Genomic DNA, 252242 nt, shown 5'->3' on the forward strand with positions numbered 1-252242 from the left:
TCTCTCTGACTTTTCTGTCCCAGGGAGCCACCATACCAATGCACTTTGTTTTCCTCATCACCCTTATTGAAAGGATAATTCATCACCCTATTGAAAGCCTCTCCACACACCTGCATTTATTGCTTGTGGCCTTGGTTCTACTCATGTTGTGGTCCCCTTTTCTCCTTTTCACTCATTAGGCTCTGTTCATGTGTTTGTGTGTTTTTGATTTGTTCATAAGTAAGTTCAGTATTGACCCCTCTTATGAACTTCAGATTTGCATTTCCACCTGCTCATGAGACAGCTCTTCCCTGAACATTTCATGGTCATTCAAACTGGACAAACTTAAAACCAAATCTACCATTAAGCCCATATCTTATTACTCCCATTTTCTACTGTCACCCAAAATGCTATTGCTGGCTTTCCTGTTCTGATAGTGGTTAGAGATATTTTTTTTCTTCCTCCCTGTTCCTGAGTTCCTGAATCCTCCCTCTCTGAAACATCATTAACATTTTTTTAGTATTCATTCCCTCTGGTTTGGGATAATGCAAATGTTTTCTAACCAGTATTTTCATTCCTAGTCATTTTTATTTCTTTTGCTCCATTCTTCACCAAGATAACTGGTCAATATTTTGACCATACATTAATAATTGTTTCCTCTTGCTTCATTAGAAATAATTGGGATGTAGAAAAAGTTTCTGTTGAATTCTGAGACATGTCTCAAAGAAGATTCATTGAAAAGGGGAAAATAAACACCTTCTATATTCTCCTCTATAGTTCACAATTAACATGGAGGGTTGGAATTGAAGGAATTCAGGAAATTAGGTCAGATGGAGAAACAGACAAATGAAAATAGGAGGGAAAAGATAGGTAAGTAAGAGATTAATCCAGGAGTCCACAAGATATGTCTAAGAAGAGAAAGGAGACCCAGAAACAGAGAGAGTAACACTTAAATGAGGAGGTGGAAATCCCCACTGGAGGTAAGGAAGATAAGGAGTAAGTAAGGAAGATAAGGAGATAAGTAAGGAGATAAGGTGGGGAGGCAGGAAACAGCTGGATGGAATCTTCTGTTAAGGCCAACATGTTCAGTGTCACAAACTATGCTGCACTAGCACAAATGCCAGAGAACTGTGTTAGTAAATGTATACAGTGTGCTACCATCACAATTGAGTTTTAGAATATTTCCATCACCCTAAAAATTTTCCTCATGCTCATGTGCAATCAGTCCCATTCTCACACCCATCTGCTTTCTATCTCTATCATTTTGCCTTCTGTAGAAATTTCAGGTAAATGGAATCATGTACAATTCATGTTTGGCTTCTTTTACTTATCATAATGTTTTTGAGGTTCAGCCATATTGCCACAAGTATGAGCAGTCTTTTGTTGTGTTTTGTTTTGGTTTTTACTGCTGAGTGGTATTCCATGCATGGATATACCACTGTTTGTTCATTTATTCTCCAGATGCTGGGACATTTGATTGCTTCCAGTTTAGGGCTATTATGAGTAATATCATTATCAACATTCATGTACAAGTCTTTGTGTAGACATGTGTTTTCATCTCCCTTTGGTCAACAACTGGGAATGGAACTGCAGAGTCAAATGGTATGTCTTTAACTTTTTAAGAAACTGTAAGACTATTTTCCAAAATATCTATACCAATTTACATTCTAACCAGTTCCAATTTCTCCACATCCTCACTGACACTTGATACTGAAAGTTCTTTTTACTCTGGCAAATCTAATGGCTATGAAGTGGTATCTCTTGATTTTAATTTGTATTAATGACTAATGATATTGAGATATTCTCATGTGCTTATTATCCATATGTATATTTCTTTGGTGAAATGGCTTTTCCCATATTTTGTTAGTTTTAAAAATTAGATAACTTTCTTATAATAGAACTAAAAAATTCTTTATACTAGAAGCAAGCTCTTAATTAGACATATGATTTATAAATAGATCTCCCAGTCTTGGTTATCATTTCATTCTCTTAATGGTATCCTATAAAAACTACGTTTTCCACTTTAATAGAATTCATTTAATCAGTTTTTTCTTTTATGGACCATGTTTTTAATATCTTAGAAATCTAAGAAATCTTTGTCTATCCCAAGATCATGTAGGTTTTTTTCCCTTGTTATCTTCCAGGAGTTGGCTCACTCTAGCTCTTACATTTAGGTCTGTAATTCATAGTGAGTTAATTTTGGTGTATAGTGTGTGGTAAAGGTCTCAGGTTCAGCTCTTTCTTGGTTTTGTTTGGGTTTTTGGCATGTGTATATCCCATCGTGTAGCACAGAGAGCTAAAGATATTATCTTCTCAACATAGAGTTGCCTTGGTACCTTTGTCAATTATTAATTTACCATAAATGTGTGGGTTTATATCTGAACTCTCTACCATGTTCCCTTAATCTACATGCCCATACTTCTGCCAATACCACACTGCCTCGATTATTGTAACTTTGCATTAAGTTTGAAATTTGTTCCTTTTACAAAAATTATTTTGGCTCTCCTTGGTCCTTTACAATTTCCACATACAATTTAAAATCTGTTTGTCATTTTATCAAAAAATGAAAGAAAGAAAAGAAAAAACTTGCTGGGATTTTGATTGGGATTGTTGAACACATAGATCAGTTTGAGGAGAATTGCAATCTTCAAAATATAGAGTCTTCTATCCCATGAGCATGGTATATCTTCCCATTTATATAGATCTTTTAAAGTTTTTCCACAATGTTATGTTGTTTTTATTAGATAGGTCTTGCACTTTTTTGTTAAATTTCTTCTTAGAGATTTTATTCTTTTTGATGCCATCATGAATGTATTTATTTCCTTAATTTCATTTTCAGATTGTTGATCTGATTTCTAGTAAATAGAAATACAATTGTTTTTGTACACTAATCTTGTGGTTATGACATTGCTAAGCTCACTTAATAGATCTAATAGGTTTTATGGGTTCCTTGTGGTTTTCTACACAAAAGATTATGTCATCTGCAAATATCTACAATTTGCCTCTTTTTTCCAAACTATACGTTTTTACATTCCAATATATATGGTCTTTAGATTATTTCTCTTGCCTTGTTGCCATATGTATGGATATACATAGAGAGAATATATCTAGATAGGAAATATATTGGTATAGATAGATGATTTGTTATGAAGAACTTCTTTAAATGCTTATGGAAGCTAAAAAGTCCTACGATCTGCCATCTGCAAGCTGGATACCCAGGAAAGTCGGGAATGTAATTCCTGGGTCCAAAGGCCTGAGAATCAGAACAGATGATGTAAACCCCAGCTCCGGGGCAGGAGAAGAACCATGTCTCAGCTTAAGCAGGTAGTCAGGAAGTGAATGAATCCTCACTTCCTCCACTTTTGTTCTATTCAGGCCTTCAACAGATTAGATAATGCCCACCCACCTTGGGTGGTGGGGTGCACACAATATACTCTATTGTGTCCACTATTTCAAATGCTAATCTCTTCTGGACAGACCCTTACAGACACACTCAAAATAATGTTTAATTTTGTTACCCTGTGACTCAGTCAAACTGGTATAAAATTAACTGCCACATGTGGTTGGAGTGGATGTCTTTGTTTTCCTAATCTTAGGGGGAAAAATTCAACCTTTCACATTATGAATGTTGTTAGCTGTAGGTTTTTATAGAAACCCATTATCAGTTGAGGAGGTTTTTTTTTTTTATTCCTGGCGTGTTAAAAGTTTTTAATCATGAATGAATATTGGAATTTGTCAAGTGATTTTTCTGTTTCATTGTGACGATCTTTTTTTCTCATTTCTTCTGTTTATATAGTGTATTACATTAATTGATTTTTCAGTGTTAAACCAACTTTGCAAACTGGGATACACCTCCCTTGTTCATGGTATATAATTCTTTTTATATTTTCCTTTGTTTTTGCACCTGTGTTCATGAGCCTAGTTTTCTTTTCTTGCGATGCCTTTAACCTGGCTTTGATGTCAGCCTAATATTTACCTGATAAAATGAATTGAGAAGAACTCTACCCTCCTCTATTTTCTAGGAATTTGTTGGTATTAGTATTATTTCCCTTTTAAATATCTAATAGAATTCACAAGTATAGCCATATGGGCTTAGGCTTTTCTTTGTGGAAAAAATTTTTGCTAATTAAACTTTAGGAGGTTTTTTTGTTGTGTTTTGAGGCTCATATGGGTCTGTCCAGATTTTGTTTCTTCTTGTGTCAGATTGGGTAATTTGTATCTTTCTGCAAAATTGTCTATCTCAAAGGACAGAGTTGAACTTCTAGAGACGATTTTATGTTGATGGTGGGGTCTAGCAGTAAGAGGGACATGCTGCTTACAGAAGATAAAATTATTACTCTTGGTAGAAGATAAAATTACTATTTTAACATTGGAGGAAGCTAAAGAGAGAGACAGTCAAGAGGAGAATACGCCTTGTGGAGGGCCATAGGGTCTCACATTGTAGGAACAATACCCTGCATACAGTCTTAAGTTTACTTTTTTAATTTTCTTTCAAGTTTACTTTTTTTAAACAGTAATTCCTTAATGTTGTCCTCCATCCTCAGTAAATTTTTTGAAACCTTCATCCTGCTTTTAGCTGTATCTTAGGAAACTAACAAAGGATCAAGAAGGAAAATGATGAAGAAGAGGAGAAGGAGAAGTGGCAACCCATAGAAGCAGAAGCAGAACAGCAGAACCTACAAGATGTCAAGAGGTGATCTTGGTACAGGGTACAGCAGAAGTAGCAAGCAACAGCCAGAATCTGTAGACCATGTAAGCATTCCTTCTTTTTTTTTTTTTTTTTTTTTTAAGATTTTATTTATTCATGAGAGACACACAGAGAGAGGTAGAGACACAGGCAGAGAGAGAAGCAGGCTCCCTGTGGTGAGCCTAATGCAGGATCCCAAGACCCCAGGATTGCACCTTGAGCCAAAGGCAGATGCTCAACCGCTGAGCTATCGAGGCATCCCCCACGTAAGCATTCTTCAATGATTTCCATAAATTCTTTTAAGGAGGGAAACTTGGGAGAAAACAAAAAAGGAATAGGTTAGAGTATTTCCCAATAACAAATAAATCCAAAACTTTGTGTGGCTTAAGACCGCAGAGTTTATTTTTTACTCACACTACATTTTCACTGTGAATCAGCTGGAGGGGTCTAATCTAACCCTCCCTCTGGGATCAAGGGTGAAAAAAAATTTTCTAGAATCTAAGGGATGAAGATTCTATGTCTTTGAGTTATAGGTACTAAAAGAAAAAGTGGCCCTAGTTGATAAAACCTCTGGCACATCAAGATGGGAAACACATTAGTTATACACCACCTTCCCAATAATCACTGTCTACATTTCCCAGGGCACCAGTGGAGTCAGGGTATTAGCCACTCCTTTCAAATTAAAAGCAATAAGATAAAATCACATCACATAAAAGTGTTCTCTTTCCCAAGGTTAATAACTGCATTTTTAAAGGACATATTAGCTATACCAGAGACATTGCTTATTACAAAGAAATAAATGGTTAACCAGCAGAATTTCAAATAGCAATGATGGTAGATAATTTTTTTCTTTGGGGTAAAGCATTTGAATTCCTTAGATTGCACAAAAAGATGATGCTATAACTTGCCTGCCTATTCATTAATAAGTTGTGTCCTGAGCCAAGAATGGTAGCTAGTCAGGCAAGCTGAAGAGAGAATGGAAAAGAAGCATTTAAACTCCATTAGCTGAGCATTTAGACAATTTACTCGTGTCTAATTATTTTACTATTAAATGCCTGTGCATCCAACCAAAGAGAAAGCTTCAAAGTAGATAGATGAGTGGATTAATTCACAGACCTCAGAAGTAAAGAAGGATTATTTAAAATGGGGTACATCTTAGCATACTGCTTAGAGCCTTGTTCACACTGAGATTGACATCTAATGCCTCCTAATAGAAAATCCCATACCAGCATACTGTACTTCCTAGGAAATGTGCTTGATGCCACTTTGTGAAGGGCACCCTATAGGTCAGGGTGACTTAAGCATTGAGTGAACAGAGCACAAGATCAAGACTTGCTTGGAAATATTTTGGTGAATTGATTGTTATTTACTCCATATGTTCCTTTTTTCTTATCTTCTTCAGCTCCATCCCTGCTCCTAAGAGTCTCTTTAGTCATTGCCTTCAAAGGGACAGGAAGAAGTGTGAAAAGCAGGGGCCTGTGGAAGCCTGGGGACTTCTTGGGTTTGTTTCCCAAGAAGATTTTATCAATTGAGGAAATTAGGGCTTGAGGAGCAAGGGCAAGGCCATCTGGGGAAAGAGAAATACCCAAAATACTCTTATGGTCTAGGAGCCGGCTGGAAGTAAAGGGAAGGGCCACACTTGAATTTATTGCCAGGTTGGTTTCATGAGGACTCAGAATGAAAAATAAATTAGTATAGTTTTAAAACAGAGATGAGATTTCCCATAAACTTTGTGAACTGAGGTTCATGTCAATATACAGGTATATTCTCTAAATACAAATGGAAAGCTTGAGGCTTTGCGAATACAGGTTTCTCACTACAAAAATTTTTCATAGAGGTAAGGAAAGAAAGGAGGTTACAAGCAGAGAATTGGTTTCAAGGCTACTGACCAGTCAACTAAAAGAGCAGTTTCATTTTAGGGTTTTTCCTGCCTTTGGAGTAGGGAGTGGCCCATGTGACTGGAAGAATGCAGGGGAGGGAAGCCCCTCTCCAGAACATTACCTACCCCATTCCTGACTGCAAAGTCAGTGAGGCCAACACTGGAAAGACAGGGGGCTAACATCCCAAAGATTGCCTCTCAAGTGACGAAAATACTTTAAGGTTTATATAGGGAAAATGTGCGACTAAGGTCAGTGGGTACATGCAGATGGGCAAATCCATTGCTGTCTTGGGGTCAATCACACAGGCTGAGGGCAGTCCTTATTGCTTGAGGGGATAGTTTCATTTCTCATCAAGGGATGTTACACCTGTAGGGTGTTCCTCCTGAGCTGAGAGACAAGCTAGAAAGAACCCAACTAGAAAGTTTGGAGTTAAAATGGAGGCAGCAGTATCTTCGTTCAAGGCTGATGTGAAGGTGTGTGAGTGAGAAAGAGGTCAGGCCTTCCCTAGACCTTCCAGAGCCATGACTCTGTAGAGGAAGCCCCTGATGGGTCTCCTTTGAAAACTCAAATGATCATTTCCTAAAGAGCTGTCTCCGGGCATCTTCCCTATTTACAGAAACCAAGGCCAGTCAGCAATAGAGAAAGAGGTGGCAACTATCAAGAGAAAGGGACAACCTTGCTCTGGGCAGAAACGTTCCTGCCTGCCTCCTTCTAGTCCCCAGTCAGGATATGTGAGACAGCAGATCACAGTCTCCTCTGTTCTCGGTCTCCACTCAGCCTGTGCTGGAAGGGGAGGGGCAGGTTCAACATGACATTGAGGTTTCATAGATCAAGATTTTCATTGCATAGGAGATTGGAATTTTATAAATGAACCTGACCAAAATATAAGAACTAGAATGAGATTATTTTATTGGCTGAAAACTTGTGGAACTAGGTTGAGACATTGCTAAGTTAGCCTAACTATGAACAAGTAGGACAGCATACAAGGGAACGGAAAGGTGATCAAGACAGTATAGTTCACAGTAGCTTTTGGAAAAATAAAAATTATATTTTGTTTATACACCAGTGAGTTGAGCTTGCTCACTAAAAATAATTATGTTTATTAGTAATTTAATTACTTTTTTGTCCTTGGTGTATTTTTCTGTTGAGCTGTTCTCTTTCCTATTAAGTGTTTCTTATATACCAAGGAGATTCACATTTGATCATAGGATGGATAATTTTTTTTCCAGTTTGTTATTTGTGTTATATCTTTTAACAGGTTGGTTTTTCTTTTTTTCCCCCAATAGTATTTTTTACATAATTAATTTGCCACTATTTTCCTTTGTAGATTCTGAGGTTTGTATCTTTCTAAGAAGAGTGTTCCTCACTCTACAGTAATAGTAAAAACAAAAATCACTCATGATTTCTTCTAGTACTTTCTTCTTGGGTTTGTAAATGGCATCTTGAGAAATGTGAACTAGCCTTTAACTAGCCTTTAAGAGAGAGCACTAGTTATTGTTTTAACAGCAATGACTTTTTTTGTAACTTTTTCTTCTGGCACTTTTCCACTCATGCTTAGGTGTACCAATGATCTGCTCAGTGGCAGTCAGGCAGAGAGAGCAAATTCCCCCTTGCTTAGCCTTCTTTGTTCTATTCTGGCCTTCAGTGGAATGGACAAGGCCCACTCACACCAGGGAGGGAAATGTGCTGTATTTGGTCTATGATTTAAATGTAAATTACATCCTGAAACACCCTCACAGACACACCCAGAAAAATGTTTCACCAAATACCTGGGAGCCATGGCCAACTCAAGAGGACACATAAAATTAACCATCACACAAGAGACAATTGTGTAGACCTAGCCAAAGATGATGTGATAGTATCTTGGACCAGGAATGTAGCACTGGATTTAGTGAGAGGTAGTCAGATTCCAGATGCACTTGGAAGGTGTGGCATTGGGGTGAGAAGGTGACACTGAGTTTTCAGCATGGGCACATAAATAATGTTATTACAGAGGTAGAGAACACAGGGGGAGAAGTAAGTTTTTGGGGCTGAATACAAAATTTGGCTTTGGACCTATTAATATTGAGAGGCCTACTAGCATCTAAGTGGAATTTCAGGCCACCAGAAAGACAAGGCTAAAAGGTTGAGGTTAGGGCTAGAGATAAGAATTGGGGAGTCTTTGGCATATAAAGAGTATATAATCAGGAGCTGGACAAGACCTCCAGAGAGAAGCCTAGATTGAGAAACCATCTAAGGCCTGAACTTTGAGTCTCTCCAGTATCAGAGGTTGGAAGGGAAAAGGACCCAGCCAAGGACACTTTGAAGAAACACCCAGTGTCGGAGAAGGAAATCAGGATGTGACTTCCTGGAAGCCAAAGGAGAAACAGGGGCTTAACAAGGAGTAAGTCATCAAGTGTTTGAAAGGCTGCCAAGACATTAGGTAAAATGAAACCTGGAGATTTTCCATTGGATTTGGCATCTTCTTCTGTGTTTCCTCCTATGTGATAGAATCAGATTGAGTCCTGGTGACACCAAAGGCTTCCCAGCTCAGGGAGACTGCTGGTTAATTGCCTCTTAAAGATGATTTCCTCTTCCCTACTCACAGAACCCCAGTTTCATCCAAGTTGATAGCGTGTCTACCTCCTTTGAAGCTAGGAATAAACATATGGCACAGGATTAGTCAATTAATAGCAAACAGAAGACATGGAATGGAAATTTTTGAAAAGTCCTTTAAAGTGGACTAACTCAGCTGGCATGGTTTCAGGATTTCTTGTCCTTTAGTGCCCACTGTTCTTGGTCACTTTGCTTGGAAAAATGGAGAGGTGGACCAGATGAAGAGTGGAAGGCAACAAAGCAAAGTGTATTGAGTGATAGCAAAAAGCTCCCAAAGAGGGAGGGAATCTGAGAGGTTGAGCTCCTAAATCTAGGGGTTTTACTGAGATTGTTGATGGGCTGCTTTAATCTGATTAACCCTCCCTGAGCCTGTCACCCAATCAGATTATTTTCTACATACTCATCTACCTATCAGGGAATTGTTCATGTGGGAAAGGGTGGAGGGCTCTTTCCAGAGTGGTGTAGAATAACAGGATGGGGTCTTTTTCCTCTTTTTTTAAGGGTAGTTTCTCCTCTTTGGGGGGTGGGGAGGACTTGGCCCCTGTCCCGCTGGCCCCTCTTCCAACTATCCTTCATTAACATGAGTTTGTTTCCCTTTGTTCCTCCCTTTCTTCCTACCTGAAGCATGGATATAATGGCTGGAGATATCTGGTAGCCATCCTGACAGCACAAGGACAGTGAACATACTCTAAAGAAGGTGGACAGAGAAGCTGGACAGAGCCCAGATTGCCCAATAACACTATGGGGCCTCCATGCCAGTCTTGGACAATTTACCTTTTGATTTTCTTGTAGAAATATATAAATTTACTGTCTCACACTTATTTTCTATTCTTTGACAACTGAACTTAATCCTAAGTGATAGGCTAGTTATATTGCCCTCACCTTGGCTCTCCCTGAGGAAGCAGTCCTGTAATCCCACACAGTGGAAACAATGTGGGGCCAGAGGCCCAGGCAGTGGTTCTAGGATCATCTCTGCTAGTCTAATAGAGGGGTGAGCCTTTGGTCAAATCACTTGAGCCATCTCTAAACTTCACCTTCCTCATCTGTACAATGGGTGTGTTAGAAGAGCCAATCCCTGCCCTTCTTGTATGACTTTATGTTTTTTTCTTCAGAATTATCTGTTTCTTATCAGTGATCTGTTCTGGTTATGCTGCTAAAGGTAAATGCGGATACAGTACCTCTCCAGGACTTGGATTTGATCAAGGCTGTGAGAGAGAATCCATGGGCTACAAACAAATAAAATAAAATAAACTCTTATAGAGCTCCAGCTATAAAAACAGAAAACTTCATGGTTTTTTAATGGCTTGAAAACCAAGCCTGATAAAGCAAGAAAATTACGAGCAAAAGACTGCAGGCGTAAATGAAAACTAGGCTTGATGCATTTCAAGGGCTGGTTTGTATTACAAAGTGAAAAAAACCTGCGTGAAAGGGCTGGCCAGTTAACACAAGCGTGGGTTTCCAGAAGACTGCAGTAGTAAGTTCTAGAGGTGCTGGCAAAACCCCAGGGCCTCGGGTGTGGGCAGGTCCCCCGAGGTGGGCCTGAATGGGAACTGGCATCCTGCTCAAGACCCATGCTTTTTCAGGTCAGTGGGGCTGACTTTGGAACCCACGCAGACAGGAGAGAGAAAGGGAGCGGGCTGCGGGGCTGTGGTGAAGGAGAAATGAGAAGCCCAAGAGCAGGAGGGAAAGAGGGGTGACCTCTTCTTTCTGTCCCTCCACAAACAGGACTCTTCCCCATCTCAGAGAGGGATTTTTCAGAGTTCCCCTCCAAACACTGATCCTCACCAACCTGAAGTGCCAGCCTACAATGTGCTGTTTCCAAGAGTAGTGTCCATCTGGGTCGAGGGTGCTTCTGTTTGTTTTTTTTTCTTGTTGGAAACTCTTCAAAGTAATTTGAGAGACAGAGGAAGGAACAGCCCCAGGGGGGCAGAACTGCTTAAGTCAATGTCAATGCTTATGTTTGGGTAACTCAGGACAGATTACAGCCTTTATCATATGCCATCTTCATAATGACCTTGTGAGGCAGGTTGGGCAGGTTCAGGGCTATTATCCGGTCCAATCCTGTCATTCTTAGCCTTGTGCAGGAGGAGGCCTCCAGAAGTTAGGGGAGGCTAAACTCTTGCAGCCGGTTGACCACTTGCTTGACTTGCTTGCTAGGAGGGTGCCTGGGGGACGGGGGGTGCCCAACAGTCTGATGTGTAGTTGGGCTGGCGCTGGGCTTTCCTGGGCTTCAGCTGGATTCCATTCACCACTTGCTTCATATGTTTTGTTTGTAAATGACAATTTTGTACCATGATTATCAGGCTTGTTGTTAAGGTGGAGGTGGCGGTCTTTTGGGACTTCTTTTTAATTCAGCAAAGGACAGCTACCTGGCTCTGCTTCAGTCCCAGGCAGGATCACGCAGCCCCTGGGATGGGGCAGCTCTAGACCATGCTCTGTGAAATTAGCAGTAAGGAGCTGATGACAACTTTTTGTGTCACCCTGCCCGGAACTGTTTCCATTTGGAGAAAGGAGGACTCAGGACAGGAGGCAATGTCTTAGCTAAAAAGTGAAAAGCATGACTGTGATGCTAATGGAAGGATTTCAGAAAACGTGATGTCAATTATATCTCAATTTTTTAAAAAAGACAATGTGGCAAGCAGATGGAGTAGATCTTTTTGGGTCAGAGAGCGCTTGCCGATCCCCTTATAACACACCACCTCAGAACCACTCCATGTATGCTCAAAGACTGTGTGGCAATCTGTGACCTCCCTGGTAACTCAGTCAGCTCAGATTCCAGGAAAAGTGTATAGAGTCCAGGGTTGGGGTTGGGGGGGTGATGAAGAGAGGCATGGCCCAGGGGGTAAAGAATAAAGGGGAGATGGTTCAGAATCCCTTGAACAAAGCAGAGACCTGCTGGTCCTACCCCTTCCATCCTATCCCCACATCCTAACTGAGAAATTTTCCATTCATCCACACAGTTGTACAAATTTATCTAAGCATCTATGATGTACAAGACACCATGCTGGATTCTGGCCATACAGTGAGCAAGACTTGCAGGGCCTGTGCCCCCAGAAAGGAAAATAGAAAGTAAACAAACATTGTGAGGAGGTTGGCAAATGTAATAAGGAGTCGGGGGGCAGGGGTGAACATAGGCCAGGGGAGACCATGGCCTGGGAGATGGAAACTGAACCAGCTATGCAGGAGCTGGAGGGAGGACCTTCCCTTGGGGGGACAGCAGGAACAGAGGCTCTGAGATGGGGAAGAGTCCTGTTTGTGGAGGGACAGAAAGGGAGCCAGTGTGGCTGCAGTGCAATGAGAAGTGACCGGGAAGAGGTGAGAGAGACTCAAATAAGCAGGAGCCCGAGTCTGCGGGGTCCTTTTGTGTGGGTTGTGAGAACCCGCTGAGTGATTCATGGTAGGACAGTGGCTCCATGTAATGTATATGAGCAAAGACCACAGGGGCAGCCAGGGGAGAGTGGACCCTGAACGTTGCAAGTTTGAATTGCGCAGGTCCACTTCTATGCGGAATTTTTCCGTAAACACGATACAGTACTATAAATGTATCTTCTCTTCCTTATGGTTTTCTTAATAATGCTTTCTTTTCTCTAGCTTACTTTATTGTAAGAAATATAGCATATAATACATGTAATGTAAAATATGTGTTGATCGACTATTTATGCTATTGATGAGGCTTCCGTTCAATAGTACAGCTACTAGTAGTTATGTTTTTGGGGAACCAAAAGTCATCTATAGACTTTTGACTGTGCAGGGGGACAGTGCCCCTAACCCCCACATTGTTCAGGGGTCAACTATATTGTACATTGGAGCTGGAGGGGAGCAGGTGTCTGCGGACCGAGGAGGTTCTCCTCAGCCTTTCGTGGGGCTACAGGAGCTGAAAGTGTTAGCGCTCAGGCAAGCATGCATTTTTTTCTTCCCTACCCTGAACTCAGTACCCAGTTCTTGTCAGTGGTGTTCAGTTTTCCTGAGTAGCTATTGTGTCTTTTGAGCTGGGGGTACATGACCGCATTTTTGTCACTGTTTACTAATCACCTAGCAACATCTGCAGTCATCTGTACACTCATATTTTCCCTCCTCATGTTGCTGCTACTTGCTATCTAGATGCCGCAGAAACTATTCATGGACAAAGAATGCTGGGAATTTTGCCTCAGGATTAGAGAAATTTCACTTGGCGAGAACGTCCAAAAATCAGGTCAGAAGCTTTTGAAGGTCATTACCAGCTGCCATATAGAACATACCTTTCAGTGTTCTGCTATTGGGCTGTCCTGCATCTGGTTCTTTGAATTATTTCAACCAAGCCTGCTTCCTGCTAACTTCCTGCAAACCACCAACACTCTGGAGTTACCTGGGCAGCCATCATGATCTCACCTATTCCTACCCTGCTCTCAATCTGATCTAGTATAATTCTAACCCTAGACTCTGTGGACCTGTTATCCTTGATAAGGAACATTTGTGGATGGTGTTTCCAGCTTTTGATCCTTGACTTTTTCTCATGACCTCTGACCTGGTTTGTCCTTCCACATCTCTGCCATTATGGAAACTGCAGGCAGCCCCAGCTGCTTACCTGACCCCCAGTGCTCCATGAGAAGGGCCTGGTGGCTGCCTGGATGTATCCTCTGCCCCACTGAACATGCCACCCCCAGGAATCAGACCATTAGATTAGAAGTTGCTTTTGCCTTTTTTTCACAGGAGCCTGGAGTATGTCCTCTTACAAATTGAATTGCACTCACAGCAGACCCTGATATTCTAGAATTCCCAAGGCAGATATGCAAATTAGATCTAAGCTGTGACCTTCATCTCACACATGTAAAAAGAATGTGTCAGGACCCATGGCTTGCGAAAGCAACCTTATTTCTTTATCATCATTTTTAAAATGCCACTAATTGTTTTATTACTTTCAACTTCAACACAAAGCATTACTCAGCTACTGAAACAGATGAGTAGATAGTACCACCTCTGAATCACCTGCACAACTGCCATGTCAAGGACGAGGTTGCTGTTCTCCCTCTGACTTTCTGGACTTCGAAATCTTGGCAGTGCTAGGATTGGAGAACACGCTGGGCTTCCTGCATACCTGCACCCCCTGTGGATACCATCATCTAAATTACACCAGCCAGCTCCTTCCTCATGACCTGAAAGAGTAATTAAGACTGTGATGAAGAAGAAACATTCAGCAAAAGTAAGCGTGACTCTCTTGCTCTTTCAGAGGCTGGGAACCAAGCCACGACGGGATAGATCACTTCCTTGTAGGTTGGGACGGAAGGAAAATTATGACTCAGAGAGGTTGAGGTTGGTTCTCCCTTATGGGATGCAAGAGGAAGCAGAGATTCCAAGGGTATTGTTTTGGGGGTTGTTCTTTTGTTTTTTTCAGAAGAGTTGAGAAATATGTAAATTCATGCTCTTATCATTGGAGAGGACATGAGGGAAATAGGACTAGGAAGGCATGTGAAATAAGTAAAATTTTAAAATATCCAAATTTGCCATAAGAACAGAAGTATGTCATGCATGTCCATGAATTGCCTGTGTGTGATGTTGTTGAACAAATACTTTCATGTGCTAGGAGCTGTTGCATTCCCTTCTTATTTGGGGTCACTGCAGGAACATTGAATGTCAGCACAGTGAGCCGAGGCAGTGTGGGAAGGACACTGGGCTGAGGGCAGGGACATCTGGATTCTATCACGTGAGGACAGAGGGCAGCATGGACCTCTATACAAGGGGCTGCCCTGATGGAAGGCTCAGACCCAGGTGCCAGGGGGTTCCCAGAGCAATGACTTGATCAGCACAATTAGTGCTGGACTCACTTGAAGATTAGCCGCACTCAGAGATAAACACTGGTAAGGAGTGTGACAAACAGGGAACTAAGCTGGGTTTCTTCATGGTGACCCCTTGTTTCTTATAGGACATGCTTTCTCAGGGAACATCCAACCTTAGTCCACATGAAGCAGGTTTTGGGGTACAGAATGGGGGGAAATGTGAAATGCTTATGACCCTCTCACCTTGCTGGCCCTCACCAACTATGTGGACGCCTATCAGGGCTTTTGAAATCCCTTCTGAGATGGACCAATTTCCCTCCCTAGCAGTGCAGTGTGGACCTCTAGGTTAATTACTAAGAGGTCTGGAATTCCTGCTGAATTAGAAGAAATTGTGTTGTAAAACTTAACCGGTGAGATTTAGTACTGACGTAAAGAGGAATTGGTGTTTCACAGATAATAGCCAGTGGTAATTGTTACACAATATTCATGGAAATAGGTATAAAGCCTAATGACACTTGCCCCAAATGTCTCTTAAGTTACAATCTGCTCCCGGAGTACAGAGGACGGAGAAGGGCCACTGTGGATCTCAACTGAGGTTGTGGGGAAAACAGTAAAAGTTTGATTAAGTGTGGATTTAGAATTTGAAGATACTCTGGTTGAGAAGTCCTCAAATAGCTCTTCAGTTTCAACTCTAAAACTGATACTCTATTAACAACCCACAGGCAGTTTTGGAAGTAGCTAAGTGCTGTCTGATTCATATTTCTAATGCATTTCCTATATGCTCTGTGCAGAAAAGAAGTTGAGTTTCTGTTATGATAACTGGGCTACCCAGAATCAACTAACCGACAGGTCTGACTTGTAGCTGATCCACCCTTCTGAATACCTGTAACCTAAGAATGACCCAGAGCCAGAAAGGCTAGAAATCACCATTTATTCACTATCAGACTCTGAAGCCTTATGAAACCACACAATGGATCGGGGATGGGTTGTGTGTGTAGAACTACTCCCAGGTCACTTACCCCATTTCTAGGCTCCCTGAGTGACAACCTGGGGCAGTTCCAGCAATAGAACACATTTCTTGGAGTTAGAACTGGCTTTGAGTAGTAGCAAATTTACTGTAAAACTGGCTAAGTGACTGTGAGCAAATCATTTCACCCTCCAGGAACTGAGTTCTGGCATTTGTAAAATGAAGGCTGTGGACTCAGTAATCCCATACATGATAAACTTCTATTAAGATTTATGATAAGAAACATGAACTTCATATAAATTAAGATGTAAGTCTTAAGAAGAAAAGTCTAGGCCTGGTTCATTTAGAACTTGTATTTCTCAAATCACTCAATTAAGTCAGTCTTGGAGTTATAAATAAAGGTATTTGATAGAGAAACCTTTTCAGATTTCCTTAACCATGGGTAATATACACACTTAACAAAAATCTCTGATTTTTTCAAACTAGAACATAATTGTACTGGATGAAAAACTTTACATTACACAAAGAGTTCTTTAGGGTCGTACCTGACATTCCCCAACAATGATAGTTTTATGAAATCTTGTAATTGATTTGCTGTCTACATGTGGGTGTAAACTTACTCCTTTAGAATGTGGGCTCAATGGGAGTGCAACATCTTTTACTTCTATTTCAGTCCAGCAACATTGAATTCAGTACTCTAAATATAGTCTGCATTCAATAAAAATTTAATTATTGACTGAATCTAGGCTGTCAGAGGGAAAAAGGACATTGCTACTTGTTTGGACATGCCCCTCTGATTAAATGCCACTTTTGCCTTTCTAGCTAATCAGTCAGTTAACTAAGTGTGGTGCACATTTGACCTTCTCCCTAAGAGAAGGTCAGTGGCTGAAAATGAGATCCAGCATGATCATATTAGAAGGATTTTCATGTGTACTCCATTAAGGAGATTAAATATCCAGGTGCCTCCCACATTTCCCCTTAGAACTTGTTAGAATCTCAACATTTCAAGACTAGCATCAATGCATTCATTGTCACTTCCCAATGATGTTTATAAAAGGTTCATATAATATTAGGGTCCTTCAGAGAAACAGAACCAACAGGACGTATATACATAGAGTCATTGTCAGGAAATGGCTCACTGATTGTAAGGGCCTGGTAAATCCAAAATCTGCAGGGCTAGCTGACCAGGAGGCCCAGGGGGGAGTAGCAGCTCAAGTCTGGAGGCAGATTCCATCTTCCTCAAGGAACCCGTCTTTTCTCTTCAACTGATTAGATGAGGCTCTCCCACATTATGGAAAATAAAGTTTTCCTCAAAATCTTCTGACTTAATTAATTGAAAGTGTTTTTTTTTTTTTTTAGATGTGACTAATATTCCTAACAACATCTATATTGATGTTTGACCAAACATCCGAGCACCAAAGCCACACTAAACTGACGCACAAAATTAACCATCACACATATCAAAGCAAAAAAAAAAGGATTTGGGCCTCTTGCAGTTATCTTCTAAAATTTCCTAATTTCTTCATTATTTAAAATTGTTCAGGGCACCTGAGTAGCTCAGTGGTTGAGAGTCTGCCTTCAGCTCAGGTAGTGATCCCGGGGTCCTGGGATCAAATCTCACATCAGGTTCCCTGAAACACAGAAGAAAGAGCATGGTTTCCAACTCTCATGAGGTTATAGTCTGAGAAGAGAAGAGTGTGTAAACTATTGCCAGGCTGTCTGCTTGCTGTTCTGAGTTGCACAAGGACAACAGAAGAAGGAAGAATTAATAAGTAAATTCACGTGTTGACGGTGCTTGCTTATGTAAGTCCTGTTTCTTTTCTCTATGAGGCACATGCATCCTCCCTGTATAATGGTTAGGAATTGGATTTTCCCTGGAGCTGAGTCTGAGGGCATGTGACCCCAAACAATCTGTAAACTCATTTACTCTTATCTCCCTAGCATACACACTAAGCTAAATAAATTATTCTCCTGGTAAAACTTATCATTTAATGAAATGACATTAACTTGGTGGCAGTTTCTCTTCTGTTTGCGACTTTATTTTCCATTCTTAACTTTATGTTAATTAAGCTCCAGATTTTCTTTGTCACTGTGTTAAAATACATGTAATGTAAAATTTGCCATCTTAACCTTTTCAAACTGTACAGTTCAGTCGTATTTCACATCCGTGCCTGTGACTCTTTTCATCTTGGAAATTCTGAAACTGTACCAATAAGCAACTCCCTAGTCTCCCTTCCTCCAGCACCCTCCTGTCTTTATGATTTTGATTACTCCATCATATAAATGGAATAAAATAGTATTTGTCCTTTCGTGACAGTAATTAAACTCCAAATTTTGAAATAGGCTATATAGCTACATGTGTAGGCTATAAAGATGTGTCTGGTGCTGGAGGGAAGGTGTGTAGGACTATGTCATTGAGACAGAGGCAAAATTTCCTTTCCCACAGCACTGGGATTTGATCATGCAGCCAAGATCCAGCAGGGTATTAAGGGCCCAGACTCTAAGTGAACCCTTATTGTCCAGGCACTGCTGAGAAGCCACTGCCAACAGGAAGTTGATTCTAGAGACTAGCATGCTAGCAAATATATATCCTGGGATTATGAGCACCTGGCAGTGGTTTTGGCAGGCCTCCCTTGGCCTCATTGACATCAGTGGTAGGGAAGGACAGAGATAGACTCGTGGACAGAAATGAGAACCTTTCAGAGATGTCAATTCTAGGATAGCACCTTTGGTTTTCTAACCCTTCAAGGGAGTGAAGAAAGCTGTCATCCCTTCTATTTTTCTTTTCATATTTTTCTTTGATCCAAGGCATGAGCCCCATTCATTGTCTGTGACCATGACACAAAGGTTAAGAAATCCTGCATTCTACTCAAAGTGTGGAGGGGTCTGGGTTTTTGATTGTGCCAAGCATGTCTACAATTGCTTTCTGAGGTTTGGGGGGAAGCAAACAGAAACCTAAGGAGGCTTCTCAGTCCTCCTTATCATGTGCTTAAAATTCCAGTGTACTATTAGATCCTAGAATGGTGAGAATTCCAGGGAAAATGGAATTATTAAAAGCAGAGCCTGAGGCACATGCCATTTAATAAAGCCACAGAACAGCCTCAGATTCTGCAAGTAGGGGGGAAAATGGTTAGTATAAGACTTATGTTCTGGCCTTTTAAAATGGTCTTCACACAGTCTTTACACATTCTGGAATTAAATGTGTATTATTCTATTTAGATGACTTGTGCACATTAACCACCAGTTTGAAATGTGACTCCAGGGCCAATCTTTTGTGCTTCTTTTTCTATGTTTTGTTCTAGCTCTTCAGAGGAATTGCGTTAGCTCAAGTCTTTAAAAAAATTACTGAAACTAAGAAATGTTGGTCCCTCGTATTCTATACTAGGCAAATACATGCACGATTAGTTCCATTTCTCCCCGTGGGCCTATCTCCTGGGAATCATAATTAGGGAGATGTTTCAGGAGCCTTTTAGTCAGAGCAAGGAGCCTTGGGGGATAATGCAGATGTCTGCTAGCGCTAGACTGTGGCAGCCCGATGCATCCGTTCACAGCAGGGGCAAGTCTGGGCAACAGACAGGATCATGAACTGGCACCCCCACCTCCTCTAGTGGGGCAGGCTAGGCACCACTGTATGCATTTTTAAGGTAAATTTAAAATATTTTTGTCCTGCAAGTATCTGAAGCATTGTAAACAATCTCGTGCATGGAGATTCTTTGGCAGACGCAGCCAGCAGGATTAAAGGTTGCTGTGTAAGTACCTCTCACTGGTTTGCGATCAATTTATCCTAAATACTCTCAATGCTGGTGTATGAGGCAGCATTTCATAAGGCTGCAGGGAAATGCCACAGGGTTATCATATCAGATAGGTCTAAGCCATAGGAAGAAGATAAAGATGAAGCAGGAAATATTGAGATGGGAGAAAGTAGAATGAGAAAAGGTAAGAAGGTGAGAGGCAGGAAAGGGAAAAAGAAATATTTCATAGGAGGACCTGTTTTTGTGGGAAGTATAAATCACCTTTAAAACTGCTCCAGGGGACACTTGGGTGGCTCAGTCAGTTAAGCACCTGCTTTCGGCTCAGGTCCTGATCCCAGGGTCCTGGGATCCCTGCCTAGCAAGGAGTCTGCTTTTCCCTCTGTCTTTTCCCTCTGCTCATCATCTCAATCTCTCTCTCTCAAATAAATAAAATATGAAAAGAAACAAAGAAAGAAACTGCTCCAAGGATTATGGTTCTCATAGCAACTTAGGCTACATGAATATCTGAGCCAAAGAACAAACCACACATCCTAACCCTAGGTTGATCTAACGATAATGCCTCAGGCAAGTTGCTACCTTTCTGCGTATTTTTCATCCATAATCTCAAGATAACTAATACTTGCAAAATAGAATGAAAATAGACATGACTGGCCATGATAGTGTCTGGCCAAACTACTGGTTGTTTTTTCTCAGCTGTGTCCCTCCTTCTTTCTTTGCCATGAAGTATTGGCACTCACACATTTAACTTTCCTAGTGAGGCCCAAATTAGAGACAACCTCCAAAGCAAACCAAACACTAACCAACTAAATACACCAAAATTGCTCAGAACATATTATGCCAGAAAACTTATCTATAAATTTCTTCAGATTTCGGCATTATTGTCAAGAGACTAGGAAACAAATAACCTCATTCAGCACTACGTGCTAGGTTATATATACGTGGTCTGATTTGAGTTTTGTCCAAACCTGCTCAATAGGTATCACTTTCTCATTTTACAGATGTAGAAACATTTCAGAGAGCTCATTGTAATGTATATTGGAATGGCTTTGCAAACCCATGTCTCTGACTTGAACCTTCCATTAATTCCTAAGACCAGTTACCTGTGTGGGGGAGTATTCTTTGAAGAATCAATTCAGGGACATACAATACATGTATAATATGATTAATAGAGTGTATTTACTGAGTAATGTGATCTAGGCCCTAAGGTTCTCCACCTTCTTGTGCATATATTTTCTCATCTGTAAAATTAGGTTAACAATGGTAACCTCACAACAAATAAAGCAATGGAACAGGATAAATGATCCAGAAACATATCATTCATCTTTGCTCACCAGATGATCAAGGGGGCACTGCAGGATCATCACTTCATTAAATGGGACTCAGTTAACTGGATAGAAATATGGGGAGGAAAACGTGGTCTCTACTTCACACTATATCTCAAAGTCAATTTCAAGTGGATTAAAACTTTTAGAATAATAATGGGAGGACATCTTTATTTCTTTAAGCAAGGATTTCTTAAACAGCAGCAAAAGTGTCCCAAACAGGGAAAAAAGGTAATAAATAGGACTACAATATAAGATTAAGGACACGGAAGGCACTATTGAGAGAGAATAGGTAATGTACAGTATAGAAGAAAAATATTTGTGCAACACATATGACTGACTCACATCAAAATATAGAGCACCTAAAAGTCAATTTGAAAAAGTAGATTGTTATGATAATTAAACATATTAATACAGGTTTAGAGAAGAATTTGGTTCATAATATGCCTTCACTTCATATATGCTATTATTTTTATTAAGAATCTGAACAAAGGTTTAGGACTCTCCTGTTTTGAAGTTTTGTCTATTACCAGCCTAAGGGGCTCAAGTTTTGGTTTGGAAAACATGGTAACCATAGTAATAAGGCACTGGAAAGGTAAATCTACAGACTAGGCTTCAAAATATATGATTCAACAACATCAAGAGAGCATTTATTTTCCCATTGTTTCAGTATTTTCTCACTGCTTTCTATTGCTGTGTGCCCATGGAAAAGGTGTAAGGTAAGAGTAATGCTACAATCTAAATTTAGCTCAAGAAGCAAAGCATGCTCCCACTCCACCAGTCAGTTAAGGGCATCACAACCTCTCATTCCTGGAGCACCTCCAAGCCCCAGAGGGCCTCCCATTTAGGAATCCTGAGTTCAGGGTCTCTCCTCTTAGTGTTCTGACTCAAGCCAATCTGAAGCTCCAGAGGGACTACAGTCTGCCTGTCTACTTCATGTCTGATCTCTCTCAAGGCCTGCTGGAAGGAGGGACTCTGTCCCCACATTTACCAAAGTGCTTTGGGACTCATTCTCTCACAGTGTTGTATAACCTGTATCCCTGTTATCAGCACCCTCCACCCCAAGTTGACCTAAGGAACTTCCATTTTCATGTGGAAAATCCCTCCAGAATCTTGGCTTCTTGAGTTCATGATCACTTTCCCCTGTTCAGCTACCCACTGTTTTGCCTTGTTTTAAACTTTGCCATAACCTGAAGTTCTAAATTCAAGCATGCTACTCTTTAAACACAAAACTCTGTTCTTTCAATTCTTTCTCATCCATTTGCATGACATTATTTCTTTGACTTCAACAAAGCCACCAGTCATTGAATCTCTTCACTTCCCAACTATCACCACTGTTTTCAGGTGAATTTTGTTCCTCCAAATTCATATGTTCAAGTCCAACCCCCAATACCTCAACATGCAGCTGTATTTGGAGATAGGGCTTTCAAAGAGGTAAACTGAGGTAAAATGAGGTCATATGGGTGGGCCCTAATCCCAAATGACTGGCATCCTTATCAGAAGAAGATATTGGGACACAGAAATATGTATGCACAGAGAGAAGACCATGTGACAACATAGTAGGAAGGTGGCCATTTGCAAGCCAAAGAGGGAAGCCCTAGAGGAAACCAAATCTTCTGACACCTTGATCCTGGACTTTAGCCTTCAATGCTGTGAGAAAATTATTTTCCTTATTTAAAACATCCAGGTTATAGTATTCTTGTGGCAGCTCTAGCAAACTAATATAACCACTTTCCATATTTGCTTCTCCTCAGTTTAATTTGTATTTCATGAGCCATCCACCACTCTCTTTCTACATCTTTGCTCCATTGTCCTTCTTAGTTCATTGGCCTAGCAAAATCTCAACCCTAGGTGAATTTAATAGTCTGTCCCATGCATGTCTGCACCCAGGCACCTTAATGTGGTTGGAGAGAATCACAACACCATGCTTATTGGTAAAGCTTCAAAGCTATGGTTTCAGTCTCAACCAGACCTACAATTACCCTAATTTCCCTTTTATATCTATAAATATGCAAGCTTTCTACCTCTCCTCTCACTCTTGACAAGTTATTTTGCATCCTTCTCATTTGAAAGGAGCCACCAGACAATAATTCATTCAACTTTCTAACACCAAATCAGTACATTGTTCTGCCTGCACCCCATCTTTTACACTTTCCTATGTGCTGCAATGGAACTGGTATCTCTGGCTAATCCTTCCACTCATACTGTAGATTGTATGCTCTCCATGTACCTCAGAAACTTCTTTCAGTGTTCTCTTCTCTTTCATATATTCAACCTCTCCCTCTGTATAGCTCTCTCCCAACATCATTTAAATATAATCAACCCTGTTCCATTAAAAACAAAAAAAAATATAAGAACCAGCCTTTATTCCATGTGATAGACTGATAACCAAAAATGGCTTCAATTCTTTACCCCTACCAGTGGGCTTTGCAGTGGAACTTTGCAGTCCCTCCTATCAAGAGGTAGATCTATTTCCCTATATCTTGAAGTTTGGCTGACTTTGTGACTCACTTTGGATAGTCAGGTGTGTCAGATAGAGTACCAATTCATGACTAGGCCTCAAGAGATCTTATGGGCTTGTGCTCTGTCTTAGAACCCTGCTATCACCATGTGAGCTAGCATGCTGAATGATGAAACATGGTCCAGGCACTGCCCCCACCCCACCCAATAGAAAACCAACTTTTTTTTTTTTTTTTGAAAACCAACTTTCTAAACTGTGAGTAAGACCATTCTAGATCAGTCAGCCCTCAGATGAGCCCTTAGTTGCATGAATGGGCCTAGCTAGGCCCAGTTCCGAAGAACCATCCAACTCACCCATAGACATAGGACTGATAATAAATCCTTATTTTAAGATACTGAGTTTAGGGCTGTTTGTTACAAAGCAATAGCTAACTGATATAGCCCATATCCCCTTTCAACTGCCCTCTAGTCTTTTTCCTTTGGATTCCCAACTAACTATATTTCCTATCTTACTTCCCTCTCATTCTATCCTTTAAGCACCTTAGTCTCCAACCCTAACAATTACTCTTCTTAGGGCATTTTTGCCAAGATGTCCATGACTGCCCTGTTGTTAAATGTAGTGGACACTTGATATAAATCTTACCAAACTTTGGCTCAGCATTTATCACCAGTGACTCTCCTGCTTTGGCTTTTGTGCTTAGATGTCTCACTTGTGACACCCAGGTTTCTCCTTCCAGGTTTCCTCAGAGGCTTCTCTTGGATTTCCAACCCTCTAACAACGTGGTTACTTAAGAAGTGTGTCCTAGGGTGCTACTCTTCCCACTTTATAATCCTTCCTGAAGACCTCTTGAACTCATTTTTTTTTCATAGAACTATTACTTCTTTTATAAATTTATTTCTATTAAAAATTTTAAAAGACTTATTTAATAACCACATGAGAATCACCATGCTACTTTGCTCACCAAATTTAACTATGGTTTAGGTTAAGAAGCAGCATGTATTAATATTAAGTTGAATTTTTTCTTGGCTTGTTGAAATTAGGCATATTTTTAACCTTGTAGATTGTTTCTATCATATCTATATGGACAGATTCTTTCAGCATTTTGAAAATGTCACAAAGTCTTCTGGCCTTCATTATTTTTGCTGAGAAGTTAGTTATTAATCATATTATTGTTTTGTAGTTAATGTAACATTTTTCTCTTGTTGCTTTCAAGATTTTCCTTCCTTTTTTGGCTTTCATCAGTTTGACTCTGTTATGGCCAAGTGTGGTTTCTTGCTTTTTGTTTGTTTGCTTTTTAACATTTTAGTTATTTATTCATGAGAGAGACACACACAGAGAGAGAGAGAGGCAGAGACACAGGCAGAGGGAAAAGCAGGTTCCATGCAGGGAACCTGATGTGGGACTCGATCCCAGGTCTCCAGGATCAGGCCGTGGTCCGAAGGCAGTGCTAAACCACTGAGCCACCTGGGCTGCCCCAAGTGTGTTTTTCTTTATATTCATCCCACTTGGGACCCATTAGTTTTTTGGCTCTATAAGTTAATTTTTTTTTTCTTCTTGCCTAATCTGAGATTGCCACTTTATCTTCAAATATAGAATATTTTTACCACCCTTAAATCTCCTTCACATCCATACAGTCATTATTTGACTTCCTATAACATTCTCTATCTCATGTGGTCCAGAGCTTTAAATATTGTCCCTTTCATTCTCAGAATCTACTGAAGCTAAGATTTAAGACATTCCAGAATAAATGTTGTATGTATAGACTCCAGTGTTTTACTAACATCTCTAATTTCCACTTAGATTTTAGGCCTTGTATCCCTCAATCTCTCATTAGCAGTTTGATGCTTTTAAGAAATTTCTTCTACTCTTTTCAACAATTTCATTGCTTCTAGTAATCAGATTTGTCTAACTAAGTAGCCCTGACTGTTACCAGGAATAAAATTCTCTAATTATAAATTGGTTCAAATGTTTTTTGATTTTTTTAAAAAAGAACATACATTTACTAAGGAACTCTCCCAGAAAGGCATGGGTTCTTTATAAAATGATGAAAATCCAGAGGATAGAAAAGCCCTCCCTGTCAAAGGCTGTACAATGTCATTTGAATTGGAAAGAAAATCTGAAGATTTCCCCACTGTAGCAGTGGAAACTAAAGAAAGCATAAAGTACCAAAAACCTACTCAAGACTTTTAACATGTTCATGACTATTTTATATTTTATGCCTCAGGAAATCAAATTATATCATTCAATATCCTGTAGCAAATAATTTGGAAGGCTTTTCTAAAAAGAAAATAATGGAAAATTCATTTATTTTGAAAACTCACTTAAGTTTTGTGTAAAACAGAATGACCAGAGGAAGGGTAAGATTTGTACTGGAAAAGAGGTTTAAGAGGGATAATCCTTAATTTGGAACTAGCAGTTCTAGGAAAGTGTAGATAACAAATATATCATAGAAAAACTTTCCACCTATTCCTGCCAAAACTTCATTTAAAAATCATTTGCCAGAGCCTTTTGATACTGAAAATATAAATAATATCTATAGAGTTGTTTCAAAGCTTCATTATCTTAAAATATTTAAAATTATTTTCCTTTATCAAACAAACCAGATAAATCACTCGGAAATTTTTTTTAGCAGAGATGAATTAGGATTCTTGTCTTCTGACTTGCACCATGTTGCTTTCCCACAGTGATGAATATTTATTAAAATAAATTGTAGTAGTCACACCTGCAAACAAGAATGCACATAGGCTGTCAATTAGATTTTAGCTACACTGCCCAGTGAAAGGAAATGACCGTTCTCCTTCTTGTCCCTGGTGCATGAGTCTCATTTAAAATGCATGTTTACAGAATGCCGGGGTGGCTCAGTGGTTAAGCTGCCTTCAGCTCAGGGCCTGATCCCGAAGTCCTGGGATCGAGTCCCACATCAGGCTCCCTACAGGCAGCCTGCTTCTCCTTCTGCCTCTCTCTTTGTGTCTTGATTGAATGAATTAATGAATGAATGAATAAATAAATAAATAAAATGTCTGTTTATAGTCTTCATTGGAATGACACATGTCACTCCATCAATAAGTAAATTATTTCTTTTTCAGGTAGGTGGGGTTAATAAGTACAAGTTTCTAAATGCCCAGAACATAGATCTTTCATCTTCTAATGTCTATTCTAATAAAAATGATTGCTCTTCATTTTTTATTATTATCTTTCTAAAAACAGTCAGTCTCTAGGTGGCTCCAAGAAAGGTAGTACTGCAAACTCTGACCTACATATTCCTTTTTTCTTTCTGTTATTTCCTTTTTACACTAGAATTTCTGTGATGTCTCCTAGCCCAAAGCACTGTAGACGTCCAAGTTCACTGCCCCAAGTTTATGGTTAGTTATCATTTTACTTGTGCCATTAGTAGATCTCACTAAGGCAATATTATTTAGAGGCTCAAACAAAAGGGGACTTTTTTTATTTTATTTTTATTTATGATAGTCACACAGAGAGAGAGAGAGAGGCAGAGACATAGGCAGAGGGAGAAGCAGGCTCCAGGCACTGGGAGCCCGACGTGGGATTCGATCCCGCGTCTCCAGGATCGCGCCCTGGGCCAAAGGCAGGAGCCAAACCGCTGCGCCACCCAGGGATCCCCGGGACTTTTTTTTTTTTTTTTTTTTTTTTGAGAAGCTGAGAAAGGCTTAATCAGAGATATAATGTTTAAACTAAGTCTTATAGAAACGACAAATACCCACCATTTGCTTCGACGTGGATGGAACTGGAGGGTATTATGCTGAGTGAAATAAGTCAATCGGAGAAGGACAAACATTATATGGTCTCATTCATTTGGGGAATATAAAAAATAGTGAAAGGGAATAAAGAGGAAAGGAGAAAAAATGAGTGGGAAATACCAGAAAGGGAGACAGAACATAAGAGACTTCTAACTCTGGGAAACGAACAAGGGGTGGTAGAAAGGGAGGTGGGAGGTGGATGAGGGGTGGGGGTGACTGGGTGATGGTCACTGAGGGGGGCACTTGATGGGATGAGCACTGGATGTTATTCTATATGTTGGCAAATTGAACACCAATAAAAAAAAAAAAAAAAAACTAAGTCTTAAGAGATTCTGTAGGAGTCTACCGTGCAGAGGAGAGAGAGAGGAAACAGCAGGTATGAAGGCACAAAGGCAAAAATACCAACATCAAACCTTGCCTAGTACACTTAAGATTATTAAGCAGAATGGCTGGAGCATAAGGTGAGGAATGAATGATGGAACAGCATTAAAGCTGGATTGTGAAGGAAATTATCAGTCTTATAATTATAACATTGGACTTCATCATGTAGGTAATGGGGAGTAGAGCTTTGAAAATAATCTAATTTGTATCTTAGAATATTTCTGATGATTCTGTAAATTATTAATTGACATGGCAACTAAAAAAATAAAGAAAACACTTAAAGATAATAGAAGTTAGCATGTAGAGAAGGGGGTAGATTTGATAGAAATTTCTGAGGTCCAACTGACAGGACTCAATGATTTATAGAATGCAACAGGAAGGGAAGAACTGAAAATAAATGTGCAAGATTGGTGACATAGTGAGGCCATTAATAGAGATGGGGGACAAGGGGAGTAAAGCTGGGGTTCAGAAGGACTTGGAGTTATCACTGGAACTATGCCAGGTCATTTATAGATCAAATAGTGTAAATAGAGGTTAAGATCTCTACCCACTTCTCAAACCCCCAGCTTTCTTCCCTTGAGAATATGGGGGGTGTCTGGGGGGCTCAGTCAGTTAAGCTTCCCAACTCTTGATTTCAGCTCAGGTCATGATCTCAGGGTCGTGAGATGGAGTTTTGTGTCACTCCTGCTGAGTGTGGAGGCTGCTTGGGATTCTTTCTTTCCCTCTCCCTCTGCCCCTCCCACTTGTACTGGTTCTCTCTCTCTCTCTCTCTCTCTCTCTCTCTCTAAGAAGAAATACAAAAACGAAAACTAGAATAAAGGATGTTAACTTGATTGATCACAGGTCACCAAAGTATCCACATTTACCTCTAGACAGGAGCAATGTGTATTAAAATATTAAAATGCCAAAAAATATATTAAAATGCCAAGTACATAGGAATTTGTAGTCTCTAGAGCATTCTCTCTCTTTCTCTCTCAGGCTGTAGAAGGGTCAGCTCCTTTATTCTCTCTCTCTCCCTACAAGACACTTTAAAAATACTTAACAGCTTCATTGAGGTATAATTGACATACAATAAACTGCATCTATTTAAATTATAGAATTCTGTAAATTTATATGTATATACCCATTTGTTTTCTGCTTTCTATTTTGTTAGTTTTCACTCTGGTCTTTATTATTTCCTTTTTTCTACTTATTTTAGGTTTAATTTACTCTTTCTTTTATTTAGTGCTATAAATTTCCCCTTAAACATTCTACAAATTATGATACGTTGTAAATTTTTTCATTAAATTCAAAACACTTTCTGATTTTCCCTTTCATTTTTTTCTTGACTTATGGATCTACATGTGTTCTATATGGTTTGGAAATATTTTGAGATTTTTCAAAATATATTTTTATTACTGGTTTATAATTTAAACTCATTGTGATAAAAGAACATATTTTCTTTTCTTTTCTTTTTTAAGATTTACTTATTTATCCGACAGAGAGCAACTGAGCCAGAGAGAGCTTGCACAAGTTGGGGGAGGGTCAGAGGGAGAAGCAGACACCCTGCTGAGCAGGGAGCCTGATTTGGGACTCGATCTTAGGACCCCAGGATCATGACCTGAACCAAAGTCAGATGCTTAACCAACTGAGCTGCTCAGGAGCCCCAAGAGAACATACTTTATATGATCTGAGTTCTTTGAGGTATAATGGCACTTATTTTACGGCTCAGAATAAGTACTCTACCCAATATTCTGTGAATCTTGAGGTTTTCCAGTCTGGCTGGTGTGTAACAGGCACTGTTCTGGGCCCACTTAGCACCCAGCGCTGCTACCTCTGATCTGTCAGAGGGTTCAGTTTCTAGCTTTGGGTAGTTTCCTCATATGCATTCAGTCATCAGTACTTAGCTGAATACTCAAGGGGAACTGTCCATGTATTTTCCAAGTTCTCACTCTGTGAACTTGTCTCTTTTCTAGCCTTCTGTCCCCATCCTTAGAATTTAGTTATCTAGGTCTTCCTTGACTCAGCTCATTTGCTCACCCAGGGAGTCCTCCAGTTTCTGCCTTTGTTCACCCTCTCTGCACTGTGACTTGGAAATGCTCTCAGATCAATAGGCTGGGACAATTGCAGGGCTCACTTCATTTTCTTTCCTGCCTGTTGGGACCACTCTTCTTCCTTGACTGACTTACAATGTTTTGCAAACTACTGTTTCTTATATTTTGTCTGGGTTTGGTTGTTTCAGGAAAAAGGGTAAATCTGGGCCCTTACTTCATCTTGGTTAGAAGCAAAATTCTCTCTCTCTCTCTCTCTCTCTTTCTTCTTCTAAGAAGATGCAGCAGTAGACATGTCAGAGCCTTTTCCTACAAGGGAAGAGACCCAGCCATCTCCTACAGATTTACTCTTTTCACTTGTGTCAGCCAGGCCAGATGCTACAGCCTCCCATACACAGCCAGGGCAAGCCTGGGAATAGGAGTTTGTATTTGTCCACTTTTGAAGTTGTAAAAAACAATAAAATCTAAGTAGCTGGTGACAACAAACATTTATTTCTTGCTTACTTGACATGAGGGCTGCAGTTGGTTCCAGCTGTGCTGGGCTCAGCTAGCTTTGCTTGGTCCAACTGGGCTTGTCGGGATTTATTTCATCTCTATGCATCCAAGAACCCAAGGTGAAGAAATGATATCTTCTTGGTGAAGGTCCAGAGTGAGAGACACAAGGCCAAAGCATGCAATACATTTAAAGCTTTTGCTCAGTCCTGACATATACTTCACATCTATACATATTCTACAGACAAATGCAAGTCAATAGCTAAGCCCAAAGTTAAATGTTTGGGAAAGTACACCCTACCCACAGGGAGCATAGCAAAGATAAAGAATAATTTTGAAGAATTATAATCTTCCATAGCATTGAAGACTTACTCTCTCTTGCTGTAATTACTAAGTGTTCTAGCACAATGGACCTCTCTCATAGTACTGAACACATCACAGTATTTCACACATTAATTTCAATTTGACATTTATGTGACTCTTTTCTCTCTCCTCCACTGGAAAATAAGCTTCATAAATGCAGAGATGATTCCTGGTGCATAGTAAGCAACTGTTGAATGAATGAATGAATGTCTTTCTCTGTTTACTTCCTCAAAGCACTAAAAAATATGCCAGACCTTGCATTTGGTTAGAAATAGTTTAGGATGGACTAACCTAGGACCAAATGATTCTACATTGTCCACCATGTTGGCAGAGAGCTCAGCTCTGGTACTTGACTCAAGTATAGAAAATGATGTAGAGCTTTGCTTTCCTTTGCTATTGTTCTCTGTACATATTCTTATGGACATGGGGAGCTGCAGTTGGGAGCAACTCTTGTCCCAAAATGAAAGAGAAATACAGATGAAAACAAAAGTGAGATTCCAATTTTAACTATCAGATGAGCAAAAAATAAAATAATTGATAGCACTCAGTGACAGTGAGGAGGTGAAAAAGCAGGCACACTTGTATGTTGGAGGAATGTAAATTGGCACAGTCTTTAAGGAGGGCACTTTGACATATTATCAAAAGTACATTCTCTTTGTCCTTACAATTTTGCTTTATGAATATATCCTATAGATATACTCACACAAAGGCTAATAATGTATAAAAGGATATTCAGTGAACATAATAATGAAGGACTGGGAACATTTAAAGGCCCAGCAAAGATGGATCAATTAAATAAAATGAGCAGCTGTGAAGCTCTTAAAACTAAAGTAGCTCTTTATCTACTGATATGAAATGAATTCTGTAATGCTAAGTGAAGAAGAGAGAGGGAGGCAGTGAAGAAGGGGAAACTCCAAAGGGAAATAAATAGTGTTCTCAAAAAGTAGCAAATGTTTGAGTATAGCTGAATTGAAGAGCATGTATAAGGACTTAGAGGGAAATAAACTAGAAATGTAAACACCAGAAAGATCCTGAAGGCCCTCGAATACTACATTGAAAATATTGCTCTGTGTCTTGAAGAGTTGGAGAGTCCCTAATAAGGAGATGGAGAGTCCCTCATGTACTCGTTCTCCTCCTCCTGGAGAACGAGTGGGTCAGACTTCCTGGGGCTCCACAGCACTGGGCAGATAAAAATCAGAGGTGAGGGATAGGGTGGAGGCCATTGTGGAAGCCATGACAGACTCATGTTAGAGCAAGAGGTAAGATTGACCAGGGGCACTGACAATTAGGTGTAGGGAGTAAGGGAGAGGAAAGAGTCTGGGATGTTTCTCAGAGGCTAGACAAGGTCACTGACAGTGATTGCAACATTCACAGAGACATGGAATAGAGGGACTGCTGGTTTGTGGTGAATGTGGAAGCAAATTAATAGACTTGTCCTCTAACTTTCAATACAGGAACAAGTTTGAGAAACATTCTAACATTTGAATAGGCACAATTTTAGTCCATTTTACTCTATTTGTCACTATTTTTCTAATAGCAAAGTATGTAATCTACCATAGGAAAAGCCTATACAAATTCCAATATTTATTTCTTGGAAGCCTAGAGATGAGACAATCACATGAAGGAAGGGGTTGTTGGGTTTTTGTTTTTTCCCCATTTGGAGATGTGTTTTAAACAACTGAAAACAAGTTGGAGCAGTGATTTGTTCAGAGTAGAATTAATTTGAGAAAAATCCCAACCAAGTTGCAGTACTGGCAAAGCCATAGCATTCTTCATTAAAATGCAGGAGAGGGAAAACAGGCAAATGATAAATTTAAAGTAGCACCAACTAATATGCTAAGGAGCAAATAACTGGAAAATGCCATCAGTTCTTAAAACTGATGTCGAGAAACTATGAGTATGGAGTTTAAGGGCAAATTTGAAGGATGGTGAAAATAAAAGCCTCTGTCTGGTCAATTTCAGAGAGAAATAGGGAAAGAAGCCTTTAATTTTTCTGTCTTTGCAAACTACAGTCCTATTTACTGTTTAGAATTCCTACTATGTAATTCTGGTTTCTTTTTGCTTCCAAGGTAGAAGGAAATTTTCCCATGTCTTCTCTTGACATGTGGTAGTCAGAGAAGTCAGGTTTGTCATATTCCATAGCAATATAATATCTAGAATGGGGATGTGTTAGGGATGCCTGGGTGGCTTAGAGTTCTCTCTCTCTCTCTCTCTCTGCCCCTTCCCCCCCCCAAAAAAAATAAATAAATAAAAATAAAAAGATAACTAAAGAAAAATGATATGTCAGTGAGTAAAAACTATCACTTTCACCCACTTTGAGGAGATTCAGGACCCCCTCCTATGATTAGCAAAACAAAGGGAAAATTCAGAGAGAATGCTGTCTAGCTAGACAAAGGATCAAAGAGAGTGTTATCTAGCTAGATAAAGGATCAAAGAGGCTGAATTTAATGATCTGAGAATTCTGGAGGAAAAAGTGATTTACATTTTCATTTTAAGCTAGTGAGCAAGCCAACAGGGATGAGATAATGTAGGACATTCTGTTTCTCCATTCCCATATGAAAAATGGATAGACTATGTATGTGTATCTAAAGAAGTCTTCATTTTAAATTAAGACATCAAGAAATTTTTAGCATTTTATTAAGAACTAATGCTGTTCAAGAATTTTAACAGTGAAAAAAACCCTACCAAAATGTTAAAATATCTTAGATGATTTCTATCATTTTCATTTAGTTGAAACCTTAGTTTTGCTAACTGCAAGAAATACCCTACTCAGGTTTTGGAAGACCAGCAATTTTAGTCTTAGTGTTTTTCCTAAACACATCAAAAAGTAAACAATACAATAGAGAAAAATATTCACATGTAACCTAGAACAGAATTTTCATATCTCCAATAGATCAAAAAGAATAAAAAGGAAAAAATGGAAAAATGATAAAGATTGCTAATTCAAAGAAGATGGCCAATATACATGAAGAGATGCCCAGCTTTATTTAAAGATTTCTTTGAGAGAGAAGAATGGAGGGCCAGAGGGAGAGGGAGAGGGAGGGAAAGGGAAGAGCAGAGGGGGAGGGAGAGGGACAAACAGACTTGGTGCTGAGCCAGGAGTTGATGAAGGACTGGATCTCACGACCATGAGATCATGACCCAAGCTGAAACCAAGAGTTGGGCACTTAACTGACTGAGCTACCCAAGGAACTCGAGATGCTCAGCTTTATTAAGGGTTAGAGAAACATGCTAAGCAGGCTGAGGATGAGGCTGTTAGCAATCCTGGCTAGAATAGTGAGGGGACATCTAAATTATGCTAACTTTAGGAGACAGTCTACTCTTTAGGCCTTTTCTCTCTGCAAATCTATAATTCAATGTCTTTTGGGGAATGGCAATGAAAAGATAGATTAATGCTGTTGGTGTCCAAGATTTTCCTCCCTCCTTATACCTTTTAGTAAAATATCACTAGAATAAGACATGTTTTAGAATATTGTGTGTCTGTATGATTATCAAAACAAGGATAGTCCCAAATCATATTTCACGCATATATTTATGACATTTGGGTTTTTAAAAAATATTGGACTGATTTGATTTCTAAAATCATTCATTATGTTTTATCATTTTATATAAATTAATATCTTTGAAAAAGTCTTCATGTAGATTCAAGTCACACCAGACTCAAATTTAGGAGATTTGAAACCCTGGTTTAATCACACTTTTAGAATTGCCAAGGATCCTTAGAGTCTTCTAGTCCTCTGTCTCCTCAATTACTTATATCCATTAGACAAATAACCCAAGTGCATGGGCAGTCTTGGGGTAAATATTTCTGGTAGGACAATAATCTCCTTCTGAGACAGCCCGTTCCTTAGATAACGCTGACTCCCACTGATGCAACTTGACTTGGATGTCTTCTGTGGCTTCTATCCTAACAACTTCTACTCTGACATCTGGATTCTGGAGCCTTTCAGAATGGTTGTGTTATTTTAAAATAGTCGATATGTCCTCTTTCATTCTGGTGCTTTGAGTAATTTGCCCTATTTCCATGGCTCTTTTATCATTCTGTCCTCTAATTCTGAGTATGTCCTTGAGCTTGGGACAATGGAAAGAGGTATCAACTGGCATGTCCCAATGCTTTTTTTTTTTTTTTTTAGAGAGAGAGAGAGAGAGCATGCATACAGGGGTTGGGGGCCAGAGGGAGAGGGAGAGACAATCTTAAGTGATGCTGAGATCACGACCTGAGCTGAAATGGAGAGTCAGGATACTTAACCAATTGAGCTATTCAAGTGCCCCTCTAAATTATCTTTTTAAACTAGTGTGATATTTCTTTGATCTTTTTTTCTCCCAAGTAGTTATTATTTCTGCAATTATTTTTATGAAGTCAATTCCAATTTTTTTTCAAATGTATGGAGTTCTTCTTATGTGCCAGGAACTAGGGACACAGAGATAAACAAGGCCTGCATTGCTCCTAATCTCAGAAAGCAGGCAGAAGATATAGGTGCTACGGTCCATGGAATAATGACCCCAACTATTCCCTTTCCCTTACATAGCAAAAGGGATTTTGTAGATATGGTTAAGGTTGAAGGCCTTGAGAAGATGAAAGTATCTTGGGTCATTCAGGTAGACCCAGTCTAATCACATCCTTAAAAGAAGAGAATCTGGGGATCCCTGGGTGGCTTAGTGGTTTGGCACCTGCCTTTGGCCCAGGGCGCAATCCTGGAGTCCTGGGATCGAGTCCCATGTCGGGCTCCCGGCATGGAGCCTGCTTCTCCCTCTGCCTGTATCTCTGCCTCCCTCTCTCTCTCTCTCTCTCCCTCTGTCTATAATAAATAAATAAATAAATCTTAAAAAAAAAAAAAAAAAAAAAGAAGAAGAAGAGAATCTTTCCCAGCTATACTCAGAGAACCAGAGAGATGGCAGCATGAGAAGAATTCAACCTGCTGTTACTGGTTTTGAAAACAGAGGAAGGGGCTACTAGCCAAGGATTGTGGAGAGCCACTAGAAATTGGAAAAGGTAAAAAAAAAAAAAAAAAAAAAGAAAGAAAGAAAAAGAAAAAGAAATTGGAAAAGGTAAGGAGACAGATTCTTCCCCAGATCCTCCAGAAGAAGTACAACTCCCATGACACCATGCTTTCAGCTCAGTGAGAACTGCATAGGACTTCTGACCTACAGAACTAAAGATAATACATTTGTGATGTGTATGCTCCCAAATTTGTGGTAATTTGTTAAAGCAACAAAAAGCAAATTAATGCAGATGGTCTCAGTGCAAGGCTGTTCAGATGGTGGTCAAGGTAGAATGGAGGTGTAAGCCAAGTGCTTTGGGCACTCAGTGTTGAGCATAGCCCAACTGATAAAGATGAGCAAGGAATGCAAAGGAAGTCCACAAGTTGTCCTTGAAGTATTAGGATTCAGTCAGTCATGGAAGGAGAAAAAGACATTTCAGACAAAGGGATGAAGACCCAAGTCAACATTATAACATGTTTGCATATCAATTTTCTGTCTGGGTAAAGTTGTGAAAAACTTGGAATAGGAATATAAATACTTCTGTTCTGACAAAATAGCAGTCTGGATATTCCCAATGGTCCTTCTACTTTCCAACATCCATATGGTGACCAATGCATGCCTTTTAATGCATTGCTGAGCTTCCAGGAAATAAGAAAATACCTGAAGCCCTCCCTCACACAGCAAATCAATAGATTAATGGCTGTCCATGTAGATCAGACCCACTTTCATGCTGAGGATAACTAAAAAAGATGAAGAAAAAAAACAGCCACTGAGAAATTACCATAGTGCTAATAGGATCATAAGGAATTACCATGCATGCAGATGGAAATCTAGAGACATACACTCAGTACCCAGAGCAATTTCTTCTGTCCTGGGGGAGTTCCTACTCCAAAAAAAGTGGCTTAAGAGGCTGGTCAGCATAAACAAGAAAAAAAAAAGTGCTATCCCCAAGAGAAAAGATGGGTAAATTTGATTGCATTAAAATTGAAGACTTCTGCTCATTTAAGGGAAAAAAAAGTAAAGTAAAAAGCCACAAAGATACGAGGCCACAAATAATAAAGAATTCAATTTCAGAACCTATAAGGAACTCCAGAAATTCAATAAGAAAAAGACTGACAATCCAATAGAAAAATCTCCAAATATCAACAGACATTTCACATAAGCCTCAGCAGAGATAGTAAACAAATATAGTAAGATGTCACCAGAGAAAGTCAATTTAAAATAAGATACCATTTTACACCCACTGTTAGCAAAATGAAGAAATCTGACAATACTAAATGTTGACAAGAATATCAAACAATGGACACTGTTATACACAACTGGTGCGAATTTGTAATGAATTGGTTCAAACACTCTGGGGGAAAAAATTGGTATAATACACTAGTTTTGAATGTTTATATGTCCTGCAACCCAACAATTCCACCTTAGGGTATATATCCTGGAAAAACACTGGTACACATACACCCGAAACTGCATAAGAGCATATACCCAAAACTGCATAAGAGCATTCATAGCAACACTGATGGATCAGGGAGGAAAAATTAAATAGAAACAATTTAATCATAGACAAGGCAATGGTTAAATATATTGTGATATATTCACACAAATATGATACAACTTTGAATGTAAATGGACATATATGAATTATGTAATGACACACCAAGTTGCAAAGAATTACATATTATGAAACAAATTTTCTAAAGTTCAAAAAACCCTAAATAATAAATTATTTAGGAATATAGTTATATATGATAAAACATATGGATTAATTATAATATTGGATGAAAATAGCAAGTTGCAGAAAACTAGAATATGACCCAATTTTTATAAAGCTCTAAAATAAGCAAGACTATGTATTTTGTAGAACTACATAGAAATCTATGTGATTTTACATGTAAAATTACATGTAAAAACCCAATAGCAAAGTAAAATGGTAAGCACAAAATTCAGGATGGGTTATCCCCAGCAGGAAACAGGGGGCTGGGTTTGCAGAAGTCCACACAGGAACCTTCAACAGAATTGATTGTATTTGGTTGACTGTCAGTATGATATGTTCACTGATGTTTATCTTATTATCATGTTCGGTGACTTACAAGTACATTGCCTATATTCTTTCATGGTACCAAATATTACCTAATAAAATTTTAACTAAACCACACAAAATTGTGTTTGTTAAGGTGGCTGTTCATCCAGCTCCCTCTTCCTTGAGTGTTCTGTTTTGTACTGCCAGACTTGAATGGGGGTCTTAGGCCTGAAAGAAGAAAAAAGCGTGCTGAAGATGATATGCACCAATGCTGCCTGAGCACAGCTCACAACTAATGATCTTACCAGGCTGGATGTCTCAAAATTATTATAAAATGACAGAGTCAATTCTCTATTACTCTGTTGGGTTGTATTTCAATTTAGTGGCTCATTTTTCAGTGGCAGTCTGATCTTCAAAATACCCTGTTCAAGACTGGATGTGGGCTTCAAGGGGTGCCTGGTTGTCACATGCCTTCTCTTTCTGCCCCCTAACAGTGAAAGTCTCATTTATGTATTTTAAAGAAAGGGTAGAAAGAATTCCTTGGTTTAAGTTACAAGTTTTGTCTTAAACATAGAGTTTAAACACACAATAAAGCCTTTGTTACCAAACATGTTGGAGGAGTGGAGAGTGACAATTGTTAATAAATTTTAGTTAGGTAATTTTCAATCAGATTGGTTTCTCAATCTCTTTAAGGACTAGCAAGGCAAAAATCTAACTACCCTCAGCACCTCACTTCTATTCCAGTGCCTCTCATCTCTCAGAACCACCATCTTGCTGGGTTTACCCCAAGCAGAATGTCTTTCTCATCTTACCTCCTGCTATCCAGAGATATGCTCCCTTCCCTTCTAATTGCCAAACTCAGATCCTTGCCAACCACCTCCCTTTTGCTAGAGGCAGGGCTTTAATGGGGTTCAGGACTGGGCCAATGGGAGGGGCTGAGGGGCTGGGGACCTCTGGCCAGGGCAGGAGTTTAATCCAACGTAATGCAGAGAATAAGAATTAATGTAGATCAGAATGACACTGCAAGCCATGATGTGGCTAGAGACTGTCCATTGAGGTTATACATCCCTGACTCAAAACCCCCAGTTATGCCACTTTTTAGTTCTAGAGTCCCTGAAATCCTCAGAGCCTCAGCTTCTTTGCCAATAAAAATAGTTAATATCTATATCCTAGGGTGGTTATAAAGATTCAATTATGTTTATAAATGAAGTACTCAGTATATACTCAGATATGGTGTTTTATTTGTATTGGGTGAATATGTTGAAATTATAGAGGTTCTTTCTAGGTTTGCTGATAGATATTCAGCCTTGATTCATGAGGGGTTGATTCACTTACTCATTCTTGAACACAGATTTCTTGACACTCCTTTTCACTGTTGAATCTATTTCCTGAGCCATTACAGCCACTGAACCAAAAGCGGGCGCAGGAGTTGACCTGTTTGTCATAATACCATCGAACCACGTATTCTCCACAGTTTCCTGGCTTTAGGGCTTCCAAGCATCTAGGATCTAGAGTGAGAAAAGGATCATGTGTCATTATAGGTTTTTCTTTCCCTGAAAAGATGAAAAGTGAAAGCTTTATGAAGTTTATTCTCCATGCACCCAAGCACACCAAGAAAATGAGGTAACAAGTTAAAGAAGGGTTCCCTAATACCTAAAATATTTCCTTCACTACCACCAACTCCACCATTAGATACTCCTTTGAAAACATAAAAGTTTTTGATCTTCATGAAATCTCATTAAAAGTGTATATTCCCCTGAAAGCATAGCACCTTCATTGACTAATACTCTTGCAACGATTAGTTGACAAGAGAAAACTAGGATTTCTTCATTTACTTTGGACTAGATTTAAAATCAGATTAACATTTGGAATAAAGATGATCTCAGCTTTCTATACACCTTTCTTCCCAGTATGTTCATGGAAAGTACCACTGTGATCACATTAATTGTGCCTACTAAAAAAGGAAAATCCTTTTAAGTTACAAAAATATATAAATAAAGGGCTCTTCTTATATCACATTTTTCTTTTAAAAAGAGCAGTTCTTGGGGTGCCCGAGTGACTCAGTCAGTTAAGCATCCGACTCTTGATTTCAGCACAGGTCATGATTTCAGGGTTGTGAGATGGAAACCTATATTGGGCTTCATGTTCAGTGTAGTCTACTTAAGATTCTCTCCCTCCCCCTCTGCCCCTCTCCCTGCTCACTATTTCTCTCTCTAAATTAAAAAAAAAACTTCAAAAAGAGCAGTTCCTACAGGACAATAAAAACATAAGCTTTTAATGTCTACTTATGAATAAATTTTAGAAACACTTCCACCATAAAGAAAAAAAAAACAAAAGAGAACTACAATAATAAAGCCATTCATTAAATCTCTTTTTATTTTGTGGTACTCCTTAGTGTCTTGATCAGTATTCCTTACCTGGAGATATGATTCCAGGGTAAGAAAAGCCACAAGAACCAAATAGGTACTTGTTGCCTGAGACTTGTGTTCTGTGAGACAGTTTATATGCCGTAAGCTTTACTCCTTAGTTGCAAAACAAGCCCTCTCTCCATCTCCCAGATTCATCTCCCTAGATATGGAGCATGTCTTGATTCCTTTATTTTCCAAAACTAACCTCCAAATCCACCTCTCTTATGAAGACTCCTTAGATCAAATGGAAAGTAGTAGACTTTCACTATCTCCACTGTTAAAAACTAAATAATGTATATTGTCTAACTTGTCAGGCCAACCTCTGAGCTTCTTTTGGGCAAAGATGTTGTTTATGGGCCTGTTCTTCAGAAACTATGTATATAATGATTAATTTCTATAGATAGTAACCATAGAAAATATGTGGAAGAATCTAGGTTCTAGCTTTTTTTCTCTTCTACAGCCTGGGTGTGAGATATTCAAATGTCTATATGTGTCAAGGCCACATATAATACAACAGGGAATGGTAGGGGCTATGGTAAAATGGGAACACAATCCTCTCTAAAGGCATTTAAATTTTAAAAAAATGTTACAAGAATTTTTAAAAAATTTTTATTGACCAAATTTGTTCCACAATTTTCTAATTTGCTGTATAATAAAATGTGTTTCCTATTTAGAGTCAAAACACATTCTTTCTGAATGAGTGCTTAGAGCCCCCCCCCCCCTCTTCTGCACCTTGACATTATAGACACAGCAGCATATTAGCAGGTGTTTCTTACCTTTGTGCGCCAACTTTTCTGGCTGTAAGTTCAAAACAGGACTTGGAATTCTGGATTCTACACCCTCTGTCCCATCTTCTGGCTGCTCGGTGGCAGCAGCCTCAGGTGAAGGACTGGTGGCCAGGCTGCCAGCCCAGGTAGGCTCTGGAGGCTCATTCTCTTTGTCCTCAGCTTCAGAGACACTGACCTACACAAAACATCCACATTTTTGTTTCTGGTGATAATCAAGTCAGAAAAGTTAGTTTGCTTTGGGGAACATTTAGGGGAAAATTCAGCATTGCTTCTTCTCCCCAACTCTCCAATATTATTTCAGTAAAAACTCAGGAAACAATGCCCCTCTTCTATGTCATGCATCCTGAGTACCTAAATTATGGACGCTCCCACTGCCAGGCACGTGCTGGACCTTCCAGAGAGATCTGCATGCAGGGCATGAAAGGTGGTGAGCTTAGGAGGAGTTAATCTTCATTCTTTTCATAGTCACTGGCATGAGGAGGGGAAATAACCTAGTTTCTCTGACCTTTTTTAAAATAGCCTTTTCTCCATTTCTTAACACTAGATAAATTAACAATATATTCCAGAATATCTACAACAAACTCTCAATCGATTTTGAGATTGGGGATGGGGGTAGCAGAGGACAATAATACAGCTGAAATAAAAACAGTAGCAATCACTTTTCATCTCATCCTAATATCTGGACCCCAGCAAATGCCAGTGCTGCAGGATACTTAGCTTCAAAGAAGTTTTAGAAATGTTTGTTAGCTAAGGAACAAAGGAATATAATTATAAAAGCAAGTTTTCTGGACTCCAGTTTCTGTTTTATCTATATTTATGATATGTAATGAGACAAGGAAAAAAAAGGTATTTTGCTTCAAAAAAAATGTCAGATCAGTTATTCTTGACTACAATTGCCAGGAGCAAGGGCAATCATTTATGGGACCAATTAAGTTCTTTTACTTTTTTCCTCCTTGGACCCCAGCTACAGGAAATTAAATTGATCATTTATCTTGGTCTTGGCACAGGATGGTCATTTATCCTTTCAAGGCCCTCTTTTTTCCTTTTTTTTTTTTATTTAATAGGCAAATCTACAAACAAAGTCAAGTAATTTTTGATGCCTTCTTACCTATCATCCTGTGTCTAGAGCCAGCTGTCACCATTAGCTCTTCTCTGCTGTCTAAGCAATTCCACTGTTTCTGATTCTGTACACACACACACACACACACACACACACGGGGAAAGGCCAATCAATTATGTTACTCGGAGTTGGTTCTTTGAAAGAATTAATAAGATAGATAAACCATTAGCCAGCCTTATTAAAAAGAAGAGAGAGAAGACTCAAATTAATAAAATCATGAATGAGAAAGGAGAGATCACTACCAACACCAAGGAAATACAAACGATTTTAAAAACATATTATGAGCAGCTATACACCAATAAATTAGGCAATCTAGAAGAAATGGACACATTCTTGGAAAGCCACAAACTACCAAAACTGGAAGAGGAAGAAATAGAAAACCTGAACAGGCCAATAAGCAGGGAGGAAATTGAAGCAGTCATCAAAAACCTCCCAAGACACAAAAGTCCAGGGCCAAATGGCTTCCCAGGGGAATTCTATCAAACGTTTAAAGAAGAAATCATATCTATTCTACTAAAGCTGTTTGGAAAGATAGAAAGAGATGGAGTACTTCCAAATTTGTTCTATGAGGCCAGCATCACCTTAATTCCGAAACCAGACAAAGACCCCACCAAAAAGGAGAATTACAGACCAATATCCCTGATGAACATGGATGCAAAAATTTTCAACAAGATACTAGCCAATAAGATCCAACAACACATTAAGAAAATTATTCACCATGACCAAGTTGGATTTATCTCCGGGACACGAGGCTGGTTCAACACTCGTAAAACAATCAATGTGATTCATCATATCAGCAAGAGAAAAACCAAGAACCATATGATCCTCTCAATAGATGCAGAGAAAGCATTTGACAAAATACAGCATCCATTCCTGATCAAAACTCTTCAGAGTGTAGGGATAGAGGGAACATTCCTCAACCTCTTAAAAGCCATCTACGAAAAGCCCACAGCAAATATCATTCTCAATGGGGAAGCACTGGGAGCCTTTCCCCTAAGATCAGGAACAAGACAGGGATGTCCACTCTCACCACTGCTATTCAACATAGTACTGGAAGTCCTTGCCTCAGCAATCAGACAACAAAAAGACATTAAAGGCATTCAAATTGGCAAAGAAGAAGTCAAACTCTCCCTCTTCGCCGATGACATGATACTCTACATAGAAAACCCAAAAGCCTCCACCCCAAGATTGCTAGAACTCATACAGCAATTTGGTAGCATGGCAGGATAAAAAATCAATGCCCAGAAATCAATGGCATTTCTATACACTAACAATGAGACTGAAAGAGAAATTAAGGAGTCAATCCCATTTACAATTGTACCCAAAAGCATAAGATACCTAGGAATAAACCTAACCAAAGAGGTAAAGGATCTATACCCTAAAAACTATAGAACACTTCTGAAAGAAATTGAGGAAGACACAAAGAGATGGAAAAATATTCCATGCTCATGGATTGGAAGAATTAATATTGTGAAAATGTCAATGTTACCCAGGGCAATTTACACGTTTAATGCAATCCCTATCAAAATACCATGGACTTTCTTCAGAGAGTTAGAACAAATTATTTTAAGATTTGTGTGGAATCAGAAAAGACCCCAAATAGCCAGGGGAATTTTAAAAAAGAAAACCATAGCTGGGGGCAACACAATGCCAGATTTCAGGTTGTACTACAAAGCTGTGGTCATCAAGACAGTGTGGTACTGGCACAAAACCAGACACATAGATCAATGGAACAGAATAGAGAACCCAGAAGTGGACCCTGAACTTTATGGTCAATTAATATTTGATAAAGGAGGAAAGACTATCCATTGGAAGAAAGACAGTCTCTTCATTAAATGGTGCTGGGAAAATTGGACATCCACATGCAGGAGAATGAAACTAGACCACTCTCTTGCACCATACACAAAGATAAACTCAAAATGGATGAGAGATCTAAATGTGAGACAAGATTCCATCAAAATCCTAGAGAACACAGGCAACACCCTTTTTGAACTCAGCCACAGTAACTTCTTGCAAGATACATCCACGAAGGCAAAAGAAACAAAAGCAAAAACGAACTATTGGGACTTCATCAAGATAAGAAGCTTTTGCACAGCAAAGGATACAGTCAACAAAACCAAAAGACAACCTACAGAATGGGAGAAGATATTTGCAAATGACGTATCAGATAAAGGGCTAGTTTCCAAGATCTATAAAGAACTTATTAAACTCAACACCAAAGAAACAAACAATCCAATCATGAAATGGGCAAAAGACATGAACAGAAATCACACAGAGGAAGACATAGACATGGCCAACATGCACATGAGAAAATGCTCCGCATCACTTGCCATCAGGGAAATACAAATCAAAACCACAATGAGATACCACCTCACAGCAGTGAGAATGGGGAAAATTAACAAGGCAGGAAACCACAAATGTTGGAGAGGATGCGGAGAAAAGGGAACCCTCTTACACTGTTGGTGGGAATGTGAACTGGTGCAGCCACTCTGGAAAACTGTGTGGAGGTTCCTCAAAGAGTTAAAAATAGACCTGCCCTACGACCCAGCAATTGCACTGTTGGGGATTTACCCCAAAGATTCAGATGCAATGAAACACTGGGACACCTGCACCCCGATGTTTCTAGCAGCAATGTCCACAATAGCCAAACTGTGGAAGGAGCCTTGGTGTCCATTGAAAGATGAATGGATAAAGAAGATGTGGTCTACGTATGCAATGGAATATTGCTCAGCCATTAGAAACGACAAATACCCACCATTTGCTTCAACGTGGATGGAACTGAAGGGTATTATGCTGAGTGCAGTAAGTCAATCGGAGAACAAACATTATATGGTCTCATTCATTTGGGGAATATAAATAATAGTGAAAGGTAATATAAGGGAAGGGAGAAGAAATGTGTGGGAAATATCAGAAAGGGAGACAGAACATAAAGACTCCTAACTCTGGGAAACGAACTAGGGGTGGTGGAAGGGGAGGAGGGTGGGGGATGGGGGTGAATGGGTGATGGGCACTGAGGGGGGCACTTGACAGGATGAGCACTGGGTGTTATTCTGTATGTTGGTAAATTGAACACCAATAAAAAATAAATTTATTATAAAAAATAAAAAAAATTCTGTTACTCGTGTGTGTATATTTTTACAAAAATTAAAATACTACTAGGTAAATCAAAATAAACATTTCCATTGGGACTAGTTTGGTCAACAGCCTGATATAAAAGGTGCTTAATTCAAATGCAATCATGACTCTTCACTAGCCCCAAAACACAATTTTTGGGACAAATGGAGTAAAATTGTGGGCCACCTGGCATTCCTCTTTCTTTGAGAATGATCTGGTGTGTATGTATATTGATTTGAATGGGAGGTTTTGTTACTATCATTGGACTAAAGAATTTTAAGACTGAAGGAAAATTTTGTGAGTACTTCATTTTCTGTAGAGGAATCTAAAGCTCCAAATGATGAAAGAACTTCCAAAAATCACTTGATAAGCTAGTGGTAAAATATGAGAAATGTCTGTTTCAAGAAAAAGATAATTATTTTTTGGTTTTGTTGTGTTTGCCTGCACATATTTTGTTAAGGAAAAAAAATAAGTTAAAAGCTTGACTAAAGAGTAGTTTATCAAACATAAAAAAGCCAACAGCAAAAAAAAAAAAAAAAAAAGCCAACAGCTATTAGGCTACACTTCAGACATCCTATCTGCCAATTTAGAAGATTCCTTTGAAGAAGTTCACTGGACAGCAGTTTTCTTAAAAGACTTAACTTGGCCTATAAATCATTACCTTGTTCAAGCCTTAAGGCCTCATAAGTTATTCTTTACCACTTGTAAGTTTAGGAGTGTGTGTTTTCTTCCTCAGTCACTGCATCATTTGGGGCTTTTGACTACTACTGCTACCTCAGGTTCTAGAACAAGTGAAATTAATTTTTTCTCATAAATGAGGGTGATTTTATCTTTTGGTTCCATGAGATTTCAAATTATTTAAACAAATGCATAATCACTATGATTTGCCATTTTCATAGTTTTCTTATTACAAAAACAAACATTAATTGAGAGGAATTTAGAAAATCTGGACAAGCAACAAGAAGAAAATAAGAATCACAAGGGATCCCACCTCCCAGAAATAATCATTGTTGACATTCAGGTGTACTTTTAGCTCAATCCTCTTCCTACATGCATTTTTTTTAAAAAACAAAAAAAAAATGCTGTAGTGTTGTTGTTTTTTTTTTTTGTAGTGTTGGTTTTTAATGTTTTTTGAATTTAATATATTATGGTTCCATTTATTTTACTGTGACCATAAAATACCATTGAATTACATAACTATATTTCAATATATAACAACAATATCCTTTCTTAAACATTTATTTGCTTTTTGTTTTCTGTTGGAAAGTTGGTCCCGGCAGCAAAACCTCACCCAATAACCCAGTCAGCACCAGCGCTCCCCTTCCAGTTGTCTCACAGTACCTCCTACTGCTCCTCTCCTTGGCCCTGACCATACAGAAGCTAGCCCCTAGCCCAACACTATTTTCTATCATTTTCCATTTCACACGTGTAACCATCACCTCCCTGATAAGATAAATTAAACCATGCCACGGTTTTCTTCATCTTCATCTCATTCCTTTTTCTCCCTCCCCTTTTTTCTTTCCTTTTTGTTTTCTTTTTAAAAATCTTTATAGCACAGAACAGCAAATAGTAGCATTGGATAAATTCAGAATGAGTTACAGGGAGAGAGAAGGAGAGAAAGGATTTGGGATAAATTATTCCATTCCTTTAGGTTTTAATGTCATCAGTTTTTTAAAAAGATTTTATTTCTTCATTCCAGAAGACTGAGAGAGAGGGAGGCAGAGGGAAAGGCTGGGTCCCCATGGAGCAGGGAGCTTGCTGCGGGATTTGATCCTGGGACCCGGGGATCATGACCTGAGCCAAAGGCAGATGCTCAACCCATCGAGCCACTCAGACGCCCCTAATGTCATCATTTTAAAGTAAGATAAGATTAAACCCTGATGTGATTTCTATCTCTAAAAGTGGAAATTAACCAGCTCCAAACTTTCCCAGCAGAATGCACACCAAATTCAGTCACTGCCTCTAGAGAGAGAGGAGGAGGAGGAGGACCAGACTGAAGACACAGGCAAGCACCCGAACTTTATCCGAGCACAAGTAGAGAACAAATGGGAACACTAGTCTGTCCTATCAGCTCACGGGCCTGCCTTGGAGGAAACGAGTGGTCCCAGCTCCAAGCAGGGGCTCCCCACAGTAGAGACACGGAAGAGGAAGTAGAGGCCCGTGAGGGGCCAGCTTCTGGAGTCCAGGGCTGCTCCGTGCAGCGGGACAGGCAGATGGGACATGGGACGCTGTCAGTCTCTTTGGGCCTTAGAGCAGGTCTTTAGGAGAAGAAAGCCGATGGCCAGCGGCCCCTGGGGATGTGAGGGTATGAGCTGACGGGGGATCACTAGCAGGTGCCGCACTGTTCCAAAAGGTCATTTGGTTTCTGAATTCCAAACATTTTCCTCGGAATCCAGCACCCAGAATCTTGGATATATTACAGCAAGCCTTCACGTGGGAGGCACGTCTTCTCGGAATGAGTGCTAATGATCATCTGCATTAGCCCACGGGTTCAGGCTTCGCTTTTCCCAGCCTGAGGGTCCAAGCTTCTCGAGGTTGGCTGCGGGGGATTTGCTCCCGCCAGCTGGTTCTACAGCCAGGGCCCGCAAGGTGCCTGCGTTTCTAGGCTTCCAACCTTAATTGACTCCTTCCAGGTGACAACACTTCGTTGCCAGGTCTCTCAGCACATATTTAAACTGATGCTCTTTATTTGCATTTAAAGTTGCTGCGGACTAACAGGAACACCTGAAGTTTGAGCTGTGTGCCTCCCCTGATGGCCTGCAGCTGTGCTAGAGGGTGGACTACGGGATTTTAATCTGGCTAAAGCCTCTCCTCCCTTAGTATAATGCTCTCCACTCTGGCATTGCCCAGTAAATGCTTCTGATTGTTCTTTCTAATCACATATTTTTATAAAAAGGACAAAGAGCCTAGCAATAATCTCTTACTTTGCAAATGAGGGAAGAGAAACCACAAGAAATAGATGATTCACCCAATGTCAGGCAGTTGTCAAATTTCATTTCTAAGATGTCATTCGCTGTGAGATACAGTATAAATTTGAAAAGTCTTCTTAAAAAGGCCACAACACATTAAATAGATGCATCCTCATCTCTGAAGTAATAAAAAATATTGAATTTGGGGCATCTAGGTGGCTCAGTCTGTTAAGCATCTGATTCTTAATTTTGGCTCAAGTCATAACCTCAGTCATGAGATGGAGTTCCACATCTGGCTCTGTGCTCAGTGTGGAGCCTGCTTAGGCTTCTCTCATTCCCTCTCCTTCTGCCCCCCCCCCCCAATACGTATATACTACAGAGCCAAGGAAATAAAATGTTTAGCTTCAGGATTGAGAATACAAGCCAAGTTTCCTGACTTCTAGGTCCAGAATATTTCTTCTAGATCAGTCTGCAATGCATTTTTTTCCTCCTTCATAAGATAGAAGCATCTTATATTCTAAAGTAATAAGTTTATTATTAGCAATATATGATGCTTATATAGAACTTCACTAAGCAATACTAATATTAGTTGTTATGCAGTGTTATGCAAACTATCAAGAATTTGAGAGTTTTTTGACCACCACAATGAGAGAGTATTGATTTTATTTTATAAACAAATAAATTATAATATCGATCAATATGACCATATCTATATATGTGGCTTAGTCAAGGTCACTTACAAATAACAAGGTCTGATTTCAGGAAATCAACTTAGTTTTCCTGTCAGTGGAGAGCCTAAACTAACACAAGTCTCAGTTTCAAGTTTTTTTGAAAGTTTGAAAAGTCCATGTGTTTTAAAAGCATTGATTATGACCTTTGGATAGGATATTTCATTTAATAATGAGTGTAATATGATCAAGCAACTTCTAAAATTTTACCTGAATAGGACATTAGGAGAAAATACAGATATACTCAAATATTTATGTTATTTTTCCTAATGTACCACCATGGAGGCTTAATACCAAGCTAAAATATAGGCCATTGTATTATACACAGATTTTTTAAAGGTAATTCAGCCAAATGGAATTATATATATAGAAAAAATATTACTTATTTTTTAAGAGTAAAAAATAAATGATGCTATCAACAAGTAATGAATAAACTGGATAGGATGTAGAAAAGAGAGATAGGACAAGAGTTTTGAGAACATATTTATTAATATAGACAATTATCAGACTCAATCTAAGAGAGTAGAGATATGGAAGAGGAGAAAAGAGTTGATAGCATGGATAGAGGGATGAGAAGTGCAGATCAAAGAAGACAATACCAATGATTGGGGAAGAAAAAGTAAGAATAGAGCTACAGATGTATTCCAGGTGTCTTGTCAGATGCCTGGCTGGTTGGTGGGACCATCCCCCTATGGAAGGCAATCTGGAGGACCTGAATTGTGAACAAATTCCATGTTGAATGCCGGCAAAACACCCAGGATGTGATCTGCACAGACAATCAAATATATGAATCTGGGGCCCAGAAGAAAAGTCTGGACTGGGAGGCAGATTTGAGAGTTGTTAACATAAGAAAGAGAAAAAGGCTAAGGTCAGATCTTAGAGAAGTGAAGAGTTTAATATTTAAGGAGTAAACAGAGAAAGTGAAACCCCAAAAACAATTGAGAATGCTAACAAGGCTGAAAGGGGAACAAGGAGAAAGAGGACTCTCAAAACCAAAGAAAGGAGTGGCATGGTATTCTACGCAAAAGAGAAAATAAGTAAGAGGATGGCAATGAGGATGTGGCAATTAGGACATCACTCATCATTGTTCCAGCAGAGTTTCAGTGGTATATTGGAGGCAGTAGCCTGACTTCAGAGGTGTTCCCAAGTGAATGGAAGTGAGGAATGTGAAAGGAGAGAGAGGGAAGGAGAGTGAAGGGGAGTGAGTGTGTGTGTGTGTGTGTGTGTGTGTTTGACAGAGAGGCAGAGACAGCTGAGGCTGGCCTGTGGAATCATTTTATAATAAAAAGATAGAGATAGGATAATAAAAGGTGGACGTGAACTATGAGGTTAGAGGATTTTCTTAGATGGGAAAATCTGAAGCCTACTTGCTAGAACAGAGAGGGAGTCAGAAATACTGGCAGGAAAGGAAATACTGGTACAACAGTGAAGAAGGTCTGAGTTTTGGAAGAGGCAGAAGGGGATGGGCCTCAGAGCACAGGTGGGAAACTAAAAGGTGTCACATCAGAATTGAGGATAGAGCCTAGGGTCATGTTGTAGGATGAAGGGACACAAGGGACACATCCAATTCTGGTATCAAGTGAGAACCTACCCAGGTTCTGGTTTTTAAAAATATTGCCAGGAGGAGCCCATTTCAGAAGCAGCCTACTCTAGAAGATCTCGGGGTGCAGTAAGAATGAATAAATATTGCAGGGAATGGAGGGCAAGAGATGGGAGAGCCAACAAGGGTGAAAATGAGATGGGGAGCTAGGAGCAGCTGTGTGACAATGACAGGAGGGGAGAAATGATGCAAGTGGCATGGGGACCAGAGAGAGAATTTCCCTAAATGAGAAGGTGGGACAGCCAGCAGTCAGCCTGCTGTGTTAGTTTCCTGTCATTTACATCAATAAGGTATACATTTCCTCCATGGAAATGAGGGGCCTGCATCCTCACATTGGACTACATGTCCTGATGATAACGAAGGCAAGGAGAAGACTCACAGCTCCCACTTCCTCCACCACATGTCTCCACTTGGTGTGGAGCTACCCACAGGGACCCTTCCCAGACTAGTTTTGACTCTCCCTTTCACTGGCTTGTTGTGGAATCACTCTGCCTAGAAATCCCACAGCCTCCTTTCCACTAAGAGGAACATATCGCTGCTGCCAGTTATTTAAGTTATCTGCAATCAGGGAACAAAGTTTTATAATACAAAAAGAAGCTTTATGGAAAGGATAGACAGGGCTTCTTTTTGTTCTACTCTTTCAACCGGAAAAAGAACTAGGATATTGTTACAAGAAACCAGTTCCAGTGAATAAACAAGCTGTGTTTTGACATTACTTTATTAATGCATTTAGAATGACAAAAAGTTATTTCATGCAGGAAATTAATATGCTTATTTGCTTAATGGACTGAATATAACCAGTTGGTCTGACTAAATGATATTTACTTAATTTTATTGCCCCACTCCCATTTATACCTTGGAAATCTTAACCTAACTGACTACACCCAGAAAGAATAAAGGAACATGAGTGCCAACATTTTTACTCCCATAAAAGATAAGGATTTTTTTAAACGTACAATTGATATCTTTCATTGAAAAGAAGTTTTAGATTTCTTTTTTAGCCTAACATTTGGTAGAGCACTCATTTGGTCAGTAAGTATTTACTAAGTATGTACTGTGTGAAAGATGGAGCATATTTTTAAGTCATGAGTGGGACACAAAATTTAATTAGACACATCACATTCTCAAGGTATTTAAGTCCATTAGGAGAGTTGAGGTATATACATAAATAATTATTAACAATGTAAAACGTAACACATTCCATACAAAGTGTAAATTATCCTGAGATTTCAGGAGAGGAACAGAGTAGAATGGATGTACATGTTTAGCTTCCCAAGACTGGCCTGAAAGAACAACAGAGTAAGGGGTTACCGAAGAGTTACAAATTTAGTAGAACCTGGGAAATCCGTCTGCTCTATTTCCCAACATACCTGTGCACAGATGTTTAGTGTACCTCAAGTTCATTCCACAATATGATAAAAGACTTAGTATGTAAGTCCTTCCTAGAGGTGGAAACCCATTGACTTAGATTTCATACAGAAGTATAAATAACTAGATTTTTCTCTAAGGACAGATTTCCATAGAAAGAAGAGGAAGAAGGAAAGCGAGATTTAGATGCTGTAAGGAGTGGTAGAGGCAATACAGAAAGGAAAGAGAGACACACGGAAAGGGAAGTAGGACTTCTGAGATGGTTTGTTTGACAGTATTGCCTAGGGCAGGCTTGGGGAAAATCAGAGAATTGAAAAGTTTGGACAGATCAACTTTACATGTTTGGATACTGTAATTATAGTTTTAGATAAAGGTGGATCTTAAGTATGCTTTTGTATTTATGTGTGTGTACACGTTATATAAACATATGAGAAACACAACTGTGAATATACATGCACAGATATTTGTTCAGACTAAAATCTATTGGGAACGTTCATTGTCTAAAATCCAGTCTTGCCGGCATGCCTGGGTGGCTCAGTGGTGGCCTTTGTCTCAAGTCGTAATCTTGGGGTCCTGGGATGAGTCCCACATCAGCTTACCCACAGGAGCCTGTTTCTCCCTCTGCCTATGTCTCTGCCTCTCTTTGTGTGTTTTTCATGAATAATTTTTAAAAAATAAAATAAAATCCAGTCTTGCCTTGGTGCTTCTGCAAAGAGAGCCAGAGTGAGAAGGTCTAGAGATGAGGGCCATCCAGGAAGCTCAAGTCCATTGCAAGCTTCCCTATCTCTGTTAGAGGCACCGGAGAAGACCTAGCTGAGGCTAAGTTTCCCTCTATGTGGCTCTTGGTGTTCTAAATCCAAACTATTTGGGATGCACTTTTCTTACTCTTTGCCCTCCACAACTCCTAGAATGCTTCACCTGCCATAAAGTGGTCACAATGCTTGTCTCTCAGGGCCATCTAACTTCCCGTGTCATGATACCAGGGGCAAAGGTACTTACTGTTCCTCATTCTGTGTCACAAGTGCATTGAAGAGTGCCTCAGGCACCTCTGCTTTCCTGGAGCAAACCAAGCTTGTTATTTTTTTTTTTCAAGCTCATTATTTTCCTTCAAAACCCCCCACCCTGCCTCCTCTAAGTCTCCATCTCAGCAGACTGTGTTTCAGTTCACTCCAAATCCAAGTTAGAAACCCAGCTGGCTAACCTCTCCCTGACCTCCAGTCCATCCAGTCACTAAATCCTGTTCACTCAACCCCAGAAATGGCTTCCAATCCATGCCTGCTTTCATTCTGACCTCCCTGCCTTAGTCGGGGGCTGCATTCTCTCTCACCCAGATGAGTACAAGACCTCACAGTTCAGCTCAGTCTCCTGTCCTCTGATTTATCCTTTGTGCTGCAACACGATTATTCCTCCTGCAAACCAGACATGACCATATGATGCTTGCTTTAGAAACTCCTCTGCTTTCTCCCGGCTGCCTGCCCTACACATGAAGTTCAAGCTCTTTCACTTGATACATGAAGCATGTATAATTAGTCCTGACTGTCCCACTGTACCACTCACCATCCTGCCACACTCACCACAGGCTCCAATTAGACTTAACTTTTCCTAATGTCTTGAGATGCTTTGCCTTTTGGAATCCTCCTTTGGCCACATGTTCCTTCTGCTGGAAATACCCCTCCCCTTACTCTTGTCATGAGAAATTCCCACTTATTCTTAAAAGTCAGCTCAGTGTCACTTCTTCTGGAAAGCCTTCTTTTACTCTGAAATTAATTGCAACGTCTCTTGTGCTTCATCTACAGCTTTGTTAAAGTTCTTAATAATTCTTGTATATATCCATCTCCCTGATAGGCCATGGACTTCTCTTGAGCAGGAACTGTGTCTTAAGAACCACCCACTGGTAAGCAGTAAATAATCAGTATATACTATGGAATGCATTGATTATAAGGAGAGCTCAGGGTCTAAGTGACACTTGCTAGATGAAACCTAAGTCTACTCTTATCTAGGAGATGTTCACAAGGGACAGATTGAGTAGGACAGGGGCAAAAGTGGTAGGTCACACAAGTAGGCAAGGCCCCAGGAGCACTGCATGCTCAGAAGGAGACAAACTGTGTACTTTATTGTCTGTAATTTACTTTTAAATGCTCAGTGAAGACCAGGATCAGCAAACCCCATGGGCCAAACCCAAGCTTTCATCTGTTTTTAGAAACAAGTTTTATCCAAATGTAGCCATGTTTGTTCACTTAAGTGTTGGCTGTGGCTGCTTTTGCCCTTCAAAGGCAGAGCTGAGTAATTGCAAGAGAGATCAAATGACCAGCAAAGTATTTTGTGGCCCTTTATAGAAAGAGTTTGCTGACCCCTGATATAGACCATGTGGTATAAATGTGTATGTGAATTTCAATCTACAATCTAGGAATATTCTGTTGCTCTAATTGGAATTCCCATCTTGGAGTCAGTCAGTATTTAATCAAATAAAAATATATCATAGACTTTTCTGCCCCTTTTTGAACAGAGGATAAAAATCCAGCGAGTTCTATAGTCTGTCCCCTTAGGAATGGCAACATACGCCTGATTCCTGAATGGTCCTGGGTTCAACTACTGATCTGGAGGTTTCCGACAGCTTTAGTCCAACTAGACAGTTAACTGAATCCTGATGCTAAAATACTGTTGCACTTGCTCATAATGAATCTTTCATGTCCTTTCACAAAAGGACAGCACAAAGACTTGACTGAGCACACAGAATAGGGTCATGACTCCTGTGTGCCTGCTTGCTAGAGGATGTCCTTATGTGTTGTAGAGATCAGTCTAGATCTTGTAACTTGGTGGGGAAAGAGCACAGCACTCCCTTACCAGTAATTATGAGAGACTTTCCAATTTTCACCTAAAAAAGCTTTGCTCTTGACCTGATTGGCTGAGGTCAGTGCCCAGAAGCTTGTTATGAGGACAGTCACATTTGTCTCCATACATTCAGGAAGTAGTTCTCTCATGCATGTGTGGTTGATGAGCTCTGAAACAGAGCACCCACCTTGTACGAGATACATGCATGGCCTCCCACCCAGTCTCTACTCTGAGCCCAGGAAGTAGAAGCTAAATGAGCAAGAACATAGCTTGGAACATGGAAAATGGCAGGTTGAGCATATGCACACTTTGAAGAAACTTGAGAGGGTGCAAAATGGGGAGCAAAACCACAGATGGATGAGGGGGATTCGTGGCCTGGTACAAAAGGATCTGCAGAGCATGGCAACTGGGTGATTCAAATAGTGTGTCATGTTAATCTGTTCTAGTGTACACAATTCCTTTGATGGTGGTTGGGGCATACTATAAAAATATTATTTGGAAAAAATACATTATTTGCAACATTCAATAAATAATTACTTTTAAATATGGAAATACTTAAAAATCTCATATTCATGCTCATAAGCCCCAGAGCTATTTCAGAACTAGAAATGTGAAAACAAAAGTACTACTATTTATAGCCAAGGACTTGAAAATACACATCCCTCAGTTGATTCTTGACAGTGCAGGCCAAGATGGTCTTTGACGTAAAACAGAACACACAATTTCAAGCTCACAAATTAAGCAAGACAGTTACTTACAGTCTCTGAAATTTCCTTCCGAGGCTCTGGAGTGGATTCACCAAGTTCTTCCCCTGATGTCCCAAATCCAGGTTGAAGTGCCGGTGAACCCAAAACTTGAATGAGGTAGGAATCAAAATCCTCACACTTTTTTTTAAACAATTTTTGCTTCAGGGTGTCTTTTAAAAGAGAAGTAGAAAAGTAGGGGGGATAAAACGAACCACTGTTTAAAGAGATAGTCCATGCTCTCGTTAAAATAAAGTCACTTTCCCATCACTTGAAGTCACCTGCTTGGTGAACTAAGTTTTCAAGCATTTGGGGATCATCCATAAGAGGCCATCTAAAATAATTCAGTTTAATTTAATAATGTACAACAGCCTATGAAGGCAAAAGAATCACTTAAATCCTGGCTATCCAAAGCATCGGTTAACTGAACTACTCTGTGGAAGGGGTAGGTCCCACCCATAAGGAGTAATAATAGGCAGTTACCTATGGTTTCAGAGATAGCAAAAGGCCAGCCAGTCCAAAAATATATCCCTCATTGGCTGGAATGAATAACTAATTCCCCTGGTTAAGATGATAAAGCTCTTTAATTATTAAAATACAATGTCTCTGAAATGTGCAAAATTTCTGGTCATTTTAACACAGTAACAGCCCAGTGAGACTGACTATATCCACTAAGCCCACCGGTCATCCTGCAATGTTAAGGGGAAAAAGGCTTAGAGAAAGGGAGAAATAGAAAGCAGGAAGGTTCTGAGCAGGGCATGCTACCTTTCAGGTGTGCGCTGCCAGCGCCCAAACTAGGCTGGGAACAGCACGAGGCAAGGAAGGTTTGAGCTAGGACACATCACCCCCCACTCCCAGACGGATGGTCAAGGAATGATGGGGCCAAATGGAAGCCAAATGTAAGCAAACATGTGGAGCATACATTTTACCCACTTCACAAGCTCGCTGGATGTGGCCCCTGCCACGATGAGTTCTCAGCTGCCAAAGAATTGGAATGTACTTCACCGTGAAGCACTAGCAACCATGTTACGATCACAGATGAGTCAGTGTCTTAGAATGCTTCCCTGGGAAGAAGCATCAGTTCATGTGACAGTGTCAAGTAGCAAAGGGAAACCCATCAGACTGGCACTGACTGTATGATGAGTATTCACAATATGGTACTTTAAGATAGATTCCTGATATCAACCTGTTTACGCTTCATTAGCTTCATATTTTCTAAGAGCAGAGAATGGAGACTAGAACAGAGACTAGAATAAAATAATCCCTGCTGCTTGTGTTTCTCATCTCTTTAGATGGCCATAATTTTCTTTCATTTATCATTCACTTCTTAATTCACTTTGATTCCATAGTTCTTTTCTGCCTTGCTCTGGCTTCCTGCATCTCTTATGTAAGTTGGGTAATTTTTTTAAACATTAACTAGTCTTAGCAATAATCCAGATCCTACCCTTTCTTTTCAACCATGTCCTCGACCATAGACAGCCCAGTTAATCACCTCCAAGGCCAATTCAGCACTTATTCCAAATGAATAAGGACAAGAGATTGTACTCTCTAAACAGGCTTAGTGCTAAATGTTTTTTGCCTTCTGAAGTTTATGTATTCAATTTAATGTTGGCATAAGCCTCATTAGCCTCTTCTTGATTTCCATTTTTTGGTCAGGATAATCCAGTGATGCAGTACTTGGAAGAACAAGATTAATTCCTTTCCCCTGGCACTGAGTCTTACCTTGCAGGGTAATGAAGTCATCAAACTGATAAACATGCTCACTATCTGGGTCAGTGGCAATTAGATTCATTTCTTTGTGGAACATTTCAAAGTTTGGATCATTTTTCTTCACTACCCCAATCACAAATATTTCCACGTTGATGTCACTGGCTCTCTTCACCACTTCCGTCAGATTCTTTTCATCTCGGCTATCAGTCTGCCCATCAGTGATGACCAAGGCCACCTTCTTTACACCGGGCCTTGCGGCTTCAAACATGTGGTTGGCTTCATGGAGAGCTGTGGCCGTGTAGGTGCCTTCCCCCAGATACTGCATGTTGTCCACAGCCAGCTTGAAGTCATCCTTGTTGGAGAACTGTGTCAAATGGGCCACCTTCTCCACCTTATGGCTATAGTTGATTATGCCTATGCGGGCTGTAGCAAGGTCCAGAGCAACCTGGTCAGACAGGGTCTTCACGAGACTTTTGATGATCTCAAAGTTCTCTAGCCCCACACTTTCTGAGCTGTCAATCACAAACATCAGTTCTAGAGGAGTCTCTTTGCATTTGGGCCCACAACCTAAAAGATGGATGTTGAGAGAGAAGCATTGCATGAATGCCAAGTCAGAATGTCACTGATTAGTATGAGATTGGTAAGAGACAGGAGCAGCAGGGGCAGCGGGCCACCAGAGGCCTGGATTAGTACCTTCCTCTTCTGTGTTAACAGCAAATAGCTGTCCCTCTTCTGGCTTCTATATCTGACTTTTTAAAAGAGAATATATTGCAACACCACCACCACAACCCACCAAAACACTGTAGAGGATAAAATACCAAACACTGATGTGCCAATTTCTCAGATTAAAAAAATATATATTTTTTTAAAGGGTCAGCATCCCTGTGTACCCTCCTGACTACGTTCCTCTCTCTCTCTCCCTAAAAAATAACCCTCTTCTCAACTAGCTCTTTATCCTTCCAGCATTTGTATTTTATCTGAATCCAACAGATAATCTTTTGGTCTTCAACCATATCCTTATGTGAAAATTGATATTTGCTCACTGGGTAAAGTGATGGATTGAAAATGTTTAATTGTAGGGGAAGGACTAGAGCCCATAACTGTACACAAGAACAGCTGCCCCCAGCTACTCTAGCTTGTGTCCCTGGTCTTTCATAAAGATGACAAAGGTGGCTCCCTGAGGCCAGGAGTCCATCCATATAATGAAACCTTTTAAGAGAATGGTCTCAGAATGCTGGTCAATAAACAACTTCTGTTTAGGGTTTACCATTCAAAGCAATCGTTAGAGTCACCAGGAATTAAGAACTAACAGGGCTGCATTGGTTTATTCATATCCTCATGTTGACCAACAAACCTACCACAAAAAACCATGAGGAAACTTGGTGCTATTTTTACCGGGCTTCTAGAACTCAGAAGCCACATCTAAATTGGCTTGTCACTGTACAGAGTCCCAGGTGGGATCCTAATTTCCAGAGGTTTTTTGGGGGGCAAGCTAGTTCAGGGGTTCTGTTATGGAAGAACAATGACATTTCTGCCTCTGTCCATTTTAAACACACAAGTTTCTCATCTCTATTATTCTACTAATCTCTTGCCTTTTGGTTAAGCTCTTTTCTTCCCCTTTCTGCTAACTCTATTTTAAGTCTAAAGTATTTAGCCATAGAAGTATTTAGATGGAGCTATGAAGCAAGATGACCTTCTGACTATGTCCTCTTGCCTTTGAAATGAAATGCACTCTAGAAATCATGCTCAAAACTCAATTCAGAAAGACTTCTTGCTTCAGGAAAAACACAGACATTATAATCACCAGTCAGGCTGGATTCAAATACCAGTTAGGCCCCTGTGGTCATATTTCCTTTGTTGTTTTTTTCCTTCCCAAGCTCAGGTAAATGTCACTGAATACAAATGAGCTCTGTGCTCACAAAAGGCCTGGCTGCCCACAGACTCCAGGGCCAGTGTCTTCACTCTTAACCACCGTGGGAAGATGATTTCTTTTTTCAAATCAGGATTCCCACAGCTCCTGTCACCACTTCTTTCAGTTTCCCATTGACTTTTCAAATGAGCTTCAAACTTTCTCATGAGCTTTATCATATATATATATATATATATATCTGGGTAACCACACTTATCTAACACAGAATATAGTAGCTTTGGTACTTTAAAGTGATGGTTCTTTTTCTTGATGGTCAAATCTTACCACATATTTCAAAAATAATTTTGATAACTTCTTCTCTCTGGAGAATAAAAGGAAAACACATGAATTACTTGAGCATAATATTTTTTCCTATAGTCATAAAAGCTATGTCTTATTACAATCAGCATTGGGCCACTTGCTTTCATTCTTTGGCTGAAGAAAATAAATATCACAGAAGTTAAAAGTTGGCTGTAATATATCATGACTGAAATGTGTTTGAGTTGTGAAATGTCATAGCTCAGACTTTCAGAGTTCAAATTGTGGCTCCAGCACTTATCAGCTGTGTGACCTTGGGTATTAGATAACCTAACAGTACCTGTGTCTCAGGGTGATGGTGCAGATCAAATGAGGCTATGCACACAGAACTCTTTGGGTCCAACTCCATAAAGTACTATTTACAAAGGTATGGGAGATGCATGCAATCAGTTACACAATTTAACCCACATGTTCTGAGCAATCAAGACAAATACCAGGGCCAAAAGAGAATCCATTCTACAGTTTATTTCTTCCCTTTCTCTACCACTGTCCAATTTTGCAAATCCCCTCCCCAGGTTTCTAATACTTTCACTTTGGCACTTCCATGAAATGTTCCCACATTCCTAAGTGCTCCTTCCTGGTCCTGCCGCCATAAGCTCCAGCAAAAGAGAGGTGGATAGAAGTCAGTGTGCCAATGCCTTGCCCAGAGTAGCACATATACAAATAACTGGAATGAGACAACAGAAAACAGAATTCTATATTTGCCAAAGACAGGAAGCTGACCAGAATGATTAACTGAATAGAAGCCCAAAAATTTCAACAGGAAGGAGGCAAAACCTGATCTAGGAAGATAAAATTTAACAGTTGTGAAAGTAAAGTTTTAAAGAAAAAAAATCTTTAATGACAGAACTGGGGTAAATGTGACATCGCTAATGATGTGTCTTAACAGAAGCATGCACAGAAAATATTCAGGACATTTTATTTTAATTGTGTTTTTTACTATAAATTGATACATATTGCCAAAGTGACCTTCAGAAAGGTAACTGATGCCTCTAATAGCAGTGTATAAGAAAACCTGTTTTATTTTAGACATACAATACTGGTTATTATTATTGTATAATCTTTGCTATTTGATAGAACAAGATAGCACATTGTTTTAAATTATACTTAAGCAATTCTTAGGCTAAATTTTTTTCATATGCATGTTTCCAAGTTGTACCCTCTTGTGCAAATTCTTTGTACGTACTTTGTCCATTTTTTCTATTAAGATAATTATCTTTCATTGACTTGTAAGAATAATTTATATATCAAAGTTGCATTTAAATTCTTTTTAATGTGTTTTGATAGCCTATGTCTAAATGCTTTAAGTACTCACATATATCAATCTTTTCCTCCTATTCTTTGCTTTTACTTGACTGAAATAGTTTTATTTTTTTCCACTCAAACTGCTCAATGACTACTTTGGCTATTTTCATCAAGGATGAAGGCATTGAATTTATACTTATCAAAAGATTCATAGTCTAGTAAGAAGTAAACAAATAAGTGCTATATACTATTGGATTGGAGCCAAGGAACCATATTGGTCTGCTGGGATTTCCAGGCATGGGAGTGTGCGGGTGGGGCTGCAGTCCATGAAGGTGAATTATGAGCAGGTAGGAGAGGAGAGAGGTGGAATAGGAGGATCATTCCGGGCAGGGGACGGAGTACACACACACAGTACATTATAGTGCTTGGGTAAATTTATGACACAGGTATGTGGCAGAGAGGATGAGAGGAAACCTGGAAGACAGATGAACTCTAGAAGGTCTTCAAGTCATGTTGAAGAGTATGCTTTATCTTAGGCAGTGAGAAGACACATGGTCCCTAAGCAGGGAAGAGATCTGATCACATTTTCGTTTTCAAAATGTGATCATGGCAGCCAATGGAGGAATTTGAGGTCTCTAAATAGTTCAGGGAGGAAAAGTGACACCAGAGAGCAGTGGTGGCAGCGATGGATAGGAAGGACTAGCCTGGACAGATCTTTCAGAGGGAAAATAAAGGAGATTGGTGAGTAATTGGAAGGAAGGACCAGGAAAAGCAGTCTCAGAGGAGGCAAATGATATTGGCCCACTCTCTGAGATAGGGAGGAATGGAAGGGAGCTAATGAAGGTCATTGGGCTCTGCTAGTGCCTGGCTGAGTCTGATACATTGATCCATCCAGCTGAAGATGTTCAGGAGACACTAAGTTGTAAGGTTTGGTGCTCAAGAGAGCAGTTCAGAATGGCGGAAGATTTCAGGAAAGCCAGTGTGCAGCTGGCTGTGGAAATGGGGATGGCAGATGAGATTTCATGGAACTGAGCTTCACAGTCTTTTTTAAAACAGTGTGTCCTGAACCCACCCTCACTTGTTAAACATGTTCTTTTCCATGTTTGTAATATAAAGATAGTATGTTTTCATTCCCCATACAACTTTATTATGATATTAAATTCGCCTTTTCAAACTATACATCCCCCCTTCTGTTCACAGCCATCCCTGCCTGAGAGTTGGAAGGCCAGGAGAAAGAAGACTGAGGACAGAAACTGGGAAATGCTAACATTTAAGGGACAGGTGGAAGAACAGCCTTTTTGAAGCAATCTGGCATGAATTATTATGACATTAAACTCTGTCACTGGTATTTGCCTCCTAAAACAGTAGTTTGCTACTCTGGAATGAATCTACAACTGACAGCTGTTTGGAGATATATTTGGTCAGGGAGAGAAGGTGGGTGGGAAGAGGAAAGAAGCCTTCTAAGAACAGCATTGATGGGGGAGCAGCCTGGATTTGGTACCAGACAAGCCAGCTCCCGCTACAAGGGCTCCGCTACTGGCTAGCAAGGTGACTTGAGGCAAATGGCTCAAACTTTTCTGACATAGCATGTCTTTCATTGAAGTAGAGATGATAATACCTACCTGACAAAGCTATCATGTAGATTAACGTGAAGTCTTAGGCAAAAGAGGGCTGTGGCCGACAGCCTGTGCCCTTCTCATTGCACCCCCCTCCCCACCATTTCCACACTGCACGGGGGCTGGTCCATCATTCATTCCTTGCTTCTGAGCTCTGTCCACATTCCCTGAAAACACTTGCCTTTTTCTTTGTCCACCTTTTGGGGGGACCTATGCACACAAGCCAGTGCTGTCAGCTCTCCACACAGGCTATTTGGACAGGCAATGTGGGGATCCTGTGTATCCAGCATATAGATAGAGGGTGCATGTGCTCAAGGTGGTCACTCTCCTTGGCCCTAAGGGCTCCTCACCCAGGGCAAGGGAAGGGGTACAGTTGAAGAAGCACTAAAGATCTGTGTCGGTGCTCTACAACATGAGCCTCAGGCACCTTACAGTACTAGGTAAGGGTGACACTGATGCAAAGGAGCCTCACACAGTACCAGTCACATACTAGATTCTCATTTCAGATAAATTCTCTCTTCCTTTACTCATCCTTCCCTGCTAGTCTCTTTTCTAGAATCTGGAAAGACAAGGTCAGAATAACATCATCATTTCTTGGTTAAAAATCTTCTACACAAGCAACAAAAGCCTAAGTTGACCCCAAATATCATACATTCTTTTGTCTGCTCTGGATCCACATATCTACTCCTATCATAGCATTTATCAAACAATAGGTGAATATCTGCTTGTCTTTTTTTTTCTAATGGGCTGTGAGCAACTGAATCCACAGAAACAGTCTCTTACTCTCTACTACGCCCCTGCCTGTCTTAGAGTCCAACCTGGAATACACACCCAATAAATGTTGGTGAAATGAGTGAACAAATGAATGGATGAAGGAAACCAAGCCCTCTCCACACTGGGATAGGAGGGAGGGGAGAAACTATGGAGACTGTTCCTCGTGGCATTTTACAGACACTCTCCCTGCTACTTTGGTGTTGGGGGTGGGGAAGGGTATGTATGTAGCTATGTATGATACATATGTAGCTATTTCATATGCTGTAGGCACCTGGGGTATTTCACTTGTGGTGAGGAAGAACAAAGAGAAAAAGGCAAATAGGCCCTAAAAAAGTGTGTGATCTGTTTGTCATATGCCCAGCTCTTGTGTCTTACCTTCACTACTTGAACTCCCACCCCTTACACCTAGACTAGCTTAGCACAGCACATAGGGTCAGCATCTCCAGGCTATGTATGACCCACTGGAAAACCAAAAAGAAGAAAAAAGAGAAGGTTCCTATTGCTTTTCCACTCCAGAAGATGAAGTAAGTGCCTTTCAATGAGAAAGGAAGAAGTAAACTTTGCTACAGAAATTCTAGAACTTTCCACCCGGTGGGAGCTAGAAGAGTCAGCTTTTTATTTGCAATGGTGTAGGGAGAATAGGGAAAAGTTTGCCAATGCCTCACAAGTTTTGTTGAGTAAGTGAATTAGTGCATTAAAGTAATCCCCATTTGTGATGGCTGTTGTCCTCAGAGCACTTCCTAAAGGAGCTAGTTCAAGGAAACAGAGAGTGCCCCTGCCCCACTTTGGAAATGAGAAGGAGCATGTAAAGTAAGTCGTCTGGCTGTTTGCCTCCTTTTATACAGCTTACGTCCTTGTTACCCTATCTAGCAGGGGTCACAGGGGAGTAGTCACCCACCACCTCAAGGCTGGGTATGGACTGCCTAGTATTCTCTCTCTCATGCTCAGATCAATTACCTCATGCATCTAAGTCAACACTGGGCTTGTAGTAGTGCTATCATTAAATAGCAACTGGAACTCTGTGTCAAAAGAATTCACACTTCTGAAGCTAAAACATGAATGTAATAATTTTGCAACCACAAACCCTCAATTACCCTCTAGGATGGATACTCACTGTAAGTCCTATGTCTCCCTTTGGTCCTTGTAACCCCTACTTAGCAGAAGAAGAGTAACAGTCAATATAGTTGGAACTGGTTAGTGTATAAAATGACAGGAAGACTTTAAAGATCACTGCTTGCCTGTCTTCCTGGGGATCCAGGCTCCCCAATTTCTCCTTTATCGCCTTTCTTTCCCACAGCGCCCTGTTCTCCATGCTCTCCCTTTAGAATACAGAAAAAAGAGAAGGTTAGAATGTAAATATTAAAGCCAAATAAGAAAAACTCTAAAATTTACTTCATTTGCAAGTGGTAGCTTTTGAAGACCTGTGGTTCTGGTTGATACAAATATACTATAGGAAAAAAGGGGACAGACATGATATTTATATCACCCCCCCCACCCCCAGCCCGATTCCATAAACTAATTCATGATGAAGCATAGATCACAATGTAAGGAGACCTTGATTCACTATTAGGTCAGCTCACTGCCTTCAGGAAGTTCAACTATTATAAAACTTTACACCAGAGTTATCTGGTGTCTTTTACGTGGTATGTTGTAAGGGTTTAGTCCTTTTTCAGCTGGCTTTCAAGGATGAATAAGATGAGATTTATAAAGTAAACATGTTTATAGTTAGGAAAGGAAATGCATAAGGATTTGCTTTCAAATTGATTTTTTCCTATGAGAGCTGTAATGATGAATGACCAGTATGAGAGCTCTTCCAAAGTTCACAATAAGCTATTGAGATCCTAAACCTAAGCATTTTTCTAAGGTCCAGAAATACTTACCTTCTGGCCAGGGAGCCCACGGCCTGTCATGCCTTTTGGCCCTGGAAAGCCTTGAGGTCCTTGCTCCCCCTACACAGTATGAAAAAGGGATCATCCCATTAATTTCTCAAGATAACTCAGAAAATTATTTGAGTCAGATATATACTTGCAGTTTCAAAACCATATTGTAGCATTATCTAAATTGGGGAGGGGGACTGTATATGTCAGATGGGCTTAATTCTTTGCTAGTAAAAGTTGAACTTCTGAATCTGGGGTAGAAGTGAAGGAGCTAGTTTACAGCATTTGCCTGTTTCTGTGGCATAATTACTCCCACCTTGGGCAATTTCAAACTATGAATATTTTATAAACCAGTTCACAAATAACAGGCAGCTGATAGGAATGGTGATTTTTATGATCTTCTCTACATTTTTCTATATTTTTTGATATGCTAAAAGCATGTATTGTCTTATTAGTGGAGGAAAAGAGGATATAACTGCATCTCTCCCCAGTAAATGCCAAGGAGCTGTTTATATAATTACCATAGACTGTTAGTTGCAGCCCTGATCATTGGTACCATGGATCTATTTATTTAGTACCTCCTTAATTCAGAAAATAAAAATGTTTTCATGGCAGGGCTTGTTTTTAACTGCCCCATCCCTTACCTCAACTTTTTTCTCCCACTCCCAGACCCCTGTCCCCACACAGATTTAAAGGGTTTTCATGAGGTTGAGCGCGAAGCAGAAATAATCCGTCTACTACACGAAGTCGTAGTTCTGATTCTGCTTACCTCTAAATCATTGTTAGCAATGAATCTGTGGCAAAGCTGTGTGACAATGAGCTACTGGGATTTTATTTGCTCACTTTGAACATCTTTCTCAAAGGTACCCTGACTATACCTACTAGAATCACTTATACACTTAATGAAAACCTCAGACAACGAATTGAGAATCCAGGTGGGGGTAGAGGTAAAATATGCATTTTGCCACAGGCTTGCTAGGGCTTGAGAACCACTACTCTAGAAGGCAGGATGGGATCTAGAAGGAGAGCCTGGAGGGGGTCACAGAGGCTTGCTTGGAGATCACTGCAACTTTGAGTATCAGCATTCCTCAGCCCCCTTCCTAACTCATTGGCTTCCAAACTTTTTAAAATCAACAGAACCCTTTGTTTTTAAAAGTATTATAATGAAATATTTTAGACATGCAAAATGTATACTGAAAAAGGCAAATATTTATATACTACCATATTGAAACTCCTGAGGTACCCAATCCCCTCCCCTAAGAAGAGGGGACATCTGTCACTGAAATTGATATGCATCACTCATATCCCTGTTTTTATGCTTTAACTACATATATATAGTCTAAGACAATATTTCATATTTTAAACTTCAAAGAAGAGGTATATCTATGTATCCAATTTATATTTTAAATCTCAGCACTACCTATTTGAAATATATCTGTGTACATATACATAGTTCTAGTTTGTTAATTTTCTCTGCTCTACAGCAGAGAAACTAACTAACTAGACTATAATTGATCCATTATCCTAGTGATGGACATTTAGGTTGTTTCCCATATTTCCCAATTGCAAATAATGTTTCAGTGAATACTCTCTTAAATATCTTTGCACACTTGCTCACATCCCTAGGAGGGAACCTTTTCATTAAAACAAATTTTATACAGAGAGGTACAATATAGTATAAATATAATTGGAGACTCTTGTTGAAATAAAGTGGATCGGGGCAGCCCCAGTGGCTCAGCAGTTTTGTGCTGCCTTCAGTCCAGGGCGTGATCCTGAAGACTTGGGATCGAGTTCCACATTGAGCTCCCTGCATGGAGCCTGCTTCTCCCTCTGCCTGTGTCTCTGTCTCTCTCTCTCTCTCTCTCTCTCTCTGTCTATCTCTCATGAGTGAATAAATGAAATCTTAAAAAAAAAAAAAAAAGAAATGAAGTGGATCGGCTTGGCTGAACTTTTAGGTCCTTTTCATCTCTGCCATGTTGTATTTCTAAATGGAAAGCAGGTATGGGGTTACAGTTTTGCCTCAATTCAGCTCTAGAGGACTCAGACCAAGTATGTTACAAAGGTCAGGTTGTGGAGAGCTCATTCACTGAGTCTTTTTCACCTTGGTCATTCTTGAGCCAAGCACAGTGCCATGGTAGCGTGGGCCCACAGTAAAGGTACATGCAGTATTCTGCATGGATGTCTCAGGCCTATCTGAGGAGACTCAACCCTGAAGAAGTGCCCCCAGTATTAGTTGCTTAGTGGTGACAGAAGACTGGCAGGGATCACTGGTCTTCTCTATTCAGTTCACAGTCAAGAGAGGAGTCTTTTCCCACCAGGAAACATGGTGCTACAGAGAGCCCAGAACCCTAGATTGGGATTGGTGCCAGTGAAGTAAGCTGGAGACAGTACATCAACATTCAGAGTCCAAGCTAGAGATTCAAGAAGGAAAAAGGAGAGATCCTTGGGTGACTCAGCGGTTTAGCCCCTGCCTTTAGCCCGTGATCCTGGAGGGCGTGATTCTGGATTCCCAGGATCGAGTCCCACATGGGGCTCCCTGCATGGAGCCTGCTTCTCCTTCTGCCTGTGTCTCTGCCTCTCTCTGTCTCTCTCTGTCTCTCATGAATAAATAAATAAAATCTTAAAAAAAAAAAAAAAAAAAGAAGGAGGAGGACGAGAAAGGAGAGGAGAAAAATCTGTTCTGTTTCCAAAGATTAAACAGCTTGAACACAGGTGTGAAGAGGAATAGACAGGAAAATGTGGAACACAGACCAACCTCATTACACTTGCTGACAAACGTGCTCTGGGAGTGGATGTGCAGCCTCATTTAGAAAATGAAGGCTAGAAGGATCTGTCTATATACAGAATGTGTGGCCAGCTCACAGAATCATATGGAGGATGGTGGGGGAGATACCTGCCTGAGAATCTGCCTTCTCTGTTCTAATTTAAAAAGAAAAGAAAAACGAAAAAATTATAAGAAAGATATCCTCTTAAGAAAGATGTGTCAGTAAATGATACTTTGGCATAAATTAGTTTCCTCAGAGTTTTTTTTGCAGAGGTAAGTAGGACATCTTCATTCAACCGGGTACCTGGTTGAAAGGTAATTTGAGGTTGTCAGGGAGATGCTTGCAATCCCTGGGACCTGAGTTCAGGGTTCAGAAGGTTTCCCAGATAGGCAGGAGGGGATTAAAGGTTCATGAGAGAACACTAGAAAAGGCTGTATAGCTGGCTGTGTCCCAGCCCGTAGGACAGAACAGCATGACAAACAAAGCAGTTGGGCCCGGGGTATGATGGCGAATTGTCACTGAGAATTGCACATTCAGACAAGTGGGTCCAGAAAGAGCTTGACACCTTTCTGACAATTCTTCAAAATAATATTTTTTTTACAACCTTTTGGATCCTGTAACAGCTAATATAGATGTCCAATAAATATTTCTGACTAACTAGTTTCCTTCAAGAATTTATACAATTTCCTAGCAAACATAAAAGCTACTGTGGCTTCACTGCCAGGCCCTGAGGGGAAAACCTCAAAGTGACCACTTATTGTGTTAGGATCAGCTTCACAGTCAGGAATTTGTTTTGCATTATTTCACATTATAGATATTTTAGATATAATTTTGTTCACACTGTAGCTATTCCAGGCAGCTGGGTTTCCCTACAAAAAGACCTTTTTTTTTTCTTCTGCCAATTTCCCTTCAAAATACTTGAAGTCTTCCTATAACTTTCAGAGTGTACTATCTGGCCAACAGTGAGCCAGCTCCTTAATTTGGCAGAGGTGAATGCTATCCAATCATGATTTTTTTCCTTACAAGTCTCAGGAAAATGATACACAATTATTTTCAGCCTGGGTCAGAAGCAACTACAGGAAAGAACCTGTCTGTCTGAAGGTATAATTAAATCTAAAATTCAAACCCAGCTTCTCAACCACTCTCTCACCCTTAGATCCATCCTGCTACAGATGTGATCATTTTCATTTTTCAGGTAATTAAGGTGCAGTAAGAAAAGAAATCAAAATGATGGATGATCCAAAACTATAAAATAAAACTTCTGCCTTTCCTTGAGGGCATAAAAACTTCTTAGAAAAGGCTGCTCTCATGTTTTCTTTTGTTTGTTTTAATTTTATTTATTTATTCAGGAGAGACACAGAGAGAGCAGCAGAGACATAGGCAGATGGAGAAGCAGGTGCCATGCCGGGAGCCCAGTGAGGGACTCGATCCCAGGACTCCATGAGCTGAAGGCAGACGCTTAACTGCTGAGCCACCCAGGTGTCCCTTTGCTTTCATTCTTAAATCCACAACAAAAAGTGCTAATCAATCTATGAAAGCACAACTTTTTTTGAGTGCATCATAGAGCTGCGGTAGTAGGGTAGCCAACTGACTCAAAATCTAAGGAAACAAAGGATCCTCTTAAGGAGAGACAAGGCATGGGCACTTACCTTCTGGAAACAACAGATATCATGCAGGCTGGTAAGAGGAATTCAGATAAAATTCCTAACCAATCGCTAAAGGCTGAGTGTGGGCCAGTGTGAGAGTCAGAACTCCTGGGAGCTTCAGACACAGGGGACTTTATATCCACTCACAGGTCCTTTGGGGACCTCACCAGGGCTCATAAGAGAGACTGGGAGCAGAGTGACTCCCAAAACTTCCCTAGTGGCTCAAGCCCAGGGGAGGGAAGAAGCTAACCCCCAGCAAAAGGCACAAAGCCATCTATGGGACAAAAATCTGAAGCTGTTGAGGAAGGACAGCAATCAGTCATCTTTAGGGCACAGATGACCCGTGGGAGCTGAGGAAAGGAAACAGAATAAAACTTGCAGGCATGGATCATAGACTTTTAGAGATGCCCCACTACTTGGGGAAGGGTCAGGAAACCTTCCTTAGCCCAGACCGTCAGAGGCGTACTATGCATTTGCTGGAACTTATAACACTGCCCACACTTAAAAGGGTGAATTTTTCTATAAATAGTCTTTTACTAAAATTAGAAAAAGTCTTTTAAAAATTAAAAAGAATTAATAGAACATGGGGCAAAATGAATAGCGTCTATAAACAGTACTGAAGCAATGGTAATTTTCCGACATTGATAATTTTACTGTGTTACATAAGAGAATGTAGATTTTGATAAATTTTGAAGGTAGGGGGTACAAGATTATTGAAGCAGGCCTGGAAAGAAAAGCAGCTCAAAGAAAGAAGCCAGTATTGTATTAAGATGTTGACTTAGTGGGTAAATGGCAGAGTGAGCAAGATATGGTGGCCTGGCCGATTAGTTATAGAAGTATTTGGCCTCAAATCCACGAACCATCTTGTATGGAAAGGGATTATTTTCTTAGGCTTCATGAAGGACACAGTAACTCACTTTAGAAGGAAAAATGGTATTTTCTTGGTGGCCCATGGAGTACATAAAATTGTACATGTAGATCGAAGGCGCTTGCCCAGAGGCCCCTAGAACGACCCAATGGTCTGGCATTTTGAAACCTAACCCCTAGCTGATGGTGACAGCTGAATCGCCATCATCACATTCTCATGTTACAACTAGCACCTGCCATGGAAAAGGACTGAGCCACACAATAAGAGAGCTAGACATAGTCTTAGGTAATTGCTAGAATAACCTGGGGGCAAGTATGTAAATGATAAAACCAAGGCTTGCAATCCCTCCCCATTTCCTCGGATTGTATTTGATTTCACCTCGATGCTTCCAACAGTAATTCTCTCCAAAGGCAGTTCCTCCAAAGCCTCTGCTGATTTTCTTTCCTCAGTTCTGTCTTGTTTCCTCAGTTCTGTCTGGCAGTTTCTCCATCTCTAGCCTGAAAATCAAGAGCCTCCAGTTTCTTAAAATCCTTTCTTTTGTGGAATTGAATTCCTCTAACTTAATGTCCCATTTTGATACGTTAGCTTCTCCAACATGGGCTAATGCAGCATAACGCTTGTGCAGCAAAGCAGCCCATTTGGTTGGGAATGGAATCCATGCGTAAGTTATGTGTTAGCCAGCGAGCCTTCTGCTGGAGCACAGCCCAGGCTCACCTGGTACCTGGCCAGGCTATGGTACCAATGGGCTTAAATGGAACAATGTGGCTTCATTATACTTGATTCTCATTCAAATGGTGATCTAGTCCCATTGTGTCCAGTGAGAGGCAGAGAAATGGTTTACTTTACAGATTCAGGGACTTGTTTGGGGTCTGTCCCTAAAAATGGTTTAAAACTTGCATCATTTGTTCCTCTCCTCCTCTCCTTGGCCCATAATATAGGGTCTTTTTCAAAACCTAAGTAGTGTCAGCCATGTATGGCAAGGGTTTTCTGAACAACTCCTATGGAAACTTGCATGAGCTGGACCAAAATGCTACTGACATCAATATTGATGGCTATATTCATTTCCTTTTGCCACTGTAATGAATTGCCACAAATTTAGTGGCTGAAACAACATAAATTTGTTCTCTTACTGTTCTGGAAATCAGAAGTACAAAATCGGTTTTACTGGGCTAAAGCCAAGGTATTGGCAGGGCTGCTTTTTCCTGGAGCCTCTGAGGGGAGCAACTGTTTCTTGGACTTTTTCAACTTCTAGTAGTCATTGGTATTCTTTGGCTTGTGGCCCCTTCGTCCATCTTCCTCCGCTCTATCCTTATTTCCACCATAACATCACCTCTTCCATAGTCTTTTCTCCTTCTTCCCCCCTCTTATAAGGACACTCATGATCACACTCAGGGTCCACCCAGATAATCCAGGATAACATCTCCATCTCAAAATGCTTAACTTAATCACATCTGCAGAGTTTCTTCTGCCATAGAAGGCAATATTCACAGACTCTAGGGATTAGGACATGAACATCTTTGGGGGACATTATTCAGCCTACCACATTGGCTTTTTACCTATATTCATGTGAAAAGCAATTGTTATATTTTCTGTAATTTACTTTCACATGCTTTAGTTTAGATAGTATCATGAGAATGTGTATGTGTAATTCAGTTTATACTGTAGGGATGCAGAAGTAACACTTGAAATACCATAATCAGTGGTACTGACCTGTGCTTCAATTCTTACTATCTGAATTTGCTCCAGAGGGATGAGAAAAACAATTTACCCTTGGGAAAATAAGAGGTAGTCAAGATCTGTCATAGATAGAAATGTCATGCAGGTACTTCACCCCTTGCATGGATGGGTATAAGAGTCAGCCAAATACTTTTGGTAGAGCACCCTAATTCTAGAACTCATTCAGAACAGGTGCCTCCTACCCCCATCCCATAATGAAGAGTCCCTTCACTGATCTGACTAAAAGGTTAATTGATCCAATCATGAGAATATGGGTATATTTGTCTCAGAGAAATCATTTTATGCAAAGCTTATCAAAGTGCTTTCAAAAAAAAAAAAAAGACAATTGGAACTTGGACCATGCTTTAGTGCCTTCTTGTTAATGAGTAGCTGAATATCGGATACAATTCTCTCTGAAACTTGGTTTAATTAAAAATATGACTCCTGATAGCAAGGTTGTCTAGGAGGAAGCAAGTAACTCCTGCCAATTTCTAATCTTTAGAGGCTACCAATAGTCACCATAAAGAACCTGACAAATCTAAATGTTGGAATTGACCTTGCTCGGCTCACAACAGGCACGGCCAAATGTGCTCAATTTGGGCATATGTTCCCTCTATTCATTTCGTTAAACTTTTTTGTCTCTGCTTCCAGTTTTCTGTTTCTGTCTTCTAGCAGATGTTAACATGGTTGAACAATTAGCACAAATATTCCCAAAGAATCTCAGCAACGGTCAAGCCACTTAACTGGACTGTTTGATTGCTTGGTGGACACGTGTGTTGCTGTTCCGATCTTCCATCTGATTGCAGGATCTGGTCCCATTTTCCAATAATAAAGTTGTTCTTAATATAAATGTTAGAATTAAATACATCGATAGGTCATAGTGCAAAGCCCATCATGGCTTCTAGGGGTCCTGCCAGCTCAACTCAGTTGTACATGTTTAACTTTTTCTGCTTAAATAGCCTTTTGTAAAACCTGCCAAGTTTCATGAAAATCTTGTACGGCATGTGGATATCCCTGCAGCACACATGATAGGATACAAAGAGACAAGGTCAGCTTTATGGCAGTTGCCTCGGCTAGAGACAGAGGACTCTGGAATGCTCCCTTTCCTGGCCACCTGCACAGTGTAGGCTCCTGGTTTCCCTCCTGCCATTGTCAGCTTGTTTTTCACTTCTCTGGAGTCTCTCTCTGAACCCTTGGTGTCCTCAAGGTGGATGTCTGCCATGGTCCTTCCTTTTGTTTTAGTATTATCCTCTGTAGTATTGTCCACTACCATGGCATCAGCGGTGACCTTCTTAAGATAATCTCCACTTCTCTAGCCCCAGTCTCACCCCAGTCTCTATGCTCTGGCCCTAACTTTATATCTGCTTTCCAGAACTTTCCACCTGTTAGCCAAGTCAGAACCAAATCTATCAAGTATAGACATTCTCTTCAGGCAAGCCTGCTTTGCTTTCTGCCTTTTTCCCTATCTGACTCCTCCCCCAGTGCCCAGGTTTGGGATTCTCTTTATGTTCTGATCTTCATGTCCTCTCTGTGTCCCTCCCAGTGTCCTCATCTCATCTGTGGACCAGTTCTAGCCCACCAAACACATCCAAGGGGTCTTGTCTGACCCACTCTCACCCCAATCACAAGTAAAACCCCCACATCAGCCCACACCTCTGTGGTATATGTCTCCTCGCGGGTTTGGGTGCACACATCTTTCTGTCCTTAAATTCTCAAAGTAGAGGCACTTCATCTTAATTGTCTTTCTACATCCTAAGGTACCTGTTTCAGGGCCCTGCATTTCAAACCAAGATAGATGGAGTGGATATGGAGGCTGGCTACCTTTTTGGTAGAAGCAGGAGGTAGCAGCTCCAGCTGTCAAAATGAATGTGTCTTGACTGTCACACTTCTGGTGTGAATGCTGGTAAAGATGATGTTTACTTTATATCATCACTCTATGATTCTGGGGGAAGAAAAACTTATTTAGACTGTATGTGTCATGTTTAATTTTACCAAAAAGAAGATACCAATGAGACTTTCAGCCAGGTCTATCCTTAGGCCCAGGGTATGATATTTCCTGTCAGTAGGTTTGGTGACAGCTGTTAACTCCTGTGGTGCACCAAAGAACAGACCAAAAGGTGAATGCCCCCCACCCCCCACTTTATCCCATGGTCTCCTGTGGCCACACCAGTGACTTCTAAGCTAACATAGCACACTCCCTGCTATGCCAACAGTCCCCAGCCATCCTGGCTCTTCAATTGCTGCTCCTCCCATGGAGAAATTCTGGAGGCATCATTGACACTGACATCAAAAAACCATAATGGAAATTCTGCTTTTAAATGCTTATATTTGAGATGTGAATTTTGGACCTGTGCCTCTGTATTGGCCTCCTGCTTTTATTACCTGTCAAAAGGATTATAACTACTGAGAAACAGTGACATTCTAGAAACTGATTTCCTCTACCAGGAATTAAAAGCACAAAAAGGACTAACAACTAATTGATTGCTTTCTCAGAGAATGTCTTTCACCAGAGGGTTCACAACATTAGTTCTTCTATGTGTCTCTTTCTGGATATGATATGGGAGTTAAAGAAGTCATATCTAGAGACCCATGAATTCTTTGAGTAAAAGCAGGGTAAGCTTATTTCACTTCTCATAATGTCCTCTAAGTTGATTTATATTGTTCCTTATGGCATGAATTTCCTCCAATTTGGGGAGGCTTAATAATATTCTATTGTGTGGATATATCATATTTTCTTAATCCATTTGTGCTTTGATGGGCATTTAGGTTGTTTCATATCTTGGCTGTTGGAATAGTGCCACAGTGAATACAGGAGTACTAAGTGAAACAAGCCAGCCACAGAAGGACAAATACTGCATGATCACCCAGGGTTAGATGACCGAATAGTCAAAGTCATAGAGGCAGAGTAAAATAGGTAGCTGCCAGGGGCGAAGAGGGGGAAATGAAATGTTGTTCGATGGAAATAAGGTCTCAGTTATGGAAGATGAGTAAGTTCTAAATATGTGCTGCATAACATACTGCCTATAGTTAGCAATACTGTACCATACACTTCAAAGATTGTTAAGGTAGGTCTCACGTTAAGTATTCTTACCACAATAAAAAAAATTAAAACAAAGGCTGAAAATAATTAATTTGTTTTTCAAAATATAGAAATGATAAGGCTATCCAAATATATTTTTAAAACAAAATAAAGAAAATTACATTAATTGGAAAAAGCTGGGGGGATAAAAGTACAATAGGACCTACTTCCTATAGACAGTTCTGTCTCTTTCATTTATATGCCTTGTTTTCCTTTCTCATTGCTTCCAACTCAACATGATAGAAACTATTCCTAATGATTCAGATGCTAGTTCAAAGGGGCAGAGCTTACACATATATGGCAACTTTCCTCTTGATTTTTCCCTGCAAAATTCCTCTAAACTGTCTTCTTAAGCAGTTCAATGACAACCTAACAATCAACCTTACTCTACCACAGAACACACAGATGTGGTTGGCATCTCTCAGGCCAAGAAACAGAATTGAAGCAATATGAAAACATCCACAAACCCATAGTCTCCTAAGAAAGCATATGTTTCAAGAAATTCAGTTATTGATAAAGTTAACTCAAGTTTTAATTGCATCACACTTGCTTCAAGGATAAAGCAAGAAAACATGCAAGGGCCAGTAAAAGAGACAAACATACGTATAATGAAATAATATTCACAAGTCTTTATAAGCCTAAACTTGTGCTCACAGTGAAGTAGAAAATTGCATAAAAGGAGTGGCAGCAGCAGAAAAATTCATAAGTAGACAGATTTCAGTTCAGAATGAAGAAGGAAAGCCTACCAATTATAGCTATAGAATAAGCCTTTCAAAGCACAATGAAATGGAAATGCTAGCACAAGTATGGGAAAGTACAAGAATGTTCTCTGCAGCATATCTAAGGAGATATATAAAATTGTCACATTCAGGTAATGAAGTACTATGAAACTGCTAAAAAGTATAGTAAATCTTTATGTATTGATTTGGAGGCCCATTCATGCTCTATTTACTGAGAGGGGGAGCAAGTTGGGAAAATAACGTATAAAATTATTTTAAAGGCTGTTGCACTGTATATGTGTGTGTTTATACATCTAGTTGAAAATATGGAAGCTACACATCAAACTGCAAACACTGACAATCTCTGTAGGGTAGGACTCACGGGAAAAGTAGAAGACTTTCAGAAGTTTACATGATTATGAGGTATTTGGATTTGACAGTTTTCTTTTGAAAAAGGAACAAAGTTTCTCGAATTTGCTACAAGACTACTAGGAAACATACAAGACAGGTACAAAGTTTCCATTCCCTGGAGAGTCTAAGCAGAGTGTAAATGGTCAGATGCCCTTTAGGATGTTGTAGAATAGCTTCTTGTGTTGGATTGGAGAGGAATTAGTAGAAACCCATTCTAATCCAAAATATCACAGGCATGCCTCTAGCAATCGCTTTCTCTTTGGCATCATGAATATTGCTTTCTGTTCACTAGATCTTTTCCATTAGCATACAATATACATACATACACACATACATACAATCTCTCCCATTTTTAAGAAAAACTTCCTTAGGGCACCTGGGTGGCACAGCCTCCAACTCTTGGTTTCAGCTCAGGTCATGATCTCAAGGTCATGATATCAGGGGTCATAAGATAGCAGCAGAGTCTGCTTAAGTGTCTCTTTCCCTCTCCCTCTGCTGCTCCTCCATCCCTCTCTGTGTCTCAAATAAATATATTTTTAATTTATTTGACACAGAGTGAGTACAAGCAGGAAGAGTGGCAGGCAGAGGGAGAGGGAGAAGCAGGCTCCCTGCTGAGCATGGAGCCCAGTGTGGTACTTGATCCCAGGACCTCAGGATCATGACCTGAACTGAAGGCAGATGCTCAACTGACTGAGCCACACAGGCACCCCTTCTCTCTCAAATAATTCTTTAAAAAGAAACTTCTTAATCACACATATCACTCTATTGCTCAATCTCTACGGACCTCATTTTCAAAAGTATTGCCAATTGTGCTGTTTTCATTTTCTTTCTCACCATTGTCTCTGTTTTATACTTTTTATTATAAAGTAATTTCAAACATACAGAAAATTATGATAATAATACAAATATATCACATATTCCCTTCACCCCCATTCATCAATTGTTAAGATTTTTTCCAGGTTTTATTCGGTGAGTGTGGTGTGTCTGTGTGTTCTGTGTGCATACATGTGATTCTTGTCAAGGTCACAATGACGATGTTGTCAAATCTAGTGACCACTTTTTACCTTTCAAACAATCAACAGCAATGAAACTAGATGACCATGCCCCCCTCGAGATAATTCTTCACTTGGCTTCTAGGAACCACTTCCTCTTGATACTCTGCCTACTTTTTAGTCTCCTTTGCTGTATCCTCTTTGTCATACAAACCACCAACTGATGGAGTTGTATGCCCAGTCCTTGGATATCTTCTCTGTCTACATTTACTCATTACATCTTTCCATTTATGCTCAAGACTTTAAAAACTATCTATATATTATTAAACCAAATTAGTATCTCTTGTGTTGATCTCTTCTCTGAACTGTAGATTTCTATCCCCAGATATCTATTTAACAGCCCCACTGAAGATTTAGCCTCATGTGTCCAAATTGAAATTTCACATTATTTGAATTGATTTCCTCCATACTTGGCCATCCTCATCTTCCTATAGTCTCTCTCAGGTCAGAAAATGGCAACCCCATCCTTCTAGTTGCTCAAGTGAAAAATCGTAGTCATCCTTGACTCTTCTCTTACACCCTACATCCAACCCTGTATCCAACCACCCCTTCCCATTTCTACCATTACCATGCTCAGCTAAACCACCACCATCTCTCACCTGCACTTTGGCAATATCTTCCCATTTTAATTCTTGGTCTTAATAGCCCCCCCCCCCCCATTTGCTGCTTGCTGCTGGAACCATCTTTTTTTTTTTTATTAATTTTTGTTTATTTATGATAGTCACAGAGAGAGAGGCAGAGACACAGGCAGAGGGAGAAGCAGGCTCCATGCACCGGGAGCCCGACGTGGAATTCGATCCCGGGTCTCCAGGATCGCGCCCTGGGCCAAAGGCAGGCGCCAAACCGCCGTGCCACCCAGGGATCCCCTGGAACCATCTTTTTAAAAGATGATTTATATCAGGTTGTTCCTCTGTACAAAGCCTCTGATGGGAGGGAGGAAAAAAAAAAGCCTCTGATGGCTTCTTATCTCATTCATGACTTACTGAAGTCTTGTCGTTGTCCTATTACTGATGTTCCTTGAGTATGCCAGGCCTGGATTCTTATTCCAAATTCCTAATTAAGAAACCCAAAATTCCCCCTACCCACTGCCTAAGCTTCTATCCCACTTTTTAGAAAAGGTTTATTTGTTTTAGAGACAGAGTACACGCGAGCAGAGAGTGGGAGAGAGGGAAAGAATTTCAGGCAGACTTCCCACTGAGAATGGGGCCTAAATGAGGGGTCCAATACCAAGACCCAAGATCATGACCTGAGCCAAAATCAAGAGTCGACCACTTAACAGACTGAACCACCCAAGTGCCTCCTACGCCACTTTTTAACATGGAGAATGGAATATCAAGGGCTAGGAATGCAGGGTGAAGAAGGACAAAAGACATGGCCCAAAAGAAAGTGTTTTGGACAAAATAAGCAAAAGCAGGTGGTAAAGAGATTCTCCCAGTGGGAGATGTGTTGCCCTGAGTCCTCTGTTCCTTCTATTCATACTTTAGAACTTACCATCAATACAGCTGGTTACTCTGGGGAACTGTATGTTTTCCACATTGGCTGACATTATTAGGATTTACTTCCAGTTTATGATTTCATCAACAAAGTAAACAGAGTTAACCCTGAGGACTTTTTTGCTTCCTCTTGTCAAGGCTGGTTGCAATGTCATTGTATCATGCAACTGTAAATTATGTAGTGGTGAATTATAAATACACGTATTCTATGGCTCAGAAGGAACGGGCTCATTTTGGTGTGTAAGAGAAGGCTTCTGGAGAAAGTGTTATGTAATATGAGCCCTGACATAGAAATAAGAGTGAGCCTGCTACTTTGATGGTTAGTAATGTTGAGCAACTTTTCATCTACTTGCTAGCTATTTATATATGTTCTTTGGGAAAATTTTCATTGAGGACTTTTGCTTATTTTTTAATTCCATTATTTCATTTTTTATTTGCTATTGAATTGTATAAATTCTTTCTATATTTATGGCATTAACCACTTATCAAGTGTATAGTTTGCAATTTTTTTCTAATTCTGTAGGATGTCTTTTCATCTTGTTGATCATTTCTTTTCCTCTGAAAAATCAATTATTTTCAGATTTGTTTTTTTTCATTATTGTTTAGTCACTGGTAAATTTTTTTATTCAGTTCTTAATCTTAATTCCAGTATAGTTAACATATAGTGTTCTATTAGTTTCAGGTGTGCAATATAGTGATTGAACAATTCTATACATTACTCAGTGCTCATCAGGGAAATGCAAATCAAAACCACAATAAGATATCGCCTCATATTTGTTAGAATATCTGTCATCAATAAGACAAGAGATAACAAATCCTGGCAAGGAACCAGAGAAAAGGTACTCCTCATCCATTGTTGGTGGGATTGCAAATTGGCACAGCCACTGTGAAAAACAGTAGGGAGTTTCCTTTAAAAATTAAAAAAATGGAACTACACAATCCAGAAATTCCACTTCTGGGAACATATCCATAGAAAACAAAGCAAATGTCAAAGAGATATCTGCGCCTCCATGTCCATGGAGGCATTGTTTTTAGCAGCCAAGACATGAAAAATTTGAATGCCCATCAATTGATAAATGAATAAAGAAGTTGTATTATATACATGTATTAATCATCCATAAAAAAGGAAATCCTGCCATTAGTGACAACAGTGATGGTTTCTGAGGCCATTATGCTAAGTGAAATAAGCCAGAAAGAGAAAAATAAATACTGTATTTTTTCACTTTATGTGAAACCTTAAAAAAATAGGAAAAAAAAAAAAAACCTTGGAGAAACCATTACTAAAGGCAAGGAGTAAAGGTACAGAGATTGAATAAATGTGGTCAAAGGTGTAAACATCTAGTTACAAGAGAAGTACTAAGGATGTAATGTACAACATGATGATCACAGTTAATACTGCTCTATGATATATTTGAAAGGTCTTAAGAGAGTAAATCCTGAATTCTCATCACAAGGAAAAATCTTTTATGTCTTTTTCATTTATTTTTTATATCTATATGAGATGATGGATTTTAACTACAGTAATTGCAGTATTCATGCATGTAAGTAAAGTCATTATACTGTATACTTTCAACATAAAAAAAAAAAGTGAGCCTACTTAAGCAGGGAGTGAAAGAGATCTCTCCAAGAAGAAGGAAAGCATACACAGAAGCACTGGGGCCAAAGTACACAGGAACCAAAGGCTTTCAGAGCTATGAGGTTGAGAAGATTTAAGATTGGATGTCCAGACCTTATGGAGTCATGCTAACTTGTGAAGCTGTCTCTTTGGGTATATGCTAAAAACTCTTTAGGTTTATTTTCTTGATATATAAATATATAAAGGTTTTTTAAATTACAGAACAGAGGTACCTGGGTGGCTCAGTTGATTAAGCACCTGCCTCCAGCTCAGATCATGATTGTAGGATCCTGGGATCAAGCCCTACCTTGTGCTCCCTGCTCAGGAGTGAGTCTGTTTCTCTCTTTCTGCCCTCCCCCAGCTCATGCTCTCTCACTCTCAAATAAATAAATAAAATCTCTTTAAAAATAATAAAATTATAGAACAGATTTTGAATGATATAGTCACATCCACACCTTTTCTATGGATGAGGGTTTTGCTTATTAAGAAGTACATTCTAGAATGTTTTCTAATAGACAAGAGAAGTCAGGACCTTCTTTTACTGGACTTTGGCCGGGAAGTCAGGCAACAAGCAGTGTGTTTGTGACATACATGTCCTAAACCTCATGAGTTCACCTATAATGTTTTCAGCATATGGTTAACATAGACTGAGGAGAGAGAAGAAAGAGAAAGTCAAAGGCAAGAGGAAGATCCCACCTGTGTTTTCTCCAAAAGCATGATGAAAACATGTCTCTAGGGTGAGGATGTTTTATAGTTGTACACAGTCCAGCTATAAAACACAGTTCAGCATGGTTCAATAGCTTAAACTGAGTTGGTAGATATGCAACCTGATTTATGTGTCTGGCATCAACTGTGCCAGAATGTTTCTCATCACATGTTTCTACTTTCAGATACAGGCAACTAGATATAAATCCTTTCCGAGGAAGTTAAATTTATGTGAACTAGATTATAAAACCTAGATTTTCAAATATCATTTGTAATTGCCTAGATTCCTAAATAGCCTCCCTCGTTCAGTCTTGGTCCTGCTACCGTCTGTTCTCAGCCCACCAGTCACAGTTATTCTTTTACAAACTAAGACCAAATCACTGTGTTGGTTAAAACCCACAAACAACTCCCCACTTGACTCCCCACTTGACTTGAGCTAACGTCCTTACAAGGGCCTATCTGGCTAGACATGAGCTGGACCGGCTCCAGCCCTCTGCTGTTACCTTCCTGACCTCACCTCCAGCCACATAGCAGGTCCCTTTACTCTTCTTTTGAACTTGCCTGCCACCTTTCTAGAACCACAGGAAGGTGCCAGGCAAGTTCAGAGCTTTTGCACAAGCTCTTCTATCTGCCTCTGTTGCTCTTTCCTCAGAAATCCTCAAGAGTACCCCCTCACCTCCTTCAGATCTTTGCTCAAATGTTACCTTCTCACGATTTCATCCCACTTAACACTTCATCACATCCCCCTTACCCTGCTCTCCTTTTCTTTGCCATATCAGTTTCATCTTCAAACATACTATATAACTTATTTACTATGTTAATTGCCAATAAATTGCAATTCCCATGAGTCAAGAATCTTTGTCTTATTTGCTTATGATATACCCCAAGCACCTAGAACAGAGCCGGGAATATTTATGTATGCTCAATAAATATTTATTGAATGAATTGCCACAATATAACTTTATATAACTAGCTAGGACTAAGTATTGGAGTCAGTATCCTTAATTTTTAGCAGAAGGAACATCTATTTTAAAACATATATAAACTTACTTTCCTTATATGCAGAATAGAAACAGATCCTATTTGAAGGACATGCTAGTATTACTTATCTCACAATCCTGGCAAAGAGTGCGTGTGCACTATTATTTAAGTATATATGTAGCAGGAAAACACAGCAAATGTGTTTACTTCACAAAATTACCATAGTAAGGTAAATCAAGAAGAACAGACTGAGGTCTGTGGAAGTATTATTTCTTTCTGAAACTGGCATAATAATCACAATGGGAACTATTGACTCATCAGATTTCACTTTTCAAAACCAACAGAAGCCAGTTGGAGAATTTTCAGAAGGCTAGTATTCTAATACATTAAAAATCTATTTTCTCCTTTGAAATTTAAGAGCCACTATTTAAAGGCACAATTACATATGCCAATAAATAGTCTTAACAAAAAAGCTCACTGTCTTTACACTGATAAATAGAAATTGATAATGAATGTATTAGTATTCTTAAAATGTCATCTCTACAAATACAAACTCATAGGAAAATCTATTTTCAAAGTTAAAACTTCCTGGTAAAAATTACTTCCTGGTAAAGATGTGAAAATGTAACAACTAGATAGCATACGTCTCTCATTTATTTCTAACTTGATTATTAACTTAAAAGGATCAAGGGAAATGTAATGATACTGCCATGATTGTCTGATCTGGTGACAGGTAATGATGGATTAAATTTCTTCCTCCTTACCTCCTTAATCTATTAATGCAAGTCTTTAAAGTTAGGACCTAGATCAAATCAATCAAGAATTATTGAATATATACTCTGATTACCACCAGGCAGATCCCACTGAGCATTCAAAAGAACCACCAGATACAATGCCTTAGGTTCATTTGTATCAAACAAATACATTTACTTTGATAGCATCCACTGTGATCCTGTTGTACTGTGATAAAAGATAATTTGGGCACAAAGATCTACTTTCAAGAAAGCCAAATACAGTATTTCAAGTAAACTTCTACCTGTTAGTCCAATCAAGCATACCAACCTGTAAGAGTAAGGTATTCTCACTATTAAACACTAGGACTTAAAAAAGAATTTATCATTTCACAAGTTTAGAATTCTCTTAGTAATGGAATTCAATACTTGTTTGTACGTATAAATGAATCATGTTGTGGGTCAACAATTTGATTACAGGTGGAACTTTACCATCATCCACCATACATCTACCTTCATACCTCCATTCAATCATTCATTACCTTGTTCATTCATTATACGAATATTTATTAAGTGTCTACTGTATTCCAGACACTCTGCTAGGTGTTGGGGAATTAGACACAGATGAAAGAAGCTAAGTCCCTGCTTTCCAAAAAAAAATTTTTTTAATCCAAAGAAGAAGCAAAAAAATATATATATATATATTTTTAGATGGTGGTAGTGCTATGAAAACAATAAAAAGGAACAATGTTATAGATTGAGAATGGGATGATGAGTCTCCCAGAAATGATAAAAAAAATACTATTCCACAAAATTAAAAATTCTGACAAATTAGGCAAAAGGCATAAAAAAGAATCTACACTAGCTACATGATAGTAAAACTGCATACCACCAAATAAAAGGAGAAAGCATTAAAAGTCACAGAGACAAGGACAAATTATCATTAAAGGAATAGTTAGAATGATAGGTAACTTCTCAAGAGCAACAATTAGGACCAATTGATGGGAAAAATCTTCCCTGCCCTGAGAGAAAAAGCTGTGTACCTAGAATTCTATACTCAGAAAAATATCTTTTAAGAAGAGATTATGGAGAAAGAAATATAGTTTTGGGGGCACCCGAGTGGCTCAGTTGGTTAAGCATCTGATTCTTGATTTCAGCTCGGGTCATGATCTCAGTGTTGAGGGATGAATCCCCACATTGGGCTCTGCACTCAGTGTGGAGTTGGCTTGAGATTCTTTCTCTCCCTTTCCCTCTGCCTTTCCCCACTGTACCCCCTCTCTCTAATAAATAAATAAATCTTAAAAAAAGAAGAAAAGAAAAGAGATATAGTTTCAGGAGTTTCAGGCAAACAGAAATGGAGAGGTTGCTCTGGTGGTTCTTTAACCAAAGGAAATTCTGAAGAATCAGGCAGAGGGAGAGTGGTTCCAGTCTGAGGTGAAAGATGGATTAAAGAGGTAGAAAGTACTAAATAAGTGGATAAATCTAAATAAACAGTGATTATATATTTTTTAAAAACATGATCTAGGGGAATTGAAAAATTTTAAATATAAAACAATAGCGATAGGGTAGAGGCAGATGGAATTAAGGTGTTCAAAATGATTGTAAGAACCAGACAGGTAAAATGGGTATTTCCTAAGGTAAATGTTAATATCTTTAAATGTAAATATTGAAAAAGAGGGAGAAAAATGAGTAGATTCCAAACAAGTAAGGGGAAAATATAATGGTTAAAAATGAGTAAGTATCAAAAAGGGGAAGAAAAGATTTTCAAAAAGGAACATAGAACATGAGGGACAAATGGCCTAAAGTTAGATGGTAGAAATAAATTATAAAAGTTCACTAATTACAAAATTGTAGCTGAACTAAAAATGCTTCTGACAAAAGACAAACATTGTCAGACTGGAGTTTTAAAAATCCAAATACATGTTGCCTAAAAGAAACACATAAAGTAAAAGGATACAAAAAGTCAGAAGTAAAAGGATAAAGGTAGAACATAAGCAAAATTTAACCAAAGAATAGTAACTATATTCATTTCAGGTATTGGAGGCTTTAAGGCCAAAGGCATTACTACCCAGTGTCTTTAAAAAAGTCATCATTGTGGGCAGCCCTGGTGGTTCAGCGATTTAGCGCCACCTGCAGCCTGGGGTGTGATCCCGGAGACCCCCGATCCAATCCCATGTAGGGCTCTCTGCACGGAGCCTGCTTCTCCCTCTGCCTGTGTTTCTGCCTCTCTCTCTCTCTCTCTCTCTCTGTGTGTGTGTGTGTCTCTAGGAATAAATAAATAAGTCATCATTGCCAATTTTCTATTCTTTATTCCCCTTTCTCCTTTTTCTTTCTTTTTTTTTTTTTTAATATTTTTTTTCTTTATTTATTTATGATAGTTACACAGGGAGAGAGAGAGAGAGGCAGAGACACAGGCAGAGGGAGAAGCAGGCTCCATGCACCGGGAGCCTGACGTGGGATTCAATCCCGGGTCTCCAGGATCGTGCCCTGGGCCAAAGGCAGGCACCAAACCACTGCACCACCCAGGGATCCCTCTCCTTTTTCTTTCTAATTCTCTTTCCTTTTCTCTCCATATCAATACCCTTTGCTCCTCTCATTCAGTTTCACTTTCCTAGGACAGAACACATACCCATTGTGCCCATGATTCCCACTCGTATGATGTAAGAAGCAGTTTTGAAGAACTGGTGATTGAAGAATTTGTCACAAAATGAAATAAAGATTATTCTGGGGTTATCTTTATCGCCTATCAGTTTGAGCCACAAATACCCACAAACTCCATACTCTTGGCTTTGTTAGAACTTCTCTGCTTATGAACAGGTAATTACCTCTTTTCCTGTCATATATTTAAAATAAGAAGTCCTATCTGCAACTAGATAAGCAAAGGTACTGATAATTTAAAAAGCCAGTAATTGTAAAGTCCTTCAGATGTTTGTAAAAGCATAAAAAGTGTTTGATTACTTATCAGTTGGCCCTAACTGACTTGTCAAAGATTTGCAGTACAAAAGAGTGTGTCCTTCAACCAACAATCCAGAAGGTACTTAATAAGCCTTTGTGTGTGGGGCAGAGTGGTTATTACAGCCTCACTCTGAAGCTACACTTGCCAGCCCAGAGCCTGCTGTAATTTCTAGTCTTAGGCCTGGCCATTGATTTCAAAAGGTCACTACATCCAATCCCTGGCTTCTGACAGAACAGCGCTCAGGGGAAAAGAAGAGCTTTTTAGTGCCTCTCTCTTTTAAAAAATTTAGATTATCATGGTAAAAGACCTTACTACATAGATCTCCTGTCTGGAAGGGCCACCTTTTAATTTCAAGATGCAAAAAAAAAATTTTTTTGAGTGGCACATCTGAAAGTCTCAAACGGATCATTTCCTCTTTCTGACATCTACCCAGACTTGATTACTACATGTCACACAATGACTTCAGGGAGGCACATGAGAAGCAGGGGTGAGTGGCTTTGGATACATTACTTAACATCTGTGTATAGAACACATGGAATATAAAGAATGTAATATGGTCCTGGTTCTCTCCCTGAGCTCAACGCCCTGAAGAATAAAGTTACCTCTTTCTTGAAAGAAGGAGAAAAATATATACTAGTAATTTACTTCTAACCAAGCATTGATGGGTGGGAAAAAGATAAAATACCTTTTATAAATTTTCAACAGTGAAATTCATATGCTAAAAAGATGGTGACAGCAAGGTATTAATTTATTCATGTCCTTCATTCAGCTTAGTTTTGTACAGACAGTATCTGTTACAAGAATGAAAAGGAATAAATATATAACATTTAAATCTTTATTTATTGAATGATATGAATGGATGGGTGGGAAGAGGAGAGGGACAGAGGGAAAGGAAGACACAAAGGGAAAAAGGAAAAAGTCAGAACAATTTGAAATGACAGCATGCTTGCTGTAATTATAAATGATGTACTATTATAACATGAGTACCTTTAGCAGCATATAACTGCTCAAATGAAGTCATTCATATAATTTTCAAATACTTGGTGCTAACTTAATCTTTTTTTTTTTTAAATATTCGGCATCAGAACATGACATTGGACATTGTCTTATCTTTATTACCTACTATTCAGTCTTTTGATTTTTCTTTGGAACTAGGGAGACCATAGTAAAGCTTGGGGAAGGATATACCATTTACTATGGAAAAAGTGACTTAAAAATTATTTTTTCAGGATGCCTGGGTGGCTCAGTTGTTGAGCATCTGCCTTTGGCTCAGGGCGGGATCTCAGGGACCTAGGATTAAGTCCCACATCGGGCTCCCTGCAGGGAGCCTGCTATCCCTGTACCACCCATCTCTGTGTCTCTCATGAATAAATAAATTTAAAAATATGTTTTTCCTTTGGGGTTTATGGCAGTATAGGAGTAGTCACTAGTCATTGCATAGGGCTTTATTCATGGCAAAGATGGAATATATAGAAGCTGGCAATAATGATTCAAGACCACTAAACTGAGATCCTAAAATCTCCATTCCAGTTCTGATTTGGGGAATAGGAAGGCTATTTACATACAAAATTTTAATAATGAAACTGAGAAAGGAAAATACTATACCATATCCTCAGATTCATACTCAGAAATAAAATAAATAAATAAAACAAACAAAACATCCTTTTTTCTAACTAGCTTGAAGTATGAAAACCACTTGGCCCAGGAGGAAAATGAAAGCATGAAGCAGTAAATGAGAAATGCAAATGGTCTCAGAGCCAGCTGGGTAAAAAATAATAAAAGGTATAAAGGTATAATACAGGTATAAGAGGATGCCTTCAATGTCTGAAAACTAGGTTTGTGGATTTTGATTACCAGGATTGACTTTGAGTCACAGCCCTCCCCCACCAGAAGCAATCTGGCAGGTGTAATCCCAAAACACTGAACAATTTCAAAGTCAAGGTACCTCTCATGTGCTTCTGATGACTCCTTTCTATGTAGGGAAACCACTGTGGGAGTTTGAAAATTACAATACAGGAAAAGTATTAGAAGCTAATTCAAAGATGGTTTCTGGTTTAAGCACACATACAATCTATGTTATGCTATTAACTATATTCTTTATTGTTTCAATTTAATTTTTAAGTCATGTTCAGGTTGAATGTGGTGATTTACTATTACTGGGCTGGTTTGTTTTTTGGTTTTTATGCTGTTGTTTGTGGTCAGAAAGGAGAAAGAAAATTTTAAGTTGAAACACTAGAAAGTCACCATATTAAAATATGTGTGTGCATATGTTGTTCTTTTTAGTAGTATTAACACCATCATACAGGTTATGAGTTTGGAAGACTAGAAAAACCTCCTGTCAATATCTCTGCAGGTATTTGCAACCTGGTGTTTATCAAATCTACTCCCAAATTTTATTAGGTCTCATTTTCCCCCCCTTGAGTCAGTTTAATTTCAACAAATGAATCATTTCTATTTGGCCGTTACATGGGGGCAATTTTTTCCATTCTGTAATAGGTCCACTCTAACCAAATATCTAGTCAAATGGTTTTTGGAAACACTTTTAAAGTGATCAGGGATATAGGTAGGAGCCAAACAGAAGGCTGCCAGGTTCTATGTGAGATTTCCACCACAGTATGCTCACATTCTTTATGATATGCTCTCTTTTTCTTTCTTTCTTTCTTTCTTTCTTTCTTTCTTTCTTTCTTTCTTTCTGTCTGTCTTTCTTTCTTTCTTTCTTTCTCTCTCTCTCTTTCTTCTCTCTCTCTCTCTCTCTCTTTGAAAAGGCAGAGGGATAAGCAAGCTCCTTATGGGGAGCCTGATGCCAGCATTCGATCCCAGGACCCTGGGATCACACCCTGAACTCAACCACTGAGCCACTCAGGCACCCCTGCTCACATTCTTCCAAGCTTTAGCCTTTCTGATGAAGGGATTTCAGAAGGTGGCAAAAGTACTTGCTGCAGTGAAAATGGTGCTGGGGGTTTTTAGAACCATAGTTACTTTGATGCAGCTGAAACAAACAAAAATGTACCTAAGAAATGACATTAACCCTAAACATTGAGCCAAGAATCTTAAAAGGTTCTGGGTTGTACAATGAGCTTCTAGTCATAGAGCTTTGGAGGTAGAAGCCATTTTTTTTTCAGCTGTCTTCATGCTCAGCCCTGCCAGCTGGGTTAACTCATCCACCATCAGACCTCTCTGGTCTCAGATGCTATTGGAGTCCTGGGTAATCAACACTGACCTTTCCCTTACTCCTCACGGGATCCTAATTATTGGGTCCTCTTTATTCTTCACATCAGCTCTGTGGGCCAGCCTCCCTCCTCTGACACCATGTCTCCCAATCTTGAAATCTCAGCTTCAGGATCCAGGTGACCCATGTCCTCTCACTCTTGGCTTTGTCACAGACATGAATGAGCATTTCCTGTTCCTTTCCTGGTCCTGCAAAACCCAAAGCCTCCTCCAGCTCTGTGGCTGGTACCCAGCCTGTCTACTCAAGACAGATTTCTAAATCATCCGCTAGTGCTCCTGATGCTGTGTGAAATAAGAAGATACCAAGGCTCTAAGGTTTTCTTTTGAAGTTAGGATAAAAGGAATGATGAAGCTGAACCCAGCCTTTGTAAGCCTGGGCAACATTGCCCCACAGTACTAGGACAGTGTGAGGCATTCTGGAAGTTGCCATGGAGACCACTCTTGTCTTCTATTTGCTTCTGGAAGCACCAATATACTTCAGAACAACAAACAACTTTAAATTTGCCATCCTTCCTAGAAACAGGTTAAATTAAGTGTGGCGTTAATACCAGCTAGCTCTTCACCAAACCTCTTCTGGTTCTTCTTCCTGGACACACAGCTAGATAGCCTTTCCACGATGCTAGTTCTAGCCAGTAAAATGGAGCAGAGGTGACATGTGTCAATGCCTGACCAAGGCTTTGGAGAAGTAGGTGTGCCTCTTTCACACTCCCCCTATCTGCCTGCTGGGTATTAGTGGTGTAGAGGCCGAGCACAAGGAGGAAGCATCAATGGGAGATGAAATTCTCTGAAATTTAAAATGAAAGAACATTGCTCACTGAAAAGGAACACCTACATTGGCCTCTTAAGCAAGCAAAAATCTCTATTGTGTTTGAGCCATTATTCCTTTTGGGTTTTATTTGGTACTGCAGCTAGGCCTACACTAACTCCTGCAACCAATATTTTATGTTTTAGAGCACTGAATCATTTGAATGCCAGAATTCTGGGACTTCATCCTGGAAAATACAAGAGGGACTAGTGGAAAGGGAGGTAGAAAGGAAGGAACAATAATGCGAATAACTACAGACATCTACTGCACCTATAACTATGTGCCAAGCCCTGTGTTAAATGTGTTACACATAGTCTCATTAAGTTTCATTTATTTCTCATGCCAACTTTAGGTAATAGTACTATTACTATCCCTATTACTCAAATATGAAAACTGAGGCCAGGTTTTAGTCCTCAGGAAGCCATGATTCAAATCTGTTGACTCCATGGCCCAAAGTACTGGACACTTTGCACAATATTATTTTCACAGTGCCTTGTAAAATAGGCTGTCTTATCTCCATTATTTTAAAGATGAAAAAGCTAAGGTTCATGGCTTTATCCAAGCTTACACAACTAGCAAGACTCAGGCCAAAGCTCATTTCTTTCTATCATGCCTTGAATTCAGAATATAGAGGGGAGAGGTCATTTGGATTGAGTTTCCCTCCGTTTCTGGGTCCCTGTCATCTTAGAGGCTAATACTTTAGCTCTTAGACTATATGACCACTGTAATCATTGCTATTTACCCGCTTTGGAAATATTGGGATTTCTGCCAGATAATGTTCACCAGATTCCCCCAGCACATCACTGAGGCTATTCTTCACACTGGCTTGGCCTACATAACTATGAGCCCATCCTTTGCCACAGCCTGACTGCAGGGACAGTTCCTTCAGCCAGGGGATCAGTCATGTTCATGCCTAAATGCAGAATGGAAGCCAGTGGCATGGAAGCACACATTTTAATGAATAAAGGAGTGAAAGTAGAGCCCAGTCCACAAATCTACCTCAGAAACTCCTGAAGTCAAGGAGGGCCCTCAGGAATCTTGTTTTTATAAATACCTCTTGATCTTCTGAGAAAAAGTACTACAGGAATGTCAGGGCTGATCAGGGCACTGGAACTGACTTCAACAAAGATGGAGAGAAGTAACCCTTTCATCACACCCCTCCTGGCCCCTAGAGGGGCTAGTTGACATAGCAAGTAATCCTCTAGACCCCACTCCATTTCTTCTCCCTCCTGACTTAACCTGGAGGATTACTGGCATATCTATAGTCCATATTTAGGGGGATGCTCACTGTTCACAGTGGGATAAGATGGTAGCATCACATAACCTCCTGACCTAGTCCATGAACCCGAAGGACCAAGGCCAAAGAGCCATAGTCCCATATTCATCCACTTAATCAATAGACATGTAGTTGAGAGAAAGCACTGGAGGTCCTGAAGGAACCAGGGCTTCTCTGCAGTGCAGAGCTAGCTGAGTCACAGTGTGAACTACAGAGAAAATGCAGAAAACTGCCATAGTGCCCAAGGGGAGTGAGCCGATTATGTTTTTGTGTTTCCCAGGACCAAGGCTGCCACAGCAACAGCCCTGTGTGGTCCCAGAGCTTCAGGAGAGGCAGAAAGAGAGAGCTGCCAGAAAATCACATTCTACCCTATGGAGAATCAGGAGGAGGGGCATGAGTAGGGCAGCACCCACATTCCTTGTAGTCACGTGCATTCATTCTACAGATGGTAGACAGAGTCTTTTCTGATACCTGTCTGATCATGTCATCCTTCTCTGATTTTCAATTGCTCTTGAGATTAAGTCTAACCTCCTTATTGTGGCCTACTATAAACCCAATATATTCCATGTGCCTCTCCTCCATATTCTCTGGAGCTCAGAGTGTAATTATTTTATAGCCTATAAACTCCATGACTAAAATCATGTCTCTTCACTCGCCATTTTATATTGCAATTAGGTTATTTGCCTGACATAGATGGTACTTAACCAGTATTGGTGGTTAGTTGGTTGGTTGGTTGGTTGGTTGGTTGGCTGATTGATGAGTGACTACCTAAAGATACAATATTCTAGCAACAAAGTTAGGGAGGTGCTGGAACAAACCACTTATGTGATTGTTACCCAAGTGCTTCTTTTTGCCACGGTTGGGACAGCATGAGAGACAAGGCACAGGTCACACACCAGTCTTATAGCAGCAAGGGCTTCCATCAAAGACTTACCAACAGATAAATCAACAAGTGTTTTGCTATTTCAAATGGGTTTTAGAAAGGTATGGGAAATAGGTCAACAAATGAACATAAGAAATTACATTTCACTCATCACGTAGCCTTAAAATGACTTGGAGGAACACCATAAGCTTTATTTTTCAGTTCCCATCCTTTTACAGTGATAGTACAACCCAGGGTCAAGAAAATGAGGTGGCAGTCCTGAGTAAAATAGGTTTTCCCTGTTCCCAACAGGATGCCAGGTGATCCAGTATGTCTAGAGAGGTTTTATGAGGCAGCCAGTGGCCAGGGCTCACTGACAAATAGGATCAGACCACAGCCCTCAGTGGAAGAAAAGCTGATCTCATTTCTGCTAGCACTGGATATGTGACAGTTTTAATTTTGGTTCTTTCCCTATCGTGTTAGGCTTCGCAGCAGAGTCTCACTCAAGATAGATTTTGAGTATAGCATACCCTGGAGGGCATAAGAAAGGATGAACAATGAGGAAGGCAGGGCACCAGTCAGAGTTGGTGAGGATTAAGTGCAATCCACAGTGCTGCTTGGGAAATAAGGAAGTATCTCCCAGATAATAAAAAGGAAAATGCTGCATGTGATGTGATGAGTTCCGGGTGTTACATGCAGCTGATGAACTACTGAACACTACATCTGACACTAATGACGTACTATATGTTGGCTAATTGAATTTAATTTTTTTTAAAGGGGAAAAAATTAAAAAAGAAAAACGCTGGCACTGAATTTAACACAGTGGCAATAAGGATCTACCAGTGCATTTAGGCTGAGCTCCTGTTGGTGGAAGGACCAGTGGTCTAACATGGGTTCTCTACTTAAGCGAATTCATGCAATGGCATCTATAGAGCGTCACCATTTTTTACCTATAGAATTTTAAGATTAAGGATGAGAGTGATGTTATTTACAAAGAAGCAGGGTTTTGTTGGATTTTCCAGTGCTGGTACATCAGCAACATGGTAACTGTCAGGCCTTCCCTTGGATACTCAGCCCCACAGATGAGCAACTGTTATTTAAAGGACCTGCCGTGGAAGCCCTAGACATTGTGTGATAGATGGAAAGATTTAACACAGATTCAGTGAGTTTTGCTTTTGACTAAGCTCATTTTCTGCACAGGAGTAGGTGGTTTATTTTCAACACAGGATTTTCACAATTATTATCTTATACTCTTACTGTCTTCTACTTAATAAGAAATTCTATTTGAAAATTTAGTTTCAAAAAATTTTTTGAACATTTCCACTTTTTAAGAGTCAGTATCAATTATCTAAGGGATGAACTACCCAGTTTTGAAGTGCAACCATGGTAAAAACAATAGAAGTTTATTTGGGAGAAAATAGAATGAGAATAAGCCAGTACAAAATAAAAACTAAAAATCAATAAATCAACCTATGAGATGTATAAGAGGAAATTGTTTGAAATTACATGGCAACCTTTAGATGCCAAACTTTGTCTCCTGAGACATGGGGCACCCTGGTGGTCCCATCTTGCTGCATAAGCTTATTACTATTGAGACAAACCACAGAATATGAGTAGTTGTGAATTCCAATAACACCAACTCAGAACCTCGAGCCAGAGTTCTCACCCTGGATGCTCAGAAGAATCACCTGGGGGGGCGGGGGGGGCGGGCTTTCAGACTTCAAGTACTACACCAGAGATTCAGATCTAATTCTTCCAGGGGAGGTCATCAGTATTATTCATAAAGTTCCCTGGGCGGTTCAACTATGAGCTAAGACTAGGAAGCCTTGGGCTAAGAGCAGACAATACAGGTGAGGAAGATAAGAGACAGAGACAGACACAGGGAAAGAACACGCAGCTGGGCATAAATTCTCCACTCAGCTCAGAGATTGGCAAGAACGACAAACCCACCATCACAGTTAAATGTCTCGCCGAGCAATTTATGTAATGTCTAGTGTTCATGACACTAATGTGCTTAGAGCATTTTTACACTTCTGGGTTGTGTCTCTAAGTACCGGAGGTCATTTTAACTGCTAAGCTTAGATTAAATTCATTTCATAACAGTCATGTTTGATATTATCCACAACCTCTTTTCTCATCATTCTGGAGAATTGAGAGGTGACTCAAGCGCAATCACATCCACTTACTTTAATTCCTTGTAATCCGTAGCCAGGGGGTCCAGGAGGGCCAGGCAGGCCTTTCTGCCCAATATCTCCCTGTTGGAAGATGAAGCAAAATTGAAGAGAAGTGTGAGAGGATTCAGGAAGAAATAATGTATTTCTGCTCTTGGCTTCCTTCTAACTAGGGTCTGATCAAGACTAACATCTATGTGACCATAAAGCTAGATCATAGTTTATATAAAGCAGTGCTTTTCCCCAAATTTTAAGCCGCAGAACCCTTGGAAAAATCTTATGCATAATCCAAATATAAGTAAAAAGGCAAGGCAGGGCTACTTGGCCTAAGCCGAAGTGTTGGCCTGGTAGCCTTGTCTGCTTGGGCTTCTTTAGCTGCTCTACCACCAGCCCCTAGAACACCAGAAGTGTGAAGACCACTCACACATAACTCTGTGTAGCCTCTAATATGTTTCTCCACTTCAGTGTCAAGTGCTATTCACTAGGGTTGCAGTTAAAGTTTCAGTGGATCAGTATTGAATTTTTAAGAAAATAGATAAATGAAGCAAAAAGTACATCATTTCCCAGTATGTGTTTTTTACAACATAAGTTCACCCCATGTTTATTGAGGAAAGACTTCTGCGGTCAAATGAGATTGGAAAGTGTTCTACACCACGGTGTGTGCCTCTCCTTGGAGACCCCTAGAACACACAGGCATACCTTATTTTATTGTTCTTCACTGTTATGTTTCCTAGATACTGCTCGTTTTACAGATTGAAGGTTTATGGCCACCCTGTGTTAGGTGAGGTCATCAGAGCCATTTTTCCAATAGCATTTGCTAACTTCCTGTCTCTGTGTCACATTTTGATAATTCTTACAATATTTCAGGCTTTTTCATTATATTTCTTATGTTTATATCTGATCAGTAATCTCTAATGTCACTATCATAATTGTTTTAAGGAACCCTGAACCACACCCGTCTAAGACAACAAATGTAATCATAAATGTTGCATGCAATCTGGTTGTTCCACCAACTGGGGTGTTTCCCTGTCTCTCACCCTCTCCTCAGGCCTCCCTATTCCCTACAACAATACTGAAATTAGACCAATTTAATAACCCTACAATGGCCTCTAAGTGTTCAAGTGAAATGAAGAGTCACACATCTCTCACTTTAAATTAAGAGCTAGAAGTGATTAAACTTAGTGAGGAAGGTATGTCAAAAGCCAAAGCAGGGATGCCTGGGTGGCTCAGCAGTTGAGCATCTGCCTTCAGCTCAGGGCATGATCCCGGGGTCTGGGATAGAGTCCTGCATCAGGTTCCCTGTGAGGAGCCTATTTCTCCCTCTGCCTGTGTCTCTGCCTCTCTCTGTCTCTCATTAATAAATAAATAAAATCTTGAAAAAAAAAAAAAAAAGCCAAGACAGGCCAAAAGCTAGGCCTCTTACACTGAACAGTTAGCCAAGTTGCAAATGCAAAGGAAAAGCTCTCGAGGGAAATTAAAAGTGCCGCTTCAGTGAATTGATGAAGCATAAGAAAGCAGAAGAGCCCTACTGCTGAGATGGAGAACATTTTAGTGCTCTGGGTAGATCAAACCAGCCATAACATTCCCTTAAGCCAAAATCTAATCCAGAGCAAGCCCCTCACTCCCTTTGATCCTATGAAGGCTGAGAGAGGTGAGAAAGCTGCAGAAGCAGGCTTGAAGCCAGCAGGGTTTGGTGCATGGGGAAAGACGTCCTCTCTTATAACATAAAGGTGCATGGTGAAGCAGCAAGTGCTGATGGAGCTGTCAGAAGTTGTCCAGAAGATCTAGCTCAGATAAAAAAGAAAGTGGCTATGCTAAACAACAGACTTTCAGCATAGATGAAACAACGCCATTTTGTTAGAAGATGCCACCTAGGACTTTCATAGCTGGAGAGGAAAAGTCAATGGCTGGCTTCAAAGCTTCAAAGAACAGGCTGACCATCTTGTTCTAGGCTAATGGAGCTGAGGACTTTAAGTTGAAGCCAGTGCTCATTTACCATTTCAAAAATCCTGGGGCCCTTAAGTATTATGCCAAATTGACTTGGCTTATGTTCTATAAAGAGAACAACAAAGCCTGGATGATAGCACATCTGTTTATAACATGGTTTACCTAATATTTTAAATCTACTGTTGAGACTTACTGCTCAGAAAAAAAGGATTATTTTCAAAATATTGACAATGCACCCGGTCACCCAGAGCTCTGGGTGGAGAAGGAGGATGAGATTAAGTTGTTCTCATGTCTGTTAACACACCATCCATTCTGCAGCCCATGGGTCAAGGCTGGGCTGCCCTAAAGCATTCTTAATTAAGGTATATTCATTGGTTTATTTTAGACATAATGCTATTGCACCCTTAATAGACTAGAAATATAATAGTAACATAAATTTTATATGCACTGGGAAACCAAAAAATTCATTGGACTCTCTTTATTGTGGTATTTACAGTATTGTGGTAGGCTGGAACTGAACCTGCAATACCTCCAAGGTATGTCTGTAGGAATATATTGGAGCCTCTAAGAAGTCCCACAATAGAGAAGTTCCCAAATTAACATTTGATGGAGTAAGCTTTGAGAAATGCTGGGTTAATGTAAGCTACTGTATAAGTCTTTTTTTCTTTCCACTACAGAAAAAAAAAGCTTTATTTTTTTCTAATTGTAAGAGGCACACATGCTCATTGAAAAAATAAATTAGAAATAATGATGAAAATGAAGAAGAAAAAATAAGCCTCTCTTTCCATCACCCAGTGATAGCAATTACTAACATCTTGGGAGTATCTTTATCCACAGAAAATAATCTAGAAAGTTAAGAAATCATTTATTGCCAGAATGAAGCTGATGGACTGAAAAGGATAAACTAAGAATCTTGCTAATTCTGGGATCCTCAGTAAAATCTTTGACTCATAGATCCTTTCCCTTCCCTCTCTGCTAATGGGGCTCAATTCACTTCTGTGCATTTTGGTCATGAAATTTGAATTTGTAACAGGTGCCTCATTGACATCCATTTTCCCTATGAACATGCCTAATACTTCTTTATTTTACTATTTTAACAAATCAGAAAATTATTTGTTGAGCACATGAATCAACAATTAAGACAGGGCTTCTCAACCTCTGCACTATTGCCATTTTGAGCTGGATAATTCTTCATGAAGGCAGCTGTCCTGTGTCCTGTAGGATATTTAGCAGCATCCTTGGCCCCTCCCCAGTAGATGCCAGTAGAATTCCTTCCCCTGTTGTGACACTCAAAAATGATTCCAGACATCCCCAAATGTTCCCCGGGGCAAACCAGGGAGGATAAGATCTCCCTCATTGAAAAGCACTAGATTATAAGGATGAAAGGATGAGGGACCCCTAGGTGTCTCAGTTGGTTAAGTGTCTGCCTTCAACTCAGGTGGTGATCCCAGGGTCCCGAGATCAAGCCCCACATGGGGCTCCCTACTCAGTGGGGAGTCTGCTTCTCTCTCTCCCTCTGCTCCTCCTCCCTGTCTGTGCTATCTCTCTCACGCATTCTCTTTCTCAAATAAATGAATAAAATCTTTAAAAAAAATGAAAGGATGAATAATCATCATATTGGAGATGACAAAAGAAAGAGAAATAGAAATGAGAGCAAAGGGAGCAGAGGAAGTTTCTCACACCTTCCATGGGACAATAAATCTAGACCTTGACATAAGGCCCCAACAGAGTAGACTCTACATATAGGAAACAATCAATCTATTAGTGGGCATTCTGTTAAAAGGCCAACTGAGGCACCTCTGACCAAAGTAAAAACGTGCTCCTTAATGATGGCACAGCTGCTAAGAGACTAGAAATATTTTGAGCCTTTTGCAACCACTTTCTTAAGAGACACTTTCTAATTTCTTCTGGGGAAGCAAAAAAAGTGGCTTTATAAACTTAAATTATCTACTTTACTGAAAGCTACATAATATGAGAAAATGAGGCTTTTCATCAACACTCAAGAACAAATAAGCCAACATTAAAATAAACATTTGCTATGAAGTTAATGTTCACTTGGCTGGCACAGATGGTACCTGACCTTCACACAGAGCACAGACCTAAAGACTCACCTTTGGCCCTTGGGTTCCTATGCCCCGAGGCCCAGAGGGGCCTGGGGGTCCTCTGACACCAGGCTCTCCCTGAAAAGACACAGTGGATGACAAGTTACTGATTTAAAACAAACAGAAAAACTTTATGTTGTATATTTTATACAAAATGTCATATTTCATATTAAACATATTTTATACAGATTTTCATATATAAAAATATATTTTAGGGCAGCCCGGGTGGCTCAGCAGTTTAGCACTGCCTTCAGCCCAGGGTGTGATCCTGGAGACCCGGGATTGAGTCCCACCTCAGGATCAATGCATGGAGCCTGCTTCTCCCTCTGCCTGTGTCTCTGCCTCTCTCTCTCTCTCTCTCTCTCTCTCTCTCTCTATCTCTCTCTGTGTCGCTCATAAATAAATGGGTTAAATCTTTTTTAAAAAATATATATATAAGATATATATATAAGAGATATATACATATATATATTAAAGCCCAAACCCTTGAATTTGACTAAGATATTAATTGAACCCCCTTCTCCCAAATCACTTTCTTATACTTGACAAAGGGAGTGTTATTCCCCTTTGTTTTCATTTCTTAGTGCCATTTGTGTCAGCTTCCAGCCAACTGATACGGGTCCATTCCAAAGCAGTCAGGTCAGTTAACTTTTGACAATCTTAAAAGGTACTTTCTTCAGAACTCCCTTCTCTGGAATTTGGAAAAGTGCTGCCATTGTGAGTGGAGGGAGAAAGAAGAGACAAGAATAAAAAGAAACCATTGAAAGAGATAACCCCATTTTGAACTAGTTGCTTTTACTGCTTCATGCAACAAAGCCTATGCTAGTTGGAGTTAAGGATGAACTTTGTGATACTTCTGCCCTAAAAGCAGTTGCAGCTGCAGGATAAGTTCTATAAAAGCTTTTCAGATTGCCCAAAGCCTTTTAGAACAGGCAACTAGCCCAGAAAAGTGGTAGGGGCTGATTAGGGTAGGCCAGCCCTTTCATTAGATCTACATGAGATGTGAATGATAGAAAGAAGCAGAGAAATGAAAATCTCTTCATTAACCACCTTCTATGTACCCAGAACTATGCTATGCATGTTCACATATCTTACTGGATGTAATTTAGTACTCAAGACAACCCTGTGTTATAGCGATGACTAACTTACCTAACGTCTCTGAACCTCAGTACATTCATCAGATACATACGAAATCATACTTATATTTCCTGGTGATGACAGGAAGTGAGACAAAGAATGTGTCTCTCTCACAATGTCTAGCTGATATCCAGCTGAGTAGGTACTTGGGAAGTATTAACCCCTCACCTCAGCAGGTTTGGGTTTTTTGGTTTTGTTTTTGCTTTAAGATTGATTGATTTTAGAAAAAGAGAAAGCAGGAATGGGAGGGGCAGAGAGAGAGAGAATCTCAAGCAGATTCCATGCTGAGCATGGGGCCCAACATGGGGTTTGATCCCAGGACCCTGAGACCATGACCTGAGCCAAAACCAAGAGTGGGACACTCAACCAACTGCCCCAATCCCAGCTGTTTTATTAAAGAGGAAACTAAAGTTAGTCTAAAGCATCACAGCTATTGGAAGGCAGGACTAGGAGAACATGGTGAAGGAGGTACCCTCCTAAGTTGCTAGTACAGCCACTTAGGCAAACAGGTTGGTAGTTTATTAAAATGTTCAACATTGGGGCACCTGGATGGCTCAGTGGTTGAGCATCTGCCTTTAGCTCAGGACCTGATTCCAGGGTCCTAGGATCAAGTCCCACATTGGGCTCCCCCAAAGGGAGCCTGCTTTTCCCTCTGCATAGATCTCTTCCTCTCTCTCTGTGTCTCTCATGAGTAAATAAATGAAATCTTTAAAAAAAAAAAAAAAGGTTCAACATCAATTTACTGTATGATCTAGTAATTTCACTCCTGTACCCAAGGGAAATGAAGACATATGTCCACACAAAGACTTAGATATGAATGCTCTTAGCAGAATTATTCATAATATCTAAAAACTAGAAACAACCTAAATGCCCATCAATGATAAATGGATAGACAAAATGTGGTATATTCAGCAATAAAAAGTAACAAACCCGCAGTTACAAGCTACAACACAGATGAACCTCAGAATTCTCAGTGAAAGAAGCCAGATCTATGGGACCACATATTGTCTGATTCCATTTCTATGAAATGTCCAGAAAAAGCAAATCTACGGAGACAGAAAGTAAATCCATGATTGTCTGGGACCAGGAATAGGAACTAGGATAGGATTAAGTGCAAACTGGCATAAGGGATTATAAAGGGTGAGGGAAGAAAATGTTCTAAAACTGATTTATGGTGAAGCCATACAACTTTAAATTTCCTTTAAAAATCATTGAAATATATACTTGGAATGAGCGAGTTCTATAATACATTAAATATGCCTCAATAAAATTATAAAAGGAAAAACCAGAAAGAAACCAAAGCCAGACTTTGAAGCTAAATCTCCCAAGCTCTTTGCCCTAGGTCCTGTTTCATCCATGTTCTGTTAGGAGCTAAATAGCTTATAGATTGCAACAGTGCAAAAATCATGGATTATAAGAAATGATGAAATTATTTAGCAAAAACAGTTCATCCTTATTTAACTTGACTTTCTACTTTTAAATCCTAAAATACTTCTAGAGAAAACAAGGCCTTAAAAGAAAAGGAAAAGATTTAAACATTTTATTACTAACTTGATTCTTTTAATCCCTGTTTTCATAATTACCATTTTCCTTGTACTTACAGGCCACTTTTATGATTCTGGTCTCCTGTCTCCATCTCTTTCACATAGTACATGGTTCCTTTTGAGACCACAGGTACTAATTATCTAACACCTCTCCTCCTTCTGATTCCCAGCTTTGAGTGACCCCATGTTTCTCCCAGCTTAAATAATCACTCCTATCATCAAGAGCTCCAAGTAGAGAACACAGCTTGTCCTGTACCACATGCATTTCTGTTGTCTCTCCTTTCTTGAGTATCTGATATACCTTTAGAGGGAGTATCTGTAAGTTCACTGGGGAAGGGTCTCCAGCTATACCTGACTGATTCACACACTTGCTGCATTTTGACACCTTCCAGCAAAGCAGAACCAAGATAAACAGTTCAATACATTTTACCCAGAAGCATTGAATGTTTTTATCAAAAATAATTATCTTCTTTGCCTGGTTGCTGTGAACCCCACCCCAGATACAATGGTTCCCTCTCTTGTGTTTCTATTCACCTCTGCCCTTCTGTGGTGAGGCTGGAAGCACAGGGCTGCAACCCTGTGTGGTGCAATGGGGAGTACACAGGCCCACCCAGAAAGCATGCTGCTAAGAAAAACAGAACCTATATCTGAGCAAGTCTCTAAATCTGACAACCAGAGGGTGTAGAAACATGTTAACATCGTAAGATTAGCATCTACAGGACCCTCAAAGACAAGGAAATCATCCACACAGAAAGCTCAAGGAAAAAACAAAGGATGACTAACCTTTGATAAAAAGAGATTTAAGAACCATCTCAATCGAAAGCAATGTGTGGACGTCATCTGGATCCCAATTCAGACAAACTAACTGTAACAAATTTGTAAGACAAGCTGGTCAGTTCGAACCCTAGATATTTGATGACACTAAGGAATTATTCATGTTTTCGAAGTTTGCTAATGATATCTCAGTTATGTTTTTATAAAGAGCCTTTATATTTGAGAGACAAACGCTAACCCTTTCTATGGGAGATGTCCGGGATTTGCTGTGGAGTAATGCAGTGGAACACGGGGAAGAGGAGAATGGAACAAGGTTGGCCACATACTGAAAATTGTTGAAGTGTGACAGGTAAATGGGAGTTCATTTTACTAGTCTTTCTACTTCTATCTATGCTTAATAATTTTCATAATACAATGTTTTTAATAGTATTTTTTAAGATCCACAAACAATTTCCAATAAAAATCTCACCAATAAAAGTGAGGAAAGGTTACCATGATGTTCACCATTAATAAGGAGAAGAATACAAGATTTTAAAGATAGAAAGACGGACAAAGGATTAAAGCACACAGGTGGATTCAGTATCATTAGGACTTACATGTCTTTCATGCATCCTTGGTATGTCTCAAAAGTTACATGTCTTTTAAAAACTAAGAATATGGAGACAAGGTAGAAGATCTTTTTTTATTGAGTAATATTTCTGTTAAGAAGGAATTCAATACTCTACAGTTCAATTCATGATATTTTTTTAATGATAATTTTAGTTAAAACTTCCTTTTCAATTAGTGTTAATCATACTAATACACACACACACACACACACACACAGACACCAGATGGGAAAGCAAATGGGAAAAACAGCTGAAATAAGTTGTGAGTGTACTTTAGGCTAGCCTTGTCCATGCTCATTATTGCTATTCATTCTCTCTCTTACTCAGTTTCCCTAACTCTCATCATGTAGAAGAGTCTGAAGGCTGAGTGCAGACCTTGTAGACATCGTATTGCCCTTTCTTTTCTTTTTTTTTTTTTTTTTTTTTTTAATTTTTTTTTTTTTTTTTTTTCGTATTGCCCTTTCTATTCTTGAACCATGGCCAATGAACTTTGATAGCATGATGCCCACATCATCTGTGGTGCAACAGTGTTTACCTCAAATAAACTCTCCATTCTTATCCATGTAATTGTTGACATATAGCTCTGTTTTATCTATCCAAACAATCTTTGGTAACCTTTTCCCCTAGGTAAATATAATCTGACATATGCATTTATTTATCTGGTAGACTTTAAATCAGTCTTAGCTTAACATATTCTGCAGATGTTACCGTTGGTCTATAACATAGTATTAGGGTTGTTCCTTGGTGTTTCTGTACCATACTTTTTAATAGATGGGAATATCAGGCACTTAATGAGCTATGTGAATCCACAGAGACAGTGTCTCTCTACTATGGTACAGTCTTAAAAATATATTATGTCTTATGCTCCACGGGCCATGTGCCCATAGAAGGCCACAACACCCACAACACCGAGTGAATGGATACAAGAGGACCATGGTCCAGACTCACTTCACCACTTGACAGCACCCAGTCTGCCACAATGCAGCACCAGTGGTACCTAAGAAGTGCATTTACCATGACATTTTCAGACGTGTAGTTTGATTGTCAGGGATGACATGACAATCACAAATTAAAGGAATTCCTACAGGCACTTGCACAGCTGGACTTAGCTTCCCAGGCAGGCTCTGAGAGTTGTTGGAGCCTGCAGAGGGAGCCCTTGCATTAGGAGATAATAAACAGCCCTGACAGCAAATTCTAGAGTTGCCATTTTTTTTTTTTTTACTATATCCATCAATTTCATAAGACCACATAGCCTAAGTCCTACCTCTACCCTCCACAAAATGAACAAACAAACAAACAAGCAAAACTGTTTAGATTTCCCAGAGTTTCCTTTTGGCCCACAAAAGGAATTCTAGACTTGAGATACTCCTTTCATTTTCATAGGAAATGGCCAGCTTTAGAACTAACTACCAGCAGTACTTGTATATGGGAATTTAACAAATGATTCCCTGAAGGATTTTACCTAGACCATAACCTTGCAGAGTGGTTGATTTCAACCCCTTTAAAATCATGCATAATCTTATGATGGTCCCAGTCATCATTCATTTATTAATATCACAAATTTAATTTTTTAAAAGATAGGAAAAGAAACCAAACACACTATCCCATTCATTCTTTTTTCTCATTGGTAAACCTATGCTTTGGTTAATATTAAAATTATAATTAATAATAAAATAAACAATTAAGACTTATTAGTTTATTATATGGCAGGTACTTTTCATTCCTTGTCTTATCCTATCCTAGCAACATCAACTTACTTCATTTTATATGTAAGGCAACTAAGACTTCCAGATAGGATACATGATTTTTTAAAAACCATGTAGCCAGCAGCAATTCACACCCAGGTCTGACTCCAGAGTGCATCTACCATCCTGGTGTTGGCTGGAGCTAGACACAAAATGCTAATATATCCAGAGACTTTCTTCCAGCTACCATCTGATGCAAAGACCAGGTCTCTGTGGCTGTGAAAGTCCACTTCCTACATTCAATCAATCACACTCTCAAGGATGCTCAAGAAAGAATCCTCAGGACAAGATCCCTATGAGGCCCTTGCCACTAGCATAGTGCCCAGCTGTCTCAGGCTGGCCTCTCCATTTCTCTGTCATTGTCATGCTCAGTTTTGTGGTTTACTCCAATGTTTTATTTAGTCTCATCCCAGATCTTCTACCTATACCAATTCTTATGTTATCTGTGTATCCATACTGCAATATACTTGATTTGGCAGAGTAATACATGCTGTGATGACTACTACTACTTTAGACATTATTCCATTAACTTCTCACAATAACCCTATGAGGTGGGTATCATTGTTCCACACCACAGATGAGGAGGCTAAGTCCCAGGAGAGTCAGTAACTTGCTGAGGTCACACAGCTAGGAAGTAACAGAGGTCCAAGTGGAGCAGTGAAAAGGAAACAATCCAGTATACCTTTTGTGTTTTATGAGATTTAAATATAATGTTTGAGAAGATAGTGCTCTTAAAGACAAACAAAGCAGCCCAATTGGACTGTCTCCCTCCACCCCCACCACACATGAAGACAAGGCTCTAATCACTGCTTCACCTTGCCAGTTAAGTCCCTGTCACTCTTTGAGAGAATGGTAGAAGCATGTTACAGTTGTTTTAAAAGGGACTTCATGCTTTTGTACTTGGGAAACAATGAAAAGCAAATTGAATTCACTTTGAAAAGAATTAGATCTTAAGAAATGTCCAAGGAATAGTATTCAAGAATCTACTAAATGATAAAACCAGGGAATGACTGAGTTTCAAAATAAGTTGTAAGTCAAAGCGGTGATTAGCTTTAAATTTCAAGATATTTAAAATAATTTCCATTCTTCCAAATAATTTCTCTCCTAGAACTTTAATATTAACCTCAAAGCAGTAGTGTCTCAAAGTCCATGGTAATTTAAAAACTTGCTTTAGGAAGGGGTGGTGGGGGTGACAAAACATGAGAGACTCCTAACTCTGGGAAACAAACAAAGGGTAATGGAAGGGGAGGTGGGCAGGGGGATGGGTAACTGGGTGACAGGCACTGAGAAAGTCACTTGATGGGATGAGCACTGGGTGTTATACTATATACTGGCAAATCAAAAATAAAAGAAGGAAGGAAGGAAGGAAGGAAGGAAGGAAGGAAGGAAGGAAGGAAGGAAGGAAGGGAGGGAGGGAGGGAGGGGAGGTGGTGGGGAATAGGAGAGGAAGAGGGGGGAATTTGGGGGAAGGGGAGGATTTGTCGATTGTTTCTTTTCTCAAAATCAACTAATCAAGATGAACAAAAGATTCCCCTGTGCCAAGGAGCCAAGAATTTCATTGGAAAGGGAGAGAATCTTTCTTATTTAGCTGCCTTAGGAATCTTAAAAATAGAAATAATGATATTGTCCATAATGACAGAGAGAAGGGAAGGTTCTCTTATATTGATATTCAATATAATTTCCCACTGTGGGGGAGCTCCTCTAGTCCGAAAGGCTGAAAATAAAAAATGTGTTGATGGTGATTTGGGTGGCTAATGTTAAGAGGATTTAGAGTGTGTCTCCAGGGCTGAAGGGAGAGGAGGGAGGTACCACTGGGGAGAGAAATGCAGAGCTAGGAAAACAACAAGGAGAAATGAAAGCAGCCCTGAAGGTCACTAGACAGACGAGAATAGAGCTCTGATATTAAAGAACATGCATGGAACTAAATTGGGGAAATAACCTTGAAAAGTCACCTATTCAAGTTTTCCTGGTCTTGAATGTGACCTTTTCTGAAATCTAAAGGTCAAATTGCCTGGCATTTTAACTTGATATGGCTCTGGCTTTCATTAGTCCTGTTTTTGAGCTGATTGTCCTGCCTGTCACAATTTTGCAGTCATATTATGGGACATGGGTTTCTTCAACCCCAACTTGGAGTCGCAGACCCTTCACTGTTGGGTCTGTACCTGAGGCCAGCCCTCCTTGTCAGAGACTGTTCAAAATGGAGCTTCCTGTCCAGGTCATGTCCACCAGTGGAATCCACAAATTCCTACTACATCTCTGTGTGAATTGCTCCTCTGTTCTGCCACTGCCTGTCGGTGGTGTGCACATATGTGAGCCATCGCAGAGAACAGAGGGGCAATTCAAATGCTGGGAACATTTTTAGAATAATGATACTCAGTGGAATTTCACAGAACTTTGCATTTTAATTTATGACTATGGGCCATTTTTGTCAAGTAAAGCATGTATTTACAATATTCAAACATGTAAAGCTTTTGAAAAATGTTTAACTCTTTTGGGTTTGGGTTTATGTTTCTTGTTAATATTTACATGATTTAAGTTTTGATGATGGGAAAGCTAGGATGGAAAGAGAAATAGTCCCACCGTATGCGAAGCGAAGCCAAGATATCTGGAAGATAGACAGCTTTGAAGATGAAGCATCTGCAGAGCAGAGAGGGTCAGTCTCTCTGCTCTGATTTATTCATCCATTTCGTTTGCATTCATTCATCAATATTCATGGTCTCCCTCTTGCACATAAACACAATATAGTAACAACACTGTTTCTATTGTAAAGGGGCAAGGTGTTCAGCCTTTCTGCTTCCTGATTTCCTTACCTACAAAATAAGGGAGTAGTTTATAATGCCTTTATATTCTGGAAATATTTAGGTAGTATATAATGTCCATTTACATAGTATACAACCATAATAGCAATGACCCAATGTGGGCTTTCTGCCCACAGATGTTATGCCAACCACTTGATGGCAAAGAGGTCCTTGAGGGCCCTACCAGGCAGGTTAGAGTCCCTCTGTGCAAGGACTGGGCCAAGCTCACTTGCTCCAAAGCTTTAGGGAAGAAATGGCTTCCTCTCTGGTGAACTAGCACACTGAAGGGGACTGAGAGAGGTGCATGATAGGATGCACCTGCCCTCATGGAACTCCGGAGAGCTACTCCTTGTATTTCTCCCCCAGATATGTGAGTGGGTCAGGCCCTGGTTGACACGCACCTCATGAGCTTTTGCAGGCGGAAATACAGGAGCAAAGAGTTAACTGGGCTTCTCAAAGGCAGATGAGGATCACATAACAATTGTCCCCAAATCACAAAGGGTCCTTTTCGTCTGTAGGAGTCTGGTGAAAAAGTGCAGGCAGCATCAAATAAGATCTTTGAGCTTGGCTTCCTCATCAGCAAACAAGTCTGGGTCCGGGAACCAGACACTAGATGAGTGCTTCCCGCTTAGCAAAAAACCAAATTGTCAGTTTCTCTTCAGCCATGTTTCAAAAACAGATTTTAAAGATTGATTGATTGATCGATTGATTGATTTATGATAGAGAGAGAGAGAGAAAGAGAGGCAGAGACACAGGAGGAGGGAGAAGCAGGCTCCATGCCGGGAGCCCAACGTGGGACTTGATCCTGGGATTCCAGGATCGCGCCCTGGGCCAACGGCAGGCGCTAAACCATCAAAAGCAGATTTTAAAGCTGTATCTTCTATCTACTTAAGTGTAGTTTTTACAAGAATTTTAGAAGTCTTTCAGAAGCCCTTGTCAAAATTTGGTTACAATTAGAGTAATTGCATATTCTATGCAATTGCATACTCTAACCACTGATGTTATTTGGAAATTCTTCCACTTGGAAAAAAGCCAGAGAGCACCACAAGGATGCAAGATGTCAGGGACTGCTTCTGATATGTTTTGAAACATAGAAGCTTTGATTCTAAAGTCTGTGTCATATGCTAAACACATGTGCCCTTAACTAAATAGCACAAAAACTTACCATAAATTGTCAACCTTAATGGTTTCCTCATTTCAAAACACATTGGTTTTGTAAGTTAATGCTCTAAGACCAATATTTTAAGGTGACTACACAGAGTTTAAATGAAAAACATATCAGATATATATATGTCTATACAATCACACACACATACACACACACACACACACTCCCACAGACTTACAATTTCTCTGTTATTTTAAGTCAGAATGAAAGGAGATGAATTTTGCATGCATTTGAGACCAGGGCTTTTGCTACCATTGACATCATTTTGAGGGTCTTACCTCCACTTTATCAAACCAGAAGGACAAAATTAGGTGGAATTAAACTTTTCCAAATATCTTTCTTTCTTTACTTGCATGTGTGTGTTTCTAAAAGTTCTCTTTAGAGAAAAAGGCCACATAGAGACTTTAAGACCTCTACTAAAGATGAGAGATGATATTGAAAGTTATTTAAAAGCTGGTATTTGCTTTTAGAATTTCCTTTATTTTCAAGTATGTGATCTAAAATCTTTCATTCTAAGACCAGCTCACACTATTTCCAGGAAAATACATTTTCCAAGCAACCACAGGAAAAGGTCAAAGAGAAAAAGAAAAGGCAGCTGAGAGTGTGGTGAGGGGACAGGGAGACAGAGGCAGGTCCTGGCCAATATTTCCTCCTCCCCACAGCCAGGAATGAGCTGTCAGCTTCTGCCTCCACTCAGCCTCCTGTGTGGGCTAACAGAGATAATGAGTCTCACTTAGGACATATCTCTGGCAACATGTCAGTTGTTTAAAAAAGTAAAATAAGCAGCATAAAATTCTGAAGGAACATGCTTTTTCTTGATTTTTTCCCCCTAAAATACATACGATAGCAAAGAAGAGGGACTTTCAGAGAAAACCAGTATATGGAATCATTTAATGCACGTTTTAGTTTGTATGTTAAATAACCTGATGTGGTGGAAGACTTACAAGAAACAAATCTTACAATGTTCTCTATATGTAAATGCCTGGCTTTTTTTTTAAGATTGTATTTATTTATTTATTCATGAAAGACACAGAGAGAGACAGGCAGAGACATAGGCAGAGGGAGAAGCAGGCTCCTCACAGGGAGCCTGATATGAGACTCGATCCCAGGACCTGAGCCAAAGGCAGATGCTCAACCTTTGAGCCACCCAGGCATCCCGGTGCCTGGCTTTAGTATCATTGGTAAACATAAAACAGTAGCAGTGGAAACATAAATGATCATGTTTCCATTTTAATACAAATACATTCCATTATACGTTTAATATATTTTATTTCATGCTGTATGTTAAATAAGTGTCTACTTTCCTAACTGAAAGAATATTTATGTAATCACAAAAGCTGTTACCAGAGCTCCACATTACACAGAAAACAAGGTTTACATACTGAAATGTCTTCCTAGTTTTACATTTTAACATTTTCAGATTACTATGCTTTAGAGAAAAAAAGAATACTTCACTACCCAAATTCAGCATGGCTTATTGACACTGTCAAGGTGTGTTAGAGGATTGGATTCAGCTCTGAGTCGGACCAAGCCAGAACCTTGATAAAAGTATCTCACGTATGCTATTGTGTACAGTTTGCACAGTAAACGTTCAGACACACCTTCCCCTGGGCTCTCATGATTACCCGAACAGAGAAAAGGGGGAGTCAAGGTGTCCTTTAATGACAAAATTTAGTGCCATCGCCTCTGAATTTTCATTCTACCTAGGAGAAGGCAAATAGGTACCTGCCCCCACCCCCCCATACAAAAGCATTGTCACTCCCACGTGCTGGGGCAAAGACCAAAAAAATCAAAAAAGGAACTTGACATCGAGCAATTATAACATCTCTCTCCAATGACCCAGAAGCACTTGAAAAACTAAGTAGATATATTTCTAAGGACATATTTTCTCCCTAGGGTAATGTTGCTCATTCATTCAACATGTTACAAAGCTCCTATTTGGTGGCATGCCTACTTCTGGTGCCAGAAATTTATCAGGGCACAAGCCAAAGAACCTGCCTTCAGGAAACCTTATACTCTCAGGGAATAGGCAGAACAGTAAATGAACAAGATGGTTTGAAAAAGTGATACATGCTAAAGAGGAAATACACAAAGGGATGTGATAGTGATGAGTGAGGGAAGAGAGGACTGTTCTTTGTTTAGGTGGTCAGGCTCAGGTTAGGTGAGATTTGAGCCATGTCCTTAGAATAAGCCATTTTGACAGAGCCAAGACCCAGAAGCAGGAATGAAATGAAATAGGGCAGGCCAGTGTGGCTTCCAGGCAGAAGGCAACAAAGGAGAAAGGGGGAAGGTGCTACAAACAGGTCATCAAGGGACTCACAGGCCACAGAAAGTGGTAGGCTCTTGTTCTAAGTGGAGAAAGAAGCCATCAGTGTTTTTTGAGAAGGAAAGGGATATGATCTAATTCATGCTTTTAAAAGATCACTCTTCCGGGCAGGTAGCAGAGGGGCCAAGGTAGAAGAAGAAGAAAGGTCAATGAAGGTTTGGTTTTGTTTTGTTTTCTTTTGTTTTGTTGTTTTTTTTAATAGCCCAAGCAAGAGCTGATGGTGATTTGCCCTGGTGAAGCAGAAGGAGAAAAACAGTTAGAATCAAAATATACTTTGAAGAAAAAACTGACAAAATGTACCAAAAGAGGAGACATGGAGGGAGAAGGAAGGGAAGGGGCAAGAATGAATCAGGTCTCCTGGCTTGAGCATGAGGTAGGTGGTGCCGTGTACAGGCTTAGGAGGTGACAATTAAAATTAAATTAAATCTTGGACCCTAGGTTAGAGATGTCTGGGAGACGTCTAAGAGAAGTAATATGGTAAGAAGCTAGATATAGACAACCAGAGCTTAGGGGGAAAGACAGAAACTTGAAAGGCATAAGCACATGAGTAGTGGGTAAAGCTATGGGGCCAGATGAGAACTCCCAGGGTAAGAGATGTCTAGAGGAGAGCAGAGGGCTCTGGACCAAACTCTGACTTTACAGAAAACAAAGCAGCAAAAGAACGTGAGAGTTGCTACCAGAGAAGCAGGAGAAAATGCACAAAGTTAATATACATGTTCAAAGTAGTGCAAGTTCCCCCAGGAAGTCCATTGGTGAAGATAAATAACTATCAATTCTTTAGACACTACTACCCTCTATTACGTCTGATTAAAAAAAAAAAAATCACCTTTACCAAAATCACTTTGGTAAGACATCCTTTTTAGAAGCTACTATGTAACCTACTTTAAAATCTTACCTTTGCTCCTGTGTCCCCCACTCCACGCAAACCCATTGGTCCAGGGGGTCCTGGTAGTCCCCGAGGTCCCTGAGATGACATAATAAGGGAGACAATGAGTGTCCTTGTCATGTGCAATGTTAAGAAGGAAAAAAAGAGAAGGAGGGAGGGAATGAAGGAAAGAACAACAATGTCCACACTTACAGCCACACCGGGGTAGCCATCACCTTTGAGTCCTGGAGCACCCATGGGTCCCCGAGGTCCTTGGGCCCCCTGTGTAAATTCGACACCAGATCATATCATAAGACTAAACTTATGAAACACCTGGCAAAACTTCAGCATAATACCAACTCTATCTGGCAACATGCAGTTGGTAAGTGCAGAGGAATGATTTGAAAAATTTGAGAAGGGAGTTCTATCACAGATGATAACTTGTTCTGAGTCTCTCTTCGTAAGTCTTACCCATTTGCATTTGGTGGGAAGGATGGGATGAATATAGGGAATATATGTGAACTGCTATAAAATCCTCAATAGGAAACACATTTAATTTAATTCATAGGAATTAAAAATGACTGATTACTGATATTTTAATTTTTAAAATTTCACTTTTTTGTATCATGAATTGTAGAGAAGTATAAAAATGAGAAATTTTAACATGCATAGTATGAGAAGAGAAGGAAAAAATACATAGCAAGATCTCAATTGTAAAATTCTGAATATCAAGTAAGATAACTATATGCTACCTACTGTTATGTTCCATTTGTTGCCTTCCCCAACAGGGCCCAAATTACACAGGGAATAAATAAGCCCAAATGAAAATTAAAAACAAATTAACTTCTGAGAAGTCACTTCTCAGAAGCACTTTATTGTGCTATTCCAACCATCTTTAAGGTTAAAGCTTTAAACATCCACATGGACACATCCCAAAGTAAGAAACCCATTTCTTTCCTTGCTTACACAAGAAACAGGCCAACAACAAAACAAAGCAGTAACAGCTCCCTGGTTAAGTTGAAAGGAAAAGAAAACTGGAATCAAAATTCACTTTCAATTTTTATTTCTAAGTTTCAAGCAGATTATCAGCAGCTGTTACTGTTTATCCTCTGGCACCCACACTGGGAGAAAAAAAATGTTAAAACATTTATAATTTACAACTAAACATTTTTTTTTCCATAGAGATCTTTGTCCTGCCTCCTGCAAAAGTGTCAGTTACCTCGTTACTTCTAATGTTAATAGAAAACATCAGGAGCAGGGATAAGGGATAAGGTTCTGTCTCAGATTTTCATTCTGGACCCCTCACAACACTTTTTTTTTTTTTAAGATTTTATTTATTTATTCATGAGAGACACACAAAGAGAGACAGAGAGGCAGAGACACAGGCAGAGGGAGAAGCAGGCGCCATGTAGGGAGCCTGATGTAGGACTCGAACCTGGGACTCCAGGATCACGCCCTGAGCCAAAGGCAGGCGCTAAACTGCCGAGCCACCCAGGAATCCCCCCTCACAACACTTTTATAGGTAGAATTTTTGTCAGTTGGCCTTGATGCACTGGATTCAAGAAAATGGCCTGTGAATGAGTTCTCTTTTAAGTGTCTCTCTCATTTGACAGGAATTAAGGCAGAAATCTTAATCTGGTATTTTGTAATTGGCTTTAGGGAAGGACCTGGGAGCTCCCTGAAGTCCTATGCAAAACTGAATTATGGGGACACCTGAGCGGCTCAGTGATTGAGCATCTGCCTTCAGCTGAGGGCGTGAATCCAAAGTCCTGGGATCAAGTCCCACATCGGGTCCCCTGCAGAGAGTCTGCTCCTCCCTCTGCCTATGTCTTTGCCTTGCTCTCTGTGTCTCTCATGATTAAATACATAAAAATCTTTAAAGAAAAAAACTGAATTACGTTTCAAAACTTGCATCGGACATTTCACCTTTCAAAAGCTTATAAACTAGTGCATTAGGGAAGGATGGCAGAAAGTATCATTAGAGGCCAAGGGATTAGAAAAATGATAGAGCAAAGAGGTAAAGAACTTCAAATACATCACCCACAATGCCAACAAGAATCAGTAAAAAAAAAAAAAGGGAGGGCAGAGAGAGGCTTCTAAATCGAGGCTGTACATTTAACTAGATTTTATTTCTACAGTAAAGAATAGTATAAGTAGAGAGAAATAACTTTAAATCATGGAACTAGGAATATGCAGATTCAGAATGTTATCAAACTATATGAAAATTGCCATCCAAACATTCTTGACCAAGGCCATATCAAGAAAGAAAGAAAATTTGCAATTTTCTCCTTGTGTCATAGATAGCTTGGGTTGTCAGTGCCTCAGGGTCTGGGGGAGTAGGAGGACTACCTTGTTCTGGTTTCCCCTGGACTTGCTCTGTTTCAGCTTGCAAATCCCTCAGTCTGGGAATCTTGTGTGTCCCCAGGTAAACCAGAAGATTGTCATTCTACCAAGGACACTGTTAAGTGATTAACAACAGTGGAAGTCAGGATCCTCCGTTGACCTTCAGAAGGGGCACTCCAACTTAATAACAGTCTATAGTAGGTTTCGCATTATATTTCAGAGATGGTTCTAAGTTTTCTTTTTTGAAGCTTGAAAATCACTGATGTTAGTACTTGATCTCTTTTATCCAGAAGAAGCAATCTGATAGCACTAAAGCCAGTTTTGAAACCACATAAAAACATGCTACTAATTCAATAAAGTGCTGATTATGGAGCCCTGAAGCCTATTCTCATAAACAGGAATGGGATGTGTTTGTGACATTTGGAATGTTAAATTTTGCTGTGATGCTGGGTTTTTGTGAGCAGGGAAATGGTGCTTTGTTGCCATGGAAAATAGATATGATAACTTAAAGCTGTCATCTCCTATAATTATTTGCATTTTCATTTAAAATAACTCTGAAAGATGGAAAAACAAAGCAAAGCAATTTAATTCAGTAAAGCTTCCAAACATGAACTTCCTGGACAATGTTTTGTGAAAGAGATACCTAGGCCATTAACATGTAAATGAAAGAAGTTAAAGGTCATATAATCTCATATCACAGACATTACAAAAGGAGCATTTTCAAATAACTGTTTAGTCATCCAAAATCTAGTTCCTCCACATTTGTGAGAAATGAATTATCTGATGGCTTGATATTTACTCTATTATTTTTTTTAAAGATTTTATTTCTTTGTTCATGAGAGACAGAGAGAGAGGCAGAGACATAGGCAGAGGGAGAAGCAGGCTCCCTGTGGGGAGTGGTGTGGGACTCAATCCCAGAACCCTGGGATTAGGACCTGAGCCTAAGGCAAGACACTCAACCACTGAGCCACCCAGGTACCCCTGATTGCTTGGTTTTTAAAAACGACAGTAGTGTACTTTTACATTCAACTTCATCAATGTAGACTGAGTAGAAAAATCTTGATTATCAATATATTGTGCATTAAATACCCCTTCCTTTGTCTCTTACAGAGAAGGAAAGAAAGAACACGAATAAAGCCTACCTTTGGTCCTCGAATAGCAATTCCAGGTTCTCCTTTAAATCCAGCCATCCCTGGTCCTCCTCTGTCTCCCTGCACATTTCAAATAATGTTCAGTTTCAGGTTTTAAATGGCAGGAGAAACCATAAAAACACAAAACACAAAAGAGATGGGCCAATTTACAGAGTTTAATTTATCAGTTTCAGATCTTAAGGTAGTAGCTTCTTCTAATATATTTGAGGGGGATTTCAAATCCGAAGCAAATAAAACCTGTCAGTAAAGATTATGACAGCTGTTTATAGAAAGGTCACTGAAATAGGAGGCAATCTAGGCTCAAATATTTAGACTATAAGAATGCCTGAGAATGCTCTTAAATCTGAGTGGATTTCTTTCTGCCAGACTTTCTGATTATGAATTCCACCAGATTCTTCTGAATAAATTTTACCTGCATTTGGGTCTAAGATTTGGTGGAGGTAGTTCATGAGGAAGTGACAGGTTCAAGACCAGGAGCAAGAAATCTGTTTTCTAATCTTAAATCTTCTGCTAGTCTTTCCTAGCAGATGCAAAAGTTGAACCAGATAATATCTTGGGTTCTTCTAAAACTAAAATTCTGGTACACTGGTATCATGAATTTTTCCATACTCTGCCAAAGATCCAAGTAATAAACAAACAGACAAACAAATAAATTCATTCATTCATTCATTCATTCACTCCCAAGAATGTATACCTTTGGCCCAGGTGGCCCAGGAATTGACGCTCCAGGCATCCCAAAAGGGCCCATGATTCCTGGTTCACCCTAAAAAAAAAAAGAGCAAAATTCTCATTACATTACAATCAAAGAAACAGTATATATGAATTATATTAGGAAAAACATAGAAATGTATTCCCAGCTTTTTAAAATATTAAGTTTTAATATAATATTTTCACAGACCCTGTTTCACAGACCAATGTGAAAATATTTGAACATCTTTGCTAAACCACTACTAAAGTTTTTGACGATTAAGATTTCAGTGCCTTTAATAAATGCATTCAATTAGTTTCTGAATATTAGAAATTTTAATCTCTTGTGCATTCTTTTATTAGATAATAAAAATTATATAATTCATGGTGCTTCTCTTTTGTATTGCATGCCAGGAAGCTCAGAGGGAAATGTTTGTTCAATTACAAGAATTTTCTTTAGTATAAGTTCTTGGGTACACTTGGTAGGTAAATAATTTTCCTTCTAGTTTATAACTTTTTCCTTTGTTATTTTATTTTATGGCCGTGGCATATCAGTCTTCTATTATATCCTAGCTCACATTCTTTTTTTTAGAAGTAGGGAGTTTATGGTAAAAACAATGGAATTTCAAACAAATTTTAAAACGTCTTTTTTTTTTTTTCGGTGTGTCACTATTGAATCTCAAGCAATATCTCTGTCCCATCTGATTCTAGACCAGTGATTCTCAAATTATAGTGGAGAGAAATCATCAGAGAAATTTGGTAAAATACAGAGTCGGGTCTCAGCCCCAGAGATTTTAACTCAATAGATCCCAAAGCTGGGCCCAGGATATGAGTTTCATGAGGCCCCTCTGAGAGTTCTGAGTAGGTACGATTACCTTACTTAAAGATTATATAAAGCAATTGTCATTAAAAGAAGGTGCACATAGCCAACCAGGTGTTGAAAATGACCCATTTGGGATACTAGAGGAACATATTTGGGCTTCATTATATACTTTTATCTCTTCTAAATGTTCAATTATTTATGTAAATTTCATAGCATATTAATTTGATAGTTTATGAGTAAAAACTACAATTAAAGAATAAACCTATATTGAAGTGTGGTCAAATTCGTTTTGACTAGTAGGGCTTTGTTATTGGTTTGGAAATTACTGATGTAGCACAAGGACAGGTGTGGCAAACTGTGACATTTGGGCCAAATATGCCTGCTGCCAAGTTTCACACAGCCGTGGGCTAAAGATGGTTTTCATTTTTGTTTTGGTTTTTAAGTAGGCTCTGCACCCAATGTGAGGCTTGAACTCATGACCTCAAGATTAAGAGTCACATGCTCAGTTGCTCTACCAGCTGAGCCAGTCAGGCACCCTGAATGTAAAAAAAATCACATTTTAAAATGATTGTTATATAATTGATTACATAATGTCCTCAATTTTGCCCTTGGCCACAAGTATTTACTACTTGTGCCTTACCAAGAAATTTGCCTCTCCCTGCCTTAGAGACTGAGCCGTTCTCAGTGGTGGGAACTGCCCACTTGGCCCGCCAGTCTTCCTCCGGGAGGGACTCCATCAGATTCACCACTAATGACTCACCCTGGCCCACATTCACCTTCACAGCTGAGGCCTCTCACTGGGCCCATCACCCAGTAGGACCCACAGGCTGAGCACACCAGCCAACCAAGGCCCAGACCACGCCAACACATATACGTGCCAGATCTTTGATTCTAAACCTATAAGGCAATGGTACATCACACAACCAGGATTCTGGCAATAGATAACCATCCTATCCAATCCGGTAGCAAAGGAATAAAACATCAACCTGTTAAAATTCTCACTTAAACCAGGGTAAGCAAAATTATGCTTCTACATTTCATCTATTCTACTCCTCTTTAAAAAAACACAATTATTTTTAAAATGTGAAATTATATGTGTAGGTAGTATGTAATTCTTTTAAAAGATCCTGTATTAAATTGTGATTATGCTTTAAAATAGGGCAGTTCTTCATCAAAAAATCTTTACTTAAAAAAAAATCTTTACTTCAAAATACAGAAAAATAGTCTTTAAGGAAGACTAAGATACGAGGAATAACCATTGTTATTAATACTGATACAACACTTTTCCTTATATAGTGGCATTTCTCATCACATGTTCCTTGAATTACCTGTCACATAGGACACTTATTTAGGAAATCCCAATTTCTAGGACCCACCTACTAAAGTCCCCCTGTCTGGGCATAGCGCCAAGAAACCCGGATCTGTCACAAGCTCCCAGGTGATACTGATGAACACTGAAGCTTAAGGACTTGTCTACAGAGGATGCTTTGTTTTCTCCCAGCTCTCATCTTGGCAGTACCGTGTTTGTTTGTTTCTAGAATAGTATGGTCCTTCAACATACTCCTTGTCTCCTGACAATTAGCATCTTCCTAAAAGCCTGAACTCTCTTAGGTTTGCAATTTCTGTTTCCTGACACATCCAAATGACCTTAAAATTCTCTCCTGCTAAGTCAGGACATGCAGCTGATTGCCTGTCTCACAGATTTCCCTTCCTTCATCCTCAGCACCTGGTCCTGGTCGGTTGATCAGGGCATCTATCCCTGACTTTTCATTGCACAGCCTTGATTTTTCTCTCTCTGAATAGCTCCATGTACTGAGCACTTACTAAGTGCCAGGAACAGTGCTAAGTGCTTTATTAACTCTTTAGTCTTTTTTTTTTTTTAAACTATTTCAGTCTTCACAGCAATCCTGAGAAATAGATACTGTTATTGCTTTCTATCACTGAAGTCAGTGGCTCCAAAAGATTCTGGGTAGAACAGGATGAGAGTCCTACTCTCCTGCATTCTGAAGCCCTGCTTTTCATCATCACGGGGCTGCCTCTCAGTCTGCAACTGTGCTGTTGTTTAGGAAAACAAGATGGAAGAGAATTGGTATCTCCTGCAGTCTTAACTTTATCCCAACTTCTGAATATTTGGTGGTCATTTGAGAGAATTGACATACAGAGTGTCTCTAAGAATCATAAATGTTCCTATGACGATCACTTATTTTATGGGTTCTTCATACTATCCTGTTTGGTCCAGAATAGTACCAATAGTTTTCTAAAGCCTTTTTCATTTAGATTTGTTGAGAAGGAACGAGGGAATCCAATTTGCAGTGGAAATTTAAATTCTATTAAAACCAGACACAATTACAATTTCCCCAAAGCATAAATGAGAATATAAAAAACATACCTTTGGACCTTCAGGCCCTGGAAATCCCCTCTGTCCATGATTTCCTTTGCTCCCTTTCTTTCCTTCATCACCCTGACAAAATAATTATAAAAAGATGCCTGTATCAGCAAACCCCCCTTGCACTTCTAACAACCCTATCAGGACCATGTTATCAACTAACACCGATTTTCAAGCAATGTGTCCCAAGCTCAGCTCAGTTGTATAGGATTTGTCAAGGTTCTTGGGCAGATTGGATGACTTCAGAATGGTTCAGTCTCTACCACTTAATTGAATGTTTGTTTGTTGTTGTTTTTTTTAATCTAAGTTCAGTGTCTCTCTTTGGGGACTTTAATTTGAATCACAGTTCTTTTGCACCATTGGTTTATTAACAGATGCTTCTGAAACATTCCCTGAGGTTTCAGAAAAGAGAGCTACCTGTGCTTTTTCAGCTTTAGTGTTGCTTCTGTTTTAAAACATAAAATATTTTCCAATATAGAGAACAAACTGGTGGTTGCCAGAGGGGAGGTGGGTGGAGGACTGGGTGAACTAGGTGAAGGGGATGAAGAGTCCATTTATCTTGAGCACTGAGAAATGTATAGAATTGGTGAATCATTACATTGTACACTTGAAACTAATAAAAACACTGTATGTTAATTATACTTGAAAAAGAATTTTTTTTTTAATTTTTAAAAAGAGGTGGCAACAAGGAAGGGAAGCATGAAATAGCTAACTATACAAAATGTGACCACTAAAACAAAACAAAACAAAAAAACCACAGCCAGATTTTTCAAATCCAGCCCCACTTCTTCCCTAATAAGGATCCTAGTTCTGTCTCCCAAATGAGACCAATAATCCTACTGGTGTAAAAATGCATGAGCATTAACCTGGAGCAGAGTTCTAACCTGCCCACTGGCTGTTCCTCAGCCTGGTTGTGTAAGCTAGTACTTCCCTGAAAGGATTTTGTTACCTTCTCACAGAGCCCTCAGAGTATTTCAGAACTATCCTTAAATGAGGACTCAGCTGCAAGATGTCATATCCAAATGTGGTTCAACAAAGGAATAGCCTTTTGGGGTTTGCAGCTGAGGCCATTTATGACATGAATGACTCTACTACCATTTTCAAACCTAAGAGTGCATCATGTACATACAGAATCATGTACAATCAGCCCACAGATTGCTGAGCCCCACCTCCAAGTTCCTGATGTAGTAGGTCTGCACTGAAACACAAGAATTCACATTTCTGACACATTCCCAAGGTCATCAACAATGCAGACACTCCCTCAAGAAGAAGGACTGAACCCCTACTGCACCTATAGATTGTAATTAACTTCCCAAGGTCCAAACTAATGAACAGCAGTGACACAGATGATAAAAAAAAAAAAAACAATTGAAGGTTATTGTATCATTAACTTGTGCCATTATCATTTATCAGTAGAGGCAAAATCTAACCCCAACTAGTTATTTTCTTCCATTCACTTCCAAATTTAATTTATTGACCTAAATCACCCAGAAGACAACAGTAGGAACACAGAGGTAATAAAGCACTAACACTAAACCACAGCATGTCCGGGCTACATAACATAATCCTACCACTCCTCTCTATAACCTACCATAAGCTACAAATCCCCTCAGAGCTACAAATCCAGTGCCTTCTGTTTCCAATGCTTTCTCCTTGCTCTATCGATAGCATTTGACACCACTGGTGGCTTCCCTCTTGAAACCCTCTCACCTGGGTTTCCCTAACCTGGTAACTATGCTGCTTATCTTCATGCTGTTCTGAATGTTCTTTCTCCAACTACTGCCCAATGTGGGATTCAAACCTCAGCTCTCTTTCTCAGAGACATCACTCATTCTTATAGCTTCAATTATTAACTCCAAGGGTCTATTTTCTGAAAGTATATTCGAGAAAACATTAGTTTGATAGACAAGTATTTTTTATAGAATGTTGATAGACAAGTATTACTAAAAATATTTTTGTTGGATGTGAAAAATGTATCCTCTGTCCACATTTACCTCCCCGCCCCCACATGAAGAGATCTCATAGTCTGATAAGTCAATAAATTAAAATGTTTGAAATTCTGCAACTATATTTAAATGTCAAATACATTTATGGTTAAGGACTCAATTTTAGCCAATATTTGCACAAGATGTAGACATCTTAAGGTTTCACTAAACACTTTAACACAATTATAAATAGAACACTAATAAGTATATGGATTTTATTTTTACTTTACTCATGTAATTCTTCAGAATCTTTATGCATACATTGATGACGGTATATAAAAACTGCAGGAACATCTGGCATCTTAGAGGCTGTAGGTTATGTCCAGCATGGTCTTATTGATGAATTTGGATATTCTCATCTTGACATATAAAGATGTTATTCAACCAGCATTTCTACGATGTGTCACATAAATTTATGCCAAATTGTGAAAATGAAACCTGCATTTGATAATGTGATATTTCTTATTACTGTGTGAGATTTTATAAATATTTGAAGAAAACGTATGTACTTTCAAGTCTCAAGGATGTATCTCAGGGCTTCTTTTCTATTGTTTTTAAAATATCAGTCTGGCCATTTATTGAGAAAACATGTGTTGAACTCTTTCTCTTATGATAGATCTTAGGAAAGTAAAAATGAATAATGCATACTTGCTGTCTTCCAAAAGCTCACAAGCTCGATCTATAATTTTAAGCCAGAAGTAAACACATTTGACATAGCAGGAATAACAATCAAATTTCTCCTAAATTGTCTCCTTGGGCAGTCTGCTTTCCCCAATACTGTGTCAGTTCCATACCTTGGAGCCAGGTTGTCCTTTTCCAGGTGGTCCTTCTGGGCCTCTTGTCCCTGGAAGCCCTGCTTCTCCCTAGAGGAAATGACACTGATGTCTTAGCTAATCCTCAATGGACAGTTCATATAAGCCTTCCTTTTCCTCCTTTTATGGCCAGTGGATCCTCTGCTGAGACCCTCCAAAATAGACCAGACCTTCACTTTAGTCTTAAAATTAATTTGGAAATTTACCAACTTTAATAAATTAATATCAAATTCTAGTTTAGCTCAGAGCAGCTGAAATATGAAAAAGGCTAATTTCTCAGCCAATTTTCAAAGAATAAGCTCACTTTCTTTTGGCTCTTCATTCACATTTGATGGTTTGGTTTAAAAAAAAAAAACAAGAAAGACCTTCAGCCTTTCCATCTGCTGTTTTTCTCTACTTATATTGAAAAATGAGTATTTCAAATGTCAGCTCATAATACTTTAGAAAATTTTTATAATTACTTCCTGACTGCATTTACCGACTCTCTTTGTGGAGGGGGAAAAAGTGTTTTTCTCAAAATTTCAATTCAAGTGCTTTCTAGGAATCCCAAAAGGACCAGGTCACTGCAGGATGCCATGGCTGAGATGCCACAGAGAAAGCAGAGAGCTGGAGACACTCTTTAGTCATTAAAGTGGTGTTTTTTCTATCTAAAAAAGTGAAAAAGGAAATTTAGAGTTGAGAAATGTTTTCTTAAAAAGACTCAGTTTGTCCTGGATGATTTAATTTGAGCTCCTACAGGACCCAGATATCAGTGTGGTTCGATGGTTTTTACTCTAGGAACATAAAAATGGTGTTACCTTCTTCCCTGCAGCTCCATCCTCTCCTGGTACTCCTGGTTGTCCTGGGAGCCCTATTGAGCCTGGCTCCCCCTGGTGGATAAGAAAAGATTTTATTTCCCAGAAATTCATATTTATCTTATCATATTTATCATACTTTAAATTCATAAAGGTGGAGGTGCATAAACACCTCCATTTTGTGGTACTTGCCAACTGCTTGTATCTTACAGTACTTGCAAGAAGTCTCTGAATGGAGAAATCCGAGTAGTAGCTAGTAGTAATTAAACTATCAGACCTTGGGCAAGTTACTTAACCTCTTAGCATCTCAATTCTGGATTATATTGTTATGGATTGAACTGTAACCTCGAAAAAGACATGTTGAAGTCCTAATTCCTGGGACCTGTGTCTGTTAACTCATTTGTAAATAGGGTCTTTGTAGACATAACCAAGTTAAGATGAGGTGATAAGGGCAGGCCCTAATTCAATATGACGGCTGTCCTTATGAAAAGAAACAAACACCACATTAAAGCAGGCACACAAGGGGAACTCCATGTGACAGCAGAGGCAGAGTCTGCAGTGGTTCAGCTACAAGCCATGGAATGCCAAGCACTGGCAGTCAGCATCCGAAACTAGGACAAGGCAAAGAAGGATTCTTCCCTACAGGTTTTAGAGAAAGCATGACCTGAAGACACCTGGATTTTCAATTTTCTCTAGAATTGTGAGATAATAGATTTCTATTGTGTTGAACCGCAGTTTGTGGTTCTTTGATACAGAAACCCCAAGAAACTAACCTACAAGTGAAATTTCAGCTCTAATAGTCAATAATGCTACTTGCTTTCAAGCTTGTTTAAGAATATATATCCTTTAAAATTCTCCAAGAATGTATGCTAATTTCAAACAGTGCCAAAGTGCTTTTACTGCATTTATTAAGAGCAAAAATATTAAAGATAAGTGAGAGTCATTTCATGTAAACTCAACTAAAACAAACCCAAAAAACAAAACAACAACAACAAAACCTAGTGAAAATAAGAAGTACATAAACCTAAAAATAAATAGAAGGATATGGTAAAGATGAGAGCAGACAGTAGTAAATTTGAAAATCAAAAGTAAGAAAAATAACAACACTAAAGGGTAATACCTTTAAAAAAATTAAATAAACTTCAGCAGAAATTACTAATATGAAAAAAGTTACAGATAACAGTATTAAGAATTAAAGGGAAATATAACTATGTACATAGTAAAGGTTTTTCTAAAATCATAGAAAATTTCTGTGACAATTTCAAACAAATAAATTGGAAAAGAATAACAAATAATTTTTTTTTAATTTTTAAGAAAAATGTAAATTATTTAAATGACATAAGGATAAATGGACAAGCTAAATAAACCTGAAGCATTAAAAAACTGAATCAGTAATTGAAAGTCTCTAATTTGCTCTCCTTCCAAGATCACAGGCTCTGTTAGTTTTATATAGTCAAGCCTTCCAAATTCTTTATCCTTTGAAGAACAGATATTCCCTATCTTATACAAATAGTTCTGAGAAACAATAAAAGAGGGAAATTTACCCAATTTATTTCAAGAGGCTAGTAAAATGTTAAAGTCATATAATAATAGGACAAGTAAACAATATTGTAGAGCAGACTACCTATGAATGTAGATATAACGTAAGTTTCCAGTCAAATGGAGGAATAGGGACCAGATTTAACTTCCTCCCCCAACACAGCTAAAAACTAGACAAAATATATAAAGCAATATCTTTCAAGACATTAGACACCACCTAATGAAGAATAATAATACCTGAAAATGAGGAAACAAGTTAGGTGAATACTATAATTTCCCCAGTTTGCTGCCTGGGTAAAGTTTCCAGGCCATGGTACAGGGAGAGAGAACCCAGAGAAAGTTCAGAAATCTCTCTAATTTAAGGAGACAAAGGTAGGAGTCTAGGTAAGGCAGGTATCAAAAATTCACAGAATAAATTACCTGATGGGAAGAAGGTACACAGAAAGAACGATGAAGCTCTGATGAGTATCCCCCTCAAGTATTCAAGTAAATACTCTTCAGCATAGTGTGAAGAAACTACCCAACACCCAGAAACAACCAACTTAAAGGATTAGAGAAAACTGGCAGCAGGCCAGAAATAGTGCCTGCTTCCAGTGGCAAAAAAGGAAATCTCACAATTATGAGGGCATAGATTAGAGTTTTTAAAAAAGGTCTTGCTTCAGTAGTCAAGAAAAATGAATCCTAGTCTAAATGTTGCTTTAGTCCTATCTAAGAAAGTTTAAAAGCAAGATTAAGAGGTTCAAACTGTTTTTAAGGGTCTTAAAAGAATCCAGGAACAAAGATATGTATGAAAATACAAAGATGTATATAGGAGCACAAAAATGTCTAGCCCCCCAAAAATGTAAAATTCACAAAGTTTAGCATCTATCCAAAACTTATCAGGAATTCAGAGAAACTGGGATGGGGGGGGGGGAGACTAAAGAAAATGGCACAGGTGACACAATAGTAGATAAGGACCCTAAAAGCTTTTGTACTGCATTCCATATTCCAGAAACCAAAGGAAAGTTGAGATACATTAAATAGAAACATGAAGTTATAGAAAGATACGATTTGAACTTCTAGAGTTGAAAACTGCAAAGTATGAAATAAACCATATGCTGGATAAAATTAAAAACAAATTAGACATCACAGCAGATTAATGAACTCAGAAACATAGCAATAAAAAACTATCTAAAATGAAACAGAAAGAAAAGAGACTGAAAAGGAATGAGCAGAACTTCAGTGAAACAGCCACATTTAAGTAATATGGGGTGTTCTGGGTAAAGGCAGAGAGCAGGAAATATTTCAAGAAACAATGGCTTACTATTTACAAATTTGATGAAATCAATAACTCACAGATTCAAGAAAATCAATGAACCCTGAACCCAAGAAATATGAGGAAAACAAAAGTAAAGCACATTATAATCTCATGGCTCAAAACTAACGATACAGAAAAAAATCTCAAAGGTAGTCAGACAAAAGAGACATGTAGAAAAACAAATGTGTGGATTCTAGCAGATTTGTCATCAGAAACAATGAAAATGAGAAGTGAAACAACATCTTTTTTTTTAAAGATTTTATTTTTATTTATTTATGAGAGAGAGAGAGAGAGAGAGAGAGAGAGAGGCAGAGACACAGGCAGAGGGAGAAGCAGGGTCCATGCTGGGAGCCTGATGCCGGACTTGATCCTGGGGCTCCAGGATCGGGCCCTGGGCTGAAGGCAGGCGCCATACCGCTGAGCCACCCAGGGATTCCCCTACATCTTTTTTTTTTTTTAAGATTTTATATATTTATTCATGAGAGACACAGAAAGAACGAGAGGCAGAGGCACAGGCAGAGGGAGAAGCAGGCTCCATGCAGGGACCCCGATGTGGGACTCCAGGATCACGCCCTAGGCTGAAGGCGGTGCTAAACCGCTGAGCCACCAAGGCTGCCCTCAACATCTTGAATGTACTAAAAAAAAAAAAAAAAAAAAAAAAAAAAAAAAGGAAAAAAATAAATAAATAAAACAAAAACAGTAATCAACCCAGACTTCCATACCCAGTGAGAATACAAGCAAAATAAAGACTTTTTTGGAAATGAATTTGGCAGTTTCTTGAAAAGCCAAATAGATACCTATCATATGACCACCCAGCCTTTTCAATCCCAGGGTAAAAATTTATTTACCGAAGAGAAATGAAAGCATATGTACATAAATGTTCATAACAGCTTTATTTTTAATGTCCCAAAGCTGGAAACAGCCAAATTTCCATCAGCATGTGAATGGATGAACAAATGACAGTATGTCTATATCATGGAATACTATTCAACAATAAAAAGAATAAAAAAGAAGCTATTCCTGGGGCATCTGGATGGCTCAGTGAGTAAAGTGTCTGACCTTGGCTTAGGTCATGATCCCGAGGTCCTGAGATGGAGCCCCACATCAGGCTCCCTGCCTATCAGGGAGTGTGCTTTTTTCCCTCTTCCTCTCACTCTGCTCATGCTCGCTTTCTCTCACTCTCAAATAAATAAATAAAATCTTTTTTTTTTTTAAGGAAGCTACTCATAGATGCTAAACATGGATCTCACAATTATTTTGTTGAGTAAAAGAGAAGATAGGAAAAAAAGCTTATATAGTATATTATTCTATGTATATAAAATTCTAGGAGAGTCAAACTAATCTACAATGACAGAAAGCAGATTAATAGTTACCAGAAATTGCAGAGCAGATCAATAGGAGAAGTTAGGGAAGGATGGAAGGATGGTATTACAAAGGGACACATATTAATTTGGTGGGGGTGGGATGGGGGCAGAATGATGGATACTTTATTTGGTTTCAGTGATAGTTTTAGGAACATAAACATACGTTTTATCAAAATGCACACTTTAACCATGTACTTTAATTGTATGTTAACCATGGAATAAATAGAATTATTTAAAATGGATGCAAGGGGATGCCTGGGTGGCTCAGCGGTTGAGGGTCTGCCTTTGGCTCAGGGCATGATCCCAGGATTTGGGATCAAGTCCTACATCAGGCTCCCTACATGGAGCTTGCTTCTCCCTCTGCTATGTCTCTGCTTCTCTCTGTGTGTCTCTCATGAATGAATAAATAAATAAATAAATAAAATCTTTAAAAAATAAAATAAAATGGATGCAAAAATCCTGAATAAAAGATTAGTTGAAAAAAAAAGATTAGTTGATTAAATTACATTACTATCATAAAAAAGTTATATATCATGATAAGTTGAGTTTATCTCAAGAACGCCAGGATGGTTCAACATTTTAAAATTCTAAAAATATAATATACTATTATAAACAGGTTAAAAGGGAAAAACATAAATTAATTATCTTAATAGACACAGAATCTGATAAAATCTAATACTCATTTATAATTAATAAGAAACTTTTGGTAAAATTGAAACCCAAGGTAATTATCTTAACCTAATAGAGGTTATCTATCAAAAACCTCTAGCAAATGTCACACTTAACATTGAAATTTTAGGGGCACCTGGGTGACTCAGTGGGTTAAGCCTCTGCCTTTGGCTCAGGTCATGATATCCGGGTCCTGGGATTGAGCCCCAGTCAGGCTCCCTGCTCAGTGGGGAGTCTACTTGTCCCTCTGCCCACTCCCCCTCTGTGTGCTCTCTTGCATGCTCTTTCTCTCTCTCCTTCTCTCTCAAATAAATAAATAAAATCTTTTTTAGAAAGTGAAATTTTAGAAGTACTTCCTTTGAAGTCACTTCTTTTAAGCACTGCACTGGAGATCCTAGCAGTGTAAAAAATTTTAAAAACAGATAGGAAAAGAACTAAAAAGAAGTAGGTAAAACAGTTTTATTTTCAGACACTATGATGATGTATACAGGGAATAAAAAAGCAAGACTTTACAAATAATTAGAAATAAAAGGAGATATTTATCAGGTGCCTGAATACAAAAATCAATATATCAAAATAAAACAAAACATTACCACAAATAAAATAATACTTCTCCTGGGATTCCTGGGTGGCTCAGCAGTTAAGTGCCTGCTTTCAGCCCAGGGCATGATCCTGGAGACCCAGGATCAAATCCCACGTCAGGTTCACTGCATAGAGCCTGCTTCTCCCTCTGCCTATGTCTCTGCCTCTCTCTCTCTCTCTCATATGAATAAATAAATAAAATCTTTAAAAAAAAAGAGCCACAACACTTTAAAAAAAATAATACTTCTCCTATAATAGGTAATTAGCTGTAATAGCTAATGAAAGATGTAGAAAAAACAAAAAAAGAAAGCAATTCACAATTGGAATAAATTTCCCCAATGTACCTTTTTTTTTTTTTTAGATTTTATTTATTTATTCATGAGAGATACAGAGAGAAAGAGAGAGAGGCAAAGACACAGGCAGAGGGAGAAGCAAGCTCCATGCAGGGATCCTGATGCAGGACTCGATCCCAGGACTCCAGGATCATGCCCTAGGCCAAAGGCAGGCGCTAAACCGCTGAGCCACCCAGAAATCCCCCTCCAACGTACCTTTTTAACTAAAAAAATTAGAAGATTTTTATGGATAAAAGAACAAATATTTTCCTGAAAAATTAGTTTTACAGTCGTTCAAAAGACTCAATATTTAATCTTCAGATTCAATGCAATCTCAATAGGATACCCCACTGGGATACTCTGTCAAATTTGACAAGTCAATCCTAAAAGGAATATGTTAGAATTAAGAGTAACCAGGAAAGAAGTTGAGAGCATTGTCCCTATTGATGATAAAACTTATTATAACTCTATCATAATCAAGACAGAGAATTAATAGCACTGAAAGATATAAATAGACAAATGGAGCAGAATAGAGAACTCAGGCACTGATCCTCACACATAGAGAAGCTCGATGTATAACAGATGTGGAATTATAAACCAGTGCAGCAAAGATGGACTATTCACCAATCCATGTGAGGACATCTGGTTGTCCATCTCAGAAAAAAGAGATCACTCACTACCTTGCCCCATACACAAAAAGAAACTGTAAATGGACTAAAGACCTAAATTTTACAAAGCAAAAACACCAAATTTTAAGAGGAAAATATGAGTATCTTTAAGACTTTGGAGTCAAGAAATGTTTGTAAATAATATTCAAAAAGCTCAGACCATCAGAACTTACAACTTCTGTATAGTAAAAGGTACCCTAGGTAAAAAAGCAAAAATAAAAACAAAACAAAACAAAACAAAATAAATGATAGCCCAGGGAATATCTGTAACCAAAATAACAAAGGATTAATATCCTAATACAAAGAACAGGAACACCAAACCTAAAAAAAGAATACCTAAAAGAATTCACAAAGGAAAAGAGCTGCAGATCCACTAAGTACCCAAAAACCGTTCAAACAGTTACCAGGGAATAGAAATTAAAACAATGAGATATATCGTATATGCTTCATATTGGCAAAAAGGTAGAGAAAGGAGCGTTGTCACATATTGCTACAAGGAGGTGAATGGGCAGAGCCATTTTACCCATTGTTCATTTTGGACAGGATTTTCACAATATCAAAACTGAAAACTTGCCTATATTCTATGATCTTCCAGTAGAACTACTTACGGTATCTATCACCAACTAGTGAGAGAAACTCGTAGAATATTTATGGCAGCATTGTTGGCAAAGGCAAAAGAATGGGAAGTAATTTAAATGTCTATCGATAAGAAGATGGATAAATTTTAAATGAGGTATTTTTACACAATAGACTACCAAAGAGCAATGAAAATGAATGGATGAAGGACATATAAAAACAAATAAGACATGGGGCTGAACATAAATATATGGCAGAATGATGCATCATGTAAAGTTCAAGAACACACAAAAGGCACATGTGGTTTATGGATAAAAACATATGTAGGAAAATCATAAAAACTTTGAAAGAATGATAAATACCCAAGTCATGATAATAATTAAGCCCGGTGAGGAAGAGGAGGGTCATGGGATTCAGAAGCACAGGGAAAGTCCTCTAGCTATATCTGTAATGCTCCTTCTGAAAAATAATAGCTATAATAAATATGGCAAAATGTCAACATTTGATAAACTGGGTTGTGGATTACATGGGTGGTCTCTGTATTATCCTCTACACTATTGAGTATGTTAGAAATATTTCATTTTCTAAAGTGAAAGAAGATTAAGATTGCACTTCTGATTAGTGGCAAAACTGGGATTCAGAGTCAGGTAGCCTAACTGTTGAGCCTTACTACCCTATGTTGCTTCTCTGAAATTGGCACATATATGATATAATGCGTGTACACACATATACATACACTACATATATGTATGGTGACATTTATGTCATACTCAGCACCTAGCATATTGCGTGGCACATGGAAACCATTCAACAAATGGCAGCTATTATTACTATTTATGTTAGTGACTGCTATTTACATTAGCACATTTTATATCCTTTGTAATTATATATTTATGTATATGTAACATGTATATTCTTCTAGATCCACATCTTGCACATTCTAATGCCAAATACTTATAAGAATGATGACAATGTCAGCCGCAACAATGATGGAGCTTAACCCTCAGGATGGCCAGCCAGATCCTATGTGCCTTCAGGATTAGTTATAGAAATTGTGAATGGTAAAGTAAGAATTCGTTCATGTACTCAACAGCATTTATTGAGATCTTGTCCCCAGAACTGGAGATTCAGTAATAAGACAAAAAAGGAAACAAGGACCCTGCTGCAGTGCAGTAGCACTGTCCAATAGACATGTAAAGCAAGCCATCTATGTAATTACAGCTTCTCTAGTTGTCACATTCGCAAAGTTAAAGGACACAGGTGAAAATAATCCTAGTAATGTATTTTACTTACCTTACTATGTCCGAAATTGTATCATTTCAATATGCAATCAATCTGCAAATGTACTAATGATACAGTTCACATTTTTGTGCTAAGCTCTGTAATCTAGTGTGTCTTTCACACTTATCACACACCTCACTTTATACTTGTCTCATTCCCAGCATTCAATAACCACATCTGGCCCGTGGCTGCAGTGTGGGGCACTGCATTCCTTTGAGTGATTAGTAAGATGAAAAGTAATTCAGAAAACATGCCAGTTGAGGGGAGTGGTAAGAGCAAAGGAAACAGCATGCTGGGATATAAGATAACTGGGTAAAAGGAGTAGGAGAGACATACTTTAGGTTTCAGGACCAAATTTCTGAGGGATTAGCTTTTGAGTTGAGATCTGAAACATGAGCCAGCCACAAAACAAGACAAGGGAAGTACCCTTTGCTGAAATCTTACTATGTTATGTGCTCCGTTTATAATCTGGCAGGCAAGAATATTCTTAAAGAATTACACTGTGCCATCGCTTCTTGGCCTTTTGGCTAAGATCATGTGAAGAATCACACTGTGCCAAAAGAGGGCCTCCGATGCTAATAAATATACAAATAAAAACCAGATAGCAGTCATTAAAATAAACTAAGATTTTTGGTTCTTCTTAAAAAGTAAGAGTTGCACTGAGCATAAGAACCCTTCCTGAATAAATATTCTCCTCTGATGAAATAACAGATGACACATGCAGATCTGTGTTGTATTTGGACATAAATGAAACTCCACATAATATGACATAAATTATCTAAATGCTTCTGATCACTATGGGCAGCTCACCTTTGGGCCTTGTACTCCAACTCCTACTGGTCCTCTAGGACCCGTAGCTCCTTTCTGGCCTACTTCACCCTAGTGAGGAAAGAGTATTAGAAGAGTATGTGACTATAGTAGCAATATAAAAATAATATATTCCTGCCTTAAGAGCTAGGAGCTTTCTTGTATCAACAAAATAAGATCAAACTGAGCTTTGTATGCTGGATTCACATTATGTGTCCAAATATATATATATATATATATATATATATATATATATATATATAGTAAATAGATATTAATTATATTGTCAATATTAACACTCACAATACATTTTAACATAAAACATGAAAGTATATTTTAATATATATTGATTCTATTATTTTAATATATGTTTATATATAATTCAAATGCATATATTTGCCTAAAATCCCTTCAGGTGGATGGAGTTTTACCAAATTTGGAATGTATAATGGTCTTGCTTAAAAAACAGGCTAGGTGGCGTACTCAAAAGGTAGCACCTGGAAGATGGACAGTTATACCCCACAGCAATGGAAATTGACACATGAGAAGCCAAAATGACTGTGAGTCCAGAGCAATTATCATAAGCAGAGAAAACCTGAGCTTCTAATAATGAACCCACAGCAAAAAGCTCAAGGACAGTAACTTTATTCTATCACATGGCAATCTCTAAGGAGTATACTGGAAGGTGGGTACTCTCAGAGAAGTATTTATTTAACAATGATTAGCGATCATTTGGAGCAACGTTAAGGACAGCGAGTTAAATAAGAAGTGCCATGCCTCTCCCTAAGGGATAAAAATAATAGTTTTAATTTAGGACATAAAATGATTCCCACGTTCATAGATTTTTTTCCTTATCTCTGACTCTAAATCTTTAATTAAATGTGTCAGGAGTTAGGCCTACTGTGGCAGTGCTGGGGAGAATGGCTTAGCCAGTCCACAGGTAGCCTGCTTGATCTGCTAGAATGGGATCTTTTGAGAAAAGGTAATAAAGAAAACAATAAACTAAGATTGCATAAATAAATGCTTCTAAATGTATAAAGATTACATATATTATCCAAACCATCAGGAATTACAGTAACATTTTGCATTAAGTAGAAATCTGATTTTAAGTTCCTTTCATCTGCTGCTTTCCCAATGCACTGGCTACTGACCAGGAAACAGCAATTAGACATGGCTATGTTAAACTCTGCTCTCAGAAAATACCTTAGAACCAGGTAAGCCTTGTCCTGGAGGCCCTTGTGGACCGGGTGGACCCATAGGACCTTGGATTCCCTTTAAAATAAAACATTTTTAAAAACTGTTAGTGAAATTAAGAAATTTGCATAAAAGTGGTTTCATACCCTCTAAAGTGAAAATTTCATTAACAACGCATAATACATTACTGGTAGTATTTGTTGAATGGCATGGTAGAGGCTGCCAGTTGAACCATAATATGCATTATCCCCTTTTTCCATACTAAGAGAATTTTAGCTGACCTGCATGGCTGCCAAGAATAACAACCATGATTCTCAATCCCTGTAGCCAGGTGTTGCCAGATGGACTGGATGCTGACCAACGGGATACAAATGGAAGTGATGTGTGCAACTGCTGATTCACAATAAGGGAAGAGGTATGCATTTCCCTTCCCTAATCCCCTTTCCCAGGGACTGAATTGAAGACACAGTGGCTATCCTGGACCATGTGGATGAGGAAAGCACCCTTGGAAGGGCAGATTCACAAGAATGAAGACTGAACTTCCGAAGACCCTGATGAACAGAGCTACCACACCAGCTTGGAGTTTCAAACAAGAGAAATAAAATTCCTTCTTGTTAACCTATTTCACATTTCAGTCACATGCAGGTGAACCTGTATTCTAGCTGTTTCAATCAAAATATAACAGGATGTTAAATTGAAGTTTTGACCTTAGGCTCTTAAGAAGTAGTAGTCTATAGACACCAAAATGAAGAATGTTCAAACACTAGATTCTCACTCACCTCGTGGGTATAAAAAGGGGAGATAGGATTAATTAGTTCTTCTCTGGAGAAAGTAATCTTATAAAGTGTTTTCTCTGAAGAAAATGAGAGGGGTTTGAGTTGCTTCTCTCTTTACCACTTCTAGAAAGAGAGCTTCAGTGAAACCACTTATTGACGTGGAGTTTTGCTTTGGTGACACAAGGGACCTATGTCTGACTCCTATCTGGGAAAGTTAAAATGGACTGTAATGGTTAAGAGAAGGCTAGGGTTGGATCCCATCTATCCCATCTATCCAGAATTTGATAGCACAAAGGTCACACAAGTTTTTTCTGTGGATCAGATGTACTCTAGGTGAGAGATAGGGTTGGCCTGGAATTGTTTTGAATCCTGTCCCATAGGACCTGGAAGAGCAGTGGAATTTCAACAGAGAGAATCAGTAGAGAACAAACCCCCAGAAAAGCAGAAGCTGATGATGAGAAACAGCTAGAGGAAGAGAGTCCTTCATCCATGTTCTGAGAGTGGCAGTCACAGGGGCAAGGCAAGAGCCCCACAATGAAGCTCAGTGTCAAGCAATTAGCAAGACCAGAGGATCCAAAGCCATATGACAATAGACCATCCAAGAAAGAACCTGTGTCCTCCCCTCTACCCTCATCCTTGATTCAGCCTGGGAGGGATAAGGAGCACGTTTCTTCTCACAGATCATAGGTTTTCTCTATAGCTCATATCAGATAAATGAAGATTAAAAGGAAAATTAATATACTGACTGAATAATTTTTATTACTCAATTAAAACTGTGATTTATAACCTAGAGGTGACACTATGACTTGTTATTACCTAAAAGTAATAAGAAAAGTTTGTGGCTCATTGGTAATTTCTTCCTGCAGTAAGAAAAAGAAAAAACTTTCCCCACCAAAAAATATTTAAACAGTTGATGAAGAAAAACTAAAATTTTGTTTTGCTTACACCCCACAAGTTATGATTGTGTAAATAATGGCGACAGATACATGATTTTTTAAATTTTAAGTAGTATCCCCTTTTCTCCAGCTGGATGACACAACTGCTTGTTTGTCTTTTAACTATAAATATCATTTTCTCTGGTTAATAAAGATGAAGCAGTCTAAACAGTTTAAGAAAGCTAAGGTTATTATGAAAAGGATGCAAAAGGATTCTTCTACAATAATCTACAAGTTGGATGATATGTGACAAGGAACTAGAAAATTCAAAAAGATCCACCATATATGTTTGCACATGTGTTTAAATGTGGTTATTTGGTATTTTCACTCCAATTTATGACAGTTAATGTGGACAAGCCTCCAAACATTTCATGAAAATCTGCAGGTCACTTGAGAAGTATTATCAACATGTTCCTGAAACCAGGAGTTCTCCCAAAAACAGATGATTGGGGAAATTCATTTCTGTAAGAGAATTAGGAAGATGTAATAATAACAGTAATTCAGTGGGTAAATATGTTAAATTAAGGAGAAGAAAAATGAACAACTGTATAAATAGAGGTTACATTTAAGTAGGCTTTAAATCATTTGTCTTAAAAGAGCAATCAAATTCCTTTCTTGTTCAAAGCAGTTTACAAATAACATTCTATTCAGTCTCCTATGCAGAGTCAGCTCCATATGGACATCTACCTTAAAAGTTCTTTCTCTTGAAATTTTTGAGAGAAAGGGGTGAGGAGACAAAAGAAGTCAAAGAGATTTTTGTTTAAGCTAAAGAACAACAACCCCCACCAAGAACCAGCATTAAAGGCAACAGGAAGTTGCTGGTGGGAGGTCCAGAACTCACAGGCCATCTGGAAAGATTTGGCTTTCTTTGAACCTCATTTTTAGCACCAGGACCACAACACCCAGAACTAGGACTGCCCAGCCCCTTCCAGGATCAGAATGTAAGCCTGGCTGAAACCAGCAAATAAACTACAAAGTTTGAGACTGCCCAGTGCTGTAGTCAAACCATAGTTCTGGTGTAATCAAAATATCCAACTCTTAATTATTATCTAAACACTTATATACAGACTTATCTTTGCTTTTCCTGCATCTTAATCCTCCTAATGTATTACACTAGGATCGCTACCAAGAGAAAGGAAATGGGAAAAGGAGTAATATCCAACTTTGCTGTTGCTTGGATTAACAACAACAAAATACTAATTAATTTCAAGACGTGGGGTGGGGGGCACCTGGGTGGCTCAGTCACTTAAGCATCTACCTTCAGCTCAGGTCATTATCTCAGGGTCCTAGGATAGAGCCCTATATCAAGTTCCCTGTTCAGCAGAGAGCCTACTTCTGCCTTTTACTCTCCCTCTGTACTCTCCTTCTGTCAAATAAATCAATAAAATCTTAAAAAAATAATAATAATTTCCAGATGGTTAGAAATAAATTCTAATGTCAACAATGAGATTTGGAATTCTTTCTTTTTTTATTCTCTTTTCCCACTCTCCTAGATAAGGGAAGCAGTATTCTTTCTCTAGGCAACAGAATAATTCAAACCTTAATCATAAATCTTAAACCGATTGGCTACTTTCTATGCAGGAGGACAGTTAGCATAAAGTTGGATTTGTTCATCACTTTGATTAAATGAGATTCTATAGGTAGATAGTGCTATTACATTATCTTTATATTATTTAAATCTAATAAAATTGCCCAGCTTTTCCAAAAGTTATGGTCAGAAGATTTTGGAAGCAGTTAAGCCACGAATGTGGATATCTTCAGAGAGCTTTCCTTCCTTCTGACCAAGAGAAGCCAAATGTCATTTATAAACCCAGTCTGTAGGGGCACCTGCATGGCTCAGTGGTTGAGTGCTTTTGGTTCAGGTCATGATCCCAGGGTCCTGGGATTGAGTCCCACATCAGGCTCCATCTGCCTAAGTCTACCTCTGCCTATGTTTCTGCCTCTCTCTCTGAGTCTCTCATGAACAAACAAACAAACAAACAAACAAACCCAATCTGTGATTTGCTTCTATTCAGGAATGGTGCTCTTTAATTTAAATGGTTACCTCTGGTTCTGGTGCTTGTTTTAAGTTTAACACTTTTTTTAGATTGGTACAAGGCTCAGAGGTGGGAAATACTACTCTACTAGCATTGGGAGAGAGTGAGATTTAATCATTCATAAAGCCTCAAGGGGAAAACACGCACACCAACTGGTAAATAAACCAATGCTCCTAAGGAAAACTAAAAATATAAAATCACTCTGAAACTCTTATCCCTGTTAACTAGGCATTAATGCTAAAACTCACAGCTCCAAGAAACACACATGTTAGTTTTTTTTAATCTTTGGAAGTTCTAAAAAGTAAAATCTCACAAAACCATCTTTTCTTTCCCCACATTCACTTTTGGCTGTATATTCCATTACTCTTTGACTATCAATTATACTCATAGGTGTTTGCAGAACTGGCTTTCAACGAACACCAGCATTGGGCCAGAATGTTCTGTACAGAAGGGAAAGAGAAAGCTTTGATTACCTGTTCCCCTTGACTCCCAATTCCAGGGACACCCATTGGCCCTTGGGGTCCCACAGGTCCCAAATCTCCCTGTATAGAAAATAAGACAGAAATGTAACCGTAAACCTCATTCTTTCATACTTTGCTAATCTTGAATTGTGCTGAACTGAAATCTAGCTATGCCATAAAAGGGTTCAACATAAAAAGTTAGAAAACTCTCTTTCTTTTAAACAGTGTATAGTTAAAGTTTGCCAAAGTAGTGAATGATATTTTCACTACGTAGTCTAAATTGGTATTTGCACCAGTTTATATTTACCAATCATTTTTCTCACAAGGACCAAAAGTGCCTAAATGGTTATTATAATGACACAAACACTTCCTGTTAGGATCATAACAGAAATATTTAGAAGCCTAATATTCATAGGGTACAAGAAAATCAGGATTTTTCTAAATTTTCTAAATACCTTTTCCCTCCACATCTTGCTAAAATACATTTTAAAAATTAAGAAATTATTTAAGGTAAATGCAACAAAATTAAAGAATAACACCTTTTCCTTCCTTGAAATAAATTTGAAAAACAAATTATCAGTAAGAAGAACACTATCAATCATTCATTCTTCGTGTCTTTCAACAAATACTTGTGAGTGCCATTATGTGCCAGGGATTGTTCCAAACACTGGGGAAGCAACAGTGACCTAAACAGCCAAAAATCTCTGTTTTCACAGAGCTTACATTTTAGTAGGGAAAACAAAGGATAGTAAACAAAATAAATAAGATAAAATAAATATTATGTTGAATAAGGCTAAGTGCTAAGGAGAAAAATAAATTGGGGAAGGAGGAGACAGCTATAATTTTGTGTAAGGTGTCCAGGGATGGCCTCACTAATGAAAGGGAATGAACCAGGTAGAAACAGAAGAAAAAGCATTCCAGGCAAGCAAACATCCAGTACGAGGATGATGCCTAGCACATCCCAGAACAGCAAGGACACAATGAGATGCATATATTTTTTATTTTTTATTTTTTATTTTTTATTTTTTATTTTTTATTTTTAGAAGAAGGCTCTATGCCCAATGTGGGCCTTGAGCTCACAACCCTGAGATTAAGAGTCACGTGCTCTACCAACGAAGCTAGCCAGATGCCTTAGACATTTAAATGTCAATTGTATTTAGGCTACATTAGGATCCATGAACTTGTTCGTAAACAGCTGGAGACTAAACATTATTCTTCAGGGCCATACTGAGGTCTCTGTCATAACTAATTAACGCTGCTTTGGTAGTGAAGAAGCAGCCACAGACATTACTTAACTGAACAGATGTGCCTATTTTCTAAAAACACTTTATAACAGCCAGCCCCATAGTTTGCCAATGCCTGGGATAAATAAATGTTTTTTGAACAAAACTATATCATTAGATCATAGTTCATATAATATCATGGCGTGCCTGGGTGGCTCAGTTGATTAGGTATCCAACTCTTAATCACAGTGTCCTGAGTTCAAGCCCCACATTGGGCTCTATGCTGGGTGTGGAACCTGTTTAAATAAATAAATAAATAAATAAATAAATAAATAAATAAAGTTTCCTGATCTTGTCATTAAGACATGCCCTAGAATATGCTTCTTAGTATTTTACTTTTTGTCAACCCCCAGTCTAAATAAATATCTAAGAAGGAAAAATGTAATGGACTCAAGTTCTAGTTTAAAGCTGGATTATTCTGATACAAAATTTGATTGCTTGTCATCTGGCAGACACTGGGCTAAATGTTTTTGATGCATTATCTCACTTAATCCTCACAAGTACTCTCTAAAGGTAGGCATCCCTATTTTGCAGATGAGGTTAAGTACCTTGCCTCAGTCATACAACTGTTTGATGACAGAGGCAAGATTCAAATTCACTCTCTCTCTGACTCCAGAACCCAACTCATAACCACTATTCTGCAAATATTCAATGAATGCATAAGAAGGATCCTCTTTTGCGCATTATTATTTACATTTAATATCTGTATCAAAACTACTTCCTTGTGTTTTACCCATTACATATTTTGAGAGTCCTTATCATAGAGGTGTTTATCTTATCACTTGAATTACAGACACCAAAGTACTTGAATCTAGTATTATATATAAAAGAATAGGAAAGGAAGAAAGAGGGAAGAGAAAGATAAGATGGTATTGATTTGGTAAGGCAGTAGTATCAGATGAAAGCCTCATAATTACTATGTGATACTGTCTGATATTTCAATGTATTTTCTTTGTATGAGCTCCAGATGTAAAAACAAATATCATGATAACAACACCTGAAAAAGTTAATTTACTGAACTTATAAAACAATAGAACTGGTGTGCTCAGTTCTTACTGCTCCAAAGGAAAAAAAAAAAAAACTTACATATTGTTAGGGTATTTTGGAGCTGGAGCTGAACTATTTGAACCAAGAATTATATTGTAACTAAAATTTGTATAACTCACTATTTACCAGTATCTCTGCTATTTAAAAACAGAGACCTAGACGAGACAGCTATCAGTAAATAAAAGAAATAAGTAATTCAAAATTGAAACACAACACCTAAGATAATAATGAATATAAATTATTATTCTAATATATAATGTGATGATATGCTTATAGTTTAACATATAACTGACTCCAAATTGATATTAGGTCTCTGTTTTTTGCACATTTCTTATATCCTCTCCCCTTCTGGCAGCTTTTCCTTCCCACTGGTCTGTAAGACCTTATCAGCCTCCATAGCTCCTATTACCAGCCTCACCACACTTCTAATCTGGGTATAATCTGCAGTTATTTTAAAGAAAACAAGTAACTAATGAGAAAGAGAAAAGCAATGACAGATAGGCCATGGTATTAAACATAAACAATTTTAGAGAATACTGTCAGATATGGCCATTCAATGTAATGAACTAAGATAAAAGGAAGTCTGCTCCATAGTCATGTCTGAGCACAGACAAAAACAACAACATACAAATTACCCAACCCCAGCAAAATGATCACACATCCCCCTATACTAGCTGAAATGAATGACTGCTACTCTTTTACCAATTAAAGCTAAGCCTGACTCCATTTTTCCCACCTCCTAGATAAGATTCATTAAGATAGCCAGTTTTAAAATTACCTCACTTCCTGACAGCATTTAATCCAAAATCAACTGCTACTTTCTTAGATACTTTCCAAAATCGCCTAACACAAGCCCAAATCCTATAAAAAATCTTTAATCTTCTTACTGAATATTGATGAGTTCCCCATGGTATGTGGCCTCCCTCACTGCACTGAATCTATAAACCTAAGTTTGTTCAACTATATGTGGATCCCTCTTGGTCCTTATTAGAGGGCATCAATGCTAGTTTTCTTAAATGAGTTCTCTTATTTTAGTTCTATTTTAAAGTAATAGTATTTGAGTGAGCACATAAGGATGGACATGCACTTTCTATAATGGGGTCAAGTCAATACATTTTAAAAAACTATTTTCTTTAATAAGAAGAGGTCTGTTTTGCTAATGTTTGGTTTCAAAGCTGCTTAGCTGAAGATAGTTTTACTGGAAGTCAAAACCCAAATAAACGAGACGTTAGTATAAATACACATGATGGGATATCTCAACTCATAATTCATCTTACATAATAATATACCTTGCATATACTTGATTTATAATTAACTGGATACCTGTATGATACGGTCGTCAGGTTGAACACAGTTCATAAATTTACATGCATAAAGAACAGTGAACAAAATATTTTATTGGCATCTTTCCTATTGTATACCCTATATGCAGTACCTTGTCCCCTTTGATTGACAGGCCTTGTAATCCTTGCGGGCCAATTGGTCCTTCAGAGCCTTTTTCACCCTGAAAATATATGGGAGAAATATTAGTATATTAATAAAAATCGGGATTTAAAAACAGTTGAAGCATTCAAAGCATCAGATTCACTACTACTACAAATGGGTAATTCTAGCTGACCCAAAGATTTGTAACTTGCAACAAAATATAATTAGTTTTATGACTCTTAGATAGGAAGAAATCTGTCCAAACAGAACATGTACACAGCATCACTAAAGTTGGAGAAAAGCTCCATTCCTGATATAATCAGATATACCTGGAAATGGAGGACCTATCTAATCATGCAGTACAACAAACAGAATCAATCCTCCATTTCCTTAACACTGCTCAACTAGATCCATCACACAATGAAAATTCATCTTTCGTATTAGTCTATGAATACTTGCTAGTATTGAGTTACTTATTAAACATTTTATATCATAATTTATAAACATTCATTGAAAATTTAGTTTTAGAACAAGTCATAGAAAATCTTCTTGAGGGATGCCTGGGTAGTCAGCGGTTGAATGTCTGCCTTTGGCTCAGGGCACAATCCCGGGGTCCTGGGATCCAGTCCCACCTTGGGCTTCCTGCAGGGAGCCTGCTTCTCCCTCTGCCTATGTCTCTGCCTCTCCCTCTGCCTATGTCTCTGCCTCTCCCTCTATCTGTGTCTCTCATGAATAAATAAATAAAATCTTAAAAAAAGAAAAGAAAATCTTCTTGAATGTACTTTAAGTCACATGACCTGTGTAAATAGCTCTGGTCGTAATGTAATTTCAATGAAGTCATACGTCTTGTGAATTTGTGTGAAAAATAAACCATATGATCAATTAGAAATAGCATTCATGGGCAGCCTGGGTGGCTCAGCGGTTTAGCGCTGCCTTTGGCCCATGGCGTGATCCTGGGGTCCCCCGATGGAGTCCCACGTCGGGCTCCCTGCATGGAGCCTGCTTCTCCCTCTGCCTGTGTCTCTGCCTCTCTCTTTGTGTTTCTCATGAATAAATAAGTAAACTCTTTATTTTTAAAAAAAGAAATAGCATTCATTTCATGGGTTTTTTTAACCCAGAGTAAAATCAAAGAACACGTGCAAGAAACCTAGGAAACAGGAAAATATACCTTTAAGTCCCTCCTTATTTATAATTTATTCACTTTACCTCTACATCATCACAAACTAATCCCAAGTAGCTCGTATAGAAAACTCCCATTGGCCCTGCTGGTTGGGGGATGAAGTATTCTGATTAATGGGTTTTTCTGAAATCTACCACAGAATAAAATTACATAAGATGACCCTAAAATAACCCTGAATATAATGTATTCTTTCTGTGAAGAGATACAGGGTGATGCAGTGCTGTGAGTTGTTATGAATAAAAGTATATCATTATAACATACAGTTGAACCTGTCACTAAGACCCACCCTGCAGCCTGCTTTTTAATATTTCCCTTATTCATTTCTCATTTACTTATGTATCTTAAAAACCCCCACAGACTCTCAAGAGAAATAACCCTGGCTATTTGAATTTCCCAGGTTGTTTGGACTATTTATAAACAGAAATTGACTATATGCCAAAAAATTCAAGAAATTATGTATTATAAAACTTTCTAAAATGTAGCACTAAACTGCTGGTCTGCCTTCTGATAGTGACACTCTGGTTAGGTTAGGGCTTTAGTAATGTCCCCTTTATCTTACCGATGATTTCCATTGATTATGCCAAAATAAGTTTATGAGTTAATGAGGGCCTCTTTTAAAATTCAACCCAGCAGTCACCCACAACTTAGTATGAATTAGGTTGTAACAAATTGATTTTTTTTCTCTAGTTGAAGTTTAGGTTACTCACAGAAAATAGAATTTTGATTCTGGTGGAAGAGGCTAAGAAGGAGATGATATTTTATAGCATGAGGCTGGGATGAGAAGGCCAGATCTTGGTGACCTTACCAAATAGCTGAAATGGAAGTTCTTAGATACTTAGAAAACAGCATCTGCTTCTCTGGGTGGTATGTGTATGCATGCATGTGTGTTTGGGGGAAATAATCAGCAAACTATAGCCCATTGGCTAAATCTGGCCCCCTGCTTGTTTTTATGTAAATAAAGCTTTATTGGAATACAGCCACACTCACTCACTTATACTTAGTTGATGACTGCTTTCATGCTACACCAGCAGAGGTTAAATCATTGTGAAAGATACCATACTGCTCACACAGCCTAAAATATTTATTTTTTGGCGCTTTACAGAAAAAGCTTGCCAACCCATGATCCAGAGGAACTGGAGCACCAAGAATTATACATGGGAGCAGTAGAAACATTTAAAATCTCAATTGCCAGGTAAAAGATACATTTTTCATAGCATTTTGCTTCTCATGATAACAAGGTAATTCCAGTTCTGTCCTCCCACACATATTTTCTTTTTTTTTTAATAATAAACTTATTTTTTATTGGTGTTCAATTTGCCAACATACAGAATAACACCCAGTGCTCATCCCATCAAGTGCCCCCCTCAGTGCCCGCCACCCAGTCACCCCCACCCCCCGCCCTCCTCCCCTTCCATCATATTTTCTTTCTTATTATACTAATGACAATATGATTACACATTGGTTTATTAGTTTCTTATCTATGTTTCCAAAACAAAGCTGCAAGTAAAGTTCTGTCAAAGCTATGCTCAATAACTTAACTTTTGGGCATAAAGATGCTTTTTATCACTATGCTTGAATGACTACAAACTATGAGAGTTTTCTCATTTCACATGCAATAATTCTATCAAGTAAAATCTGTTAATTAGTTACTTATAATTGCAAATTTCACTACAGTTTCGTGTCAAGGGAAAATTTACATATTGCTTCCTTTAGGTAGGGTGAAGATGGTCAGGAAAATATCTTCAACTTCTGATCATGGCCAGGACACATTCTTTAAAGTTGTAAATCATGACCATGCAAGGCAAAGCACTTTTTTCATAGCCCAGAATGTATTGTTACCTTTGGCCCTGGAAATCCTTCTCCTGGTAAGCCCCTCTCTCCTGGTGCTCCCTCAGGACCACGGGGACCCTGTTGAGGAGACGAGAGAATGAGGAGCAGGTAATGAGCAGGAAAGAGAGAGTGGGAGGGGTAGAGAGAGAAGGGAGAAGGAAGGAAGGAAGGAAGGAAGGAAGGAAGGAAGGAAGGAAGGAAGGAAGGAAGGAAGGAAGAAATGGTCATATCTTGATTCACACGGGCATGCGGCGGTGGGACTCCTTCTAGCAAACTCTACACTGATCAGTAGAATCATAGAGTTGTGAAGAACAATATTCCCTTTGTATTACTCATTCCAGTTGATTGGTAGAAGATGTTCTATCCCAGTGTCCTCAAATTAGGGGAAAATGGAAATTAAGTGATGATTCAGAATAAGGATTAGGAAATAAATCCTATGAGGAAAGTCTAAAAATCTAGGACTCTGTGGTCTGGAGAAAGTTGCAGAGTGATTACACAATTGAAAAATATTGGGGGGAAAAAAGAAAGAAAAATATCAGGAGACCTCTGTGAAGAAATCACGGCACAGCTGCTTTAAAACATTGAATTCTGTTTACACATGTTTTAATTTCTATCCTGATACATTTGGATTCAAACTTGTATTTTTTCAAGGACTGCTGGAATCCACTGGAGGTTTATGTGCAAAGAGGAATCTCGATAGCATCTTTCAGGGGAAGCACGGTTTTTGATCTCAGTGATTCAAATTAAGAAGTCCAGGTAGCTTTTGCTCAGAAAGGCACTTGGGAAATCAGGTGAAGATTTCTCATAGAAGGAAAGAAAAACAACACAGTTTCAAGCTTTGAAGTGGACTGGCTTGAAACACACTAATTGAAAAATAAAAGACAACAGCAAGATACTCGAAGTTGGAATTTTAAAAAGGCAACAAATTTTCCCTGTCTTTATTCTTGGCCAGAAGGCAACAAAGCAGAAAAGTAACTAACAAGAATCTTAGAAGCACAAACTGAAGCTTTTCCCCTAATAGATCTAAAAAGATAATTAGGGCTTGCTTGGCAGGGAAGTGAACCTAAGATAGAATAAAGTCTACTGAGTTGCCCAGAAACTCCAAAGCCAGCACACTGCAGACACTGAACCATCTGGGTGCTCCGAATGCAATAAGCCAGAGTAATCTGAGAGGCACTGTCTCCTGAAGCCTGGTAGCAGGAGTAGGAGGCAGCATTTGCTAATCAGTGACTAGAGATTTGTAAACATGAAAGCCAACTGTACCCCATGTTTAATTTTTTTGCCTTTCCCTAATATTATATATTTTAAAAGACAGCCTCCTTCAGAATTTATGCATCACCAATTTCGTAAAGACTTTAATTAAAGGAAAAAGCTAACATTTAATTCAATTTAAATTGCTCTGCTTATGGGAAACCTAGCTTTTAACGACCTGAGACCTTAATCAAAGCACTAATATCCATGACAGCTCGCTCTAATGCTAGAGCAATTAACTAGGGGAAAAAATAAATATAAGCATGAAAACTAGATTGCAAACTAGAAAGGCAAGTGCCTAGCTAACATCATGTAATTTAACAACAACAACAACAAAAATTCAACAAATTATTCCTCTTTCCCAATGATGAAACAAATGAAAATAGCACAATTTACATTAAATGCAAAGAAGTCTTTTTCCAGCTCACTCAAATTGTTTCCATTCATTCAGCAAATACTGACCTAATGGGTGCAAGGCACTGTGCTAAATTCTGGGAATAGTAGACAGACCTGCTCCCTTGTCTCATAGAGCTTACAGTCTTTCACAATAATTGAAGGCATATTATGGTGTCATCCAGATAGAGGTTCAAGTCCTAGCTCTGCTGTGTGTTAGCAGTGTGATCTTCAACAAAGATTTTAATCTCTCTAAAGTTCAGCATCCTTATCATAATGGTGATAGCAACAGTATGTACCTACATCAACCATAGGTATTACTCTAAGGGTTAGGTCAGAGAGACTTAAAGCTCTCATATACTGAGCACTCAATAAATGTTGGCTATCACTATCAAAATTATTTTACTTGAATCTTGTGATTATGAAGAATATCCTTTCATGGCATATTTAGGAATAAAGTAGCCTCAACAAATGGTTTACAGTAGGCAATATGGAGAGAGGGCTGCTGCACAGCATAAGCACTGAACCCTCCTTCCATTCCTGCATTTCTAGAGTATACCAGCCAAGGTGAGAGTGATGGCTTTGAGGAGCCATGTGTTCCAATCTGCTGAGAACAGAGGACAAATACTCATGAGTAGTCACTTAAAGGAATTTTAAAAAGCAGTGATCTAAGGTTTAATTACTATAAACTGTTGGAGTAATATTCCACATCATCAGTACATTCTCCTATTTTCCAGCTTAACAGAATGGAAGATGATTTCTTGGTTAAGAGAAAGAGCAGGTACTTTGGTTAGATGAACTGCACTTTATTATGACAGTACTCATGGATTATTTTTAAAAGACAGAAATGCCTCTCTAAAAAATTCACAGTGTCCTTTTCAAAAGCCATGAGGACCAATTATAATTATGGCACACTTATCTGACTTCTCATGAATGCCACTAATAAAAAAATAATGGAGGAATCTAATTATCAGTTAACAGTCTGACCAATGAAATGCTTTATTTGAGACATTAATGAGATAAAATGTGATTATCCATTATCTTATATTTTTCTTTATGATCTCACTAGTGTGGATAATCAATAAAAGTGGTTTTAACATACATTGCAAGCATTAAAAATAAATATGCTAAATAATAATAAAAATTGCCCATAATATTCAAACAGTACCATGTAATTTTTTAAACTCACAGTATTTATAGTTGTACATCAGGAAGTATTTTTTACTAATAGTGCTCTGAATATACTTGTACAAAAAAGTAAAAACCCAAAATCACTTGAAATCATTTAGACAAAGGAACAAACATAAAGGACCTTTGCAGAATTTTTTAGTCCCAAAGTAAGTCTCTATGTTACTTCTAAATAATTCAAAAACTCACAATGTTGGGTTTTTATTATGATATTTTGGTGCAAAACATTTTCATACATTGTGATCTGCCCCACCTTTGTTATGATTTCAGTTCCCAATTAAACCACAGACTTCATAGTGTTACTGTGATTTGTATAATTGTGGCTTAGAAAGCAAACAAACAAGAACTTCATATCCTGACAGTATTGTGAAAACTCTCTAGCTACAAACAAAAAGGCAAGTAATACAAATTTTTCTTTAATAAGAAATTTTAAAGGCATAGCTGAAGTCACAGGGCTCCAAAACAAAAGGAGAGTGGAACATAGAACTGATGCTATGGCCATCCTGGGTGAAGAGTGTGGTTGTTTGGTGGAAATAAGTCTAGAAAATCTAAGAGAACTGGGAGCAAGGATTTTGGCTCACTCAATGGAAAATGAGGACAGAATTAGAGCTGAGATCTCCGCGTAAAGCTAGGCTCTGTGCTGGGCACAGACCCTGCCTAATACTCACTCACTCTCTCTCTCTGCCCCTCTACACCCCCTACCCCCATGCACACTCTCTCTCTCTTAAAAAAAAAAAAGCCTATGGTCAGTATATTAATTTTAGGATCAGATACCAATACTGATGACATTTCAAGCTTGTTAGCTAAAAGCACATCTTAAAAGTTCAATAACCAGGGGCACCTGAGTGGCTTAGTTGGTTAGGCATCTGACTTCAGCTCAGGTCATGATCTCAGAGTCCTGGGATCCAGCCCTACATCGGGTGCCATCGGGTGCATGAAGCGCACAACAGCCACACTGGGTCCCTATTGGGTTCTGCGCTCAGTGGGGAGTCTGCTTGTCCCTCTGGCCCTTCCCTGGCTCGTGCACACGCTCTCTTTCTCAAATAAATAAAATATTTTCTTAAAAGTTCAATAACCATATATACATACATGTAGATATATGCATACATGCATGTGTATATAAAAATACACACACATATTCTTATACGTAGGTGCTTTCTAGTTAGATTTTTTTAATATTAAATTTTGAGGGCTCTTTATACAGTTTTAATATAAATCCTTTGTCAGATGTGTGGTTTGCAAATACTTTCTCCTGGTCAGTAGCTTTTCTTTTCACCCTTTTAACAGAGTTACAGGACAAACACTTTCACTGTCCAGGAGTCCAACTAATCAATTTTTTTCTTTTTTGGATCATGTTTTTTTGTGACATGTCTAAGAAATCTTCACTAAGCAGTAGGTCCCAAAGATTTTCCCTCATGTTTAATTCAAAAGTTTTCTAGTCTTATATTTCACACTTAAGTCTATGAGCCATGTTGAGTTCCTTTTTTATAAGGTGTGTGTGAAACTTACTTAAGTTGAGGTTCATTTTTTTGTGTGTATGGATATCCAATTGGTTCAGCACCATTTGTTGAAAAAGTTATGCTTCCTTCATTGAATTGTTTTTGCATTTTTATCAAAAAAATCAGTATGTGGGTCCATGCCTGGGTTCTCTATTCTATTCCATTGATTGTGTTTTTACAATTCGCCAGATCTGTACAATCTTGATTACTAGAGCTACGTGAATAAAACACTTTCTTCAACTTTTTCTTTTTGAAAATTGCTTTTAACTAATCCAACTCCTTTGACTTTATATATAAATTTTAAAATAATCTCATCCATATCTATAACAAAAATCTTACTGAGATATTTACAAAGACTTGCATTAAACCTTAAATCAATTTAAGGAGATTGACAGCTTTATGGTGTCAAGTCTTCAATCCATGAACATGGTGTGTCTCTCAATTTATTAAATATTCATCAGTGTTTTGTAGTATTTAGGATGCAAGTCCTATATATTTTTATTAAATTTATACCCAAGTATTTCTATTTTTTAAAGACTATAAATGCTATTATATTTTACATTTTTATTTCTGTGTCCGTTTATAGAATATAGATATAAAATTAAATTTGTCTGTTCTCTGTATCTATGAGATTGGTTTGTGTTTTTTTTGTTTGTTTGTTTGTTTTTAAGGTTCCACATATAAGAGAGACCATATGGTATTTGCCTTTCTCTGTCTGACTTATTTCAGTTAGTATAATGCCCACAAAGTCCATCCACCATGTTGTTGAAAATGGCAAATGGCAAGACTTCATTCTTTTTTATGACTGAATAGTAACCCACTTTCCTATATATATACAGTAGTAATCCATTATATATATTGTGAGACATATACATGAGATACATATAGACAGAGATAATTTCTTTTTTTTTTAAGATTTTATTTTTTTATTTTTTTATTTGATGGAGAGAGAAAAGGAGTGCACACAAGCAGGGAGAGCGGTAGAAGAGGGAGAAGAAGTAGGCTCTCCACCAAGCAGGGAGCCTGATGCAGAGCTCAATCTCAGGACTGTGGGCAGATGATTAACCAATTTAGCCACCCAGGTACCCCAACAACTTCTTTACCCATTTATCTATTAACGACCATTCCGTTTGATTCCCTATATTGGCTATTGTAAATAGCAATGAACATGAGGATGCATATATCTTTTAGTGGTTAATGGTTTTATTTTCTTTGAATAAATACCTAGAAGTGGAATGGCTGGATCATATAGTGATTCCATTTTTAATTTTTTGAGGAACCTCCATATTGTTTCCACAGTGGCTAGGCCAATTACATCCCCACCAATGGTGCATGAGGGTTCCCTTTTCTCCACATCCTCACCAACACTTGTTATTCTTGTATTTTTTTTAACAGTCATTCTAACAGATATGAAGTGACATCTCATTTTGATTTTGATTTGCATACCTGTTGGCCATTTGTACATCTTCTTTGCAAAAATATCTACTCAAGTCTTCTGCCTGTCCTTCGATTGATTTTTTTGTTGATATTATTGAGTTGTATGAGTTCTTTATATATTTTGGATATTATAAGATATATGATTTGAAAATATTTTCTCCCATTCTGTAGATTGCCTTTTATTTTGTTGATGGCTTCCTTTAATGTGCAGAAGCTTTCTGGTTTGATCTAGTACAGACTTGTTTATTTTTGCTTTTGTCTTTTTTTTTTTTTTTTTACTTTGGGCATTAAATTCAAAACATCATTGCTAAGACCTATGTTAAGGAGCCTACTGCTCATGTTTTCTTCTAGGAGTTTTATGGTTGTACACTCAAGACTCAAATCCATTTTGAGTTAATTTTTTGTGTATGGTATAAAATAGTGGTCCAGTTTACCCAATATCACTTATTAAAAAGACTGTCCTTTCCCCAGTGTATATTCTTGGCTTCTTTGTTGTAAATTAATTGACCATATATGTGTGAATTTATTTATGGGCTCTCTATTCTGTTCCATTTGTCTAGAGTCTGCTTTTGTGCTAACATCCTGTTTTGATTGCTATAGCTTTGTAATATATTTAGAAATCAGAAAGTGTGATGCCTCCACCTTTGTTTTTCTTTCTTAAGATTGCTTTGGCTATTCAGGATCTTTTATGGTTCCATACAAATTTAAAGGTTGTTTGTCTGTTTCCATGGAAAATACCATTGGAGTTTTCATAGGGATTGCATCGAATCTGTAGATTGCTTTGGGTAGTATGGACATTTTAACAATATTAATTCCTCCAATTTGATTCAGTTTTTTTTATATTTACCTCAATGAGTTAGTTACTGTTCTTTTCTGGGAGAATAATGATGACTTGAAAAGCTAAGAGCATTTCTATACTAGGATAGTCATGTTTTATTCATTTCTTCTCCAGATATCTTTTGACAGAAACACTTTTTTTTCTTCTGCAAAAATAGTAAACTTCAAAGCTCCATAAGCTAGAAGCTGCAAATAGCACAGGTATTACCTGTCTACCTTCATCAGTCCTAGTGTTAGAGTATGCTCATAAACTCATAAGCTAGATAATGAGCAAGGTCCTTATTCTCAATGATTTTCTCATGATTACATGAAAGTCAGTTACAAAGTATAGACCTTAGGCCTGAATCCAGTTCTCCTATCTCCTAGGAGATTTTGACACATGACATCTCTTTCTTTCTTGGACAAGCTGATTAATCTTGTGAGAGATTTCAGTAAGAGAGAGAGAGAGCCAGTTGTACATATCGTGCCATGCATGCGTGTGTGTGTGTGTGTGTGTGTGTGTGTGTGTGTGGCTCTATTTCAAGTCTTATGAAAAATAACACTTGGATCTGACACTTGCATATTTTTTTGTCTTTTGTTATCCCCAAAGATGCAAGACGGGCTTAATTTAACCATTTAGTCTAACCACAAAAGGCACATGAGAACTATATTTGTACTTTCTATTCCATCTAAAATTTCTTGCTACTTACTGGCTGGCCTGGCTCACCGATGCCGATTGGTCCTGGTGCCCCTGTTCTTCCTTCCTGACCCCTTTCCCCCTAAGAGAAAGAAATATAAAATGAAGATTTGAGTTTTTAAAGAAAGAATAAACATAGCACAAGATACTCTGGAGATTTCAACAAGGATATGTGTTGCACAATAGTCAAGCTTTTCACAATCATAAAGATAAAAAAAAATTCTGGAGGAGGAGAAATGGCTGAAATTTAAGGGAACAAATTACTCTAAAATGTTCATCATCCCTTCTTGTATAAGTGCCATACACCACTTTTAGCTTTCAGAAGCTATTGTGTAGCAATTGGAAGGATGGACTGTATTCAATTCATTTGAGTTACTGAAAGGACCAAGCTAACAATGCTTGTGCTGTTCCCTGCCCTTCTCACCATCATCCTGGAATGCCATCCTCTTCTTGTCCTCATTCTGTTCCATTTTACCTCTCCTTTCAGCCCTGTTTCATGTTTGATCTCCTTCAGAATCTTTTTCTGATCACCTTGCCAATACAAACTCCACCTTCCCTGGAGTCTCAATATGCTTACTGTTTAAATGCTATCCATGGTGATACTTGATTATATTAGATGTGCCTGTTTTGTACCACTCTCTATTTTAGTCCCGCATCAAAGTCTTACTGTCCCAATGACATAGAAAAGCCATTTAAAATAAGCACTTCTGTTCTGTGACATCCTGCATGATGCAGTGCACTGCAGGGTGTTAGATATTCTGGTACTTTCTAGTTCCCTACAAACCTTTCTATCAACACTTACTTATTCAGTGTGGTGGTCCTTCTGGTTTCTGTCCCTCTATGCTTATTTAATGTGAACAGGTGATAGTTCATATGTTAAGATGTTTCACATCCCAATATCACTCTTGCATGTTAACATTTAAATTCCATGAAATCTCAACAGAACTAGATGTACATTGGCAAGAGGGTGGGTATTTGGAGGCAAGGCAAATTTTTTATACCAATCGAATAAAAAAATACATTGTGGTAACTGCCCCAGTGTCCAAGCACCCAGACTGTAAGTACCTTCTATACGCAGCCTCTTTGCATCTAGAGGGCAAAGCTGAGCAGAGTTTGAATAACAGCATCGCCAACTCTTGTAATAAATTCAGTACTCATTAATGGGGAAAAAGGCAAGAATCATTACCTTAATACCTTGCTGTCCAATACCAGGGGCTCCTGGAGGACCATCAGGACCAGGGGGACCTGGTTCACCCTGGAGGAAGAAACAGTTACACATTAGGTCAACTCAACAGTATTTGTTGAACAGTTCTTACATGAAAAGTGATGCAGTAGAAGCTTTGAGGGCAAATCTAAGTGAGATCTGGGACATAATCACTGTCCTCAAAGTCTTTATAATCCAGTTGGAAGGACAACATAGACCCAGGATTGAATTAACCACCAGACACAGCAGGCACAGTATCTAGGGTCCATGAATGTGTTTCCATTTTAATGTTTAAAATCAGAATAAAAAATTAAAAAATAATAATGGTGAATACATAACAATGAATCCAGTCTAGATTAAATTTGTCTTTCTGCCAGCTCAGTTGTAATATATAATTTTTAACATTTTTTATGGAAAAAGAGGCCCACAAAAGCAAAAATTTTTAGGATCCTGCAGCCCTCATTTGTTTGCTCAACAAATATTTATTCTGTCCTTCTGACAGACACATTTGTTTCCTACTCAATGACCATCCTTTCCTTTCTTTCCCTCCTTACTATTAGAACTCTGACCTCTTCATGTCCATGAATAGCTATTCTTCACACTCAGGGCTGTAGGATGAATGATAATTGGTTCAGTGCAAGTCTAGAATCTCCTTTCCCTTTGCTACTGGCTGGTCCTCTGGCTTAGTTCCAACAGATGAGATAAGGGGATGTTATTAGGTACAAAGAGAAAGCTTTTGCCTCTACTTCTTCTTTCCTAGTTGGAGATATGGTAGCTGTCTTGTAACCATGAGGTAACAATCTCTCAGACTAATGCTAACCATTGAAGAGGATGATGCAGAGAAACATTTTTAACTGCCCTAGCTCCTGGAAAACCTCACTGCACTTGATCAAGCAAAACCTCATTGAGCTATCTACCTTCAAACCTTCTGTTTAATAAACAACAAGAATTCTTATGGTGTAAGCCACAATTAATCAAGATGTCTGTTATTAGAAGCCAGGTGAATTTTCAATTAATAGTCTGCTATGTGGCAGGCCCATCCTAGAATTCAAGCATCACAGAACTGAACATTGATGCACTCAAACTTCTACATTTCATGAGTGAGGAACCTGAGTCCCAGGGAGGTTATATGGCCTTCCCAAATTCACACTCAGTATCACCCACAGGAACATGGCTCTTCAGGTTTCTCAAATTTCTGGTTGTGTGGCATGTTGATAGGGGAAAGCAGAGTGGCTATTGATTAAAATTTCTTTTTCTTATTTTTTTCTGTTTACCAAAATAATGTATCTTCATTATAGAAAATTTGCTATAATTATCCATTTATAACGACTACTGATTTCTGGTACATTTCCTTCTAGTTCTTTATGTACACGACATACCTCTATTTTATGTTGAAGAAGATTTCTAAATCCTCTCATATTTGAGTTAATGAATCCTTGTCATTTAAAATTTCATCCAACTTACAGATTTCTCTCTTCTCTTCATCCTTGTGTTAAGCAACAGTAAAACGGAACAAGAAGTTGAGACAAACTTTCTCCAGATTGAGGGGAACAAAAGAATTGTCACCAATGTTAAAGACTCAATTTTCCCTGGAGGCTTGTGATTTTGAGGAGGACTCTTACTAACTAAAGCAATGTCCTATTGATATGATAGGGGCATTATGTTAAGGAAGTCTATGGACTTTAATCAATTGCAAAAGGGAAAAAGAAGGGACAAGAAGAGGGGTCAGAGTCATATCAGCTCCCCAAAAGATATGCCCAGGCTCAAAATCATAACAAAGAAAATCTGTCACAAAATCTGTTGATTGTTAGAGTTTATGATGCTTTGGCATTTGAGTGGACTGGATCTAAAGGTACCTTCAGTTCTTTCTTTTTCTTTCTTTCTTTCTTTCTTTCTTTCTTTCTTTCTTTCTTTCTTTCAAGATTTTTATTTCTTTGAGAGAGAGAGAGAGACCACAAGCCAGGGGGAGAGGCAGAGGGAGAAGCAGACTCCTCACTGAGCAGGGAGCTCAATGCGGGCCTCGATCCCATGACCCTGGGATCATGACCCAAGCCAAAGGCAGCCGCCTAACCGACTGAGCCACCCAGGCACCCCCAGTTCATTCTTTTAACTATAAGTCAATTTGGCAGATACATCAACTTAAATTTTCCATTTAAAATTCAAAGTTGTACTTATTTTTATATGTATATTAAATGTTCTGGAGCAGCCAGATAATCACCATTCTTAGCTGTTACTTGGTCTCGGCCATGGAATTTCTCCATAAATAATATTAGACAGAAAGGTTCTCCCAAATTTGGAGCTGTTCTCTCTCTCTCTCTCTCTCTCTCTCTCTCTCTCTCTCTCTCTCCCCCTCTCCTTTTTTTTTTTTTTTTTTTTTTTTTTGTAGCTGTTCTCTTGACCTCAAAGGTTAAGTGGTAGAGAATATTTGGCTTCCTAATTTAGATTCCAAATTTTCACTTCAAAGAAACTTTTTCTTAAAATTTCCTGTGCCACACCCTTGTGAGTTATATTGTATGTGGGTGATGGTTTCCATCACTTAGCAAAGGAACACCAAGCATTTAGTATGTCGGCAATAATGGAGTAAACACAGAGAAGTTTGTGGCACAGTCCCTAAACTCAAAGGCCTAGTTTAAGAGATAAAAAACACCATTAGAATAATAATAAGTCCCTAAGTTCCCTTATTCTATTCATTCCCCATCCCTTTTATATTAATTAGGTTCTGTAATGAATCAGAAGGCTTTTAAGTATCATCTCTATCATATATCATATATTATATATACATAGTATATATTTGGAGGAGAATTTGAGTTTTTTAAGTAGTGGAAGCTCTGTGCCACTTAGTACTTTTCTATATTCTTGATTTAAAACAAACAAGAGCCTAGGTTGGTGAGAAGGTTTCCTCTAACTAGGGACAAGGAATGGGTTCTGTTGTTAACTTGAAATGTGTGAATCAGGAAAATCAATAGGAGAAGCAACTGTCTTATCCTTCAACCCATGTGCTTCCTTTAGCTTTGGTCAAGTACCAATTCCCACTGAGCGATTTCTCAATACTGCTTTTTTAGAGAAGGTGCAGAGATCTGAAGGTTATAGAGGGACCACTTTCCCTTATATTGGCACAGCTCAGTAGCAACATAGCTTCACCTTTCAGTTGCTTAAAAAAATTTCTCAGGAGCTTAGCTTCTCACCATAAGGCCTGCACACCAGTATTGGCCTACAATTAATGTTTATCCCTTTCATACTTCTTTCCCTTTCCTACAAGATTCCTGAGGTAATAAATAAAGTGGTCTTGATTGTAACATACCATCACCAGGTAAGACAGAACAGGAAGAGAAGAATTAGCACTCTATTAACAATGATTTTCTGAAAATTCACCAAGGCCACATTGCCCATTATTCCTACCCCAACCTTCACCAGTAAGTACAAATACACAGAGAGAGATTTAATGGCTCTAGTACTATTTGTTATTTCTCTACTTCACTTTTTTTAACCATCAGAAGCATATCCAAAGAGGACTGAGTTAAAGTGAATAGCTCTGGAAGGGGTCTGTTTCTCATAACCTCCATATGAGTGTAAGCACAGGTAGGAACATTGAGGAGGACAAGTAAACCACTTCGATCTTCCTCAGAAATTAAGGATGCCTATGTGATGGGCCCCAACATTGAAAGAAGATGATGTCTTTTTTTTTTTTTTAAGAAGATGATGTCTAATAAAACCTAGTATTTTCAAGCACTGTCCTGATACTTTATATATATTATATCACTTACTCTTCTAATAATCTTAGGAAACGGTTATTTTTTCCCTATTTTATGATATGGGATATAATCACCACGTTTTAATCTAATTTTCAACATGCATAGAATCACTGGGGAAAAAAAAACATAGCTTTTTTATTCAGTCTAGTTGAATCCTGGCTCTATAATTTACTAACAGTTTGAGTTTTTGCAAGATCTCCATATGCAAAATGAGGATAATTATATCTACCTTGCAGCGTTGTTGAAAAGATGAAAGATACTGTCTATAAAACATCTAAGTCACGACTAATCACATTATAGCTGTTTAATTTGTGTGGATTCAATTGTTACTCACTAGACTTTCATAAAGCATCACCCTGGTACTGCGTACCCAGTTACATAATTATAGACATAAATCAGAGTACACCTGCACTTTGTAGACACTTACAATCTGGCTGGAGAAACAAATGAGTATAAAAAAATACAAGCATGCAAGTTAGTGATAATAAAGGTATTAAGAGAGGATATAAGACTCTGAGGCAGAAATGTTCAATTCTACCTTAAGGAATTGGAAAAGTTTCATATTGCAGAGGGGATATTTGCTCTGAACAAAAAAGGTAGGATTCATATCTAATCTGGTAGAGAAGAGGAACAAAAGTTCAGAAAAGGAAAGAGTATGAAGCATAAAATAATCCAGGGATGACCAACAGCTCTGTAGGCTCAAGTGGACTTACTCTTGTGAATAAGCCAACAATAGGGTCACTGTCCATCGCAGTGCCATCTACTAGAAATATACACTGAGCCACACATATAATTTTAAATTTTCTAGTAGCCACATTAAGAAAGTAATAACATAATAACATTTTACTTAACTCAATATATCTAAAATATTATCATTTCAAGATATAATCAATATAAAAATCTTATTAATGATTTTATTATTTCTCACACATGTCTTTGAAATCCTATGTGTATTTAACAATTATAGCACACCTCCATTTAGACTAGCCATATTTCAAGGGCTCAACAACCACAAGTTGCTACTGTATTGAACAGGGCAAGTTTAGGAGTAAGGAGGCCAGAGGCTCAGGTCACAACCATGTTGAGGACCAACAATTAAGTAGAGTGAGAGTGGAAGAACACAGAAATGTCTTGTGGGGAGTTGAGGAAGGCAGTGGCTGAGAAAAAGAAATGGGAACTTCCAAAAATAGTGTGATAGAAGTCAGGAAAGAGATTTTCAAAAGGAACTCATTTCCAGAGACAAACTCCTACCCTTCCCCTCGCAGCCTGATCATCTTCCAGCATTCTCTGAGGAAAGAGCACCAAATGCCTCCATGAGTCAAGCCAGAAGGAGTCATTCTTGATACCTCTCACTCCTTTACCCACCATATGTAATGCATCACCAATGCTTTTCCATATGCCTTCTATTTCTGTCTCAAATCCATCTACCTCTTGAATTCTCTACCATGTCTCTACAGTCTACTTCAAATCAATATCACCTCTTGTTTAGACTATAACTAAGTCTTTAGTACCCTACACACATCCATTGTAGCATACGTTAATTTATCCACCCCTGCCCCCACTGCTGCCAGCACAGTCTTTTAATTTTAGTTTTAGGTTCATTCTGAGTGAAACAATTCAAACCTTTCCTTTTGCTCTTAGGAGAAAGACAGAGGTCCTTACAAAGCTTATGAGCCCCTACATGGTGTGGGTCCTACTGCCTTTCCAGTCCCTTTTGTAACTGGTTGCTTCTTCGCTCATCACCCTAGCAGCATTGGCCTTTGTTCAGTTTCTTGTGCTTGCCAGGCTCCCTTCTGCCACAGGATCTTAGCACATGCTATTCTATCCAGGATGTTCTTAGTTTCCTTTTTCCTAGTCAACCCTTACTCATCCTTCAAATCTTATTTTAAGCAGCACAGCTTCAGAGAGAGCTTCTCTGATTAAGCGTAATTCCTATTCTAGAGGGACTGATAGCACCATTTTCCTCTTTTCTGACTATTCATTATAATTAAAACTCTGTATTTAGTTAATATGTCTCCCCCAGATTGTGGGGACAATGTCAACTTTGCACTGTCAATGCTTAGCTAATTGATAACATTCACTCAATAATCCAGGCAGCAAACATTTACTGAGCAGCAAGCAACCTGGGAGCAGATCCCATGCTAGTTGCTGGAGGTGAACAAAACAGGAAACAAACAGGTCTGAGTTGGGGGAGTTGGGAATCTGGAAATGCTCTTTTGGAGTTCCTTTGGTTTAGTTAGGTTTTCAACCAAGAGCAATGATATATAAATTACATAGTGATACCAAGTACCTATAACAGTTTCTCCTGCAAACTTATCCAGGTAAAATTAAACATATCTTTTTCAGCTGAAGGAATGATGAAATTCCAATTGATGGTCTAATGTTATACTGTATGGGAAGTTCAGCTAGAGAAACCCAACATGCCTTATTCTGAGCATCAGCAAAGTTAACATCTTTTCCTGCTATAAGATAATAAATAATAAATGGTTGTCTAAGACTGAATGTTTTAAGGACAGAAAATTATCTTTTCTTGAATAATACAGTTATGAACAATTTAATCATACTTTGGGGTCTTAACATTAGAAAAGACATCTTAGCAACTTCTTTCTGTGTTACTTCTCAAATATGTGTAGCATCAACTTTAATATTTTAAGTCTTGTGACTAATATTCTCATACTTTCTAAATGGAAGAAAATGGTGGATGAGCATTTTGTAGGTACAGAATGATTCAAGTATGGCCAAGATACAATCTCAGCTGAAACTCAATGCGGTGACGACTACATACAAAGATTTAGGAGAAAAGTCAAGAAAGGTCCTTTATGGAGGGGAAAGAAAGAAGTGGGTGTTGGGAGGCAAGAAACTAACATTTATCAAATACTTGCTAAATCAAGCTCTATATTTAGTATCTAATTTCTCTTCTTTCAGAGAAGTGTTATAAGCAGCTTATTTTAGAAATCATTTCAGGCTATATGTTTTCCTACATTAATAAAAGCGAGTTGTAAAATACTTAGCTGCTTAATTATTATCAACACATATGGCAGTTACTATAATTAACTCACATAATCTCCAAAACAACTCTTAGGAGGTAGGTGCTATTATTAACCCATTACATGAATGAGAAAACTGTGGCCTGGGGAGGATAAGTAACTTGCCCAAATCACAGAACTAACACAATAAAGGGCTGGGTTTGAATCCCAGAAGTCTTGTTTTAGAACCAGTGCTCTAACCACCATGCAAAACTGCCTCTCAAGACTTTTCAATTCTTCTTGAATTATTTCAAAAATCACTTGATCGCAGAAAAAATCCATATCTTTGTTACAGGATGGAAAGCACAAAAGTCAGATAGTTACAATCTGCCCGTTGTGAAAGATCCATCACATGAAGACAAAGGATCTTTAAAATAAAATGCAAACCAATAGAAAATATACTTTTACAAGCCAATTCACATGTCATTTCAGGCATTTAAACCTACTGGATCAGTATTACCACTAAATTAGTGGTAAAGGTTATATAAATTATAATCGCCAATATTGTGACCTCACAGTGTAGGTCTACACATAAATCAGTTATTAACCAACTGCACTGAGTTTGAAACCATCATTATTTCAAATCTCCAACTGCAATCTTTTTTGAATACCCTTTATGCAGATAAGAGAAAAGATGACAGTCCACCCACTCCACCTATTTATACTCTCCAAAGGAGAAAAAAATACTCCATAGTAACAAAAAAATCAGTGAAAATTGTAGTATTGTACCAGATTTAGTAACTCAACTCCTTTTCTTTATTGCTATTAGGTTAAACCACCTGAAGCTGATAATATTCAACCATAGTTGACCTAAAAAAATGGCATTCATATGGTTCAATATACTAGGAAAGTCATACTTCAACATATATAATAAAGTCTAAAGAATTCTGTGTCATTGTCCCTAAAAGGAAGGACTGCTCAGCAGCCCATCAGGAGAACTTTTAAAATCTCAGCTCTGATGGACATTCCTTGAATTTCTACCATCATAAAAAAAAAGCCTTACTCTTGGGATAAACTTAATATTCCCTGTTGCAATGCTATTGCAATTTACTTGAATCAAATAGGTACATTAATGTGTTTGTTTTTGTTTTTGTTTTTAATTGTGACATCCCTCTGTAGACCCTGTAGTAACTGATTCAGTTCCATGTTGCCCAGCTTGACTGGCCAGGTAGGTTAGACTCAGCACCTTTATGTTAGCAGCATTTTGGGTTTCTTGATCCATTAGAGTTTTTAGTTTGGCAGTCTCTGTACGTGTGCACACGCACACACACATGCACACACACGGTATACCCGCCTGCTGAGAACCATATGCGTCAGAGATTTGGGAATGAAAATCATCTACCTTGAAGCCATTGGCTGACATCCCACATGTTCTGGCAGCCACTTCAAGTTGTCACTATCAGTTGTCTCATGTCAAATGAGTTAATAAGCTCATTTAGAGTCCTGGTGGGCAGATGTGCATGCAGGTCAAAGTCCTTTCCACGACAAGAATTACTGGATTACTAATGAATTTTCTTCCCTTTAATTAGGCTCAGGACAGAAATAGCATTTAAACTTTGACATCTCTGAAGAAAAAAGCATTCAGATAGTTTGGCAGCTTGGCTCCAATCTTCATTAAATAGATATTTATAATTAAAATTGTAAAGAGATTCTTCACACCGAGCAGTCACAACCTTGTTCAAAGTTGTTAGCTGCCAGGGGAACCAGAGACCCATCATTGGTTTGGGACAATTGGAAAGGTTGACACGTTCAAGTACCCTGTCTTAAATTGCTTTACATGAAGCAAAAAATATAGTCATTCTGTTAAGAGGACCATGAACTTAAAAAAGTTTTCTGTTTGACTAATATTCCATTCTAGGAATTGTTGATGTCTATGTAGGTTTCACCTGGTTTGTTTCCCATCAAGTTAGAAGAATTATATCCTACTTCAAATCATGTTTTTTTATGATTGAAAGCAACATTATGATGTCAGGAGATTGTTAGGTCTTTGAATTGTGTGAGAGCTGAAATAAAACGACACAGCGTGCTTGTTTGAAGAGGAAGTTTAAAATCCTTCATACTTGTTCATATCTGTGGTGTTGAACTACTTCCAAGCCATTAAAATATTAAAATATTAATATATTAGTTACATTTAGTAGATTGATCTTCTAAAGCTGTTATGCTAACATTGAGTCAAATCAAGTATTTAAATAATGAATAAAGCAAGAATGTATTTTTAAGACTACTAAAACTTCGTTAATGATAATTCTGTTCCAGCAAAACTAGTGCTGTTATAGAAAACACGAGACTCTAAGTTGTATATTTAAAACTGTAAAAAAAATAAAAAATTAAATCCCAAGTCTACTTGCCTCTCTTAGAAAAAAGTGGAAGTATAGGGACAGTTGGTTAAGCATTTGCCTTTGGCTCAAGTCATGACCCCAGGGTCCTGGGATGGAGCCCTGCCTCTGGCTCTCTGCTGAACAGGGAATGCGTTTCTCCCTCTCCCTCTGCCCCTCCACCCACCTTGGCTCTCTCTCTCTCTCAAATAAAATCCTTGAAAAAGTGGAAGTACAAGAACACATCAGATTATTAAATGCACAAAAGCTTTTGATGGGTTATGTCAATGCTGTCCTGTTTCACTTTATTATCCCAATATCTTGGAAGAATGGTCAGGATTCCTGGCTATTGTATCCTTCTCCCTTTTCACTTCCCCAATCTCTCTATCAAAACTGTTCCCTTACAGATTTCCAATAACTTCAAAGTTGATGCACTAAATGACTTTTAGGTTCCTGCCTGTTTGACTTGTCTACAGTATGTAACTGTTGACAACTCATTCCATTTAAATATACATCTTCCTATTCATTCAACAAATATTTCTTTGTCCCATACGTACTTTTTTCTCTGAGATATAATAATGGTGCTCCTTACCCATTGTCACTAGATTTATTTTTTTAAACAGTAAAGGACCTGCATATATTTATCCAATTCCCTTGCTAGTGGTTCATATCTTGAAAAGGCTAGTCATATTTAAAGGCAGAATGCATAGAAGCTAAAAGGAAACTATTAGCTACCAAAAAGATGTGCATGTGCATTCCTGGTAGCTATTACAAAGGTTGACAACCAGCACTCTTTTAAAAATCGACCTCTTTCCATAGGACATTTTGAAGAAAACAGGATGTTGTGTAGAGATCCTATGTTTACAGTTTTAACTTTAGGATTTGTACTTTTAGTTCTTAGTCACTTCTTTAGAAGAATACTAGCTACTTGAAATATATACCATGTTTGGAAACCTCAAGAAATTAGATGAATCCTTGACAAAGTTGGATAAGGAAGAAGAGAGCGTACAAAAATCATGGTGTGATGCAGAACCATGGTATGTTCTACCTGCTTGATTTGCCCTCATCCCTCTTGGAACATAGGTTCCATTTATTCATTGATACAAGATCCTTTGTTCATTTTGAATGGATAAATAAATGCTGGATTCACTGGAGATTATTTACCCTCACCATACCTATTTATTAAACTGGACAAGCCTGCTATTTCTCTGTGGGTTTTCTTGACATCTCACAAATAAAAGTGAGTTAAGACAAATCTCATACGTAAAAGGCCTTTTAGTTTCTCACACTTGTGTGTAGCACAAGAAGAAAAATCTTAGGGGAGAAAAATCCTGAAGGAAATATATGAATATCCTGGAGTAAAACAATAGAAGAAGTTATGATAGGCAAGGTTATGCATCCATTAGCATAAGTTAATATAGAATATAATATCATGGTATTTGTAATTGTTGGAGGATTAACATGTGGTTACTTGGACTTGGGAAAGCACATTAGGAATATTTCCTACTGCTCTTATACCACTAAAGCTCTAGCAGTACTAGGATACCCCACTAGCCCTAAAGCTCTGGTAGTACTAGGATACTCCAACATGTCACAAGCTATTTTCTGCTCATACCACAGTGAGCAGGCCCTCATCCCAGGAGCACAAAGAGGGTCTTGGAAAGAGCACATTTGCAGAGATTTGAGAAGGAAATACCCTTCCAAAATAACCTCAAAAAGACATCAAGAAATGGCAAAAATTATCTAATGTGGTTTTGGCACACCCAGCATTCTACTGTGTTTGTTTGTACAAAACTAATTTTGTAACTTGTTCTCTGTGATTTGAAAGCCCTGCCAATTTTGAGCCATTTTTTTCTAGTTATTAGAGAGCCCATTGTAGGGCCAGATGGGATTGCACCCTGAACCACCACAACAGCCCTTAGAAGTCGGCATAGGACTCTCAGGTACTCACTTTTTACTAAGAGCACAGTGCTCTCTCCAGAGTTATAATATTTTCCTTTTGGTCCCAGGGATAAGGCCCTTGTGTGATTATAATGCTAATTGATTTTAGAGACTGATGGAATGTTCTTATGAATGCCACTGCATGACCTTCATATACGAGGGAGGCTGAAGTGGCATTAGAGCCACAGCTTCATTTTGAGAAATATCTATGTTTTGTTTCTAAGACAACAAGGTCGTTCAGGGCAGAACACTTTACATATGGAAAATATTAATGACAGAAATGATTTGTGAAACTGGGCCTGCATCACATTTTTCCTTGATTTATCCCATGCTATTTTTTCCCTTTTGTTCTTTGACCACCTTTCTGCAAACCCTTTGTTGAAGAAAATCCAACTACTAGAGCAATAGCATGAGACTGTAGCTCATGAGAGAGATCATTCATAAATTCAACGACATAGGCACCATCTAGAAACTCTTATGGAATCTTTGCAAATGTAACAAGTCTAAAGTTTTCTGTTTGAAGGTCTCTTAAAAGAAAAAATATTTGAAAATGTACATTACTGTTTTCTTTTCCCCATGCAATTCCCTTCCTTCTCTTCCTACATCTTCAGATGAACAGTATAACCAAATAGAAATGCACCTCTCAACAGACTGTTGTTTCTAGCCAGAGTACAGGAGAAGGGAGACAGATGCAAATTCCATACTGTCCAAAAAATACATTTATCTCAGGTCAACTATGCAGGAAATTCAGCAATATCTCTAAGGAGGTAAATATAAATTGGTGATGAAGAGCAGGCTGGCTGGGTTTGAATCCTGACTCTATCCCTTACTAGCTATACAGACTTGAACCCATAGCTTAAACTCTCTCTGTTTGAATAGCCTAATCTGTAGCATGGAGGTAAGACTAGATCATGCCCCAAAAGGTAGCAGTATGTTAAGTGAGTCTTTAAAACTACATATCCGTACATAGTAAATATACAATAAATGTTATTGATTATTATAGAAGTTTCAAAATAAATAATCCTCCCTGTGCCCATTAGAAAATACAGAATTACTAGATTTTAGAGAATTTTTTGCACAAATCGCAACAGCAATTTCTTAAAAATATTTTGTAATAAAATGGTAATGCAGGAAAAGAAATGTCATTATAAACATAACATTATTTCCAGATTGAGGAAAAAAGTATATTAAGCCTTTAAGATTTAGAAGTATGTTCTGAGACACAAGATGAAATTACTCCCTTAAACCTGACTTTTAAGAGAATATACTAATAAATTTATAAATTTTTAAAAAATTTAATGATCAATGCAACATGCATCTCTGGTTGACAGACCCAAAGAGAAGTAAAAATTAATAATAGTCTTTTTAAAAGATTTTATTTATTTATTCATGAGAGAGACACACAGAGAGAGAGGTAGAGAGACAGGGGGAGGGAGAAGCAGGCTTCATGCTGGGAACCCAATGTGGGACTCTATCCCAGGTCTCCAAGATCACACCCTGGGCTGAAGGTGGTGCTAAACCACTGAGCCACCAGGGCTGCCCAAATTAATAATAGTCTTGAAGTATGAGTCAAGAGACTACTAAATTTGTGACCTTAAACAAGAAATATTACTAGAAGGAAAAAGAAAAATTCACTCCCACTTCATTTGCTCCCAGCAACCCAGAATATACTCTAGAAATTGACATCTTTTTCAATTGGCAATGAGCTTTATGTATTCACCGTATTCACCTGGCAGTGAATTTTGTGATTAAAATCCATCTGGTGGGGTGCCTGTGTGGCTCAATTGGTTAAGCATCTGCCCTCAGCTCAGGTCATGATCCCAGGGTCCTGGGATTGAGTCTCACATTGGGCTCCTTGCTCTGCCCGCTTCTCCCTCTACCTCTGTCTGCTACTCCCCCTGCTTGTGCTTGCTTTCTCTGTGTGTCAAATAAAAATCTTTTAAAAATAAAATAAAAACTCAAGTGCTCAAGTGGTAATTTTATGTTATATATCCTTTAGCACAATTTGTTTTTATTTTTTTAAGATTTTATTTATCTTATTAGAGAGAGAATGCTGGTGGAGGGGCAGAAGGAAAGAATCCCAAGTAAACTCCACCCAGAGTTGTGGAACCCAACTGGGATTCAATCTCTTAAGTGACTGAGCCTTCTTAGTGCCCCCTTTACCACAATTTTTAAAAAAATTTATTTTAAAGAGAGGACTTTAGAAAATTTGTGAAGTCCTCAAATACTTTTGGAAAAATGACTCCTCTTATGATGATGTAAAGTCAAGCATGAAATGTTCCAACTTCCCCTAAACTCTTTTTTTTTTTCAAAAATTTTATTTATTCACTCATGACAGACACACAGAGAGAGAGAGAGAAAGAGAGAGAGGCAGAGACACAAGCAGAGGGAGAAGCAGGCTCCATGCAGGCAGCCTGACATGGGACTCGATCCCGAGTCTCCAGGATCACACCCTGGGCTGAAGGCAGGCATTAAACCGCTAAGCCACGGGGGCTGCCCCCCCCCCCCACCAAACTCTTGACTATATTTACTCTAAGAATTAATGCACAATTGGAATTAAAAGCTAAATTTTGTCTAAATAAGTTTATGTTAAAAGAAAAACCTAAATAGTAATTGTATGAGATATGAATAGAAGTGAGCAAATGATGGTACGTTTTGATGGACTGCCACTAACCAACTCCTAAAGCTACCTGCCCTGCTCCTAACCCTCCACTGAGTGCTCTCCAGAGCTGATGAGCCTTGTTGTGCCTTTGCCTCAGGCAAGCCATTTGATATCCAGACTTTACTTCTCATTTTCCAAAATGAAAACTTTAGGCCAGTATAATCTCTAACATCCCTCATGGCTCAGTCTATAATTCTACAGCTATTGCAAACTCCAAACCCCATCCCTGATTTTAAGCCTCTTTTACACAAACATGAAAATTATCATCTTAGGTAACCAGAGAATCCTAGAAATAAGTGTGGACTGTCAAAATATTTTTTTTCTTGCTGCAGGATCTTATCTACAGCCAAAGCAATTTTATAAAAACTCCTATTCAGTATTCAAGAGATACGTTTCTTCTCCCCAGAGAGAATTAATCATAGGCAAAGACTGGAAAAGGCAGTTTCCCCTGATGAAGCTTAAGCACACTCCTGCTGAGAAGCTCATTCTATTTTAATTTGCCAATTAAAAGTGGCCTGGGAAATCACACATTGTTGTTATCTCATTAAAAATACTATACTTGTCACTCTCTTTCTTCTCCTTGGAAAATGAACACTTCAGCAGCTCAACTGCTCCCCACAGCTTAGATTTGATAGCACCTTTAAAAGATTGGCTGTATCCAGGGTCCATTGGGAATGGCATCTTCTGCTGTTCTTGCTGCCACAAATTCTACAGATCTCCACTCACAACACTGTTTATTGGAAATTTACTATATCCATGAAATTTACTAAGCATTGAGAAGATTTACAAGGTACTTAAAAGCTTGTTTTCAGCAAATTAATGGCCACTCTTATTGGAAAACAAAGCCTTATAACCAGGTCTTTTAAATATCCCAGCCATAGCATCTTTTGGCTCAGTTTGGCTCTTATTCAACCCGTCCTCATTTTGCCTGGTTATATGTAACATGACGTTACAAGCCTGGTACTGATCGTTGAGATTGCACCCCTGTAGCGATCTTTAAAAGCTCGATTTTTGTTCGCATGACATTCATAAATCTCCTTCTTTCATAGACTCTATATTGAGTTGGTATCACATATGGGGAAACAGTGATTTAAATTGGTTATTTGTTACTACTTTTCAGTTTCTAATGAACCATAAAATGACTAAAGCGCAGGAGTGAGAAGGAAACACTGCAAGATTCTGAATAATGACTCGTATTTAATAATACACCTTTGACTAATATGATAATGAATTATAAAGCTATGCCACTGACTTCCTGCATGTATTGGAACACAATTCTGTGTATACACCTGCAGGTTATTATGGATTGCCAAAGATACACCCTCAAAGAGTCATTGACTTCTGCTTCATAAAAACACACATTAAAAAAAAACCAAACCATACATCACTATAGCTCATTAGGGGAAAGGCACTCTGCGTGTCTTTAATCGAAGGGTATGATTACCTTGTTGCCTTGAAATCCCTTCGGGCCTGGATCCCCTGGAGGTCCACTAATGCCCTGTTCCAGGATGAAAACCAAGAATTAGTTCTGTGTACCAAGGCCAACCAGGAATGAATTGTTCACTAGGGTCCCCAGTGTTGCTGAATTTAGAAGTCAAACTATGTATCTTGGAGCTGCATAGGAGTTCTGTGTGACTGAGAAGTGGAATGAGATAAAATTTCTCATGTCTAAGAGGCAACTTCTGAAATAGTACTTAAGCTGAGAGCAAACATATGTTCATGAGGTGTTTGCTTTCTAAGCCCGTGTTTCCAACCTTATCCCTGGGCTGGACGCCCTTTTGGAAAAATTTTGAATGAACAACAATTTTTTTTTTTGAAATATCTAAGGTGTTTATAACTAAAAGTTGGAGCTTCTGATGACTCCATGATAACCAGAGTTACTGCCCTGCCCTGACACAATTCCAGGCCAAAGAAAAGTAGGTGATGGTTAACTAGGTGCTGTTGAGGAAATCTTGGGTCAAGTTATAATTTTCAGTAGACTTTTTGAAATACATACACCCTCCCACTACCCCCCAGAAACTTTAGACTAGGTAAATTCCCAGACTGGAAAAAAACTGATCTAAATTATTTTTTGAAATCCATAGACTATGTTTAACTTAAATAAATGCCTTTAAGTATTAGTCCATGTTACTGAGTACTAAGTACTTATAATAACGGAACAATACAAATACCGTAATTTAGACAAAATGCATAGTTCTTCTAACTATATTACAGCAGCAAAGCAAAAATAGTTACCTCCTGTTTTTAATTGCTTTGGCTTTATCTGTCTTCTGAGACTCAAATTTTTAAACTTTTATCCCTCTACTAAGTAAATCCAGCTGCTGGTACCTATCCATGGGGAGCCTGAATTAGTTATTCAAAACACTGGATAGTGATTTCCAAACATTGTTGTACATTGGAGTCACCTGAGAATATGTAAAACTACTGATGCCTGGCTTCAATCCTTAGACATTCAGATTGAATTGGCAGAGAGAGCAAATGGGAAAAGTGAGTTTTAAAAGCTTCCTAGGTGATTCTAATCCAGACATAGATTTGGTTTAGCTTCCTTACCTGAAGTCCTCTGGGTCCCTTTGGTCCATGTGGTCCTAACGATCCCTGTGAAATAAAATTAATAGTAAGTTGCTAAATATTCATCTTCAAAGTACAATGATTTTAGATGGGGGAGAAGGGAATGTGTTCTGAGTAACAGCCAATCTTCCAAGGTTATCCAAACAGGAACGCCAAAGGATGCACTGTTAACAAAATGATCCGAATTAATATGCCAACTTGAGGTCAAATTTTCCTTTAGTGAACTCCATGAAAACACAATTTTAGATGTAAGTCCTTCACCTGTATATTAAAATTTTGATCAGAGTAAAAAATTTATTTCTTAAGATTCCTTAGAAAGCAGTGCTCTTCGTGGAATATTGTTTCTTTCCAACAAGGCAAAGACAAGTAACAATTTAGTAAGTTTTCACAATGTCTAGATCACTCTTTTGCCCATCTTCAAGACATGCAGCTTGACAAAACCATGTTTATACTCAACCCCCCTTTTAACAGAAAATATTTCAGTATGTTCCATAACTAGGAAACCCTCTAAAACTTATTTTTAGGAGAATATAATATAGTCTAGTCTCTCTTTTCTCACATTTTCATTTTTTTTTTTGCTTACCAAAATATAACCTGTCCATAATAGACACGCCTTGACAATTATAGAAAAATGCAAAGAAAAGAAAAAAAATCACACAGAAGCAACTACTATTAACATTTTAGGCATATACAATAATTACATTTCTTCAAATAATTTGATTAAAGGGCATATACAATTTGTGCCCTTCTTATCTGGTCTTCCATTGTATCAAAAATATTTTTCATGTCATTAAAAGCTCTTAGTAAATGGAATAATATTCAAGAATATGAAACTATCATAATTTACTTACTCGTTTCCCTAGTTTTGACATTTAAATAGTTTTTGATGATTGCTATTTTAAGTAATATTATAATGAACATCTTTGTACATAATCTTGTCCAATTTCTGATGAATTCCTAAAGATGATGTCCTGGAAGAGGACGACAGACACAGAGATGATGAGCACGTTCATCAATTTCAAAATGTTCAAGGCTTACTGTCTTTTGTGTCTCACACCCTACATGGAAAGAAAAAGCAAAACCTCCCTCCATAGAAATTGTTCAGATTTCCATTCTTACTACCTGAGCAGAGAGTGATCTTCATTTTACAGCCCCCCCCATCAATGCTGAGTATTATTTACTGTCTCAGTGTTTGCTAGTTTGATAAGAGAAATAATATTTTAATGTGTTACTTTCACTTATCTGATTGCTAATGTATTTGGATTTTTTCGATTTAATGAACCATTTATATTCCCTCTCTTGTGTCTCTTCATGTTCTTTGTATGTTTGACATAAACTTATATGAACTCATGTCAAGGACACTATTTCATTGACTCTAGACATGCATTTGTTTTCCAGATTTTTATATCCCTGGCACTAAGATACATTTTGCAGTCAATTGATCTTTGGTTTGTAATTGGCAGCATGTTTGCTTTCTTTTTGGCACAAAAAAATAATAGGGCATTTAACAATCCCCTGGCATCCTAGTCAATGAAATGGGATATTAACTCTTTGTCAGTCGTTTTTGTTTCAAATAGTTTTCACGGTTACTGTTTAATATAACTTTCATTTTTGTTCTATGTGTCCCTCCTTCTGTATATTCAAGTCCATGTCTGTCTCCCATTTTCAATTATCCTCCAAGCAGAATCCATTCATTACAACAGTTTTCACTCTGCCCAGAGATAATTACCAAGCCCACATTTTTCAGATCCACCTGGCCTTTAACTCCACAGTACTTTAAAAGCTTTCACAAAGTCTCAAGCTATTTAAAGTGCTTAGTTAGCTACATAGGCCGGTGTCATTATCTCATTCTCTGCTTTTCACTTTTTGCCTGTTTTTTTTTTTCCTTGGCTCTCTTCCATAATTAAAATACAGATATTGAAAGAGTTGAGTATCTGGGTAGCATGCTGTTCATAGTTCTTAACTATAATGAAAACTATTTTTATTCTCTACATTTTTGGATCTTTTGCCATTTTGTTTCAAATGTACTCTGTATATTTGTGGTCCATTAAGGAACTCCTTAACATATTTAATGTTGTCTCCAGTTTATTTTATTTATTTTTTTAAAGATTTTATTTATTTATTCATGAGAGACACAGAGAGAGTCAGAGACACAGGCAGAGGGAGAAGCAGGCTCCATGCAGGGAGCCCTACGTGGGACTCGATCCGGGTCTCCAGGATCACACCCTGGGCTGAAGGTGGCACTAAACTGCTGGACCACCCGGGCTGCCCTTGTCTTCAGTTTAAATACTTGATTCATATTTATTTATTTTTTTATAAGGTAAATTTTTTTTTAATTTATTTATGATAGTCACACAGAGAGAGAGAGGCAGAGACAGGCTCCATGCACCGGGAGCCCGACGTGGGATTCGATCCCGGATCTCCAGGATCGTGCCCTGGGCCAAAGGCAGGCTCCAAACCGCTGCGCCATCCAGGGATCCCTCATATTTATTTTTAATGAAAGACAAATGCCTACCCGATTGCCTGTGGCTTGCTGCGATTTCAAAATGCCAAACTCCCGCCTATACCAGTTCTGCCACATTATTTATAACTACGTCCTTAACTTATTCCATGGAGTTCTTTACTCCGTTTTGGAAAGTGCTTACAGTCAGTGTTTACATCTGAAAAACAATTCCACTTTGACCCAATTGAAGCTTGAATTGACTTTGCGGGTTAAATTTTTTTTTCACTATAACATTCTGGAGGCCTGGCCTCAAAGGTTTGGTGCCACTAAGCAAGGTCTTTAAGGTCCACGGGAAAGGCATGTGGGGTCTCCATTCACTAAAGTTAGGTATGGCTTTGTTTTCTACTTCATGTTTTATAGATGTGAAAATGGAGCCAATGACTTTCCAACTCCAGTAGCGAGAGCAAGGTAATGCATTTCAGGAATTTCCTCTTAAGGAAACTTAGCCCCAAAGGGATCACAGCTGTTAGCGTTTTAAAAACATGTTCCTTACTTTGTCACCTTTTATTCCTGGTTTGCCACATTCTCCATTTTCCCCCTGAAAAATAAATAAATGAAATAAGTAAGAAGACATATGCAGTCATTCGGGGTTAGGATTTTTAAAAAAGATTTCTTACGGCATAAGCACACTGAAGGGTTATATAGAAGTTTACCGTCAATCCTGTGGATTATCTGGGTATTGCACACTGAAAAATTTTATCCATGAGTCATCATGGATCATTGACTTGACAGAATTAAATCAGTGATACCACCTAGTGAGGTTTAACATTGTTGAGAGGTGGATGAAATTAAAAGGAAAGAAACTAAGGTTTACTGAGCACCTATCATACGCTCTTTCTGTATGTGATTTAATTGAATCCACATCACAACTCCATGAGATCAGTTTTACAATTTTATTTTATAGATGAGAAAACTTAAGCTCAACAAGATAATTTCCCTTGATCAAGCAGCTCAGACTCATGTTCTCTATCTCTTCCACAACACCATACTCCGTCCTGAGTACCAGCTTTGATCAATTAGTAGTAAGAAAAAGATCCTGAGACCATGCCATGGCTTGCTAGGGAAAGGAGCCATGAAGAATTAGCAAGACCTGCTGGGAATGGGCATGGTGGCAAGCACACTCTGTCATTTCCCATCATCACATTCTCCTGTCCTGCCTTTCCTGGAATATTAATCAAAAAAGAACTAACATTTAAATTATGCTTTACAGTTTATGATCAATGTTATTTTGCAGATGTTATCTCAGTTAAGCTGATGTTAACTGTCTGACATAGATATTATTAGCCCAATTTCACAAACTGAGAATTTGTGATTCAAAAGGTTAAGTAACTTGCTCGTGTATAATGAGAATTGGGATCTCTGAATACTAATCCATTGTATCAGACTTCTAAGACTTTGAATAATTAGAACTAAAAAGTATCAAAGACAATTAGAAAAATTACTAGTTAGAATTTTCAAGTGCTTTCATATTTTTTTGGAACCTCAAAGCAGTTCCTTTAAGTTTTATTTGAGCATGTCTGACACACAGTATTACATTAGTTTCAGGTGTGTGATATAGCGATTCAACCTCTAAGTTATGTTGTGCTCACCACCTTGTAGCTACTATCCATAACCATACTATCCAACACTATTGCAATACTGACTATGCTGCCTAAAAGCAATTCATACTTTTAAGATATGGCAGCTGAACTGGAGAGGTTAAATGAGTTACTTAAATGTACATGCTAGCCAATGACTCCTAGTCCAGTGCCCTCACTATGAGTGTGTGTTTCTGCTGCCGCTTTATCTTCCATGTGCTGTAAGGCATGCTACTCAAAGTGCCACTGCACAGTGACAAAAGAAATATGCACTACGATGAACATCAGTGCCCTGCCTCCTTCATTAAAGAAGATATGCTGTGAGAAATGAACGTCGACTAAACAGTGTATGTAGTGATATAGTGGATTTGTATTCTTTTTTTTTTAATTTTTATTTATTTATGATAGTCACAGAGAGAGCGAGAGGCAGGGACATAGGCAGAGGGAGAAGCAGGCTCCATGCACCGGGAGCCCGACGTGGGATTCGATCCCGGGTCTCCAGGATCGCGCCCTGGGCCAAAGGCAGGCGCCAAACCTCTGCACCACCCAGGGATCCCCAGTGGATTTGTATTCTAATACAAGCTTTATCTCATCACAAAATACCAATAGTTCACAGATTGACAGCCAGTGGGCAGATCACACTTTGAATAGCACTACTCTAAGGAGGTAAATAACTATTGTAACCACCAATCATGGATATAAAAAACAAAGATTTTACATTACTGCTAATCCTCACAACAGATTAGATTAGATAAGAGAGAGAGGGAGAATGAGAGAGAGAGAGAGAGAGAGAGAGAGAGAGAGGAAACGAAGGTTTGGAGAGATTAAACAGCTTGCCCATTGACCACAAACTTGAGTCTGTTAGATTCGCAAGTCCATGTTTATCAACCATCCAAAGCTGAAGAAGGCACACCGCCATGGTCTGCAAGTTACTCTCCACTAACCATGGTACCACATGGGGTGTTGCTGGCATCAGGAACAGGAAAGAGGGAGGTACAATTCCTAGATCCAGCTATGCCTCTGTTCAAAAGCAATCTGTTCTCTCTCCACATCAAACTGAGTCAAACTGACCCAGGGAAAAACTGAGCTTTTACTTAGAACAAATTGAACATTTACTTCTGAATAAAAATGGAAAAATCACTCTTGAAGAATCAATTAGAAAGCAATTAATTTAATAATGTTGGATGGGAATAAAATGAGTCAGCCACCAAAATATAAAACAGAAAAGTGCCCTAAATACACTCAAAATTCTTTTGGCCAGAGTTCACATTCCATTTGTCCAGACAGATTTGTTAGCTATAGGGTCCTGAGGAACAGCATTTGTTTTGGGGGCAGACTTCCATCAATGAAAATATTGTACTCATGTTATTTGCCTCTGCAAAGGCGGTTTCTTTTTTGGTGGGCTCAGTTAATCCCTGTGGAATGGCCACAATTACACAGTTTCAGAAACCAAGTTCTTCAGAAAGCTATGAACAGATTAGCTCTGTTCCCAGCCTCTAATTTCTGATGCTGCTGTTCTTGGTGAAATTCTAGTTTGAATGTCAATGGTTCAGGGTCACTTTACTCTGACAGCTTGTATTTTCCAAATGAGAACTCCACCAGTGATTCTATAATTTCCCAGAAGTTTAAATGAGTCTTTCATATATATACATACATATATACATACATACATATATATATAAATATTTATGAATATATGTGTGTGTATAAATGTATATATAGTGTTCATGAGTAGTTCATATTATAAATCAAGATGGAGGGTCTGGATAATTTTCTTCAACTATATATGGGACAATTTTACAATCATGAAACACTCTTAGCTTTCCCATATTATCATTTGCTCACTGGCTCTTCATAATAGCACCTTACCTTTTTAGACCAGCAAAAAATTTATAATACATTGTCACTTCCATAATTCCATTTGATTCTCCAACCACGCTGTAACTTAAGGAAGCCTACATTAATCTAGTTTTATGTGGATGAAGAAAGAGACACCTAACATTTCCTGTGATTGGGAATATGTTTATTGCCTGTATGCAGACTCACCTCTAATATATGCAGGACCATGTATCTAAATAGTTGAAAGTTATAAATTAAGATAATAACCTAGTAATGTTCTAGGTTCCTTTTCCAACAAGCACAGCTTCAAAAGGAATAAAAAATGAAAGAATTTTGGCATTCCTCAGAGGTCCATGTGGAAGTACAGCCCTACACCCACAGCTGACAGCCCTGCTCCCTCTTGACTCCTCCCCACTTCTGGTTCCTTCCACAACAGGAGGAACAGATACACACGAAGGTGCATCAGGCTGTACAACAAAGCTCCCACCAGGGCCCCCTCCAGCTTCAACAAACAACTTGCATTTTGTTTCCACATAGGCCTAGGGAAAAGATAGACATAGGAAAGATGTTTGCATCTGCCCGCAAAGCAGGCTCAGGCCATTTTGTAGGGATTTCTGGGGTCTTGGTTACCCAAAGCACCGTCAAGTTTTAAGGGGGCACAAGCCCCTTGCCCCGCAACTTTCTGACTCTAATGGGGATTGGGCCAGAGGAGACCCAAACCAAGACATCTTGCCCAGATCTGAGGGTTGCAGACAGATTGAATGAGAGGAACATGCTTTGCTTTCAGATAGATGATCTGCTAGCAGAGAGAACAGTGGCATAAACCTATGAATGGACCATTGAACACTCTCAAAGGTTCTTAACACCCCTCATCCAGCTTGATAACTTGTAATTTGCAAAGAATCATAAAATAATCTATGAGCCCATAACTTTTGTTTGTTTGTCCCCAATGCAAACTCTACCCAGACACCTGACTATATGAAATAAAGTGGTTCCTTAGTGCTTCACCCAGGATAAATCCTCTTGCTTCCATGAGACAGTTCAGTGTCTATGTTTTATAGGAAGTGAAGGGCCAAGGGAGAAACCTAACTGCAATGTTGTTGTGTCCATTTGTACGTAGACACTTTTAGTCTGGATATCTGCTACCTAGCTGTTAAGTTGGGGTCCTCATGTTTGCAGAGCTGAGAGAGGCTGGATCCTATTCTCAGGGATCTTAGGGTGCCGTACACCCCTTACAACATGTCCTGTATCTTAAGTTCTATTATTATTTCATGTTAACAGTTAAGAGTATACTTAGGAAACCCAGATTTACAAAAGTAAAAGAAACAAACTTTTTTTAAGTACACAAATACAGTTCTGTTTCTTTTCTTTCTGAAATCCTGGTCTTCCCATTCATTGTTACCAACTTACCTTCTCACCCTTGTACCCAGGAATTCCCTAGTTAAAAAAAGAAAGAAAGAGTAAACTATATTAGGAGACATTACTGGAGGAAGTATTTGATGTTTTTCGTTTATGGAGTATAACAAAACACATCTGTACAGTCAAGGAACTAAGATCACATACGGAAATATCAGCTATCTTACTCCTCTTTGAGCCTAGGGAATGTGCATTTACTCGGGAGAAGAGAAGAACGTGCTTTTCCCTTAATTACTTTCTATTCTCAGTTCCACATATTTTTTTTAAACCCAATTCCTTACTTTGGCCCAAAGCTCAAGGAAGGACCATACACCGAAACTTGTTGCAGAAGGGATAACCTATAATGCTCCTTTCAAAATGGTGATATTGACTTTTAAACGATGAACCATCCCAGCTGAGAATGTTTCACAGAGACTGTTAGAGAAATTGACTTTAAAAAAAATAATGGCCTTTCCGGAGTATGGAAATATTTATATCCATTCCTCCTTTCAAATTCGGGCTGAAATATAGAACATCAACGAAATGAACGGTTCCTTTATCAACATTAATGAGACAGTGACCTTTGAGTTCCTGTATTTTTTCTCTTGCTAACTAACCAGGGGCCAGTGCCTCTGTTCCTCTCTGGGGTACCCGTTGGGAACCCTGCTGGGCCTTCTGCAAGGCATCCCTGCCCATGAGCCCTCTAAGTAATATACTACTGTGAACCAGAAAATTACCAACTTTAAGCAACAGCAAGGCTTTTTCAAATAGGATTTCATGTCTTCATACAATAGCTTTCAAGGATGAAAATAGAATTGTAAGACATATTCTAAGTAAGGTGGAGAAACCAATAGAATAAACAAGCTATTATCACAGTTACATGTGTCAGGCTACACAATTTTGTTTTGTATGACTTTTCTTACAAAAGGCAAAAAAGGAAAACTTCAGGAAGGAAATAACACTTCTTTCCAAATGAGCGGTCACTGAGAAATTGAATATAAAAATAGAGCTACAGTAAAAAATATTGTTACACTATAATTTAATTCGTCTTAGAAATATTTATTTGCATAGAGTTTAAGTTTTAATCTTGTGCTTAAAATTAAAGGCTGCATTATAGACAAATTGGGATTCTTTATGAAAACAATTCATGTTTTTAGCACTAAAAAATCTGGACTTCCAATCTCAGGAATTTGAGAGTGTTCTCCGTCCCTTACAGCACACAACCATATTCAAATTCTGTCACTTTTTAATGTTAAAAGAGTATAGACTATATTTATGAAGGAGCAAACAGAGCTTATGAATAGACATCTTACTTTTTAGAGTATACTCTTCCCCCTGCCCCCCACCGCCCTGTTTTTCTTCTGAAATCTCTGGTCAATGTATTTTTTTTATTACAATTTTATTTATTTATTCATGAGAGACACAGAAAGAAAGAAAGAGGCAGAGACACAGGCAGAGGGAGAAGCAGGCTCCATGCAGGGAGCCCGATGTGGGACTCGATCCCAGAACTCCAGGATCACGCCCTGAGCTGAAGGCAGACACTCAACTGCTGGATACCCAGGAGTCCCTGGTCAATGTATTCTTTGGGTGCTTATCAGCTTCCTTCCTTCCTTCCTTCCTTCCTTCCTTCCTTCCTTCCTTCCTTCCTTCCTTCATTTCTTCCTTCCTTCCTTCCTATCAGGACATCTTAATTATTAGTTTTAAACTATTCAGATTTAAAATATCCAAAACTGCACTCATCAGTCTGCCAAATTTGTTTCTGACTTTCTTGTTTCTATTAATGGTACCATCATATTTCAGATTACACAGAATCAAAAGTTTATAATTATCTTTTCTCTCTACTTACCCCTTACATTCCTTTAATCTAATCAGTTAAAATTCTCCACCAACTTTCACTGCATTTAGTTTTAAATCCATCCTCCCTACCCCTGCCAGCAGAGCCTTCATCTACCCCGCCGATATCAATAACCTGTCCACCACCACTCTTTGCCAAGTTCTGGCTTTCTTTCCATTTCTGCAGCCTACCAAGCTTATTCCTACTCAAGAGTCTTTGTACCTATTGTTCTTTCTGCCTAGAACACCCTCATGACCTTGTTTTACGTTTCCAGAACAAATCTCGCTGATGAAATCTCATGTGTTTGCCTGTTTATTGTGCCCCCTGCTAGAACATTGTATGAAACAGGGACTGTGTCTTGCTCACTCCTGTATTCCCAGCATCTAAAGAAAGGCCTAGCATATAAGTACATGCTCAACAAATATTTGTTGAATATATGAGTTAGAGTCAGTCCCCACAGCCTTTTCATGATTCTCACAGTGTTCTCTTCTTTTCTACTCTACTATCACTGTGGCCCAATTCTGTCCAATAGAATGTGAGCTACATATGTAATTTAATTCCCTATAGCCACATTTAAAAAGCAACAATAAACAGGCAAAATTAATTTTTAATAATATGTTTTACTGAGGGGTGCCTGGGTGGCTCAGTCAGTTAAATGTCTGACTCCTGATTTCAGGTCAGGCCATGATCTCAGGGTTGCGAGATTGAGCCCTGCATCTCCGCTTTGGATTCCCTCTCTCCCTCTCCCGCTGCTCCTGCATCCCCACGTACCCCATCTTGTATGCATATGAACTCTCTCTAAAATAAATAAATAAATAAATAAATAAATAAATAAATAAATAAATAAAATTTTACCGATCACAGTAGGTGTGAAATACAGTCATCCACATGTGACCAATATAAAAGTTATTAATGAGATATTTTATGTTTTCTTTGGTACTAAGTCATCAAAATTCATTGTGTATTTTACTCCTACAGCACACCTCAATTCAGGCCTGCCGTGTTCCAGCCGTTCAGTAAGCACGTATGGATAGTGGCTTCCATATTGTCCAGAGCAGCTCTAGCTAGTGTCCCTGTTCTCATATAAACTGTAATAGAAAACCTTCTTCTCCATGCCCCTTTCTTCTGTGTATCCCCACTTCAGTTTCTCCTTTACAGTCATCCCAGATTAATCTCCCAAGTACATAGCTCTTGGGTTGTACGCTTCATCTAAAATCTAAATCTCTCACCTAGCAGAGCAGGGAGCACTCACTCTGACCTTTACACTGTGGCTGGCAACAGGAGTCTCTCACTATTTTCCAGCACATGGCCCTCCCTCCAACTGCAGGTCTTGGCACCCTCCACTTGGAATGCCTGTGCCCTTGCACCTTTCCATTCTGTCCTTTCCTGTCTCCAGGAGTCATTCTGTAAAACCTACCCTGGCTTCAATATCCTCTGAATGCCCACAGTAATTTGTGCATGCAATTTTTACAATATTTTGACATTCTGCTTCATGGTGTAGCAATTTTTTAAAATTAAAGTATAAGTGACACACAATGTTACATTAGTTTCAGGTCTACAACATAGTGATTTGATTTCTCTATACATTATGCTACCTTCACCACAAGAGTAGCTACCATCTGGCACCATAAAACACTACATATAATACCATTGACTGTTCCTTATGCTGTACCTCTTATCCTTTTATCCTCATGACTTATTCACTTTAAAACTGGATACATATACCTCCTACTCCACTTCACCCATTTTGCCATCCACCCCCCTCACTTCTGGCAACCAATACCATAGCTATTCTAAATATCTTAATCTCTCCTATAACACACTTCTCAAAAAATATAATTTGTCTTAATTTTATTTTCACACAGTAATATGCTTTATAGGTAGAAGACACCTAAGAAATATTTCCTAAATGAATAACACACATTTCTGAATGTATTCCCACTGTTCATAAAGTTGATTAAAAACACCAAGAGATCAGTTTTTAAAACCTCTGGGCCTGCCTACTGGGCTTTTGCCAAGGGGACAAGCCAGGAGGAGAAATGTGGCATAGCCTTTTCTTAAAATTAACCGTTCACACTTATCTGCTCTTTGCTATTTTACTGCAACTCCCCAGAAAATGCAAGAGAAGAAATTTACAGTGATTATTTCTCAGACAATCTCTAACATCTTCTGATTTTAGAAATAACAAATCAACTAGAATGATAACTTTTTTTTTTTGGTCTGTAGATCAAATTTACAAAAGTGCAGTTTAGGTTATATAGTTCTATGCTCCCAGATTTTTAAACTCATTCTTTATTGGAAAAAAGAAAAAGAAAAACAAGAAGCAAAGCAAAATATTTTTCTTATTTGAGTCTTCCACAAATCTTACTTAAGTATCAGAGAATGTCATGTAGTTGACTACCTGGCTCCATCATCACTCCTGTTGAGCAGAGTATCTCCCCACATTTCCACTTCTAAAGCCCTATCTGTCTGCCTGTCTGAGCCATCAGGAGCATATGTATATATAAATCATTTCTTCCCTTGCACTACAGAGGTCACAATGATCAATGACAGGATCTTAGCATCCTGGATTACTTTCTTGGGAAGGCATTCCACTTATATACATACCCCTGGGCCTCTTTTTCCAGGTTCCCCTTTTTGAGCATCACCCTGTGACAAACAACAAAAAATCAGTCAAAATTCCACAACCCTGCAGAGGAACTGATTGCTCAATAAAATGCATTATTCAGAATTCCCAGATTAACAGGTTAACCGAATGGGGAAAAAAATCTTTGACCTTTACCACTGACATTTTCACCATGCAATCTGGGGAAGAAAATAGCAGGTCAGATAGCCTTTGCCCTTTGGAGTGAAGCCAGATGCACAGGGTGCAGGATCCAGGTATAGTTGCACAGCTTAGGCCGAGTTTTGCATCCCAGCTTAACAACACAGACGTTGTTCTCAAATACAGCATTGTACCCAACTGGAGCCAGCCATTCTGGCTTTGCTCCAAGGGGCTTTGGAATGTTTTCCAAAATGTCCTTAAGAGTAATTGCTTGATTTCAGCAAGACTTAGGAAAATATATTATGTGGCACAAAATTACAAGCCAAATAAATGAAATGTAAACATAGATTTAAGACAGGTATTTAACAACAACAACAAAAAGACAGGTATTTAACAAAACAAAAAGAAGCCATGATGGCATCAGTTTGGACCTACATAACGAGTATGTAGGGTTGTGTGCGCTTGTATTGTAAAGACACCTAAGGATGTATCAAATTCCTTTCCTTTTCCAGGTAAGCAATGGGCTTTCATGCATCTAAAAATACTTTCATGCACCTAACTTATTATATTTTTCATTACCTCCCTAAATATAGTTTCAGAAAATAAGTTATTGGGTTAAAATTTGAATATTTTAATACTTCTTATGCAATATCTAATTGTTTTCCAAAATGTTCACACCAAGTTATGTTTGCAATGCAGAGCAAACCAGTTTCACCACTTTATTGTTATTACTAGCTATTATTATCTTAATATTGCTGTGTTAACTGCTACAAAAAAAAACATGCTTTTTAATATCTGAAATACCCAAAAACCCCCAAACCCCAACTATGTGAACTAGAAAACTGGTCCCCGCCACCATGCAAAAAAACAACACAACAACCCTGGACTACAAAGTTTCTAAAATGTGAATAAGTAGTATTTGAGGGTACCTCATTGTCTTTATCTAAATTTCGTTCATTATCTAATGAAATTAATTGTTTTTCTATTTCTTTATTTACTGATTTTGTTTCCTCTCCTGAAAATTGAGTCTGTTGATCAATTAATTATTAGTGGCTTGATCTTTTCTCAACCATTTTATAAAGTCTGTATATACTATAGAAATTAACCCAATATCCCAATATCCACTGTATTTCATACAAATATTTCCCTCTTTTCCTCTTTATTTTAATCATTATTTTTCATTATATAGAATTTTGCCATGAATTTCCACATAGTCTGTCTCTCTCCTGTGATCCTTTTGGTCACTCTTGAACTTGGAAGATCGTCATCTGAAATATATCTGATTTTTACAAATTTATCTAGAATTTTTTCTAATTTAACTTCAGTTTACCAACATAGATTATAAAACCCAGTGCTCATTTCGTCAAGTGCCCTCCCTAGTACCCATCACCCACTTACCCTATCCCTCTACCCACCTCCCCTTCTGCAACCCTTTGTTTCCCAGAGTTAGGAGTCTCTCATAGTTTGTCTTCCTCTCTAATTTTTCCCACTTAGTTCTCCTCCTTTCTCTATGATTCCTTTCACTATTTCTTATATACCACATATGAGTGACCCTATATGGTAATTATATCTTTCTCCTATTGACTCATTTTGGTTTATTTATTTATTTATTTTTCTATTGACTCATTTTACTCAGCATAATACCCTCCAGTTCCATCCATATTGATATGAATGGTAGATATTCATCCTTTCAGATGGCTGAGTAATATTCCATTGTATTAATCTAGAGGTTTTTTTATGGGTACACAAAGAAAAGAATTGTGGAAGTGCCTGAAGATGTTCTGGGCATAGGAGATAACTATTGTTTGACACCTAAGTGTTAATGCCAATCTGAAATGGAACACATATTAGTAATTCATGAAACATTGTAGTAATTAATTTGGGCCACATATTTCAATTTGTTCAGTATTCCTAGGTTTCCTAGACTTATTGACTAAAATGGACATATATTACTTAGAACTTGCAAGTGCTAGCTAGCACAAATCAGATAGATAATACAGGACATAAGCATCCTGTAGTTTTCACAGAAATCATCATATTTTTGGCATTGACATACACTATAATGCTCTTCATTTTCTTCATTTTCATTCTTTAAATAAATCTAGGAAGAGATACATTGGTTTATAAGGAAAGTTGTTAATTCATTTACCGGATTTCCTTTCGGTCCTCGCTCACCTTTGATACCTGGGTTTCCATGTGTACCCTGAAGGCAAAGGGAAAAAAGATTATATTGAGCACACATCCTATTAGTTTTTTACACATTATAATAATTTCTGATCAACTTCATCCCATAACAGGAATGAAGACTGTAAACAAAAACCTGCCAAGCAGAGATTCAATTGTATTCTCTCCTTCACTGCACACCAGGAAGACTGTATTTTCTTGAATAAGTAGATTCTCTAGATTTGCTCAAAAGAAGATAACGTCTCTCTCTGCCTGCTATCCAAGGAATCATCTCAAAGATGAGAGAAGACAGTGTTCCAATCCTGTTCCAGAAAGGTGTTATGTTTTCTATTCTCAAACCACCAAAAAACTAGCTTTTCTGAGAATTGGTTTTAGGAACACTCAGTAAATGCTAAATAGTGTAGTTTTATGTCTATCACTATTAAAACAGTGTATGGTACAGCATAGGGAATATAGTCAATGGCATTATAATAGCACTATATGGTGACAGTTGGTGGTTCCACTTGTGGTGAACACAGCATAATGTATAAACTTATTGAATAAATATGTTTAACCTGAAACTAATATAAAATTGTTTGTCAACTATTCTTCAATTAAAAAAAAAACACGGGTAGGGCATCTGGCTGGCTCAGTCATTTAAGCAACTAACTCCTGATTTTGGCTCAGGTCAGGATTTCGGGGTCCTGAGATCAAGCCCTGTGTTGGATTCCACATTCACTGGGGAATCTGCTTAAGATTCTCTCTCTATCTCTGCCCCTCCCCTTGCTTGCACTCTCCCTCTCTCTTTAGAATAAGAAAATAAAATCTTTTAAAATGATATAATTTCAAAAAATGGTAAATTAATCTCCAACAATATTAAGTGACTGAAATTGTCAGTTTAGCTCAGGCTCAGCAGCTGTAAATTTTCTTACTGTTCATTCTAAACTATAAATGAATAACCCAAGTAAATCTGCCCCTAGCAATTTCTCGGTGTAATAAATATAAACTAAGACTTTAAAAGAAGGGAATGTTAGAGACATCTGAGTGTCTCAGTGATTGAGCATCTGCCTTTGGTTCAGGGCATGATCCCGGGGTCCAGGATTGGGTCCTGCATCGGGCTCCTTGCAGGGGGCCTGCTTCTCCCTCTGCCTATGTCTCTGCCTTTCTCTCTCTGTGTCTCTCATGGATAAAAAGAAAGAAAAGAAAGAAGAAAGAAGAAAGAAGAAAGAAAGAAAGAAAGAAAGAAAGAAAGAAAGAAAGAAAGAAAGAAAGAAAGAAAGAAAAGGAAGAAGAAGAAGAAGAAGAAGAAGAAGAAGAAGAAGAAGAAGAAAAAGAAAATGTTAAAACCTTTACTTTGGCCAAAATCAACTTCTACTGGCTGCCACATTGTCCTATAATGTATCTAACTTACATTTTAGAAAAAAAAAAAAAAGAAGACAAATATTCCTGCTTTCTAATGCCTTGACTGGTAGAATGATTTGAGAAAGTATAGGGTATCTGGGTGGCTCAGTCGGTTAAGCATCTGCCTTCAGCTCGGGTCACAATTACAGGGTCCTAGGATCCAGCCCTGCATCAAGTTCCCAGCTCTGAGGGAGTCCACTTCTCCCTCTCCCTCTGCTACTTCCCCCACCCCCCATTTGTGCTCATTCCTTCTCTCTCTGTCTCAAATAAATAAATACATAAAATCTTTAAAAATCTTTAAAGAAGAAGAAGAAAGAAAGAAAGAAAGAAAGAAAGAAAGAAAGAAAGAAAGAAAGAAAGAAAGAAAGAAAGAAAGAAAGAAAATAGTCTTTGGACTCAAGTCTCAAGAGAAAATGTGGCATAATCTAAGAAATTTATAGTACACATTCTCCTCTCCGTACCCAAATACAAGCACTTGTTTAAAAATTGTAGTGATGCATTTTTTGAAATATATCCACTGGACTTTTGACCTCTAAGATTTGAAACCACATAAGTAAATGGAATACTAAATGAACAGCATAGATGCATGATGCTGATGATACGTGTTAGAGAAATATACAGTATATCCAGTCACTGTGATGTTGTTGCAAATACCTTCCCAGTGCATAAATGGCACCTACCAGATGTTAGCCCAGAATATAAAGGAAGCAATCCTTTTGGGATTACTTTATCAAGCATTGAATCATTGTAATAAATCCTGCCTTTAACCTTCAATTGCCAAATTCCATTTCACAGAATTCACTCTAATCCCTAAATCTTCCTGACCAGCTTCCACCCTAAGAGGCCATCCAGTGTTGTTCTTGGATACATGTGAAAACAGTTAAGGGACTTCCAGAGAAGTCCCTATCACTTGTTTCTAGGTGGAGTAGGATAAAGCTGTCCCTAAAGCCCCAAGGATTTGTATGATCTCTTTTTCTATATTTTCACTTCAGTGTTGAGAAATTCTGGCTCCAATTGTCACAACAGAAGTGACTCTGGGACATCCTTTGTGAGAACAACTTCATCATTTTAAACTGAATCTGCCCTTAGTTCAGGTCAGCAAAATCCCAGGCTTATTTCTAAGGACAGAATGTATCCCTTTAGGAATAAAAGGAAGAAACAGCATTTCCATGTTTGCTGCTATTTGCACACAACTGCTTTTCACCAGCACAAAACAGTGCTGGTGTTTTCAAGGGCAAGCAGAGTAATCATGACTAGGGCTTCCTGACTTGACCCTCAGTTCAGAGTAGAAACATACTCACAGGAGGCCCTGGGTCACCTGGATCCCCCTTCTCACATTCACAAATCTTCAGTTCACACTGCACCAAGAATGAAATCCAGTATTAACACGCAATGAAACACAGTATTTCCAATCTTATTCAGTACATAACTAGATTGAACACTCCTTTGAAGAAATTTTATCTTGCAAATTTATGAAGATTTTGTTCTCTCTTTTCAATCCTTCTAGGCTAACTCAGATCTAGTAAAAGCCAGCTAGCTAATAAAGTACTATTAAACATTGCCATGGTTAGATAAAATAGACCTCCATCAAAAATATATGTATAACATCTAGTTGCCAGTGAAAATGGAAAATGAACATTTTCAGTGGATTTTTAAAATTTCTACTTTTTCTCTTTTCTACAGCACATCAAAGCTCAATAATATACAAATATCAACTACTCCTTTAGTCCAAAAGGAAAACATGTGATATATTTTATCAATTCTAGGATATTCATTTCTCCTTATTTTAAAGTCAGAATGAGTCTTAATTGAATCAGGCCTGATCATAATGAAGTTGTTATTTTCTGCACATGAACTTCAAAACTTAGAGTGAAATGGAAGAAAATTCCAGAGACACAACTGGCACATACTCAAGAAATGCTTCATCACCAGTATTTTTGATGGCTCAGAGGCCAATATTGCAGTGGGGCAGAAGAGCATCAGTGACTCAGAGACAAAAAATGATTCAGAAGATTCAGACTCTGAATGCAAAGATGTTTTAGAAATAACCAATTTAGTTTGCCTCAATTGTCCCTCATATGTATGCACAAAAGCAATACAGGATTTAAAAATCTATATCTAAATAAATTTAGAGGGACTCTTACCATAAGTATAAAATCAAGAACTATAATCTATAAGACAGTACTATATCATAGTTTAATTGGCAGGGTCCTTTCCTGTTTCAATGGTACATGATGAATCTGACCATTTGATGAAATGTGGTGCTCTGTAGGGTTTGGTTGGCTCCAATTATTTTATGTGGTACTACTTGTAAATGTCCTGATGTTTAATAAGCAGCTTATCAAACAAAATTTACATGTTCCAAACTCTTTGTGTTAAGAAACACACGTTCAGTAAAGAAGTCCTCAGCAACCCGGTGGTCATCTACTGTGCTAAGCACTATCCAACCGATATTGGCCAGCTTCCTTTGCCACTTGGTGTCGTTGCCACCATCAAGAAGGATGAGCTTAAAATCAATCACCAGGTAGCAGCGGGAGACTCTGAGCTGTCTCCTGGCCAGGAATCCGCGCCAACACCAGGCACATCTCCCAAGGTGGAGAACCCCTATGTACCTGGTGCCAGATATAGGCTTAGAATAAAGGAACTCATATCAAAGTGAGCAAAAACTATGCCTTTTGCAAGGTGCCTGGTGGGCTCAGTTGGTGGAGTGTGCAACTCCTGATTTCAGAGTTGTGAGTTGGAGCCCTGCACTGGGTGTAGAGATTACTTAAAAATCAAATCTTAAAAAACAAAACAACCACGCTATTTGGTTATCAATGATTTCTAAAATCACTCTCTAGAATCATATTAAATACTTCCTACTTTTTCCAAATTTTGAAACTTTCAGTATACGTAGGTACATAAAGAAATCAGATGGCTGCCTCAAAATGGAGTGGCTCATTTTTAAAAGAATTAAGCATTTTTGTTTAGACACATCTAATGTGAATTGTAATGCTGATTTGATTATGCAAACTTTTAGAGTTAATTCATAATAATCAAAGCATGTAGTACTTACCTTCTCTTCAAATAAGATATCCTAGGAGGGAAAAAAGAATAAAATATTAACTCGATTCATGGTTCTGCTTTCAGCTTCTTATTAGTCTTAATTATTCCCTATGGGATATGCAATTTCCAGGAAGGACAGTAATTCAGCTTTTTAACCTTGTAAAAGCAATAGAGCCTACCAGCCAACCACTCCAGAAACACTTTGAGCCATATAATAAGAGGCATGAAGGGCACTAACATTAAAAATTGTTCTATTTTCTAGGAACTTTATCCTGTTGCACTCTGTGTTCTATCTTTTGTTTCCTTTATCAGCTCTCTAAACTCCATAATTTGGCTACAAGCTTATTCAGTCATAACAAAAATTTCTCATTTTTACTTATAGACACCCAGAACACATAATTGTGTGTTTTCTCTTCTTTTGTTTTTCCATCCCTATACATACATGCATTTGTTTTTCAGCATTAAAGCATTAATTTTAGAGTGATCATTTCATATCATGAAATAAGCCTTTGAAGTCAATCAGGTCCAATCTCTAATTTTGCCCTTAAGAGACATAGGTCCGCAGTGCTGTATGTAACTTGCCCAAGGTCACACACTTGACTGAGCCACTTCACCAAGTTCAAGTGCTACTTTATACTTACACACAAATTAATTAATCAGAATATTTTCCAAAACTCCTTTAAATCCATGATTTTGGAGAAATCACAATCTGATTTTTGTCTAACATCTAGGCCTCCCTAACCTGCTTCCACTTAATGGGTGTTACTTGACAACTGAACTGAAGGCCATGTCTGAAGCCAAACACAGGAAAGAAATTAACCTCTGCTTACAGATAGAATTATTGCTTTCATAACGCGGAAACTATGTGTCAGATTGATGCTTTATGACTGAATCTCAAGAGTTAATTTGCATTTGATAAAACAAAAATGGAAGTAAAAAGCACTAAAATATTTGTTACAAGATATTAAAAATGAAGATAAGTCAGAGTTGTGCCTTTATGGAGGACCCCACATCTTTTTAGTTTTATTTTTACTTTACCTTTATTTACATATAAACTGATAATACAGAGGGAAGATATAGCAAAATGCTTTTAAGTGGCCCTAATGATTTAATGGGAGCAAAAATTAGGCCAGGAATTGTCAACCAGGGTTTTCATTCGGTGACCACCATTAACTAGCTGTGTGGCCTTGGGCAAGTCACGTAATCCTTCTCGGTCATTTTTCACATATATGAAAAACAAGAGAGTTTGACTATGTGGTCCCAGGAGTTGTAAAACTCTGGCCACTGAGGCCATCTACAAACTTCAGAGTCTTACCTATGGCCTTCTTTCCTTTTCTCCCTCCCATTCACTCCCCACTCCAATGATTTAAAATAACTAGACAATGTAAATCCAGACTGAAGGCACGTGAGATACTTGTGTCTTTATGAATTAGAAAGTCATGTGAAGAAATGGGAATTCAAATGTCCTAACAGTCTTAGTGTTCAATGGCATTTACCCTCTTCTAAACATTTGGCTGTGCCTATAAACCTGAAGATGTGTGTGCTCTATTTCTAGGCTGCCCAGGACAGGTCCTTGTTCCCACCAATTATTCTGACCTTTCTTGCAGTCATATCTTAGGAAAATTCTTGTACTTCCTGTATATTTCAGAATTTATTATATTTAATAGTGAAAAATTGGAATTTGGAAATAATATTCATCAATATTAGAATGCATCAATAAACAAAACATTATTCAACAGTTAATATGAATGCATTGGATGTACATATTTAAACATAGAAAATTTTCCAAAGACACTGAGTGAAAAAGGTAGTTGCAGATGGATATACAGAATATGATCCAAATTATAAAAATATTTAAAACAAATGTAAGAAGTTTAGTTTTTCTAGGAGGGAGAGAAGGAAAGAAATTTGAAGAGAATTTAAGAGACAAAAACAACTAATAATTCAAGTCAAATTGTAATATTCGAAAACAACTACTGAATAAAGAAAACTCCAAAGTTTTGTCACCTTGCAACCCCTTTATGATAAGCAACATCCTTCTATTAACCAATATCAGTTTTTAAATTCATGAATTTAGCTGCTACTATGCCTGATGTATAATTTTACACTTTTTTCAGCTTTTCCTTTGAGAATTTAATTTCTGCTTTGCACATGAACTCTTTAAAAACATGTGCCATGAGGCTTAAAACCATAACAGCATAACAAACGTTGGAACTCATTGGATTTTGTGTTTGCTGGAATTTATATTTCTAAGGAAACAAAAATGGACCCAAGATGGCACAATAGACAAGACTGTTTCACACAAAGAACAAAGCTCTGTCCCCAAGGGCACTTATAGTCTATAAGCCCCAGGACAGAACACACAACAAGCAGAGTGGGAGATCCCAGACTGGGTGGGGAGGTGGGTAACAAGGCAGTTTCTTGAAATAGGTGGGTTTTCTGGATAATTTCCAAGAGAGGAATGCCAAAGACCAACTCACTGATGGAATGCTACTCTGTATGTTAAAGGTTATGAAGAGAAAAGTCATAAAGACTAGTGTGGGCAATAAGACAAAGGAAGCAGTGAGGAGAACCATTTAGAAAGAGTGGATGAAAGGACCCATGTGGGGGGAGCTGGACACCTTGGGATGTAGTGAGTACTTTCACTTAGGCTGAGAGGCAGGTTATGTGGAGTACACCTGAGGGAACATGATCAAAGCCATAGAGAAGGGTACATTAGTTAGGATCTGGGTGGATACTGTAATCTAACTAGAGAGGACAAATAGAGAAAAGACCTCCCTAGAGCAAGAGAAGGTGCATTTTGTTAATGGAGGAAGAGTTTTATGATGGCATATACGTGAAAGAAGAGGGCTAGGATGAAACCGCCAATTTTGTGAATGAGTAGAGTATGAGAAGAAGACAGAGGGAAGTGTCAACATTATTGGCACAATAACAAAGGGGATGAGAATAAAGAGATTAGTAGGCAAGGATTACAAACTCTACAACAAAAAATATTTGCAGCTTAGTATACCAGCTAAATAGTCACCATAAAATCTCTTCTAAAAGACCAACTAATATTTATGAACATCGAGTTGGAATTATTTCTTTGGTTTTGATACTGTTATGTAAATCATAATAAAATAGTATTAAACATTTTATACACATTTTACATAACCTTTTCAATGTGGAATCATCAGATCTCTCTTGAGATATTCAGAACTGAAATTTTTCATGGGAGTTCTTACATGATACTTTCTACTAGAGATGCCAAGGAGTTGGTCATGATTCTTTGATTTGTCTTGGCTCCTGCAAGATGTATTCATTGTGGGCACTCATGTCCATTAAAATTCAACTAAGTCGGCTCCGCAACAACAAAAATAAACTGCTGATACAAAAAACAGCCCAGTTGAATTCCAAAATCATTATGCTGGGTATGAGAACTCTGACAGAAAAAGAGTACACATTACATAAGCTTACTTATATAAAAGCCTAGAAAGGGTACACTAATCTGGAGTGACAAAAATCAGATCAGGAGCTTAGAGACAAGGGAAGAATATCTTACAAAGAGTCATGAAGAAATCTGAGGGTGCCAGAAATGTATACTGTGTTAGTGGTTTCATGAATATATACATCTAGCAAAACTTAAATAGATGTAGTTTTGTACTTAAACTATACCTAATTAATTTATTTTAGAAAGTCAACCACATAATTATTTCAAAGTGAAAAGTTTAAGAATTCAACTAAAAACGTAATAGAAATAGATTAGAGGAGGAACTTTTCCAATGGCCTGACCAAGAGTCAAGTTCTGCCTCCTACACAGTGGCGATTTGAAACACTGAAGCTTAGTATACTGTTCTTTGAAGGGGCTAATAGGCCCTTTGGATGTTGGAAATGTTTAGAAAGCAGCGTGTCCTAAGAAGTGGCTTGTTCATAGAGTTTCCATCTGAACAAACAAGCTGAAGTCACAGGATGCTGAGGAAGAGCAGGGTCGTTGGGACATTTGGTCATTCTCTGGTTTCCTCAGAAATGAACAAATAGTCCTGCTTCAAGTCTACGGCCAAGACCCCGTGTTCTGAGTTGGTCAGGAGCTCTCTGTGAGGAGAGTGTATCTGGACCAAGTAGGAATCTCCTGAGCCTACACAACTGTCCAAACAAGGAGCTTCTATAGTCAGCAATTGGCAACTCATTATCTCAACTCCAGTGTTCTCTCCTGCATATGCTGGAAACTTCTGTTTCTAGTTAGTGGTAAGGGCTGATTAAATTATGGCACAGCCAGCTCTAGGCAGTTAGCTAGGCATCTCCTGCACATTTCCCTTTTATTTGAAGGGGATGCTCAGGGTGAGCACTCACCTTAAGCCCCCTGGGGGCCAAATCCATCATCTCTAGGGAAGGCAGAGCTCTCCCAATCCACCCTGAATGTCCATGGAAAAGAGGCTAGCAACAATATAACTTTGGAGGAGGGATGTTACTAAACTGTTCCAAGGCAGTTCTGACTGAGAAAACCTTAAAACATAGTTATTATTTTCCCCTTTCAATATAATTTCACAGGGTTGAGCATAAAGGCTCCAGGGCCTTTGCCTATTCTTACATTTTCAACTATAAAGATAATATAGTACCTATGTCATAAGATGTCATAAACATTTAATAAAATAAAATATGTAAAGTGTTCAGAAAATGCCTAATACACAGAGCACTCAAGGTGTGATAATTATTATTTAGATTTTAAAAAGTCAATGTCTCATGCCAAAAGCAACAATTACAAGAATAACTTACAAAGTAATATTTTATAGTTAATATTGATTTGTAAGTTATAAGAGAAATGTTAGGAAAAGGATTGGGGAAGGGACAAAAGGGGCAAAAAAAAATCTCTGAAGCAAGGCTGAGTTTTTTTGCAACCTATAGAAAACAGCCGTATAAAATGCTCAGTACCTAAAGGACACACTTGCCTTGCTCTCTCCTCAAGAAACCAAAGAAAATCAATATTTTTAAGAAAATCAATTTTTAACACTTAACAAATCAACCACTTTTTCTCCAGGAGTTTTCTTCTTGAGAAACACTGTAAAGAAGGATTTTATTTTCATTGCTTTGCCTTGTGTTTTCCTGAGCAGAAAAAATCTCACACACAGCTGAGCAATCAACAAAGAAAAACATTAACTCAACTAATCAGCCCAATCAAATGGCACTCACTGATCTGCAGAGAGAAACTCTAGGGTGACTGCTAGCCACAAGTGATTTTAAATTGGGTAGGCTTGCTAATGTCTAAGAACAAGGACATAATAAGAAAGAAAGAAAGTCTAAGAACTTTGCTTGAGTAGCATAATAGAGCAGTAGGTGAGACATTGAGTCAAAATATTTCTGCAGATGTTAAATGGGAAAAAACCAACTTAGTACAAATACAGCAGACCACAAGTTGGCCACAAAGTGAATATAAGTCAGCAATGCTCATGATCCCAGGATGTATAAACAAGAGCCTGAAGTGTATGATTGGAAAGTAATTCTTCCAAAATCCTCAGCATTGGCTAGCAATAAAGGTAGGAATGCAATTCCAGAGCATGAGCCTTGTACTTTCCCAGTTTATCTGGTATAAACTATCAAGGAGGTGGAGAGAGACTTCAGAAAGATTCTCCTAGCTATTTCCAAGGTGAATCCTTTTTCTTTCATCTTTCTGACTCAGTACCTAATCTTTACAGACTTTGTAATTAATGTATCAATAATATGACTGGAAATATATATATATAATCAACTCATTAGGGGTACCTGGGTGGCTTAGTGGTTCAGTGTCTGCCTTTGGCTCCAGTCGTGACCCCAGGATCCTGGGATTGAGTCCTGCGTCGGACTCCCTATGGGGAGCCTGCTTCTCCCTCTGCCTATGTCACTGCCTCTCTCTGTGTCTTTCATGAGTAAATAAATAAAATCTTAAAAAAAAAAAAAAAAACCTCATTAGATACCTACCAGGCGATCACAAATTTTATCTGCAAGGGTTGCATCACTTAACAGTAGAATGGGTTCACTGGGTGGATCCCCAGATATCAAACGAAGTTTGGCTTCATTGACTACAGTGGAAAGTCCAATGGTGATAAATAATATTCCTGCAGTTCTGGCATCTTCAGAAATACTCTGGACATCTGGATTCTTTGGATGGTCAATGCCATCGGTCATCAGCAAAGCTACTTTCACACCATCTTTACGCCCTTCTCTCTTAAGTAGCATAGTGGCATTGGAGATGGCGTAATAAGAGAAGGTGCCTTGGCCAATGAAATTCATAGACTTGACCTTCTGTTTAAAAGTCTGCAGATCCTTCCAAGAGGAAAAAGGTGGATCAATTTGGACAGAGCTGCTAAACTGAAGCGCTGCCAGTTTGATGTCGTATTTCAAGGAGCCAACTGGGGTCAACTGGAAAACCTTGTCACTCAAGCTATTCACAAAATCTTTCTGTTTATCAAAGAGGGCAATTTTAGAACTTTCAGAGCTGTCCACAATGAAGACAACATCTATGAAGCAAGTAGAGTCTGAAATAGAACAAATAAGTTAGGCAAAATATGTGTTCCTACTCATGAAATTACTTTGCATAACAAAAGCCCTGAAGTAATGTGATGTGTATGGTTTTGCTGTTGTTTTGTTTTGTTGTTTTTGTTTTTGTTTTGAGAGGAGAAGAGAGGGGAGTGAAAAGAGAAGCATCTTGTAGATACAGCTAAAGCTGTGAAGAACTATATCTTTCCAAATCTATAAATTATTTGCTTCTTGTAAAATCATGTAAATCAAAAGTAAATGAATAAGCAAAAATTCCATGTATTTTTTAAGCGTCTTTAAAGCCTGTTTAAATATTCAACAAATATATTTATATATATTTATTTTATTTCTTTCTTTTGAGAGGAGGAGGAAGGGGCAGAAACAGAGAGAGAGAGAGAATCTCAATCAGACTCCACACTGAGCCTGAAGCCTGATATAGGGCTTGATCTCACTACCCCAAGATCATGACCTGAGCCAAAATCAAGAGTCAAATGCTTACCTGACTGAGTCATCCAGGCATCCTAGAATTCAACAAATATTGGGCAAAGTTGTCTAGAAGTAAATAGTGTTCTGCCTAATTCTCAGGTCTTGTGTCACAGTTGTGAGGCCCCATTTTGTTTTGGCGGTTGTTTTTTTGCTTGTTTTTAGCTTTTTTGAAATCAAGGGAGAAAATGGCTATCCACATCACATTATAGCAATGAGGGAAAAGAAACATAAAAGCAGATAACCTAAGTTTGAATTCTAGCTCTTAGCCATTAATTTGCCTATTGGCCTTGGATGTGCCACTTAACGTCTCTGGGCCTCAATTTATCTATGAGAGTGGCAATGTCTGTCATTCCCATTTCACAAAACTACAGTGAGGCAAATGAAATAAGGGCTCTAAAATATCTGATATTTTTGTAAGTGTGCTCTATAAGTATATAGCATATTATTATTATTATTATATTAAAATGGAATATTACATATATTTATATATATATATGGTTTGCTATCTACATCAACTGCTGTTTAGAAAAATTCATATTAGCATCCTAACAGGCTAAAACTAATCATTAAAAACAGAAACAGGGGATCCCTGGGTGGCTCAGTGGTTTAGCACCTGCTTTCCATCCAGGGCATGATCCTAGAGTCCCAAGATAGAGTCCTGCATCAGGCTCCCTGCATGGATCCTGCTTCTCCCTCTGCCTGTGTCTCTGCCTCTCTCTCTCTCTCTCTCTTTCTCTCTCTCTTTCTCTCTGTGTGTGTCTCTTATGAATAAATAAATAAAATCTTTAAATAAATTAATTAATTAGTTAAAAAAAAAGAAACAGAACATTTTTATTTACCCTGGAGATCATTTTTCCTTGCAAATAAATTGGATTTTGATCCTTTCTTTCTTTGTCCATATATTGTTTGGTTCATAAAAGCTGGCAAAAGCAGGAGATAGAAGACAAAATGTCTGTTCCACATTATGATAGATGGTTAAAAGTCATCTGTCTTGTAGCACCTTTAACAGAAAAAATCGGTTACAAATACTTTTGCAAAATACAGTGTCTGCTATTTTAAACTTCAAGCCAGCAGAATTGAAAACTGGCATGTGACAGGAGAAAAGGGTTTTCATTTATGTTTGCAGAAAAACATCCACATTGAGATTTTAAAAGATTCTAATCCAAGTAAATCATGGCACCACAACCAAACATTTACTAGTGAATAGTTCTTTTTTTTTTTTTTAAGATTTTATTTATTTGTTCATGAGAGACACAGAGAGAGAGCCAGAGACATAGGCAGAGGTAGATTCAGGCTCTCTGCAGGAAGTCTGATGTGGGACTGGATCCCAGGACACTGGGATCATGACCTCAGGTGAAGGCAGACACTTAACCACTAAGCCACCCAGGCACCCCTGCTAGTGAATTTTTCTATATAGTCAAAGAATTACATCCAAGTAATCTGAATTTCCCATTTTATTATGGTTAGCAGAGAGTGGGGAAAGCCTTTAAAAAACACTTCAGTTTTACTCTATACGATGACTTTGGTTCAAGCACAGGGTCTGTTTTGACATTTCTACATTCTTCAAGGTGATATCAGATTGCTACGTCATTGTTTCATTATGACCAATTCCTGATCATCTCAATATTTTCACAGTTAGAGAGAACCACCATCATTGCAGTGTTAATAATACATGCACAATTTTAGTGAGTTCAAAAGGCTAGTCAAAAATGGAATCGCCCTTCCCATTCCCATAGAACATCATCTCTCTTTTGTACTCTTACTTGGAAACTTCATCAACAGAGCTCCAAGCTGGACCACAGCTGCATTCATATCCAATGAATCAAAAGAGTATGAGAACAAAAATTATAGACTTGCTCAGAAAGAAACACTGTTCTTCTAGTGAAGAACTGATGGACAAAAATGACACTTGAAATCAGGAAACACTTCCTCTGAACGTTCCTGTGAAACATTTTTCTGGGTAGATTAACAATGAAAAATCTAATCCTGTATTAAAATCTACAGCCATCTTCATCTCTCAATATGTGCAGTTCTATACCAAATGACTTTTAAACTCACAGGCTTCCCTGGCAAGAGGAGACTCATGAGGGGCTAGCTCAGTATACTTGAGAAAGACCAAGAAAGCTTTTTTTTGAATCAACATTCTGCATGGTTTGGAAATGCTTTCCTTCTTAAACTATACTGACTTCAGAAGTTCTGGAAAAGGAAATCACATTTTCCTTCACTTTGCCTTCAGGGAATGGGAACTGGGAAATCATAAGCATGATTTTTCCAGGCTCAAATAAGGGATAGAAATACATGCAAAGGCAGTGGGAAATGGATGGATGACTAGCTCTTTCGTACATGCCAGATTGAGAAACCCAAAAAGGAATCAAATCTGTGGGGTTGAGGATGAACCAATGGATGGCTCCATGCTGTAATTTGCTTCTCAATAACATTCTCTAGCAGAAAGCTTATTAAGTTGACTTTGTATCAGTATAGCCAAGAACCTCTGTTGACAAGTGCATCAAGTGCAATTGACCAAATGTCAACTGTTCTTCAGATCAGGTATGCTAAGATGTGAAGATGTGGGTGTTTAAAAAAGAAAAAGAACAAGAAGTTTGCTGGGGAAACAGAGTACATAAAGGACATCCTTCCCCAAGTAATTCTTTGTTAACCAAAGAGAAGAATACAGAAGGATGTACAAGTTTAACTCTGAAGACTAGTGTAAGAATAAGGCTATGTAGCAGAACACAGCCGCTAGAGCATTTTCAGGGGGGAAGGCAGGAGAAATAACATTATCTCCCTAGTATTACACATAACTTTTCTCTTGTTGAGCCCATACCATAAGAAGGTCACAGAAGTTATGGAAATACGAGGCTGAGAATTTAATTTCATTGAAAATAGGAGAGATTTAACAAGCTACATAATCAATACGACTCTTAAAAAATCTAAAGAAGGTGATTCCCCTGCATGATCCTAAGCAGAAAACCACTTTCTCCTCATTTGTAGGCCTCATTTTTGGGCTTTAGAAATGCTGTCTTTAAATAAAGGCTTGCTTGTATTTCCTAAAACTGAGGACCTGCTCATATAGTTTTTTTGCATATAATCATGAATTCATACCTGAAGCTTTGTATATACAATGTTCACTATCACAACTTATTCATTAACACTAATCACAGTCCCATATTTCATTACTATTTGCTCTGATATTTTTTATCTAGCTCTACCAAAGCAGTCTTGCTATTCCCCTCTCTTTACTGCTATTAGCCAGAGGACACCCTTATATCTTTGGGTTTTTAGTCCTCCTACCATCCTAAAATCTAAAATCTTTATTTTATATTAGTTTGGCACCTTGAGAGCACACTCATTTCTAACCATTTTTGCCATGTTTTATTTTGCCTCAGCTTTAAATAATTCTTACCTTTCTCTCACTTATATATAACACAAAAATAGATTTCTGGGGGAAAATACCATTAGTTAAATAAAGGAAACATAAATTTCTATGTTCACTGTAAGTTACATTTTTATAAATGCAGAAACAATGATTATCTTTAATCAAATGCCATATATTTGCCTTTTTGCCTAAAATTTATTTTGGGTAAATACTAGAATCAATAAATCCAAGAGACTTTATATTTTGTGATTTTTCAAAAATAAAATTCTTTCAGCACAGTTTAAAATTGTATTCACAAAAAAAAATTAAAAAAAATTGTATTCACAGTATTTATATCTCATTTGTTTCACAGAAAGATAAAATTATCAAATGAAGGCTTTATTCAAATTGCCAAACTAGCCAAATTATAAAATATTCTGTGATCAATACTGTTATAAAAATATGTTCCAAATTAATAAAAAGAGTTTCCAAAAGACATTAATATCATTGCAATTCTAGGTAGTAGACTGCAAATTAAAAATCAATTTTAAGCTTTGAAAAACATTTTAAACATCTACATTTGAATAATTATTTAAACTTTCTAATAATTAATTTAAAGTAATGGCAGAGGATAGAAAATTTTGATAAGCTTTCTTCACATAAGTAGGTACAGCTTTTAGTCTTCCACAGTGCCTCAGTGGTACTATCTGATTTCAAGTGATTAAAATAAAACAGTTATGTCTTACCTTATAAAGTTTGTCAAACAGGAATTAAAGACTGATTAAGCAAATGTCAACAGCAAGGACCATTGTTGGGGATGGAGTTGGCTATTTGATATTGTTCTTTTCTGTGGAAATAAAAATTGTCTTTGGTCTTGGAAGTTTTGCAATCTTTTATTCGTGTTTATTAGCCTAAGTTAAAGCAAGAGTGGTCAGGCACTTGGCCAGGGTGCAAGATCTGGGTGGGATCAGTAAGTAGTTTAAAGGAACAGTGTCCTCTCAGAACAAATCTGTGTTCTCTAGACTGTTAAAAAAATAACTTGAGCAGATTTCCAACATTTTAGGCATTTATTGACAACCTGCTATTTCTCATTCCATGTCCTCCTTCTATGTCTATGTTTCTTTGCCTGGAGTGTGCTTTGTGTGATACTGGTTCTGAACAGCTCTGTGAGGGAGTACAGGTGACAACAGGCTCAGATGCAAAACTGATTTTTGAAATTTTTCATAATCAAAAGTTGATATAATATACAGTGAAAGAGTGATCTGAATTTAGCTCTGGTTCTGTCTCTTATATGGGGACCTCAGTCTTCCATTTATGAAATGAGGGAGTGAATTTAATTAGCTATCAAGATCCTTCCAAACTATAACACAAGAGCTAGGTTTACAGTGCTCAACATTCCGAGCTCTCTGTCCCAGGAAGATAGTCACTCAAGTGGCTTTATTCTCTTTATTTCTAGTTTCTACCTCGTGGTTATGACCTATGTTAAGTTGATGTTTACCAGGGCAAAACATACTGCAGAGAAGGCACTCCACTCCTAGACAACTAATAGGCTTCTCAGCAAACTGCCTCCAAGATAGAGTACCAAGCCGATCAGAGATAGCAATATAAACGTTCATGTCATAATTATTTATAATCAGCCTTCTTAGGAAGGCACTTTGACATTTACAGATCTGCTTATTGTAATAATAATAGCTTCCATTTTGTGAACACTTTACCAGGTTCGAGGCACTGTGCTAAGTGCTTTGTACACATGATGGCACTTAGCCCTCCCAAAGCACCACCACCTACATACAATAAGTGCTGTAAGATTTCACGTTTTGAGGATGAGGATGTTGAGGATGAGATGAGTGAGGTAACTTTCCCACTGTCATACTAATGCTAGAGAATGCCAGAATGATATCTTAACTCAGATGTATCTGACCCCTTAGCCTCACTTACAACAACTGCATCATTAAATTTCTTATCTGTGTGAATGTTCATGTTTTTATTGTCTCTGCACCATAACACAGTTTTTGAGGAACTGAGCAAATTTTGTGAGGCTTCATTAACAGAAAGAAAAAACAGTGGGTATCATGCAGAAGCACAAATGGAATTTCCCAAGAAGCAACCACATATATACTTAAATAGCACATGAATGTTAGCCACACTTTTGTGAAATGAGAATCCATGGACAAGGAAGTGCCATTTTTGCGGATGTTCATCTCTCTTTTTTCCTGGGGTAGAGTACAACCTCCTGAATAACATACCTGAAAGAAGCAAACAGGTAACTCCTGAAGGGGAGATATGGACTAAAGCCCTTCTGATTTGGAACTGTTCTGACTGAAGTTGGGGATGGGTTGGAGTCCTGCCTGCACATCCTTTTCCTTCCATCCCCCCAAGTCAAATAGGGTAACCAGAACCCAGAGTTTTCCTCCTTTCATCAGCACTAAGCTGATTGGGTAGATGACTCCAAAGAAAATCTTTTGTCCTGTCCATTTATATAAGGCAATTTGCTTTGCACCCAGAGAAACAGGATACCACGGGTGAATACTGCAGTCTTGAATGGTCTCAAATTAGTGTGCAATTGGACATACATAGTCCAAATAAGAATGCACAGATAATGATGATGATTCCAAGTCAACTTGGGGTCCATACCTTTCTGACAGTTGTTCTGTAGCAAAGTCTTTTTTTTTTTTAGAGTCTTCATTATGCCTTTATTATTGCTTACAGGGAGCCTACCTCCTTTATACACCCACTTGACAACATCTACCTTAATACCTCTAATTTTTCCCATTATTTGCAGTGTACAGTGTTGGCTATAGGAAAGTCTTCATAAAAGAAAAAAGAATGCTATTTTTGCTATTATTACCGTAATGGCCTAGAGTTTATCTTCGTGTTGCAGCTGGGTATCTTTCATTAACCCTGAAGCCCCCAGGAGGATTCTTGGCCTTTGCACCATCTGGGCTTGTTGGCACAGCAGGACAAAAAGGAGACTGGTCCCTGGCCAAAAATTTATGCTTGAAAAATATGGATTTACTTTAGGGGCAAATGGCTCAGGAAAATTATCACGGGCTAAATCCCTGAATATAATGAGTCTCACAACCCACTGCGTAATGCCTCGGCCATCAACAGCAATGTTTACCAATTGTTAGAACCCTGAGTTGGAGAACTTTCTCCTCCAGGTTTGGGTTGGTTTGCCTGAGTAGCTGGGGATTATCACACAGATTTTAGTGACCTATGGTGCATGTTATTGGTACCTGATCAAAATATAGGCAGTAATATAAGAAGATATCATCATCTGTGTGAATACATTTCAGAAACTCAACACCCATTTGAGTGGTCTAGTCAGCCCATTTGGGATTATTAAGAATATCCCAAAAAAGGAAAATTTTTAAATAATTATCAAATTTCTAGAACTTAAGTGTTTTCAAGAAGATTAAGTAACTTACTATGCCACATTATATCAACCGTTTAAAACTCCGGTTTACACAACATTCTCCCTAACTGAGGTAAGAGAGCCATCTGCTTTTCGAGTTACATCTAAATCATATAGTTTCTCCTGTGCAATAGTTTGTTTCTTCTGTCCTTTTAAATTCTTTACTAAAAGTAAACTATTCATGGATAAAGTTTACAGTGAAAGAGACCTGAGGTGAATTAATATTTTTACTATTTTGGGATATGAAAAATCTTTTAATAATCTAAAACTCTGCACAAATATATCTATTATTAATCATTATGTATTGTTTATATCCAGAACGATAGATTCTGAAATTACACCTATACAATTTTTAATGTACGTAATTTTAGTTAGATGTTTTCCATTATGCTAATTAACCAAATTATATGCTAATTGACCAAATTCAGATATGCCAAATACACAAATTAGGACGGACCCTGAGTCGTGAGGGACTATTGGTCGAAAAAAGATATTTGGGCACCACCTTGTGGGCCTTTGTGGAAAGACACAGCATGAGAGTCCATTTACCTACTATCTTTTAAAATTCTTAATTGCCTATGATTCTGAACAGGTAGAGTGTAAGTTGATCTCTACAAAATTTCCTGGGTCGAGGAATAATAGAATAAGTCAAAGGTGTGACAAAACTACTTTTATATATGAATCAAGAAACTAACATCTGATGAAATCTCAAATGCATTAACTCACATTTAGTTCCTCCTATATGTGAGGCATTGGATAGAAAACAACTAAGACCCAGGTCTCTTCAGCCCAGTGAAAGAGATAAGGAAGTAAAAGGCAATGGCAAATTTTACCAAAAATATTTGTTTAAGTAATCAAATGATGAACTCTGGTTAATGATACCATGCTGTTGTGTTTGGAGGCAAAATGCACTGTTATCTGCAATTTGAATAAAGGCCTGGGTAGACAGATAAATACATGAGAGAGCAAATATGCCAGTTACAGACCGAATGTTAATCATGGAATCTAAATGGTGGATAGAGTTTATTTTATAAATCTGTCAACTTTTCTGTATGTTTAAAATTTTTTATGACAAAATATTGGTTTAAAAAAACCCAAACAGGGCAGCCCCGGTGGTGCAGCAGTTTAGTGCCTACCTTCAGCCCAGGGCGTGATCCTGGAGACCCGGGATCGAGTCCCACGTCAGGCTCCCTGCATGGAGCTTGCTTCTCCCTCTGCCTGTGTCTCTGCCTCTCTCTCTCTCTCTTTCGCTCTGTATCTCTCATGAATAAATAAAATAAAATAAAATCTTTAAAAATAATAATAAAAAAATAAAAATAAATAAATAAATTTAAAAACCCAAACAAGTAATGACAACAAAATACAACAATATCTATAGAAGAGACGTGTGAAGAGGCACCCAGTCCAGACCGTGACATGGAGTTTGGAAGTGCAGGGAGCAGAAGATAAGTAAGCATTTATTTGTTGCCATGTTAAACGGTTTAGACTTTATCTTGAAAGCAACAAGGAGCCACTGAACAGTTTTAAGCAGAGGAGTGACATGACCATATTTTCATTTTAGGGAAATCACTCTGGTGGCCTTGTGAAGAATTAATTGCAGAGAAGCAAGCCTGGAGACTGAGAGACCTACTAATAAATGTAGCAGAATACCAGTGAGAGATAAGACTCTCAAGTACCAGCAGTGGGGATGGAAAAAGTGAACAATTCTGAGAAATAATTGAGGAAGCAGAATCAAAAGGTTTAGTATTTAATTGACCTAGGAAAGGGAAGGAAATGAAGAAGCATGGTATCCAGTGGTTTGCTGAAGAGTGTTTAACAATTGGTTCTCTGGAAAAAAGTGTGTTTGCATCTGTATACAAGTTCATATAAGTTTATTAAAATGCTACTAATATAAAGAATGTGTGGTATTTAATTTACAAATAATAACAACATATACAATTTTCTGTGTTATAAATTCCATGTAGCAAGTTGATTCTCATGGAATGCTTTTTTTTTTATTTTTGTCAATTTTTTTGTCCTTACTCAATCTCTGGCTGCAGTTGATACATGGTGGTAGTTCTGACAGGGATGCTTGCTAACTGATATTTCCATTTTCTTTAACAAGGAAGTATGCCCTTGCTTTCATATTTCCATTGTACTTATGTGAATAGGTAACTTTTGGTATCTCTTTCCTCCCATTATTCATGCTCCTCCATAAGAGAAGGAGTTAGATTTATCCTGAATGATGGGGGTGATAGTATAACGCCCACTGGTTCATGTTTCCTGTCTCAACATCCATCATCACAAAATAATATTTTAATAGTCTGGGCATTTACTTAACTTATACACCAAGTGTGAAGGCTTCTCATGATATATAGTCTCATTCCCTTTAAAGTATTACACATGTAACATACACTATCATACCCCATATTAGAAAAGTGCCTTTTTCTTAAGACTCTTACTACCTGACAACTGTCAGAATAATCACAACTCAGATGACCCTTCTAGAGACATTTAATGTACAACCTGCAGAACTGTAGGCTTCAGCCCTGTGTAACAACACACTGTTCACACAATTAATATTTTGGTATGGAGTTGCAAAATCTTTTTTGTAATTTATTATTACATTTTATAATTTTTATTAACTTATTAAGGACTTGAAACTTCAGTTGCATACAATAGTTTGCTCACCCTGATTCCATTTGAATGTCACTAATCCATTGAAAATGCAGAACTCCACAGGATGTATTATAAAACAATTTTATTTTACTCCCCACTGTCCCTTTGTTTCTATTTTTGAGGGTAGGATTTTTTGTTTTATTTATGTATTTAGGGCAGCCCTGGTGGCTCAGCAGTTTGGTGCTGCCTTCGGCCCAGGGTATGATCCTGGAGCCCGGGGATCAAGTCCCATGTCAGGCTCCCTGCTTGGGGCCTGCTTCTCCCTCTGCCTGTGTCTGCCTCTCTCTCTCTACTAGCTGTGTCTCTCATGAATAAATAAATAAAATCTTAAAGAAAATAAATATGTATATATGTATTTATTTATTTATTTATTTATTTATTTATTTAGCCACTTGGATGAAATCACAGGAAGGTGCATAAGTCTTTGGGTCAGTCTTTTTTATAAAAATCACTTCTTTCACATTTCATCATAAAAACTATGTGCTTCCCACAATTAAAATATCTATTCCCATGTAGTAGGCAATACTCTGCGCTTGAAGATTCTCCTCTCCTCGGCTGGGGCTTGCTTCAGGGCTGGAAGCCTGCAGTGGAAAAAAGAGCATAGTCAACTGTGCTCCATTTCCACTTTGTACCATTTCACCACTTTGTACCTCTCTGCCTTTCACACTCTCATGCAGAGCAGTTTCTGACTCTTCCAGGTAGACCAGCAGGAAGGAACTACTTAAGTCAACTGCCTTGCTCTGACTTTAGAAGGTATTTAAGTGATCCCTTTCTCCATTGTGGAGCTCTCCCTTGTTCTTTGGAGCCTGCTACACTGGGGATCTCTCATCACGTTCTTTTAAAGCCTCTTCTCTGGCGGGTGTCCAACTCCACCTTCTCTGACCCCAGCCTGTTACCAGTAGAACACTGCCAGTGTCTCTCAGCTGAGGTCCTCTCACTCCTGCAATTTTCTTATTTGACTGTGCTACACTGCTCTCTCACCCTTGTGGCCCCTATCCTGTCTGCAGGGCACTCCCAGGCACCATTCATCCTGATAAACTCCAGAAGTGAAGGTTTCCTCACCTCATCTTTCAGAACAACCAGCCAGCCTTTAGAGTTGTCCAGCACGGCTCAGACAGTGGACGGACACGTTCTCTACCCACGTCTCTGTTCCAGCTTGCACAGATCAAGCTCCATGGACAACAGCACTCTTAGATTTCTCCTAGGGTATTAGTAGTAAGAATCTTTGAAAATGAGTTTCTCCAAAGAACTCTCTCTCAGACTTCTCAGTTCCGAACTCTCTTCAGGAAGGTTTGGGGTCTTCAGGCTATAAAATCTGTTCTGCAGGTGGTAGCATCTCACTTTGGAACATGGGAGTATTCATCACCTATTGTTCTATTCCAGTCTGCTGGGGGTTTAACCAGTTACTAGACATGGCCAATTCTATTTTTAACATTTTATTACTCAGAAAAATATGTTGTATGAGCATGGATAAATCCTGAAAGAGAAACAGAGAAATGAAAACAGTGGTGCATGGTGGGAATACCTAAATTTTAAGACATTTTCTTCAATATTGTTTTCACAATAATATTTTTAAATTTTTGAGTTTGAATGGTAGCATTCGTATATGTGTAATTTTTCGTCATGCATTTCTTATTTTGATTCAATAAATAATGGGGAGAACAATGATGACTACAACATGTATCCTATCCTGGAGGAATTCACAAACTATGTAAGTATATTGCAATGTAATAGGTAATAGCATTACTACAGTAGTGTGTGTGTGTGTGTGTGTGTGTGTGTGTGTAGAGACAAAGAGTCTGATAGAGGCATAGAAGACAAGGTGCCAAGTAGCTTAGAAAGGCAGACATTACTTCCAGCTATGGGCGGTATTAAAGAGGAACTGAATAATACGTCCTGAGGGATGAATAGAATTTAATTTTTCTTGGGCAGCCCGGGTGGCTCAGCGGTTTAACACCACCTACAGCCCAGGGCCTGATACTGAAGGCCCGGGATCAAGTCCCATGGTGGGGTCCCTGCATGGAGCCTGCTTCTCCCTCTGCCTGTGTCTCTGCCTCTCTCTCTCTCTCTCTCTCTGTCTCTCATAAATAAATAAAATCTTAAAAAAATATTTAAAAGAATTTAATTTTTCTAATTCTTAGGGAAAGGCATTCCAGGAAAAAATTGGAACAAGTCACGTTACTGGGAGGTGGTTGTAGAATTCCTCAGTTTTGTCTTCTCAAAGGAGAGAATTCAGTCAAGAGACCCAGAAGAATGGTAAAGTAGCAAAAGTATTTCATTTAGCAAAGTGAAAGTACACTTCAGAGCCAGAGAAGCAGGCTGACCCAAGGATGGGTAGCAGTGTGCTGAGTTTCTCACTATATTCTTTTATGGGGTTTTATTTGGTCTCCTCCCTCTCCCCCATCCATCTTGTTATTATCACTCCATCCTTGGATCTGTCTTGGTTTCCTCCCCTCCAAACTTTTGGGCAAGTTTGTGTTAGTCCTCTTCCCATGAGTGACTAAGTACAACTCATGGGTTGGGGGGCCAAACCTCAGTGCAAATGGCATTATAATGATGTTATAATAGCCTCAGGGTTAGTAGTGGACAGACAAGATCTTTTTTAAGAGCACATGCTTCAAAGTTGGGGAAGTCCCTATAGCCTGTATCTTCTGCTTATCAGTCTGTGCCAAAAAGCAAAAGAGATTGACCTAAGGGAGATGGGATAGTTTCTTGGATGGAGACTCAATGGTCCCTAGCAATTGTCCGTTATCCTCCATTCTCTCCTCCTGCTTATGTACATCTAACTGCCTACTCTACCAGGCATGATAGAAGAAAAGTGCTATGTAAAAGTAATTAGGAACAATTCAGTAGAGCTAGAGCTAGTATGGGTAAAAGGAACAAGTGGGAAAAACATATTGGGCCAGAATGGGGACAACTTCATGTTGATAACTTTTTTTAATATCCTAGAAGCTTTTATGCATGTTATATGAAGAGGAATACTCACTATTTATGTAACTTACTAATCTTTAAATCATTAATATCCACTTTACCTCATTTATACAATACATTAAAAATATATTAATTCAATAAGCTAGATTTCCTCAAACTCATAAACATTGTTGCAAACTGAATACTTTTTTCCAAGTTTAGAGTATCAGATTCTTTTAAATGTTTTTCAGAAGAAGACAAAATACACTCCACTGTGAAATTCTAAAACTGATTGATATAGAAGTTTCAAAAGGGTTAGACCTTAGGAAGTAAATTTGTTTCCTCATCATTTCTATCCTGATTCTAATTCTGATTCTCTTTATACTTCTGATTTCTTACCTCTTGAGTTTCTTCCTGGGGTTGCAATTATACTTACTAAGAAAATCAGGGTTAGCTTCTCAAATAAGCTGCTGATGGTCCATGATTTAGAACATGAGATTCAAATCCATTATCCATTTGAAGGTTTTATTTATTTATTTTATTTTTTAAAAAGGTTTTATTTATTTATTCATGAGAGAGAGAGAGAGAGACAGAGACAGAGACAGAGGTACAGGCAGAGAGAGAGGCAGAGAGACAGGCAGAGAGAGAAGCAGGCTCCCCGCAAGGAGCCTGATGCAGGACTCAATCCTGGACCCCAGGATCATGCCCTGTGCTAAAGGCAGACTTGCAACCGCTGAGCCACCCAGGCATCCCCGTTTGAGGGTTTTATAGTCACACATTATACATTACTTCAGAAACATTCCAAATTATTGATCAGTCCAATAAGATGTGCTTTGGTTTTTCTGTGACCTGATCTTTTGCTCAAAATAACCCTGATGCATCACCTTCATAGTTAGATATATGTCTAACTTTCAGTGACAGTTCTGGGAATCTTTTCCTCATCTTACTACCAAGAGAAGTCTGCCTTTCCAATTGCTTTGGGCTTTGTCTGGCTTAGGTGATTCTAAAATTATTTTGATCCATTGAAAATACAAATTTTCTTTCTCATTGACTGTTAAGACTTAAAGAATTGACATCTTAACTGCAGACTAAGGAATTTGGATGTTGGTCTTTAGGGAACATGAACCAATGAAGAGGTCTACCTAAGAGAGTCACTTGAGATGTGCTCATGAAGATCAATCTAGCTACATGGGGGAGATGAAAAGGTAGGAACAGGGGAATCAGAGGCCAGTAGGGAGACTACTGTCTGGGTGAGCAGTAATTAAGACCAAAACTAGGGCAATGGCTATGGGAGCAGAAAGATTAGCAGAATTTAGCCACATCATCTGTTTCAAAAGCTCAAACGTGATTTACTCAAATCCCATCCAAGGAGACAAAGAGACCAGGCAGCAATATAGCCTGCATTTCACTAGGATTAACAGTGCTGATCTGATAGTATTTTGATGGCTGCTGCTTTAGTGCTTCAGTGCTCATCAGAAGGGATGAACCAAGTTTCTCTGTCAGTTTGGGCTGCTATAACAAATTACCATAGATTGCATGGCTTGTAAACAACAGACATTTATTCCTTATAGTTCTGGAGGCTGGAAGTCTGAGATCAGGATACCAGGTTCTGATGAGGACTCTCTTCTGGATTTCAGAGTGGTGACTTCATTATGTCCACATATGCCAGGAAAGGGTTGCAAGAGTTCTCTGGGGTCCCTTTTATAAGGGCATTATTCCTATTCATGAGGGCAGAGCCTTATCTCATGAAGGCCCCATCTCCTAATATCATGACATAGGGTATTAGGATTTTGACATATCGATTTTGGGGGGACACACACTTTCATTCCATAACATGAAGTTACCCACAAATGAAACAGAAAGCCTGTGAAGAAGCAATGAGCAAAGCAGGAAATGTTAGCATCACTCGTGTTGCAGTTAACATCCTAGAATGGGTCCAGTTACTGAAACATTTAGTATGCTGCTTAAACCTTATTATTTCTGCCCTAACTCCATAGGTACAGGATTATGATGTATCTATCACTATGGAATTTAGCATCCTGATTCCTCCACTACGCTCTTTAAAATGATATTCATTGTTTTTTTTCTCATTAAAAAATTTTACATTTTTATTTTAGAAAACGTAGAAAAGTATAATGAAGATAATAATGACCACTTTTAAACCTACCACAGAGAATCTACTAATAAAATGTTGCCAGTATTCCTTCCAGCTTTTACAAAATAAGGTTAGAATTATGTGTATTCTATTTGGTACTATTTTCTTCCTATAACAATAAACCATGAGTGTTTCTGGCATCTTTAAATGTTTTTCTAAAACAGAGTTTAGCAAACTAATCCAACCTGCCACCTGTTTCTATAAATAAAGTTTCCTGTAACATAGCCACATCCCTTTGTTTATGTTCTATCTACAGCTGCTTTTGCACTGCGATGGCAAAATGGTATAGTTGTAATGGAGCCAGTGTAACTTAAAAGGCTGAAAATATTTACTATCTGACCTTTTACAAAAAAGTTTGCCCGCTTCTGTTTTAAAAGATTATTATTTTTTAAATATTTTATTTATTTATTCATGAGATACCCAGAGAGAGGCAGATACACAGGCAGAGGGAGAAGCAGGCTCCATGCAGGGAGCCTAATGTGGGACTCAATCCCAAGTCTCCAGATCATGCCCTGGGCTGAAGGCGGAATCAGAAAAGACCCCGAATAGCCAGGGAATTTTAAAAAAGAAAACCATAGCTGGGGGCATCACAATGCCAGATTTCAGGTTGTACTACAAAGCTGTGGTCATCAAGACAGTGTGGTACTGGCACTAAAACAGACACATAGATCAATGGAACAGAATAGAGAACCCAGAAGTGGACCCTGAACTGTATGGTCAACTAATATTCGATAAAGGAGGAAAGACTATCCATTGGAAGAAAGACAGTCTCTTCAATAAATGGTGTTGGGAAAATTGGACATCCACATGCAGAAGAATGAAACTGGACCACTCTCTTTCACCATACACAAAGATAAACTCAAAATGGATGAGAGATCTAAATATGAGACAAGATTCCATCAAAATCCTAGAGGAGAACACAGGCAACACCCTTTTTGAACTTGGCCACAGTAACTTCTTGCAAGATACATCCACGAAGGCAAAAGAAACAAAAGCAAAAATGAACTATTGGGACTTCATCAAGATAAGAAGCTTTTGCACAGCAAAGGATACAGTCAACAAAACTAAAAGACAACCTACAGAATGGGAGAAGATATTTGCAAATGACATATCAGATAAAGGGCTAGTTTCCAAAGTCTATAAAGAACTTATTAAACTCAACACCAAAGAAACAAACAATCCAATCATGAAATGGGCAAAAGACATGAAGAGAAATCTCACAGAGGAAGACATGGACATGGCCAACATGCACATGAGAAAATGCTCTGCATCACTTGCCATCAGGGAAATACAAATCAAAACCACAATGAGATACCACCTCACACCAGTGAGAATGGGGAAAATTAACAAGGCAGGAAACCACAAATGTTGGAGAGGATGCGGAGAAAAGGGAACCCTCTTACACTGTTGGTGGGAATGTGAACTGGTGCAGCCACTCTGGAAAACTGTGGAGGTTCCTCAAAGAGTTAAAAATAGACCTGCCCTACGACCCAGCAATTGCACTGTTGGGGATTTACCCCACAGATTCAGATGCAATGAAACGTCGGGACACCTGCACCCCGATGTTTCTAGCAGCAATGTCCACAATAGCCAAACTGTGGAAGGAGCCTCGGTGTCCATCGAAAGATGAATGGATAAAGAAGATGTGGTATGTGTATACAGTGGAATATTACTCAGCAATTAGAAACGACAAATACCCACCATTTGCTTCAACGTGGATGGAACTGGAGGGTATTATGCTGAGTGCAATAAGTCAATCGGAGAAGGACAAACAGTGTATGTTCTCATTCATTTGGGGAATATAAATAATAGTGAAAGGGAATATAAAGGAAGGGAAAAGAAATGTTGGGAAATATCAGGAAGGGGGACAGAACATAAAGACTCCTAACTCTGGGAAACGAACTAGGGGTGGTGGAAGGAGAGGAGGGCGGGGGGTGGGGGGGAATGGGTGACGGGCACTGAGGGGGGCACTTGACGGGATGAGCACTGGGTGTTTTTCTGTATGTTGGTAAATTGAACACCAATAAAAATTAATTTATTAAAAAAAAATAAACCGCTGAGCCACCCGGGCTGCCCTATTTTAAAAGATTATTTTAGGAGACCGACGTTGAGAGAACTTGAGAGAACGAGAGGGAAGGAGAGAAAATTGCGTCCACGGATTACAGTACCTACAGCCAAGCTGCAGCCCAGCAGGGCTACAGTGCATACACCGCCCAACCAACTCAAGGATATGCACAGACCACCCAGGCGTATGGGCAGCAGAGTTATGGAACCTATGGACAGCCCACTGATGTCAGCTATACCCAGGCTCAGACCGCTGCGACCTATGAGCAGACCGCCTATGCAACCTCCTATGGACAGCCTCCCCCTGGTTATACTACTCCAACTGCCCCCCAGGCATACAGTCAGCCTGCCCAGGGGCATGGCACTGGTGCTTATGATACCACCACTGCTATGGTCACTACCACCCAGGCCTCCTATGCAGCTCAGTCTGCATAATGGCACTCAGCCTGCTTACCCAGCCTATGGGCAGAAGCCAGCAGCCACTGCACCTGCAAGACCACAGGATGGTAACAAACCCACTGAGACTAGTCAACCTCAATCTAGCACAGGGGGTTACAACCAGCCCAGCCTAGGATATGGACAGAGTAACTACAGTTATCCCCAGGTACCTGGGAGCTGCCCCATGCAGCCAGTCACAGCACCACCATCTTATCCTCCTACCAGCTACTCCTCTACACAGCCAACTAGTTATGATCAGAGCAGTTACTCTCAGCAGAACACCTATGGGCAGCCGAGCAGCTATGGACAGCAGAGTAGCTATGGTCAACAAAGCAGCTATGGGCAGCAGCCGCCCACTAGTTATCCCCCCCAAACTGGATCCTACAGCCAGGCTCCAAGTCAATATAGCCAACAGAGCAGCAGCTACGGACAGCAGAGTTCACTCCAACAGGACCACCACAGTAGCATGGGTGTTTATGGGCAGGAGTCTGGAGGATTTTTCCAGACCAGGAGAGAACCGGAGCATGAGTGGCCCTGATAACTGGGGCAGGGGAAGAGGGGGATTAGATCGTGGAGGCATGAGCAGAGATGGGTGGGGAGGAGGATGGGGTGGAATGGGCAGTGCTGGAGAGCGAGGTGGCTTCAATAAGCCTGGTGGACCCATGGATGAAGGACCAGATCTTGATCTAGGCCCACCTGTAGATCCAGATGAAGACTGACAACAGTGCAATTTATGTGCAAGGCTTAAATGACAATGTGACTCTAGATGATCTGGCTGACTTCTTTAAGCAGTGTGGAGTTGTTAAGATGAACAAGAGAACTGGACAACCCATGATCCATATCTACTTGGACAAGGAAACAGGAAAGCCCAAAGGTGATGCTATAGTATCCTATGAAGACCCACCAACTGCCAAGGCTGATGTGGAGTGGTTTGATGGGAAAGATTTTCAAGGAAGCAAACTTAAGGTTTCTCTTGCTCGGAAGAAACCTCCGATGAACAGCATGCAGGGTGGTATGCCTCCCCGGTGAGGGCAGAGGGATGCCACCGCCACTCCGTGGAGGTCCAGGGGGCCCAGGAGGTCCTGGGGGCCCCATGGGTCACATGGGAGGCCATGGAGGAGACAGAGGTGGCTTTCCCCCAAGAGGACCCTGGGGTTCCCAAGGGAACCCATCGGAGGAGGAAACGTCCAGCACCGAGCTGGGGACTGGCATTGCCCCAGTCTGGGGTGTGGAAACCAGAACTTCGCCTGGAGAACAGAATGCAACCAGTGTAAGGCCCGAAGCCTAAAGGCTTCCTTCCACCACCCTTCCCACCCCCGGGCGGTGACCGTGGCAAAGGCGGCCCTAGTGGCATGCAGGGAGGAAGAGGTGGCCTCATGGACCGCGGTGGTCCCGGTGGGATGCTCTGAGGTGGCCGCGGTGGAGACAGAGGGGGCTTCCGTGGTGGCCGGGGCATGGACCCAGGTGGCTTTGGCGGGGGAAGACGAGGTGGTCCTGGTGGGCCCCCTGGACCTTTGATGGAACAGATGCGAGGAAGAAGAGGCGGGCGTGGAGGACCTGGATAAATGGATAAAGGCGAGCACCGTCAGGAGCGCAGGGACCGGCCCTACTAGACGAAGAGACCCCGCAGAGCTGCATTGACTACCAGATTTATTTTTTAAACCAGAAAATGTTTTAAATTTATAATTCCATATTTATAATGCTGGCCACAACATTATGATTATTCTTTGTCTATACTTTAGTATTTTTCACCATTTGTGAAGAAACATTAAAACAAGTTAAATGGTAGTGTGCCGAGTTTTTTTTTTCCTTCTTTTAAAGATGGTTTTTTAACTAAACGATGAGAACCCCTTGTGAGCATGCTCAGTATCATTGTGGAGAACCAAGAGGGCCTCTAACTGTAACAATGTTCATGGTTGTGATGTTTTGTTTATTTTTTTTTAAATAAAATTCCAAATGTTTATTTAAAAAAAGATTATTTTAATAACACTTAGAACTGCATCAAGTGGCTATTCCATTTGATAGTTAGAAGCACAATGCTGGGGCCATATTGTCTAGGTCCCTAACCTCACTCCACCACTTAAGAGATATCCTGGGGGGGTGGGACTGGGTAGCTCAGTCAGTTAAGCAGTTAAGTATCTGACTCCATTTCGGCTTAGGTCATGATCTAGGTTTGGGATATTGAGCTGGATCAGGCTCCGACGTGGAGCCTGCTGAAGAGTCTCCCTCTCGCTCCCCCCCTCCCCATTCCCTTGCTTAAAAAAAGAGAGAGAGAGAGAGGGAGAGAGGGAGAGAGAGAGATCTTGGGCAATTTATTTAACATTTCTGTGCCTCAGTTCTCTCATTTGTAAAAGGGGAAAATAACAGCATCATCCTCATAAAATTGTGAGGATGTGGTGAAGTCCATGGTGCACCTCCTGGATGTCTCCTTTCAGTAATAAATAACTTAGTCTTTCAGCTGCTGGGAAAGTTGTCAGCAGATGGTCTTCAGCTGTCAGACATCTTGGGGGATTGCCTTGATAGAGGAAACTGCCTCACTCACAGCCACTTGTCCTTTGAGGGACAGGTCGTATCAAAAATATGTCTACTTCAGTGGGGTAGTATAAAGTCCTGGGTCCTTGTCCCAACTCAGGATAACTCTGGACAGCCCATCCAGTTTCAGAGTTTCTCATGGATTGGCTGAGGTCTTTGTTGGTGTTGAATCACACAGCTCTGCTTCTCCCTCTGCCTAGTCCTGCATCTTCCTCCTTCCTTCCACAGGTCTTGATCCCAACACTCCTATATAAATATCTATGTCCTAATCTCCATCTTAAAATATGGCTCCAGGACACCCAACCTGAGCGAGACAGTGTTAAGTGAGCTTATGTTGTAAAGCATCTGGCACGTAGTAAAGGCTATATAATTGTTGATTATCACACAAATAAATAATTCTGGGAGAAAGTAAAATGGAAATACAAGATCAAGAAGAAAAATAGAATAATATAAAATTTCCTACAATTAAAAGAATAGCTTGGTCATAAAAATTTTAAATGAATGTAAGAAACTCTCACTAAAGTATTTAAATTTCATGAACTACATTTTAAGTGTTATGCAACAGTTTTATTTACCATTTAAGTATTTAAAAAGTATTCAAAATCATATCCTTGGAACTATGTAAATTTATTATGACAATGTTAGATGTACTCCTCCAAAATATATGAATAAGTATATTGATTTACCAAACTGATTTGGGAGTATGCTTGAATACTTTTTGAAGACCACTATTTTAAGATATCTCAGATCTTCCCATCCACAACTTTTGTAAAAAGATTACCTAAGCCATGTCGCATATTCCCAGGGCCCTATTTTCCCTTTGATGCCTAAAAACAAAACTTGCTCTCTGGTACAAACTTATTTTGTGCATGTAGAAATAAAAGGAGTTCAAATTAGCCAGTCACAGACTCCACAGAATATCCCAATAGTAACTGAACTGCTGCTGCTAAAGAGCAGCAGTAAATAAGGAAATGAGCAGTTTTTCCACTGTTGTCCTTTATTGGTTTAAAAACCACACACACACACACACACACACACACACACACAAATTTTTATCCTGGATTGCCACAATACAAGTGAAGCTTAGAAAGAACAATATCTTGTTAAGGACACAAAAGTTTACATTAAAAAAAGAGAACAAAACAAAAAACCCATAAGACCAAACTATAGCAAACTCTGGCATCCATCACAAAATCCCTATTTGATAAAGACAACTAGTGTATCCTCAGAGCAGCCTGCCAAATTCTCTGACACAGTTTAATCTTCTACAAAGTACAATGCACTTTCCCACTAAGTAACTATTTTTGAATACATACCATGCAGCAGGAGCTACAGGAAATCCAAAGTTCTATACTACAAGTTCACTACTCACAAGGAAATGGATGGCAAGAAGCTTCTCTCCTAAGGAATCCAGGTTTACTAACAAGGAGCACCATTTAGTAGAGAAGGGGAATGGATTTCCAAGTAGAATGCGAGAAGTGTCACTTACCTTTCTAGGGATTCTAGGGTGCAAGGTATTGGTAGCAGCATGAGAAGAATACACTTTCACCAAAGCTTATATGGGAAAGGAAGGAGAGAAGAATATATCAGCTGGAGGAGAGCATAGAGCAAGATATTGTTTCAGGATTTATCCAACAAATTTTTATTGAGTACATACCTGTTCCATGTACTTTTTAGGTTCTGGAGATTAAGGAGAGAATAAAACAGGCAGAGTTCCTGTGTATTAGAGAATAGGCCAAAGTGCCCTAACAAGTCCAAACAAACAGTAATTTTTAAAAGAACACAGTTTGTTTTCTCTTGTGTAATGGTGCAGAAGTCTATGGTTGATCCAAGGGAGGAGGTAGCTCAGCTTTCTGAATTAGACTGGGATTTAGACTAGTGGGGCAGTTTTGTCTCCCATAATACATGGTCTCCATTTCTATACCATGTTTCTTTTTGCCATATCCCAAACAGCTGGAAGGGGAAAGAGGAAGTAGACGTCAAGCAGCTTCTCTTTTAAGATGAGAAGCTAGTCACTCCTAGCTGAAACGGAGGCCTTTCAAGGAACTGTCCTCTCTAACTGGCTCACCGAGCGCCTTGCTGACATCTGGGGGTGGGGGTGCAATGGAATGAATCCTGGGGTGTGGGGCATGTATTCTAGCAGGGGAAGACAACTATAAGCAAGTAAAGAGCAGTTTTGGGGGTGGCATGAAGGCCCAAGAAGAATAAATTCAAGGGAAAATACGAGGATGTAGGACTGGAGAGAGCCAATATGGCCTTCTCGTGTGAGGACAAAAATGAGTCTGATTTGAACCTATGTTGAAGGCAAAGAAGCAGTAGAAATGGAGAGGCTTAAGACACATAGAAAAGGAGAAAACTGATGGTGCAAGGTCCCGGAAGAGGAGAAACCTATGCAGTCCCTCCTCTTACTTTGTGTCAAGTAGAAGAAGGTAAGAATGGGAGTGAATGATGATGTTGGGGACAGGAAAGAGAAATAATAGGAGGCTGTGGGGAATTCCTACCTAATAGCTTTAATTTTTTTTGAAGTAGGAAGCAATGTCATCTCCTGAGGGTAGACTAGGTCTGTGGTAGGAGTGGATAAGGAAGAGACTTTTATTGATCTGGAAATTTGGGGACCAGGGCCTGAACCATTGAGAAGATGGGCAAGAGAGTGCTTGAAGTGATGCATCCTATGGTATCTCCCTGCAGCTGTACAGCTTTTTCTTCAGCCTCCACTTCTCCAAAGGCAGGAATGGGAAACAAAAACCTAGAATTCTTTTTCTCCTTCACTGTCTTAAGCCCATCATTAAGCTCTGTTCATTCCATCTTCTAAATACTCCCTACACACTTCTCTCCTTCCCTACTCTCCATACCACAGGCAGTTTGGATTACCATCATCTCTCACTGGGATACAGACCCCGTCCTTCCCTTTTCTCCCTGAAAAACTGATCACACCACTTGCCTAGTTTAAAACCTTCAATGACTGCACCATGGCCTTTAGGAAAAAGTGCACCCAAACCTACTAACTTCGTTTCCAAATGCCTTTCTGATACAGCATCTTGATCTCCCCCCTCTTCCTCTGCTCATCCACCCATACTTCACTGTTTTCCCCATTGAGATGCCATCCCTTCTCAGCCTGCACTTGCTCTTCCTCTGCTCTAGAAGGCTCTTCTCTTCCAGCCTCCTCCACGGTTCCCTTTCCCAGTGAATCCCACACTCATCCTTCCTGGGTCGCCTAGGGGTCCACAAGGTAGCGTTCCTGACACCCCGACACTAAGGGGGCGCCCCTCCTGTGGAGCACTGTGTCAGCCCCTAATACGGCATCACTGTTTTCTGCCGGGACCGCAGTCATTTTTAGTTCAATCTGGTGTCCCCAACACTCCAGCAATGTGCTAGGTACTCAAGACGTGTTTGTAGAATGAGTAAATGCATGAATAAATGGCGAACCACACATTCCCTGGAGTTTCTTACTCCATCGACGGCCTGCAATAAATTGTTCACGGAAATTGGAAGTGATCAAATGAGCTGAAGTGTCTGGAGGACTTGAGATAACGCACCTCGGAGAGGCCGTGCCCTGGAGACCTCTCCCGCAGGCTGCAGGGGCCGGGGCGCTGGGGCGGAAGGCGGGGCCTCCTGAGCAGTGGCCCCGCCCCCGAGGCGTGGCTACTCCCGGGCGGCCGGGGGGCGGGGCTCACGAGCCGGGGAACTCCCCTTCCAAGGCCGAGGAGCGCCGCGGTGGGGTCGTGGTTCCCGGCCGGGGGGCCCAGGTCGCCCAGGTCGCCGGCCGCGCCGCCGCGGCCGCCATCTTGCCCGCGTGCGGACTCCCACGGCGGGAGGGGCGGCGACCAGGCCGGAAGTGGCCGTGCGGCGGCCGCGGGGCCTCCTCAGGTCTGTGCGTTGCGGCTCTCGGGTGGCGTCTCGGCGCTCCTGAGGCGGAGGCCCCGGGCGTGGGTTGGCGAGCGCTGCGGCCGCCGCGAGGGGCCCGGGCAAGCCCAGTCGGAAGGCCCGGGCGGGGACGGCGCCCGAGGGCCTCCTGGAAGCCGGGCGCGGGGCGTCGCGTTCCGCGCTGAGGGCTGACGGCGGCGGGCGGCGGCGGGCGGCGGGCGGCGGGCTGGGCCTAGTAGGGAGCCTCGGAGCTGCCGGCGGCGCCGGGGCGCGGGCGGACCTCGGCGGGGGCGCGGGGTGCGCGGCGCAGCCGCTCGGGCGGCGAGTTGGTGCGGAGCCGCGTCAGGCGTGGGACGGGAGGCTCAGCCGGTGTGTGGAGCGCGGGAGGGGCCCTCGGGCCCTGAGGCAGCCGGGGTAGCGGGGAGCCGCGCTCTCCCTGCGCTCGGTCGGATCCTTCCTAAGGGGCCTGTCGCGCGGTTAGCTCGCTGTCTTTTCTGCTTGTACGGGTAAAGGAAAATTCCATGAGAGAATGAATAAAGTCTTTCACGAGTGAGTGCCATGAGCATTGATTGCTAAGTTGCTTAGCAAATGACTGCGTTTTACAGATTTTGAAGTTTTTAACAAATTTCAGCAAATTCTGAAGGGAAAGTTATGCAGTGCATCGCCCTAAGATCGAGAGGCTGAAAATTTCTTTGAGCTGCTTGCTAACTTTCGTTAGCGTCATGGTAAGAAAGGTAGAAGACAACGACAGAAGGATGTGAAAGGGTAGTCGGACACCTTGCACACTTAGTATTTCTGGATCTTCGCTGCCCGGTAGAGACGCGGGGTTGAGCCGTACTGTAAGTGCAAAATGCACATTGAACCTACCAGACTTGGCACCAAAGGAAAAAAAATTCTCAATGACTTTTTTATATTGGTTATATGTGGAAAAGGGGTATTTTTATTATTATTATATGTTGAGTTGAATGAAATATATTGTTTAATTTTCATCTCTTTTTCAGTGTGGCTGCTAGAAACTTAAATCATGGCTAACACTGTATTTCTGTCAGACAGTGCTGTTATATTCTGGTGAAGAATACAGAGTCAACACGGCTTTCCTTTGCTCAGAAACCATTGATGGGAAGTGAACAATTGTTAAACTCGAAGGTGAGGATGTAAATTGTGCTGTAATTATTGCAGATTTCACCCCCTCGCCTTCCACGGTTCAACATTTCCACCATTTGAAAACATTAACTTCCAGGGCTGCTTAAGGAAATCCTAGTGATACAGCTGTGTGATGGGAAGAGCTCAGTTTGTCACAACTTTGTGAGATGGCAATAGGGTGGGTTCTATGTCTTCATAGTCTGGGTGTATCAACGGACTTGTTAAGAGTCTAGCCGGTGAGTGGTTGGAAGTCATCTCTACCCAGGTTCAGTTTTCTTTGCTCTTCATCATATTCCATATTCATCTGTGTTCAGGAGCCAAGATCCATCTATACTGTGTGTTGGATTGTAAAGAAATACATTTCTTAAAAGGGCGCTTAGGGACGTACTTCTCTATTCAGGGCCAGCTTTGGGTTGTACAGCCTATGCAGTCACATAAGGCCCATCATTTAAAAGGGCTTGGCACAGTTTATTGTTGTGTCGTCACCACTTTGAAATTCTTAATAATTTTTTAATAAGGGGGCTCTGTATTTTCATTTTGCAGTGTATCTTGCAAGTGATGTAGTTGGTTTTTTCTTTTGCTGTAATTTAGGATGGGAGTTGGGAGATACTGGACAAGAAGAACTAAGACATCTGGTCTTCACTTTACTCCTATGTGAAATGAGAGGTTTTACCAATCTCCCTCCAGTTTTGTGATTCTGTATGAATTACTATAATCAGATTTTGTGGCTGGTAATATAAACATTGTACATGCATAATTACATCAGAAGAAATGCTTATAGTCCTCCATTGAGAGTCATGCAAATCAAAGACTTTTTAAACTATAATAACACTTTATTTTTTCAAAGTGGATTTTTACATGTGCCACCAAGTTTTCTTATAGATTATCCATGTAAAGAATATAAATTATGAGAGGGAGGCTTCTATTGAAAGTGTGATTATTTCAGCATTTATCTTTTGATAAGATAGGCCAGATCTCTAGATACTTCCATTTAAGAGGTTTCCTCTGTTGTCTGTGAAGACGTGTGTGAACCCTTACTTGTCAGTATCTGTTCCTCCTTTTTGTTGTTTTAGTTACTATTGCATGAAGTGCCTCTTCCTTCTTATTCCTAAATTTTTTAATTCTTTTTAAGATTGGACATAACTTCAGCATTGGAATACAGGCTTTATTAGACTGGTTTATTACTCTTCTTGGGCTGCCATAATAAAAGACCGTAGAGTAGGTGGCTTAAACAACAGAAATTTATTTTTTTCACAGTTCTCACAGGTTGGAAGTCCAAAATCAGCGTGCCAATGTGGTCCGGTTGTGGTGAGAGTTCTTGCCTTGGCTTATAGAAGGCTGCCTTCTCACTGTCCTCACATGGTGGGGAGGGAGCTCAGTTGTCTCTTCCTCTTCTAAGGGCACCAGTTCTATCAGTTTAGCACTCTACCCTTACGACCTCATTTAATTCTAATTACCTCCTTAAAGGGTCTTTCTCTAATACTGTCACATTGGGGATTGGGAGTCAACAATTTTGGAAGGACACAATTTAGTCCATAGGAACCAGGGAACTTATGTTTCTGTGCATTACCATGTTCTGAAAATTTAGAACAGTTTGTAGCACATATACTATGCCCAATAAATATTTATAGAATAAATGAAAGACAGGTATTAGAGTGATCCTTAGAGTAGCTCACTGTGGGCTCTTGCCCATCATTGGAACCAGTTATGACAGTGGACACTTTGCTCTTGACTGGAGCCAGTCTTTAGTTGAACGGATGATGGGTGGAAGCATGAGGAGATTGGTAAAAGTTGGATATAGCAGTATGAAAAATGTCAGCTGGAGCATTTAACAAATAATTCTTAAATATCTACTAAGGGCCTAGCCCTGGGCTGGGTATCAGAGGTATAAACGGAGAGCAAAAGGTACTTTTCTTGCTCTTGTGGCACTTATAATTTAGTAAGAGAGACAGGATGATTTAAAGGGAAGGAAAACTTTTCGCCGAGAGTACTAGTTAAGTAACCTCACCAGGGAGGGGATGGAGGCATGTGTTAACTTGGCCAAGAAGGGAGGGAAGAATGCTCCAACCAGAGAGAACAGCATTTGCAAAGTAGTAGTGATGGGAGGCAAAGGGGGGCGGATTACATTCGAGGAACTGAAAAGAAGGAGTGTGTGGCTAAAACACAGCAAGGAGGAAAATGTGTGACTTGATGCCAAAGCAGTAAGTAGAGACCAAAGCATTTAGGATTTTATAGGTTATATTGAAGATTTAGAATTCTATTCCAAAGAGCATTTGGAGGGATCCCTGGGTGGCGCAGTGGTTTGGCGCTTGCCTTTGGCCCAGGGCGCGATCCTGGAGACCCGGGATCGAGTCCCACATCAGGCTCCCGCTGCATGGAGCCTGTTTCTCCCTCTGCCTATGTCTCTGCCTCTCTCTCTGTCTCTGTGACTACCATAAATAAAAATTTAAAAAAAAAAAAAAAACAAAAAAAAACCAAAGAGCATTTGGAAAGCATTAGAGGATTTTAAGTAGAGATTGTATAAACTAAGCTTGCATTTTAGAAAGGTCCCTGTGATACTACATAAAGATGAATTTCATAAAGGCCTAAGTATACACATGAGTAAAAGAATTGCTAAATCAACACCATAAGTCAAACATGTTGTATACCTTAATTTCTTGTGGAATCAGTCCTCAGAGATGTGAGACTTTGCAGCCTTTGTGGAGGAATAAAGAGTAAATAATTGGGTTGGTGTAGGCTTGGGGAAGGCATACCTAAAGTGGCAAAGAAATGAAGAAATTGAGGATCTAGTAAAAAAAAAATATAATTGAAATGACTGATCTTGTGCTTCAGAACTCTCAAGGAAGGAAATAAACCAGTATAAAAATTCTTAGAGGTTTTCCCCAGTCATCTAAATTGTATGAATGTATTGAATTCTAGATTGATAATTCTTGACTGAAAGTTTCACAAGATTAGAAGATAAAGCAAGTATGTTTGAGCTGAGTTTATTTAGTGTATCTATATTAGGAGGCTGTGCCTGGCTCTACATCTGATACAGGGGATCAGGGAATGAATGGACCATAACTTCACCTTTTTAGAACTGAAGCATTGTTGTACAGAGGGGCACCTCCGTGGCTCAGTCTGTTAAGTGTCTGCCTTCAGCTTGGGTCATAATCCTGGGTCCTGGGATGGAGTCCCACATCGGGCTCCCTCCTCAGCTGGGAGTCTGCTTCTCCCTCTGCCTTTCCTCTGCCCATTCTCTTTCTCTCTCAAATAAATAAAATTAAAACAAAAAAACCCATGGCTTGTACAGATTCCAGTTGCCATGAAGATACTAAAGGTCTTTGTCCTTTTTTAATCCAGACTATAACCTCTAGCCAGAACTGGTTAAACAGATATTTAAGTGTTTGTTAAGTAGCTTTTGTTTTTAAAATACCTTTTTTTTTTTTTTAAGGCGTATGTATTAGAGAGAGTGTGTGTGTGTGTGCCTGCATGTGTGAGTATGTTGAGGGGCAGAGGGAAAGAATCTTCAAGCAGACTCCCCCTACTGAACGTGGAGCCCCAAAGTGGAGCTCAGTCTCAAGACCCACGAAATCATGCCCTGAGCCGAAACTGAGACGGTCACTTTAACTCTCTGAACCACTCGGCTCCCCTAAAATACCATCTTTACCATAGCTGTATTTAGTTTGTGCTTAAGTGGCTATTATCTTTTCAAAATCATATGTCAATATTAAAGTTTATAGAGTCAAAAACTTTAAAGAGCCTTTAATGATCACTTAATTCAGTTTCCCAAATGCAGTATGTCCACTGATCATAAACAGAATGATTTTAGGTAAAACATAAGCATTTTTTAAAAATTTCAATATAGTTAGCATATCAAGCATTTTAATAGTTATACATTTAATTTAATGTGTGTTAGAAAAAATATTTTTAACATACCATACTGTGATTCATGGACTTCATAATGAGGTTAATATCAATTTTATGATTTTAAAAATAGTCACTTTAAATTAAAAGATTTTTTTTTTTAATTAAAAGATTAAATAAAAAATAGGTGGTACATGAATGAAATTTAGGAAACACTAATCTAAACCAACTCTTGGGATCCCTGGGTGGCGCAGCGGTTTGGCGCCTGCCTTTGGCCCAGGGCGCGATCCTGGAGACCCGGGATCGAATCCCACATCAGGCTCCCGGTGCATGGAGCCTGCTTCTCCCTCTGCCTGTGTCTCTGCCTCTCTCTCTCTCTCTCTGTGACTATCATAAATAAATTAAAAAAAAGAAAATTTAAAAAATAAATAAATAAATAAACCAACTCTTGTTATGTAGATAAGAAAATAAAAGGACTCCTAATCACAAAGGCCTTTCTGTGGTATATAGCTAATATATGTCAGAGCTAGGGATAGAAGTTAACTTGGCTCAATACATGCTACTGTTTATTCTACCCTATAGGGCTACTTCTTATTGTTGATACTTGAGGTAGAGACCTCTGTCTTTATTTTTTTTTTTTAAAGATTTTATTTATTTATTCATGAGAGACACACAAAGAGAGACAGAGAGGCAGAGACACAGGCAGAGGGAAAAGCAGGCGCCATGTAGGGAGCCTGATGTAGGACTCAAACCCAGGACTCCAGGATCATGCCCTGGGCCAAAGGCAGGCGCTAAACTGCTGAGCCACCCAGGGATCCCTGGAGACCTCTGTCTTAATAGTGGCATTGTACTTTAAATCTTCACTGTCCATTATGGTGGCCACATGTGGTTATTTATATATTAAAAATTAATGAAAAGTAAGATTTAAAATTTGTACTAGTCACATTTCTTGTGCTGGGTTAGCCACATGTGGCTAATAGCTGCCCTTTTGGCAGTACAGCTGGAGAACATTTCTATCACTGCAGAAAGTTCTATTGAATAGTGCTGCTGTAAACTGTTGCTTAACATGATTCATAACCCTTTAAAGTTTTACCGCCTTCAAAGAGATGATGCTTATTAATTTGCTCACCATACTGAAGTTAATATTGACTCTGAGATTAATGAAATTACTAGTAACATGCAATTAAAAAAATTTATCGTGGGAAATAAGGCTAAAATGTAGTTCTCAGAATCTCATACCTCATCTGATTGGGGGAAGGTCTTTTTCCCTTTTTAATCAATAAATTATGGTCATTAATTATAGCAATTAGAAGAAATATATTGAGAAATACAGTACTCATATAGAGAATTTCCTGACTTTCCAAATAGTTTATTCATCTTAGAATTCTATTTTGTTAAAATTTTAAAACTTTTCATTTTTAAACAGATTTTCAGTGAATGGACCTAACTGGACTCTTTGAGCATATCAATAAACATGAGCGGTACAAAACCTGATATATTGTGGGCACCACACCAAGTTGATAGATTTGTTGTATGTGACTCTGAACTGAGCCTTTATCATGTGGAATCTACTGTGAATTCAGAACTCAAAGCTGGATCTTTACGTTTATCTGAAGACTCTGCAGCTACATTATTATCAATAAATTCAGATACACCATATATGAAATGTGTTGCCTGGTATCTCAATTATGATCCTGAATGTCTCCTAGCAGTTGGACAAGCAAATGGTCGAGTTGTACTTACAAGTCTTGGTCAAGATCATAACTCAAAGTTCAAAGATTTGATAGGAAAAGAATTTGTTCCAAAACATGCACGGCAATGTAATACTCTTGCATGGAATCCGTTGGATAGTAACTGGCTTGCTGCTGGGCTAGATAAACACAGAGCTGATTTTTCAGTGCTGATTTGGGATATTTGCAGCAAATATACTCCTGATATAGTACCTATGGAGAAAGTGAGACTTTCAGCAGGTGAAACTGAAACAACATTATTAGTAACAAAACCTCTTTATGAATTAGGACAGAATGATGCTTGTCTCTCTCTTTGTTGGCTTCCACGAGACCAGAAACTTCTCCTTGCTGGTATGCATCGTAACCTAGCCATATTTGATCTTCGGAATACAAGCCAAAAGATGTTTGTAAATACAAAAGCTGTTCAGGGAGTGACAGTAGACCCCTACTTCCATGATCGTGTTGCTTCCTTCTATGAAGGTCAGGTTGCAATATGGGATCTAAGGAAATTTGAGAAGCCAGTTTTGACTTTAACTGAGCAACCAAAGCCCTTAACAAAAGTAGCATGGTGTCCAACTAGGACTGGTCTGCTTGCCACTTTGACAAGGGATAGTAACATTATTAGATTATATGATATGCAACACACACCCACTCCCATTGGAGATGAAACTGAACCCACAATAATTGAAAGAAGTGTGCAACCTTGTGACAATTACATTGCTTCTTTTGCTTGGCATCCAACAAGTCAAAATCGAATGATAGTTTTAACTCCCAACCGAACAATGTCTGACTTCACTGTTTTTGAAAGGATATCTCTTGCCTGGAGCCCAATTACATCTTTAATGTGGGCTTGTGGCCGTCATTTGTATGAATGTGCAGAAGAAGAAAATGATAATTCTTTAGAAAAAGATATAGCAACGAAGATGCGCCTTCGGGCTTTATCCAGGTACGGACTTGATACAGAACAAGTGTGGAGAAACCATATTTTAGCTGGAAATGAAGACCCACAGCTCAAGTCACTCTGGTATACCCTGCACTATATCCTTTTCATTATGAATTTCATGAGATGAATCAGGTAGAAATGTTCTTAAAGTTTGCTGAAAGGTCAGTCTGTAAATTTTATTCTGAATGTTTTATATGCACATGCAAGTTACATAATGCCAAAATTACAAAGTAAAATTATTTAAAACTGTTGAACTTGAAATACTGCTTTACAGATTGTATAGAAGTAAGAAAAATATATCTTTACAATAAAGTAGAACCAACTTTTGCTGACACCTATTATGAATTGGCTCCAAATCAGAGTAAGTTTAGCTTTGAAATATATTATTATACATCGTCATTAGTATTTCCTATGCATTTAAATACTTATGAAGCAGTATACAGAAGATATGGATCAGAAGTCTCCAGGAAACAAAGGATCATTGGTTTATGCAGGAATTAAATCAATTGTAAAATCATCTTTAGGTAAGAAAATTCTATTTTCTGAAATATAATTTTGTAGTCTTATTTTTCACCCATTATCCCTATCAGTTAGCTACTTCAGAATAATGTACATAAATATTTGTTGGTTTTTTTGGGGTTCCTGGTTAGATATTTTAGTGAATTGTTGTTCTAAATGCATAATTTATATCCTTAATTCTTTTTTGGGAGGGGGTAATATCTTGGTTCTTTGAAGTATACTGTCTTTCTAAATCTATTCACTTATTCAATGTTATTTTTTTGAAGACCCACTTTGAGAAGTCTTCCATTAGATGAGTTATAGGATCCTGGTGGTTAGTTTGGATTTTATCACAGCATTTTGCTTTTTATAAAAGCTAAATGAAAAGACATATAATTGAAGGAGATCTCTTTTTATTGTGTTGCCCAAACACTTTGACTTAGCTATTTGATGGCAAGGTCTGGGTAACTACGTCATGAAGTATGACCTTACCTATAGGAGCCTTACTTGAGAGAGTCCTTGATGATTAAATGAATGTATGAGTTAATGTAGGATTAAAATTGATCAACTATTTAAGAATAAAGATGATAGAAGAGCTAAACTAAGTTTTTCACTGAACAGTTGTTCTTATTCATTTTTTTTAAAAATAGAATTGTGCATTATACTATAATCCTTTCCCCAACCTAGGATTCAGGCCACATTACATTCTCAGTTATTTTGAGGTTTATTATTGTTTTTGTTGTATTTTGATATATTTTAGGGGAAAACCTACAAACTGCCTCTGAAGAAAAGCAAGAGGAAAAGTAGAATATCTGTATATATATTTCTGGTGCAATAGAAACTGAAAGTCTTGAGTCAAGGATGGTCTTTACCCAGATTAAAAAACTACATTGGAATGATTTCCTCATTGCTAGACTTTCAGCTTTTTGTTTTGGTTTAGATATTTTTGTTTCTATAGCCCCAAAGTAAAAAGTAAAAGAAATAACTGTCAAAGATGGCACATGTGGAATTCAGTTTTTTTATCTGGCCATACTTTTTTCTCTAATTGTATATCTTATGATTCAGCACATAGTAAGTCAACACATTGAGCCATCTTGCTCACAGTAATCCAATACACAAGTTTATTAGAGCTCACAGTGCAATTTTAACGATAGTGACAAATAATATGTATTGAATGCTTACTATTAATTGGATATCATGCTAGTTACTTTCCCCATGTTACTTTATTTAATTCTTAAAATATGAGGTAAATTTATTCATTCAGCAAATATTTATTATTTGCTTATTATGTGCTAAGAATTGTCCTTGGAATAATAAGATATAACTTAAGCCTTTTCCCTCATAGAGACTGAATGTGGATATTACCCATGTTCTTGGGAAGTTTACATTCTAATACTATTTCAGAGTATGGACAGATAACTAGGCTATTTACCATGAGGAATAACAAACAATTATGTATAGAAGAATCCTAATCTGGGTGTAAGATTTGAGAGGGTTCCCTTGAGAAGGTAAAAGCAAAAACAAGCATGGTCCAAATAGGAAGCAGCATATGCAATTAACCCAAAGGAGAGGGAGCATAGCACATTTCAGTATTGCTGGAACTGTGTGAGAGAGGAAATGAGGAAAGAATGGAGACTAGAAAGGTAAGCAATGGGGTAACTCAGGACTTAGAAATCATGGTAAGAATTTAGGGAGATTTATCCTGTAACAAAGAGAAGCCACGGAAAGATTTTAAAGAGTATTGGCAGAATTAGATTTGTCTCTTATAGGTGTAGCTATGTGTGGAATGAATTGGAGAGAATCAAACAGGGACCTTATGCCCACAGTAGTTAGGGGCACCTGGGTGGCCCAGTCAGTTAAGCATCTGCCTTCGGCTTGGATGGTGATCTCAAGGTCCCCGGATCGAGCCCCACATCAGGCTCTTTGGTTCTCCCTCTTACTTTGCTGTTTCTTCCTGCTTGTAGTCTCTCTCTCTCTCTCTCTCAAATGAATAAATCTTAAAAAAAAAAAAAAAAAGCTATAATAATTAGGCAAGACAATGAGGGTGTTCCTACCAAGGTTACTGGTAGAGGAGCTAAATAAATGTGGATTAATTAAAGTGTGACAACTTAATGATTGAATAAAGATAATGGAAGGTAAAGTGAAAGTACACATATATATATAGCTTAGGAAACTGGGTTACTACTGGTACCAATTAATTACATAGGATTAACAGAGGAAGAGTTCATTTGAGAAGAAAAAAAGTTTGTTTTGGAGAAAGTTGAATTTGTGATAGCTGGGTAAAGATGTGCAGTAGGCAAGAGGTTTAGAGTAGGTTGAAGAAGTAAAGTCATCCATTTTAAATAATTCTTCCAGGAAATTTGACTAAAGGAAGAGAAAAGGTTTATAGTAAAAGCAGCAAGTGAATCTGGAGACATAGTAGGGTTTTTTGGTTGCTTTGTTTTTGTTTTTAACATGGGATTGATTTAAGTAAGTTTAAATGCTGATGTGAGGAAGCCCATACAAAGAGGTTGAAGATGCAGAGAAAAGGAAGTGAAGAGCAAAAATCCTAGAAATAGAAGAGAATAGGATCTGGAGCACAGGTGAAAAGACTAGCGTTAGCTAGGAGGCTCTACACTTTGTCCATACCGTCCAGAGGGAAAGGGGAAAGGTATACATGTTTTATAAGGTTCAGGGACTAGAGACTGAGGAGTTCCCCCCAATGGCTCCTCTTTTCTCAATGTAGTAGGTTTGCTTATTGAGAAGGAGCAGGGAGGTTGTAGAGAGAAGACACTGAGAAGAGGAGCCAGAGTGGTCTTGAGAAACAAGGGAGGATTGTGTGGCAATGTTATTTTACCAGAAGATAAAGGACAGTGGGGGGAGAGAATTGGGACACTGGCAAGAGAATGATTCATTTGTTGAGCATTGGGAGGGAAATGACAGAAGACTGATAAGTAAAAATATGGGGGGCCAAGAGATTGTGAGGTTGAAAAATTTAGAAGTGAGATTTCTGGAAGGCTATATGAAGTTGTAGTAAGAAAGTAGTTCTTTTGAAGGAGGAACAATTTGTAGTAGGTCTGTGAAAGGAGTGGGTGAAATCTTGGAGGTGTGAACCACTGGAGATAAAGTAGCAAAGGAACAGAGAGACTAGTTTATTGGGTGGGCTAAGTGTGAAAGTCAACCAGGATGAGAATGCATGCTCTAAGGGAATATCTTGTACAGTCTTGTGGAGAAGTGTTCATGATGTTAATAATTATAGTTCCTTTGTTTTAGGATGGCAGAAAATTGTATAATAAACGTTGGTCAGCCTTCCATCCAATATGATGAAAATATTTTTAGACTTAAGGGGTAAATTCTGTTCTAGAGAACTTGTCATTCAGAATTACTTTAATGAACAGAATAAATAAGGAAGTGTTTTTAACAACAAAATGTTCTTATAAACACTGGATAATTTTACTGCTTTGTTATATAGATGTAAAAATGCAACAAATTAATATCTACAGGTAGCATAGTGTCTGATTACTTGGTGTAGTATTTGAAACCAGTTTTTAAAAAATGTTTTTGAATGTCTAAGTAAACTGGTTTCTCACACTTGTCAATAAAATGTCAATTCTATTATTTATATATAGCACAATCTCAAATTTAGGGGATATAGTTTTGTCACTTTAATATTACGTAACATGCATAAATATATTTTAATCTTTTTCAGATATAAATTTTAAATTCGTACATGTTAAAAATAATGACAGTACATTTAGAAGTGTACAATATTATCATATTGCTTATTTGATAACCCTAATTAACCTGTCACATAGTTATCAAGTGATAGGAAGGCCTCTGGGCATTACAGGACATAATAACCATATTTGACTTAAAGGGTATTTTTCTACCTCCTAGTATAAAACTCTTTGGAGTCCTATGTATTGATCTTTATTCCATGACACAGTTTCTATAAAATAAAAACTCTAAGAAAACTGGAATATTATTAAGCTATGAGAAAGTTTGAAAAAGACTTTTTGTTCAGCTATTGAAAATTGTTATTTTTACCATTTAATGTCTTCAGCTTGAATCCAAAATTTATAGGGGAACTATGAAAGCAAATACCTTATGTATATCTACAGCTTGTTCTACTTGAAATGTAATAACTCCATTCTCCCTAAATTTAAGTTTTTTATGCAGAAAAGTAATGTTTAAATTTTTAATATGCATGTTTTATTTTATTTTTGAGATTTTATTTATTTATTTATTCATGAGAGACACACAGACAGGCAGAGACATGGGCAAAGGGAGAAGCCAGCTCCCTCTGGAAGCCTGATGCGGGACTCAGTCCCAGGCCCCAGGGATCACGACCTGAGCCAAAGGCAGACACTCAGGCACTGAGCCACCCAGGTGCCCCTAATATACCTGTTTTAAATTAATCATTTGGAATTTTCTAATAGTTCTTAAAATTTCACTTTCATAAGCTAAAAGTGATTTTGTCTTGAATAACTTTCCTCATGGTTGCAAATAGAGTAGCATGCTTCCTTTTTTTCCAATGGGCAGGTGGTTGTCTTAAGAAAGAACTTTTCAGAAGTCTCCTCCTGACCCCTTGACCTAAACAGCGATAGTTTCAACGGTACAATTAAAAATAAGTAATTTAAAGTGTAATTATTAAACTGTTTTCTGAATTTCCAGAATTTTACAAATAATTCATCTTGAAACTTTTACATAAAGCAGTGATATATAGCTTAAAATATGTCCTAACATGAATAATATTGTAGGCTTTTGCCACAGCCTAACATCATATAATGAAACAAGTTATTTAAAAGTGTGAATTAGGTTTAGCAAGTTCAGACTTTGGCTATATACTGATTTTACTCTGTGCATGTATTTAGACTAAATGAACTTTAATAATGTGTTTTGCATTATTTATGTATATGTTTACTTTGTAAATAACTGATTCAGTTGTTTTTTTTTTTAAGATTTTATTTATTTAGAGAGTGCACGCACACAATGGGGAGGGAGGGGCAGAGGGAGAGAGAGAATCTCAAGTGGACTCCATGCTGAGAGTGGAGCCCAATGCAGTGCTCAGTCTCTCAATCTTGAGAACATGATCTGAGCCAAAATCAAGAGCTGGACATTTAATCCTCTGAGTTACCCAGGCATCCCCTGGTTCAGTTTTTAATATTTTCTCAATTTTGCTTGTGTTCATTTCTTTAATGCCTTGATCAGATGAGTGTAGTTAAAAGTCAACTTTGGACAGTATATTAATTTTTATATTATGCATTTATTATCTTACCATTTCCATGGTCTGTGGAGTCTGGGCATGCCTTCACTTAATCCTCTGCTCAGGATCTCACAAGGCTAAAATAAAGATGTTGGCTAGGCTTCTTGTGGTTGGAGTGCTTCTCTCAGTTCACATGGTTGTTGACAGAATTGGTTCTTTGAGTTAGAGGACAGAAGTATCCTTCCTGGCTGTCACAAGGGGCTGCCATGAGCTCCTAGAGGCTGCCCATGCTTCCTTACCGCATAAACTTCTTACAACAAAGTAGCTTTTCCTTCCAGTCCAGCTAGAGAGTCTCTCTCATTTCCTGGATTCTTTTAAAGGTATCACCTGGTTACATCAGGCCCACACAGTATTAATTTCCCTTTGATTAACTCAGTTAATGGAGTAACGACCTTAATTACGTCTGCAAAATGCTTTCACTTGTACTAATGTTATTTAGAAGCAAGTCAGATTTCACCTGTACTCAAGGGGAGGGGATTATGCAAAGGTGTGGTTATTAGGGGGCAAGAATCGTGGAGACCATTTTACAGTTCTGCCTACCACAGACAAGTTGAATTATTTCTTAAAACCTATTTATTATTGATCTAGTTATTTACAGAGGTATAATAACTGTATTATATGTAAGTGGATAAATGTAGAATTACTCTAAGTTACTCCTAATAAAAGATGTTAGTAATGTTGGACATTCTTGCTGCCTAATTCATAATTCAGTTTATTCTGAAAAATAACAGGTAATTCTACAATGACAGTTTTGATGATAAAATGTCCTAGAATGAGCAGCCCGAGTGGTTCAGTGGTTTAGTGCCGCCTTCAGCCCAGGGCCTGATCCTGGAGACTCAGGATCGAGTCCCAAGTCGGGCTCCCTGCATGTGGCCTGCTTCTCCCTCTTCCTGTGTTTCTGCCCCTCTCTCTCTCTCTCTCTCTCTCTCTCTGTGTGTCTCTCATGAATAAATAAATGTAAAAAAAAAATGTTAAAAAAAAATGTCCTAGAACATTTAAGAATTTGAGTTGCAATTAAAAGTCAAGTTTCATCTTTTTTTTTTTCATCTTTATTTTAGTTTTATTTAGTACCATTAGGATCATCTGCCTTGATTGAAATCTAATGCTGGAAGAATTAAATTCCTTATGAAAAGAAAATGAGAATATAAAGTCTTCTGATATTGTGAAGAAGAAAACTTCATATCATTCCCATTGTATTTTAGCTTTAGTATTTAATTTAAACTTTTGAAGTACTTTTATATATATGATCTCATTTTTCATATATTTGCATATATGCATACAAAGAGGTAGCAAATGGAGAAAGAGAGAGAATCTATTGAATCTTAAACACTGGAGATAACCTTTCAAATAGAACAAGATGCCTCCCCTTTTGGAGCATATGTTCTAGCAGGAGAAGAGATAGGTCTGAAAATTAATAAAATATAAGAGCTTACATTAGTTCTGAAGGAAGTAGAGGAGACAGTGTCACATTAGATAATAACAGGTGCACTCAGATTAGGTGGTCAGGGAGGCTTCTCTGAAGCAGTGACTCAGCCCATCAAGCATTAATTGTTCTAGTAGCTTTTTTTGGCATCTCAAGGAACTGTTGTATTTAACAACATGTAAAGTATGTTTTGTTTGTGGCATATTTTACATTTATGGTGTCACGAATTTGTGGTTAAGTAGTCATATCCAAAGCATGCTGTCGAAATCTCTCTGTGTAAAATGGACTTATTTTTTAAGTATATTTTAAAAAATAATAAAAAAGCAACTAATATAAAAATGCTTCTCTTTTTAGGAATGGTGGAAAGCAGCAGACATAATTGGAGCGGTTTGGATAAGCAAAGTGATATTCAGAATTTAAATGAAGAGAGAATCTTAGCTTTACAGCTTTGTGGGTGGATAAAGAAAGGAACAGATGTAGATGTAGGGCCGTTTTTGAATTCCCTTGTACAAGAAGGGGAGTGGGAGAGAGCTGCTGCTGTGGCATTGTTCAACTTGGATATTCGACGAGCAATCCAAATCCTGAATGAAGGGGCATCTTCAGAGAAAGGTACTAGGTTATTATATTCTAAGATAATTGCAGTTTTTAGAATTCTTTAAAGAAAAGATACTGATAACTTTCAAATATTTAGTCAATATTTTTCTGTAAATTTTTTTGAAAGACAAATTAGTACAGAACTGTATGAAAGTAAATATTAGCCCATTCCTTTTGTTTATGCCTTGATTTATGTCTGTAAAGAAGAAAATGTGTCTTATGGGCCATTTTTTAAAAAAGATTTTATTTATTTATTCATGAGAGAGGCAGAAACAGGCAGAGACAGGCAGAGGGAGAAGCAGGCTCCCCTCAAGGAGCCCGATCAGGACTCCATCTTAGACCCCAGGATCATGCCCTGAGCTAAAGGCAGAGGTTCAACTGCTGAGCCACCCAGGCATCCCTTAATTGCCATTTTAATAATAATATAGTGAATATTCAAATGCATCCATTTTTAATGCTTTTTCTTTTAAACATAGTTCACATAGATTTTTGAAAATGTATTTTCATTTTGCAAGCATTCTTTCTGTTTGCAAGCATTCTTATGGCAAACATTTGAGAGTTTTTTATTTCATTAGATGGTTATTGGCTGACTTTTAGGAAACTCTAAATGACACTATTAGACTAATGTAGATTATTATAAAAATTACACTTTGATCTGCAAAAATGCTTCTACTTGAGGCTGGTGATTTAAACATAGTTTCCTCCCAAAATAAATAAGTAAATAAACATAGTTTCCATTTAATTTTTTTTTTAAAGGAAGAAAATACAAAATGTGATAAAGTTTTTACTCTGACATTTTGTAAGAGAATATTCAGGCAAATAAATCTCAATCCAGAAATTCAGTTTTTTTTACTATCAGGGATATTTCACTTGAGTAACAAAAGATATATATAGCTATTGATGTTTAATACACCTAGCAAATTATTTCTGATAATCAGAATGCTTAATTCTTACTTGTCCATATTGAAATCATTACAGTTCTGTTGTGCCATAGAGAAAAACATGAAATTAATTGTAATTATTTACTTGCAATAAGAAGTTGAAAATCTAATGTTTTGCCCAGATTGGCCTCTTTCCTTCACTTTTGCTCCAACATAAATCTTCCTTATTTGAGAGTACAATAGAAGATAAAGTGATGAAAAAAAAGTTGATATTTAAAGCCATTTCTAACTATGATTTTGATACGAATTGGGAGCATGGTACTTCCCTGTCATGTATATGTGGAAAATTTGGTGTTAGATTTAAACACTCATATATCAGTAAGGGAAAAAGTATCTTTCCAGTGATTTCAATAGGTTTTTAAGGACTAAAGAAAAGATTTATATGTTCCTTCTACCTGGAAATAAATTGTTTTGAGCAGGATTCAGGAAGATATTTCTCTGTTGTGATGGTAGTGGTTGCTGTTAATCTTAAAAGACTTTAAATCCAATTTAATAGAGTAGGCAGAGGAAGCAAGCACAAAGCAACTTGGGGAAAGTGTTTATAGAAATGAAGAACAAGGGATCCCTGGGTGGCGCAGTGGTTTGGCGCCTGCCTTTGGCCCAGGGCGCGATCCTGGAGACCCGGGATCGAATCCTACATCGGGCTCCCGGTGCTTGGAGCCTGCTTCTCCCTCTGCCTGTGTCTCTGCCTCTCTCTCTCTCTCTGTGACTATCATAAATAAAAATTAAAAAAAAAAAAAAGAAAAAAAAGAAATGAAGAACAAGGCTATTTAATACCATAAAGTGGGAAATGCTCTTTTATTTTGAAAAGAAAGAAAATGATTAGGACCCAGGAACAGAATAAGAACACTGCTCTAATAAATGTACAAAATACTAAAGAGTAAAAGTTAAAGGTGAATTTAATTTTCTCTTGAAGGTGAACTTATATTAGAAGAAACCTAGGGTTGACTACCAGGTTAGCAGCTTATTAGTGACTATTTAAACTGCTAAGAACTAATGTTTAATAGACTATTGATAAATACTTTGTTGTAAATATGTCTAAATACAATGCTATGGTAATACTGGTAATTAATTTTGTCCTAGAAAAATAAAGTCTTATACTATGATAAGAATGGTGAAATACTGGTTTTCAGAACATATACTTAGGTATATGCATTATATATTTAGGAGTAGGAAAACAAAGTGATTTTGAAAATTGTAGTACTGAGGTGCAGTAATATTTACTATTGGTGCTTTGAAATATGTCCACATAAATGAACTTGATAAGACTGACAATGATTCTGGTAGAATGGCATCACTTCTCCATTTTGGTCCTAAATAATAACATTGTATAGCAACTTGCCTGGAATGAGAACTTGAAAATTTAAAGATATGCTCGTCCTGGACAGGGTTAGTAATATGGGCAAAAGTTTTATAAGAATGGAAATGTTGCTTGTGGTCCTTGCCAAATATTCCAATCTGGATCAAAACCCTTAATTCTAGTGGGCTTATTTTTCTGTAGGTAAACATGACCCTCTGATCTTTACTTTGTGATTTAAGAACTGGAAGAGGGGGATGAAGCTTTTGATCACTTTGATTAGCTGACTGTTTTTAATGCGCAGGTGATCTGAATCTCAATGTGGTAGCAATGGCTTTATCGGGTTATACGGATGAGAAAAACTCTCTTTGGAGAGAAATGTGCAGCACTCTACGACTACAATTAAATAACCCGTATCTGTGTGTCATGTTTGCATTTCTGACAAGTGAGACAGGATCTTATGATGGAGTATTGGTAAGCTAATTTCTGTTTGACAGGACTCCTTTAAGATAGTTTTATCTAGTCTTGCTAAAATTTTCAATGGCATTTTCAATGCCTAAAATACTATATTTTGATGTATTTTGTATAATTTAAAATAAAATATCTTAAATATTTTTGAGCAGCTCTTGAATGTCATCCTACAGTTAGCTGATAACAAACTTGATTTTTTAGATAGTTTTAACAGTATAATTGACATAGAAAGTTAGGGTTTTATCCTTTATCTTAAGAGTAGCTCTAGAATTATACAACTGTATAAGCATAAATTTTATATTGAAATGTAATTTTTTAAAAGTGCCTGTCTTTGTTTTTAGTTAAGTAAGCAAACTTATTTGTGATCAGAATGACTATATATCTTGTCTGAGTTAGTATTTGCATTCTCAGACATTTACCAGTTTGGAAGATGGACGATCACACTACTTCTAGTGAAATACTTAATTTTTTCATTATTTAGTCTTTCATTGCTTTTTCTCTCCTGCTTTAACCACCTATAAACACATCAGCAAATAGGTTCTTTATCACAAAGTGGGGAAAGAAATAATGAAGTGAAGTGTGCTTGTAAGTTTTTTTTGGTTTTAAGCTTCACATTAATACAACTTTTTTTGCATTGTTGGACTTCTTTCTACCACTGACAAGAGCTTTGTAACATGAAATTTATTTCTGTGTTTGCCATTATAGCACTTCATATAAAGACACATTGTTTGAATAATTGATTTAAGTGTCTCAGTCCCTAAGAATTTATAAGAACCTGTCTTTTATTGAGGTATCTTAATGAAAATTTCAATAAATTTTGTTAGCATCCATTTTGACAATTCCTTAGTTTATATACTTTGTTACTCTTAGTAAATGAACTACTGAACTTTTCTAACCACTTCAGATTAGTATCTGAGAATATGTTGGTTTTTTTGTTTGGTTTTTACTATTACTTTTTTTTGTTAAACAGAAGACTTCAGGTGTTGCATTTTGAAGAAATAAAATACTTTCAGGAAGTAGTAAAGTATGGTGAAGACTAGAAAAAAGTGGATTGTTCAGATTTTAAGTTGATAAAGAAATATTCTTTAAATATTATATTTATTTTAAGTTAAGTGACCTATTATAAATACTCTCATTTTCTTATATGTAAATTTGGGTTATTAGGTAGGTTATCTTACCTTGAGTAGGAAGTTCATATTTCCAAACTGCTTCAATAGTGTACCTAATTTTACTTCATCTGTAAATAATTATAATTAACATATCTTTTGTTAAAAATTGTTAACTTGTAGTAATCTAATGAAAAGTACTGAACTGGGAAATCAGAAGATGAAGGTCTGAGTCCTTGCTCCAACACAGTTACTTCATTCAGCTGGCCAATTAACTTTTTTGGGTTTTAGTTTTCTGAGCTATAAAATGGGACAGCTAATATTTATAACACTTTCCCCATCAAAATTGAACACTTGCACTCGAATCTAAAGAGTTAAATCCAGTTTGTACCAAACATGCTCCCTAATAAGGGCAGAACCATATTTTATAATTGAGAAAACATGCTAGGATAGGTACCAGTTGAAGTGATCTTATGTTTAAGCAGGAAAACTATTTTTCATAGAATGACTTCAGTGGAAATAGGATCTTTTTCCCACCTTTAGACTGTTTTCTACTTACCACAAAATTAATTACCTTTTTACATTTATAGAAATTCAAAATAGTGTTTTACAATACTGGCAGGTATACAAAAATTTAAGTTATCACAAATACCCCTGAAATTTTGCCACAAATCACCTTTATAACAGTATTTTGCTCTGGCCACAAAGTGTGTCTTGTTGGTTTTCTTATAAGATTTTATTTATTTGAAAGAGAAAGAGCACATGTGGGGGAAGGAGTGGTGAGAGAGGGAGAAGCAGACTCCCCGCTGAGCAGGGAGCCAGATGCAGGACTCAGTTCCAGGACCATAGGATCATGACCCGAGCGGAGGGCAGATGCTTAACAGACTGAGCCACCCAGACACCCCATGTCTTATTTATTTATAAGTGTATATTTTAAAACTTACCACTTTGTATTTAGATACACGTGCTGATAGTCTTTCCAAATTCTGTATTGGTATATTGATACTGGCATATTCACTGGTAATTCACAGATTTCCTAGACTTATTGATTAAGTTAGCATCCCAGAAAAGATTTTCTCAGTTTCCCCAAAATTAATTTCTATGTTGGAAGGATTACATGGCATCTTAAATCTAATAAACCATACATCATTGCTTATATTTTATGTTGCAGTTATATAAGACTGAAGTGGTATGCTTTATAACTGAATTGGTCAGTATTTAAGATATAAATTTTTACTTTACAAGAACAATAATTTTAGAGCTGAGTTTCCAGAGGGATACATTAAGAAAGGCCTCTTAGGCTCTGCCAGTATATACACAATAACTTACTAATACATTTGAAAATAAAATTCCAATTAGGTTAATAGTCTGCAAGAATTTAAAACTCCTAGCTCCCACAAGTAACGTCTTGCTCTTCTTTTCAGTATGAAAACAAAGTTGCTGTACGTGACAGAGTGGCATTTGCTTGTAAATTCCTAAGTGATAGTCAGGTAAAAATTGGTTTAATTCTATATTTGAAGTGATTAATATTTACTGTTACTGGATTAGGAAACTAATCTTCATGTACAAATATGTGTATGTAACATATAAATTCTTCTTTAAAAATAATTTATTAGATCAAGATACTGTAAACATGTGTATTGTAACCAAAATTGTTTAAGATTGCTGACTTAATATTTTAGTTTATTTTTGCTTTTGGTCTAGAGATAAAGACATTAAATTCACCGCTTAGGGATGCTATAAAAAAATTCCTTTATTCCTTCCTAATACAATAAATAAGTATTGAACGCGTATGCTGTGTATATAGTGACAGAGAAATGCCCATAAACAATCAGTAATAAAAGGTGCTAAGCACTATAATAATGAGCAGGAAGTGCTGAGGGAACAGAGAGGAATATAGACTAGAATTTGGGGTGGGATGAAGTCAGAGACCTTACCAACAGATGATTATTTTTGATCATCTTCAAGTTCCCTTTCAACTCAGATTCTATGTTTCTATTACAATAAAACTTTGCGAATACTGAGGGACAGTTCTCTTTAAATTTAAAATAATAAACCCTCTATAGTTCTTTTATAGAATAATTACTAAAATATAATGAATGCCTTTTTAAAAAAATATTTTAAATAACCAAGAATGCTGTATTGTAATTTATGACAGATGCAGACTTCTTAAGAGATCACATCTAGATTTTTGCAAGGGCTTTGTTTTAAAATGTGTTCCATAAAAATAAAACTGTTCCAAAAGTATAAGTTTTGAAGTACAGAGTATATAGTGAAACAAATTGCTTCAGAAAAATCACTTTGAATTTTCCAGTTAAATAGATATATTGAAAAGTTGACCAACGAAATGAAAGAGGCTGGAAATTTGGAAGGAATACTGCTTACAGGCCTTACTAAAGATGGAGTGGACTTAATGGAGAGTTATGTCGATAGAACTGGAGATGTCCAAACAGCAAGTTACTGCATGTTGCAGGTTAGTGCAGTGTGGCAGCAGCTTAAAGAAAAACAGTGCTTAACCACCTTCTTCCTTCATTTGAGTGGGTATGCCTTTTGCTTGTTTAGGATCTTTATAAGGCATTTAACTTTATTTTTTTTTTACTCTAAATTTAGGTAATTAACATATAGTGCAATATTGGTTTCTATGGTAGAATTCAGTGAGTCATCACTTACATACAACACCCAGTGCCCATCACAAGCGCCCTCCTTAATCCCCATCACCCATCTAACCCATCCCCCACCCACAACCCTCAATCAACCCTCAGTTTGTGCTCTATTTTTAAGAGTCTCTTATGGCTTGTTTCTGTCTTTTTTTTTTTTCTTTTCCCATTTCCCGTGTTCATCCGTTTTCGTAAATTTCACATATAAGTGAGATCATGTGACATTTGTCTTTCTCTGACTGGCTTATTTCACTTAGCGTAATATACTGTAGCTCCATCCGTGTCATTGTGAATGGCAAGAGTCCATTCCTTTGGATGGCTGAGTAATATTTCTTTGTGTGTGTGTGTGTGTGTGTCTGTGTGTGTATATGTGTGTACACACACCATATCTTCATCAGTTGATGGATATTTGGGCTCTCTCCATAGTTTGGCTATTGTGGACATTGCTGCTCTGGATGCTGGGGTGCATCTGTCCCTTCGAATCTGTATTTTTTTATTCTTTAGTTAAATACCTAGTGTAATTGCTGAATAATGGGGGATCGTTCATCGTTCTATTTTTAACATTTTGAGGAACCTCCATACTGTTCTCCAAAGTGGCTGTATCAGTTTACATCCACACCAACAGTGCAAGAGAGTTCCCCTTTCTCTATATCCTTGCCAACACCTGTTGTTTCTTGTGTTGTTAATTTTAGCCATCCTGACAGGTATGAGATGGTATCTCGTTGTGATTTTGATTTGTATTTCCATGATGATGAATGATCTGGAGGATCTTTTTATGTGTCTATTAGCCATCTGGATGTCTTCTTCAGAAAAGTGTCTATTCATGTCTTCTGCCTATTTCTTAACTGGATTATTTATTCTTTTGGTGTTGAGTTTTATAAGTTCTTTGTAGATTTTATTTTTTTTTAAGATTTTATTTATTTATTTTGAGAGAGAGAGAAAGAGAGAGGCAGAGACACAGGCAGAAGGAGAAGCAGGCTCCATGCAGGGAGCCCGACGTGGGACTCGATCCCAGGTCTCCAGGATCATGCCCTGGGCTGAAGGTGGCGCTAAACCGCTGAGCCATCTGGGCTGCCCTCTTTGTAGATTTTAGATACTAACCCTTTATCAGATATGTTGTTGGCAGATACCTTCTCCCATTCTGTAGGCTGCCTGTAGTTTTGTTGATTGTTTCCTTCACTGTGCCAAAGCTTTCTTTTTTTAAGATTTATTTATTATTCATAGAGACAGAAAGAGAGAGAAAGAGAGAGAGGCAGAGACACAGGCAGAGGGAGAAGCAGGCTCCACGCAGAGAGCCTGATGCAGGACTCGATCCAGGGTCTCCAGGATCATACCCTTGGCTGCAGGCGGCGCTAAACCGCTGCACCACCAGGGCTGCCCCCAACTATATTATCTTGATGACTACAGCTTTGTTACAATAGCTTGAAATCTAGAATTATGATGCCCCCAGTTTTGTTTTTCAGAATTGCTTTGTCTGTTAGAGGTCTTTTGTGGTTCCACACAAATTTTAGGATTGTTTGTTCTAGCTCTGTGAAAAATGCTGGTGGTATTTTGATAGGGATTGCATTAAATGTGTAGATTGCTTGGGGTTAGAAGGCATTTAACTTTAAGCTAATCAGTTATTCTGTAGTAGACTTCTACCTTATCTTACTATCCCTCAGCCAGTTTTTCCTTTCATTTTGGGAAGTGTCCGTGTTGAACTTACATAAAGCTCAAATGGAGCAGAGAAACCTCTTTGTAGTTTCTCCAATTCACAAAACTACTTTCTATAAAAGAGTTGCCTTTCCCTGATCTGAACTATGGTCTCACTTGAAGTGCAGAAAGAAGTTATACCACAACTTCCTTCCTCTCATTTTACCTTTTTAATATTTGGGGTAGCCAGTTCATCAGTTTACTCTCAGTTTTTATTGTCTAACAGTTAAAAACAGATTTTTGGCAAAGGTTCCCTTCTTTACTTTTGATAGAAATATGGTGAACAGTTAGAGCATTTCCCTGAGAGTTCATGTAGCCCTCCAGCTAATCTTATCTTCTCATGGTGTCCTCTTTCCTATCCCCATCTTTTCATACAGTTGATAGCATGCTGTATACTGGGTAAACGTAGTAAAATGCACCCTCGGATCCTACCTTCTTATGAACAAACTGAGATACTGGCCCACAAACCACAGTATAAATTTACCAACTTATCAGGCCACTGCCTGTGGAAGAAAAGGTGTCTTTCTGTAGCATAGTACATCATTTTTTTTTTCTTACTGAAATGAGATTATATCTATTAAATCAACTGAGATTACATGTATTAAATCATCCCAAATCTCCCCTGTGTAAGGTTTCATTTTCCTTTGGGCTGCTTTTGATTTTCAGCAGTTTACCCTTGATGCTTAGTTGTATTTCTTTGTGCCCTGCTTGTGGTTCATTGAGCTTCTTGGATCTGCAAGTCTGTGTTTTTCATTAGTTTTGCGAAGTTTAGGGGTGTTGTTTCTTTATATATATTTTTTCTGCTTCAATCTCATTCTCTTCTCTTTTTCAGGCTTCTATTACCATACATTAAACCATTTGATAGTGTCCTGTAGGTATCTGAGGTTTTGTTCATTTTATTTCCATCCTTTTTTCCTCTGCTCCTCAAATAGGTTAAATGCTATTGATTTGTTCATTGACTTTTGTGTCACCTGATACTAAGTTTTTCAGTGAATTCTTAATTTCAGTTACTGTACAATTTAGTTCTAGAATCTGTTTTTTATAGTTTACATTTTTCACTTAGATCCCTATCTGTACACTAATTAAAATACTTTTCCTTTAAGTCTTTGAACTTATGTCTTATAGGTGCATTCAGGAAGTTGCCTGCTAACTTTGATATGGGCTATTTTAGACTTGGTTTCTATTGACTGCCTTTTTTCTTGACTTTGAACTACATCTACCTGTTTCTTTGTGTCTAGCAGTTTTTCATTTGAATACTAGATGTTGTGTATTGTACATTATAGAGATCTGGGTTCTTATTACCTCTTCTGGAGAATGTTGGTTAATGCTTTTGGAAATTCAGTTATTTACTGCTCACTTTGGTCTTTTTTTTTTTTTTTTAAACTTTTTATTTTATTTTATTTATTTATGATAGGCACACAGTGAGAGAGAGAGAGAGGCAGAGACACAGGCAGAGGGAGAAGCAGGCTCCATGCACCGGGAGCCCGACATGGGATTCGATCCCAGGTCTCCAGGATCGCGCCCTGGGCCAAAGGCAGGCGCTAAACCACTGCGCCACCCAGGGATCCCCCGCTCACTTTGGTCTTAAGTTTTGTTACTATGGATCTTTGAGAAGCCCAAGCCTTTCCAGTCTTAATCTTTGGATTGTTTCCTCTGCAGATTTTGTTGGAGCTTAATTTTAGGTTTATTTGGGGGCAGATCTAGAGAAGACTTAACAAATATGAATTGACCAAATTCTTTCTTAGTTTATCCTTAATACTGCCATGAAAGGAGAAAGAGTGGTATATGAAGACTTCTCTTTTTTTCTGTGAATTTTCTTTTTAAACTAGGGATTATAGTCTACTTTAGCACTTAGTTCTGGCTAATTGACCATTATTAGGACTAGAAGAGATGTTTACTTTTTTAAGAAGTAAAATTTAAAATTATCAGCTAAGAGTTTTTCACATATTCTTTTAGCTGATTTAACTCTGGTAACAGAAGTTAATACCTAATTAATAGGTGAAAGATAAGCTCATTCTGTCTTGATAAAATGTCTAAAGATAGATTGTCTATTAGTTGTTACAGGTTTCTTCCCTTCTTCCATAAGTAAGATATATGCTAAGTTCTCTATACATTTTACTTTTCTGTCTGGCCCCCCAAAACTGGGCTTCACATTGATGCTTATGGCATCATCAGAGGTTGAGACTTTCTCAACTTTCTTCATCATGTGAACTTAAGGGAGATATCATGTACAGGGCTAAAAACATTCTATGAAAACCCAAAGCAAGCATAGGTAAAATGTGAAATGTCACAGCTGCCAGGGAAAATAAAGCTTTAGGAAGTCTTACTGGCAAGAAATTGAAGTTCTTATTGAGAAGAAATGTAAACTTGAGGTAAAGAAATTGTTGCTTTTCATTGTGGCCTAAGGGCAAAAGAATGAAGAACTTTTTTGGTTTGGTTTTGGGATTTTGTTTTGTTTATTCTTTTTAATTTTTATTTTATTTTATTTTATTTTTAATTTATTTATGATAGTCACAGAGAGAGAGAGAGAGAGAGAGAGAGAGAGGCAGAGACACAGGCAGAGGGAGAAGCAGGCTCCATGCACTGGGAGCCCGATGTGGGATTCGATCCCGGGTCTCCAGGATCGCGCTCTGGGCCAAAGGCAGGCACCAAATCGCTGCGCCACCCAGGGATCCCTCTTTTTGATTTTTAAGGTGATAAATGTATGTTTTAATTGAGGGAAAGAGAATAGGCAGGTTTAACTTTCAGATAATAGGTATGCATAAATAGCAACTCTATTCACAGTATATTGGTAGATACAAAGGACAACAAGGCTCAGTATTTTCAGTGTGACGAAGCAATTTTGGTATGTATTTGAATTAGATAGTAAATAGATATTATGAATGCAGAAGTTTTAATTTAGGGGACAAAATATTCACATCAGTTTTTATTGTATTCAAGTAGGAAAGTGAATTGTTTATTTTTGGGTCCTTAAACTTAAATAAGAGATATGGAATTACACTTCCTGGCCAGGTATAAAGATAATGTATATAGTACATATTTATGTCATTAGTAGAAGCCAACTTAAAGTAAATTCAAAAAAACTTCTGTCAATTATTTTATTTATATCCTCATTGTAAACCAGCTTTTGGCGGAAAGGGAGCCTATTTCTTCTGTGTGACTCATACTCACATGTTACCTGGAATCCTCTGGCTTAGTCACAGGATTTTTAAACAACTGTATTAATTTGTGTTTTCTTTTTAGGGCTCTCCTTTAGATGTTCTTAAAGATGAAAGAGTTCAGTACTGGATTGAGAATTACAGAAATTTATTAGATGCCTGGAGGTTTTGGCACAAACGAGCTGAGTTTGATATTCACAGGAGTAAATTGGATCCCAGTTCTAAGCCTCTAGCACAGGTAAGTAAGTAAGTAAGTACATTATTTTGGAGAGAATCATATTGTAACATATACTTAATCCAGCCCAAAGGGAAGTGTTCACAGCATTATTACATTGGGTAAATTTAGAGTTCAATTTAATAAATTATCATTAGCTCATCTTTGCTTATATTGAGTTCCTGTTGATGTTTTTATACCACAGTGCATTTCATCCTTGACCACCCTGTTTTTTTTTTTCAGTCCTGCCACTTCCTGACAGTCATCTCAGTGTCAGCTTTAGTCTGAGCTAGAGCAAACCACATCAGGCCTAGAGGGTCTTAGGCAACCTAAATAAATCCTAGGGCTCAGCTTTTCTAGTATATTCTAAGCCCTTTCGGAATCTAAACTTTTACACTATCTTATAAATTCCATTTATGAATTAAATTTATCTGTGCTACTTATGTGTAATAAAGCACCATTTGCTTTTTCTCTAATAGTATGTACATATATCTATATATCTAACTAAACATGGAAGTTTTTTTCTTTTGGCATTAGTTCAAAAAACATGAGCTCATTTATCACATAAAGCACATGACATGAAATCACTATCTAAATTTGGACATTAAATACTGGGTATATCCTCATTGTGAGCACTGGATGGTGCTGTTTTCTTATTTTAGAAAGTTGAGAAATTAGTGATTATATTAAAACAACCTGAGTTTTTGTAAAATAGCACTGCATGATAATGTTTGTTATTAATCTGTGTAAGTGTTTAAGAGCCTAGGAATTTAATGTAAAGGCAAAATGAACAGTTTCTGTTGCTATTATTCTAAAATCCTAGCTATTTGACATTATAGGGTCCTTAACTCCTTTTTATCTTAGGAAATGAATATTTTCTTTACAATAAAATTTTGTTCAGGAGATTGAATCATTGAACTTTAGATCAGAACTTATATTGGGTTGTTTTGTAATATTCCAATGTGAATTCTAAAGTCTGTCATTTCTAAAATGTTATCTAACGTTTCCAAGTTTTCTTCAGATGCTATGGTATTAGGAAGAATATAGGTAAACAGAGGTAACAGAGAAGTACTCAGTGTCATTGCTGAGTGGAAATCCTAAATGAGAGCTACTCAAAATATCACAGATCACAAATTATTTTATAATAAAAAATAAAGTTTAAAAATTGTTTAAGAGTAACTTGTTAGGATTAAACTTTAAATTTATTTTCTTTATAAAGTTTATATTATATTTATTCCTCCTTTCATTTGTTGTATAGGTGTTTGTGAGTTGCAATTTTTGTGGCAAGTCGATCTCCTACAGCTGTTCAACTGTGCCTCATCAAGGCAGAGGTTTTAGTCAGTATGGTGTCAGTGGTTCACCAACAAAATCTAAAGTCACAAGTTGCCCTGGCTGTCGAAAACCCCTTCCTCGATGTGCACTTTGCCTCATTAATATGGGAACACCTGTTTCTAGCTGTCCTGGTATGACATCATTCTATGATATATTTTCTGAGCTGAAATTGTTCCTACATAATTGATTTACTGTTGTCAATAGAAGTCATACAGAGTTGGGTTCATATTATAACTAAGAGCAAGCCGCTCTGCTGGCTTAAAGGTTTTGTATTTCCTGGAATTTATTTTTTTTTTATTTTTTTTATTTTTTTTAAAGTTTTTTTTGGGGGAAGAGAGTTTTCAGTAATTTTTTTTTTTTTTAATTTTTATTTATTTATGATAGTCACACACAGAGAGAGAGAGAGAGGCAGAGACATAGGCAGAGGGAGAAGCAGGCTCCATGCACCGGGAGCCCGACGTGGGATTTGATCCGGGTCTCCAGGATGGCGCCCTGGGCCAAAGGCAGGCACCAAACCGCTGCGCCACCCAGGGATCCCCATGGAATTTATAAAAATCAATACATTAAAAGTAAAATCTGTATTCATATCACAAGTAACCTCACAAATGCTGGCCAATTTAAAGTTTGTGAAAAGAGCTTAAATATTAAGTAACCCTATAATTATAGTATTTTCTTACCATTTTTTCTAAGAGGGGTTCCCTCACACTTTATGTTTAAACATATTCTTTTTTTTTAAATTTTTATTTATTTATGATAGGCACACAGTGAGAGAGAGAGAGAGAGGCAGAGACACAGGTAGAGGGAGAAGCAGGCTCCATGCACCGGGAGCCCGATGTGGGATTCGATCCCGGGTCTCCAGGATCGCGCCCTGGGCCAAGGCAGGCGCTAAACCCGCTGCGCCACCCAGGGATCCCCACACTTTATGTTTAAAAGTCACTGTGCCCTCATCTATTAACAAATACCTTATATGCATAAAGAGCTTTTGATAGTCTCAAAGAACTTTCACATTCTCTCTTTTTGAGTCTTCAAAATCTACCTGTGAAATACTTAGAGAAAATGTTAGTTTAGAAATCAGGTCCCTTTACCTCCAAGTTTTGGTGCTTCTTCTGCTATATACTAATTACCTAGTGGATCTATGTATTTTTTTAATGGTTAGAAATGTTAGGATTATTGTTTACTACTTACAGTAAACATATAGGAAAAAATTTTGAAAATGGTAGATAATTGAATATAAAATATTCAGTGGCTGGAAATATTTGAGCTATTTATGTAACTTGAAAATCATACTATGCCAAATTTTTAATTAAAAATGTTTGAGTATTAATTTAGCATACTGGTATTATCAAGAACTGGATCTGATGTCAGAATGCCTGTTTTATTAGTTCTACCTGTGTGACATTCAGTCTGTAACACTGAGAGTTCCATATATATGAGTTATATCTTTCATATAAGGTGTTGGACAGAGAATCTTTCTAGTTAAGAAATTTTGTGATTCTATTCAGCAATTGGTTCATGTAAATAGTTTGTTTTATTTCATACATTAACATCTTTGAAAGAGGTTTGCCAGTATCATTGGATGAGTATTTTTCAAGTGAGATGCCTTTTTTTAAATAAAGGCAATATGTAATGTTTTCAAATTTATAATATTAGTTTTGATTTAAATTTTAATCCAGAATTTTCATTTTATATTGCATAATGATTACTTTTATGGTCCTGATACTAGTAAAAAAAAATAATTAGGAATAAAAATCCACTACAGTGAAAGAACAAGGCAAAATATTGCATAAAAAAGTTATATATGAATTGGGATACATAAAAATAGTTAAATTCAATACATCTTTCAGACTATAAGCACCAGGAAGCCATAATGGTCTAAGTGCTATTCCATTTTGCTAGATAATTAGCTTTTCAATCTTTTTTATTTTTGAAATGGGTCTGAAGAAAAAGCAAAACATTTCAGCCTCTCTGTTATGGAGACTGTTAATTTAATGAATATTCAGTGCTCAGGTTTATAAAATCTTAACATTTTCCCATATTTGCCTCAGAAATGTTTTTTGAAATTTGCTTCAGTAATAATTTTTTGTACATATTAACACTTGGCTTAGGTAAGACTGATACCCTGAGATGAATCAAAGACCCTTGTGGAGTTTTTAGTGTATAATGAGCACGGATAAGAAATGATATGTTAAAGAAAATAGTCCAGAATCCCTTATCTGTCATTCCAAAATCTCTAGAAAGTTCTGAAAATCTAAAGTTTTTGTTTTTTTAAATCAAATTTACAATAATTTCATATGACCAAAACAACAACAAAAACCTGTTCAGAATTGATTTGCATACAGAGTGCTGCCCCAAACTTTCCTGGAATTGTTATATATTGTTTGCTCTTTATTTTTTTTTAAATCCCAAATATTCTATGTTCTGAAACACGTTTAGCTCTTTGAAGTGAATAAGGAATGTTGTATAAAGAAAGTGTTAGGATTTTTGAAAGCAGGAATCATTACTTCTGTTTGAAGGGTATCTGGAAAACTTCAGAAGATGGCTGTTCAAACTGATCCTTTAAAAAAGTTTAGGAGATTTAAATATGTGAAGATTTTAGAGAAGCTTTCCAGGTGTAGACAGTGAAAAGCATGAACTAGGATAAAGAGATTGGTGAATAAAGTACAGAAAGTATATGGGAACTAGCAGTTGCATCTGCATGGTGAGGGCCTTAGGAAGTATACTGATAGAAAATAGTGTAAGAAAATGAGGGAAACCTGAATACAATCTTTAAAGGATTACTGAGCCAAAGTACAGTTACCCTTGAACAACATGGAAGTTAGTGGCACCAACCTCTGAATAGTCAAAAATCTAGGTATAACTTTTGACTGCCCAAAATTTAGCTACTACTAGCTTACTGTTGACCGGAAGCCTTACTGTTAACATAAACAGTCAATTAACACATATTGAATGCTTTGTGTATATTGCATACTGTATTCTTATGGTAAAGTAAGTTAGAGAAAAAATTTTAAGAAAATCATAAGGAAGAGAAAATACATTTACAGTACCATACTGCAAGAAATCCAGATGCAAGCACATCCATACAGTTCAAACTCAGGTTTTTCAAGGGTTAGCTATAATAAGCATATTCTTTTTTAGTGTATAAAATCAGAAGGTCCTGAGTTCCAAAATAAGACAGGAGCTGATAGAAATAAAGTACTAGCTCGAGGCTGTAAAAGATTGAGGTGTACAAACCCCCTGAGGCTTTGCCTGCAATTAGAGTTGTCATTCTTCCATCACGCTTCATGATCCAAATGGCCAGAATTTCCATAAGCTTATTTAACTGATGGTTGCATATTTTTATTCTCAGTTGTGCTTTAAAGATTGGAACTCTATTGAAACTTGGTAACACCTATGGTTATAAATGTTTGTAATTATTTATGAATATTTATAGCTATGTTTGGTTATAAACATTTAGCATTGTTTAGTATTTAGTATTGTTGAATAACAAGTATCTATTTAGCACCTATTGTCCTAAGTGCTAGAATGTTAGAGTAAACAAAACAGACAAAAATCCCTGCCCCTAGAGAGCTTAATGTATAGAGGTAATACCTTTCTTAAAGTTAGATTATATATTCGTTTCCTTCCTACTCTTCTTTTATTATTAATTATTATTAGTTAGACTGTGTGAAACCCTAGTATCCCTCAACTATTCTATAGCACTTTGTAATTCACTGTGAATCTTCCAAAAGTTAAAATTATTTTTTTAAAAAGTTAAAACTATTTGATCTTTTTTGGCACACAGTATTACATAAGTTTCAGATATACAGCTTAGTCATTTGACAAGTTGGTATATTGTTCACCACAAGCGTAGCTACCATCTGTCCTGTTATATCGCTATTACAATATCAGTGACTGTATTCCTTATGTCTGCCTTTTATTTGAGGCTTACTCATTCCAAAATTGGAGACCTGTATCTCCCTTTCCCCTTCACACATTTTGCTTAACTCCACATACCTCCCCTCTGGCAACCATCAGTTTGTTCTCTGTATTTATGGGTCTGATTCAGCTTTTTGTTTATTATTTATTTATATTTTAGATTCCATTTACGAGTGGAATTGTATGATGTTTATTTTTCTCAGTTTGACTTATTTCACTTAGTAGCATGATAATTCTCTAGGTCCATCCACGTTGTCTCAAATGGCACAATCTCATCTGTTTTATGGCTTTGTAATATACTTGTATGTGTATACCAAATTTTCCTTATCCATTTTTCTATTGATGGACACTTAGGTTGCTTCCATGCCTTGGCTATTGTAAATAATGCTGCAATAAACAGGGGTGCATATATCTTTTTGAGTTAGTGTTTTCATTTTCTCTGAGTAAATACCCAATATTGGGATCACTGAATCACATAGTAATTCTATTTTTAATTTCCTGAGGAACCTCCGTATTGTTTTTCACAGTGGTTACTCTGTTTGCATTCCCACCAGCACTTCACAAGAGTTCCCTTTTCTCCACATCCTCATCAACACTTGTTATTTCTTGTCTTTTGGATTCTAGTCATTCTGACAGGGGATATCTCATTATGGTTTTGACTTGCATTTCCCTGATGATTAGTGATGTTGCATCTATTCATGTGTCTGTGAGCCATCTGTGTGTCTTCTTTGTAAAAATGTCTATTCAGATCCTCTGCTTGTTTTGTAATAGGATTGTGTGTTTTCTGGTGTTCAGTTATATAACTTCTTTACGTATTTTGGTTATAAACCAACCCCCTATCAGGTATATCATTTGCTAAAGCTATTTGATCTTTAAAAAGTCTTTTCATGTGGCAATAGGGTAGACCTTAGTATTTTCAGCTTCATCAGAGAAACATAAGGAGTAAACTGTTCCGGATCCAGTCTGTTTTCCATGTGTTAGAAGTTATAAACACAAAGTAAAAATCACTTAATGAACTATATGCAATACAGAATAATTTAAAAAGTCTGTATTTTCTTTCTTTTTGTTTTCTTCCTATCCCGTTTCATTATTTTTATGAAGCTTTTAGGGAAAATTTCAGTGTATTTACATCTTAGCCACCTATACATCCTTTTTACCTTAGTATCATTAGCAAAAACAGATAGGTATTTTAAGAAACTATTTGTAAGACTAATAACCCTGTGGTCATTAACTTGTGAGCAGCAATAGTCTAGATAAAATTTTGAATGTAGCATCATGTTAATAGGTATACAACTGTGTAATTAAACTTAATATTTTTACTTACTCATTTTTGTATTCTTGTCTCTAAATTTTATTCAGTCTTGAAATATTTTAATTTGATCTGTTTTAGAACAAAAGAAAACATATTAGGATGGCCAAAATTAATAGAATGAGCATTTTTTTACTGTCACACACTTTGTTCCACTTTACTATTGATTGACACTTTGGTTGTCAATCAGACTTTTATTATTTTTTGCTATTTGACTTTTATTTTATGAACAGACTTTTACTATTATGAACAATGCTGTTATGAACATTTCTGCATAGGTCTCCTGTTAGCATGTACAAAAGCCTCTAGTATATGTACCTAGAAGTTAGTACTAAATAATACTAGTTACTAATTTTTCCTTTGGATTTTTATGTCTGTTCAAGGAAAGAGATTGACCTATAATCTGCGTTTCTCATACACTTTTGTGAGCAAAGTTATACTAGCCTTAGAAGTGCATTGAGGCATTTTCCCTCTTTTACTAATTCTTTGAAAGAGTTTATATAGATAAAAATTACCTGTTCCTTTAGGACTTAGTAGAACTCACCTATATACTGGTCTTAGTATTTTCTCTGTGGGAAGATTTTAAACTGATTGTTTTTCTAAGGTTGTTAATTCAAATTGCTTCTTAGTGGGTTTTGATCATTTAAATTTTTCCATTTTTTATTGACTATTAAAAGTATAAGGACACTCCTCTTATCTAGTAGTTTTTCAATCTAAACTAGATCATAGCACTAAAATTGCTATTTTGATATGGTGTGTAATTTGTATTTTGACATAGTTTTAGAAATATTTTTTAAGAAGCTTTGAATAAAATATTTTGACAGAGTTAATGAAGATAATTTTCTTTAACCCATAGGAGGATCCAAATCAGATGAAAAAGTAGACTTGAGCAAGGATAAAAAATTAGCTCAATTTAACAACTGGTTCACATGGTGTCACAATTGCAGGCATGGTGGACATGCTGGTCATATGCTTAGTTGGTTCAGGTAATCAGTACATTTCTTTTTATAATAGGCTTGAGTTAGAGGAGATAAGGCAGATGGCCTTTTAAATAGTTGAGGTGTATATAGTGAAGGATAAATTTCTTCTTTGCTAAAAAAAAAAATTCTTTTTTGCTGTCACTTGAGTTAGCAGAAGTGGTGTCAACATTTCTGTCATTAGATATCCTATGTAATCTTAAACTATAAAATTAATACTTATATATAGGAAACAGTTTAAATACTATATATGAGTTAAATGTTTGAATAGCATTATTTGGAGAGGGGATATATTTATAGGTTTTTTTACAACTAACCTAATATTCTATCAGAGTATACAATTGAAATTAGAAATTAAATGATGGAGTATACATATCAAACAACTATATCAATTATTGTCTAAATAAACTTGTTATATAGTAAGTAAGCACTTCATGCAATAGAGACTCAAGCCATATTTAACTTCTACTTTAAATAGTGCCAGTGGCTCTTTTGCTATAACTTTTATACTCCATGTGTCTCATTGGCTTTAATTAAAACTCTGAGCACATCCTTGTCACTTTCATAACTATAAATCAGGTATCGTGTTATATATTTAAAAGGTAAAGCTATTCATTTTTCAGTAACTTTCTCCTTGGTTCAGCTCATCAGTCATTTTTTATTTAGTTCTTTTCATGTTTTTTGTCTTTGGGTTTTAATTCCTGTATTTTTTCAAATACCATTGTGAAAATTGCATTCTGCATATAGATAGGTATATAGATAAATGTATGTATATGATTAATTTAGATTTTTAACTTTTACTTGACCTATTTTTTTTAGGGACCATGCAGAGTGTCCCGTTTCTGCATGCACATGTAAATGTATGCAGTTGGATACGACAGGAAATCTGGTACCTGCAGAGACTGTCCAGCCATAAAATGTTATCATCTAAAGAGAAACCTTCAAGTGTGGAGCTTTCTAATAGATGTCCTTCATAGCTCAAAAACGTACCTCAGAACAAGTCACTCATGACTTTCCTGTAATGGGAAAATAAATCATTCTATCAAATCAGCAATTTGATGTTTGAGTGATTTTGATGTGCTTCATAGAGACAAATGCTGCTGAAGTGAACATCGGTGTGTGGGCATGAATTCTGTTCAGTAGGTTGAAAAAGTTCATTTTGGAAGAGTTTTTTAGGGTTTGTTGAAATTATGAACACTATGCAAGCAGTTTCTGGGCTAACCCAGAGCAGACCTTGAACCTGTATCTTCTAAGCTGAAATTGGCTATCATTTC

General features: G+C 38.3%; 2 protein-coding genes, 2 long non-coding RNA genes and 1 pseudogene across 9 annotated transcripts; 4 read left to right on the forward strand and 1 right to left on the reverse strand.

Annotated features, from left to right (window-relative positions):
• Nucleotides 1-13938: 13938 nt before the first annotated feature.
• Nucleotides 13939-63711, forward strand: LOC121474922. Its single transcript, XR_005983582.1, has 3 exons — nt 13939-14320; nt 55075-55156; nt 61419-63711. It is a non-coding gene; the product is annotated as an uncharacterized LOC121474922 (long non-coding RNA).
• On the reverse strand, nt 35265-197321 carry COL28A1 (collagen type XXVIII alpha 1 chain). Of its 2 annotated transcripts, XM_041728092.1 has the most exons (36): nt 197188-197321; nt 193926-194086; nt 192043-192599; nt 186122-186142; nt 184368-184424; nt 181652-181705; nt 179346-179387; nt 174920-174946; nt 170587-170631; nt 167573-167617; nt 166467-166520; nt 151309-151377; nt 150136-150204; nt 142851-142919; nt 139842-139910; nt 136089-136157; nt 131878-131946; nt 130678-130746; nt 121563-121634; nt 120748-120816; nt 117972-118043; nt 114767-114835; nt 114064-114132; nt 110792-110860; nt 110609-110677; nt 97623-97691; nt 93580-93648; nt 64489-64557; nt 63847-63927; nt 63723-63758; nt 58941-58977; nt 56759-57313; nt 55052-55209; nt 40611-40797; nt 38762-38934; nt 35265-37654 (listed from the first exon to the last, which is right to left on the reverse strand). In XM_041728092.1, the coding sequence occupies exons 2-35, from the start codon at nt 194047-194049 to the stop codon at nt 38762-38764; spliced, it is 3432 nt and encodes a 1143-aa protein (XP_041584026.1). In that variant the 5' UTR covers nt 194050-194086; nt 197188-197321; the 3' UTR covers nt 35265-37654. The 2 variants fall into 2 exon arrangements, with proteins under 2 accessions (XP_041584026.1, XP_041584027.1); XM_041728093.1 differs by lacking the exon at nt 193926-194086 and having other exon boundaries at nt 197188-197307.
• LOC121474923 lies at nt 101290-113426 on the forward strand. Its single transcript, XR_005983583.1, has 3 exons — nt 101290-101417; nt 109916-110086; nt 113004-113426. It is a non-coding gene; the product is annotated as an uncharacterized LOC121474923 (long non-coding RNA).
• Nucleotides 197322-198194: 873 nt separating the features above from the next.
• LOC121475037 lies at nt 198195-211694 on the forward strand (annotated as a pseudogene).
• A 4603-nt stretch (nt 211695-216297) lies between these two features.
• Nucleotides 216298-252022, forward strand: MIOS (meiosis regulator for oocyte development). Of its 5 annotated transcripts, none has more exons than XM_041727884.1 (12): nt 216298-216480; nt 217479-217623; nt 222893-224234; nt 224565-224663; nt 231660-231914; nt 234442-234611; nt 237139-237204; nt 238029-238187; nt 243307-243459; nt 244694-244898; nt 250848-250977; nt 251788-252022. In XM_041727884.1, the coding sequence occupies exons 3-12, from the start codon at nt 222941-222943 to the stop codon at nt 251882-251884; spliced, it is 2628 nt and encodes an 875-aa protein (XP_041583818.1). In that variant the 5' UTR covers nt 216298-216480; nt 217479-217623; nt 222893-222940; the 3' UTR covers nt 251885-252022. The 5 variants fall into 5 exon arrangements, with proteins under 5 accessions (XP_041583818.1, XP_041583820.1, XP_041583819.1 ...); XM_041727886.1 differs by having other exon boundaries at nt 217527-217623; XM_041727885.1 differs by having other exon boundaries at nt 217531-217623.
• Nucleotides 252023-252242: the final 220 nt, after the last annotated feature.

Source organism: Vulpes lagopus, chromosome 13, assembly GCF_018345385.1.
Source record: "Vulpes lagopus strain Blue_001 chromosome 13, ASM1834538v1, whole genome shotgun sequence".
In the NCBI taxonomy this organism is placed as follows: Eukaryota; Metazoa; Chordata; class Mammalia; order Carnivora; family Canidae; genus Vulpes; species Vulpes lagopus.

What these genes read in the sequence shown, in the direction of transcription:
- MIOS (XM_041727884.1), top strand. Translation starts at nt 222,941, where the DNA reads ATGAGCGGTACAAAACCTGATATATTGTGGGCACCACACCAAGTTGAT. An exon ending in CAAGTTACTGCATGTTGCAG is followed by an intron (nt 238,188 to 243,306) that starts GTTAGTGCAGTG and finishes TTTTCTTTTTAG; the next exon opens with GGCTCTCCTTTAGATGTTCT. An exon ending in GTTCTAAGCCTCTAGCACAG is followed by an intron (nt 243,460 to 244,693) that starts GTAAGTAAGTAA and finishes TTTGTTGTATAG; the next exon opens with GTGTTTGTGAGTTGCAATTT.
- COL28A1 (XM_041728092.1), bottom strand. Translation starts at nt 194,049, where the DNA reads ATGTGGAACAGACATTTTGTCTTCTATCTCCTGCTTTTGCCAGCTTTT. An exon ending in CTGGGTACAAGGGTGAGAAG is followed by an intron (nt 170,632 to 174,919) that starts GTAAGTTGGTAA and finishes TTTATTTTTCAG; the next exon opens with GGGGAAAATGGAGAATGTGG. An exon ending in AAGGCTTACCTGGTTCTAAG is followed by an intron (nt 130,747 to 131,877) that starts GTATTTTCTGAG and finishes TTTCCTCACTAG; the next exon opens with GGTGAAGTAGGCCAGAAAGG.